Source organism: Salvelinus fontinalis, chromosome 17 (assembly GCF_029448725.1).
Source record: "Salvelinus fontinalis isolate EN_2023a chromosome 17, ASM2944872v1, whole genome shotgun sequence".
Lineage (NCBI taxonomy): Eukaryota > Metazoa > Chordata > Actinopteri > Salmoniformes > Salmonidae > Salvelinus > Salvelinus fontinalis.
The window spans coordinates 38,078,930-38,347,176 of NC_074681.1; the positions used below are offsets into that span (position 1 = coordinate 38,078,930).

General features: G+C 43.1%; 7 protein-coding genes, 1 non-coding gene and 1 pseudogene across 17 annotated transcripts; 5 read left to right on the forward strand and 4 right to left on the reverse strand.

The window, feature by feature from the left end:
- The first annotated feature begins 4,643 nt into the window (after window positions 1-4,643).
- On the forward strand, window positions 4,644-4,719 carry trnap-ugg (transfer RNA proline (anticodon UGG)). The gene has a single exon. It is a non-coding gene; the product is annotated as a tRNA-Pro (tRNA).
- A 16,244-nt stretch (window positions 4,720-20,963) lies between these two features.
- LOC129814297 (SPRY domain-containing SOCS box protein 4-like) lies at window positions 20,964-110,308 on the reverse strand. Of its 3 annotated transcripts, none has more exons than XM_055867332.1 (4): window positions 109,431-110,285; window positions 82,336-82,423; window positions 66,805-67,734; window positions 20,964-22,207 (listed from the first exon to the last, which is right to left on the reverse strand). In XM_055867332.1, exons 3-4 carry the CDS (start codon window positions 67,535-67,537, stop codon window positions 22,080-22,082), a joined length of 861 nt encoding a protein of 286 aa, XP_055723307.1. In that variant the 5' UTR covers window positions 67,538-67,734; window positions 82,336-82,423; window positions 109,431-110,285; the 3' UTR covers window positions 20,964-22,079. The 3 variants fall into 3 exon arrangements, with proteins under 3 accessions (XP_055723307.1, XP_055723309.1, XP_055723310.1); XM_055867335.1 differs by lacking the exon at window positions 20,964-22,207 and adding an exon at window positions 63,363-66,236 and having other exon boundaries at window positions 109,431-110,308; XM_055867334.1 differs by lacking the exons at window positions 82,336-82,423; window positions 109,431-110,285 and adding an exon at window positions 75,852-76,320.
- Window positions 110,309-111,422: 1,114 nt separating this feature from the next.
- Window positions 111,423-141,033, reverse strand: LOC129814298 (solute carrier family 25 member 36-A). Its single transcript, XM_055867336.1, has 7 exons — window positions 140,557-141,033; window positions 136,966-137,130; window positions 130,489-130,566; window positions 127,195-127,295; window positions 119,343-119,409; window positions 118,693-118,985; window positions 111,423-118,329 (listed from the first exon to the last, which is right to left on the reverse strand). Exons 1-7 carry the CDS (start codon window positions 140,595-140,597, stop codon window positions 118,136-118,138), a joined length of 939 nt encoding a protein of 312 aa, XP_055723311.1. The 5' UTR covers window positions 140,598-141,033; the 3' UTR covers window positions 111,423-118,135.
- Window positions 141,034-163,253: 22,220 nt separating this feature from the next.
- LOC129814299 (E3 ubiquitin-protein ligase MARCHF2-like) lies at window positions 163,254-177,823 on the forward strand. 5 transcript variants are annotated; one of them, XM_055867338.1, is made up of 6 exons: window positions 163,254-163,714; window positions 172,959-173,022; window positions 173,432-173,611; window positions 175,493-175,688; window positions 175,782-175,991; window positions 176,295-176,453. In XM_055867338.1, exons 2-6 carry the CDS (start codon window positions 172,970-172,972, stop codon window positions 176,442-176,444), a joined length of 789 nt encoding a protein of 262 aa, XP_055723313.1. In that variant the 5' UTR covers window positions 163,254-163,714; window positions 172,959-172,969; the 3' UTR covers window positions 176,445-176,453. The 5 variants fall into 5 exon arrangements, with proteins under 5 accessions (XP_055723313.1, XP_055723312.1, XP_055723315.1 ...); XM_055867337.1 differs by lacking the exon at window positions 176,295-176,453 and adding an exon at window positions 177,110-177,823 and having other exon boundaries at window positions 163,263-163,714; XM_055867340.1 differs by lacking the exon at window positions 176,295-176,453 and adding an exon at window positions 177,110-177,823 and having other exon boundaries at window positions 163,266-163,714; window positions 173,345-173,611.
- Window positions 177,824-178,241: 418 nt separating this feature from the next.
- On the reverse strand, window positions 178,242-186,402 carry LOC129814300 (ras-related protein Rab-11B). Its single transcript, XM_055867342.1, has 5 exons — window positions 186,173-186,402; window positions 183,105-183,300; window positions 179,179-179,372; window positions 178,686-178,766; window positions 178,242-178,542 (listed from the first exon to the last, which is right to left on the reverse strand). Exons 1-5 carry the CDS (start codon window positions 186,210-186,212, stop codon window positions 178,400-178,402), a joined length of 654 nt encoding a protein of 217 aa, XP_055723317.1. The 5' UTR covers window positions 186,213-186,402; the 3' UTR covers window positions 178,242-178,399.
- Window positions 186,403-189,999: 3,597 nt separating this feature from the next.
- Window positions 190,000-200,108, forward strand: LOC129814302 (mitochondrial import inner membrane translocase subunit TIM44-like; annotated as a pseudogene).
- Window positions 200,109-208,381: 8,273 nt separating this feature from the next.
- LOC129814303 (ceramide synthase 2-like) lies at window positions 208,382-229,424 on the forward strand. 2 transcript variants are annotated; one of them, XM_055867344.1, is made up of 11 exons: window positions 208,382-215,856; window positions 216,814-216,975; window positions 217,839-217,956; window positions 218,303-218,421; window positions 220,430-220,487; window positions 221,024-221,074; window positions 223,913-224,005; window positions 224,484-224,612; window positions 227,188-227,297; window positions 227,597-227,753; window positions 227,840-229,424. In XM_055867344.1, exons 2-11 carry the CDS (start codon window positions 216,815-216,817, stop codon window positions 228,050-228,052), a joined length of 1,209 nt encoding a protein of 402 aa, XP_055723319.1. In that variant the 5' UTR covers window positions 208,382-215,856; window position 216,814; the 3' UTR covers window positions 228,053-229,424. The 2 variants fall into 2 exon arrangements, with proteins under 2 accessions (XP_055723319.1, XP_055723318.1); XM_055867343.1 differs by having other exon boundaries at window positions 208,382-216,975.
- A 602-nt stretch (window positions 229,425-230,026) lies between these two features.
- Window positions 230,027-232,021, forward strand: LOC129814305 (ubiquitin-60S ribosomal protein L40-like). Its single transcript, XM_055867350.1, has 5 exons — window positions 230,027-230,134; window positions 230,705-230,816; window positions 231,158-231,244; window positions 231,633-231,735; window positions 231,862-232,021. Exons 2-5 carry the CDS (start codon window positions 230,714-230,716, stop codon window positions 231,953-231,955), a joined length of 387 nt encoding a protein of 128 aa, XP_055723325.1. The 5' UTR covers window positions 230,027-230,134; window positions 230,705-230,713; the 3' UTR covers window positions 231,956-232,021.
- A 45-nt stretch (window positions 232,022-232,066) lies between these two features.
- On the reverse strand, window positions 232,067-267,616 carry LOC129814304 (homer protein homolog 3-like). 3 transcript variants are annotated; one of them, XM_055867347.1, is made up of 12 exons: window positions 267,299-267,616; window positions 267,062-267,202; window positions 266,655-266,703; window positions 255,719-255,875; window positions 254,295-254,426; window positions 254,020-254,127; window positions 251,831-251,839; window positions 242,656-242,789; window positions 241,782-241,938; window positions 235,165-235,272; window positions 234,730-234,810; window positions 232,067-233,669 (listed from the first exon to the last, which is right to left on the reverse strand). In XM_055867347.1, exons 3-12 carry the CDS (start codon window positions 266,675-266,677, stop codon window positions 233,484-233,486), a joined length of 1,095 nt encoding a protein of 364 aa, XP_055723322.1. In that variant the 5' UTR covers window positions 266,678-266,703; window positions 267,062-267,202; window positions 267,299-267,616; the 3' UTR covers window positions 232,067-233,483. The 3 variants fall into 3 exon arrangements, with proteins under 3 accessions (XP_055723322.1, XP_055723324.1, XP_055723323.1); XM_055867349.1 differs by lacking the exon at window positions 251,831-251,839 and having other exon boundaries at window positions 267,299-267,615; XM_055867348.1 differs by lacking the exon at window positions 267,299-267,616 and having other exon boundaries at window positions 267,062-267,292.
- Between the last annotated feature and the right edge of the window lie 631 nt (window positions 267,617-268,247).

Genomic DNA, 268,247 nt, shown 5'->3' on the forward strand with positions numbered 1-268,247 from the left:
TGTCCTCCCATGACCACCACTCTTGTTTAGTGTATGTCACGTAGAGCAGGCCAGAAGGCTAAACTGAAAAACCTAACCTCTATCAAATAAAAAGATGGCGGAGCCGCAAAAGTACTTCTGTTCAATTTATATTTATATAGTGAATCCGGAAGAAAAACAGTACTGCCTTCCAAAGTATACATTATGGGGACAGCTCAATCCAAAATGGTCCCCCCCCCCTTTGAAATTAAAGAGGCTCCTTTTGTAGGGGAAGCCCCTCCCATCAGAACATACCCAGCACTAATTAATTAAGCAATTATCTTCATCAAAGCCTACATTTTCCACTCAACTGATTTTCTCCGGGTATCCTTCATTATAAATAACATACCTAACCTATGTTTGTTCAATTTATAAAAATGCATAAAAGCAGCAATCGATAAAAAGTGCAAAGGAGCTTGTATGTAAAACAAATGGCTTTATAAAGGAATGTGGTGTAAATCTAAAAGTAGCCTAAAGAGTATTTTGTATTGAAGCCTACATTATATCTGACAGTGGCCTCGCTAATGCTTACATAAAGTTATGCCCTTTGGACATCTTCTGCACTTTATTGATAGCTGTGAAAATCAAAGGTCAAAGATTCACAGAATATGATATGTTTTATCGAAGAGGATGCCATTATGTATTATTTTCATATCTGTATGACAACTGAACTAGACGATTCACCACCTGCTCACCGTTCATTCTGGCTAGATCTAAAGGTAGGCTACAAGTGGAAAATTAGGCCTATACACATTATACCTTTCCATACACTTCATGAACTGACTTCTTCTGCTGTGACTTCATCATAGTCTGTCCCATGCATCCCCAATACATTTGTAGTTCAACATAATTACACTCAGAATGTGGAAAAGATCAGGACAAAGGACACATGTTAGAACCAGGTAGGCTATAAACGGTGCTAGTGGTGGAGTCGCAGCAGAAGAGCGAAGTGCATGACAAGTGTATGGCAAGGTATGTGTAGGCCTCATTTCCCACCTGTTGCCTAGCTTTAGAGTCCGAATGAACGGTGTGGTGAATAGTCTATTTCAGTTGCTATATAAGATATTTAAAAAATACATCATACAATCCTTTTCGGTGTTATTATATTACGTTCTGTGAATCTTTGGGCATTTTCGGGCTAGTAATGAAGTACATATGTCCAAACTGATGCATAAAAATGCATAGCTTTCTGTAAGCATGAGCGAGGCCACTGTCCAATAATGTAGGCTTTAATACAAAGGACTCGAGGCTACTTTTAGATTTACATTTTACTCGTTTATAAATCCGTTTGCTTTACATGCCTGCTCCTTGGCATTTTTTTACGATTGCCGCTTTTATCCATGCTTTTTTATAATGACTACGCGTCTTATGTATTTTTTTCATATTGAAGGTCCGTTGGCGAATTATCGCTGATCAATGATTTGGAGGAAACTAAACCACGGTCGTTCTTCCAGCATGTCGCTTTTTCCCCCCTTTGGTAGCCTACTGTTTCGTTCTATAGTAAAGCCGGTTAATAGCAACACAAAATTACAATAATATAAAGACAACGTATGTAAACATCCATGCATAAAGAACAACCCTGTCCAGATAATGCATTGCGCCATTCAGAGATACACTTTGTAGCCTACTCTGTAACTTAATCTGTTTGTTTTCACTGTGTGCATTAGGGGCTAAGTGTAATTTGTATTAATATTGTTAAATAATTGTATTTTGTACACATCCAGATACTCAGCTCGTTTGTGTGGTGACTTTTTTAGGAATGGGAGAGGTACTCTGAATATTTTTTCGTACAGTTGTGGACAGGTCGAGGTTATCGGAACAGTAGCCTATTAAGCACAGTCTTAAATCGTTGGATAACAAAAGTAGGTCGTAATGAGAGTATAAAACTATTGACTATAAAAGTGTGCTGTCAATTTATATAGATAATTGGAGGTCCAAGGCAGGTTGGATTCATTTGCACATGATCACACAGTCGCCCAGAACAGCTGGTGCTCTCAAGCATGCTTCAGTGCTGCTTCCCTTGAAGTGAGCATAAAAGACATTTAGACCATCTGGTATGCACAAGTCACTGGGTAGCTCACGGCTGGGTTTCCCTTTGTAGTCCGTAATAGTTTGCAAGCCCTGCCACATGTAGGGCTCCAGAGTGGCGCAGCGGTCTAAGGCATTGCATCTCAGCGCTAGAGGCGTCACTACAGACCCTGGTTCTATTCCAGGCTGTATCACAACCGGCCGTGATTGGGAGTCCCATAGGGCAGCACACAATTGGCCCAGCATCGTCCGGGTTTGGCCGGCGTAGGCCATCATTGTAAATAAGAATTTGTTCTTAACTGACTTGCCTAGTTAAATAAAGCATTTTTTTTAAACATCCAACAAACCTCAGAGCTGGTGTAGTAGGATTCAATCTTAGTCCTGTATTGACGCTTTGCCTGTTTGATGGTCTGAGGGCAAAGAGGGATTTCTTATAAGAGTCCGGATTAGTGTCCCGCTCCTTGAAACTCCAGCTCTAGCCTTTATCTCGGTACAGATGTTGCCTGTAATCCATGGCTTCTGGTTGGGATATGTACAGCCAGTCACTGTGGGGACAATGTCGTCGATGCACTTATTGATGAAGCCGCTGACTGAGGTGGTGTATTCCTCAATACCATTGCATGAATCCCGGAACATATTCCAGTCTGTGCTAGCAAAACAGTCCTGTAGCATAACATCCACGTCATCTGACCACTTCCTTATTGAGCGAGTCACTGGTACTTCCTGCTTAAATTTTTGCTTGTAAGCAGGAATCAGGAGGATAGAATTATGGTCAGCTTGCCGAATGGAGGGCGATGGAGAGCTTTGTATGTCTCTGTGTGTGGAGTAAAGGTGGTCTAGAGTTTTTTTTGCCTTCTTCTGGTTGCACATGTGACATGTTGGTAGAAATGAGGTAACGGATTTAAGTTTGCCTGCATTAAAGTCCCCGGCCACTAGGAGCACCGCTTCTGGATGAACATTTTCTTGTTTGCTTTTGGCCTTATACAGCTCGTTGAGTGCGGTCTTAATGCCAGCATCGGTTTGTGGTGGTAAATAGACGGCTACGAAAAATATTGATGAAAACTCTCTTGGTAGATAGTGTGGTCTACAGCTGAGTATTGCACCGAGCTAGGGTTTATTGAAGATAAGAACTTTTAAGTCATGAACAGCATATCATATACATTGGTAAGATGTTCTTAGAACCATAACTAAAACAACATTCATTCCTTTTTCACAGCTCAGCACCAATGGCCTTGGTGAGGAGAACGTGGCGGTTTATAACAAGGTGACTGGACTGAGAATTACTTCTCATCTGCTCCAATGGTCTCTTTTCTATGCGTCTCTTTTAATGACATTTTCATAAAGATTTTTCATTTTCATAAACAGTATGGAAAAATAAAGAAAATTAAAATGCATTACAATGCTGCCTTGTTTGCCTATATAAGTATACAGATGTCCACAGTAGAGCATCATTTCTTCCCAAATCATTATAGTCATCATAGTTGAACAAGTATTCTGTATTCAAGTATTCTCTACTAGCAAGCACAATGAGGCAGACTGAAGTTTATCGCTTGTTATAGCACTTAACACACCCCAAGAAGGAATGATGAGTTCTCAGCCTAGCCTCATCAATGTCCATTGCAGGCTACACCTCAAAAATAATTACATTACAGCTTCTCTGTTGTTTTCATTGTGCCGGGAGCCACAGCCTGGTCGCATCATTACTGATAATGTTAATTAGAAACTCCAAGACATTGGCCAGACAGTTAGCATAGTCAATTACTGTATCCCCTTGATGGTCATTGATGTTAATTGAATTTGTATTAGTTGGTTGTTAAAGCCCAATGATGAGGCACAACCAGTGTTTTTATGAAGCACGGCTTCTCTGCATGGTTTATGGCTTTGTACTTGCTTTCCCATTTCTAGCTAATAACTCATCAATGTTGATAAACATAGATGAGAGGATAAACCAGTACGAAACATCATACTCTACCTTCTGGCAGTCACCAAATGCTTGTTCCTTATCAAAATGTGCACTTGTCGGGCTCACCTTGAGGTTTACCAACCGGTGCGGGCTGGAGCTCCCTGAGGAACTGAGATGTGCTCCGCTACAACCGGTGTTGAGCAACTCCTGCTAAGGCGCACTGAGAATGGGGAGAGTGAGTGTTTTCCAGACATACCGGACTATATTAAAAAGGACTGAGAAACCGAAACGCAAATGAGGTAAGAATGGCGGAGTAAGGCAGCGGTCAGAGCCAGCGAAAGCCACCCACCTCTCCCCGTAACTAACATACGGCCCCTGTCAAAGCATCATGATGACCTCGGCAGCCAGGGTCAGTTACCTCAATGAATATAGAGAGAGTTGAAGACAGAAAGTCATGAGGGAGAGGTGTTTGCATATATTCATGACACGTGGCGTAAGGATTATAAGGGAATCGTTTTGCGGTGGGGATGTGGAAGTCTGGTCTTTATCTCTTCGGCCTTTCGACCTGCCCAAACAGTTTGGACAAATACACTACATGGCCGACACCTGCTCGTCGAACATCTCATTCCAAAATCATGGGCATTAATATGGAGTTGGTCCCCCCTTTGCTGCTATAACAGCCTCCACTCTTCTGGGCCCCGTGTGGCTCAGTTGGTAGAGCATGGTGCTTGGAACGCCAGGGTTGTGGGTTCGTTTCCCACGGGGGGCCAGTACAAAAAAAAGTATGGATGTATGTACTTGTAAGTCGCTCTGGATAAGAGCGTCTGCTAAATGACTTAAATGTAAATGTAATGGTTTTCTGCTAAATGTTGGAACATTGTTGAGGAGACTTGCTTCCATTCAGCCACAAGCGCATTAGAGGTCGGGCACTGATGTTGGGCGATTAGGCCTGGGCTCGCAGTCAGTGTTCCAAATCATCCCAAAGGTGTTCACTGGGTTGAAGTCAGGGCTCTGTGCAGGCCAGTCAAGTTCTTCCACACCGATCGACAAACCATTTCTGTATGGACCTTGCTTTGTTTTTTATTTTTATTTATTTAACCCTTATTTTACCAGGTAAGTTGACTGAGAACACATTCTCATTTACAGCAACAACCTGGGGAATAGCTACATGGGAGAGGAGGGGAGATGAATGAGCCAATTGTAAGCTGGGGGTGATTAGGTGACCGGGATAGTATGAGGTCCAGATTGGGAATTTAGCCAGGACACCAGGGTTAACACCCCTACTCTTACAATAAGTGCCATGGGATCTTTAGTGACCACAGAGAGTCAGGACACCCATTTTACATCCCATCCAAAAGACAGCGCCCTACATCCAGGGACCGACCAGGACCAACCCTGCTAAGATTCAGAAGCAACCAGCAGTGGGATGAATGGTGGTATGTGCACAGGGGTATTGTCATGCTGAAACAGGAAATGGCCTTCCCCAAACTGTTACCACAAAGTTGGAAGCACAGGATTGTCTAGAGTGCCATTGTATGCTGTAGCAATAAGATGTCCCTTCACTGGAACTAAGGGCCCTAGCCCGAACCATGAAACAGCACCAGACCATTTTAGTGCAATGTCCTGGGACACCTTCTCCTGCACACAGAGAGCCTATACTGGACCCATTCTAGTTCCCATATAAACCAGGCCATGGAGTCGAACATGCCCTGCTCTTCCTTCTTCATGAAATGTACACGCACCTGGATAAACCACGTTCATATGCTACACTTTTTTATAGATTTTTTTCATCTGCCTTTGACACACTACACCCTGGTATTCTGGTTTACAAACTTACAACCATGGGCATCAAACATGAGTCTCAGCAACTGGATCCGGTGTTTTCTCACCAGTCGGGTCAGAAGAGTGAGGGTCAATGCGAATACAGGGGACCCACTAACCCCCAATATAGGGGTACCCCCCAGGGCAGTGTCCTTTCGCAGGTTCTGTTCAACCTGTACACGATTGTACCCAAATAACATCAGAAGGTTCAACAGTAAAGTATGTAGATGACCCACAATCGTTGGTTCAGTAGAGGGGTCCGGAGACCAGACTAGAGGATAGAAATAACTAACTTCACCCAATGGTGCAAGGGAAACCGACTCATTCGTAATGTTAAAAAAAAACAACAACAAGGAAATGACCATAAACTTCAGAACTATAAAATAAGACACCGGGCTCATTCACATTGACTCAGAACAAATAGAATCAGTTGAGCAATATAAATATCTTGGCACTATAATTTACTCAAAACTCTCCTGGACTGCAAACACACAATGGATATACAAAAAGGGCCAACAACGACTGTATTTCACGAGAAGATAAATATCAGGTCAGTAAAAGAATAACAGCCATATTCTACACATCCTTTGTTCAGAGGTGTTCTCACTTTCTGGTTCCAAGCCTGGTACAATCAGCTATCCATCGCAAATGAAAACCAACTACATACAACTGTCAAGACAAATCAGTGGAGTTCATCTCAAGAACATGGAAGCGCTGTTCTTGGACAGAATAGTGAGGCCAGGAGCGAGAATTGCCACCGACCTAACACACCCACTCAGCCAGGAGTACCAGCTCCTACCATCAGGCCGCCCATACAGAGTCCATCTTTACAAAACCGCCATCAGCATAAATCAATTGAACAAACAACTGCTCAACTTCCCCCTCCTAGAATTTACGAACTGAATGATGTGTTGTCTGCTGTAGCTTTTGCTTGTGATTTATGTATTTATGCACCTATTTGTAATGCTGTGCAGTTGTTTGTTGAGATACAAGACAAATGACACACAATATAGAATATTTAGGTAGTATAAAGTGAACAATCTTGACGTCATGAGTTGAAGGCCTACCAAGACCACAGTTTAGCCAAGTTTCCTTAACCAATGCAAGTGCTGCTACAATATTCAGCGATATCCCCTCTTCATCTCAATTTGTTCATGGTTAATTTCCCACCCTGAAAATGGGTTGGATCTAACCTTTTTATTTCCCATTCTTACAGTGCCCATGTGTGGCGGCAGGTTCTTGGCTTCACAGCTCCTGATATACTGTAATGCCGACTCACCATTCCTTCACTACAGTTTTCCCTAGGGTGGTGAGAACCTATCTTGTAATTAAATATAAATAATGTATGTTTTATAGATTACCACCACTACCCAATTCGATGGTAATGGGCCCGTGCTAAACGGGTGCCAGTGCTGGATTGCATTTCAAGGATACAATTAATCACCGTGATTTTTTTGCCTAATCCACGCATTGGCATTTTGATTATAGTTTGTTACATAATACAAAGGGAAGGGGGGGGGGGGGGGGTCTTTAAGAGCACGCAAGCACACACATTTCTCCCTTGCTCCAATAGGAAAATAATTTGGAAAGTAACACTGGAAAGAACAAATTACTGTTTATAAAAAAACAAAGTTAAGTGGGTTAAGTTCAGTCCAAAGCACTGTCCCAAGGCGATCGTATTTCAGAAATCCAAGGTCCGCATGCATAGACTAAAAAGATGTATTTACCAAAGAAGGCCAGAAGAGGGCGAGCACAAGTTTTCTTGGCTGGGAGATTTATACTGATTTATACTGTTATATAAGGCATCCAGTTCGGTCTCTCTCTTCCAGTTTAAGGTCACTATATCAGAGGACCAGTGACAACTTCTAATCCACATCTATATAGGTTCCCTGATTACTTGTATCTGTCTGTCTGTCTGTCTGTCTGTCTGTCTGTCTGACAACCCATCAAATAAAATGTAAATAATATGTACTGGTCAGGTACACATATTTTGCAGATGTTATCACAGGTGCAGCTAAATACCCCAAAAATATAATTTATGAAATATCAGAATGAGCTATGTCAGAGTACGAAATACAAATATATCTATATATACACATATAAAAAATATATATATATAAAAAAAATATATATATATACATGTATATAATGGTGCGTATGTATAGACAGTGTGAACAGTATATGAATAGGAAATGTGTGTACAGCCGTAGTGATGAGCCTTGACGAGAATAAAGTATATACATATGAAGTGGGTAAAACAATATGTAAACATTATTAATGTGACCCGTGTTCAATGACTATGTACATACACTAGGGCAGCGGTCTCTAAGATGCAGGTTAGAGTAGCGGCTGGTTGCCGGCTAGTAACAGTGTCTAAGGTTAAGGGCAGGGTACTGGGCGGATGCCGGCTAGTATTAACTATTTAACAGTCTCATGGCCTGGAGATAGAAGCTGTTTGTCAGTCTCTCTGTCCCATCTTTGATGCAGCTGTACGGTCTCCGCCTTCTAGGTGGTAACGGGGTGAACAGGCCGTGGCTCAGGTGGCTTGATGATCTTTTTTGCTTTCCTGTGACACCGGGTGTTGTAGATGTCCTGGAGGACGGGCACTGCATTGGAGCAATTGCCATACCAGGCGGTGATACAGCCCGACAGGACGCTCTCAATGGTGCATCTGTAGAAGTTTGTGAGAGCCGAATTTCTTCAGACTCCACAGTCCATCCATCTGTGCGTGTGTCCTGTCTGATCTGTCCTGTCTTATGCTGCCGTTAGCTGCCGTTTATGAACCACAATTTTATTACACTATTAACGTTTATCACCATTCCTGCACCGCCTTCTTCCATCCACCATCACACACAGGTCTTGAGCCCACAGATAGACTCTAAATGGGTGCTGGATGGACACACACGTACGGGCAGGCACGCACAAACACTCCCACGTACACAAAAACCCATACACATCTATGCACAAAAGCCCACACACACACGTTCACTTACAGATACTGCAGACACACAGCGTCTCGCCCATCGCCCGATCTGTCTGAGGTCGTAAAAACAGGGATCTATCACTGGTCTTTTAGTGGCCACGTGTGTCATCTACCAGAGCCATATGGGACATGTCACGCACCATCACACACACCTACTATTCACCGCTAAGGGTACTGTAAACATCAGCACTGAGCTGTGTCGAGAGAGAGAGAGAGAGAGAGAGAGAGAGCGCGAGAGAGAGGAGAGTAAATGTCATGTTGATGATTACTTACTTCAATAGGCAAAGTGGCCCTTGGTGTATTTTAAGTGTGTTACCGTTAAACTACACAGATTAAATGGATTGATGTAATAGTTCAATTTATATCATTAAATGTAACATTAAATGTAACTCCAAACTAAGGTGACTTGTATTCTGGAGGCTGACACAAGAGCGTTGTTGGTGTGTGACAACAAGCCGAGTGAACACTTGGCACTGGAACACCAATAAAACTGGTATTGAAGTTTTGAAACACAGCCCCATATTTAAATACGATGAGGACAGTAGCTGCAAAACCGTTCTATTTTCTGACTGTTCTTTTTATCTGTCACATCCACAATCTATCAATCGATAGCACAAACACACATCCACAATCTATAGCACAAACACACATCCACAATCAATCAACCGATAGCACAAATACACATACACAATCTATAGCACAAACACAAATCCACAATCTATAGCACAAACACACATCCACAATCAATCAACCGATAGCACAAACACATCCACAATCTATCAACCGATAGCACAAACACATCCACAATCTATCAACCGATACTACAAACACATCCACAATCTATAGCACAAACACACATCCACAATTAATCCATCAATCGATAGCACATCCATAATCTATCAATCAATAGCACATCCACAATCTATAGCACAAACACACATCCGCAATCAATCAACCGATAGCAAACACATCCACAATCAATCAATAGCACACACATACATCCACAATCTCTCAACCGATGGCACAAACACACATCCACAATCAATAAATCGATAGCACAATCAATCAGTCGATAGCACACACATACATCCACAATCTCTCAATCGATAGCATAAACACACACCCACAATCAATAAATCGATAGCACAAACACATATCCACAATCTCTCAATCGATAGCACAAACACACATCCACAATCAATCAGTCGATAGCACACACATACATCCACAATCAATCAATCGATAGCGCAAACACACATCCACAATCAGTCGATAGCAGAAACATACATCCACAATCAATCAATCGATAGCACACACATACATCCACAATCAATCAATCGATAGCGCAAACACACATCCACAATCAGTCGATAGCAGAAACATACATCCACAATCAATCAATCGATAGCGCAAACACACATCCACAATCAATCGATTGCACAAACATACATCCACAATCAATCAATCGATAGCACACACATACATCCACAATCTCTCAATCGATAGCACAAACACACATCCACAATCTATAGTACAAATATACATCCGCAATCAATCAACCAATAGCACAAACACACATCCACAATCAATCAATCGATAGCACAAACACACATCCACACTCTCTCAATCGATAGCACAAACACACATCCACAATCTCTCAATCTATAGCACAAACGCACATCCACAATCTATAGCACAAACACACACTCAATCTATAGCACAAACACACATTCAATCTATAGCACAAACGCACATCCAATATATAGCACAAACACACATTCAATCTATAGCACAAACGCACATCCGCAATCTATAGCACAAACACACATTCAATCTATAGCACAAACACACATTCAATCTATAGCACAAACACACATCCACAATATATAGCACAAACACACATCCACAATATATAGCACAAACACACATCCACAATCTATAGCACAAACACACATACACAATCTATAGCAAACACATATCCGCAATCTCTCAATCGATAGCACAAACACACATCTACAATCAATAGCAAACACATACACAACACACCCTTATAGTAATAAGAACTATAAGGCGTAATAGTAATGCTGTCTTTGTTTCCTTGTCATCCTATTTATTGCCCGTCTCTTACGTGCAACACCGTTTCCTTCTCAATCTGCCTCCTCTCCAGTTTGGGGGGAGCTGTGTTTTGTGAAGATGTCTGGTGGTTAATTGTAAGACTTGAGACGTTGGGTATAGTAAGACATCCCTGATTGGCCGGGAAGATTCACCTCAGTCCTGATCCTACTCAATAATTGTCCCCTTGAGAATATAAAAAGTTTATTGAATTGAACATGTGTCACAATTGGCCCCTGCTGCAAACACCACTGAGAGGACTTGTAGCTGGTCTTCTGAACTTCAGTGTGTACAGGGGGAATAGCCAGAGGCCCCAGTGTTTCCTGACAAAATGTGTGGTCCAGATGGTACACAGCCTCCTTTTAATGACAACAGCTCAGCCACTGTAAACTGGATATGAATGGTGTTCAATAACCTTTGGCATGTTACTGGAGTTGTTGAGGCCTGTACGCACCTGTTTGTTTGCCTGCCTACCAGACTCCTTGCTACGTCCAAACGCTATGCCACGCCCACGGAAGTCCGTTTCTTCTTCGCAATGAGTCTGGACAGCTAGGAAGAGGTGAAGCGAGAGAGATAACTGGGCCCAAAATCAGTCTTCTCCAACAGGTGGTGTTTAAAAATAATCATTTTACGGCTGTCAGTGACTGTCGAATTGTCAAATTACAGTCATTAAAACTTGTTTTTCAAGTTTTAACAAACTATAGTTTTAGCAAGTCGGTTTGGACATCTACTTCGTGCATGACAAGTAATTTTTACAACAATTGTTAACAGACAGATTATTTCACTTATAATTCACTGTATCACATTTCCAGTGGGTCAGAAGTTTACATACACTAAGTTGACTGTGCCTTTAAACACCTTTAAAAAATTCCAGAAAATTATGTCATGGCTTTAGAAGCTTCTGATAGGCTATTTGACATAATTTGAGTCTATTGGAGGTGTACCTGTGGATGTATTTCAAGGCCTACCTTCAAACTCACTGCCTCTGCTTGACATCATGGGAAAATCAAAAGAAATCAGCCCAAAACTCAAAATTGTAGACCCCCACAAGTCTGGTTCATCCTTGGGAGCAATTTCCAAACGCCTGAAGGTACCACGTTCATCTGTACAAACAATAGTATGCAAGTACAAACACCATGGGACCACGCAGCTGTCATATCACTCAGGAAGGAGACGTGTTCTGTCTCCTAGAGATGAACGTACTTTGGTGCAAAAAGTGCAAATCAATCCCAGAACAGCAGCAAAGGACCTTGTGAAGATGCTGGAGGAAACGGGTACAAAAGCATCTATATCCACAGTAAAATGAGTCCTATATCGACATAACCTGAAAGGCTGGTCAGCAAGGATGAAGCCACTGCTCCAAAACCGCCATAAAAAAGCCAGACTACGGTTTGCAACTGCACATGGGGACAAAGATCATACTTTTTGGAGAAATGTCCTCTCGTCTGATGAAACAAAAATAGAACTGTTAAAATGACCATCGTTATGTTTTGAGGAAAAAGGGGGAGGCTTGCAAGCTGAAGGACACCATCCCAACGTGAAGCACGGTGTCACGGCTGTTGAAAGGAGAGGACCAAGGTGCAGCGTGGTGAGTGTACATTTTCTTTATTAAATCAAAATGACGCCGAACAAAACAATAAACACTACAAAACAAACCGTGAAGCTCAAAGGCTATGTGCCCTAAACAAAGTCAACTTCCCACAAAACCAGGTGAGAAAAAGGGCTACCTAAGTATGGTTCCCAATCAGAGATAGACAGCTACCAAATACTAATTGAGTGTATGTAAACTTCTGACTCACTGGGAATGTGATGAGAATTTATTTTTTAAATAAATCAGTACTATTATCCTGACATTTCACATTCTCAAAATAAAGTGGTGATCCTAACTGACCTAAAACAGATAATTTTTACTTAGATTAAATGTCAGGAATTGTGAAAAACTAAGTTTGAACATATTTGGCTAAGGTGTATGTAAACTTCCGACTTCAACTGTAGGTTAACACATTTTTTTATGCCGTATTTGCTACGTGTGGTTTATCTGATCGAGTAGGAGTTTCGTAATGCTTAGGTTGTTACACGAGTGCACTGACATAAATAGGACACGTGACATCCTGGCAACTTTGAGAAAAACACTTTATATTGGAGTTGTGTCTGTTGTTCACACACGTATATGCCCTCTCATTGGCTAGAATAGTCCCACCTGATCTTGCCTTCTCCCGACTGCCTTCTTTTTTTGAAGACATTTATTTTCATTGTTAGAGCAGCCACTTGAGTATCTGGTCAATATAATGTATAATCTGTGGTCTGGATCTCAGAACCTCCCTGACTCTTCACCAAATGCTGACACATTTAGGATCCGCTTTAATCGACATCTGCAGAGCGGTTGTTTTAGCGGTGTCGGAGGTGGAACTGCGTTAGAGCTGTCAAATCCACAAGCGGCTCCTGGCATTATCCTTAAAGCGGACATTGCCATTGGCTGCACGGCGTCGAATTAAGAGAAATGTCATTTTATCTATTTATTTTTTCACCTTTATTTAACCAGGTAGGCTAGTTGAGCACAAGTTCTCATTTGCAACTGCGACCTGGCCAAGATAAAGCATAGCAATTCGACACATACAACACAGAGTTACACATGGAATAAACAAAACATAGTCAATAATACAGTAGAAAAAAAAGAAAAGAAAAAGTCTATATATGTAACGGATGTGAAATGGCTAGCTAGTTAGCGGGTACGCGCTAGTAGCATTTCAATCAGTTACGTCACTTGCTCTGAGACTTTAAGTAGGGTTGCCCCTTGCTCTGCAAGGGCCGCGGCCTTTGTGGAGCGATGGGTAACGATGCTTCGTGGGTGACTGTTGTCGATGTGTGCAGAGGGTCCCTGGTTCGCGCCCGTGTCGGGGCGAGGGGACGACGTAAAGTTATACTGTTACATATACAGTGAGTGCAAATGAGGTAAGATAAGGGAGTTAAGGCAATAAATAGGCCATGGTGGCGAAGTAATTACAATATAGTAATTAAACACTGGAATGGTAGATGTGCAGAAGATGAATGTGCAAGTAGAGATACTGGGGTGCAAAGGAGCAAGATAAATAAATAAATACAGTATGGGGATGAGGTAGATAGATGGGCTGTTTACAGATGGGCTATGTACAGGTGCAGTGATCTGTGAGCTGCTCTGACAGCTGGTGCTTAAAGCTAGTGAGGGAGATATAAGTCTCCAGCTTCAGTGATTTTTGAAGTTCGTTCCAGTCATTGGCAGCAGAGAACTGGAAGGAAAGGCGACCAAAGGAGGAATTGGCTTTGGGGGTGACCAATGAGATATACCTGCTGGAGCGCGTGCTATAAGTGGGTGCTGCTATGGTGACCAGTGAGCTGAGATAAGGCGGGGCTTTCCCTAGCAGAGACTTGTAGATAACCTGTAGCCAGTGGGTTTGGTGACGAGTATGAAGCGAGGGCCAACCAACAAGAGAGTACAGGTTGCAGTGGTGGGTAGTGTGTGGGGATTTGGTGACAAAACGGATGGCACTGTGATAGACTGCATCCAATTTGTTGAGTAGAGTGTTTGAGGCAATTTTATAGATTTATTTATTTTATTTTATTTTACCGTTATTTTACCAGGTAAGTTGACTGAGAACACGTTCTCATTTGCAGCAACGACCTGGGGAGTAGTTACAGGGGAGAGGAGGGGGATGAATGAGCCAATTGTAAACTGGGGATTATTAGGTGACCATGATGGTTTGAGGGCCAGGTTGGGAATTTAGCCAGGACACCGGGGTTAACACCCCTACTCTTACGATAAGTGCCATGGGATCTTTAATGACCTCAGAGAGTCAGGACACCCGTTTAACGTCCCATCCGAAAGACGGCACCCTACACAGGGCAGTGTCCCCAATCACTGCCCTGGGGCATTGGGATATTTTTTAGACCAGAGGAAAGAGTGCCTCCTACTGGCCCTCCAACACCACTTCCAGCAGCATCTGGTCTCCCATCCAGGGACTGACCAGGACCAACCCTGCTTAGCTTCAGAAGCAAGCCAGCAGTGGTCTGCTGCCGAAGTCGAGGATCGGTAGGATGATCAGTTTTACGAGGGTATGTTTGGCAGCATGAGTGAAGGATGCTTTGTTGCGATATAGGAACCCAATTCTAGATTTAATTTTGGATTGGAGATGCTTAATGTGAGTCTGGAAGGAGAGTTTACAGTCTAACCAGACACCTAGGTATTTGTAGTTGTCCACGTATTCTAAGTCAGAGCCGTCCAGAGTAGTGATGCTGGACGGGCGGGCAGGTGCGGGCAGTGATTGATTGAATAGCATGCATTTCGTTTTACTTGCATTTAAGAGCAGTTGGAGGCCACGGAAGGAGAGTTGTATGGCATTGAAGCTCGTCTGGAGGTTAATTAACACAGTGTCCAAAGAGGGGCCAGAAGTTTACAGAATGGTGTTGTCTGCGTAGAGGTGGATCAGAGAATCACCAGCAGCAAGAGCGACATCATTGATGTATACAGAGAAGAGAGTCAGCCCGAGAATTGAACCCTGTGGCACCCCCATAGAGACTGCCAGAGATCCGGACAACAGGCCCTCCGATTTGACACAGTGAACTCTATCAGAGAAGTAGTTGGTAAACCAGGCGAGGCAATCATTTGAGAAACCAAGGCTGTTGAGTCTGCCAATAAGAATGTGGTGATTGACAGAGTCGAAAGCCTTGGCCAGGTCAATGAATACGGCTGCGCAGTAATGTCTCTTATTGATGGCGGTTATGATGTTGTTTAGGACCTTGAGCATGGCTGAGGTGCACCCATGACCAGCTCTGAAACCAGATTGCATAGCGGAGAACGTACGGTGGGATTCGAAATGGTCGGTAATCTGTTTGTTAACTTGGCTTTCGAAGACCTTAGAAAGACAGGGTAGGATAGATATAGGTCTGTAGCAGTTTGGGTCTAGAGTGTCACCCCCTTTGAAGAGAGGGTTGACCGCGGCAGCTTTCCAATCTTTGGGAATCTCAGACGATACGAAAGAGGTTGAACAGGCTAGTAATAGGGGTATAGCTAGCAGTTAGCAGACCGGGGCTAACAAGTTAGCATAAGGGCCTTTGGGGGACGTCGCGATGAAGGTAAGTCAATTTTTGCCTCTTCGTGCGGTGACGTCGATAGACCAGTCTTGGATTAGTAGGGTTCCAAGTAGCTCTAGGTAGCTAGCAGGCCGCGGTTAGCAGAATGGGCCTTCAGCGGACATCGCGCCTGATCGCGCCTGTTGGAATCCTCAGGCAGATTATGTCGGTATTCCAGTCGTAGAGGATCGGCGGGGTTCCGGGCCTCGTACCGGCAGTAGAAGGGGTCCGGATATTGTAGCCCAGGAGTGGGCTTCGGTGGTGGCACAGGAGCCCTAGCCGGGCTAGCTTCAAGCTAATTGGTGCTTGCTCTGGGATGGAAACGCTAGCCAGGAGTAGTCACCCGGGATTGCGGTTAGCTGTTGCGAAGATCCAGATGAAATTGTTCAGAGTTTGCATTAGGAATCCGGGGATATGGAGAGAAAAAAAATAGGTCCGTTATGCTCTGGTTTGAGTCACGTTGTATGAACTGGCGAGAGCTTTCCGAGCTAAAGGTTAGCTGATGACCGCTAGCAGTGGTTTGCTGGTAGGTAGTTAGCTGGCTAGCTTCAGTTAAGGGTTTCCAGATCCGAAGTAAATAGAAATACTTTAGAAAAAAAACAGATTCACGCCACATTGGGTGAGGCGCGTTGCAGGAGAGTATTTAGAAGGTGAGGTTTAGGAAAATATTTTTAAAAGATATGCGAAGAAAAAGATATATACAAGGGACACGACAGGAAAAAGACAAAGACGTCTGACTGCTACGCCATCTTGGATTAACTGATGCAGCTTGGTTTACAAGTTCGAACACAGGAATATGAGATGTAATAACCTCGATTAGGATGATAGTAATCTTCATCATTTAGGTTAATGATTCTTCAATTTGAGTGTAATTATTTCTATATAGCCTACACTTCCTCGTTCTGAACTTCATATGAGTGGGGTGGGTGTGGCCTTGTGACAATGATCTTAAGAGCAGCTGCTCACCAATTTGACGGCTCCAACGCAGTTCCACCTCCAAAACATCCGCTATGGGGGTGTCTGCTAACGCCGGTAAACGCTTGATCTGCTTGGATCTAGGCCTAAAGTACATACGTAGCAAATGACAGAGCAGCAGAAGAATTCAGTGCGAGTCATCAGGCTACCTGTGATGTCAGTCAGGGATGGACAACTTTGATGTGGGTGGGATCCCCCCAAAAAATCTGAACTCATCATGAGGGGCCACAGTGGTTTGCGGGTCAGCACACCCACATCCATACACACACATCCATACACACACGTGCAGTCAGAGCCAGCAATCGCCTTTTGGGGGCCCAAAGCAAAATGTTTTTAATATGATATCTTAGTGAGAGTGACTAACAAAATCAAATGGGACCCCCCCGGGCGGTAATTTGACTGATTACAAGTTTAGATAGCCGGCCGCTAGACTAATTTATCAATCTACATCTGTTTTGCTGACATGGGTTAATTCAGCGACATAAAAAGAGAAAAACAGCTGAAGCACAACCACATTTCTAGACTGCACCTTGTGTATTCTAACAGTATGTTGAGACCCCGAATGAGTTCCTAAAACACTTTTTGGATATTTCATTTTTTTATTGGGGGGGGGGGTGATGTAACACAACCAATAACAGCCCAGGTCTGTATCCATGACTAAGGCTGGGATAAACATCCTATTTACCCAATTCCCATCATCCCCAAAGAAAGTCACACTCTCTAGAAAGGTTACGCATCAATGCTCTGCGTTTCACGCCTAGGCTGCTTTATTGCCGCTTTACCACTTAAGAGGTCATTGGAGATTTGGTTTGAGGAAATGGATGCTGGATAATGTCCACCAAGAATATGAGAGGAGAGATGGAGTAGCCTAACCACTCCCAAGGTTATTCTCGTTTTATTCCGTCGGTAACAATTTGTCTTTTAAGGCTTTACAGTTGATATCATCCACTAGCACTGCGCCTGAGAACCTTTCAAGTTATGAACAAGCTTTGAATACGTTTTTAACCTCAGTAGACCTACTGTTAAAGTTAGGGAATTAATATTTGTATTGCCTGTATTCGGATGCCTAATGAATATCTTTGAAAGTTAATGCAAAGTAGTTCCGAATAGCACCATTTCGATCCTTCGTCTTTACAACACGCCGTAGCAAAAATACGTTTCTACACCTTCCTGCATCTACGTGGATTATTGTGGCGGCAAAAACCTGCAAACTGTGGATCCACAGGACCAGGATTAAAGAACACGGTTTTAAAGAGAAGAGTACGTTTGAAGCGGGATCGATGGACAAGCCTATCCTCCTTGTCCTCATGCAGAACAATGCTAACAGACCCTTGATCAAACCTCAGCTACTCCATGTAGTCTTGTTTTCCGATGACATTTGAGATGCCTCCAAAAAGATGAGCCAGGGATCAAAGAAAAAAAAGCCAAACCTATTTCAAGGCCGGCACGGAAGGACAGTGTCACACTGTCTGGCATTGATTTCCAATACAGCAATCCCTTACACATCGCTATAGGGAGGGAGACTGGAGACTCAGACGGATTGTGTGAAACTCTGATATACTCTACATGACCAAAAGTATGTGGACACCTGCTCGTCGAACATCTCATTCCAAAATCATGGGCATTAATATGGAGTTGGTTCCCCCTATTGCTGACATAACAGCCTCCACTCTTCTGGGAAGGCTTTCCACTAGACGTTGGAACATTGCTGCGGGGACTTGCTTGCATTCAGCCCCACACGAGCATAAGTGAGGTCGGGCACTGATGTTGGCCGATTAGGCCTGGCTCGCAGTCGGCGTTCCAAATCATCCCAAAGGTGTTCGGTGGGGTTGAGGTCAGGGTTCTATGCAGGCCAGTCATGTTCTTCCACACCGATCTCGACAAACCATTTCTGTATGGACTTCGCTTTGTGCACGGGGGCATTGTCATGCTGAAACAGGCACGGAATCAGAAGCACAGAACCATCTAGAATGTCATTGTATGCCGTAGCGTTAAGATTTCCCTTCACTGGAACTAAGGGGCCTGCCCCGGACCATGAAAAACAGCCTTGTTGGCAAAAAAAAAAAACTAACTTGTTGGCACTATATATTCGGGCATGTAGAGTTCTCCTGGCATCTGCGAAACTCAGATTCGTCCATTGGACGGCCAGATGGTGAAGTATGATTCATCACTCCAGAAAACGTGTCTTCACTGCTCCAGAGTCCAATGAAGGCAAACTTTACACTACTCCAGCTTGACATTGCGCATGGTGATTTTAGGCTTGTGTGTGTGGCTACTCGGTCATGGAAACATTTCACGAAGCTCCCAACGACCAGTTCTTGTGGCGATGTTGCTTACAAAGGCAGTTTGGAACTCTGTAATGAGTGTTGCAAACGAGGACAGACGATTTTTATTCACTTCAGCACTAGGTAGTCCCGTTATGTGAGCTTGTGTGGCCAGCCACCTCGCGGCTGAGCCGTTGTTGCTTCTAGACATTTCCACTTCACAATAACAGCACTTACAGTTGACTGGGGCAGCTCTAGCAAGTCATAAATTTGACAAACTGACTTGTTGGAAAGGTGGCATCCTATGACAGTGCCACGTTGAAAGTCACTGAGCTCTTCAGTTAGGTCATTCTATTGCCAATGTTTGTCTACAGAGATTGCATGGCTGTGTGCTCAATCCTATACACCTGTCAGCAACGGGTGTGGCTGAAATAGCCGAATCCACTCATTTGAAGGGGTATCCACATACACTATATTTATAAGAGTCACATTGTTCAGCAGAGTTGAAAGCACCGTGCTGGCAGATGCCTGCTCCACTATCCCGAGTGCCACATTTGGGACATGCACTTAGCATACCCTTTGAAGATCCATTGTTTTCACTAACGCACAAGTCCGTGTATCAATAGCTGGTTGTACACTAGAACGATAAAGGGAAAGTGATTACTTGTTAATATGGATGATTGTTAATGAGACCATTGACAGCTACAACATTCAAACTATTACTAGTTGTTCATAGGGTAATAAAAATAAAACTGGTTCACATTGTTGTACAGTATAGTACTAATTCAGTCAATTTATCTCAATATGGATTTTCGTCCATATCGCCCAGCTTTACCGCAAAAATGCACTTTTGTTCAAATTAAAACAGCTTGCTTTGAGATTCAATGGTTGAGCTTAGCGGAGTGGTTTGGAAACGAGGAGAAAGCCAAATTGCTGGCCTTTTTTTGTTTTACACCTGTGTTTAACTAGGCAAGTCAGTTAAGAACAAATTATGTTCAATGATGGCCTAGGAACATTGGGATAATTGCCTTGTTCAGGCACAGAACGAGAGATTTTTACCTTTTCAGCTCGGGGATTCGATCTTGCAACCTTTCGGTTACTAGTCCAACGCTCTAACCACTAGGCTACCTGCCACCCCATTCCCAAGAAGGTAAACCCTCTTCAGGCCTAATTTAAGATGTTCTAAGGACGTGTCCACTTGAATTCAGCACTGATCATCCACTTAATATCTCTAATAATTTTTAGGGCTCATAGGAAATGACCCCAGCATGTTTAAATAGTCTCTAGTGGGAAAACTCAGTTTCTAGCTAAAGGCTCCATTTACTAAGTCTACAACATAGAGATTTGAGGCTGAGAAATATGGAGTGGGAGGTAGCTAGAGAGAAGTAGGGTAGAGATGGAACGAGAGGTAGGTAGAGATGGAGTGAGATCTAGAGTAGGTAAATGGAAACAGGGGTAGGTAGAGAACGAGAGAGTTAGGTAGAGATACAGAGAGGGGGTAGGGAGTTATGTCAGATGCGGTCCAGGGATGACGAGGTTACACAAACTGTCCCAGCTGGATTTGAGGATGCCCTGGTTTCCCCTGAGCGTGACTGACGGTATAAACAAAGAGGGAGAAAAACACGTAAAAAACAAAATCTGCCTTCCTTGGCTTTTATCCAAAAAGAAAGAAACACACACACACACACACACACAGCTGGCAGCCCAACCTTGATACGGAGGAAATTACCATCCAAGAAAACAAATGTTTTTTTCATTCACTTGGCTTTTATTCACATTTCAGATCTGCCCATACATTCCACTGTGTATGCCCCCGAATGGCCCTGGTCTCCCATCCAAGCAGGCAGATATAGATTAAAACCATCAATGATCGTTTAATAATAATAATGATAATACTAATAATTAAAGCAGCATCCGGTTTAAAAAGCCTTAGGGTGACAGCGCTGATCATCATCTCCCATATCGGTGTAGTATATTTACCTGAACGTAACCATCATGATCAATTTAAAAAAGAAACTACCTCATGATAAATAAACATCGTAACGTTATCATCGTCGTCAGAATCATAATCCACACTAAGAATAAAATATTGGGCACAAACTCAGAAATAAAAGTGACTCAAGCCTTCTAGAGAAAAAAAGATGACTGCTATGGTGTGTGGTCATCCACACCCACTCCCAAATTGGCTGCATTTTTCCCCCTTGCATTACTTGACATAGATCCAGAAAAACTAGATGTGTAAATCTAGTAAATCCAGAACTGGCATAGTCCTTTAATGGGTCCTTTAAGACAACGGGGCAGATATTGTATGTTACCAGAGAGCTACAGTGGGCTCCAGGCCAGATTGAACTGGAAATGGACCGAAACACATCTGAGCCCTGTAGAAAAGTCCTGTGTCTGCCTGCCGACTGGTCAGGACATTGTAGGAGACTGACTATAGAGTATCCAGTAGCAGTGATATGATTTCAAAGGCCTCCCGGGGTATTTAGTGTGTGCTTTCTAGGCGCCGTTCTCACTCAAACCAGCAGATGGCAGTAGTCTCCTAACACCCATACTTCAAAGTGACCGTGGACCATACCGTCCATGAAATAGGGGCTTCATTGGAAGAGAGCTACAGCCATCACTAACTGTAAAAGTCCAAACGTGTCAAATACCCGAACAAAAGTATCAATCATCCTCTGGGTCAAAAACCTGAACACAAGTGTCTATCTATTCATCGCAGAGCTTAATTATCCCACAATGTAAACATTCTGCTTCCGGCATCCACCGTTGTTCATTCGACCCCCCCTGACATTCTGTCTATCTTCCATCACACTTAGTTCGCCATGGTTTCCGTCCGGGTGGTCCCAGTTGGTGGAGCGTAGTTTGGTCATTGGTACTGCAGGTAATTCTTGAGAGACTGGGGTAAGGGCAGGGACTCGATCTCCTGGAGGCGCTCTCGGCCCAACGCTACCCGGGCGGCCCGACGACACAGGTCCATCAGGGGGAGGGGCTCCGCTGTAACCAGGAAGAGAAGGGGAAAGGTTAGTTAGTGGTTTTTACAAGGAAAAAAAGTCGGCAAAATACAAAATTCACTTTTTACTGTTCGTGACAAGCAGGATATCTGACAGTATGACATGTCTGTAGATAAGTGACAAGTGTCGCTGGACAAAACATTTAATTTATATTCCGTTGGAATGTCTGTAGAGTAGTGTAAACTGCCAGTTTCCTTTTGAGCACAGACATGAAAACAGTTCAAGTCTCTGCGACTGTAGCAACGTCTGTTGTCGTGGTTACCGGACTGCCACAGCAACCAGACCAAATCCTCCTGTGACAAGATGTAGGAGTTCTAAAATTAGAATGAACTACTTTTATTTCATCACACTGTGGCATGAAGATATTTTCTGTAAGCTCGCCATTACCTTGTAAATAATGATTATGTCGGTTTATTTTCCTGTAATAATGCATAAAAAGTTAAAAGGTTGTCAGCTATAGTTAGCAAGCAACGAACCAAGACATTGTTTAGAAAATGACTTTCAGTTGCATGGCTTGCTAGATTGACAGTTACTGAATTCCGTTTTAAAAACGGATGGGTTTCTTGGTGTTAAAATAGAGAATGTATGCTATTTGGAGCAACGGGCTGCTGATGTTATGCGGAGGCTGTCCTATGGTGCTTTATACTTTTTCATAAATGACGAGTTTGATGTCGGACGACAACAGGATGTTCATGAAGTCGCTACGCCAATTGCCTACAGATCCGTCGATAGACGGTATCAGTTCAGTGTATGCGTGCATGTGTATGTATGTATCTGCGTACTGTAGGTGTTTAACTATGCATAAAAAGAGAAGCACACAAGCAATGATGTAATTCACCTCCTCTCCCTACCACTTTCCTGCTGACGCTCCCGTCGATCACCTTTAGTGCCTGCTCCCTTTCACAAGGACTTATAAATTACACCCACAGCCCGGTTGCTAGAATGACATTATTGCCTCCCATCTGCCTAGACCAGTTTCCCCATAAAGACCCTAAGCCATGACCCATACATCTACAGTACAAAGGCGTTGCTCCTACAACCTTAGAACTTGGGCGGCATCCCAATACGATTCAAGTCTTTCTTTACTGGTGTGTCCAGTCACTCTTGACTATCATTATATTAAAAATCTTGGGCTGCATCCCAATACCCTTGAGGTTTCTTTACTAGCCTCCTTTCCCTCTGGACTATTAGTATGTGAAAAGAATGGGTGTTATCATACTGATTGGGTGAAGAAGAGGAGACAAGGACTGGTAGCTGCTATTCCATCATGCAAACACATATTTGTTGACATTTTATTAGTGATGTGGAGCCACCTTTGGATAAACTAATTATAAATTTCAATCTAAAAAGGGACAGTGTTCATTTTCATGGTTCTGTTTGACTCGTCTCCTGCAGGTTTTGATGAAAGGTATTGTTGCTAGTGAATTATGAGACACTTTCATGTAGGGCTGCCAACTTTGACTCAAATCAAAAATCGGGGAGATTGATTACATTCCATGTATTCCTTTCAGTAGGTCATGTACCCAATGACTAATGAAAACTTGCTATGTCCTCATTGAGGTTTTACAGATACCTCAATGAGTGTTCAATACGCCTTATTTATACACTTTTGTAATATTTATGAAATGCATATTGTTATATTTGGTAGCATTTATTTGTTTTTCCTTTGCCTCCAACCCCCTTCGATGTGTAGAACAGATGTGGGTGGGGCCAGGTCTACATAAGGGTGCAAATTTTTTTTTAAATCACAAAAGCTCTGACGAAGGCCGTGAGGCCGATTAGTAAGCTTATTAAATATCGGTGATACTATCAAGCGCAGTGTGCGGTTTCCTTTTTCCTTCAGTCGGTCATTCATTAAAATATCCTGTAATAGCTTTACTGCTCATACTCGAGTTGTATTCCTTGGGGACTCTAGGCTGAACTGGAAGGGTTGGCAACGGCAACACTACTTTCGTTGTGCATTGTTGAGTTTTGGGACAGCAACCTTATCTAATTAAAGGAAATTACATGTTCTATTTCACCCTTGCCGTGAGCTCATACCGCTCTCCGATTGGCCCAAACATTCAAAACCTTTGATTGGCTTAATTACATCATACGGTTGTGCGGATGGCTGGGAGGGGTGAGGGGCATGTCCCTGCCAATGACCTCTGTGACCCTTGCCATCAGTGCCAGTGGAGGTTGGCCCAGGGATAGAAGATGGCGGGAAGCAGAGATGGACACCACCGGAGATATGGATATATGACTAGATGCGGATGTCTGCCTTAACAATGGGAATTGTTGTCCACAGAGCGGATTGGTGGATACATCTCTTTGAATATTCAATGAGAGGTGTTGACATGAACCGCCTGTATTGAACGGACAGTCAGATCTGCTGACCTGTACATAGACCGTCTCGAACTTCAACAGAGACAACTCCGATATGAAGCGTTTATCAAATTTGCCGGGATGTCACGTGCATCACACTTATCAGTGCCCTCGTAACAACCTAAGAATTACGCAACTTCTATTAGATCAAATTAGCCTCACGTATTAAAATAACAATTAATGGTTATCTTGACTAAAATCGACACTCTCACTGGCCCCAATACAAAAACTCCTCCCCGGCTTAATAATAAAAGAACTACTTAATGTGGACAGATTTTGGAAAGAGATCGGGCTCTCGCTTCACCGCTCTCTGGTACCACTCATCCAGATGGAGAGAGGGAGAGAGGAGAGTGTGTGTAAGGTGACATACCACGCGCTGTTGCCTGAGGGACGCAACACCAGTCGTGCTACAGTACAGCTTTGACAAAGAAACCAGAAACTGAAACGTTGGCCACTGAAATAAAATAGTGAAACAGTGAGCACAATTCAGATCAATACCCATAATTGCTAATCCATGTCTCATCCATAAGCTGAAAAAAATGGAGAAAGAGCTTTGAAACGAACAACCAAAACGGGGTCTTGCCTCAGAGTTTGTTGAAGTGACTCAAATGAAGGGAAATGGCAGTTACAACATTGACATACCCGTTTCTAACAGACCTGGGAGAGTTACGGCGTCATCGGAGGAGGCGGACACGTCGACACAGCCAGCGTCTCACCCTGCTGTCATTCTGTAGGAAAACACTCATCACCAACCTCCCACCTGTTCTCCTACCAGCACCGCTGAGCTCAAGGTTAACCCCACGCGTTAGAGACCTGTCCATCTCAGATGATACACACACCCACGTGCTCAAAGTTATCGATACACGGTAATTCATCAATACACACTCCCACACACTTCTCATTAGACAGAGACGCGTCACATACAAATTACACAATACGTTCAGGCACACTTCTTACCATACTGTGTTCCTGTAACAATATGCAGGTGTTGAGAAAGAATCACAACCACTGCACAGCGCTCTCTATTGCATGGCTATTAGGAGTGGGGCACTTATCAAATAACAGTAAGCAAATGCATACCATTACAGGAGGGGGAGACTAACTGGGTTCAACAAACACTGTTATTCTAGTAAATAGAGGAAACACTCTATGAATTACAATGGGTGAGTAAAGCACTAGGTTATACAAGGTGGCACACACACACACACACCGCCCGCCGGGAGTGTGAGCATGAGAACCAGCTCTGTCAGGTTAATGCTGGACTTAACCAGAAGCTCGTTAGAATCTCAAAGCCTATAAAATAACAAGGCCCTCGTTAGAATCTCAAAGCATATAAAATAACAAGGCCCTCGTTATCTTGGCTAAATTTAGACAACAGAATAAACCAAACGGATGCTAAGCTGGCTTTGCCGTTGCCCCCAGGTAAATGGGAGAGTGCGCGTGCACGTGTCTTGACAATAAAAGTGGGTGCGGCAAGCTGAACGTGCACCTGCAAGCACAAAACGCGCGTAGTAATGTTCACGGTGCGCTAGCTACGAGAAAAAAAAAGACACAGAAACACTTGACGCTAATAGAAAGCATTTCCCAAGGAACACGAGGCACTTTCTAAAACCTGTCCAAGTCTAAACAGTATATCAGCAGTCAAAAACACTGCCGATGAAAAGACTGTGTGAGCAGGCTTTTGCTCAAGCGCAGCACTAAACCACTCCAGATTCAGCAAAACAAGGTCTTGATTATTAAGCGGTTGGCAAAATCTGGTGTTTTAGTGGCAGGTTGGAACAAAGCTGCTCGATACTGTCCTCAGCGTAACCTTGCAGAGTGCCATCCGTCTTCCAGTTGTACAGTACACCTTCCATTTGTCAAGACCCCCTGACTAGCCAATGGAGGCTACTCTGTCATGCTGGCACTAAGGACACACAGACAGCGTCTTCTCTTCCCTCTGCCAAATCCTAAAAGCATTTCAGACGCACTGCGCCACAGTGCGGGGAAGACTACGCCTTTACACTTGCCAAAAAAAACAAGGCGGCCAAACATTGAATTTCTATTTTTGTTTTAGGATCTGTGTCGTTCTCGGTGACCTTAATTTGCCTTTCCCCCCTTATTGGTCATGCTGTGTATCCTTCTGAAAATGGACCAGTGAAAATGCTTTGTACATCAGGATCTATATATCCCAAGATGTGTCCTGGTCTTTCAGGCGTACAATATACCAACGTATGGTTATCACATACTGTACATAGTGCTCGCTGTATGGTTTAAGCCCTGGCGTTATCGAAAGTGAAGTGCCCCCCCCCCCCCGTCTCGCTAAGGCAGCAGAGCACAATTCTAGTCTATGAGGGCCACAGTCCTGCTGGTTTTCATTTCTCCCTGGAACTTAAATGATCAATTAAGGTTATTGACTGGCTACAGAGTCTACAGACTTATCGATCAGGTAAAAAAGGAAAAGGTTGAAAACCAGAAGACACGTCGGCCTTCGAGGACCATCCGGAGCCATGCGTCACTGTTCTACAGTCAACAACAAAGCATTGTTAAATAAAGAGTCTTCAGCCAGGTATTGAGGCTATATAACCCTATGAAGTAAAGTCTGCCAAACTCCCAAATACTGCTGGCAGACAGTTCAGAGAGAGTGCAGACCTGTAGACACCACTCCATCTGTTTGAGGGATGAGCACATTCCTGCGTTTGATAAGTCGCAGCATGCTTCGTCTTCATTTATGACATCCACTGCCCATTAGCTGGGGGGAAATGATAATTTGTTCTTCTGCAGAGAAAAAAATAACTACTTGGGGGAGGCGAAGGATAGGGTTTTTCTGGTTCGTCGTTATGATTATTGCTCAAGCAATTTCTGGAGCCCGGTTGACAAGCTGAGGGAGTGAACATATCAAAAAAGGGGGCACGTTTTGTAGCGAATCCAATTAATTTGAGCACGCTCAAAAGCTCTTTAGTGCTCAGTAGTGTGGGGACTTTTCTGCAGCAGCGCCGGTCTCAGGAGCTTAGCGAATACGGAGAGTCACCAGTAGAACTGAGTCACCCATCTCTCTTTGGGGAGCACTGGATGGTTCTCGAACAGCTCTGAGGGAATGATGACAGCCAGGTTCCCCCTAAACAGCCCGATAGAAGGTTCCAGTTTTTTTTTTTTTTAAAGGCAGATGTTCTAAACTAGGACGTTCTGCTCTGATCATTCAAAGTCTTCGAACTCCCTACGCTTGTCTGCTGATGACTTAACTTCAAAGAAAGGGGACCAGTAAGTTATACAAGCCCTCACAAGATGTCATGCCTCAGTGGATCCCACTGGGAATGTAATCGAAGTGATCCAGTCCTGAGTGATTAGTGCAGCTAGTAGTCTTTGATCAAGGAAAGGATGGGTCAGAGAGTTTATCACGAAGCAAGACACCAGACAGCTCAGGACATATTAAGTGGTGGGAAGTGGGAATACTGTACCACTGCTAGGGGATTCACAGCAAAAAAAAAAAAACACCATTAGATAAAACAGTTTATAAAGCTGCACGTTGCAGTATGTTGTAGCAATTAACTACAGATTTGCCAACCCTTCGTCATAAGACGCATGAAAACACACAGCTATTTTACACATCAAATATTGTCACTTGGTTTCACGGATGACAAATGACAAGAAAATATCCACTCATTACACATCACTTGTCATTAACTATTAATTTGGTCCGGTATGATGATGATGGCATCAATTACCACCACAATTACAGTACATAAGTACCCAAGATACCCTTAGTGGTGACTCACAAAGCCATTATTTGAACATAACGGCAGCAGCATCTATTAATGCTAGCTGATAAGCTAATGAGGCGAGTCAGGTTATGCAGCTAACTCGTTTATCAGGCCAGGCCAAGTCTACTGTAGTGGGAGGGGAGCCACATCTGATGGAGCGCTTGACATGACACTCCTTAGTGACATGCGAATAGACAGTAGTTCACAGCGGATTTACTGTCAGTCCCTTCAAAAGGCAGCCGGTGTAAAGTGCTTTCGCAGAATCCTGTAATACAGTGTTCCCCAACTCCGGTCCTCGAGTACCCCCAACAGCACACATTTTCATTGTGGTCCCGGAGGAGTTGAATGAGGTTCTACAACAAAAATGTGTGCTGTTGGGGGTAATCAAGGACTGGAGTTGGGAAACGCTGTATTACAGGATGCTGCATCAGCAGTCTTTGGCCCGGCTGCCTTTGAAGGGACTGACAATAAATCCACTGTGAAACCCTGCTCTAATATGATTGATTTAAAAAGAAGATTTGAGAGAGGGGAAGATTTGAGAGAGAGAGAGAGAGAGACAACGTGCAGGGGAAAAGCTAGATGGACACTTGATCGATATAAAAGATAAATTACAAATACGAAAACACTGTTTGCAGGTGGGATAAAGAGAGGGAGATAGACTGGTAGGAAGGGAGAGACCCATACACAGGAGGTTTTCCACTGTGATAAGTGTGCAGATCGCGTGTATTTGCATTGAACAATATGGCATAAAGACAGAAAGATACCAGAAGATACCACGCAGTATGAAACCCAATCCTTCTCTCCTCCGCCCTTCTTCACTTCTTTTCCAAGGGAATAGAATCGCCAGTGTTTGATCTGCTAATAGTGCACCCGTACCAGTCATGGTGGCTTTCCTACGAGTCATACACATTACAGTACTGTGAAGAGGCACACACGTTCTCCCCCGAGGCTACAATTAGCGATTAACGTGGAAAAGAACCCATGCGTCATATGATTTCCAAAGCCTCCAACAGAGTCCAATTCAATGCATCCAATTGTATGCCTTTCATTAAATTCCATGCCATTTGCATTCAAGGGACATCCATACACACTGCAGCTACAGGATGATGATAACAATTGGACGCATCGGAATTGTTCAATGATTGCTTTTTTACATTGCAATTAGTGGTGTTGATCAACCTTCTCTGGGTCGAATTCAGCTGGGTCACCACCTTGGAAGAAGTTTGTTATGGATTGAATGTCTCCTTGACTTCCACTGTCTCTCAAGCTGCCTGGGAACGTGAACAAATGGGAAAGATTGATGAAAACACAAACTGATGTAGACACTGATATGTAAACACAAACAGACATGTAGACACACACAGTACCAGTCAAGTTTGGACACTCCTACTCATTAAAGGGTATTTTCTACATTTTTCCAAAACTGTTGGAAAAGCATTCCTCATGAAGCTGGTTGAGAGAATGCCAAGAGTGTGCAAAGCTGTCAAAGCAAAGTGTGGCTACTTTGAAGAATCTCAAATATATTTTGATTTGTTTAACACTTTTTGGTTACTACATGATTCCACATGTGTTATTTCATAATTTTGATGTATTCACTATTATTCTACAACGTAGAAAATAGTACACATAAAGAAACTCCAGGGTTTGAGTAGGTGTGTCCAAACTTTTGACTGGTACTGTATATAAACACGGATACTCAACTCTGCACCTTAGAGGCTGCTGCACTATATACACTGCTCAAAAAAATAAAGGGAACACTTAAACAACACAATGTAACTCCAAGTCAATCACACTTCTGTGAAATCAAACTGTCCACTTAGGAAGCAACACTGATTGACAATAAATTTCACATGCTGTTGTGCAAATGGAATAGACAAAAGGTGGAAATTATAGGCAATTAACAAGACACCCCCAAAAAAGGAGTGATTCTGCAGGTGGTGACCACAGACCACTTCTCAGTTCCTATGCTTCCTGGCTGATGTTTTGGTCACTTTTGAATGCTGGCGGTGCTTTCACTCTAGTGGTAGCATGAGACGGAGTCTACAACCCACACAAGTGGCTCAGGTAGTGCAGTTCATCCAGGATGGCACATCAATGCGAGCTGTGGCAAAAAGGTTTGCTGTGTCTGTCAGCGTAGTGTCCAGAGCATGGAGGCGCTACCAGGAGACAGGCCAGTACATCAGGAGACGTGGAGGAGGCCGTAGGAGGGCAACAACCCAGCAGCAGGACCGCTACCTCCGCCTTTGTGCAAGGAGGTGCACTGCCAGCGCCCTGCAAAATGACCTCCAGCAGGCCACAAATGTGCATGTGTCAGCATATGGTCTCACAAGGGGCCTGAGGATCTCATCTCGGTACCTAATGGCAGTCAGGTTACCTCTGGCGAGCACATGGAGGGCTGTGCGGCCCCACAAAGAAATGCCACCCCACACCATGACTGACCCATCGCCAAACCGGTCATGCTGGAGGATGTTGCAGGCAGCAGAACGTTCTCCACGGCGTCTCCAGACTCTGTCACGTCTGTCACATGTGCTCATGTGCTCAGTGTGAACCTGCTTTCATCTGTGAAGAGCACAGGGCGCCAGTGGCGAATTTGCCAATCTTGGTGTTCTCTGGCAAATGCCAAACGTCCTGCACGGTGTTGGGCTGTAAGCACAACCCCCACCTGTGGACGTTGGGCCCTCATACCACCCTCATGGAGTCTGTTTCTGACCGTTTGAGCAGACACATGCACATTTGTGGCCTGCTGGAGGTCATTTTGCAGGGCGCTGGCAGTGCACCTCCTTGCACAAAGGCGGAGGTAGCGGTCCTGCTGCTGGGTTGTTGCCCTCCTACGGCCTCCTCCACGTCTCCTGATGTACTGGCCTGTCTCCTGGTAGCGCCTCCATGCTCTGGACACTACGCTGACAGACACAGCAAACCTTTTTGCCACAGCTCGCATTGATGTGCCATCCTGGATGAACTGCACTACCTGAGCCACTTGTGTGGGTTGTAGACTCCGTCTCATGCTACCACTAGAGTGAAAGCACCGCCAGCATTCAAAAGTGACCAAAACATCAGCCAGGAAGCATAGGAACTGAGAAGTGGTCTGTGGTCACCACCTTCAGAATCACTCCTTTTTTGGGGGTGTCTTGTTAATTGCCTATAATTTCCACCTTTTGTCTATTCCATTTGCACAACAGCATGTGAAATTTATTGTCAATCAGTGTTGCTTCCTAAGTGGACAGTTTGATTTCACAGAAGTGTGATTGACTTGGAGTTACATTGTGTTGTTTAAGTGTTCCCTTTATTTTTTTGAGCAGTGTACATAGACATGGAATCACTGGCCACTTCAATAATAAAGTTTATTCATCTCAAATATACATACTGTATTGTATTCGACTGTATTTTAGTCAATGCCACGCCGAAATTGCTCATCCTAATATTGATATATTTCTTAATTCCATTCTTTTGTGAATTGTTAGACATTACTGCACTGTTGGAGCTAGGAACACAAGATTTGACACTGAGGAGGAGACACAGACGTGTAAACACAGATATGGAAACACAGACAGATATGGAAACACAGACGTGTAAACACAGATATGGAAACACAGACGTGTAAACACAGATATGGAAACACAGACGTGTAAACACAGATATGGAAACACAGACGTGTAAACACAGATATGGAAACACAGACGTGTAAACACAGATATGGAAACACAGACGTGTAAACACAGATATGGAAACACAGACGTGTAAACACAGATATGGAAACACAGACGTGTAAACACAGATATGGAAACACAGACGTGTAAACACAGATATGGAAACACAGACGTGTAAACACAGATATGGAAACACAGACGTGTAAACACAGATATGGAAACATAGACGTGTAAACACAGATATGGAAACATAGACGTGTAGACAGATATGGAAACACAGACAGATATGGAAACACAGACAGATATGGAAACACAGACGTGTAGACACAGATATGGAAACACAGACGTGTAAACACAGATATGGAAACACAGACGTGTAAACACAGATATGGAAACACAGACGTGTAAACACAGACGTGTAAACACAGATATGGAAACACAGACGTGTAAACACAGATATGGAAACACAGACGTGGAAACACAGATATGGAAACACAGATATGGAAACATAGACGTGTAGACAGATATGGAAACACAGACAGATATGGAAACACAGACAGATATGGAAACACAGACAGATATGGAAACACAGACAGATATGGAAACACAGACAGATATGGAAACACAGACGTGTAGACAGATATGGAAACACAGATTTGGAAACGGACATAGACAATTGCGAATACACACAAATAAACTCTACATACGCACGCACTGCTACCCACACCCATTACCACAGGAGCAAATGACTTGCAGAATTAATATTTGACCAGCTTCCCAGTTCTGCCACTGGCATATTTACAGAGGCAAGCTAAGGCTTTGAGGCGCTCAAGGACAAATGAGACTGATCCCCACTGTGGATAGAAAGGCTCTCCTCTAATCCCAGTACATCAGTGCTTGCTACAGTATGTGAGAGGGGAACGGCTGGGGCTGATTATAGGTTTATCAGGACTCATGTAGTTTAACAGGACCAAGGCACTTGCCATTGGCCAGGAATACAGAAGCAGTCTACTGCAGTTTGATAGTAGAGTACAGGACCAGCGACAGCTTTCACATGCTCATTCAATGGCTAACGTTTCCTGCAGATCCAGAGGGAAATCCCCATATTGTAGCTTTAGCATTATGCTAACTAACTATTCAAACATCTATGTTTCTGGGGAAACTTGAGTAAATGCAGTACAGTGTCAACACGTGTGGGTGTTTGTCGAGACAGATAATCCTCTTTCCTCGGTACAGTACGATACAGCAGCCAGAGCTAATGAGCTCTCACAAGCAAAAGCTGCCAATGAAGGTCTCTCTCCAACGGGAGTCATACAAAACAGACACATCCAATAAATATTTAGACATCCAATAAGGATGACAACAAAGGTTATCGGATTGTAGCAGCCACGCTAACTGTACATGTAACCCTGGGACGAGGTTATGTTAGCAAGCTGCTCACTTGACTTTGTTATATACACTGAGTGTACAAAACATTAGGAACTAGTGATGCGCAGATATGACATTTTGGGCCGATACCGATATCCGCTATTTTCCTTGCCAATAAAAACGATACCGATAACTGATATTTAAAATTTTAGCTGCCCTTAACAATTTAACTGTACTAGAATGCTTAACACACAAACACGGTCCAAGGCACTGCATCTCAGTGCCACTACAGTCCCTGGTTCGAATCCAGGCTGTATCACATCCGACCGTGATTGGGAGTCGCATAGGGCGGCGCACAGTTGGCCCAGCATCGTCCTGGTTTGGCTGTCATTGTAAATAAGAATTTGTTCTTAACCGACTTGCCTAGTTAAATAAAGGTTACAAACAAACACCACTGACCCAAAAGTTATTTTGTTGGCATTAACGTATGTCCTCATTACCAGTAAAACATAATCAAAACCTATTTCTTTCACTTACTTGCTGTGCTGTTTCGTTGTTCAGTCGTTTCATTCTCAACCAGGATTTCTATGGAACGCAGTTTGGGTCTTTGTGTGTCAAAAAATATACTATTTAACACGTCAAATAAGCTTGTTGACCAATCAGGACCTGAATATGACGGCACGTCACATAAAAAAAATTATGAACGTGTTAAATGATTATGTAGTTATTACACTATCACTCGTATGTCACATGTCAACGATTCATTGATACGTATGCTATGAATAAATAGATAGCTCATGGATGCAAACAATGTTCTTCCCCAAAAACATAGCAAAACAACATCTGTTTCAGTAGCTATAGCTAGGTGTCATCATCTAAAATAACCCTAATTTATGATTACTATTTGATTAATGGTGGTCGCACCCATCTATGTGAACCTAGCCACAATAAGGATTAGCCACAATAGTGGACTTTGCGGTTAGCCGTCAAAATCAAATTGGCATAATTCTACTATTTGTATTCATTGCATCACTGTCAATTACATACTGGTATTTTGATGGCCAACCGCAAATTCCACTATTGTGCCTGTGGCTAATCCTTATTGTGGCTAGCTTCACAACTCATAACCCGGTCAAGCCTCAGTAGCCAGATTAAGCTAGCTGGCTACTTATAACACTAGCTTTGGGCAACAGGGTTAAGTAGCTGGCTAGCTATTTATTTTCACAAACTGAAGTTCAATTTTAATAGGCGAACAACAAGTGGCAACCTAGCCAATACTTACTCAGATTCTGAAATCATTGCTAAGAATAAATTACTGCAGTTTCTACTGGTCATTGTTTTCAGGCTGGTTGTATTGGTGCTAGCTAGGTACCAAGCTAAAGCTAGCTACCCCAAAAGTTGAGGTTGACCAAATGATGCCTCATTACCAACGCGGTATTGTAAACACATCGTTCGTGGCCGGTGTTTGCTTGTTTGCGGACTTTTTTGGTACAGCTTTGACAGTGCTACTGTATTTTTTTGACACGCAAAGATCCAAATGGCGTTCTATAGTATGCATGTCGTGAAGCTAATAGCAGTGACGCTATTACTGTGTAACTCCGGTAGGGCAACATCTGAAAAATAGCGCTCTTGGTAGTGTGTACCGGTGCTCGACCAGTCAGCGAAAGCCAACATCACCCACGACAGAGAACAGTTGATTGTCAAGGGCAATGAACGCCATTATCTTGGCTTTAATGGATTTCGCATTTAAGTTGTCTCGCTGAAATGTTTTTACTCTTTCAAATGACTGCTTGACTTGTTGACTGCTCAAGCCATACAGCAGACATTGTGGGCTAGTTTAGGAATGCTGTGTTGCATGTATAGAGTAAAATTTTACATGGCGTCATTACGTCACGTACCTACGTTATATAGGTAATTATAAGTCTTTGCTAGCTAAAGCTCCGCCTTATCTCAGCTCATTGGTCACGATAACACCCACCCGTAGCATGCGCTCCAGCAGGTATATCTCCCTGGTCATCCCAAAGCCAACACCTTTGGCCGCCTTTCCTTCCAGTTCTCTGCTGCCAATGACTGGAACAAATTGCCAAAAAAAATCACTGAAATTTGAGACTAATCTCCCTCACTAACTTTAAACATCAGCTATCTGAGCAGCTAACCGATCGCTGCAGCTGTACACATCTGAGCAGCTGTAAATCGTCCATCCAATCTACCTACCTCATCCCCATATTGTTTTTAATTTACCTTTTTCACCCCAGTATCTCTACATGCACATCATCATCTGCACATCTATCACTCGTGTTAATTTGCTAAATTGTAATTACTTCGCTACTATGGCCTATTTATTGCTTTACCACCTCACGCCATTTGTAAACACTGTATATAGACTTTTTCTATTGTGTTATTGACTGTACGTTTGTTTATTCCATGTGCAACTCTGTGTCACACTGCTTTGCTTTATCTTGGCCGGGTGCAGTTGTAAATGAGAACTTGTTCTCAACTGGCCTACCTGGTCAAATAAAGGTGAAATAAAAATAAAAAGGTATGCACTTCAGTTTTGACATCGGTTTTGCAGATGTTGGCATTTTTAGCTAATATCGGCTAATTCCGATATGGATGCACAATATATCGGTGAACATATTAGAAACCCCTGCTCTTTCTATGACAGACTGACCAACTGAAAGCTATGATCCCTTATTGAGGTCACTTGTTAAAGCCACTTCAAAATCAGTGTAGATGAAGGGGGAGACAGGTTAAAGGATTTTTAAGCCTTGAGACAATTGAGACATGGATTGTGTGTGTGTGCCATTCAGAGGGTGAATGGGCAAGACAAAATATTTAAGTGCTTTTGAACAAAGTATGGTAGTAGGTGCCAGACCCACGGGTTTGTCTCAAGAGCTGTAACGGCGCTGGGTTTTTCACACGCAACAGTTTCCTGTGGGTATCAAAAATGGTCCACCACCCAAAGGACATCCAGCCAACTTGGCACAACTGTGAGAAGCATTGGAGTCAACATGGGCCAGCATCCCTATGGAACGCTTGACACCTTGTAGAGTCCATGCCCTGACAAATTGAGGCTGTTCTGAGGGCAAAGGGTGGGTGGGGGTGCAACTCAATATTAGGAAGGTGTTCTTAATGTTTTGTACACTCATAGGCATAAAAAGGCAGAGGGCTGTGTATTCAAGCTACTCCAAGATTCCATAAAGCACTAGCGATGGAATTTGGAATCCATTTTGGTTTATGCCAATATCAATAGAAAACACCTAGTTTGCCCGAAAATAACAATAACAAATGAGAGAACAGTCGTAAACAAACAAGCTCACACAACACACACACACTAACCTCCCCTCCACCCACACTACACACCCATAATTGTCCTCAATAAAACAAATAGACAGGCGGTGAAATAAATAGTGTAATAACGGCCAACGACATCTCAGAACACATTAGTTCCTCCTATGCCAACACCACGAGACCGGGGACCCAAATGTTGTCCACAACACCAACTTCCTGCGCTTTGATATTTTACTCTCCTGCCAGCGGTGTCCAGCACCAGTCAGGGACAGAACAGGGCAGGGCTGGTGAGGGGTAATATAAACAAACCCTCACTGGCCGCAGCTTTTTATACATTACAGTAAATCTCTTAACAGTTACAGTGTCCTGTGAGAGAAATCAGGTCGTTGGTTCTCTAAAGGCAGCCTGTCCCTGAGATGCCTTTCACCAAGCAAAGCTGAAGTAGCCTGGTCCAAGATCAGTTTGTGGTAGTATCTTGCCATTGGTGTTACACTGACCATAGGAGTTGGGAAGACCGCCCATGCAGGTCTGAGACCGGGCTAGGGCTGAAGTGGGCATATATCTTATTCCATTTGACTATTGAACCATTTTTATTATTGTTTTCAGGATTTTATTTATTCTAGTTATTTATTCTAGATTGAATGATTTAGAATGCTAACGATGTCTGACAGGCACTGTGAAGTATTGTCATCATCATTAGGCAGGCTTGAAGGGGCGAGGGGCTTATTGCAGTGGTTTGATAGAGAATTAAAGCACTTAAAAAAAAATATAGAGTGAAATCAAACCTTGTGGACACAAAAGAAACCGACTGACTGTCGATGAAAGAGAGAGTGAGTAAGGGAGAGAGGGACAGAGCGAGGAAAAATTGACGAGGGGAAAGATGGAGGGGAGAATGGGGGCACCAGATGTGAAAACGAACAGGATCAGAGTCTGGGTCACTATGTTCAGGAGATTACGACAGCTCTCTCCCTCTCTCCTTCCTCCTCCTCCTCTCATTGTCTCCGTCTTACTCTCTCATGGTCTCCCTGATATGCACTCTCTCACTCATGAATAAAACGTGTGACGTAAACTTGTATGCAGGAGTCAGTTTTGATGGTGAACTGTATGGGTGCTCAAATTCCCAGCACTGCAAGCATAGGCAGCATGTTGTGTGTGTGTGAGAGAGAGCGAGCGAGCGACCTATCCACCCCCTACCACCTTAAGTCCTCATTACCAGAGAACACACTGACAGCGCTGTTTCTGGCCGAACAGAGAGAGGAGTGGAGGACAGTGCACAGTTCCTCATTTAGATAAGAGGGCCACCCATGGGTAGAGGTAAAGTTGAGGGTAAGACAAACACACACACTTCAGGTGGCGTCTCATTATTGAGCCGATGAACGCAAGGGACTCAGGTCTGAGAGAGGAAAATACAGTCTGAGCATCTTCAAGCTTTGCTCAGGGGTAGTGTGTGTGTATGTGTGTAGTGTCTGAGCAAGCATGAGTGTGAGAGAGGAAAAAGAAAGAGGGAAAGAAAGAAGAAAAAAAACAAGAGATTCAGCTAGAGAGACGGAGAGGTAATTTTACACGAGGGTACAATTCAGTTTTCCCTCCTACTTCTATTCTGCCTGGGTAGGAAACCTATTCACCTGCCAAGGTCAGAATCCTTGACGTCAGACCTGGACAATCCTACTGCTGACCAACTCCATACTAATGGCCATGACTTTGGATCGAGATGTTCGACGAGCCGGTGTCCACATAATGTATATAGTTCCAAGCAGTAGACAAAGTCATCATCTCACAGATATGAAAGAACCCAGAGAGAGGACATGAAAGCACACACACACACACACACACACTGACACTTATCATACACACACAGCTACTAAACATACACACATACTTTCGTCCAAAGTGTGGACAAAGATGCAATCGAGTCCGTCATAGCACCACAGCACATCCCCAGGGTTCTGTGAGATATTACAGGTGAGGCAGAGGCACATACATGCTTGGGGATTGAGATGTCAGACATGAGCAGGCCTCAAACACTGGAGAACACATTTCAGGAATCACACACACACACAATACTGAGCTCCAGAGCCTAGGGAACATCCTCCATCCCTCTGTCCCCTTTGTTCACTCCGCTCATCCCTTTAGCGCTACAGCTCTCTTTCCATCGATCCTTTTCTCTAGCTCTACATCCCTCCATCCCTACTCTCAAACCTACAGCGCTCCGTCCACCTTACCCCGTTTCATCCTTCCAGCTCGCCACTCTTTACACACATATGTAAACCACAGTTAGAAACCTAACAAGAGGAATACGAGTCGATGTGATTGAGATATCCCACAGGCGACGAGACTGAACACACACACACTTCCTTCATGTGTGCCGCTCTCCAGTGATTCACACAGAAAAGCTGAATCAATGCCTCGCTGACGCTATAGCTGAGTGAACTGGGAAAGATGTCTCTGTGTGAGTGTGTGTGTGAGAGAGAGAGATAGCGTCACAAAGAAGTACAGTTGGATCTAGGAGATAGTTTTGAAACGAGAGAGGCAGAAGGATACGACAGGAAAAATAGAGGTGTGAACACTCAAACAGTAATGACTTGTTTAAAACATGCCGAGTGTGAAAGCCTGTAGTCTAAACACAGACAAGGGGGGGGGGTTGGTACACGCCCACCTTCTTCCAGTAATGTCAGCTGTAAAATGTGCTGGAAGACATATTGTGTATAGTCTAAACTCAGAGGGGGGGTAGTACACACATACACTTCTGCAGGTTTGGGGGTTGTAAAAGGTGCAAGGGTATGTGTGTGTGGAGTGTAAACAGAGTGGAATACGAGGCTGGAATGTAGAGCCAGGCCACCTGCATGAGGACAAGGAGCAGTATAAGCTATGGTCACAACAAGGAAATCAACTACCTGTCAGGTGGATGTCAGGTTCACAGCAGTAAAACAATACAACCTCTCACTAAATAGTACGTGTGTGTTTGCCATCTCTTCTATTTCCTTTCAGCTACAGTATAACAGACCTATAGAAAATGCTTATATTACTATAGCTAGAGTTACTATCACACTGGTGGCAATGAGATTCATATCACCTGCCACACACACACACACACAGAGTGAATTCAATGAGAGGTTGCATAAAGAAATCTGTCCCCAGTGCCCCAAAGGCTAAAAGAGAGAGTGAGCACATGCTTGTGTTACTGGCACTGCAGATAAATGACTGAGGAGGATAATAGAGAGGAGGAAGGGATGGGAAGAGGAGGAATGAGAAGAGGATGACATGGGAGAGGAAGGCAGCAACAGGGTGTTTTAAGATAAGAGTTTTCACATGAAACCTATTTTTACCAACAAGAAAATGGGTGCGCACAGTCCATGCAAATTATTGCCAAATCCCACTTGGTCAATCATTTTCTTGATTCCCAGGTATTTTATCATAGCAAAGAGATCCTCAATAAAACGCTGGCCCTACACTAAAACTTGATTCAACATTAACCACAGTGAAAGAGTTGCCTCGTAAAATGACAAAAATAATTTGGAACATAATCCAAGAAGTCTTAAAATAAACAATCCTTTACAGTGTGTTACATAACTAGAAAGGTATTGCCTGACAGTAACCATAGAAACAAGAGTTTAATAATAGCAACATATTACTACTCAAGGCTGTCAAGTCAGCAAGAAACTATTATTGCAATACAAAGGGGAGGGGCTTGCAAAGGTCCTTTATATCAACAAGGAGCCGATCTCTGAACAAGTCATTATACATTCTACACTTGAGACAAACCCTCCAACTAACTTGCACTTGTTTCGTGAAGAAATACCTGACCACATAGGCTCGGGAAGTGAATTAGCAGAAGCTTATTTGCTAACTAATGCTAATTAACAATTTTATGGAGCAGAGGATTCGCTGTGAAACGGACTACTACATTTGCCACTGTGACCTGCAGCCTGCTGTGCCGCCTTAATGGGGAGCTGGAGTTCGCCTGAAAATGGTGGTAAGTGCACTTTACAGGGTAGATATACAGTTGAAGTCGGAAGTTTACATACACCTTAGCCAAATACATTCAAACTCAGTTTTTCACAAATCCTGACATTTAATCTGAGTAAATATTCCCTGTTTTATGTCAGTTAGGATCATCACTTTATTTTAAGAAAGTGAAAATGTCAGCATAATAGAGAGAATGATTTATTTCAGCTTTTATTTCTTTCATCACATTCCCAGTGGGTCAGAAGTTTACATATACTCAATAAGTATTTGGTAGCATTTCCTTTAAATTGCTTAACTTGGGTCAAACGTTTCAGGTAGCTCCCCACAAACTTCTCACAATAAGTTGGGTGAATTTTGTCCCATTCCTCCTGACAGAGCTGGTGTAACTGAGTTAGGTTTGTAGGTCTCCTTGCTCACACACGCCTTTTCAGTTCTGACCACACATTTTACATGGGATTGAGGTCAGGGCTTTGTGATGGCCACTCCAATACCTTGACTTTGTTGTCCTTAAGCCATTTTGCCACAACTTTGGAAGTATGCTTGGGGTCATTGTCCATTTGGAAGACCCATTTGCGACCAAGGTTTAACTTCCTGACTGATGTCTTGAGATGTTGCTTCAATATATCCACAATTTTCCTGCCTCATGATGCCATCTATTTTGTGAAGTGCACCAGTCCCTCCTGCAGCAAAGCACTCCCACAACATGATGCCGCCACCCCTGTGCTTCACGGTTGGGATGGTGTTCTTCGGCTTGCAAGCCTCTCCCTTTTGTCTTCAAACGATCGTAATTATAGCCAATCACTTCTATTTTAGTTTCATCAGACCAGAGGACATTTCTCCAAAAAGTACGATCTTTGTCCCCATGTGCAGTTGCAAACCATAGTCTGGCTTTTTTAATGACGATTTTGGAGCAGTGGCTTCTTCATTGCTGAGCGGCCTTTCAGGTTATGTCGATATTGGACTTGTTTTACTGTGGATATAGATAATGTTGTACCCGTTTCCTCCAGCATCTTCACAAGGTGTTGTTCTGGGATTGATTTGCACTTCTCGCACCAAAGTACGTTCATCTCTAGGAGACAGAACGTCTCCTTCCTGAGCGGTATGACGGCTGCGTGGTCCCATGGTGTATGTACTTGCGTACGATTATTTGTACAGATGGACATGGTACCTTCAGGTGTTTGGAAATTGCTACCGAGGATAAACCAGACTTGTGGAGGTCTACTTGTGGAGGTCTTGGCTGATTTCTTTTGATTTTCCCATGATGTCAAGCAAAGAGGCACTGAGTTTGAAGGTAGGCCTTGAAATATATCCACAGGTACACCTCCAATTGACTCAAATTATGTCAATTAGCCTATCAGAAGCTTCTAAAGCCATGACATTTTCTGGAATTTTCCAAGGCACAGGCAACTTAGTGTATGTCAACCTCTGACCCACTGGAAATGTGATAAAGTGAAATAATCTGTCTGTAAACAACCAACTTGCCAAAACTATAGTTTGTTAACAAGAAATGTGTGGAGTGGTTGAAAAACGAGTTTTAATGACTCCAACCTAAGTGTATGTAAACTTCCCGACTTCAACTGTAAGTAGATAAAAGTGCCGGTAGCATTTAGTCTAAAATATGTTTGAATGACTAGCAATGTTACGTTTCATGATTAGAAGATTTCACCAATGGGTCTACTTTCATAAACTCATTCATAAAAAGAAACATCCCTTTTTCAGGACCCTGTTTTTCAAACATATTTGGATTTTTACAAATTAACTTCACAGATCTCATTGTAAAGGGTTTAAACACTGTTTCCCATAGGCAACAACGTCGCAGATGGGCACAAACCCACCGTCGCTAGACCAGACAGGACTGGCAAAAAGTGCTCGTCACTGACGAGTCGCGGTTTTGTCTCACCAGGGGTGATGGTCGGATTCGCGTTTATCGTCGAAGGAATGAGCGTTACACCGAGGCCTGTACTCTGGAGTGGGATCGATTTGGAGGTGGAGGGTCCGTCATGGTCAGGGGCGGTGTGTCACAGCATCATCGGATTGAGCTTGTTGTCATTGCAGGCAATCTCAACGATGTGCGTTACAGGGAAGACATCCTGTTCCCTCATGTGGTACCCTTCCTTCCTGCAGGCTCATCCTGACATGACCCTCCAGCATGACAATGCCACCAGCCATACTGCTCGATCTGTGCGTGATTTCCTGCAAGACAGGAATGTCCGTGTTCTGCCATGGCCAGCAAAGAGCCCGGATCTCAATCCCATTGAGCACGTCTGGGACCTGTTGGTTCGGAGGCTGAGGGCTAGGGCCACTCCCCCCAGAAATGTTGAGGAACTTTCAGGTGCCTTGGTGGAAGAGTGGGGTAACATCTCACAGCAAGAACTGGCAAATCTGGTGCAGTCCATGAGGAGATGCACTGTAGTACTTAATGCAGCTGGTGGCCACACCAGATACTGACTGTTACTTTTGATTTTGACCCCCCCCCCCCCCTTTGTTCAGGGACACATTCCATTTCTGTTAGTCACATGTCTGTGGAACTTGTTCAGTTTATGTCTCAGTTGTTGACTTATGTTCATACAAATAATTACACATGTTAAGTTTGCTGAAAATAAACGCAGTTGACAGAGGACATCTTTTCTTTGCTGAGTTTACGAAGTACAAGTGGATGCACTCAATCAAGTTCTACGTCAGGAGAGGCTAGATGGAGGCAGATTAAACATCATTTTCATTGCGAATGCGTGTAGTGCATTGTGTAGAAAATGTAGGAAACTTTCAGAACTTGGAGTCTCGCAAGGTCACCTGTATTGAACTTTTTTTATGACAAACAGTACAACTTCTTTCAACGAGTGACACACAGCAACATTGGCAGATGTTTTTTTACTGGATAGTTGTCTGACAGCCTGGCTTTCTCATTAACGTCTCCTCACTGTCTCCTCCATCTCTCTATCCCACTCCTCTCTCTCGGACTCTGGCGCCAAGATCTGAGCAGATACGCGTTCCTTTCTAACAGCATCCCTCTCTCCTCTCTCCCAGCTGACAGAGACACCTCTGACGTTCGCCTTCTCCTGGTAGGACCTAAACGCACAGGCAAGAGCTCCTGTGGCAACACCATACTTGGACGTAAAGCCTTCGACACCAGAGGGGGCGGGCCTAGCACTGCGGCCAGTGGAACCGCGGCCGGTCGTGACGTCACCGTGATTGATGCCCAGGGCTGGGGCTTCTCAGAAGACTCCGTCCCCAGGGAGGAGAAGATAGAGCTGCTAAGAGCCCTGTCGTTGTGTGGCCCCGGTCCCCACGTTGTCCTCCTGGTGATTCCCCTACTGGACTTCACCGAGATGGAGAGGCAAGCGGCGGAGAGGCGCATGGAGGTCATGACCTCTAGTGTGTGGAGGCACACCATGGTGCTCTTCACTTTCGGCGACCGACTAAAGGGGAGGGGGCGAAGCCTGGAGCAGCATATCCAATCTGGGGGCCTGGCACTGCAGTGGCTGATGGAAAAGTGCAGGTACAGGTGCCATGTGTTGGATAACAAGGAGGGGGGACAGTGGGAGGGAAAGGAGGGAAGGGGTCAGGTGGGAGCATTAGTGAGCAGGGTGAAGGACATGTTGCAGGAGAACGGGGGATGGCACTTCTCCCTTCACATGTATCACAGGCTGGAGGAAGAGTGGAGCCGGAGAGAGCAGGAGCTGAGGGAGAGGATGGAGGGAGAGAGGGAGATGAAGATTGAGCGGGAGAGGATGAGAGAGACTGTGGAAGAGAGGCAGGGCCAGGAGGAGTGGAAGACTCAGAGAGTGATAGGGAGAGGAGCTGAGAGGTCAGTGGTTAAAATGGTGACACCATATGAGCCTGGGAGAGGACAGAGACGTGCCTTCTGCACCATTAGACGCCACCTAGCCTAATTAGCCATCTCCATACATACCTCTAGCAGCAATTAGCCAAGACTACTGAATAAGGACTGTTGAACTCATTCCAAGTGTCAGGAAGGCTTATGTGGAAATGACTGAAATACACTGGGGGTGTCAAATCCCACCCCCCCCCCCCCAAAAAAATAGTATTTTTGGGGAATTTGATGCTCCCTGACTAGCCAGCTTTTGTTTTGGTTATTCTTAGCAACCTGGAAAGAGTGAAGGGACTGTATAACTCTAGATCAATATCATTTCTACACGGTTTCAATTTGGTTTTAGTCATTTCAACGGAGGTTGATTTTACCCCGAATTTTGTTTTTCCCCCACACCACCCACGGGCCACATTGGGCTCCAGATTAGGCCTGCAGGCCTCGAGTTTGACACATTATACAAATCAAACACAGCCTTTTGAATGTGCTGTCTGTTTTGCCATGTACAGTATTTACACTTATATTTTAGTCATTTAGGGCCAAGAGACCAGAGGTGGCAGAACGGAGTGCTCGGGTTGGGGTCTGGTCGGGACGAACCAACATCCACCAACCTGCCAGGGTGTTTTCTATTTGTGTAACTATAATTTTGTGTACTATTTATATGACAGTAAACGAAAAATAATCAATATACAATACTGATCTAGTTTATTACATGTCAAGCTTGTGTAGTTCCTTTCATTGGCTTACAAACCAATTACTCATGTATTCATAATGTGTCCAACCTACTAGACCTATTGTTATCAATTATACATTCACGATGCATAATAAATGAACACGTGTTCCTGAAAGCCATTGTTCCTGCTCGAGTCCATTGATAGTGGCTCTTGTAGCACCTGGTCTTTGTCCCTAGCTACTGTGGGATTGGAAACCATGATGAAATTGCCACAAGAGAGCTTCCAGGTTCAACTTGTTTATTGGACGCTTTAGGCGCATCAACACATGAGTTATAGTATAGTACATGAAGCATACGTCACTAAGTCAATAAGCCCACAAGCTAGAGACCTAAAAAAAGGTCATCAAATGAGCAGCAAAGAGCTTTCACACAGGCGGTAACATTTGGTGTCAGAAGTGGGATCCAGAATAAGCCTTGACTAATTGCTACGTTCCTGGGAACCAAACAAACCTAAAAATGTAGAGAACCCAGACGTACAAATACAGCAAACTAAGCTTCCCACACAGAAATGTCTTTGAGACCAAGTGAGATGCACTTTCTAGACTTAGTGGACTGATTTCAATGCTATGGGGAACTGGAGGTTTACGCCTTTGTCATAGTGCAAAGTCAGAGGTCTTGGGGGCAAGATATGAAGTATTAATAGAGCAATAAATATTGCCCAACTGACACAGCCATTAATACTTTAAATGCTCTTTCCACAGTAAGGTTTTAAAGAAATGTGTGAAAAGTTGTATATAATGTCTGGGTAATTGAATCTCACAGGGTGCTGACATCTGCTCTGTGCAAAGTAAGGCAACAGCATTCCGTTTCAATCCAGATATGGTTTCATGTTTATCATCAATCTTACCCAACCCTATGACACACATACACTACCGTTCAAAAGTTTGGGGTCACTTAGAAATGTCCTGGTTTTTGAAAGCAAAGAACATGTTTTTTGTCCATTAAAATAACATCAAATTGATCAGAAATTCAGTGTAGACATTGTTAATGTTGTAAATGACTATTGTAGCTGGAAACTGCAGATTTTTTATGGAATATCTACATAGGCGTACAGAGGCCCATTATCAGCAACCATCACTCCTGTGTTCCAATGGCACGTTGTGTTAGCTAATCCAAGTTTATCACTTTAAAAGGCTAATTGATCATTAAAAAACCCTTTAACAATTATGTTAGCACAGCTGAAAACTGTTGTCCTGATTAAAGAATCAATAATACTGGCCTTCTTTAGACTAGTTGAGTATCTGGAGCATCAGCATTTGTGGGTTCGATTACAGGCTCAAAATGGCCAGAAACAAAGAACTTCCTTCTGGAACTCGTCAGTCTATTCTTGTTCTGAGAAATAAAGGCTATTCGATGCAAGAAATCACAGAGAAATTGAAGATCTCGTACAACGCTGTGTACTACTCCCTTCACAGAACAGCGCAAACTGGCTCTAACCAGAATAGAACGAGGAGTGGGAGGCCCCGGTGCACAACTGAGCAAGAGGACAAGTACATTAGAGTCTAGTTTGAGAAACAGACATCTCACAAGTCCACAACTGGCAGCTTCATTAAATAGTACCCGCAAAACACCAGTCTCAACATAAACAGTGAAGAGGTGACTCCAGGATGCTGGCCTTCTAGGCAGAGTTGCAAAGAAAAAGCCATCTCAGACTGGCCCCCAAAAAATAAAAGATTAAGGGCAAAAGAACAGAAACTGGACAGATGAACTGCCTAGAAGGCCAGTATCCCGGAGTCGCCCCTTCACTGTTGACGTTGTCTGTGGTCTTCATTAACGCATTTCATGCAATTCTACGTCATTTTACATGACTGGAGACATTAGCAGAATCTTTTTTAAAACCACATAATTGACCGAAATGAGTGGCTACTCCGACACTGACAAACTGAGATCAATATGTAAGCAACCTGTAGCCCAGGCCAATGAAAATAGGGGAGACGTGTGTGTCTATATAATTGGCTACAGTATAAAGAGAGCATGAAAATGCTTTGGCTAGGCTACACACCATTGCCGATGCTCTTGTGCCAATAGCCTCTCAAGTTAGGCTTCTTTGAAAAACAGTGCTGTTCGCTCAATATTGGAGAGAAGTTGAAGACATTTGGTAGCTTCTACAGACAGATTAGTCGTCTCTTTTCCGCAGTTGGTATTTGCTTTCCAAACTACAGTACCAGTTCAAGGTTTTTTTATTTTCTACATTGTAGAATAATAGTGAAGACATCAAAACTATGAAATTACACATGGTATCATGTAGTAAGTAAAAAAAGTGTTAAATATATCCAAATATATTTTAGATTCTTCAAAATAGCCACAATTTGCCTTGACAGCTTTGCACACTCTTGGCATTCTCTCAACCAGTTTCATGAGGTATCCCCTGGAATGCTCTTCAATGAACAGGTGTGCCTTAATTTGTGGAATTTTTCCCTTCTTAATGTGTTTGAGCCAATCAGTTGTGTTGTGACAAGGCAGGGGTGGTATACAGAAGATAGCCCTATTTGGTAGAAGACCAAGTCCATATTATGGCAAGAACAGCTCAAATAAGCAAAGAGAAACGACAGTCCATCATTACTTTAAGACATGGTCAGTCAATCCGGGAAAATTCAAGAACTTTGAAAGTTTCCTCAAGTGCTGTTGCAAAAATCTTCAAGCGCTAGGATGAAACTGGCTCTCATGAGGACTGCCATGGGAAAGGAAGACCCAGAGTTACCTCTGCTGCAGAGGATAAGTTCATTAGAGTTAAGTAACAGACATTTCAACAGCAACTGTTCAGAGGAGACTGGGTGAAATCAGGCCTTCATGGTCAAATTGCTGCAAAGAAACCACTAAAAGGACACCAATAAGAAGAGACTTGCCAAGAAACACAAGCAATAGACCGGTGGAAATCTGTCCTTTGGTCTGATTAGTCCAAATTTGAGATTTTTGGTTCCAACCGCCGTGTCTATGTGAGACGCAGAGAAGGTGAACGGATTTTCCCCACGACTATATTTAGAAATTTGCGAAAGGTCAATTAGGTATAGCTATAGAAATAGAATCCACAGAACGAACATGCCCATTCCAATCAGGAATGGCAGCCATTGGGAGTGTACCCATGAGTTTACCAGTCTAAATGCCAGGGTTAAAGGTTCCAAGGCCCTTCTATGGATTATATTAATATGGCCGCAACGCAACAAGCTGTTTGCTCTTGCTGCCCAAATTGCGTCTCTGTAGTATTTTGAATGATTTTATTGATGTCTGTACGCTACAGACAGGAGTATGTAGAGGGTGCACCCTTTATCCGAGGATGCTGCAGCAACTCCAGCACCCCTACTTCCCGCGACTGAGCACTTCACACCAGAGTTCTTCTTTCAGCAACAATTGTGTGCCCACCTTAATTAAAAACACATACTTGATCTGTCAAGAGCCATATCTTCAATAATTTAAGTCTCTCCTCTATCACTCGTTTAGTTTTGCCCAAGCCTATACTATTGGTCTTACGGTCTCCCTCTTTCCTAGACTGAAGCGTTTCCTCTCAGATGTTTATATGCTATTAAATTACTTAAAGATGACCGTGACATGTTTAATGGATCCCGATTTCCATGGCATCTTGAGCTAACAAGGTACACTGCTTCCATCTGACTCCCAGGGGGAACATGTGATTTAGAAGATGAAAGAGGGAGCAGGAGAGAGAGAGGATGCTCAAAGTGTGGGAGAGGGAGAGTAACTGGGAAGAGAGCAGGTAAAGAGAAAATGAGGAGAAGACAGGACAGAGCAAGCACTCCAGTGTGTGGGGGGTGGGGGGGGTAGGAAAGACATGTTCAGGAGTCTCTTATTAAGTCTCTATGAAGTAGATAGAGTAACCTCTGCAGGCTTGACTTTTCTGAGCTCTGCTAGCAAAGGTCTCATGTGGGGATAAATGGCTAATAAATCTGCACTAATGTAATCTACCTCTGTGGCTACAGCGCAACCCGGCATACGCTGATTAGCATTAGCGATAAGGAGGACGGGAATTAATAACTCAAGCACATAGCACAAAGGAACTATGTGGACTGAAATGCTAGCCAACTTTCTTAAGTTGGACACATCCTAGTGCAGCGGTTCCCAACCTTTTCAGTTCGAGGGACCACTAAATCACTGTCAAAAGCTCTTTTTACATTAATTACCTTGCCGGTTAAATTGAGTACATTTTATCAATGAATGTAACAGAATAAAGGCCTATCGTTATTATAAACAATTAGCATTTAGAAAAGTAATGCAAAATTGCTTATTACACCATTAAAAACGCTCAACTGTTATATATATTTAAAAAATATAGTAAAAAAATTAATGGACCACCTGCAGGTATGCAGACCACAAGTTCAAAACCAATGGCCTAGTGTGTTCCAATCTTTGACATTCATCCTTTCACTTCTTCAAAAAAAGGGTTGCATCTCTGAACTGGCGTTCCACTAACCTCCCTTTCACTTTGCAGAGGTGACCCCGAATGGAAAACAATGGGGAACTGCGAGGGCCTACAGAGAAGGCCTAAGGATTTATGAAATAGTTATTTGTCCTTTTAATATAAAATTCATCATTCAATAATATTTCTATGATATTCTAATTATATTATTTTCAATGACATTCTGATTTAATCTAAAATCAGGATTAAGTTTTGGGTGGTCTCTGGGGAGATACATCTAGTTAGCTAAGTCAGCCAATGGCTAGGCCTTTAGAAGCTGAAGCTAGATAGGCCATTTAACTGTATTAGGGCAGAATTTTGGAGTGACCGTGGAATCAACCAATCACATTTTAACTTGTAATGGGTGGGACTGTTTTTACAAAAAGGTATAGCAACTTCCCCCTACTAGAAGGCCAACAGCACAATAGCGAACAGTAGTTTTCCCCCACAGACTAGCAAGCTAGCTTTTTTTGTAGGCTAGTTTGCAGCGGCAGCAGTAAGTGTTATCGAAGAGGATGTTGTTGCTAATTTGCTAGCTTCCCCCTTTTTAAGATTAACTCTCAACAAATGATCATCTGGTGAGTGGAATTGTGCTTTTTTATTGCAGCTCATTTGTGGTTGTTAGCCATCTCTGAAAATAACATGTGAAATATTGTTGCATTTAAACTTCAGATCACTGGTTACTTTGTGTGCTTAACGTGAAAAATGTGTTTGTAATGGGATGTAATAGTTGTACATTTCAATTGGGAAATGCTTAGCCTTGTGTTTCTGTATTCTTAAAGATTGGGACCTTATGTCTTATTATGCCAGAGTGAATGGGCTGCTTTTACATGCTTATTCACAACCGCTGTTTTTCTGTCAGCCCTATGTGTGTTTCACAAAAAGTGCGATCTCCTACATGAAGTGTGCTGCATATTTCGGTCACTGTCCTTTCAGCTTCACGAGCCCGTCACACCCGACGTGTCACCATTGTCGCTTTTGGTGATAGTGTGCGAGAACAAAACGACATAACGTGACCTAGTTGTCGGCTGAAACAGTTCAATTACACGGCTGGAAGCTTGGGGATGTTTTACTAAGAGCCAGCCGAGGCGGGGGAGGGGGGGGGGTTTCTGCAACGCCTCCTTTGAGAGGCTGTCAATGAGAACTGTCTAGGCTTCGCCTTGTAGCCCTATGGTGCTTGCATTAGTAAAGTGCATACATAAACCAAACAAACAAAATCTGCATTTCATTCCGAAAGTTTGTGCCCTTACCCCCTGCTCGCATTCATTCCCGTTGACACAGACCTGAGGCTACTGGGTAGGCTTATAAGCAATGTCTGCCATATTGCTTTCACCTCCAAGGTCGCATCAAGTGAACGGAAGGACAGAATAGAGGTAGCAACTCCGGAATGAAATGCAGCACAACAGTTTCATTTTGGACAATCTCCTCACTAACTTCATCGCTACTACCCTTCTGTCGAGGTATAGAAAGATCTTGCGGTGGTCATTTAGAAGGGTGGATGACGTTCAAAGTTTGGAACGTGGCCACGTTCTGGCTGGCACACCCCAGGGCAGTTATCCTATAGGGCAAGCACCGATCACACCCGCACAGAGTAAAGTACTTTATGATAATGCTTGGTAAGGCTAAAACCAGATTCACATTACTTGACGAGAGGATGTGTATGTAGCTATGGTCAATATTTGCTGAAACCACCCACAACACAGTAACGTGACCAGGCTATGGAGCATAAGTGGGGTGCATCTCAATAGTTTAATTATGGCCTCCGGAAGAGAATAGAGTAGGGGACTTAGTATGGAGGACTGAACACCATTTAATTTCACCCGTCCAACTCCTGCACCATTGCAGATTAAAGAAAGGAGACAAGTAGAGGAAGACACTTGAGACTATTGAGATGTACCTGAGGAGTGATCCAAGTACAGAGCACTGAGGTGGCAGAGTTGGTCAAAGCTGACTATCGCGGTGTGCCCTAGCTGGGTAGTAAGCAAGGCAGGAGGAGAGGGTGAGTGGGCACTGTATATGAAGGAGAAAACCAAATGGATTTTTAGCTCATGTAGCAGGAGAGGACAGAAAGCTGGCGCCGCATGGTAATACAATCTCCTCAGTGGCTACAATAGCTTTTGATCCCCTTTGTTCGGTTAAGAGCATAAGTGACAAGAGGTCAGGGCATGTTGTTTCGTAACAAAATAGCTCTGTTGAAACACTTTGAAAACGCATCATTCCCTCCTGAGTCTATTCATTCAAGATGACTGGCTCAGAAAAGAAAAGGTCAAGTTGGTCAAGGAGGAAAGTGTGCCTCCTACTGGTGGATTTTCTTTACCGCCAACATGGGCTTGGCTTATCATACTAAAGTGTTCTTCAATCTGGGTCCTGGAGACCCAGGGGGTGTGCAGGTTTTTGTTCAATGAGAAAACAGATTCAACGAATCAAAGTGCTTGAAAAGCAGTGAGATTAGCTGAATGAAGCTTGCACACCCTCCAGGATCAAGATTGAATAACACAAATGACTACTGATAGAATGGGGAACATGGTTATATTTAACAGCAATATAAAGTGAGTCAAATGCACAAGTCATGTCCTCTATATGTTGGCGTAGTGCATATGTGCAGATGCCTTGGAGCTGAGGTAAGGTAGTAGAGCAACTGTGCAAGACTTTAGGTGATGACATCAGCCCATGTAGAACAGAGGAAATGCAACCATGGTTACCCTTTGCTTACATACCAAAATACTTCGCTGTTGAGTGACACTATTATTAGAATTTATAAACTAGTGTTTCCTCCTCATTTTTCTAAGACGTTAAAGTCCCTAAAGCAACATTCAGGGCTCCAAATACCAAAACATTCAACTCAAACGTCATTGGAAATGTACAGATTCATTCAATATATAAGGAAACAGTCCAAAAACATATCCACATTCACTTTGCCTACAGCAAAAAGCAAATGCCTGAATTAAAAAAAAAACAGACAGAATTCAATAAGAAGCAGGTTGAATAGAAGGTTCAGCGGAATGGAGAATGAAGGGAAGACCACGCTTAATTGAATGTGTCGGGAGGGAAAATGTAATCGTTGATTTGAGTGCTATCCATGGCTTACCAAACAAAATGGACAGAGGGTTTCCTTCTCTGTGCTCCTTTTATATTCAGCACTCATTAGCGAAAGACCCAGCGCCTCGATCAATGAGTTAATGGCCCCGGAACCTCCCAAGTGTGTGTGTGTGTGTCTAGATCATTGTACGCCTTGATTATACAGAGAAGAAGAAAGCAATCAGAGGCTGATTTAAACAAATGAGGTAAAATGACGTCCAAGGGAATGAAAGCGAGCAGAGGGGTGCGTAATGTGTTTGTGAGCGTACGTCCGTGTGCACCTGTCTACGCAGGTTTGAGAAAGACTATCCTAAAGGCCTCGGTAGCATAAATCTCCAATGAGATCGCGTACTTACGAATCCAACATTCCCCTACCTACCTACTGTCACAACTCATTTCCTCCTCACATCTCTGTCTCAGTTGGTGAGCGACGGCTGTCAGTTTCCATGAAACTACCAACCCATTAGGTGAGCAAAAATGGAGGAACAGATTAGTGGAAATGGAGCACTTGGGAGGAAAGAAACAGAGGGAAAGTCATGTGTGAAATCACATTCTGCCAGTGTCGTTCAACCACAATTCTTCTATAAATTCTCCATTTGTCAGTTCAAGCAGGGAAGAAGTGTTGACTAAGTAAGTGTCCGTTCCGTCATGATTGCTCACCTACCGGGCTGGTGGATTTTTCATGGAAATTGACAGCCATTAAAAACGTGTTCTTCGGGCACAAAAAAATGAGGACTATTGTTATGACACAGCACCTTTCCCCTTGTCTGCCTGCAAGGCACTGAGCATAGCCTAGAGCAGTGGTCACCAACCGGTTGGTCGCGATCGCCTGGTCGATTGCCAAACATTTCTGTAGAGAATACAAAGATATATTTTTTTATTTGTGTTGCGCAGTAGGTGCACCGATTCATAAGCCCTGCGCACCGGGTAGGCAAACTGTTCCCATTTTGAACATTTTAATTTGTCAGAAAAGACCATCTCTGCCTACCCGGCAGACCTGTGGCTAAAATCGAGTGCCCCTATTATGCTGGCCAATCAGATAGCTCAAGTCACTGTGCCTACAGCTTCCATGACCTGGCCACAGCCTACATGAGATTTCAGAACTTTCAAAACCATGACCACAGAGACTTTCAAAAGAATACAGCAAAGAGCTGCTGCTTTTATGAGTGAGTTCATGTCTAAGTATTTATTCAGAACTGTCAACTGCGTTTTTATTATCTATTTTAATATCAAGAAATATTTAACTTTCTCTGGTCATAGGAACATGAATTTGCGCATGAGGCAGATGCAGTGCGGATTGAGTTTCGCCATCAGGTGGAAGATGCTGTCCCCTCTGGTCAGTCTCACCGGAGGAAAGGAAGGAGAGCAGGGACCATGAGAGGCCGATCCTCTGCTGCGCTCTCGCCCTCTTCGCCGAGACTAATGACGTGTTCAAGACAACTGGGAAGTCAGTTATCTCCGACTTCAGGCTTCAGTGCGTTCAAGGCGACTGGGAACTCTGAATAAAACAAGATCCTAGTGGGAAAACTCCAAGTCGGAAACTCGGGCATCTTTCTTGAGCACCAACTTTCCGATCTGAAGATCATCGACATCATGATTTGACCTCTTATTTTTTTTTTTTAGGTGCGTGGGGGGGGGGGGGGGGGGGGTCGCAGTTGTCTTGAAAGCACCATGACCATCAGATGCAGGTACCATCATTCCAGTAAAGTAAAAAAGCGAATGATTCAAATGTATGCTCAGCTGTGCCTCAAATGCTAAACCAATTCATCTATTTTGTTATCGAAGCGTGAGTTTTGAAATATAGGCTTAATATGTTCGGAGAATAACAATATTGGCAGGTCAGGCTTATAGCCAATATGCTGTGATAATATACAAGGCCTAGGCTACTGCACAAACCTCATTCCTACAGAACTGTTTTTATTAGGTTAATGTTTAAAAAAAATTAAAGCCATGTTTAAAAAAAAGACTGCGGTAGATCTCGGCTTGCTTTTTGACTGCGAAAGTGATCTTGACCACTAGCCTGGAGCTAAATACCTCGCCTGTATACTTAGCAGCTAGACAAGTTTCCACAACGCTGTGTGGTCTGGAGACCCTCTGTATAGCCAACAGGTTTTTGTGAAACCTTGTGTTTATATCCAAAACAGCCCACAGGCAGAGAGAGTGAGACTGGACTGGTGGGTGTAAGCTACTGCGGTCTCTTCTCCTTCACATATATAAGTTGGCGGTATTCAGTGAATCTCCCAGGGATGTTGCCTTTTATGCCATGTATAGTCAAGGTCAAGTGTGGCTTCTCTCATAACAGAACAGGAGGTATTTATTGGGTCTCTTGGCTCTCCGTAGGCTGGCTGTCTCACCTGAGCCCCTCCCCGTTGGTCCCCGAGGGGCGAGGACTACCCCTATCCATATAACTAAACAGCATGAGCCAGATGATGCTTACACACACATGGAAAAAGCGGGATATGAACCCGAGTCTACCACCGTGAGAAGCCAACGTCTTGACCATTAGACAAAGAGGAAATTCCCTTTTCGTTCGAGGGTCCACACTGGTTTTGAAGTCACAAGTGGGGCTATCCATCACGTGACCATGAGCAACCACGACCGACTCACACCTGCTACTAAATTCATTTTTCTACAATAAAGTAAAGAAACGGAGTGAGCAGTAATTGCATACCACAACATATCTGGGTGATTGTTGCAACCAATGTTCCCTCTAAGCTCGGTGCCCAGCTCCCCTGCCCACGCAAAAGATAGATCAGCCCAAGCAGAGAAGCACGAGATTGAACTTCACTCAACTTTGTAGAGTTTTCCCCCTTAGTTAACACTATCAACGGTTCCCTTTACTGTGGGAATTGTGATCAAATGAACGCAATATTAGCCTCTTTGAATGCAACACAGAAACAAAACACGCAAGACTTTAGTATGGAAAACAAGAGATTTTATTGTAGGCAGAACACGGAGTAGGATTCTGTTGCATTGACACACTACTCAGCCCCTACTCTACACAGACCGGTGCATAACCAATCAGAGCTGCAGTAGGCCTATATGCAAATAGAGCATTGCCATTATTGGATCTGTGCCATTCACTTCGAATTGGACTGTGATTATAGCATCAGCGGGTCGTGAGTAGTTACGCTTGTTTTGAGATAAACGCGAGAGCTGCATGTAGCCACATGGGCACGTTTGTTCATATCCTGTGCTAGTTAGTGAGTTATTAGCCCAGTTATAGATCAATGGGGGAGTGATTCAAGTAAAGAGCTTTTTTTTCCTTCTTAAAAAGGGGCAGTGTTGTATATTGGATAGCATAATTTGTCTGATGCTCTGTAATAATGCATTTTATTTTATGGTTTCTTGCATCAAACATTTTCAGTCACCTTGTCAGAAGGAGAAGTAGATAAACAGGTCAATGTCAAGCCCTGCATGTTTTTTAAAGTCTCATGGAATGTAGGCCTACATTGAACACCACACATTGGCTGCGACTGTAGGCTGAATGATATAACAACTATTTCCATGTTAAAATGTTATGGGACCATGGTTTCCACAGGGACATTAGTACCGTCCTGCAAGACTATTAAATGTCATTGGTCAGACTCAAGTAGCGTATTCTTGTCAGGATTATCATAGCTTATTTTAGAGTATTACTCAACATTCAATGCTTAATATTCATTTAGGTAAATGTACAACTGGTGTTGTGTGACTTTAGGTTAGTCCCTCCCGAGCTTCTACAAGGTCTTACATTGTGAGTGGTACTGGAAGTCCCTAAACATGGCCAGCTTCCACCACCACAACATGCCTGAGCAGGCAACGTCTGTTCCACAAGCACATAGAGATTTGATGCAAGGTTGACTTTTACAGGAGAGTGAAGAGGGAGTTCTCTGAGCAGAGTGTGAGCTCAGGCGACTAGTGGCTCTTTATACGGATGGGGAAACTGCAGGCCATTCCAGGGGTGTTGGAGTCATCTGCAGAGATGGTCTTCCGGTGAATCTGACTTATGTAGTAGTATGGTAAGTATAGTAAGATTATTACCTAATTTATATGAATACTAAAATCTTGTTTTAAATATACAAATTGTGACGCATCATATCTTTTTTTTTTTTTTAAACAAGGTGTGTGTTCCGATGTTCTGTGCATTACATTTACATTTAAGTCATTTAGCAGACGCTCTTATCCAGAGCGACTTACAAATTGGTGCATTCACCTTAAGATATCCAGTGGAACAGCCACTTTACAATAGTGCATCTAAATCTTTTAAGGGGGGGGGTGTTTAAGGGGGGGGTCAGAAGGATTACTTTATCCTTAGTGAGGTCGGGAACTAATGTTGGGTGATTAGGCCTGGCTCGTAGTCTGCGTTCCAATTAATCCCAAAGGTATTCAATGGGGTTGAGGTCAGGGATCTGTGCAGGCCAGTCAAGTTCTTCCACACCAATCTTGACAATCCTTTTTTGTATTGAACACGCTTTGTACACAGGGGCATTGTCATACTGACACAGGAAAGGGCCTTCCCAAAACTGTTGCCACAAAGTTGGAAGCACAGAATCATCTAGAATGTCATTGTATGTTGTAGCATTAAGATCTCCCTTCACCGTTATGTGTGCATGCAAGTCAACACCACATCGTCTCTCTCCCTGACTCCTTTTTTCCTCTTTATAAATGCGCCAATTAGCTTTGCTTTGATTCCCTGTACAATGACTCCCAATCTACACAGCCCTGTCGTTGCTTTAGATGCTGACAAGCTGATGACCATTGTTTGAAGAATTGGTGAGAGAGTGAGAGACGGAAGAGGGGAAAAAAGACCGAAACACCGTAACTTCCTCCTGAAGTGTTTCATAGCCACCACAACTAGTAGTACTAGTACTAGTAGTAACTCCTTTAACTTCTCTTCGGTAGGGGGCAGCATTCGGAATTTTGGATGAAACGCATGCCCAAATTAAACTGCCAGCTACTCATCCCCAGAAGATAAGATATGCATATTATTAGTAGATTTGGATAGAAAACACTCTGAAGTTTCTAAAACTGTTTGAATCATGTCTGAGTATAACAGAACTTATTTAGCAGGCGAAACCCCGAGGACAAACCATTCAGATTTTTTATTTTTTTGAGGTCACTCTTCAATGAGTTTTCCATTGGGAAACCAGATTTCTAAGGGACCTTCTTGCAGTTCCTACCGCTTCCACTGGATGTCAACAGTCTTTAGAAATCGGTTGAGGTTATTCCTTTGAGTAATGAAGAAGTACGGCCATCTTGAAGAGGGTCACTCGAAGTGTCCTGTTTGTTAGAAGCGCATGACCAGAAAGCTAGCTACAGTTGGTTTTAATCCTGTATTGAACACAGATCATCCCGTCTTCAATTTGATCGATTATTTACGTAAAAAAATACCTAAAGTTGTATTACAAAAGTAGTTTGAATATTTTTGGCTAAGTTTACAGGTAACGTTTGAGATATTTTGTAATCACGTTTCACAATTTGGAACCGGTGTTTTTCAGCATCAAACGTGCCAAATAAAGGGACATTTTGGATATATCGACGGAATTAATCGAACAAAAGGACCACTTGTGATGTTTATGGGACATATTGGAGTGCCAACAACAGAAGCTCAAAGGTAAGGCCTGAATTATATTTTTATTTCTGAGTTTTGTGTCGCGCCTGCAGGGTTGAAATATGCTTCTCTCTCTTTGTTTACAATGGTGCTAACTCAGATAATAGCATTGTTTGCTTTCGCCGAAAAGCCTATTTGAATTCTGACATGTTGGCTGGATTCACAACCAGTGTAGCTTTAAATTTGGTATCTTTCATGTGATTTAATGAAAGTTGATTTTATAGTAATTAATTTGAATTTGGCGCTCTGCATTTTCTCTGGCTTTTTGCCAAGTGAGACAGTAGTGTTCCGCCTAAACTCAGATTTTTGGATATAAATATGAACTTTACCGAACAAAACATACATGTATTGTGTAACATGAAGTCCTATGAGTGTCATCTGATGAAGATCAAAGGTAAGTGATAAATTTTATCTCCATTTCTGCTTTTTGTTACTCCTCTCTTTGGCTGGAAAAATGGCTGTCTTTTTCTGTGACTTGGCTCTAACCTAACATAATCGTTTGGTGTGCTTTCGTCGTAAAACCTTTTTGAAATCGGACACTTGGGCTGGATTTACAACAAGTGTATCTTTAAAATGGTGTAAAATACTTGTATGTTTGAGGAATTTAAATTATGGGATTTCTGTTTTGAATTTGGCGCCCTGCAGTTTCACTGGCTGTTGACAAGGTGGGACGCTACCGTCCCACATACCCTAGTGAGGTTAAGTTCCTCACATATTCATGTGTCTGTGCCTTTTGAGTACCGGTATCCTATGAAACAAACCTACCTGAAACATCCGCTTTTTTCTGAACTACTTAAATCAGTTTGCCCAACTACGTAAGAAGGCATTTGTAGCCTCTAATATGCAACTCCCTGGTGACAGGATGTACTATTGCTAAACAGAATATTACCTAGGCGTATGGACCTGCAATGCCGGAGACGCTTGCTCTTCCGGCAGTTGACCCCATTGGCTTTCCTTTCCTTCCTATTTATTCAGTTTTGTACACAGCCAGAAGTGGCATTTTATCAAATTCTCTATACAATAAGGATCCATTCATAACCAGTGCGGTTTAGAGGGTTAGATGATTTATAGATCAGTCAACATAACAGGAAGTAGCCCAAGCTGTGAGCCGCCAGCCAACCAGCTCCCTGCAGCCAGGCCGTTAGTGAGTTAGCGTTGAGCTCTGGATAAATTCCAACAGTGTGCTGCTGCATAGTAGGGTTAGCGCTTAGTTCTGGGCTACGCTGCTTTTAGCCTCACGCGCAAACTCTCCCTGTTCCCTAGAGTATCTCCGGTCTGCTGGACACTCGCCAAGCACCCATTAGCGGTAGCAGCTTCTCTCCAGAGTCCTGGCACACGCGATGGGGGCTGCATGGAGGCACAGAGCTTACACACACAGTGGAGTGTCATGGTCTTCCTACCATGCTTTATAATAAACAATTAAAAAGGTCATGGAACAGTTGTTATAGAGGTGGCTCTAATACACAGAGCCCATGCTTCAGGAGCATTAGTGTTTCCAGATTACCTGACAACACCAGGAAAAACTCCTGGCCCTATTCTTAGATGTTTTACGCTGATAGCAATCTTCTCTGTCCAACCCCCCCCCTTCTCTTCCACACATATGCTAATTAAAATGAGTGTTGGCATGTTGGCACAACTCATCAAATATTTAGTGAGAAATTAATCCCTCATATTTAGCTTGGCAGAGAGAGAGAGCGAGATTCTCCCTTCTCACCGTGTATTCAACAGGGAGAAAGAGATGAGAGAATCCCTATGTTTGTGCAACAAACTCCCAAAGGTCAGGGAAGGCTGAAACATCTGCCACAGCTGTACCGTGTCCCTTCCCAAAAAGGACTGCCAAGTCCACTCCTCTACTTGGATTCACCCACATGCGCCGAATACAACAGGTGTCGACCTTACCAGGAAATGCTTACTTAAAAAGCCCTTAATTCTATTATCTTAACTGCATTGTTGGTTAAGAAAATATTTGCTAAATAAACTAAAGTAAAAACTACAATTTTAAAAAAGTAACAAGGCTATATACAGGGGGTACCAGTACCGAGTCAATGTGCGGGGGTACAGGTTAGCCAAAGTAATTTATACATGTAGGTAGGGTTAAAATGACTATACATAGATAATAAACAGCAAGTAGCAGCAGTGTAAAAACAAACAATGCAAATAGTCCAGGTGGACATTTGATTAATTGTTCAGCAGTCTTATGTCTTGGAGGTAGAAGCTGTGAAGCATATTGGACCTAGACTTGGCGCTCCGGTAACACTTGCCGTGTGGTAGCAGAGCGAACAGTCCATGACTTAGGTGACTGTAGTCTGACAATTTTTGGGTCTTCCTGACACCACTGCATATATACACTACCAGTAAAAAGTTTGGACACGCCTACTCTTTCAAGGGTTATTATTTATTTTCTACAATGTAGAATAAAGTGAAGACATCAAAACTATGAAATAACACATGGAAAGTGTTACATTTAAATAGATTTGAGATTCTTCAAAGTAGCCACCCTTTTTTCCCACATTGTTATGTTACAGCCTTATTCTAAAAGGGATCAAATCTATATACAATACTCCATAATGAGGAAGCAAAAACAGAAACAATTACATTTAAATATCACATGTACCTAAGTAGTCAGACCCTTTCCTCAGTACTTTGTTGAAGCACCTTTGGCTGCGATTACAGCCTCGATTTCAGTCTTCTTGGCACAGCTTTATTTCAGGGAGTTTCTCACATTCTTCTCTGCAGATCTCCAGAGATGTCTGGCTGACGCTCGCTCGTCTGGCTGACGCTCGCCTACTGATGGGGACTTCTCTCTGGTGCCCAGGAATGTGTGTCAGCCAGCCGGTGTACACACATCACAATACTTCAGAGCACCGTCTCTCACTCACACGTTTCTCAAAAGTCATTACCTTCCTGAACACAGTCCTACCATACACTGGCTGACAGTCATGAGCTAGGTGTATCATTGAGGTTATGATAAAAGGGGTGAGTGAGGTCTGTGTGTGTGTGTGTGTGTGTGTGTACACCGGCTGGCTGACACACATTCCTGGGCACCAGAGAGGAGACCCCATCAGTAGCAAAGCACCAGACAGATTCAGCCCACTGATCAGACACACACTGTGGCTCTGTGGCGAGAGAAACACAGGACACACACAGCTCCCTGTCTGACAGACGCTCTCCCCTCACAAATTACCTTCACACACACAAGACATTGTGCCTGTCCCACCCCGCTGTTCACGACACTGGGGCTCTGTGAGCATCACTGGATGGGATGAAGGCACATGATACAATGACGCACACGCAATACATACAGTGTCTGCCTGCGTCTCAGCCAAAGCCCACTGGGCGTAACACTCATTTCCCAATACAGACACTGGACCTCAGACAGCAGAGTCCCTCTATCCCTCCACCCACCCTCTTCTCCACCTTTACTTTCTCTGGAAGCTCACCCCAGTCAGAGCATTCACATCACCCACCTCAAATCAACACACAGAGCCATCAGAGAATTCCAGGGGATTTCTGGGAAAACTCAGTTGTTGGCTTCCTCCTACATACTGTCCACAGCCTCCCATGGGGACAAGCAAACACACGGTGTACTAAGACACACACGCCAACAAGCAACAACAACAAAAAGTCCAGAGACAAGCAAACACCCACGACATCCCAGTGGCAGAAAGACATGAGGACTTCATAACAGTGAGTCAAGTGTGCTAAAACAGCTGCTGCTAGATAAATTCATACAATCTAAACATCACTTGTTGGCAGTTATGTACATCTATTTTTTTTAAAGTCATGTCTTATTTAAATTCCAGAAAAAAAAAAAGAAAAAAAAAAATATATATATATATATATATATATATATATTTTTTTTTATTTTATTTTTTATCACACACACACACACCGCTATGGAGGACAACTAGATATCCCATCTCTCTCCACCAAAAAAATTGCATTTGCCTAAGGGCATCTACTCTACCTACCTCGTCTCACAGTAAATTGAAAGCATCCCGATCACACGCATCTGGGGTTTCCCTGATGGATTTATTTGAGGTCACATCCCGAATCAACATATTTCTCAATATATCATGGGAGCATATTGATGCATGGCATGTTGACCCATATATGGCTCTACTTCCCCAGCTCGTTTATTGTGCCTTCTCGTGCTCATTTAGATGCTATAGATTGAAAAGTTCAAAGCCCTCATGTTTCATTCTGTTGCTCCAACTTTCTCCTTCTGTAAAAGGCAGAATTTCATTATTCTGATGGGCATGCCTTGGCATATAAATAAGAGACCCCCCCGTTCGCTAACACACCCACAGACATAGGCCTACTCAAAAACACGCATACGTAAGTGCACAGAACATGCAATAACATTAAGGCGCACACAGACATTCACAAAACACACAATCTCGCACACATACAGACACGTGTAAACGCATGAAGGTGCATCACATCTTCAAAAACGGGTCTTTAGCCGAGGCTTTCAGCTCCTACTGTACACCATCAGCCATTTCTTTAAAACTACCACCTTTGAAGGAGAAGAGCTTTCAACATTCATTCTACTTTCTCAGCACTAAGCTTGAAAGCCCACTTTCAACTGTCTAAAAGCATTTTTCAGGCACTGAAAATACTTTTAAACTGGTGCTTTGAACAGACGTCGAGATTCTCCGAGCTAGACCATTGCGGTTCCAATCCGTGATATTCAACAGCACAAAAATGGTAAATGTGAACGGTTCGGTTAAAACCGTTCTGGATAACAAATGGGCTGCTTTGAACAAGGCCTAACCCAGGAAAAGACCAACAAAAGCCACTGCAGCACAAAAGATACGTAACAGTCATCTGATGTGTGCAGTGGTATGAAAACTACAGGTTTAACAAACCTTACAACTTCAAAGGAAGGTCAGTGTGTGTGTGTCGAGAATCCCCAGGTCTTCCTCTGGTCTCAAACATCGAAAGTGACTCGTCTAGCAAGAACAAACACAGCAGACTTTACAGGGGCTTTTTTCCTTTCAGTTTCCACCCAGCAACAGACAAAAACATTCCATGTTGTAAGGTTAAAATATGACTCCGGCGGGGTGGGGGGGGGGGGGGGGGGGGGGGGGTTCAGATCAAAAGTGTGTGTTATGAGAACACTCTTTGCAGGTGTGTGTGAGGGGGAGGGGGGAGTTTAAACAAGTCTTTGAAAGTTGAAAGTTTAAAGTTGAAACTTTTTGCCAGTCCTGTCTGGCCCAGCGACAGTGGGTTTGTGCCCATAGGGGATGTTGTTGTCGGTGATGTCTGGTTTGTACCTGCCTTACAACAGGCCTACAAGCCCTCAGCCCATCCTCGCCCAGCCTATTACGGATAGTCTGAGCACTGATGGAGGGATTGTGCGTTCCTGGTGTAACTCGGGCAGTTGTTGCCAACCTGTACCTGTCCCACAGGTGTGATGGTTGGATGTACCGATCCTGTGCAGGTGTTGTTACATGTGGTCTGCCACTGTGAGGACGATCAGCTGTACGTCCTGTCTCCCCGTCTTAGGCGTCTCACAGCACAGACATCGCAATTTATTGCCCTGGCCACATCTGCAGTCCTCATACCTCCTTGCAGCATACCTAAGGCACGTTCACGTAGATGAGCAGGGTCCCTAGGCATCTTTCTTCTGGCGTTTTTCAGAGTCAGTAGAAAGGCCTCTTTAGTGTCCTAAGTTTTCATAGCTGTGACCTTAATTGCCTACAAGCATGGGAAACAATGTTTAAACCCTTTACAATGAAGATCTGTAAAGTTATTTGGGTTTTTATGAATTCTTTGAAAGACAGGGTTGTTTCTTTTTTTGCTGAGAATAGACACACAGAAAGTATTCAGACCCCTTCACTTTGTCCATGTTGTTACGTTACAGCCTTATTCTAAAATAGATTTAATATTTTTTTAAATCCTCAATCTACACACAATGACAAAGCGAACAGTTTTTTAGAAACATTAGCAAATCTATTAAAAAATAAACAAATGCATTATTTACATAAGTACTCAGACCCTTTGCTATGAGACTTGAAAACGAGCTCAGGTGCATCCTGTTTCCATTGATCATCCTTGACATGTTTATATAACTTGACTGGAGTCCACCTGTGGTAAATGCAATTGATTGGACATGATTTGGAAAGGCACACACACACACACACACCTGTCTATATAAGGTCCCACAGTTGATAGTGCATGTCAGTGCAGAAACCAAGCCATGAGGTCGAAGGAATTGTCCGTACAGCTACGACACAGGATTGTGTCGGGGCACAGATCTGTGGAAGGGTACCAAAACATTTCTGCAGTATTGAAGGTCCAAGAACACAGTGGCCTCCATTTTTAAATAGAAGTTTGGAATCACCAAGACTTCCTAGAGCTGGCCGCCTGGCCAAACTGAGCAATCGGGGGAGAAGGGCCTTGGTCAGTGAGGTGATCAAGAACCCGATGGTCACTGACAGAGCACCAGGTGGGAGAACCTCCCAGAAGGACAACCATCTCTGCAGCACTCCACCAAATTAGGCCTTTAGGCCAGACTGAAGTCACTCCTCAGCAAAAAGGCACATGACAGCCCGCTTGGAGTTTGTCAAAAGGCACCTAAAGGACTCACAGACCATGAGGAACAAGAATCTCTGGTCTGATGAAACCAAGATTGAACTCTTTGGCTTTAATGTTAAGCGTCACGTCTGGAGGAAACCGGGCACCATCCCTACGTTTTACAGCGGCAGGGACTGGGAGACTAGTCAGGCTCGAGGGAAAGATGAACGGAGCAAAGTACAGAGATCGTTGATGAGAACCTGCTAAGGACCTGACTGGGGTGAAGGTTCACCTTCCATACCCAAGAAGACTCGAGGCTGTAATCGCTGCCAAAGGGCTTCAACAAAGTATTGAGTAAAGGGGCTGAATACCTAAATGTGATACAAGTTTTTTAATTTTTTTTATATACATTTGCAAACATTTCTACAAACTAGTTTTTGCTTTGTCGTTATGGAGTATTATGTTTAGATGCTGAGGATTTGTATTTTTTATTTAATCTATTTTAGAATAAGACTAACGTAACAAAAGTCAAGGGGTGTGAATACTTTCCCGAATGCACTGTATACTGTGTGTGCAAGGGAGACAGCCGGGCATCCGTTTCGGCCATAACATGGACTCTTAATGTGATGCAACTCGGTTACTCCTTCCTGAAACAAGCAAATGAGTCTTCGGTTGCCATGGCAACAACCCGCACAATGCATCAGTCAGAAATAGTACGGGCTTGGAACTTCAATTCTGTCAATTTGACTGGTAAACTCTTGGGTACACTCGCAAAGGCTGCCCTGGTATTGTCATGCAATTTCCAAGTTAAAGTAGAATATTCATTCAAATGATTTTAACTGGATGTGGCTGATGTTAACTTTGTAATGTCAGTTGAATAAATAAATATTTTACTTCCTGCTTTTTCCTATGGGTACACTCGCAATGACCGCTAGTCCACCCACTATGCCATCATTGACTTGAATGGTGATTGATGCCCATTATTTTTCCATGGCAGCACAGTCAGGAGCGGAGGAGAAAAATGTGCATTTAAAACAAAAAAGTTTAACCGTCATCAAAAAGTCCATGACCATCACAGCCCTAGATATAAGACCACCACAGAAGTCTTAACGTGTTTTTAATCCTTCATCATTTGGAATTGATATACTGCTTCTATACTATCATACAATGCGTTATATCGCAAAGTGATATGGCTGTATGTTACCAAATTAAACGTGACATCGACAGCGCAGTAAACAAAGAACCCTGTTCATTGCGAAGCTAAATGACTTCAGTGTCCACACTCCCTCTTTATGGGTAGATAATGACAGAACAAGATACTGTAGGCAGATATGGTTCTGTTTGGCGTCTGTATCTGCCCTCTGATGTTCTGAACAGTAATTGTAGCTATTCCAGGAAAGCATCCTATAATGACGCAATGCAAAGTTCCATGCACCCTTCAAAGCAGGCTTCCCAAACGTATTTGTCCCCCAAGTTCTGAAAAGAAAAAGAAAAAAAGTTGTCTCTCAGGTCTCTTTTTGGACATAAAAAAATAAATACTAAAAAGACCAGCAAATCAGCTCCAAGTGATTTAAATTTTGGAAAGCTGTTCCAAAGTACTTGCACGCATAACTGAGAGATAGATAGATATCTATCTATCTAAGCAAGGTTTGAAATGTTTTTGTCAAATATTACATCTGTTTGGTCTTCTTGCAGTCTACAAATGATTTGTAAATATGTTTCCAGCCCCCTGACCATCCACTCAAGAAATTGGACCGGGGCTGAAACTAGTTGAAGATCCCTGCTTTAAAGGCCTGCTTTCTTCATCTGTTCTCCTTCACGATCACTTTGGTTGAAAGGACCTCCTACCATGCTGCTTCTAATATCCTGTCAAATCAGCGGTAATGAAAAAAAGAGGCTAATTAAGCATTTTTCAATGTCGTCTACTATTAGTGTATCACTGTGTTACCATCTTATACAATGATGCATTGCGAAATACCTCTACTTATTAGTTCCCGTGAGAAATAGCAGAGAGGGGGGGGGGGGGGGGAAGGAGGACACTTACGATCCAGTCCGTTGGCGTATCTCATGCTGATCTCACAGTGGCCCCACACAGCACTGACGATCGGGTACAGCTTCTTCCCCTTCAGGCCTCTGAATGCCACACCGAGGTACTGTCCGTCCACCATGAAACTCAACGTGCCCTCGTCCATATCCAACACCACTAGAAGAGCATCCGGCAACACGAAAGCCTCCTCTGGCTCTAAGAAACACGGATATGAAGGTAGGGAAACCTGGGCCCGGTTCTTACTGTCATGGTACAGTCGGTTCCTGCCCAAGTCCCACCCCCAGGACTCCGAGTCACTGCCTACTAGTGCCGTGTAGCCGACCGAGTGTAAGGGGGCGTCGGCCGTGGCTACTCCCACCACAGCGTGTGTCCCTCGCTGTCTCGCCGGCCAGTGGATCCGCCAGACGTGGAGACCCCGCGTGTAGCCCACTCTGCCACGGATGCAGTCGGTGCTCTGCGCTACAGGATGGCGGTGGAAGGTCAGTTTATCCTCCTCCTTGATGAAAACGTTGAGCGAGCGGTCCTCCGGGTTCCAGGCATGGCGGAGCTGGAGGTCAGGGGGCGCGGGGGGCATGTCCAGCAGCAGGTCCAGCCGCGGCGGCTTGTAGAAGTCAGGGCCCCGCAGCTCGGGGTGGAGGTGCCGGCGGTGGGTCGACGGGCGGAAGGAGGGCGAGCCACCCTCGCCACGACTATCCACTGACTTGACACCGCCAGAGATCTTCTGACCCATGGTGTCGGCGAGAAAGGGGGAGGGAGGAAGGTGTTAGTTTGGGTCGGTTTCGGTCTTCTGTCGCCCCGGCGTTACTTCATTAAAGCGGATTTTTCGGGTGCAGTAACCAGGGGAACCACAGGGAGCGGTGATGACACACTCCTGTCGGTGGCCGACTCCACAACGCCGCTTTCAAAAGGGGGCCGCCAACGACACTCCTGAGAGGAGAAAGCAGAAAGAGAGGAATGTGAGTGCATGTAAGGGTACGTTACAGCTTATGACTGCTCCGTTCTGGCCCAAATCACTGGCTCCTTGCAAAAGACACTCAAAGTTCTAGATACCAGAGAGAGAACGAGAGCTATAACAAAACACACCAAAAGTGAGATACTTCCCCTAGAGTAGAACTCAGAGGACACTAACGCTCCTTTAGATAATACATTTTCAATAACTGCCTTTTAGAAAAGCAGCCGAGTCGGCTGTATTGCTCCATCCGAGTTTCCAAAGCCTAAAAAAAAAAAAAACTAAACAAAATCCCTCCTTGCCGCAGCGTAATTGATCCATGGTGATGTGAAAGAGAACACTCTGAACTAGATAATGGAAGATTGGTTGATAAGCTAAAAATACTAGGGCCCTATGTAACAATAGCAGGCAGTTCCTGTTTGGGACACACACACACACACTTCCTGCTCAGCTGAAATGACACATCAGTCTCTTCCAGGAATGAGGGATAGCTATTCCTGAACGCAGGGAAAGGGACACTCATACCAGACTGACACACAGTCAGCTGTGTGTGTAATATTATATAGTACTGTACACACAGATGTCAGACTGAAATACAGGTCTGTTGCTATGTAAGCTAATATCCAGACACAAATGCAGTACTGTACAACAACACTCAGACAGAGTGAGGTCAGCAACTGCCTGAGAGAGAGAGGTCTGTCTACACAAGTTAACAGGAAGGAGGGTGACCAGACGGCCAGACAGCCACACAGCTGTGAGTCCTGCCCCCCCCCCCCCCCCTCTCTCGGTCTTCCTCCCATTAAATGAGAAGAGGAATGAGGTCATGAGAGTTGGCAGTGTGTGTGTGGCACCAGAGAGTTCAGTTCCCAGCAGGGAGTGTGTGTCGTGTCGGTGTGTCCAATTAACTGTTCCGAGTGTGTCATAAGTGGGCAGGTGGGTTAGGGCTGGGTTCTTATGGAAGTTTCTGGGAGAATGTCATTAGCTACTCAGTAACTGTAGCCAAGCTGTAGTCGTGTGTGTGTGTGTGTGTGTGTTTGTCACTAGGTGTAGTTCTGTACAAGTGTCTCTCTCTGTATTATCTGTGTCTATGGCAGCGTTTACACAGGTAGCCCAATTCTGATATTTTCCCAAATAATTGGCAAAACAGCTGATCTGACTGGTCAAAAGCCAAATTAGTGGAAAAAAAAAATCTGAATTGGCCTGCCTGCGTGTACCCCTTTGTGCTATTGTATGTGTTATTGTGTGTGTGAGTGTGTGTGAGTGTGTCTGTGTACACAGCATGTCCATTCCTCCCATTTCCCCCAGATGGCTCCTTTACATCGACCTCAGCTGACCTAGACCCAGTCTGGGAAGGCATGTGGGTGGTAACCTATGCATTACGCCTTCAAGGGGGTGCTTGACCTCTGACCTGCAACACACCGTTACCCCTCTGAATGGGGCTAGACCCAGAGGTTGCAGTGAAGAGCTGCAACATACCAGCTGTTTACATTTAGATCCTACCATCCCATTTGAGTTAGATCGCTCTCCCTCTCTCCCGTCTCTGGCAGACTCCCTCGCTCTCCCAGCCTTCTGACGACTTATTTAGGAGAGTCTGCTCTTCTCTGTCATCCTCCCTTTTAGCTGGGCTAGACAGGTATGGCAGTTAGGGGAGCAGAAAGGACAGCATATAGGATGGGAAAGAGCTAAATAATATTTTTTTCTTCTTGAGGGAGACAGAAAAGCATGATGAAATGGAGGTATATGAAGAGAAAGCAAGAGAGCGCGCACAAGAGCGAACACAGACAGAGCGCGAACGAGAGCGAAGACACGGACCGACAGAAAAAGTCACTGAAAAAGACAGACCCAAACAAAGGGAGGTCTAACGTGGGTGGGGGTGACTTGGCCACCTTCCCTATAACAACGCTTTTTAAAAAATCAGTTGCATAATGTGTGTATAAAAATCATTGCTCGGTCCCTTCTGCCTCAGAGCCATGCTTTCATGCATATCCAAAATGCTCTGACTGGGGAGACAGGCTTTGATGTGACACACACACACACGCAATCTCACTCTCAGACACAGCTCCTTCACACTGACATTCTTTTTGGTCACAGTAGAGCCATTATCTCGGAACAGCTACGCACAAACACAAGATGGAGGACTTCTAGGGAAAACTCATAATAATGTTTGGGAAATTACCAAAAAGATCACGGTCTGTCGGCTTCACAGGGGGAATAACCCAGACCAGCCTGTTAACGGGAATCCAAAACAGTGTGTTTTTAAAAAAGACCAACACATACCTAGCAACCCTGGTTCCAATTAGTGGTGTGTGTGTGTGTGTGTGTGTGTGTGTGCGTGTTGCTATGAAGTGTGAACTGCAGTGAAGAGTAAAACCTTTACAAACTATTCTACAACAACCGTTAGCATCTACATAATTTAGATTAATTCTAGTGAGGATATGCCAGCAGTAGGTAGATTGAACGCAGTATGTTATTATTTAGAGTATGTCAAAATACAGGACAGAATTCCACAGGATGATTTGTCTTTAAGAGATAAGGAGGGACACTCCACACTGCTAACGGGGGCCGTTGATCCTATTAAGCCAAGGAGAAGACGGCGGGAGAGCTCTCAATCTATCCCTCTCTCCTCCATTTATTTCCATACTTCTCCCTCCAACTTTCCCTGTCAGTTTATTTAGCCTCTCTCCCTCCCGTCATCCCTCTAAATACTACATACGCCAGCCATAATCAGGCGGACCGCTGCCCAGATACAGAACGGACTCAATACGCGGGGTCACAGCTTTCTTTTAAAGAACCCAGAGAATGCAGAAGGTGCAATTTTGAAATCAACTATTTATTTATTTAACTAGGCAAGTCATTTAAGAACAAATTCTTATTTACAAATGATGACCTATCAAAAAAGGCCTCTTGCAGGGACAGGGGCCTGGGATAAAAAAAAAAAAAAATAATAAATATAGGACAACACACACATACACATACTACATAAAGAGAGACCTAACATAGCAAGGCAGCAACACAACATGGTACAAATAGTGCAAAGGGCAAGAAGCTAGAGACAACAATACATCACACAAAGCAGCCACAACTGTCAGTAAGAGTGTCCATGATTGAGTCTATGAATGAAGAGATTGAGATAAAACTGTCCAGTTTGAGTGTTTGTTGCAGCTCGTTCCAGTCGCTAGCTGCAGCGAACTGAAAAGAAGAGACCCAGTGATGTGTATGCTTTGGGGACCTTTAACAGAATGTGACTGGCAGAACGGGTGTTGTATGTGGAGGATGAGAGCTGCAGTAGATATCTCAGGGGGGAGTGAGGCCTAAGAGGGTTTTATAAATAAGCATCAGCCAGTGGGTCTTGTGACAAGTATACAGAGATGACCAGTTTACAGAAGAGTAGAGTGCAGTGATGTGTCCTATGAGGAGCATTGGTGGCAAATATGATGGCCGAATGGTAAAGAACATCTAGCCACTCGAGAGCACCCTTACCTGCCAATCTATAAATTACGTCTACACAATCTAGCATGGATAGGATGGTCATCTGAATCAGGGTTAATTTGGCAGCTGGGGTGAAAGAGCAGCGATTACAAGAAAACCTCAAGTCTAGATTTAACTTGCAGCTTTGATATATGCTGAGAAGGACAGTGCACCGTCTAGCCATACTCCCAAGTACTTGTATGAGGTGATTACCTCAAGCTCTAAACCCTCAGAGGTAGTAATAACACCTGTGGGAAGAACGGCATTCTTCTTACCAAACCACATGACCTTTGTTTTGAAGGTGTTCAGAACAAGGTTACGGGCAGAGAAAGCTTGTTGGACACTAAGAAAGCTTTGTTGTAGAGCGTTTAACACAACATCTAGGAAGGGGCCAGCTGAGTATATAAATGGAAGAGAGCTTCCTACTGCCTGAGCTATGTTGTTGATGTAAATTGAGAAGAGCATGGGGCCTAGGATTGAGCCTTGGGGTACTCCATTGGTGACAGGCAGTGGCTGAGACAGCAGATTTTCTGACTTTATACACTGCACTGAGAGAGGTAGCTAGCAAACCAGGCCAGAGACTCCTCAAGATACATCAATACTCCTTAGCTGGCCCACATGAATGAAATGGTCTACCGTATCAAAAGCTTTGTACAAGTCAAAAATAGCTGCCCAACATTGCTTAGAATCAAGGGCAATGGTGACATCATTGAGGACCTTTAAGGTTGCAGTGACACAGCCTTAACCTGAGTGGAAACCAGATTGCATATCCGAGAGAATACTATAGACCTCAAGAAGAAGTCGGTCAGTTGATTATTGACAAGTTTTTCCAACACTTTTGATAAACAGGGGAAAATAGAAATAGGCCTATAACAGCTGGATCAGCTTGATCTCCCCTTTAAAAAAGGGACTAACTGTGGCTGTCTTCCAAGCAATGGGAACCTCCCCAGAAAGGAGAGACAGGTTAAAAAGGTTGGAGAATTGCTGGCGATGGTAAGGGCAGCAACCTTAAAGAAGAACGGGTCTAAACCATCTGACCCAGATAGGGGAGGGGGGTCAAGTTTAAGGAGCTCCTTTAGCACCTCGGTCTCAGTGACCGCCTGCAGGGAGAAACTTTGTAGTGGGGCTGGGGAAAAAGAGGGAGAAGCGTCGGGGAGTCACATTAGAAGGGGTGGGAGATGAGGAAATGTTGGCCGGGCAGGGATGCATGGCTGAGTCAAATAGGAATCCTGACTTAATGAAGTGGTGATTAAAGAGCTCAGCCATGTGCTTCTTGTCAATAACAACCACATCAACATTAAGGGACATGGGCAGTTGTGAGGAGGATTTATTCTCCAGGTCTTTAACCGTTTTCCAGAACTTCTTGGGGTTAGACCCAGAGAGCGAGCACTGCTCCTTAAAGTAACTAACTTTGGCCTTCCAGATAGCCTGCCTGCCTGCTCTTATTTCTCATTTGCCTGAACTAGAGCCAGTCAGCCTGAGTATGTGTGTGCCGGGACTTTTGCCAAATGCAATTCTTGAGGTGGAGTAACTCTGCAAGATCACGGTCGAACCAGGGGCTGAACCTATTTTTAACTCTAATTTTCTTTATGAAGGTGTGTTTGTTAACAATACCATTGAAAATATCAAAAAAAGAAGGTACAAGTGACAGAGGGGTTGATTATATACAATTTTTGTTGTAACTAGACCATGTCAGCTAACATTCTTTAGCATGGTAGGTAAGTTAACATATCTAAACCTTGTACTTATCATAGCCAGATTATGTGCCCAGGGGCCTAGACCCACTGGGGTCCCCATTGATTTGGTTACAATGTTTGAGCCACTCAAATATGAACACAGGAGACATCGCAAAATGCACACAAAAAAAAGAACGTGCTGGAAATATGTTTTAAAACTGCTAAATATACACTCCGCCAACAAGAGGGGCATGAACAATGATGTGTACATACACTAAATGTCTGACAGGGGCGCTGTATTAAAGCAAACACGGTCATCTTGGCACTCCCCCACCGTGCAAAAAAAATATTTTGGAAGCTATAGAAACACACTTATTAACGTCTACACACGTTTTGGACCAGTATATATTCTATTACAGATGCCTTAAATCCATAGATTTAAATTATATTATCTGAACATAAAAACCATGCATGGGTCACAAGGTGGTTTCTTTCTACAACGATAATTGACATCTGGACCTTTGCCACATAGGAAATGTGTGACCGAACCGGCTCAAATAGTATTTGAGTACCCCTGATGTACGCCCACCCCTTTCTCCATGCCTTTGTTTCCTCATCCCTCGCTCTGTAGGAACAGTAAATCATCAGCGAAGGGTAAAACAGCACTTACACCCTATCAGTGGGTACAAATTATATCATGCTGCCGACAAAAACGGCCCAGGCAATTTGCAGTGCTGCAATCAATGAATGCTTGACAGGCAGTGATGTCTTCAGGAACACACCCACAGAGCACTGTGACATGCCATGTGTTTTGGATGGCTAGCCTTTATGGGCATTTTAATAGTCATTGAGCACTTGGTTAAAAATCACACCAATATATCAGTTTGGATTTACACTGAACAAACAAAATGCAACAATTTCAAAGATTATACTGAGTTAGAGTTCATAAGGAATTCAGTCAATTGAAGTAAATAAATTAGGCCCTAATCTATGGATTTCACATGACTGAGAATACAGACCAAAAAAAGAAAGAAAAATTGGGGCGTGTATCAGAAAACCAGTCAGTATCTGGTGTGACCACCATTTGCCTCATTCAGCGTGACATCTCCTTCGCGTAGGGTTGATCAGGCTGGTGATTGTGGCCTGTGGAATGTTGTCCTACTCCTTTAATGGCTGTGCGAAGTTTCTGGATATTGGCGGAAACTGGAACACGCGGTCGTACACGTCGATCCAGAGCATCCCAAACATGCTCAATGCGTGACATGTCTGGTGAGTATGCAGGCCATGGAAGAACTGGGACATTTTCAGCTTCCAGGAATTGTGTACAGATCCTTGCGACATAGAGCCATGCATCATCATACTGAAACATGAGGTGATGGCGGCGGATGAATGGCACGACACAGGTAGGGTTGTTTGCGGTCCGACACACCCGCAGTAAAATTTTCACGTGACCATTGAGACATGGTAATCTCGTTTTATGCACTCTGGACATGCTTGGTAGTACCCATTTCGCTAACGACCATCAAGACCTAATGGCCTGGTACTCAAGGCTCTATTGTCCCTCTAACACCACTGACAGCAATGCAAATGCATTGATGTCGAAAATCACATCTAACAAGTAAAAGTACATTGATGATAAGGTTGAGTAGTGGTTGACAGTGTATATGCCGTTCCACAGACATTTAAAACAAACATTACAATAATAATGAATGGCGGGGGTATTTTTTTCTTCTGTTCTCCAAATAGCATTTTAGAGTTAACCCTAACCCCTCCCGCCATATCCTAGGTTTAGCTGAACTGACGCCAGTGGTATAAACTCATAGAAGGGTACTTAACACACACACACCGTTGCATGCTAGCGTTGCGGAGACACGCACAGCATAACAACCCGAAATGTAGATGGAACACGACTTCCTAACAGCTGTCTTCTCCCAAGCATAATGTTAGTCACTGCTCAGGGACTTTCCTCCGGAAAACCACCCCACAAACATTATGGATTTGAACACACAGTATGGGCCAGAGAAACCCACCACAACCTCTGCTACTCTCTAAATCACCTTATCTAAGAAAGGGGGAGCGAAAGAGCAACGCACACAAACAGAATGGCAGACAGAGAGAAAGAGAGAGCGATAACAAGCCAAACAAGAGGTAGTCCCGTGTGGCTCAGTTGGTAGAGCATGGCGCTTGCAACGCCAGGGTTGTGGGTTCGATTCCCACGGGGGACCAGCACAAAAAAATATGAATGTATGTACTTGTAAGTCGCTCTGGATAAGAGCGTCTGCTAAATGACTTAAATGTAAATGATGTAAATGTCAGCAGCTGACAAAACAAAAGAGATGAAGTCAGAATGAAGCCCCGCTATCTAACCATCCCAGCAGCACAGCTCAGATTTACCCCCTCCCCTCTAACCTAAACATGGTAGGACAACAGAAACCTATAGCTGTGGCACAAAGCATATTAGATGAATGGAGGGGAGGGGGGAGGGGAGGGGGGAGGGGGGTGTATAGAAGTCAAAAGGTATAGAAAAGGTCAGGTTTTAAAATAGATAAAAGCATATCTACTCCTGAATTCTAAGTGTCAGTAAGGGCAGGGAAATCCGAGGATGGCATATGTGAGAATTCCCGACACACACGGAGCGGAGGAGGGAAGAGTGTCCTGTACAGCTGGGGCCTCTGGTCCATTAGGGGAATTAAAGACGACAGGAAAAGAGGAAACGCGCAGCGTCTGGGAAAAATCTGGTCAGCCATGAGAGAGATGCAGGATGCCACACGCACACACACCGAGAATAATTAACTCTTAGTTAAGAAGTACATAGTCAAATAAACAGTACAGAGTGCATCACGAGGTATCGGCATCCCTCATTCACGCACACAAAAAACGTAACTTTCACAAAAGCCATCCACCTCGCTACCATGCGCTCTCTCTAACACAGTCTTAAACAAGCCGCTTACAGTAGTAACAGCAGTGTAGCTCTTCTCTGTGAAACTCCGTGTCTCCTGTTCCACCTCAAAGCCGATAAAAAAAAAACGAATCAAGAGAAGAGCGGTGATAAAAGCTCTCCCTCTCTCCGTTGTGGAAAGAACAGATGAGAAAAGAGGAGAACAGAAAGAAGCCAGTTCAGTCCTGCTGAGGGAAAAGACTCCCTAGAGCGGTGACCCACCCTCTCTTCCCACCCTGCCTGGCAGAAGCTAAACCGTCCGGCCGCTATCGCTACTGCCCTCGGCGACTCTTGTTGCCGTGGCGTCCGTCGCCTGTCGCTATCGAGCACTCTTCTTCTTCAGAGTTAGTTTCAGTTCAGCACAGAGTGAGTGAGCGAGCGAGAAAGAGAGCGCGAGACAGTAGGACAAGGATAAGCGGGAAGGCTGGCTGCCTCATGCTGAAAGCCAAACCCCTCTGATCTCATCAAGCAGGGTTACCGACGGAGACCAGACAGACGGGCAGCTGGGGGGGGGGCACGCCCATTTCATTTCCCTCACCCCATCTGAGCCCAACCAACTCTCTCTACCATACAGATACCGAGAGACACGCAACAAACACACACACACGGATAGAACACACTTCTACAATCATATAGTCTAAGCCTATATTAACATAACCATACTTACTCATATGGTATATACACTTTAGAAACGCAGGTACATATACAAATCATGCCTTTATGCAGAATCTAAACACACAACGTAATACAAACAGATTTCATACACATAGTGGCATTTAAACAGTTATTTATGTGCTCCATTCCAGACACACAGTTTGACAGATTTTTCCTGCCATAGACAGACCTAATAAAAAGTTCAGCTCAAGACAGTACACACACACACATCCCTCCGGCAGCAGCACAGACAGCGTGAGTGTTCCATCGTCATGAATGAGGCACAGAGTATCTGAGTGGACTTCCTATTTCCTGGGCCACGCGGACCACCGGGGAGCACTAACTGACACCACACCGGGCCTGAACCTCCACCTCTCTGCACCGCACACGCAGACTTCTCAATCGCCCCCTTTCACCCTCCCAGTCCCACCTCAGCCCACTACGGTGGAGCGAGGTAAAGGGGAAACGCGTAGCACTGTAAAAACACAAGCCCTCGCTGCGGATCAACTGAGTCAAATATACTTCTAACCCCATTTACCTTTCCCAACACACACACTAAAATTACTCACTGTTAGCCATTATAGCCACGGAGGCTAGCCCACGTAGGTTAAACGGCCGACAATGTAGGCAGTCACCGTAGGCTAAACATAATATACATTACCAAGGCTTGTGTGTTTCAGATATTTGTTTCAAAGAAAGAAGTTGAAAGTAACTACGGTGTGTTCAAAGATAGGCAACTTTGAACCGAACCGTTTCCCTCCCATTAGCTAGACATGCACGGCATGGCAACCCCTTCAAATTAGTGGATTTGGCTATGTATAATAAATATAAAAAAATAAACGAGCACACAGCCATGCAATCTCCATTGACAAACAGTAGATGGCCTGTACTGAAGCGCTCACTTTCAACATGGCACCGTCATAGGATGCCACCTTCCCAACTAGTCCGTTCATCAAATTTCTGCCCTACTAGCGCTGCCCAGTCAACTAAGTGCTGTTATTGTGACGTAGAAACATCTAGGAGCACACAAGTGCAAAGAACAGGACCAGCGAGTGCTAAAGCACGTAAAAATCTGTCCTCGGTTGCAACACTCACTATCGAGTTCCAAACTGCCTCTAGAAGCAACGTCAGCACAATAACTGTTCATCTGGAGCTTCATGAAATGGGTTTCAATAGCCGAGCAGCCGCTTCTCATCTCTGTGGTAGTCTAAGTGAATTATGCAATACGCCTCTGCCTGTAATATTTCATTTATAAGGGTGTGGTCAAGTCTACCAGTCGTCCCTGGTGAGGACTCCATTGATTGAGTCCTAACTGTCTCCTTCCTGTTCCTATGCTTTTCCTTTTGGGGGCACTCTGCAGGAGTGTCTGCCCTATGATGGGATGTGTGAGGTTTTCATCTCAACATTGACTTACACACTATCCCCAATTCAGTGTGTGCATTTAAGGAGGGGGGGGGGTTAGAATACTGAACCGTAACGATTTCAGTTGAAGGGAAAATGACCACTGCTACATCCTGACAATGTAATGGAGGTTACTGCTTATGTGTGAGGAAAGTGTCTCGAGCATCATTTTAAATGTCGAGACCAGAATAAGGGGAGGGACAAAGACGCTCAACGGGCATGTCGTGCTCCATTGTCGTGCACACTGTTTCATTATGTTTCCTGATGCGATCAGGACACGCAGGTTGAAAAAAAAAATTTGGGGACAGGTCAAAACGCATGAAACATTTATGGCAATTTAGCTAGCTAGCTTGCTGTTGCTAGCTCATTTGTCCCGGGATATAAACATTGGGTTGTCATTTTACCTGAAATGCACAAGGTCCTCTACTCCGACAATTAATCCACAAATAAAAGGGTAAACAGAGTTAGTTTCTAGTAATCTCTTCTTCTTTGGACTTTATATGGCGTTTGGCAACCAATTTCAAGGTGCATTACCACCAACAACTGGACTGGTGTGTGGGCCTCAGTTCATCTTTCAATCACTCACATGGGTATATGCTCCTAAAACCCATGAGGAGATGGGAGAGGCAGGACTTGCAGCGTGTTTTCACATATAGTCAGCCAGTTGCGGATGGATTATTAGCAATTGCAGGCGGCTGCAGGTGAACAAACAGCGGACCCACGCATCACTAGAGTGTGTGCGTGGGGATGGAGGGGTGAGTGTAGGGTGAGCTTCGTTACAGTGTGAGAGGGGGTTAATCTTCAGGACAAGCCGCCCCCCCCCCCCCATAGAAAGAATAGGGACCAGGGTACCCCATATTGTCAGTAAGCTGCTCATAGACGCCAGAGAGCGAAAGTGTGTGTGAACCATCTTCTGCCAACACACGTGTCGTAGACCAAGCCTCCCAACCGTTCAACACAAGGCCCAAGGGAGCGAGAAAGAGAGGAGGGGATGAATGGAGATAAGAAAAACAATGCAGGGTACTAGAGCCCTAAGGATTCGGATAGAGGAGGATGGAGAGAAAGAGGAGGACGCTCATCTGGCAGTCATCAAAGTGACCCCAGACAGATGGCAAACAAACAGAAAGAGGAAAGCTTCAGTTTGGAGAGGGTGATGGTGAAACGGATGGGGAGGAGAGGGGAACAGAGGGAAGACTCACCCACTGCTCATCCGTCGTCCTTCCTCCCATACGTGTGAACATAAACACACACACACCCGGTTGATGGGTTCAGGGGCCAGCCCCAATTTAAGTCTCTCTGTACTGTGAATAAATGTTCTCTAACACCATGTAAGGGCACAGGAAATTTCTCTACAGCAGGGTTCCCCAACTGGCAGCACGAACATAAGACTGTAAAAACACCAGAAAAATCAGCTCCAAGTGATACCATCCGCTCAAAAAATAAAATAATCCCACGGCTGGATCTACTTGATAATCAGCATGAGATTGGGTCATCTTGCTTATAGACTATAATCATTCAGGGCATAGTACTGAAGCATGCATACAGACAGCAGGTAAATAATAGTACTACTAAGGTTTACAATTGATACACTTAAGTGGAGTAGGATGCTGAGAGCTGAAATTATATGTTTCCATCTTTCTCACACACAGTCTATCTCTGTGTCAACATGCTTCTGGGGTCCCAGATAGCTGAAGGGACTAGAAATGGAATTTATGATTCGTATAGACCCTCCATCTCCTACGCTCTCCATCTCTGTTTCTCGCCATTTCCCAACGTCGGTCTCTTCCGCTCTTTCCCTAACGCTCCGCCCCTCTCCATCTCCCCAAACATTTCCTTCATTTTCCAGTAAACCCCAGTTCTTGTGATACAGACCGCACTCACCCAGACTGAGGGTCATAAGGGGGTAAAAGGTTACAGGTCACAGTTAAATCTGATTGATGGCCTCCACCCCTCCATCTCCATGTCCCTCTCTCCCTTCTATCCTGGCATCTGCTGTCTGAGTGTCGCTCACGACCCCTTGTTGCCACACGCCGAATTTTCCCCTAGCTATCCCAAAGTACCCCTAAAATCTCACACACACACACTTGTTCAATTTCATTAGTTGAATGTCTACCATGCAATTGTTCTTTTTTTTTTTTCTCGCTTTCCATTGTTGTCAGGTTTAACTGTGAAATTGTAATAACACAGCATATTGTCACTGGCTATTGTGCCAGAGGACTATAGCTACATATGACAGAGATCCAGACCACTGTACTCTTTATACATTTGATTTTTTTTTTTTAATGGTACAAATAAAGTCAGTAACGGGTCAACGCCTAATTCCATTATTTCCACAATTTTTCTGCAAAAATTCTGTTTCTTCGTTTAGTTTTTCCAGGTTTCGCTCTCAAAATTGCACTTTAATAGAAAAACTAAATTGGACATTCTAAAGCCAGGTTGAGAAAACCATTTTCTGTTAAATGGAAAGGTTGTCATCATTAACGACTACAACAGTGGTAGACAAACGTGCACACACAGAGGGGCATTTGCGTGCCGTTGCCTCTTGAGAAAGTTTAAGGAAAATCCCTTAAGCATTTTGTTCATGTCTTAACATAATCTTGGACAAAGTAATACATTTTCTAATAAAGTTCAATAGATTAAGTTGATTTCACAGATTTTATAGGGCCCCATCTGGTGCATCCCCTCTTCCCTGTTGACCTTCCCCCTTTCTAAAATAAGGAAAACGGTGGATCCCTCACCTCACTCACTTATTCACTACTGGATATCAATGCGCTAGCTCGTGCCGACCAAAATAGTTCAATTTTTCACCACAGCAAGAACTAGGGTTGGTCGGTATCTAGATTTGCATACCTTCATACAGTTCCTGTACCATACGGTATCATTGGCAGTGCCATTTCTTTCCAAACATAATATATACACTGCTCAAAAAAATAAAGGTGACCAAAACATCAGCCAGGAAGCATAGGAACTGAGAAGTGGTCTGTGGTCACCACCTGCAGAACCACTCCTTTATTGGGGGTGTCTTGCTAATTGCATATAATTTCCACCTTTTGTCTATTCCATTTGCACAACAGCATGTGAAATTTATTGTCAATCAGTGTTGCTTTCTAAGTGGACAGTTTGATTTCACAGAAGTGTGATTGACTTGGAGTTACATTGTGTTGTTTAAGTGTTCCCTTTATTTTTTTGAGCAGTGTATAAATAATCTTAATAATAGTGCTAACAAATGCTAAAAAAGTACCAATGAATTCCCATAGCGGATGCCAGCTAAATGCTAACAAGCGGAAGGGAACATAAATAAAAGTTCAACTTCATTAGCTGTGGTAATTGCAATATCTCAAAAAGGTTTGCTGCACACACAAAACAAATATCAGGCAGCAGGGATCTTGATCTATGAGGGGATTGATTGTCTCTGCTGCTGTAAAAAAAAAAAAAAAAGCTTTATCTTGCAAACTAGCCACTTAGCTAGCAGGTAAGCAAACCAAATGCATAACTGGAGCCATGAGCATGACACATCTTATATAAGTTAAACTTATAAGATTTTATGAACAAAATTTAAAACGCAACAATGTACTGAGTTACAGTTCATACGGAAATGAAGAGGGACCGAGGAAATGGTAGTGAACAGCATTTCTGCCTCTGAAATATTCAAGGCACCAGTCACTGGACAGTAAACAGGCGCAAGGGGCTGTGGTTTCACCCTGCATTCACTAGTTTTAAGAGGCTTTCAGTGAGGAGGGAGTGTGTGTGTGTGTGTGTGTGTGTGTGTGTGTGTGTGTGTGTGTGTGTGTGTGTGTGTGTGTGTGTGTGTGTGTGTGTGTGTGTGTGTGTGTGTGTGTGTGTGTGTGTGTGGTGTAATGCACTCATGTATATTCCCACATACAGCAATGTTTCCTCACCATTATTTACCTGGTTTATCGGGGTCAATGCAAATAATCAAAGATGTCAGCTAACACCACCACGCCACCACCAGAGAGCTAGGCTCATACATGTTACGACTGACCTAGTTTCACTGAGTGTGTTGTGAGCGTTTCTATATAAGGCGCCCACTGAAAGAGAAGACTTAGCAGTACACCCAACCCCTTAGGAGTTTGGGCCGGCACGATACTGGGAAAAGCGTCCTGCCCCTTATCAGGTCAATGGAGCAGTGGTCCTTTATCTCAGTTGGTAGAGCATGGCGCTTGTAACGCCAGGGTCGTGGATTCAATTCCCGGGACCAGCCTTACGTAAAAATGTACGCACGCACGACTAAGTCGCTTTGGATATAAACACAAAAGCGTATTACATTTAGCAACGTACATGTACCGTCTGCTATACACTTAAGAATCACCCAGTTACAAATCGCCCAAACCATGGGTAAGACACATTCACATACTAACAATACAGTTCACTTTTAAGGATCAAATGACTCAAGCAAGAATCAAACAAGAGCAATGTATTACCTGTTGGTTCTTAGGAAAGCAACATCTTCAGTCTGTTGTTGTGCTTCTGGTTCAAAGTTGTAAGATCAGTACAACAGATGGTGTGAGTCTGCAACAGATAAGAGATAGATATTGAGTTATCAAGCAAACAGTAGAGAGAAAACTTCATGAGTGGCACATGTAGCTTATTGTCGGCCACAAGTCAAAGTGGCACTACTCTCTGGGTGCCGTGGCATGCAAGTTGGAATTAAAATTACGCAATTAAAAGTGAAATGACAAGGATAGTCTACAACAACCATGAGCCAACAGGCTGCTGCTTAATATTTCGAAAGGAGTCAGTGTTGTAATTGTGTAGGATGGGGACGGGTAGCGTAGCTGGGTTTCTCAACTCCACCATATGTACATTCTGAGTTGGGTTGCACAACTGTGGGCGGAGTGTACCGTCAACTACAGAGTCGCTGTTAGTCGATACATCCACCGACGGTTTCCACGTATTTGATTAACGTTTTATTAAATAGTATGGATTTCCACAAGGAAAGAAAGGCAGGCAGCTACAGAGGACATAGGTAATTGTTAAAGAATGAAAACATGTTGAAGTATCGCCTGACAGCGGCTCGATGTAGTCGGAGATAGAGTCCACACGCTCATCTCCACGCAACTCCATTGATGTGATGTACATTGTGGAGTTGAGAAAAACATGGCTAGGGGAAGCACAGCCTATGTAGCCTCAAATAGCCAACCCAGCTAGCTAGCGTAACGAGCTTCTCTTCTCGGTGTGATGCAATCAAAACAGGTACTATGTCATCACATTGGATGATGAATAACCTACAGTAGCTAGAGTAACTACTGCGTGTCAGCTTGGTTGCCGTGGTCGCTTTCCCTCCTCTCGCCACCCAGACACATACCGCACAGCCCCTCCCCCACCTGCTGATCTCTGTGTGCACATCAACAGCTTTAGTTAATAACAATATTTTATTTGAATTATTCTGCCGCTTCCCTCACTTGGATCGGATCTGGACACGACCGGGCCTATACGGGGCCAGGTCTGGTTGTCCTCGGGTCTGTTCAGACTGGGTTTCCAGATTTTAAATTGTTATTTGAGTAAGCCCCGGGTCCATTTTGGAACTTGTTGGACCTGAGAAGACCTCAACAGAGAAAACAACCCATGGAATGATGCAAGTTGAGTGTGTGAAAAACAAGACAAATGTGAACCGATAGTATTCAGCTACAGCAGCAGACATGGCTCCCAGTGGAAGTTGCCCTGAGGCACAGATCTAGGATCAGCTTACTCTCCCTGAATCCCTGAGACGTCCTTTTCCTGTTGAAAAGCGATATCCCAAGTATAAACACAGTGAAGTGAACACACACACTAAAGGGTAAAAAGAGAAAACTAGTGTTTTCTGCCAACTTCAAGGAGTAAGGCATTCAAGGAGTTGGCTTGATGGGAAGTTATGTCATCGGCCTTGAGGAACAATGAAGGAGGAATAGATAACAAATGAGGGAAAAAAAGAGACATCTTAGTCCTCGGAATGAGTGGAATTTTTGCATATGCAACATGGTTTTGAAACTCAATTTGCTACAGAGATTTTAAGAATGGTTTCATATTTAAAATATCACCCTCAATGTGAATGAAGTGGACAGGAAAGTGTGTGGTGTGTGTTTGGCAAATATGGAGTGGTATGTTAATCTTATTCAGATTCATAAAACATACACACACCAACATGCCCGCACACACAATCTCATTTTTGTCAAAAGAGTGTATTTTCATGAGAGAATATCTTTACATAAACACAGAACTGTCGGTCAAAGAGGCTTTTCAGATGGGGGCTCTTTGCACATCACACACACTTAGAGATAGAGTACACACACACAGAGAGAGAGAAAACGCTGACACACTCAGCACTTTGCTGCACGGCCCAGGCCAGGGGAAAGCCCATGAGGCTGGCTGTCTGGTTTATGGTTTCTCCATTTCCTCAAGACCGGGGTGGGCTGTGGAGCTAAATAAGCCACTTTACCCTGGGATTAGTGGGAAGACAGGTCTCTCCCTCACACACGCGTGCGTAAACACACAAACATGCAGGCCCACAATCTCTACAAAACAGATTGTAAAACATTTTTTAAATCTTGTTGTTTTCAAAGATCTCCACTCATCTCAGCTTTAGAAACCCAATCAATAACTTTTACAGCCTCAGTAATAGAGCACTGCTTTTGAGACATTGCATACAAGGCTCCTCATTCCAATAGGGCACACGTGTATATTTATATTCCGGTCTCTGACATTCCTCATTCTACTTTAGAGTATATAGGAGTACCACATTATGAGTCATAGTACCCATAAATAGTTTCAATCATTTTTCACCACTCCTTTTTCCTCAGATGATTTTATAAACACTTCAAATAAGGGCTGTGTTTCATATAGGCTTATCCTGGTTTGACGTTTTGATAACCGTGTAAATCTCTCTAGGACAAGTTGCCTTTCGTCAATATGCCTGTATTTACCCTCCCAAAACGAAATGCTAAATGTGGCTATCAGAAGAAGAAAAAAAATACAAATGTCATGATGATCTGGACGAGACTGCCGAACCGAGGCAAAGGTAAGAATCTCTCTGGATTAACTATCTAATGTTAGCTATAATGTAGTAAAGTACAAATTGGCAACATCTTTAAAATTGACACAATACCTCTTAGCAAAGGTGTCAGCTAAAGAAGACATACAGGAGCCTGCAGGGATTTGTAGTCTTGCATGATGTCTACTTTGATGCTAATTGGGATTTTGGAATCTGAGTGTAAATATCAAATCGTCACATGCACCGAATACAACAGACCTTAGAGTGAAGCCCTTAACCAACAATGCCTTAAGAAAAAAAAAAAAAGTAAAACAAGTGTTAAATTAAAAAAGAAAAAAAAAAGAAAATAGCTAAGTAGAAAATAAAGACACAAATAATTAAAGAGCAGCAGTAAAATAACAAGCGAGGCTATATACAGGGGGTACTGGTACAGAGTCAATGTGCGGGCGCACCGGTTAGTCGAGGTAATATGTACATGTAGGTAGAGTTAGTGACTATGCATAGATTATAAACAGAGAGTAGCAGCAGCGTAAAAGAGGGGTATGGGTAGCCATTTGATTAGCTGTTCAGAAGTCATATGGCTTGGGGGTAGAATCGGTTTTGGGACCTCGACTGGGCTCTCATGTACCGCTTACCGTGCGGTAGCGAGAGAGAACAGTCTATGACTAGGGTGGCTGGAGTCTTTGACAATTTGTAGGGCCTTCCTCTGACACCGCCTGGTATAGAGGTCCTGGATGGCAGGAAGCTTGGCCCCAGTGATGTACTGGGCAGTACACACAACCCTCTGTAGTGCCTTGCGGTCGGAGGTCAAGCAGTTGCCATACCAGGCAGTGATGCAACCAGTCAGGATGCTCTCGATGGTGCTGCTGTGGAACCTTTTGAGGATCTGAGGAGACATGCCAAATCTTTTCAGTATCCTGAGGGAGAATCTGCGTTGTATTTCACACTTCACGACTGTCTTAGTGTGTTTGGACCATGATAGTTTGTTGTGATGTAGCCACCAAGGAATTTGAAGCTCTCAACCTGCTCCACTGCAGCCCCGTCGATGAGAATGGGGGAGTGCTCGGTCCTCATTTTCCTGTAGTCCACAATCATCTCCTTTGTCTTGATCACGTTGAGGGAGAGATTGTCCTGGCATCACACGGCCAGGTCTCTGACGACCTCCCAATAGTCTGTCTCATCGTTGTTGGTGATCAGGCCTACCACTATTGTGTCATCGGCAAACTTGGTGTTGGAGTCATGACTGCATGGCCAGGCACGAGTGAACAGGGGACTGTGCTCAGGAGGGGACTGAGCACACACCCCTGAGGGCCCCCCCCATGTCGAGGATCAGCGTGGCAGACGATATTGCACAATGGAGCTGATACCACCTGGGAGTGCCCCGTCATGAAGTCCAGGAGCCAGTTGCAAAGGGAGGTGTTTAGTCCCAGGGTCCTTAGCTTATTGATGAGCTTTGAGGGCACTATGTAGAGCTGTAGTCAATGAATAACATTCTCACATAGGTGTTCCTTTTGTCTAGGTGGGAAATGGCAGTGTTGAGTGCAATAGAGATTGCATCATCTGTGGATCTGTTGGGGTGATAAGACTAAAATAATGATAAAAAATTAAATAAATACATTTGAAAAAGTCACCTTATCTGCGAGAAAGATTCAGTTATCAAAATGTCACGCCAGGGTAAACCTACACGAAACAGTCCTTATTTTTAAGTGTTTCTAAAATCCTCTATTGGAAAAACAGTGGAAAATCTATTGGAACCATTTCCCTGTTATTATGACACCTCCATTGTGGGGCTCTATTTGCTTCCCATTGTTAGGTATTACTGGACTGTTGGAGCAAGGAAAATAAGCATTTTGCGACACCCGCGATAAGATCTGCAAAACGTGTGTACGCAACCAAGAACATTTGATTCCATACATCCATCTTAAAGCTACAGTATAAAAAAGGAAGCTACGATGATATTTCACAATGGAGCTGATACCCATATGAAACTGAAAGCCAATAGACGCTGAAGCAACAGAACCCTGAACAGCTTCTACCCCCAAGCCATAAGACCACTAAATAGTTAAGCAAATAGCTACACGGACGATCTGCATTGACCCTTTTTGTGCCAACTCATCAGGAGTTTATTATCTGTCACTTTATCCCTAGTTATATGTACAGCACATACACTATATGACCAAAAGTATTGACACCTGCTCATCCAACATTTCCTTCCAAAATCATGGGCATTAATATGGAGTTGGTCCCCCCCCCCCCCTTTGCTGCTATAACAGCCTCCACTCTTCTGGGAAGGCTTTCCACTAGACGTTAAAACGTTGCCCCGGGGACTTGATTCCATTCAGCCACAAGAGTGTTGGTAAGATCAGGCAATTAGGCCTGGCTCGCAGTCGGCATTCCAATTCATCCCAAAGGTGTTCGATGGGGTTTAAGTCAGGGCTCTGTGCAGGCCTGTCAAGTTCTGAAATGTGATTTGATTTTCAACCTCATCTTCATCATCTCTAGCACCATACCAGTGTTCACATGTGAAAACGGAGTGTTTCTACATTTAAAAAAAAAAGGGATACCCAATGACGTCAAGTCTTAACATTTAAAAAACAATGATATTCAAAAACAGATTTCAGGTGACGTGGCGAGCAAGAAAATGCCCTCCCTCTGGCTAGAAACTAGTTGCACGTTTCCCCAAAAATATATATATTTTTAAGAACCTTTATTTTTTTTCAACCACAGATCATAGAACGTGTTTTCACATACAGACACTGGTATGGTGCTGGAGGTTGAGAAGTGCTGGAATGAAACCCAGAACCCTATGAGGAAGATGTCCTTAACGTTTCTATGACAACCACGGAGGAAGGCATGGCACACACACGTGCTGTCGACAGACAGGGATGGATGCACGCAAAAGACAGGGGGGTATGAAGGGGGAAGTAGGCGAAATATAGGAACAGTATAATGAGCTGGGTTCCTATCGTTACATGTTCTCCTTCACTCCATCCCATCTTTCACTCAATCCACATGCCCAACCAGTCAATGGCAGAAACCCTCATTCTACCTCACTGCTAAATTTCCCAGAGGCCCGAGAGGAGCAGTTTCTGTCCTCGAGTGTGTAGGTAGGCCCTGTTCGAATAGGCTACTTGTAAAATGCATCTTCAGCTCCTCCCCTCACTTGAGGGCATCACCATGTAGGCCTAGCCATCCACTAGATCCTTGCTTTCATCGATCCGATAGTGTGAGATCAGTGAGGACCTCAAGTAAGGATGGAAGGGTGGAAAGATGGAAAAAGGAAGCATTTTAAAAGTATCAGAACTGGGCCTCTTGCTTTTTCCCCTGAGTGAATTGAGTGGAGCAGGTTGAGGGTCACCTTATCGCTGTGTTAGTCATGAACACGTTTGAAGTGGAGCTGAGGCAAAGGGGACGGCGTCACAACAACAGAGCTGATTGCGTCAGAGAGCAAGTCGATAAGGAGACTCAATCCAGCTCACTAAACAGAAGGCTAGTCGCTAGGCTACGTACATCTGGGTCGAGGGTCATGCTAAGGACTACCACTGAAGAGCAGAACAGATGTGGAATCATGGATAGAAACAGAACGGATTGAAATGGATAAGTAGCTATACATTATCCATTCTATTTTCGAAAATAAATTAATGTCTCTCTCCCTCTCCTGCTTTACTGTGTTACTGTGGGAATTACTGTCGGAATAAATATCACTGAATGCCGAAAATATTGGAATAAAGTAGGCTAATGCAATTGAAGGCATCAAACTATAGCTTACGGAAACTCCCGAAGCCATCCAATTGTTATAGAACATCTGAAGCAATGGCCGACCGCGTGTTCAACTATTTCCGCACCACTTCCCGCTGCTTCGAGACAAGCGTGGGGACACGTCTTGATAAAAATCAATCAATGTTTGATTTCTTTCAACCAAAAGATAAGTATGCTTATAGATTTTGCACCGTTGGGATACTGGTTAGGCTACAATTATGGTGTGGAAATGTTAGCTGAGATGAGAGGTGAGTGCTGCTGATGACCATCTTGTCTAGTTGGCTCATTCATTAGCACTGATCAGAACATTTTGCCAGCATGTTCTGTACCTTAACAAGTGGATTATTTTGCTCTTCAGTCACGTAGTAGTCCAGGGCTACTCCCCGACCAAAGGCCCGTACCTAGTCTGTTTCACTGAATCTTGGTCTGTATATTTGGTTAATTATCTGACTGGGCAAATAAGCGGAGGTGGCATAGCTCATCTGTTTGTCGCTGAATAGATGAGCTATACTATCACTAATCAGAAACATTTAGCGTGCAATAATGTAACCTGAAATCAAGTATAGACCTATTAGCTTGAGGGCGGTTGTGAAATATGAGCACGAGACTCGAATGCTTTTGAAAATAAAGAATGCTATTATTTTCAAAAAAATAATTAGAAACGGTATCATGATGAAAGTATGCAATATAAAAAAAAGACCCTTTGCCTGCTCCCTAAAAAAGTGGAGTGAGTAATTAAGAGGTGAAAAGTGGGCTTCGTTTCAAAATATCATTTTACATGACAGCGGTTAACATGTTGCCGTGACGCAAGTTGTGGGAAAATTATTATTTGCATCTTATTCTGCTATATTTTACAGTATACCACATAATTGTTGAATACTTGTTTCTGATTTGCTAGAAGGGCATTCTAGAATGGATATTAAAAACAGATATCTGTACACCTTGCAATATGCGCCTACACATGCAGACCGTACTTGCTACAAAGTTACGGAAAGCTAAACCAACAACCACACAACCAACCTCCAACGAGGACTGTGTTAGCTGTAGCTAGCTGGCAAGCAAGGCATAAGAACGTTGCCAGCGAGCATGGCAACAAAACATAAAGAACGACTGGGTCGCGTCCATAAATATTGAACTAATCGAACGAACCACTAAATCGCATCTATAGCAACCAAAAGATGATTAAGTAGGAATTTCCTTATATTTTGAAATACATTTCAACCAGTAAATATGGGCTTATTATTGTTTTCTTAGGCAACTGTGGTATAAGTGGGATGAACAGCTTAAACAAATGCAACAGAATAAACGTTGCTGTTATTCTGGCTGCAGAGGTAGTGACTGTGTACCTGTAGCTAGCTGGCTAGCTATCCGCAAGCAAAGGATAAGAACACTGCCACCGAGCATAGCAATGGAATATAAACGATCGCGTCGCATCTATAGCAACCAAAAGATGACAAATTTGTGTTAGAGACATACATACACTTAGGTTGGAGTCATTAAAACTCATTTTTCAACCACTCCACAAATGTCTTGTTAACAAACTATAGTTTGGCAAGTCGGTTTGGACATCTACTTTGTGCATGACACAAGTAATTTTTCCAACAACTGTTTACAGACAGATTATTTCACTGTATCACAATTCCAGTGGGTAAGAAGTTGACATGCACTAAGTTGACTGTGCCTTTAAACAGCTTGGAAAATTTCAGAAAATTAAGTAATGGCTTTAGAAGCTTCTGGTAGACTAATTGACATCATTTGAGTGAATTGGAGGTGTACCTGTGGATGTATTTCAAGGCCTACCTTCAAACTCAGTGCCTCTTTGCTTGACATCATGGGAAAATCAAAAGAAAATCAGCCAAGACCTCTGAAAAAGAATTGTACACTGGTTCATCCTTGGCAATTTCCAAACGCTTGAAGGTACCACGTTCATCTGTACAAACAATAGTACGCAAGTATAAACACCATGGGACCACGCAACCGTGATCAACTCAGAAAGGAGAGGCATTCTGTCTCCTAGAGATGAACGTCCTTTGGGCGAAAATTGCAAATCAATCCCAGAACAACAGCAAAGGACCTTGTGAAGATGCTGGAGGAAACGGGTACAAAAGTGTCTATATCCGCATAACCTGAAAGGCCGTTCAGCAAGGAAGGAGCCACTACTCCAAAACCGCCATAAAAAAATCCAGACTACGGTTTGCAACTGCACATGGGGACAAAGATCGTACTTTTTGGAGAAATGTCCTCTGGTCTGATGAAACAAAAATAGAACTGTTTGGCCATAATGACAATCGTTATGTTTGGAGGAAAAGGGGGGAGGCTTGCATGCCAAAGAACACCATCCCAACCGTGAAGCAAAGGGGTGGGAGCATGTACTTCACAAAAGAGATGGCATCATGAGGCAGGAAAATTATGTGGATATATTGAAGCAACATCTCAAGACATCAGTCAGTAAGTTAAACACATATTGGGTCGCAAATGGGTCTTCCAAATGGACAATGACCCCAAGCATACTTCCAAAGTGGTGGCAAAATGGCTTAAGGACAACAAAGTCAAGATATTGGAGTGGCCATCACAAAGCCCTGCCCTCAATCCTATAGAAAATGTGTGGGCAGAACTGAAAAAGCGTGTGTGAGCAAAGAGGCCTAGAAACCTGACTCGGTTACACCAGCTTTGTCAGGAGGAATGGGCCAAAATTCACCCAACTTATTGTGGGAAGCTTGTGGAAGACTACACGAAAACGTTTGATTTCAGAAAAGCTGAAATAAATCACTCAACTATTAATCTGACATTTCACATTCTTAAAATAAAGTGGTGATCCTAACTGACCTAAGACAGGGAATTTTTAATAGGAGTAAAAGTCAGAAATTGTTTAAAAAACTGATTTTAAGTGTATTTGGCTAAGGTGCATGTAAACTTTTGACTTCAACTGTACATACATACTCAAAAGTTTGGGGTCAATTAATTTCCTTGTTTTTGAAAGAACACATTTTTTTGTACATTAAAATAACATCAAATTGATCAGAAATACAATGTAGACATCATTAATGTTGTAAATTATTAATGTAGCTGGAAACTGATTTTTTTTAGGTGATATCTACCTAGGCGTACAGGAGCCCATTATCAGCAACCATCACTCCTGTGTTCCAATGGCACATTGTGTTAGCTAATCCAAGTTCATAATTTTAAAAGGCTAATTGATCATTAGAAAACCCTTTTGCAATGATGTTAGCACAGCTGAAAACTGTTGTTCTGATTAAACAAGCAACAAAAATTGCAGAGAAACTGAAGATCTCATACAACGGTGTGTACTACTCCCTTCACAGACCAGCACAAACTGGCTAACCAGAATAGAAAAAGAGTGAGGTCCCAGTGCACAACTGAGCAAGAGGACAAGTACATTAGAGAGTCTAGTTTGAGAAACAGATGCCTCAAGTCCTCAACTGGCAGCGTCATTAAATAGTACCCGCAAAATACCAGTCTCAACGTCAGTGAAGAGGCAACTCCGGGATGCTGGCCTTCTAGGTAGAGTTGCAAAGACAAAGCCATATCTCAGACTGGCCAATAAAAAGAAGTGGGCCTTTGTATGCCTATGTAGACAATCTGTTTAAAAAAAAATAATAAAAAAATAAAAAACACGTTTCCAGCTGCAATTAGTCATTTACAACATTAAATGTCTACACTATTTCTGATCAACTTGATGTAATTTTAAAATAGAAAAAAACGAGGACATTTCTAAGTGACAACAAACTTCTGAACAGTAGTCCACACACGTCAAAAGTTGACACCTACTCATTCAAGTGTTTATTATTACTATTTTATACATTGTAGAATAATAGCGAAGACATCAAAACTATTAAATCACGTAGTAACCAGAAAAGTATAATATCAAAATATTTGAGATTCTTCAAAGCAGCTACAGTCGTGGCCAAAAGTTTTGAGAATGACACAAATGATGACAGCTTTGCACACTCTTGAATTCTCTCAACCGACTTCATGAGGCAGTCACCTAGAATTCTCTTCCAACAGTCTTGAAGGAGTTTACATATGCTGAGCACTTGTTGGACCGCAGAGTGAAGGAAAACCAGCCAACTCAACCCAAACCATCTCAATCGAGTTGAGGACGGGTGATTGTGGAAGCCAGGTCGTCTGATGCAGCACTCCATCACTCCTTATTGGTCAAATAGCCCTTACACAGCCTGGGAGGTGTGTTGGGTCAATGTCCTGTTAAAAACAAATGATAGTCCCACTAAGCGCAAACTAGATGGGGTGGCGTATCGCTGCAGAATGCTGTGGTAGCCATACTGGTTAAGTGTGCCTTGAATTCAAAATAAATCACTGTCACCAGGAACACAAAAAAAGCACCCCCACACCTCAAATTCTGAGGCTGGTAACGTTAATGAACTTATCCTCTGCAGCAGAGGTAATTTTGTGTCTTCCGTTTCATCATAGCGCTTGACGGTTTTTGCGACTACACTTGAAGAAACTTTCAAAGTTCTTGAAATTTTACAGATTGACTGACTGACCATGTCTTAAAGCAATGGACTGTCGTTTCTCTTTGCTTATTTGAGCTGTTCGTGCCATAATATGGACTTTGTCTTTTATCAAATAGGGCCATCTTCTATATACCACCTCGTCACAACACAACTGATTGGCTCAAACCCATGTGAGAAATTACAAGATTATGTTAATACTTTTATTGCATCAAATGGTTGTTTTATGCAACAGAATAGAGGGTTCTTATAACTCTGTTGTGTCTGTGTGAACTGAAAGTGGGCCTCTGGGGGATTTACAATGTCTTTGGGTGATAGCACATTCCAGAGCGTGAGTTAATATTTCTGGACCAGGGGGAGATGGTTCCAGTGTGGAGTTGGGGACGAGACCCTGGTCTCTACACAATGAGGAAAATGTTTACAGCAGATACTGTCTGCTGTGAATTATAGGTATCTTTCATACAAATCTCAACCCATTCCATACATCTGTTGTTTGTCATGTACACTGAAGGCGGATGGACTTCGCTATAAAATGCTGTGGCTGAAGCCAGCTCGTTGAGTTGAGTGATCACCTCCAGGGGTGATTACCAACCAGCTCCGTTACTGCAGGAATGAAATAATAAAGTCTGATTGTTTTGAAGAAAACTAAAAGTCTGAGGGGACTCCACCACACGCAATAATTCCACCACCCGCATTGAGGAAAGAAATTCCACAAATTAACAAGGTGCACCTGTTAATTGAAATGCATTCCAGGAGACTACCTCGTGAATGTGGTTGAGGGAATGCAAGGTGTGTGCAATGCTTTCAAGGCAAAGGGTGGCTACTCTTTAGAATCTCAAATAGAAAACACCTTTGGTTACTACATGATTCCATACGTTTTATTTCATCGTTTTGAAGTCTTCACTATTACTCTACAATGTAGAAAATAGTAAAAATAAAGAAAAACCCTTGAATGAGTAGGTACCTTCAAACTTTTGGCACACACACATTCAGGGTAGCCTAAGTGTGTGGTCTGTTTAATGAACAAAACTGTGTTATTATTTGGGTAGGGTGTGTAAATTGATGAGGGGGAAGAAAATAAAAAAAACGTATCCATTTTAGAATAAGGCTGTAACGTAACAAAGTGGAAAAAGGGGTCTAAATACTTTCTGACTGCACCATGTATTGCATGCACGTGACCAATAGGGCCTAAACTATAGCATATCATAATCGCGTCAATAAATCTGTTAAACGCCGAACACCGTAACGGATGCAGATGACATGACAAACTCGAAACGGGGGAATGTTTGGTTGTGCAGGAGGAAGTCAGCAGTGTGGAATTAATTTTACTAAATTGTGGAAAATACTGAATAAAGAAAAAAGTTAAATAAAAATTGGTAAAGAGCAAGCGTTGTGAATATTATGTATGCCAAACAGGTGCTGTAAGTTTACAATATTCATTTTTCTGACCATTGGAACAAACACAAAATAAATAAGCTTAACAGAAAGCATTGTAATGTTTTTTTGGGGAAAGCCTTTATTACAGCAAAGACTTAAAACACTAGCATGAATTTGTGAACGCAATTGACGACATGGAATTGTTTATGCCAATTATTCAAGGGTCGGTTTGTTATTTTATACCTAAAATGCTTGATTGCATTTCAAATCATGAATGACTCGTTTGCTGTGTGATGACATGAACGAAGGAATGATTGACACAGTAGCCTATATAAGTATTGAAATATAGGCGTAAGTTACAGTATAAAGACTAAACAGGAGGTGCTCTTAGGCCTACAGCTCGATGGTGGTTATTACAAGGCTGCTATACTAAGACTACTAATGAAGACATTACTTATAATGATAACAATAACAAGGAGATCAAGAAAAATTATATTTAGAATAACCCACATTTAAGACAATTTGGAAGTGTAAACTATAAATAAATATGCAATACCAGATAGGCTGTTCTAACAAAAAGCCTTTATTACAGCATTGCAAAGATTAAAAACAACCGACGTGGTTGCATGAGGTTTGGTGCTCACGGAATCAGTAGGCTATTAAACAAAACACTCACAGGCAACAAGCAGGAGCCGTCTTATTTCTGTAGATATATAAAGCCAGGCATATTTAACAGTTAGGCTGTTGATGGCAGACCTAATTAAGGTGGGGGTTCCGCTCTCCTCACTTTTCTTAGATAACAGCCCTTGCCTTACTTTTCTCGTCTCCTAACTCCACTTCTGCCTCCAACATGCTGGGTAACGTTGCTATAATGCACATAGCAACATGGTCTAGGAAAAAGGAACCATTTCAACAGCGTACTGACGTTTCAGAACCGTGGACAGCGACCGCTATCTAACACGGGAGAAAGCGCATTTCTTATATAACATTATTTTATAAGTGTTGGACCCTTGTTCTTATGTAATATAAGCAATAGGCTTATTTCAATAGCACATGTCAGAGTGATGGACTGTGCCATCCCTACGGCCTCCAATGGATTAGTCCACCCAAACAGGAAAGAATCAGAAAGAAGGTGGTAAAAATGGGACTATAAATTGGGTTCTAAAAAACATTGCCAGATTACACATGGGAATACTTGGAAACAGATTTTCAAATAAAATCACTTGGAGCTGATTTCCTGGTATTTTTTTCCCCACCTGTTGGGAACACTGCCTTAAAGTCTGAAAGGGTATATCATTTTTTTTTATTTTTTTTTACTTGTTCGAGAATCTTCTACATGAGAGATTCCAGGGCAATTAGCCTATATATTTCCCCCCCAAAATGTAAACTACAGTATTTTGCCATGGGGGGTGTTTGGAGCCAAGATGGTGGATTTAGTTCACTCTATTCTGTCTATATGGCTCTACACCACCAAGCCACCAGTGTTGTTTCTTCAAGCTCTCTGGCTCTGGCTCCCTGGGGATTTAGTGTCTTAAATCCCAGAGGGATTTGAGAGATTTGGGGATCTGGGGCAGTGGCCCAGTCTGAACAGCCTCACCGCTCACAGACTCAGAATCAACTGAATGAAATAGGACCAGTTAACTATAGCAGTGAGCGGGTAAAACATTAAAAGGCTAGCATAACAACCTCATGGTACTGCCCTACTTACATAGAGTTAGTTGAAAACATGTCACTTCTAGGGCAGGTACATTCCTCCACTGAAAATAAATGTCCTCTTCTTCCCCTCTCTAATGTCTTTTGGATGCTATCAACCAGCAATTTATAAACCCTCTATTACAGGCCTACTCCATCTTAATTCTCACACTTCATATCCTTCACTAGGCCTTCAAACACTACTTCTAATCTCTTATGCTAAAATGTTTATTCTACTGCCATTTACTTTGTGTTGGTATTCTTTTCTTAATGTTGTTGCATTGTGGAGAAGGAAGCTGTAAGTAAACATTTAGTGGACAATGTATACCGTGCGTATCCAGTACGACTACTTAAACAAGTAAAAATAGTTGTTTTAAGTGCTACTTACAGAAAAGTATCTGTAGTTCAATATTTATAAATTTGACAACTTTTAGTTCACTACATTCCTAAAGAAAATAATGTACTTTACTCCATACATTTTCCGAGTCCGAAAAGTATTTGTTTATGTTGAATGCAAAGCATTATCAAGAGAACATCCTTGGTCATCCCTACTGCCGCTGAGCTGTCAGATACACTAAACACACATGCTTCATTTGTTAATGTTAGTGCGTGTCCCTTGCTATCCGTAAAATAAGAGTTAAAAAAATAGAAGTGCCATCTGATTTGCTTTATATAAGGAATTTGAAATCATTTATACACTGCTCAAAAAAAAAAAGGGAACACTTAAACAACACAATGTAACTTCAAGCCAATCACACTTCTGTGAAATCAAACTGTCCACTTAGGAAGCAACACTGATTGACAATAAATTTCACATGCTGTTGTGCAAATGGAATAGACAAAGGTGGAAATTATAGGCAATTAACAAGACACCCCCAAAAAAGGAGTGATTCTGCAGGTGGTGACCACAGACCACTTCTCAGTTCCTATGCTTACTGGCTGATGTTTTGGTCACTTTTGAATGCTGGCGGTGCTCTCACTCTAGTGGTAGCATGAGACGGAGTCTACAACCCACACAAGTGGCTCAGGTAGTGCAGTTCATCCAGGATGGCACATCAATGCAAGCTGTGGCAAAAAAGTTTGCTGTGTCTGTCAGCGTAGTGTCCAGCGCATGGAGGCGCTACCAGGAGACAGGCCAGTACATCAGGAGACGTGGAGGAGGCCGTAGGAGGGCAACAACCCAGCAGCAGGAGCGCTACCTCCGCCTTTGTGCAAGGAGGTGCACTGCCAGCGCCCTGCAAAATGACCTCCAGCAGGCCACAAATGTGCATGCGTCTGCTCAAACAGTCAGAAACAGACTCCATGAGGGTGGTATGAGGGCCCGACGTCCACAGGTGGGGGTTGTGCTTACAGCCACTGATGCCCTGTGTTCTTCACAGATGAAAGCAGGTTCACACTGAGCACATGAGCACATGTGACAGACGTGACAGAGTCTGGAGACGCCGTGGAGAACGTTCTGCTGCCTGCAACATCCTCCAGCATGACCGGTTTGGCGATGGGTCAGTCATGGTGTCGGGTGGCATTTCTTTGTGGGGCCGCACAGCCCTCCATGTGCTCGCCTGAGGTAGCCTGACTGCCATTAGGTACCGAGATGAGATCCTCAGACCCCTTGTGAGACCATATGCTGACACATGCACATTTGTGGCCTGCTGGAGGTCATTTTGCAGGGCGCTGGCAGTGCACCTCCTTGCACAAAGGCAGAGGTAGCGGTCCTGCTGCTGGGTTGTTGCCCTCCTACGGCCTCCTCCACGTCTCCTGATGTACTGGCCTGTCTCCTGGTAGCGCCTCCATGCTCTGGACACTACGCTGACAGACACAGCAACCCTTTTTGCCACAGCTCGCATTGATGTGCCATCCTGGATGAACTGCACTACCTGAGCCACTTGTGTGGGTTGTAGACTCCGTCTCATGCTACCACTAGAGTGAGAGCACCGCCAGCATTCAAAAGTGACCAAAACATCAGCCAGGAAGCATAGGAACTGAGAAGTGGTCTGTGGTCACCACCTGCAGAATCACTCCTTTTTTGGGGGTGTCTTGTTAATTGCCTATAATTTCCACCTTTTGTCTATTCCATTTGCACAACAGCATGTGAAATTTATTGTCAATCAGTGTTGCTTCCTAAGTGGACAGTTTGATTTCACAGAAGTGTGATTGACTTGGAGTTACATTGTGTTGTTTAAGTGTTCCCTTTATTTTTTTGAGCAGTGTACGTTTACTTTTGATACTTAAGTATAATTCAAACCAAATACTTTGACTTTTACTCAAGTAGTATTTTACTGGGTGACTTTCACTTACTTGAGTCATTTTCTATTAAAAAAAAAGGTACATTTACTTTTATTCAAGTATGACAATTGGCTACTTTTTCCACCACTGATAAAACATGAAACTCTTCCAACGCTTTCACTCTATTAATGCTGCCCACTGTAGGGCTGACCAAATTTAGTCGAGCAGTGGCAAATATATTAAATGAAATGTTATGGCACACGAGACACCTGTCTGATTCATGCCTGTGAGTGGACTAACCCATTGCGGAGGCCACAGGGATGGCACACCAGTAGTACATTTACCATTATTTCTAGCCTACAATGTTTGGTTATGGTAATTTCTGTTAATGCATTCATCATCACCACAGTTTTACCATTGTCATAGTGGGAGTGGACACGTTTTTTGCAGACCGCACAACCTAGGTTACACTTGTGAGAAAAAAAGGTTGGTTTATTTCATTCCATTTATAAGCTGTCAATGTATTAATTGTCTTTTGTTTGGAGCGCTCCTGTCAATCTTGAGTAAGGACACTGTACTGTTGATTTTATTCAAACATAGGTTGTGTCTATATATGGAAAAATACAGGTTTAAACATTTCGACCAATCGATTGGTTGAAAGAACAGACGACCAAGATTTTTGTTATTGTTGTCAGGGACAGCCCTAGCCTATTGTCAACCTCCATCCATCTACCGCCATCTTGCGCCTTCCATCCAGCCTCCCCAGGCCAGCAGCAGTGTCCTGTGCTCTCCTGTAGGAAAAAGGTGATCCTGCTTGGCTGAAATCAATAGGTTTCCTTCCTGAATTAGTCAAGGTCCCAGTGTAAGGCGGGACTCTACACTCAGTCTAAAGAGAGTGCAGGATGTGTGTGTCTGACCCATTACTTTGAAGTACGCTTTTGAGTACGTAGGGTTACATAGTCCTCTAAAAAAAAAGCAGCCATACATACCTATTTGAGCTGCACCAGCGACCATTGTAAGGCCTACAGTGCCACCATTTAGCAGAGTGAGTCTATAGAAAATCTATCCAGATGGGTTGTCTAGTGTGGAATTGACTGAGTTAAGGTTGTTATCTTGCTACATCTCTTCACGGAACAACGTTATCTAACACCATTAAACTGCAAACAGGTTTTCCCCTCACCACAAAACAACTGACAATACATCCAACCTGAAACACAATGTAACTTGACACATTCAGGTGGCAAGCTAAGGTAGGAACATGGTTTCACCATTCATTCACCATTATCATACCAGTATATGGATTGTCATGTTTGGCACTGCCAGCGACTTTAATACAAATCTTATTTTCCTCTGTATCACACTATAAAAGGTCTGACCTAGATCCTTTCCCCAAATGAAACAAGAAAGTGAATTAATGAATAAATCAGGAGGGTGAGGGGGGTGGTGCTCCATATTCTCTGAACCCGGTGCCCGCCTCACTACTACAGTGTCTGGGTGGAGGGCCACAGCCTACCTGGTATTGATATAAAAACAGAGAAGTGGTGGCTTTTCAACACACACCCTCCCCAGCAAAAATCCTGAGTGGCGCAGTGGTCCAAGGCACTGCATCTCAGTGCAAGAGGCGTCATTACAGTCCCTGGTTCGAATCCAGGCTGTATCACATCTGGCCGTGATTAGGAGTCCCATATGGTGGCGCACAGCATCGTCCGGGTTTGACCGTCATTGTAAATAAGAATTTGTTCTTAACTGACTTGCCTAGTTAAAAAAGGTTAAATATATATTTTTTAAATACCTTGAAGTCTAACACTGAGTATGCGCTACAGTGAGTGTGTTTTATGTTGATCTGTGGATTTCTTGAACATTATAGGCCCATTTCACAGGAAATTAAGATTCTAGTTAAGATCTTCCGGTCTAAATCCAGTCATTCTGTAGAATCAGGTCAATGTATTAAGAAGCCTTCAATGACAAAGTCAGGGCAGAAATAGCAGTTCACACATTATCATTCACAATTGTCTACTGATCACATTGCATCCTATTTTTTTGCTGTGAACATCTGCTACATCCACCCTTCCTGCTCCGTCTCCTCCGCCACATGTTCTTTCTTTCCGTCTCTTTCTTCCATCCACCCCTCTCCGTCTTTGTAGCAGATTAGACAGGGTGCTAGGCCCAGACTAAATCATAAGCCCTTGATGGCTCCACTTTAACAGGACGTCACCACACACACACACATATGGGCTGCTATGGAGTTCTGTAACATGTGTATCCTGTAGGACTGTGTGTGTGCGCGACTAATGTAGGCTAACATGTGGGGAAATTATTAATGGTCTATTAAATGTTGGCTAGACATCAAGACGTGTGTAGACTATCCCATCCAGGCGACCTCTATGCTGGTGCACTTGCGTTTCCATATGGTTGTATAATGCTCAATGAAAACTACTTGGTTCCTTTCTATGGGCTACCAGTAACTCCTGTCAATACAATGAGCCAGCCAAGGCAAAGTGGCACAGTATGACCCATGCCCAAAGACACACACACCGTGTCTCATTCACTCTCCCAGACAGACACCCACCCACTCTGCTGTTTCTCAGAACTGACAGCCATCTATCCAATGACCCAGGGTGGCCTTCGTCTTGGTTTCTTTTCTTCATCCCTCTATGCTTATCAATCTCATCATCACCATCTTCCCCTCTGCCTCCCTCCATCCCCTCCCTTTCCTCCATCCCACCATGACATCTACCAGAGCAGAAACGTGACTGACCAACTCCAGTCGCCCAGTTGTCTCTCGTGTCCCCAGATAGCTCATCTCGGACATGGCTCTGACATGCGCATGACCAGCACACACACACACACACGTTTCCCCTATATGCATTTAGCAGCAACGCATCGCCGATGCTAAATTGTGGCTGCCACACTGCTAAAATAATTACATGGTGCAATGTTATCTTAAACAACTAAAACCAGATATAAAATATAATTGAGTAATATCTTATTAGATCCTCTTTGAGAACTAACAAATCACCAAAATAAAAGCTAGACAGTCGGGGAGAATCTAAAATAAATCACGTTTCATTACATGAGGCCACCACTGACTTTGTTATGTTTGAGTTACTCAGATATCCCTACGGGAAGGCATAAGCCATGGCAAAATATGTCTAATTGCAGGAAGCTAGCTTTAGAAGTGGTAAAACGTTCTCTCCCCCATGACAAAATGTGTAGTATTACAGGGCATTTGCTTTAAAAACAAAATGTTGTCTCTGTGGCCAAGAGGGCCTCTAAAACCATGCCATTGGCCACGACCCCCTCTCAGTTTACTCAAACATTCTAACCTTAATGCTTAGGGTGGAACAGCACTAAAATTGACCTTAGTCCGGTGTCTAGGGAAAACTTCATCTTACGGACATAACTGGAAAAGCCATCAGGCGTCAAACCACATGGAACACACAGACCACATACTGTATGACCTCACTGGATCACAGGACAGCTCAGTCTGTCTGTGGCAGACAAACACAGACACATTATGAAACCACACTGTACAGAATGAACACACCCCAGACATGGCAAACCACACAGACATGAAGTATAGCCTACATCAAGGATCATCAACTAGTCAGCCGTGGGACAATTTTTTCTTGAGGGGACTATCGGGGTTGCCAGAACATAATTGAAAATCATTTGACTGCAAATTAACCGCAAGAAGCCCAAACAGACATGTTTTAGTCAAATATTTCTATAGATCAAACCTGGCTTTGTATATGATCACGTGTCTCTATTATGCGTAGAAATATTTGGGAACAGATTCCAAAATTAAAATCACTTGGAGCTGATTTCCTGGTGTTTTGACAGTTTATGTCCAACAATGAAAATCCCCCCCCCCCCCTTAGGGGCCAAATAAAACCACATTGGGGAACACTGGCTTACACAACCACACACTAGAATTGGATCACACACACACACACACACGTAACACACCATTTTTATGTGCACACATACACACTCTAAAAGTCCCCTTAACTAACACCCAGCCAGACATTGACTCATCACAACATGACAAAAGGGTGGGGGAAACCTTATCGTCTGTCATCTAAATGCAAATGAGAAGTGCCGACACTCAGCTCACTCTAAAGAGAGATCTTTATTCTCTGGGAATGAGAATAAATAAGTTCAGATAAGATGGGGGACATAACAGACACCAGGTTAGTCTTGCAGCCACCTATGCTTCTTTGTCACAATCACCTGGTATGAAATATTGTGCCTGTGTTCCCAATCAGTGTTCATCACATAGTGAAGAGAGAGATGCAGAAACAGAGACCGAGTGAGAGAAGAGAGCAGTCTGAACACCTATGACGGTTGAGTGTGTGTGCCACCGAATACAAAAGTTACCCCAGATATAAGCATGTGTTTTTGATGAGGCAAAATGTAATGTGTTGACATACATTTTGCCCTCTTGCTGTGCTAGCATACAAGCCCTAGTGGAATAACTAAGCAAGTATGTAAATCAAAAACAACAACCAAGCTAGAAATCGTACCATCTTGGCCAGACATTCTTTATATGTCAGGACTTCCACAACGTCACCGATGCACTTATTGATAAAGCCAATGACTGATGCGGTGTACTCAATGCCATCAGAGTAATCCCAGAACATATTCCAGTCTACGCTAGCGAAACAGTCCTGTAGCTTAGCATCTACTTCTTCTGACCACTTTTTTATTGATCTAGTCACTGGCGCTTCCTGCTTTCATTTTTGCTTGTAAGCAGGTTTACAGAATTAAGGTCAGATTTGCCAAATGGAGGTCAAGCTTTGTATACGAGTCTCTGGACCACCTTTACTCCACAAACAGAGTTTCTTTCCCCCTCTGGTTGCACATTTAACATGCTGATAGAAATTTAGTACAAAGGATTTAAGTTTCCCTGCATTAAAGTCCCCTGCTACCAAGACCGCCGTCTCTGGGCGAGCGTTTTCTTGTTTGCTTCCAGCTCATGCAATGCTGTCTCAGTGCCAGCCTCAGTCTGTGGTGGTATGTAAAACAGCTACGAAAAATACAGATGAAAACTCTAGGTAGATAATCTACCTCGGGCGAGCAATAGCTCAAGACTTCCTTAGATATCGTGCACCAGCTGTTATTTACAAAAATCCATAGACCGCCACCCCTTGTCTTACCAGATGCTGCATGTTCTATCCTGCCGGTGCAGTGTATAACCAGCCAGCTGTATGTTGATAGTGTCGTTGTTCAGCCAATGTCCTGTTGGTAGTTTAACCTTCCACGTATGTCATCGATTTTATTCTCCAGAGATTGCCCATTTTCTAGCAGAATGGAAGGAATTGGGGGTTTATTCGATTGCCTATGAATTCTCAGAAGGCAGCCCACTCTCTGGCCCCTTTCTCCCACCTCTTCACGCAAAGAGGGGACCCCTTCATGGGGATCTGGGCCTGTTCCCAAGAAAGCAGTATATCGTTCACGTCGGGCTCGTCAGACTCGTTAAAGGAAAAAAAGGATTCTGCCAGTCTGGTGAGTAATCGCAGTCCTGATGTCCAGAAGTTATTTTCGGTCATAGACGATAGCGGGAACATCTTGTACAAAATAACGTAAATAAACAAACAAAAACAAATAGTTTGGGGACACGTAGAACGTCAGCCTTCATCTCTGGCGCCATTTTTACGGCGCCACTGGACTTTATATTGAAAATACAAACAAGATCTTTAGTTTACTTGTCCCGATGCATACCACGGGCACATAACTAGGTTGTATGATTCCTAAATGACAACATGAGACTTTATTCAGTCAGTTCAACACAATTTATAAACCAGTCAAGCTTGCTGATCGTCAATCAAAGCACAGTAAGCCTATGAGCCAGCACTTCGTGGCTGCATATGAAACATGCGACAGAAAATCATTTGTGACAGAAAACAGGCTAAATGGATGTTGACTCATTGTTACAACATTATATGGGATGTGCAAATTGACTCAGACGATGAAGGAGCATCACACGCTCTCCCTCCATGTAAAGAAGTTTGACTGCAACCACAGCGTACAACACATCCACCCAGGTACCGGGAGGTGGGACAGACAGCACTGTCAAACCAGCAGTGTTTCCCCGTCATCGCTCACTTTGTGGCTGACAGGCACCTGTCATATCAATAGATCACTAGAAGATGCATATCTGTCTTGTGAATTGTAAAAAAAGTACATGGCTGAAAATGTGTGTAACCGGCTCTATAGCCGGGCACTAATAAAAAGAAAACCGAAAATAGATATGCTCATCTTTAAAGTGCTTCGGTTTAGTAATAGGAGGGATAGTAGCTGGTTTGTCAACTGAACCCCTCTCATTAACACATTCGCTTAACTTTAGGTCATTTGCCACCAGGGAGAGAAAGAGGGGAAGGGGGAGAGCATGAACGAAAAAGTGAAAAAACGAGTCAGAATGACCGAGTTAGAGAGAATAAGAGCGAGATGAGTGAGTAGATGAGAACATTTGAGATTAAAGAGAACATGAAAGACAGAAGGAAATGCAAGAGAGATGACCAGAAATTAGTGAAGCGAAAAAGAGAATTCATGCTACAGGCAAGTGAGTCGGATGGCATGAGAAACAGAAAGAGGGTGAACTATTGTTGTGCATTGATAGGGCGGCACGGGGGGGGTTGTGGTATGATAACTGGCTGAGAGAGGAGGGAACAGCACAATAAAAAGATAGAGCTAAAAAGAGCGAGCATGAGAGCTGAGGGGGTTGAGACAGGGAGAACGGAAGACACTGATCGAAAGTTTGGTATACAGAGAGAATGAAAGAAGAATACTAGAAAGAAAAAGAGCGAGAGAGAAAGTCAGACAGACTGACCATCTTTCTTTAATGAGACATGCTCATTCGTTTAAAAACACCACAGATAAAGTGCCAAAGAATAAGAGATGGGAGATGAAGGCACAGAAGAGGGGGAAAGCAGGTAAACAGTCAGACTGCCCTGGGGAGCCTCTGGTCTCCTCTTTCGTGACTGGCTGGGCAGATCCAGACAGATAAAGGACCCCGTCACCATGGTGTTGTATACCTCCTATTCTTTCCCCTCTATCCATCCACCCCACCTTATTGGCCCCTCCCCAGGGCATACACCCCCCCCCCCCCAGTGAATTAGTCAAATTAAAAAGGGTAGCACCTGGCCCCCTCCCTGAGGACCCACAGTACCCAGCTGTTCAGTGTCTAAAACCTCCCTGGCCAATGACAGCCAGGTGTGCCAGCCTCTGAACCCGAACCAGGGCACAGGGCTTTGACAATGCAACCTTCATGAATTGACAGGGGAATGCAAGGACTCCCACAGAAAAAGGAAAATACACATTTCAAAGCATTTAAACAGGCCAATGCCAAGTCTAAATACTATTGCTTCGTAACCTTTCCTTAGTGATCACTAATAGTAAGAAATTGATACATTTCCACCATCTAAACAGGCCTATTGCTTTCACACCTACAGTCAAATTCTGACTAGTAGTGAGTGTGTTCCACCTCAAAAAGCACAAGAAAGAATATTGACACCCACCATCTCAGATTGTTCTGTAATCCTTTCTAGTTAGCAACAAATAAGATACGCATTCCTGAAACATTTTGTTGAAGTGCATCAAATAAACTTTAAAAAAAAAGGAAACATCCCTTTTTCAAAGAAGTTAAGAAACTAGAGGCCTTTCTACTGACTCTGAAAAAAAACAAAGAAAGATGCCCAGGGACCCTGCTCATCTGCGTGAATGTGCCTTAGGCATGCTGCAAGGAGGCATGAGAACTGCAGATGTGGCCAGTGCAATAAATTGCAATGTCTGTACTGTGACACGCCTAAGACAGCGCTACAGGGAGACAGGATGGACAGCTGATCGTCCTCACAGTGGCAAACCACGTGTAAAAACACCTGCACAGGATCGGTACATCCGAACAGCACACCTGCGGGACAAGTACAGGATGGCAACGACAACTGCCCGAGTTACACCAGGAACGGACAATCCCGCCATCAGTGCTCAGACTGTCCGCAATAGGCCGACAGAGGCTGGACTGAGGGCTTGTAGGCCTGTTGTAAGGCAGGGCCTCACCAGACATCACCAGCAACAACATCCCCTATGGGCACAAACCCACCGTTGCTGGACCAGACAGGACTGGAAAAAAGGGCTCTTCACCGACGAGTCGCGGTTTTGTCTCACTAGGGGTGATGGTTGGATTCACGTTTATCGTCGAATGAAATTAGCTTTACACCGAGGCCTGTATTCTGGAGCGGGATCGATTTGGAGGTGGAGGGTCCGTCATATTCTGAGGCGGTGTGTCACAGCATCATCGGACTTAGCTTGTTGTCATTGCAGGCAATCTCAACGATGTGCGTTACAGGGAAGACATCCTCCTCCCTCATGTGGTACCCTTCCTTCCTGCAGGCTCATCCTGACATGACTCTCCAGCATGACAATGCCACCAGCCATACTGCTCGTTCGGTGTGTGATTTCCTGCAAGACAGGAATGTCAGTGTTCTGCCATTGCCAGCGAAGAGCCCGGATCTCAATCACATTGAGCACTTCTGGGACCTGTTGGTTCGGAGGGTGAGGGCTAGGGCCATCCCCCCCAGAAATGTCCAGGAACTTGCAGGTGCCTTGGTGGAAGAGTGGGGTAACATCTCACAGCAAGAACTGGCAAATCTGGTGCAGTCCATGAGGACTACAGTACTTAATGCAGCTGGTGGCCACACCAGATACTGACTTACTTTAGATTTTGACCCCCTCCTTTGTTCAGGGACACATTATTCAATTTCTGTTAGTCACATGTCTGTGGGACTTGATTAGTTTATGTCTCGGTTGTGGAATCTTATATTCATACAAATAGGGCAGACAGTGACCAGATCGCCAGGTGGAATCCAAGCAGCAGTGCAGTAGGCAGCGGGAGTAGGAAGCTTTACCTCTGGAGGCAGATTTCTTGTAGAAAATGCCAGTGGATGGCCCTGAACAGCAGGAGCGTGCTTCAAGGTCTCTGGATTTGGGAGGGGTAGCCTGTGAGACTCCTGCCATGTGTTTGGCTCAAAGGCTCCGACACTTCACGCCTAGGTTGTAGGTTTGGAGTTTTGATCTGGAGTTAAGGTTATGCTGTGGAGGGTAGCATCAAGTAAACTCAAAATACTCCAAAACTATCTTATTGTAAAAAACATGTTGAAAAATGAGAGCTCACACACAGCTGTTAACTTAGCATTCAGTCCTTTTAAAGTAAAATATATCATTATAATGTATTTTCTTCTTGCCTTTTGAAAATAAAAAGATGGCTTCAGACTAGTTCCAGGTTGGATGGTGTTCTCAGGTTTCTGTTTGTTTGACAGTGCATTTGCTGTATAGTTTGAGAATAATAATCCTTGCTGGTATGAAGCTCTTCAGGTAATTCCATCCAAAAATCAGGTTGTAAGGTTGGAGTTTTGATTTGGAGTTAATTAAGGTTGTAGTATAGGGTAGCATCCTCTACGTGTCCCTGCCCCCAAAAAATCCATGTTTATCTAACAAAATATTTTTTTCTCAAAACATGCTGAAAAATGCAGGAGCTCATCTGCTCGTTAATAATAAATTATTTCCACAGGTTATTTATCATACCATCTGGTAGTGCCTGTCTTGGTTGAATCAAATTGTTGGGAAAAAGCTAGTTAGCTACAGTCTCCAGCTAGCTAACTAAAGTAGCAAGGCTAATTGAGGCTATTTTGCTGCACTCCCAGGTCCTTGTCTACAACAACCTCCCTGTTGGGTGATCATTGTAGCCTACTCATCCTCATTTAGCCAACTTAAAAATCACAGAATTCACTCCATTTTGCAGTGATTCAAAATATTTCACTTACTCTACAGAGCCTCTGACTGTAGAACCACTTTGAATTGACAACAAAAACAAGCTACACCTATATAAAGTGTGTAGACTACCTGTGCATTTTCTTTAATGATGCACACTCATAAATACTGCTGTTTTATAAAAAAATAAATGGAATCTAATGGTATATCCTTGTAGGATATGTAGAAATGTCACAGATCATGATATTTAACTTTAAAACAGCAAAAATAAAAATAATCTCTCCTATCAAGCCTAATTGAACACTAAGGTCTGTTCGGATATTCAGATAACTGTGCCCATCCCTAACATGGAACGACTCTAGTGGGAAGGTTGAGGAGGGAGGAATGTAATTCAAGACATGAGACACTGTTGATCAAATGCAATACTATAATTATTTATTGGGAAGAGTAAAAAAATTAAATAAAAAGTGACTCCACCCTTTATCTCAACAAAGAGTAAAAAAGTTAAACAAAAGTATACTCCAGAGATTCTGTCAGTACAGGTGTGTGCAAACAGAGACCACCACCATAATCCTTGCAAATATATGTCCTGCATGACACAGAACATGGTGTATCAGAGACACAATCAAGTAACCTTGTACCACCATTTTGAGATGTGATATAATATATCAGTTGACCATGTGAACGAGTAAACGAGATGCCCACATGGTATGTACACAAAAACAGTGAGAGAAACACACGAGGACAAGTGAGTGGATACTCGGGTATAGGCAAATGTTACAAGACCTTTTCCCTTCGTGGATCAAATAGATCACTGTCCTGACGTAGGATTAAAGGAAGTGACTGACGTCCGGCCAAGGAAGAAGACGTCATTATGAAACACCGGTTTGCCAGCCAATGTAATTAGATAATTAGAACAAGGTAATCACTGTGAAATTAAAAAAGAAACCAACTCGAGTAATAGCTTATTGTCTTTAACGATTATTCAACTAAATCATTGGTTTACGTAGGTTACCATTAGACACACTAATGGGAACTTAGAACACATTTGAAAACACCTGAAACTGATATTAAGATTTTTTAAACTACAAATAAGTAGTCTGCATATTCATAGGTTGTCGAGTGTACCAAAATAAACTAATCTATACACACATTCTGTTATTGTTTGCAGAATTTTTTGATGTAGCCTAAACGAGCGCTTTCCATTTTGAAGGCATGTAAACATTGGAACAACACTCACCGTCGAGAAGTCAACTTCGAAGCGACAATTGTGAAGAATGTCAACGCCACAGGACACTCGCAAAGTTCTTTCGCGTACAAAAAACCCCGCTTGATATTGATAAAATGTTACCGATAAAATTGTAACAACCCACCGCATTCGTTTCTTTGTTACTTCATAATCGCTCGAGCACACAGGGGCAGGCCTATTCTCAATTTTATTTTCCTCGCGTCCTTGCTCGTCGCCTCCTTCTCAAAACCAATTGGATGAGAAAGCCAGAGGTCCCGCCCTTTGAGCTTCTCCTCCAATGGGTTTTGAGAAGGAGGCTAGGAGAGAGGACGCGAGAAGGAACATTTGAGAAAAGGCCACAGTCGATGAGATTTGAATGGATGTCAATATTCATTCAATGAGAGGATTAATTTATTCTTGTCCGGGTAAATTTTGCATTGGGGAAAAGTTGATTGCATTCGTTTTGGATCTGGGCTGCCTACCGGGCGTGGGCAAAGTGTCGGTTCAAAGCCCACGGCGAAGTCTGTTCAAAACAAAAGTGAGGTAATTAGCACATGGAGTAATGAGTATGATTCTTTGTTTTCTCATGCAAAAGTACTTTATCTGCCTTCCCAATGAAAACGAATTTTAATTCAAACATATTTAATCGGAACGTGATGTATGTTTCTGGACGATGCACCATATGCTGCCTTGTTGACAACATGACCGAGCGTAGATTACTATTCGATTTGAGATGGGCGCTCCTCACGGCTTTTGTAGTGATACGGAGCTCCGAGGCATGCTTTGAAGCAGTGTGCGGATGCGTGTATCGCTTTATCAGAAGTATATAATCAATGACGTCAAAAGCTTCATTTGATCACGTGCTTTTTCAAACCGCGCGTTGCAAAACTGCAAGATGCAGATTTCGCCGTGGTTCGGGTGCTTTCTTCGATTCCAAGCTGCTTTCAAACAACGACCTCCACTGGACACCGCGCATACAAATATATAAACACAACATGCAACGGTTTTACTGTTACAGTTCATATAAGGAAATCAGTCAGTTGAAATAAATTCATTAGGCCCTAATCTATGGATTTCACATGACTGGGGCGCAACCATGGGTGGGCCTGGGAGGTCTGGCAGAGACCAAACAAAGGAAATCGGTGTCTTTATATTGTTTTGAATAGTAGGGAGACAAAGATCTATGATTGATTAATTAATAGATCTTCAGAACCTCTTCCATGGTTGTTTGGATGACCTGACGGCCCATCGCTCCTCTTTGCTTCGAGTTATGGCTCAAGAGATCACCACGGAAGCCTATATAGTTTAGTGGGATTTACAGTGTACAAAACATTAGGAACACCTGCTCTTTCCATGACAGCCTCACCAGGTGAATGCTATGATCCCTTATTGATGTCACCTGTAAAATCCACTTCAATCAGTGTAGATAAAGGGGAGGACAGGTTAAAGAAGGATATTAAGCCTTGAGACATGGATGGTGTTTGTGTGACATTCAGAGGGTGACTGGGCAAGACAAAATATTTAACTGCTGTTGAACGTAGTAGGTGCCAGGCGCACCTGTTTGAGTGTGTCTAGAACTGCAACGCTGCTGGGTTATTCACACTCAGTTTCCCATGTGTATCAAAAATGGTCCACCACCCAAAGGACATCCAGCCAACTTGACAACTGTGTGAAGTATTTAAGTCAACATGGGCCACCCTCTCTGTGGAATGCTTTCAACACCTTGTAGAGTCGATGCCATGATTGAGGCTGTTCTAAGGGCAAAAAGGGGTGCAACTCAATATTAGGAAGTTGTTCCTAATGTTTTGTTCACTCCGTGTATAGTCGTCACATTGGCTTTGCCTTTGCTGACACCTTGTGGTGAAATGGAGTAGAACAGTGTAAAACAGGCTCAGAATAAAATGGCCTACAGCCTTCAAGAAAATCCAGTCCATTTTTCAGAACAAACATGGCCTTTCTTTCCTGTGCTTCTAGGCCATAAGAAAAAATTAAGCATGCAAGCAATGGGAGTTGCTATCTGGTTTTTATTTACTTTTGTACAAAAAGGAGGTATGATGATACATAGATGGCAAAGAATAGGCCACATTAATTTCACCAGCTTAAACCAAACAAATAGGAGGGGGGTACTGACTGATTTAAGAGGAAAAACAAGCAACAAAACAACATTCCAAAAAAAATCAGTTCACTGAAATGTTTACATATAGTAATCACATTTCTCCTTGAAGTATTGAGTAGTGTTCAAAAGAAGAAAAAAAATGTTTCAGGCAAAAACATGGACATGAATGAGTAAGCATATTTATCTAGCACAGATATAAATTGGGCAGCATGATGTCAACCTGGACCCCTATTGACTACGAAATAACATTGATAGAGAGCTGAGAAGTAGATTCTTGAGTTTCTAGTTCTCCAGTACCGTACCATTAAAAGAAAACGTACGCCTACTTTTCCAAACAACTGTGCAAACTGTACCTTGGCTGTATAAAATGTGTATACACTCCCTGGCAGACTCCAGTTTTGCCAATAGAGAAGCCATATGGGAACCACCATGATGGCATCCACAGTGTTTAATGGATTAGTCTTTAGTGACATGGTTGAGGTATTGCCAACCTACTAACCCAAGACTATGTGGGGACAAGTCATGAAACTGCAGACCTGCTGGTCTGTGTGTAGTGCTTTTTGTTTTCAATACAACAGAGCCGTCTTGAGTGGAGTGGAAGCGTAGTGGCATTGAGCCCCATCTCTTAGATAGCAGCACGGGGCAGTCACTAAAGTCTAACAAGATCACCTTATATGCAAGTCTACGCTCCACCACAAAATACATCACAGTTATGTACTGTATGCTAGTTATTCAAGTCACTGTATGACTGTCAGGGCAATGATAGTAACAAAAACAGCTAGGCTATAGTCTGTGGGAAAAGGACTCCAGTATATTCACAGTACAGTTGTTATATACAGTATGCCAGTGGATAGGAAAAGACTCTCGAAATTGGCCTGACAAAATGAGCAACTACCATAGACTGAGGCCTCGAGTCAAAACTTCAATGTACAGAAGGATATTTACAACCATCTAAACGATGCGCACCATAATCCAATGTAGCCTCTGCACTGTAGGACAGTCTTCAGGCATGAATCCAGAGCCTGAATCAGTCATGAATCCAGAGCCTGAATCAGTCATGAATCCAGAGCCTGAATCAGTCATGAATCCAGAGCCTGAATCAGTCATGAATCCAGAGCCTGAATCAGTTTAAAATAGTTCAGGGTGACTTGAACGCCAAAACATAATCTGGTCATAATATTGACACTGACATTAATATAATATTCATTTATATTAAGCTCCATCACACTGTTTTTGTCTACTGAATGCCAGATTGAGAATTTGGAACAAGGACCAGATAGGATGCAGTAGCCTACACAGATATACAGGATACGATCGCTAGAAGACTGCTCGAGAGCAAATTCAAATGTAAAAATCAGATTGAGGGGAATTTACACCAAAAAATATACAGTATATCACAAATGTGAGTACACCCCTCACATTTTTGTAAATATTTGAGTATATCTTTTCATGTGACAACACTGAAGAAATGACACTTTGCTACAATGTAAAGTAGTGCGTGTACAGCTTGTATAACAGTGTAAATTTGCTGTCCCCTCATATCTCACACAGCCATTAATGTCTAAACCGCTGGCAACAAAAGTGAGTACACCCCTAAGTGAAAATGTCCAAATTGGACCCAATTAGCCATTTTCCCTTCCCGGTGTCATGTGACTCGTTAGTGTTACAGGGTCTCAGGTGTGAATGGGGAGCAGGTGTGTTAAATGTGGTGTCATCGCTCTCACACTCCCTCATACTGGCTGGTCACTGGAAGTTCAACATGGCACCTCATGGCAAAGAACTCTCTGAGGATCTGAAAAAAAGAATTGTTGCTCTACATAAAGATGACCTGGGCTATAAGAAGATTGCCAAGACCCTGAAACTGAGCTGCAGCACAGTGGCAAAGACCATACAGCGGTTTAACTGGACAGGTTCCACTCAGAACAGGCCTCGCCATGGTCGACCAAAGAAGTTGAGTGCACGTGCTCAGCGTCATATCCAGAGGTTGTCTTTGGGAAATAGACGTATGAGTGCTGCCAGCATTGCTGCAGAGGTTGAAGGGGTGGGGGGGTCAGCCTGTCAGTGCTCAGACCATACGCCGTACACTGCATCAAATTGGTCTGCATGGCTGTCGTCCCAGAAAGAAGCCTCTTCTAAAGATGATGCACACGAAAGCCCGCAAACAGTCTGCTTGTCTTCAGCTAACTAAGGACATGCATTACTAGAACCATGTCCTGTGGTCTGATGAGACCAAGATAAACTTATTTGGTTCAGATGGTGTCAAGCGTGTGTGGTGGCAACCAGGTGAGGAGTACAAAGACAAGTGTGTCTTGCCTACAGTCAAGCATGGTGGTGGGAGTGTCATGGTCTGGGGCTGCATGAGTGCTGCCTGCACTGGGGAGCTACACTTCATTGAGGGAACCATGAATGCCAACATGTACTGTGACAAACTGAAGCAGAGCATGATCCCCTCCCTTCGGAGACTGGGCCGCAGGGCAGTATTCCAACATGATAACGACCCCAAACACACCTCCAAGACGACCACTGCCTTGCTAAAGAAGCTGAGGGTAAAGGTGATGGACTGGCCAAGCATGTCTCCAGACCTAAACCCTATTCAGCATCTGTGGGGCATCCTCAAACGGAAGGTGAAGGAGTGCAAGGTCTCTAACATCCACCAGCGCCGTGATGTCGTCATGGAGGAGTGGAAGAGGACTCCAGTGGCAACCTGTGAAGCTCTGGTGAACTCCATGCCCAAGAGGGTTAAGGCAGTGCTGGAAAATGATGGTGGCCACACAAAATATTGACACTTTGGGCACAATTTGGACATTTTCACTTAGGGGTGTACTCACGTTTGTTGCCAGCGGTTTAGACATTAATGGCTGTGTGTTGAGTTATTGAGGGGACAGCAAATTTACACTGTTATACAAGCTGTACACTCACTACTTTACATTGTAGCAAAGTGTAATTTCTTCAGTGTTGTCACAAAGATATACTCAAATATTTACAAAAATGTGAGAGGTGTACTCACTTTTGTGATATACTGTATATATATAAAATTCTGAAAAATAATACTTTTATGACATAAAATCAAAGACTATCTTTCAGCACCAAGGCTTGCATGATGTAAAATGAAATACACATTGTATAATATAAAACTTTAACAAAATAAAAATATAATGTCAACACACCGTGTTGCAACAGGTTCAAACATCTTACAATTGTACACAAATGCAGTCAAACAAATAATTTGCAACTATAAACTACAGTATAATAATACGTGGACCTAAGCAAAATACACACAATAGTTGATATGCATATGTATTATATACACATGAATATCCTTCACAAGATGAAGTATTCTGAACTGTACAGTATCTGCAATGGGAACTGCTGAGCAAAACACTGTTTTTGCATATACAGTAATACTATTCTGATAATACAAGATAAAAATGTCCACACAAGAAAATGTTAAGCACAAACCCCAAAAGGCCACAAAAAAAAGTGCATAAAACTTCAGTTGGAAGCCACTGGTAGGGAAGGGCTACAGTGTAGCAGCTGGTGTGGCTCACTGCTTTGCCTCGCTCCCAACCTCAGTGATCTACATGATTAACCTTTAGTGGAGGCCACTCACTACCTCTGGAGTAGATATCAGGGTAGTTCGCTTTCACCTCACACACACACAAACACACACACCCAAACACAGAGTCAAATGCACATCGACACACAGTCACCATCCAAATCTCACACAAAGGGTTGGGAGAGATGATGAAATGACATTGACAGTTCCTGACTTCCGACACTTAACAAATTATCTTCAAGTAGCGGCGTCACACCGGTAGACAGATCTCTAACCAGCTAGGTGTTGGTACCTGTTGGAAAGACTCGCACCCTATCTAGGTCGTAGAAATCTTGTGCACTCACAAGAGACAACTACACCCCTCCCAATGACTAGTATCAGAGAAACAATACCATTATACAAAACACTGAAATAATGGTCAGCTTTCCAAACAAATAAAACACTGGATAAGCGTCTGTGGCATGTGTTGTGATCAGCGGCGATCCCTAGTCTTGTGCACCATATGCCTTGCTTCAGACTATAAGGGGAAACTCTGGCCTTCAGGGGAATGCTTGTAGCCAAACTCATTGCAGTACATGAAATGTTCGCTTGCTATTCTCTTATATAGCTAGCTAGTGATCTTAAATGATCTGGGTGGAAAAAATGATTGTGGAAGTTCAAAATCTTTTTTTTTTTTTTTTTACAACCAAATCTCTCTCTGTATATATTTTGTTTTTACAATGGCATGTTATAGAAGGATACAGACAACCAGTGGGTCACTTCCTCATCCATATTGTACAGTACGGGGGCTCTGAAAAAAACATGAACAAAATGCTCCACAAACACTCAAATACGTCATTTTAGAAATGGCAATGCTCTCAGTATAGTGATGCAGGTCTTTAGATGTTGTACACATGAAATTGTCATTCCGAACATTATCTATAACGTTATATTCCATTTTATTGTGACTCAAGCAATACTTGTCCGTCCATTCTAGCAGCAGGCTACCAAAGAATGGAACAGCTGGATAGGGGAAGCAGCTCGAGTCGCGCAAAGTGGAATATAACGTTGCAGATAAAGTTTGGAATGAAAATGACGCATTTGGGTGTTTTTGGAGCATTTGTTCGTGTTTCTTCAGAACCGCCATTTTGCACAACGACGTTGAGGAAGTGACACTGGCTGGGGGTAAGTTTTTCAAAAACAAGTGAAGTCGCCAAAAAAGTGTCTGGATCCTTCTATAGCATGCCATTTAGAGATGGTTGTAAAAATGAAAAATTGTCCTTTAAAAACAACTTCCCTCGCCAATGTTTGTTTGACATTCCTTAAACACCAAGCTTGGGTTCAAGTTGCTGAAACAAAGCATGCACAGCTTGTTTTAAACATTAGCTTACATCAGGGATGGACAACTTTTTATGCTACACAAAAAAAATGGGATAGGCTGCAGTTGTCTGCATACCCACATCCATACCCCCCCTCCCCTCTTGACAGCGGAGAGACTAAGTTTTAGAGTAAATTTTTTTGCAACTTTATAAACTATTTCATGCCATTCTAATCATTTTGCCATGTGGCGGAGAGGAAAATTAGCTGTTTTACAGCTAATTTCCTGTAATTCTACACATTTTGCCATAGTGTGTAGAGAAATGTTATCTGAGTGAAACTTACACCATGATCGGACGTGCGAGTGCGCCATCGTGCGCTAATTGATTTTGTCCCCCCACACCAAACGCGATCACGACACGCAGGTTGAAATAACAAAACAAACTCAACCAATTATATTAATTTGGGGACAGGTCAAAAAGCATAAAAAAATGTATGGCAATTTAGCTGGCTAGCTTGTCCTATTCAGCTAGCTTGCTGTTGCTAGCTAATTTGTCCTGGGATATAAATGTTGAGTTGTTATTTTACCTGAAATGCACAATTAACCCACACATAAAACGGTCAACCGAATCGTTTCTAGTCATCTTTCTTCCTTCCAGGCTTTTTCCTTCTTTGGACTTTATATGGCAATTGGCATCTAACTTTCATAGTATTGCCACAACCGACCGACCTCAGTTCATCTTTCAATCACCCACGTGGGTATAACCAATGAGGAGATGGCACGTGGGTATCTGCTTCTATAAACTAATGAGGAGATGAGAGAGGCAGGACTTGCACCGCGTTGAGCGTCACAAATAGAACTGACTTCTATTTTAGCGATTGGCAACGCGCGAGCAGTGTGGGTGCAATGATTGAATAAGATGTAGGCGTAAATTTATTTTGCAACGCGAGCAGTGTGGTCAGCATGTAACAAAATCAATGCGGGCCCACCAGCCGCTCGACTAACTTACTAATCAAAAACATTTTCGCTGACATGGATAGGCTAATTGACTGTCAGTGACTGACATAAGAGAAACTGCTGATGCACAACCTAATTTTAAAATTGCACCTTGTGTATTCTGCTATTCTAACTAACAGTAAGTTGAGACACCGACTGAGTTCGGGGAAGTTGATCCAAGGGCCTTCAAAAAGCGGGCCGCCAGTTGCCCATACCTGGCTTATATGCTAAATCCTAGGGGAAAAGTGCTAATCTAATCAAATAGAACTACTGGTGGAACATTTTGCAATAAACATTTTCTATAATGTTCATAGTGTTGTTATGACGCCTGTTTTTTATCGATTGTTTTCTTCCATTCCCCTTTCAGATTGTCATCTCCGATACAGGCTAAAGCAGATTGGTTTCATTCTACAGAGAGACAGACTAAACACTTGAAGGCCACAAAATGATTTCCGTCTTTCTTTCAGAGACTGTTTGACAGGCTCTGTAAAGGACTGACCCAATGGTCTCTCTCCGTCCCTCTCTCTTCCTCCCACCCCATCCTTTCTCTATCATCCCAGACCATAGCGCCCCCTTGTGGGGTGGCCTGTAGGCTTAGGGGGGGTTGGGGTTGTTGGCGGGGAATTAGTGGGGGAGCTCTTCTTCTTTCTTCTTGGTTTTGGTCAGTATCGGTTTTCCTTTGGTCTCCATCTTAGATATCCCCAACCAAGTCAGTCACTTCCTACTTCCTCTCCAGACAGGAAGGGGAGGGGCTAGCGTTGGAGCAGGTAGACCACCATCTCGTAGGTGGACATCATTATAGCGGTGTTGGGGATCTGGCGGACCAGATGGGTGGTGAGACCGCGGTACAGGGCGCGGTAGCCCTCCTCCTTAGGTACTGTCAGCAATGTCTGGAAGAAGGAGCGGTACTTGCTGCCCTCCTCTCGTAGCCGGGTGCGGATCACCTCTACAAAGGAAGAGGCAAGAGGGGGGTAGAGAAGAGGGGACTAATTTAGAACATGGACACAACAGTATAGAAATTCCGGACGGATACGATAGCCAATATTTTCCCCGTGAGATGGGAGCAACAACCAAATTATGTATTAATAACCATGATTCGTTTGAACTTTTTTTTGTTATTATCTGATAACGATATGGATGATATATCGTGTTTCAATAATTCAGACCATTTTGTAGACTAGGCAATTTTGTCACTAATAAAACAGAATCAAAGATATGATCAGAATACATTCCGTCTTAATTTGTCTTTTCTTTTGATTTATTCTTTAAGGTTACATAATAAGTAGAAATGGAAGGTGTAGGTGCATACCGTGGGGGTAGGCAATGGAGGTGGCGCAGGTCTTGGACGTGGCGGCTGCCAGCATCATACCCACAAAATCTGAGGCGTCTTTCACCGACTCATCCTCGTCCTGATCCATGCTGGCCTGGGCCTTGGACTCCATCAGCTTGCGCTTGATGCTCTCGTAGATGACAAAGTGGATGACTGTCTCGGAGATGCCGGCGTACGAGGCAGACATACCGCGGTAGAAGCCACGCCATCCCTCCGTCTGGTAGACCCGCCGCATGCACTCGAAGGCATTCATGCGCCGCTCGCCACGGTTCCTGTGGTAAAAACATGTAGCGGGTGAGTAAATTAATAGTTGAACATGGCAAAAAAGGTATGCAAAAGGATATTTGATCATATAGTAAACAGGAAATATTTGGCAAGTAATAATTGAAAAGGGATTTGCAAAGTCCAATAAAGTATATGCAATACTACTCAGAATAACACCCTTTCCCCTAGTACCATGAGTCAATGCAATATGAAACTAGTCAAATAAGCATGACAACCCATAACATAGTTAGAGAACCAGTAAAATATGAAACAGCTGGGGAATAACATAAGCTAAGGGAAAAACTAACTTTTTAAAAATTAAATCGGCTGATGGCCTAGATTCAGACTCCCTGCTAAGTGCTTACCTGGCATCCAGTTGCAACCGGGTCTTTATCAGCCAGATGGGATTGGTTGCAGTGATAGCAGTGAACCCTGGGAAGAAGAGTTCAGAGGTTCAGACGAGGAGGGTGACACAGTGTGAAAGACAGCCTATCCAAGGACAAAGATATATACTGGCCTACGGGGGGGGGGGATATTTCACAAAGCACCACCAAGGAGTTGGCCAGCTAACAACATTTCCTGGATGATAAAGAAAGAAAAACTTGAATATCGGGAATGATATTACCGACTCAATACTCGCAGTAAGCCAACCAAATGACATTAAACTTAAGCTGGCTTTTGAACTAGAAAAAGTACGAGTTAAACCTGAGTCCTGGCCAATCTATCGATCCTGCGTTTGTGAAATACAACCCCGGTGAATTCTACACGAAGCTACTTTCCTTCTCAACTGGCCACAGTGTGTAAAAGCATTGTTGACATCTTTAAGCTGCGTTTATGAGCTGTTTATTTACGTATTGGCAATCTCGTGAAACCTTTCCTTATCGCCGGTATTCCGGAATCAGGCCAGAGAGTATATAAAAATGAACTTCATTACGTTTGATTAAGGCAGACTGTTTGTCCTCACAGGATTCCTCATCAAGATTGTATTACAGCATGGGCAAAAACTCAGCTTAAAGATGTAGCCTACTCAAAGTATCTAACATTCCTCATTATCATATCTAGAAGTTGTAACAAATATATCTAAGATTTGTCTGTAATTAAATCATAAATGTAGAAACAAGATGGGCCTGAATCTCATGTACAGAACAGGCAGTATAGAAATACAGTGCTATTCCATTGTACAGCCTCAATTCATATTATTATTCACTCTGGTTAAGAGGGCCTGATAAAGGACTACCATATAAATGAGTCAATGAATGTTGTACATTTAATGTGAACATTAGTAGATAGCTCCCAGATGGGGAGAGCTCAGCCCTACAGTAGGCCTATATATAAATAACTGTGCTGTGTCGTCATGGTGTGAGCCTCAGCTGAAGGCCTCATCGGTTGCCACGGACCATGAGGAAACAAAATGGAGTCTGGCTTTCTTGAATTATTCAAGAGGACCTAAGAGGAATAACTGAATATCTCTGAGTAGAGGAGGTCGAGTGGTATTCCCCAGGGGAACTAGGCGTGCGTGCGTGTATGTACACACAGTGCATTCGGGAAAGAATTTAGACCCCTCGACTTTTCCCACATTTTGTTACAGCCTTATGCTAAAATGGAATAAATTGTTTTTTCTCCACACACACAATAACAAAGCAAAAACAGGTTTAGACATTTTTGCTAATAAAATATCAAATTTTCATAAGTATTCAGACCCTTTACTCAGTACTTTGTTGAAGCACCTTTGGCAGCGATTACAGCCTCGAGTCTTCTTGGGTGTGACGCTACAAGCTTGGCACACCTGTATTTGGGGAGTTTATCCAATTGTTCTCTGCAGATCCTCTCAAGCTCTGTTAGGTTGGATGGGAAGCGTCACCATACATCTATTTTCAGGTCTCTGCAGACATGTTCAAATCGGGTTCAAGTCCAGGCTCTGGCTGGGCCACTCAGCGACATTCAGAAACTTGTCCCGAAGCCTCTCTTGCATTGTCTTGGCTGTGTGCTTAGGGTTGTTGTCCTATTGGAAGGTGAACCTTCGCCCCAGTCTGAGGTCCTGAGCAGGTTTTCGTCAAGGATCTCTCTCTGTACTTTGCTCCGTTCATATTTCCCTCGATCTTGACTAGTCTCCCAGTCCCTGCCGCTGAAAAACATTCAATCCTGGTTTCATCAAACCAGAGAATCTTGCTTCTCATTGTCTGAGTCTTAGGTGCCTTTTGGCAAACTTCAAGCGGGCTGTCATGTGTCTTTTACTGAGGAGTGGCTTCCGTCTGGCCAGTCTATCATAAAGGCCTGATTGGTGGAGTGCTGCATAGATGGTTGCCCTTCTGGAAGGTTCTCCCATCTCCACAAAGGAACTCTGGAGCTCTGTCAGAGTGACCATTGGGTTCTTGGTCACCTCCCGGGGACCCTTCTTCCCGGAATGCTCAGTTTGGCCGGGCGGCCAGCTCTTGGAAGAGTCTTGGTGGTTTCAAACTTCTTCCATTTAAGAATAATGGAGGGCAATGTGTTCTTGGGGACCTTCAATGCTGCAGAAACTTATTGGTACCCTTCCCCAGATCTGTGACTTGACACAATCCTGTCTTGGAGCTCTACGGACAATTCCTTTGACCTCATGGCTTGGTTTTTGCTCTGACATGCACTGTCAACTGTGGGACCTTTATATTAGACAGGTGTGTGCCTTTCCAAATCATGTCCATTTTAATTTACCACAGATTGACTTAACATCAAGGATAATCAATGGAAACAGGATGCACCTGAGATCAATTGGAGTCTCATACAAAAGGGTCTGAATACTTATGTAAATAAGGTATTTGTTTATTGTTAATACATGTGCAAAAATATTTGTAAAAAAACTGCTTTCGCTTTGTCATTATGGGTTAGAATAAGGCTGTGCAACGTATCAAAATGTGGAAAAAGTCGAGGAGTCTGAATACTTTCCGAATGCACTGAGTACATACAGTACCAGTCAAAAGTTGACACACCTACTAATTCAAGGGTTTTTCTTTATTTTTACTATTTTCTACAATGTAGAATAAAAAAAGTGTATTCATAAACTATGAAATAACACATATGGAATCATGTAGCAACCAAACAAGTGTTAAATCAAAATATATTTTATATTTATGATTCTTCAAAGTAGCCATCCTTTGCTTTGTCCGCTTTGCACACGCTTGGCATTCTCTCAACTAGCTTTATGAGGTAGTCACCAGGAATGCATTTAAATGAACAGGTGTGCCTTGTTAAAAGTTAATTTGTGGAATTTCTTTCCTTCTTAATGCGTTAAAAGCCTAATTGGTTGTGTTGTGACAAGGTAGAGGTGGTATACAGAAGATAGCCCTATTTGGTAAAGACAAAGTCCATATTATGGCAAGAACAGCTCAAATAATACTTTAGGACATTAATGTCAGTCAATTCGGAAAATTTCAATAACTTTTAAAGTTTCTTCAAGTGCAGTCGTAAAAACCAATCAAGCGCCATGATGAAACTGGCTCTCATGAGGACGGCCACAGGAAAGGAAGAGCCAGAGCTATCTGCTGCAGAGGATACGTTCATTAGAGTTACCAGCCTCAGACATTGCAGCCCAAATAAATGCTTCAGAGTTCAAGTAACCAACACATCTCAACAACTGTTCAGAGAGATTGCGTGAAATTCATGGTCGAATTGCTGCAAGGAAACCACTACTAAAGGACACCGATAAGAAGAAGAGACTTGCTTGGGCCAAGAAACACGAGCAATGGACATTAGACTGGTGGAAATCTGTCCTTTGGTCTGAGGAGTCCAAATTTGAGATTTGAGATCAACCGCCATGTCTTTGTGAGACGCAGAGTAGGTGAACGGATGATCTCTACACGTGTGGTTTCCACCGTGAAGTCTGGAGGAAGAGGTGTGATGTAGTGGTGCTATGCTGGTGACACTGTTGGTGATTTTTTTTTATTCAAGGCACACTTAACCAGCATGGCTACCACAGCATTCTGCAGCGATATGCCATCCCTTCTGGTTTGCGCTTTGTGGGAGTATCATTTGTTTTTCAACAGGACAATGACCCAACACACCTCCAGGCTGTGCAAGGGCTATTTGACCAAGAAGGAGAGTGATGATGTGCTGCATCAGATGACCTGGCCTCCACAATCACACGACCTCAACCCAATTGAGATGGTTTGGGATGAGTTGGACCGCAGAGTGAAGGAAAAGCAGCCAACAAGTACTCAGCACATGTGGGAACTCCTTCAAGATTGTTGGAAAAGCATTCCAGGTAAAGCTGGTTGAGAGAATGCCAAGAGTGTGCAAAGCTCTCAAAGACAAAAGGGTGGCTACTTTGAATAATCTAAAATATATTTTGATTTGTTTAACACTTTACATGATTCCATATGTGTTATTTCATAGTTTTGATGTCTTCACTACTATTCTACAATGTAGAAAATAGTAAAAAAGAAAAGAAAAACCCTTGAATGTCTAGTTGTGTGCAAAATTTTGACTGGTACTGTATATAAGTGACACCAAAACATGTATTATTTTTATGTTATTAATAAGTTGCTTATACTAATTTGGGTCTGAATTAGTTTTCAATCCGAGAGACCAATGAATCCCCTGACAATGCATCAAGTCAGTATGTTACACTTTATGTCATACACTTTACAAGGTATACGACAAATGTGTACGGTGCCGGTAATGCTAGTGTGACAATAAGGTGTGCATATTTAAAGACGGACAGAAATCTGGCACATCACGTGTGCTTTGTGCCGTTGTGGTTGAGACACTTTAATCTCTAAACAACAGAAGTCAAACAAGACCATTGGAAAACGAATAGTAATATACATATGAGTCGCTACGTTGCGCCAACAGCTAAAATGGACGATAGCATCTTCTTTAAACAAGTTCTACAGTACAGTCTCAATCTAGAGCCTCTACTGTCTCAAGGGAAACAGTCCTAAGGCAACTGCGTGAAGAGGATGAAAAGTCTGCGGAAGAAGAGGAAGAAGAGATAGCGTCTATGGCATGTACTCACAGAGTAGGGGCAAAGCTACTCCGCCTCACAGCTGCAGCTAGAAGCCTGCAGATATGGGGAGGGGGCTGAGGTGGCTGGGGCTGTCCCCCCCTCACGCAGGGGTGAAAGCTACAGTAAAGCCCTAAAATAGACACAGGCTTTTCTGTACCACAGTCACACACAGGCAGCAGTCAACCAACCAACCCACCCACCCACAAAAGCATAGATGGGAGAGGAAATTTACCAATCCTACCTAATCCCACTTTTTTTTCAACAGGTAAAATAGGGGGGAAATGCATCACTCCCAACCCCCACTTGTTATATAAACAGGTAAGATCCCCCTAACCTCCCCACTCCCACATTTGTACCCGCCATTTTGTTAAACCAACAACTAAAGGTGAGAGGAGAAAGGGGTCACACCCCATCTCTTCCCCCGGCCCCGTGACCTTTCCCGACCCACACCTGCTTTAAATGCAAGAGGACGTCTCGTGTCGTTTCTCTCCCCTATGTTTTGTCAGGTATGTCTTTCTTGGTAAGGGAAAGAGAGAGAAAAATGCAAGTCTGTCGTAAACGGAACATCAGCCCTCTGGTAGAATTCAAATGATGTGCAGGACAAAACAAATAAACATGCGAGGTACACAATAAGAATCCAATATTTTCTTTCAATTCTTTTCTTAGCTGATGCTACAGGTGGCATTCCTTGTGTACCATCGTATCATTACCATAATCACTTTTATTGATTTTAAAACAGGAGCAATGGGGTCAAAAAATAAATAATTGGGGACAACGTCAACAGTCATAATAAAAAAAGGTCAAGTAGTGCAAGAGAGGGTTGAAATGCTAACCTTGTCAAGCTGGTTTATAAAGAATGGCATATATTATCATATTTATTAATATAGTCTATGAATGACTAACTTAGAAGGTCTGATTTGTTTATCTCTGTTTTGTGATATGCCAATTCAAGAATACCACCAATCGGGTCTGATAGTATGTTGGACGAAGGATTGTGTGGAGGCCTGATGTCGCAAACAGTCATTTTCCTTTCTTTTTTTTTACTGGAGTGTCAGTCAGCCTTTTCCTGCTGGGCCCCTTTGTTTCATATCTAAACAAATTCAATGGTGTGGCTTAGTTCCAGTGTTATTACTGCAGTCATCTGCTGTAATGCAGTGTGCTTTAAGCTGAATGGAGCCCTCTATTAAAATACATGATAGAGGATCTTTGACTCTCTAACTTTGTCACTCATCATTATTCACGATTCATTCAGGATTATCCGTAATCCTGGTAGCAATTCATTTCAATTCATTTCTATTGGTCACAAAATAATCTGAAACACAACCCGAAACAAACAAGCAAATGCTCCCAACAAATTGGAAGCAAGCTTGATGTAGTAATTGCGTGCTAGGAATATGGAGCCAAATAATAAACTTCTGACTATTTTATTTATAAGAATATTTATGAGTGTCAATTTTGACCCCTACCTTTTGAGTATTACTTGGTAAAAAATAAAAATTCTCAGCAATTGCATTTTTTTTAGCATACAATATAGCGCAGTATTTCAATTATTTATTTTACAGTCATAATTGCTCATCTATATCAAGGGTGTCAATCATTTCGGACGCCACCGTACATGCGTGTTACAAGGGTGCCATATTTAGGGCACTGAAGGCACAGTGGAGAGCTCCCGTTAGAGGGCGGACGTACATAGCTGAATCACACGTGAACTACATATATTTACTACGTCTGCTGTGTTCGCTGTTCAAGACTAACGATGTTGAATGGACAAGCCAAATAAGGACACTCAAACCTCTAATAGTGACAAGGTTAGCATTTCCCTTCATATGCCGATTTAAAGGAAAATCAAAGTGGGTGTGTTGTTAATTTATTTTTTACAGTGGGGGGGTGGGGGGGGTGTAACAGGCTGGTAAGAGGGGGAGGGGGCAGTGTATCAAGGCGGCGCAATCACATTGTTACAGGAGATACGAGAGCTGCAAACCAGCTGTCCGTGACCTATCATCAGCATCATCATTATTACTAGCATCAATAGCATCATCATCATCATTAGCATAATGGTCATACCAGTGAAAGGAAATGGGGTGCTACCTGAGGCGTCCGCCCAACAACGTCCGGCCGGCGTGTAGCCGCGAGGCGAGGAGACCTCCCGCAGTGAGGCCCCTGACATGTTAGCACCCTGGGGCCCTTTACTACTGTACACACACACACACACACACAGCACAGACAGCGCGTGAAGGGCCACACTCACTGTTTAGCAACCAACTGGTACGTCAACACGATTTAGGGTCCTCCGAAGAGCCTCAAAAGAGACGACAAATGAAGAAACGGGGAAAGGAGAAAAATAACTGGGGGAAGTGGGGGTGGGACAGAAAGCACAACCCAAACTTTGAGGATGTTTCTTTTATCAAATTGCTGGACCAGCCAGCTAGCTACTGGTAAGTATTATAGTGGTATGTAGTAAAATGTTGAGCCTCTGCCATGTTGGCTGTATATCATTGTAGGTTAAAGACAAAGCAGTTGTTGGTCAGTGGGTCTATTCGCTGAGTGGAAAAGCTATTGAGAGAGAGAGAGCAGTTAAATATATGAATAGAGGAAGTTAGTACAAAATGCAACAGTTAACTGTGTGCTTTGTCTTTTTCACACTTTTTTTTGGTATTTTCTAAGTGCTTTGACAAAACGTTTCTGTTCACATCTAACTTAAGAACTGCAATATTGAAGGGCAGAATAAGCCGTAACCTCTTCACTGTCACTATAAATATAAAATGGGGTTTATTGTAGTTGTCAAAGGGACCGTTTGATCCTGAAAGTCTTCAATTGTGCTTTCGGACAAACCATCTGTGGTTGATATTCAAAACAAGAAAATGTCCACATCAAGGTATACCATATAGTGGCAATGTCTAGCACATAGCTGTAGCTGGCTATAAGCTAGAGAAATGTTTCTAAAACATTTAATTATCTTCAAATGAAAACAGCAACTCCATACACCCCATAACACAATGTAATCTATTTCATTAAATTAAAATATGTTACTTTAAAACATAAAATAAATATTAAAAAAAGAAACAATATCCCCTTGGTGTTTCTATGTAATCCGTCAAAATGAAATAAGTAGCTGGAAATCAATTGTCTAAACAAGTGAGCTTTGAAAGCAGCAACAACCAGTAGAAACTGCACTGACCAGATGTTATAGACAGCCGAGGGGGAGGGGGGAGGGGGGGTTGTGGAACGACTGTTACCTGCTAGGCCTGCAGACACCATGTGGACTTGCGTGGAGTCAGGCTCAAACACACCGTTCAGCTTCTCCTTGGCAGTGGAGTAGGCTGCAAAGTAGATGGCTCTGTGGAAACAGGAGGGAATTGACGGGAGCTAAGAATACCGTGAATCAATCGGTAACAACACCGGAATTCTGGGCCGTTTCCAATAAATATTTTCTTGGGTCACGATAGTCGATACCAACACAGTAAACAAAAAACATGTTTCCTTCTTGTGAGATTTAGGGCAAAATAGCACAGTATAAATGACAGGCAGCGTCCCGTCTGTCCAAATTGACACGGGGTAAATGGCCTGGGACTGATGACATGAGCGATTTTCACTGAAACCAGTTGCCTTCATTTGGGTAGTTGTGTCTGTGTCCCCAACCCACATTAAGCCTCCATCTAGGCCTATATAATGGTCCATTAGGAGGGTTCCTGCGTAGCGCGTACATCTCAACTCACCCCACTCCCAGATCACATGCCCTGCTCTAGCTGCAGATTTATTGCGCTTGCAACTCCTACTCTCTCTACTTAACTCAAATCACAGGATTACTCAAGTAGACATTTCCACTGTGGGGGTTTACAACCAACGACCCACCTGCACTTGGCTCGCTCACGTCGCCCTCAGTGTGCGTTTGTCAGAGGGTAAGCATTACGCAACAGCCGACCTTAGTGATGGTGAAATGGACTGATTTAAAGCCTGTGATGCTGAGTGTGTGCTGTGCTCTGGATGAACAGCTGACGGCCCAGCCAACCATCCAGCCATGCTCTAATGGCCAACAAGATGCTCAGCTCGGCAGCCGTGCTGCCAAGGGGAGACAAATCAGCCATTACCTTTCCACAGCCAGAGCACACAGTAGCAGTGTTACTGTAGGCAACGCCTGGTTAGATGAGGTGTCCTGCTGTGTTACTGTAGGCAAAGCATGGTTAGATGAGGTGTTCTGCTGTGTTACTGTCGGCAAAGCCTGGTTAGATGTCCTGCTGTGTTACTGTAGGCAAAGCCTGGTTAGAGGAGGTGTCCTGCTGTGTTACTGTAGGCAAAGCCTGTTTAGATGAGGTGTTCTGCTGTGTTACTGTAGGCAACGCCTGGTTAGAGGAGGTGTCCTGCTGTGTTACTGTAGGCAACGCCTGGTTAGATGAGGAGGTGTCCTGCTGTGTTACTGTAGGCAAAGCCTGGTTAGATGAGGTGTCCTGCTGTGTTACTGTAGGCAAAGCCTGGTTAGATGAGGTGTCCTGCTGTGTTACTGTAGGCAAAGCCTGGTTAGATGAGGAGGTGTCCTGCTGTGTTACTGTAGGCAAAGCCTGGTTAGATGAGGAGGTGTCCTGCTGTGTTACTGTAGGCAAAGCCTGGTTAGATGAGGTGTCCTGCTGTGTTACTGTAGGCAACGCCTGGTTAGATGAGGTGTCCTGCTGTGTTACTGTAGGCAACGCCCGGTTAGATTAAAAGGTGTCCTGCTGTGTTACTGTCGGCAAAGCCTGGTTAGATGAGGTGTCCTGCTGTGTTACTGTAGGCAAAGCCCGGTTAGATTAAAAGGTGTCCTGCTGTGTTACTGTCGGCAAAGCCTGGTTAGATTAAAAGGTGTCCTGCTGTGTTACTGTCGGCAAAGCCTGGTTAGATGAGGTGTCCTGCTGTGTTACTGTAGGCAAAGCCTGGTTAAATGAGGTGTTCTGCTGTGTTACTGTTGGCAAAGCCTGGTTAGATGAGGTGTCCTGCTGTGTTACTGTTGGCAAAGCCTGGTTAGATGAGGTGTCCTGCTGTGTTACTGTAGGCAAAGCCTGGTTAGATGAGGTGTCCTGCTGTGTTACTGTAGGCAAAGCCTGGTTAGATGAGGTGTTCTGCTGTGTTACTGTTGGCAAAGCCTGGTTAGATGAGGTGTCCTGCTGTGTTACTGTAGGCAAAGCCTGGTTAGATGAGGTGTCCTGCTGTGTTACTGTAGGCAAAGCCTGGTTAGATGAGGTGTCCTGCTGTGTTACTGTTGGCAAAGCCTGGTTAGATGAGGTGTCCTGCTGTGTTACTGTAAGCAAAGCCTGGTTAGTGTCAATTGGTGCGGTATTGGTGAAGAGTTGTGTTTTTTGCTCTGTCCCAGTCCAGCATTGAGGAACCCTGCAGTTTGATTTCTCTCCCCTTGCATTTCTCACGCTTTCCTCCTCAGTATTTTTCCAAGGCAGTCTGAGCTCAGGTCAGTCTTTCCCCTTTCTCTCACTACCTCCCTCTCTCGTGTCCTGCAGTGCTAGCAAAGGCGTGTGCATGCTCAGGTTTAGTGTTCCCTGCTGTTGGTCTCGCTCTCCTGCAGTGTTGAGTTAGATTTTATATAACATCCCCACTCTTCCCTGCCCGTCACGAGGCAGCCAGCCGCCACAGCTAGGGAGAGCAGCTCACTCCACAGAGGACGGGAAAACAGACACACACTCTATTCAGACTCTGCATACTCACAGGCACAGCCTAGACAGACAAAATACACAGCCGGAAACAGGGCAGACCGTCAAAGGGCATTTAACGCCCCACAGAGAAGGTGAGAGAAACAGAATGAGAGAGAGATAATCTACATGCAGAAAGGTAAAGAGAGAAACGCAGATAGAGATAAAAACAAATGTGTAAAATAAACAGAGACAGAAAGAACCATCTCATCCAGGGAAGGGGAGATTAACACACAACAACAGAGCCGGCCAATGGTGTCGCTGCATTGCGATGCTACGGCAGCGACACCATCAGTCACATGACCCAGCAGCAGCCCCAGTGGACGGCCGCTGCTCTGCTCACAGTGACTCTGATTAACAGAGACTAGACCCCGGAGGCTGCTGTTGCGTAATATGGCTCACACTTAGAACGGTCTCCTTTCCGTCTGGGTTCTACCACTAGGGAGAATGAATAATGCCCCGGTGGAGGTGGAAAATGAGAACGGGGCAGGAGCGGAATTTTACTGAGATTCGGTAGCAATCATGTATTGTTCTTTTCATGGACAAAGATTATGTTCTGTGTGGTGTGATGAAAAAGAATGTAAATTATGATAATCATCTTGTCCTTCGATGAGGGTTGTGGTTAAAAAAAAAGGATTCTGAAGCGGAGGTTTCGCCAAGGTCAAATAATGGAAAACCAAAGACAAACATAATTATCTCCGTTTCCCAGCTGAATAGAATATAAAATGTACATCGCCACCCACGTTTAAATCTGCAGTTTCCAGAAGAAAGCTCCATGAAGTAGCCTACACAGAACGACAGAAAATAACAGCAGAAGCCACAACAGGAAGGATAATTATTGCACAAGTGAGGTCATACCTTGAAGGAGCCACACCCACCAGGTTGGGCCCCAGCCCTCTGAAAAGCGAGCGGGGTCCCTCCTTCTCCAGTATCAACCTGTAGAGGGAGGGAGAGAGAGAGAGGCGTTGATTGTTAGCATAGTGCTGAATCAAAGTACTAATTATTCATTATGCTGAAACATAAGAAAAGATTGATATTTAAGACAGTGCTCCAGTCGTAGGCTAGTGCCAACGTGGATAATCATACTGCCATGATCATAGCACATCGCCCTTTGCCTAAAATCTTCCATTTGTGACTAATATACCGATGCATTTATGTCCCATTTTGCAATAACACACAGTATCAGGAAATGGACCATAAACGCATCAGTTTATTACAATATTAGTCACAAATGGAAAGAACCAAAAACATGTAAAAACGGATCAATATTACTGATGACGCAGTCGATTAGATGACGCATCTCAGCATTCGTACGTGGGAGTGTGACATTGGGACATTATGGGGATTTAAAACGAGTGGAAATGTACTACAGGGCAATATACCTGATACGTATGTTGTGTCATGATGAGCGATAAGAGAGTGGCATTAGGCGGCTTGCCAAACAGTAAAGATAGATAGCAGGCCTCCAATGGAGACAACATGACATTGTAAGGGCACGCAGTGCGAGTAGCTGCTCTATGTAACATGGTAAAGGCTGAGGATTGTGCTCATGCTGTGTTTATAGTGTCATTAGCCTATACACTGAGTGTATAAAACATGAACACCTTCCTTTCGTCCTCAGAACAGCCTCAATTCGTCAGGGCATGGAAATCGTTCCACAGGCATGCTGGCCAATGTTGACTCCAATGCTTCCCACAGTTGTGTCAAGTCGGCTGGATGTCCTTTGGGTGGTGGACCATTTTTGATTCGCACAGGAAACTGTTGAGCATGAAAACCCCAGCAGCTTTGCAGTTCTTGACACACTCAAACTGGTGCACCTGGCACCTACTATCATAACATGTTCAAAGGCACTTAAATATTTTCACTTGCCCATTCACCCTCTGAATGGCACACAGACACAATCCATGTCGCAACTGTCTCGAGGCTTAAAAGTCCTTATTTAACCTGTCTCCTCCCCTTCATCTACACTGATCAAAGAGAATTTAACAAGTGACATCAATAAGAGATCAGAGCTTTCACCTGGATTCACCTGGTCAATCTGTGTCATGTTTTGTCCACTCAGTGTATGAGCTCCATGACAAAATGTTACCCCATTTCCTGACATCGCTGCTACTCTACACCCTAGGAATCACTAGCCTGAATTCAAGCCAAGGTTATTCCACTATTAACCTACTCCATCGACATAGCACACGCGCACTGCTTTGAAATAGCTTTATATCAAGGATTAAGTACTCTAGATTCAACTGTGAATTCAACTATGAATACAATCCTAGAAGACTTACAGCGTCTTCTCTCATATCTACTCAGCCACAGAGCTCAGCTCATACAGAACTACTGGGTTCTAAATGGGATTTGGCCTGCACTGCGTAAGTGGTGACCCACTTCTGCAGGGTTTTTCTCCCTGTGCTGCCTAGTGGTGGTGTTGGGTTTCAGCTAGTGCTTCCTGAGGGCAGAAGCATGGAGGTTGACTGAGGGAAAGATGGGGGAGAAGCAGGCCCAAGAACACTGCAGCGGAGCTGTGTTAAGACAGAACCAAGCCTCCAGCTAGAGGTCTGGGTGGGATGGATTTATTCATCCTGCTCCCGCCCGCAGCTTTTCATTCCGCACCCGCTGGCTTTCTGTCCGACTCCAACCCGCTACCGCAAGAACTGGTCCCGAACCCAATCGCAGTCCCGCAATGTTATTTTAGGCACCTGTGACGCAGCTCACTTGGCAGCCATAGTCCCAGCAATTTTCTGCCCTATAGGCAACATCAAAATTAGAAAAAAATACCATAGAAATAGGTTAAATTACCAGAAATTCTCGTGGCCAATTATATTAGGCTGTCGGTATTACTGGGCTATATCAGCGAATAGAGGTGTCATAATATTTTTGGGGCCAAACCGTTCCAGGCGCTAAAGGATGTCTCGTGGTCTGACAAAACACCACTGTTGCTCTGCCACCTTTCACCGCAGATGCGGAAGGGCAACATCGGCGGACGCGGTCGTTTGAGACTCATCCAATGCAATCTCTAGCTTAAACAGACGGATTTTGATGTTTTTTATTACGCCAAATAAAATTCAGCGGGGCTGCAGAAATCGTCTCTAAGGGGTTGAAGAGACTTGCAATTTCTCTTGAGCTACGTTTTATTTATTCAGACCAAGAAAAATCTGGATGATCAATATTTATTTCTAGGCAATGTAGTCAACTATAGCCTAATCATATTTAGGAAGTACATTTCCTTGAAAAGATAACTGTCCCGTGCCTCTCCGTCCATGCGTAGGATATAGCCTACTCTATTTAATTGAGACCACACGGGCACCTGATCTTGCATATATAGCTACTGAACTCGAAGCAGCAAGAATGATGACAGCAGACACTTGCACTTTCCCTTGAGCTACGCTTTGCATATAGGATATAGCCTGCCTTTAAGAAGATGATTTGCAGGCAGAGACAAATAAACGGGAAATCGATATTTACTGAAAATGAAAAGGCGCAACGCTTGCTAATCATAGAAACCTAACCTATGTGCACGTTGCACCTTTTTCTTTTCAATTAGGATTTTTTTTTAAATGTTTTGCACCTTGACTCACATTGGTTGAGCACCCTCCACATCTTTATCAATATTTATTTTCAGACACTGTACTAAACTAGTGTAATATTTAATTTCCTTGAAAAGATAACTGCCACGTGATTCTCTGACAATGTATTTCATTGAGACCCACAAATACAGTTAATTCAGAAAGTATTCAGACCCCTTCCTTTATTCCACGGTTACGTTACCACCTTATTCTAAAATTTATACATTTTTTATGTCTACACACAATACCCCATAATGACAAAGCAAAAACATATTTGCAAATGTATTCAAAATAAAAAACAGATATCTTATTTACGTAAGTATTCAGACCCTTTGCTATGAGGCTCGAAATTGAGCTCAGGTGCATCCTGTTTCCATTGATCATCCTTGAGATGTTTCTACAACTTGGAGTACACCAGTGGTAAATTCAATTCATTGGACATGATTTGAAAGGGTACACACCTGTCTATATAAGGTCCCACAGTTGACAGTGCATATCAGCCATGAGGTCGAAGCAATTGTCCGTAGTGCACCAAGACAGGATTGTGTCGAGGCACAGATCTGGAGAAGGGTACCAAAACATTTCTGCAGCATTGAAGGTCCCTAAGAACACAGTGGCCTCCATCAATCTTAAATGGAAGAAGTTTTAAACCAAGACTCTTCCTAGAGCTGGCCACCCGGCCAAACTGAGCAATCGGGGGAGAAGAGCCTTGATCAGGGAGGTGACCAAGAACCCAATGGTCAGTCTAACCAAGAACCCGATGGTCACTCTGACAGAGCTCCAGAGTTCCTCTGTGGAGATGGGAGAACTTTCCAGAAGGACACCCATCCCTGCAGCACCCCATCAAATCAGGCCTTTCTGGTAGTGTAGCCAGACGGATGCCACTCCTCAGTTAAAAGGCACATGACAGCCCGCTTAGAGTTTGATTCTCTGGTTTGTTGATTGTAACTGACTTGCCTAGTTAAATAAAACAATGACGGCCTACACTGGCCAAACCCGAACGACGCTGGACCAATTGTGCGCCGTCCTATGGGACTCCCAATCATGAAACCAGGATTGAACGGTTTGGCCTGAATGCCAAGCGTCACGTCTGGAGGAAACCTGCCACCATCCCTACGGTGAAGCATGTTGGTGGCAGCATCATGCAGTGGGGATGTTTTTCGGTGGCAGGCACTAGGAGACTAGACCGGATCGAGGCAAAGATGAACGGAGCGAAGTAGAGAGACATCCTTGATGAAGTCCTGAGCGCTCTGGAGCAGGTTCTCAGATTGGGGCAAAAGTTCACCTTCCAACAGGACAACGACCCTAAGCACACAGCTAAGACAATGCAAGAGTGGCTTTGGGACAAGTCTCTGAATGTCCTTAAGTGGCCCAGCCAGAGTCCGGACTTGAAGCCGATCGAACATCTCTGGAGAGACCTGAAAATAGCTGTGCAGCGACGCTCCCCATCCAACCTGACAGAGCTTGAGAGGATCTGCAGAGAACAATTGGATAAACTCCCCATATACAGGTGTGCCAAGCTTGTAGCGTCATACCCAAGAAGATTTGAGGCTGTAATCACTGCCAAAGGTGCTTCAAAAAGTACTGAGTAAAGGGTCTGAATTTCCATTTTTAATACATTTGCAAAAATTTCTTTAAAAAAACGTTTTTGCTTTGTTATTATGGGGTATAGTGTGTAGATTGTTGAGGGGAAAAAATGATTTAATCCATTTTACAATAAGGCTTTAATGTAACAAAATCTAGAAAAGGTAAAGGTGTCTGAATACTTTCCGAATGCACTGTATGCCCATACAACTACAAGGTCTATGGCCCAGTGTTTTTAGGTAATACGCTCAAGCCTCCATTACCCCTCACTTACTGTATGCTCCCTTCATAACGCCAGTTGTGAAACAGGTTGTGCCTCCAGGCCCCTCGGTGGGGAATATTTGAGATGAGGACATGTTGACAGCTGTCGGTATAAACAAACCAAAACAACCACACTAAGCCTCTCCCCCTTCTGTTCTCCTTCTATTTTTACAAGTGAGCGAGAGGCAGATTTAAGTGTGCAATGGAACAACTTGTACTTGTCCAATATGATAAGGGATATTTTTGCCAAATCGGAAATTATGAAAACAATGCTAAATCCCCAATCTGAGATGTGCTTTACCAAAATAATGTCAAGAAGCTATTCTCGCTATGTGGTTGTGTGTGGGCAGGGTCCAACGTAAACTTTTTCTCTCACTGGCCTGGCCATAAATCTACTTGCCCAAACAGAATTTCTACTGGCCCGGACATGGTGTGGTTTTTCAATTAATTGGGATCATACAAAGCCTATAGGTTGGCATCCTTTCTCTCTATATGCATCTATTGACATGCAACATTTGGTTATGATATGTATTAAAAAGCTGTGTAATATAATTTAGCAATGTAAGTCATTACTCCATTCTTTTAGAATTGCATTGTATTCATTTTTGTTGGTAAAGTATGCCATTTTGAAAATATTTGTATTTGATCTCAAAATAGGACGCGGCCCCTTAAGAGAACTGCGTTCCAAGAGAGATAGACCTGGCTACAGCAGGCTAGCCAAGACTAATGCTAAAGCGTCTTTTTGGAACTTTCTTTTGGCAGACAATCAACAGTAGCCAGCATATTGCTAGTATGTTCAAAACTCATTTTGTAAATCACTTTCCTTAAAAGAAAATAACCTCAGCGAGTTGATTGATGGGCAAGTCTTCTTGTCTGGACAGCTCGAGTGTGCTGTGTTAACGCATTAACTTCTGTACTGCTTGAGTGCTCGGAGCGACGAACGGCCAATCGTATTGCTCAAATACAAAAAGCACGACTGTAGTCTTCAATGGTAGACTGCGACAGAGCAGGTAAATGTTGAACTGGAATGCAAAAATGCACTGACAAGATCCACTGGCCCGGCATGTTTTTACTGGTCCCGGGGCATCGTTAATGTCGGACCCTGTATGGGATATCCATATTCCTGCGATCAAAATGCTGAATGCAAGGGAAGATTCAGTCATAACATAGTATGATGAAAGCAGGGAAGGACTCTCCTAGCTTAATAATTGTTTTGAGACGGGTTAAAGTAGGCTCTTTCATTAACGACCTTTGTGGACAATAAAAGATGGCCGCTCCGTAACCATGAAAAAGGAGAAGTTGAAACATGTTTCTGTCTGATAACACTCCCGTCTACAGTAACTCATCTTTGAGTCATAGGGTGTTCGGTAATGGTATTAAAGGGCAGGTACGATACTATAGGTGGCCTTGACAGTGAAACAGCCAGATATAAACGCTTACCGAGAGGGTCGGCGATCGTTTGATGATGGAGGAATGTCTGCTGTTGGTTTGCCAGTTGCTGGTACAAGGGTTAGGATGATTTCTATTTTCATTCCATTCAGTTGTGAGTTTTCAATTGATTAATTGAATTGATAAGAGATCAGATTGACCCCAACATTTATTGTCACGGAAACCCTGCACGGATGTCAACAGAGTTTATCAGGTTACACGTGAACGTTTTGGGTCGGAATTTGACCCACATGATTTTTGTCTGTGCAATGTCCATAAACACCCACTCATCCCAAGAATAGACTGGAACTGAACTAAACTTCAAACAGAGTTGACTCCAGCCTCACTGAGTAGACAGTGTGTATTCTCTGTGGTAAGTGCAAACATTTCAGTTCATCACCTGAATAGTCTGGAACTGAACATAGAACTGACCCACCAAACCCTGTAAACTCACATAATGTGTAGGATATTCTCTGTGACCCCTGTGTGTTGGTGAACTTACTTGAGGCAGTGCAAGGGTCCCGGGGGGGCCATGCGGGCCACACTGGCCCCGTTGACGGTGCTGAGCTGCACCTCAGAGATGTAAAAGGTGACATGAGAGGACTGGAGTCTGGTCTTCACTACTTCCAGCGGACAAGTCAGAATAGCACCCACTGTGCCCCCACACCTAGATGGGGAGAGAGAGAGAGAGAGAGTAGGGGAGGAAGATGGGCAGGTCAGAATAGTCAAAAGTACAGTAAATACTGTGCTAAACTTTATTTTTACTGAGTTATAGGCCTACCCACTGTATTGCCAAGTTATAGGCCTACCCACTGTATTGCCAAGTTATAGGCCTACCCACTGTATTGCCAAGTTATAGGCCTACCCACTATATTGCCAAGTTATAGTCCTACCCACTATATTGCCAAGTTATAGGCCTACCCACTCTATTGCCAAGTTATAGGCCTACCCACTATATTGCCAAGTTATAGGCCTACCCACTGTATTGCCAAGTTATAGGCCTACCCACTGTATTACCAAGTTATAGGCCTACCCACTATATTGCCAAGTTATAGGCCTACCCACTGTATTGCCAAGTTATAGGCCTACCCACTGTATTACCAAGTTATAGGCCTACCCACTGTATTGCCAACTTATAGGCCTACCCACTATATTGCCAAGTTATAGGTCTACCCACTGTATTACCAAGTTATAGGCCTACCCACTGTATTGCCAAGTTATAGGCCTAACTACTTTATTCTGTGCTATATTCTAGTTTGTTGCTTGTGTTTTTAAAATGTTTTGATGCTTTGTGATACTAAGATGGGCATAAAATCTCCTGAAGTGAATGGTGGATCATTCAACTCTGATTTTATTGGGGCCAACAACGCAGTGGAGAGGTAGAGTAAGACACACCCATATCTAGACCTGGTATTTCTGGAAACAACCAGCTGATGTTCAATGCTAGCAGCAGCTGGATCTGGGTCAGGTTCAGCATATTGACACACATTCAGCTTGAGTTGAACATGAAACGTACAACTGTAAATAGTCGATAACCGTTATGGCCAGGGGCCAACCCACTGCCTGGGAGACTTTGAACTGGACTAACTTGTCTGTGACAATGTGCAAACTGAGGTGCTGGCCCTTTTGCCTGTAATGCCTTGACATGGTCTGTCTGGCCCCCCCTGAGTTAAGTGGGTTACTATTCATGTGTTGTGACTTCTGTGTTTGCTAGGTTACAGGCTTTCCCAGCTCCTCTTTCAAATAATATTTGTCAAATGAACCTCAACATGGGCTCAGGGCTGTGTAGAATGCGCACTACAAGGCACAATTATAGTGGAATGGTTCCTGAAAATAGTCACCATTGTATATAATCTGTAGGTTAGGTTTAGTGAATGTGAGTAGCATGGTGAGTGCTGACTGGCTGAGCTCTCTGTCAGACTAACCCACATACAGGCAAGAGCGACCTTTGGCCTAGATTCAGAAGGCTGTTCCATGCTGCTGTGTGTGTGTGTGTGTGTGTGTGTGTGTGTGTGTGTGTGTGTGTGTGTGTGTGTGTGTGTGTGTGTGTGTGTGTGTGTGTGTGTGTGTGTGTGTGTGTGTACAATAGGCAGTAAGAGTTAACATGCACAGGCCTTGAGCCCTGTTGTGAGAAATATCAAGGGGACTGTAATTATTTGCTTCTCGCTGAAGTAACTTTGTCACAACTTGTGCCCCTAACATTGCGTTTTCATAGGACAATGAAGGAGATATAAAATATTCTGGTTTGGCAAGATAGGCCTTACATGCTGACATTTTAAACGTTTGCAGAGTGCCTGAAAGAAAAGAAGAGGCTGACTGACAAAGTAAACAATATAAAAAGGGGAAAACAAAGCTAAGAAAGAAAGAGGAAAGAAGAAGAAAACTATTCTGGCACTACAATGGAATCAAGCAGCATCTTGTCTTCCTCTGAATGTGTCATCCAAAGACTTGCGCCTAAAAGTATACTAGAATTAGATTTGCGGTGATAAGTACGCATATTTAGTGTCCAATTGCGAGAATGGCTCTAATAACCAATTGGTCATGTTTCAATGCCCCTAAGCACATTGGTGAAATCTACAATCTCAATTTACTTGGAGCAGTCTGACATGGAATCAACACAAATAACAAGTACATTTTCCACAGCCTAGACAGGTGCCCTTTAACCTGTTCAACTTCCCTGTGTCAGCATGATGTATTGAATGTAAAGGTCTACTACAATGTAGCAAAGCTAGAAAATTACGTAACACATATGACTCCAATAATTTACACGACTACAGGAACGGAAACACGCAGGTAGTATGTTGACAACGTTACAACTGAGACATTCTTACCGTTTTATTTTATACAATGAGAATGACACTTGAAATAAACACTGGGAGACTTCAGCCCAAATCAAACGAGACCATTTTTTCCCCATGTGTGTGCTAGAAATAGAATTCACGGAGAATACTGTTCCTCAATATTTTCACTGACATGCATAACTAGACTATCCTTAACCAAGTAAAACAACTTCACAATGGAGTAGAGCGGGACAATTAATGTGCAATATAATTGCGGGCTATTTTGGGGGTGCTGAAATCCTTAGTTTTCGATTAAAAACAACTACATTTTATGTCAGGTCGGAGCCCAAGTCCGCCCACACTAGTCACCGCTCAACTCCGCTGATGTGAATTACATCGTGGCGTTGAGTTTTACTTATAGCCTACCGTGTTTGTCAGTCAAACTAATATATTGTAGCCTACCTAGGGGCGTATTTATTACATTTAGTTGCAAAACGTTTTTTAAACGGAAGCAGACGGAACAAAACGGGGAGGGACCTACCTGAATTTGTCCAATAGTTTTAGTTGTAAAACGTTCCAACTGTTTGAAATAATGTAATCATTAAAGTGCAATCATCATTATTCCTGTTCGGAATAATGATTACACCTCTGTGTTTTGACCTGACCTTGTTATCCAGTCTATGGAATGGTGTGGCAGTAAGTTAGTTGATACAATGTATGAATCGTATAGGCCTGGGCATATTCTCCGTGTGTTTTATAAAGGTTTGTCGGGGTAATAAAATGCAAAACAAATGTGTCAAGAAATGTTATCATGCTATTCGGCGACATAGCTATCGCTAATCGGTCAAACGCTGCTCGAGAACAACAAAGGCTCGTGCGTCATGGATGTTTCATTCACGAGCATACTCATCTGTCAGCGCAAACCAGGAACACTGTGGAGTGTGATGCGTTGGTGTCAACCTGTTTTCTGTCAAATTAAATAATGTCGTGTGTGATAAAAGTCAACATCGGACACTACTGCAATGTCTCTGATGTGTTGACACTAGGCTACAATAGTAGTGGCCAGCGCCTAGCTAACTAGACCGTGGTACCTACTTTGATACTGCAACTGGCTAGCTGCTGCCTGAGGATGGGTCGGGTAGTGCAGTTACTAATGTAACATGCACGCGCGCCTTGCAAAAATGGCAATGGGGAAATAAATGGGTGTTATTTTCACCAAGATAGCCATGCAAGCTAATTTTGACTATAAAAGTCAGTCACGAAATGTTATGTCGACTACCTAACTTTATTCCTAGCAAATAATAACTACTCACCCTCCGGCAAACAAATGAACCAAGGTATCCCTTTGACTCATTCTTTAGCATTCTCTGTACCAGTACACTCTTCGGACTGCGTCAAACGGGAAGACAGGGTTGGATGGCGAACGGTCGACCACCCCGATTTCGAAGACGATTTGCGCACTTCGATAAATCAGCGACGTCGATTATCAATCAGTAACAGTTAGAACGGTGATTCAGATTGCCGTAGCAACGTTAGCTAGACAGCTAGTCTACTTGCGTGCTACACAAACCCTTATCTTCGTTTCGAGCAATCCCCTCTTTGAACAGACCTTATTTGAATTTGTAGATCGTTATACTACAAAAGAAGAGAAACTCAAAAGGAAGATTGTTTTATGTATTCTTGCTTCTATCAATCGTTATTTGCAACAGTTCCCCATAGCTTTCGTTTCTTAACTGTTCACCGCTGCAGTAAGAGGCGATAGGTCATATCCCTAGAATTTAACTACAGTAGAATCATATAGGCTGCAAAACAGAGTCCGCTATTGGACAGTTTGCCTTATTACGTCAATTTGTCTCCGCCCGATCACGCAAATTTCACATGAAACCTTTATACAATCTTTCACATGATCAGCTGCAGCACCCTATATAAAAAAGGGGCGGTTTTAGGTCCTTACATGTATAAATAACAAAATTAACTTTTTTTTTTTTAAACAAGTAATGGTTATGAGGATATGACATGTGGTTATATATGTCTATTCAAAATGCTTTGCCGGTGATTAACCTATGAACATATCATATGCACATTGCATGAATGGATTTGTTCTTATTAATTAGGCAACGGGTGGGTCTAATCCTGAATGCTGAACGCTGGTTAAACCGCATTCCAGCCTGTGTCTATTCCACACGTTACCACCAGCTAAATCCAGTGGTGTAAAGTACTTTAAAGTACTACTTAAGTAGTTTTTTGGGGTATCTGTACTGTACTTTACTATTTATATTTTTGACGATTTTAAATTTTACTCCACTACATTCCTAAACAAAATAATGTACTTTTTACTCCTTACATTTTCCCTGCCACCCAAAAGTACTAGTTACATTTTGAATACTTAGCAGGACAGGAAAATTGTCTAATTCACGCACTTATCAAGAAAATATAATTATTTGTATAAACCTTGCTGTCTGTCTCTCCGACATTTGCAACATTGTTTCAATATTCAATATTCAATCTCCAGCTGTCCCATAGTAATGAACGAGTCGGGACGAAACAGACAGGCAGGCAGCGTTTCTCAGCCAGTCGAACTCATGAATCAGCTTGCATCATTTTTATGGATGTATACAAAGAAATGTGAATTGAAAAAAGGTACAACTAAACAAAGTGCAGCTAGTTTGCAGTCTTTCCAGCTTCAGTTTGAAGTGATTGTGTTAGCTGTGTTGTTGGCTAGCTCCTCTGAACAAGTGTCCTGACGAGTGAGCACATGTTCTATTTCAGGCGAAATCGCGCCTCATTAGCTCATTGTTATGAAAGTCACAATAAATGTCACTAGAAAACAGCATAAAAAATGCAAATACAACTACTGTTGTTATTCTGGCTGCACTGTTTGAAGTGACTGTAAATTAGCCGTTGTTGGCTAGCTGGCAAGCAAGGGATAAGAACCTTTGCCAGCCAGAATGACAATGGAACATTTAGAACGAACGACTGGGTCGAGTCCATGGGTACCGAACAAAAAGAACGAACGACTGGGTCGAGTCCATGGGTACCGAACAAAAAGACTGAACGACTGGGTCGCGTCTCTGGCAACTGAACCAATAGAATGAACCTCCAGACGGCTTCGTTTTCAACCCCAGATTTGTGTCGGGACTATATCTTGTGGAAGGATGAAATAGTATGAATTAATTAATCCAAATAACGTTTTTAATGAAAAATGTCAATCATTATTTGAATATGTTGGTAACCCGTTGTATAAAAGTGATAATGCCCGTGAAGCCAGTGTTTGGAGGATATATTTGTAAGGTTTGCAGGCCCGAGATGAAACAACACCCGCGCCAATATATCCTCCAAACACTGGCTTCTCGGGCATTATCACTTAATTATTATCCTAGTGACCTATTGCATATTTATAACAACTACGTGTAAAGTGTTTTGGTTTATGTACACTGCATTTTCAATTTAAATGCACATTTTGTGCTTTATGGGATGCCGTGAAAAAAAATTAGGTTGCCAACTTAGTGACGAGAGGTCACCTCACACTGATATTCCAATTGTATGTATGTACAATGAACTATGGAAAACGATATATGGGGGAAAACATTTCTGTTACTGGAACAGGTAATAAAAAATATATAAAATTGGGGCATGGGAGTCCAAGCCCAATAGTCCTAAAGCAGACTTGCTACAGACTGACAATGATGTGAAACCAGACTGAGGTCCCTGTGAGAGCAACCAGATCAGTTGAAAGAGATTGTAACATCCATTATGGGAAATGTGGTTGGCTGATCTAATAGGGGATGAATGGACCTCTTGGTTTCCTAATTGGAAGCACAATTTGACAAGTTGAAGTCATGTGCATGGAGGTTAAAGTTATTTATGACTGTCCTGGCAGACTAAAACGAGATCGGCAGCTCATAGGAAGTGGATTATGCTCCCATGATGTATAACTGCCTTGTAAGTGTCACGTTCCTGACCTGTTTTCCTTTGTTTTGTATTCATTTTAGTTGGTCAGGGCGTGAGTTGGGTGGGTTTGTCTATGTTTGTATTTCTATGTGGGGTTTGTGTTCGGCCTGGTATGATTCTCAATTAGAGACAGGTGTGTATTGTTTGTCTCTAATTGAGAGTCATACAAAGGCAGCCAGGGTTTCACTGGTGTTTTGTGGGTGTTTGTTCCTGTGTCCTCACAGGACAGTTGAAGGTTAGTCACGTTTGTTGTTTTGTAGTTTGTAGTGTCTTGTTTGCTGTTTTTTATTAAAAGATGGCTTATTTCCCTCAATCCGCATCTTGGTCCTATCCATGCTCCTCCTCGTCTAAGGGGGAGAACAACAATGACTGCCTTTACAGAAACACCCACCACAACAGGACCAAGCGGATTGAGGAGAGGGAGAAAGAACTAAGGCACTGGACACAGGAGGAATGGTCTTGGGAGATCATGGACGGAAAAGGACCCTGGGGAAGGGTTGGAGAGAATCGCCGCTCTCGGGAGGTGAAGAAGGCAGCCACAGCCCAGGAGCGGTGGATTGAGGAGGCAGCACGTATGAGAGGCTGGAAGCCCGAGAGGCTCACCCAAAAATTTCTTGGGGGGGGGCTAAAGGGGAGTGTGGCGAAGCCAGGTAGGATACCTGAGCCAACTCCCCGGGCTTGCCGTGGAGTGAGAGGGCGTCGTACTGGTCAGACACCGTGTTATGCGGTAAAGCGCACGGTGTCCCCAGTACGCGTGCTTAACCCAGTGCGGGCTATTCCACCTTGCCGCACTGGGAGGGCTAGGTTGGGCATCGAGCCGGATGCCATGAAGCCGGCCCAACGTATCTGGCCTCCAGTACGTCTCCTCGGGCCGGCGTACATGGCACCAGCCTTACAGGTGGTGTCCCCGGTTCGCCTGCATAGCCCAGTGCGGGCTATTCCACCTCGCCGCACTGGCAGGGCTATGGGGTCCATTCAACCTGGTAAGGTTGGGGAGGCTCGGTGCTCAAGAGCACGTGTCCTCCTTCACGGTCCGGTATATCCGGCGCCACCTTCCCACCCCAGCTCAGTACCACCAGTGCCTACACCACGCACCAGGCTTCCAGTGCATCTCCAGAGCCCTGTTCCTCTTCCACGTACTCTCCCTATGGTGCGTGTCTCCAGCCCGGTGCCTCCAGTTCCGGCACCACGCACCAAGCCTCCTGTGCGTCTCCAGAGCCCTGGACGCACTGTTCCTTCTCCCCGCACTCGCCCTGAGGTGCGTGCCCTCAGCCCGGTACCTCCAGTTCCGGTACCACGCACCAGGCCTAGAGTGCGCCACGAGAGTCCAGTGTGCCCTGTTCCTGTTCCCCGCACTCGCCCTGAGGTGCGTGCCCTCAGCCCGGTACCTCCAGTTCCGGTACCACGCACCAGGCCTATAGTGCGTCTCAGCCGGCCAGAGTCTGCCGTCTGCCCAGCGGTGCCTGAACGGTCCGTCTGCCCAGCTCCGTCTGAGCCATCTGTCTGCCCAGCGCCGTCTGAGCCATCTGTCTGCCCAGCGCCGTCTGAGCCATCTGTCTGCCCAGCGCCGTCTGAGCCATCTGTCTGCCCAGCGCCGTCTGAGCCATCTGTCTGCCCAGCGCCGTCTGAGCCATCTGTCTGCCCAGCGCCATTAGAGCCGCCCGTCTGTCCCGAGCCAGTAGAGCCGTCCGTCAGTCAGGAGCCGCTAGAGCCGTCCGTCAGTCAGGAGCTGCCAGAGACGCCCGCCAGTCAGGAGCTGCCAGAGACGCCCGCCAGTCAGGAGCTGCCAGAGACGCCCGCCAGTCAGGAGCTGCCAGAGACGCCCGCCAGTCAGGAGCTGCCAGAGACGCCCGCCAGTCAGGAGCTGCCAGAGACGCCCGCCAGTCAGGAGCTGCCAGAGACGCCCGCCAGTCAGGAGCTGCCAGAGACGCCCGCCAGTCAGGAGCTGCCAGAGACGCCCGCCAGTCAGGAGCTGCCAGAGACGCCCGCCAGTCAGGAGCTGCCAGAGACGCCCGACAGTCCGGAGCTGCCCTACAGTCCGGAGCTGCCGTACAGTCCGGAGCTGCCCTACAGTCCGGAGCTGCCCTACAGTCCGGAGCTGCCACTCAGCCCGGACCTGCCGGAGTCCCTCAGCCCGGACCTGCCGGAGTCCCTCAGCCCGGACCTGCCGGAGTCCCTCAGCCAGGACCTGCCGGAGTTCCTCAGCCAGGACCTGCCGCCCCTTATCCCGGTGCTGGTCCTTATCCCGGTGCTGCCCCTTGTCCCGGTGCTGCCCCTTGTCCCGGTGCTGCCCCTTGTCCCGGTGCTGCCCCTTGTCCCGGTGCTGCCCCTTGTCCCGGTGCTGCCCCTTGTCCCGGTGCTGCCCCTTATCCCGGTGCTGCCCCTTATCCCGGTGTTGCCCCTTATCCCGGTGCTGCCCCTTATCCCGGTGTTGCCCCTTGTCCCGGTGCTGCCCCTTGTCCCGGTGCTGCCCCTTGTCCCGGTGCTGCCCCTTATCCCGGTGCTGCCCCTTCATTTAGGTGGGGTTAGTGGGAGGGTGGTCATTGGGAGGGGGATAAAGAAGCGGGGATTGATTATGGTGGGGTGGGGACCTCGTCCACCGCCAGAGCCGCCACCGTGGACAGACGCCCACCCAGACCCTCCCCTAGACTTTGTGCTGGTGCGCCCGGAGTTCGCACCTTAAGGGGGGGGTTCTGTCACGTTCCTGACCTGTTTTCCTTTGTTTTGTATTCATTTTAGTTGGTCAGGGCGTGAGTTGGGTGGGTTTGTCTATGTTTGTATTTCTATGTGGGGTTTGTGTTCGGCCTGGTATGATTCTCAATTAGAGACAGGTGTGTATTGTTTGTCTCTAATTGAGAGTCATACAAAGGCAGCCAGGGTTTCACTGGTGTTTTGTGGGTGTTTGTTCCTGTGTCCTCACAGGACAGTTGAAGGTTAGTCACGTTTGTTGTTTTGTAGTTTGTAGTGTCTTGTTTGCTGTTTTTTATTAAAAGATGGCTTATTTCCCTCAATCCGCATCTTGGTCCTATCCATGCTCCTCCTCGTCTAAGGGGGAGAACAACAATGACTGCCTTTACAGTAAGACTGTAACAATGAAAATAGACATTACTTTATTCATATAGCACTTTTCCTTCCGGAGTTAAAAATAAATATGAAAAGAGACCTGATCAGATAGGTCCTGTGTGAGGAAGAATAAGTAGAGAGGAGAAGAAGCTTATAGTTCGCCTGGACACCAATCTCTTAAAACAGTAGGGTAAATCCATATGAATTCAATCACTTTTTGACAGCATCCCTTTTGATTTAAACAAAGCCTTCCATACATGTTTGCCTATGGAAGAAAGGGACTCTTTGGACCTGTATGCCAAAACAATGGCATTCAGGGATAGGTCCATTCTACAACATAAGTGAATATGGAGAAAGAAAATCTGAGTTTACTTGTTTTTAGATAATTGACGTTTAAAGGTTAAAACAAAATTACAATATTTATTTTTAAAAAACAAACATTTTTTACAGGAAATTATAAAACAGTTTGAAAATCCTGTTTGTAAGATTTTAAATGATATCAGACACAAACATTTATCTTTTCCAGTGATGAAGACATGGATGTCTTATGTATGGTGGGTTATGCAAAATAGGTCCACTTTGAGCACCTTTATCTCTTTAATGTTTTGGCATTCAGGTTCCAAAAGTTACTTTCTGAGCAGTTCTACAACTGGCAAATGTGTATGGAAGGTTCCATTTAAATCAAAAGGTGTGCTGTCAAAAAGTGATTGAATTCAATTGGATTTACCCAATATCCATCTCTCTTTGTTGTTATCTTGCACAAGTAAATCAACAATGGACACTGCAATACAGTGATAGCGGAGAAACTGGCAACCACAATACAGGACATGGAAAAAGGGTAATGGGTTGCTATTGACAGTTGAGATGACTGATGGTACTGGACTGGCAACCAGTGGCGTAGGACACACCCACGCAGCCCTCCCCAGTTGCCAGTTCAAAACCTTGGTCATAATTCTGCATTTTTAGTCAGAATGCTCTCGATGGTGCAGCTATAACATTTTCTAAGGATCTGAGGGGCCATGCCAAATCATTTCAGCCTCCTGAGGGAGAAGAGGCACTGCCGTGCCTTCTTCACGACTGTGCTGGTGAGATGGACACTGAGGCTTGAACCTCTTGACCCTCTTCACCGTGTGCACCCACCTCCTCCGCATTTCAATAATGCAACATGGCATGCAGCATAATCCCATTGCTGCAATCTCGTGATTCTGATGAGTTTCTTGGCATGAGCTAAAGTGATCAAAGTACGTTTATGTAAGTCACCTTGCCGTGAGGACGAGAGCACAGTAAATTAATGAAATATAATTACATAATTTTTTTCCAATACAAAGTTGTCTGCGGTTTCTCACACTAACAGTATAAGAGAATCACGAGATTGCAGCAATGGGATTATGCTGCATGCCATGGTGCATTATTGAAATGCGGAGGAGGTGGGTGGCCCCTCAGATCCTTAGAAAATGTTATAGCTGCACCATCGAGAGCATTCTGACTGACTGAAAAATTGCCAAAGACTCCAGCCACCTGAGACATGGACTGTTCGCCATGCTCCCGTCCGGCTGGGGTTACTGGTGCATCAAGGCTCATACCAACAGACTCCTAAACCACTTATATCCATAAGAACGTTAAATGGCTAATAACTACTGCTCTTCCTCTCCCACAGACTACCCACATTGACTATGCCCATCCACAGGTCTCTACCCACTCAGACACAAACACCTTCATTATCACTCTTACTCACACTCACAAATACATACTCAGATACACCCTCACTCACTACTGATGCCACAGACACACACACCTATGCTGCTGCTACAATGATTATTGATTGGATTTATTACTACCATAACCATTAGTATCTATCTATTTATCCTGCTACAGGTCACTATTACTCCTGTTTACATGTACAGCTTCATTAAACAGTACCCGCAAAACACCAGTCTCAATGTCAACAGTGAAGGCGACTCCGGGATGCTGGCCTTCTAGACAGAGTTGCAAAGAAAAAGTCATATCTCAGACTGTCCAATAAAAATAAAAGATTAAGATGGGCAAAAGAACACAGACACTGTACAGAGGAACTCTGCCTAGAAAGCCAGTATCCCGAGTCGCCTCTTCACTGTTTACGTTGAGACTGGTGTTTTGCGTGTACTATTTAATGAAGCTGCCAGTTGAGGACGTGTGAGGCGTCTGTTTCTCAAACTAGACTCTAATGTAATTGTCCTCTTGCTCAGTTGTGCACCGGGGCCTCCCACTCCTCTTTCTATTCTGGTTAGAGCCAGTTTGCGCTGTTCTGTGAAGGGAGTAGTACACAGCGCTGTATGAGATCTTCAGTTTCTTGGCCATTTCTCGCATAGAACAGCCTTCATTTCTCAGAACAAGAATAGACTGACGAGTTCCAGAAGGAAGTTCTTTGTTTCTGGGCATTTTGAGCCTGTATTCAAACCCACAAATGCTGATGCTCCAGATATTATTTTACCTTTATTTAACTAGGCAAGTCAGTTACGAACAAATTTTTACCTTGTTAGCTCAGAGATTCGATCTTGCAACCTTTCGTTTACAAGTCCAACGCTCTAACCACTAGGCTACCAGATACTCAACTAGTCTAAAGAAGGCCAGTTTTATTGCTTCTTTAATAAGAACAACAGTTTTCAGCTGTGCTAACATAATTGCAAAAGGGTTTTCTAATGATCAATTAACCTTTTAAAATGATAAACTTGGATTAGCTAACACAACGTGCCATTGGAACATAGGAGTGATGGTTGCTGATAATGGGCCTCTGTACGCCTATGTAGATATTTCATTAAAAAATCTGCCGTTTCCAGCTACAATAGTCATTTACAACATTAACAATCTCTACACTGTATTTCTGATCAATTTGATGTTATTTGAATGGACAAAAATGTAGCTTTTCTTTCAAAAACAAGGACATTTCTAAGTGACCCCAAACTTTTGAACAGGTAAGTACGTATACTGTGTATTACCATTAGTATATTACCATAAGTATTTATATATTCCTGCTACCAGTCACTTTCCATCCCTGTTTGCTTTCCAGCCACCTACACTGACACTCTTGCACATGCACACTAACACTCAAACATACACACACTCACACTCAAACACACTCACACCAACACTCAAACACACTCACACCAACACTCAACCACACTCACACTAACACTCAAACATACACACCAACACTCAAACATACACACACTCACACCAACACTCAAACATACACACACCACACTCACCACTACGCAGGCACCCACCCAGCACTTATGCTGCTACGATAGGGTGGGCAGTCTATGTTTTCTGTTTCTATGTTGGTTTAAAGGGTGACCTGATATGGCTCTCAATTAGAGGCAGGTGGTTTTCATTTCCTCTGATTGAGAGTCATATTAAGGTAGGTGTTTTCACACTGTTTGTTGTGGGTGGTTGTCTCCTGTGTCTGTGTATGTCGTTGCGCCACACAGGACTGTTTTCGGTTTGTTTGTATGTTCGTTCTTTTATGTAGTCAGTTTCCCTGTTCATGCGTTCTTCGTGTTTCATGTAAGTTCGTCGTCCAGGTCTGTCTACGTCGTTTCTTGTTTTGTAGTTTGTTAAAGTGTTGTTGTGTTTTTCCGTTTTGTAAATAAATATTATGTCGAATTGTAACGCTGCATTTTGGTTCAATCCCTGCTCCTCCTCTTCATCCGAAGAGGAGGAGGAAAGCCGTTACACAACTTGAAACTTGTTATGCAACCATTCTTTCCACAATTTAGTGTGAAAACACGAGAACGTGTGTGTAAGTATCAGCTAACCACATCATATACTAGTGTAACAGATATAAACTTTAAACCGTCCCCTCGCCCCGACACGGGCGCAAACCAGGGACCCTCTGCACACATCAACAACAGTCAACCACGAAGCGTCGTTACCCATCGCTCCACAAAAGCCGCGGCCCTTGCAAAGCAAGGGGCAACACTACTTAAGTCTCAGAGCAAGTGACGTAACTGATTGAAATGCTACTAGCGCGCACCCGCTAACTAGCTAGCCATTTCACATCCGTTACACTAGCAATGTGTCAGTCGATGACACTGTCGATGAGGTGGATACGCAACCATTGGTTGATGCATGCAACGTCTGAGCAGGGGAAAGTGATCATTGTCACTGAGTCATGTTTACTTTTGATTCATGTCATATTAAGTCATAGCTGAACAAATTCCATTCAAATGGCAGACTGACCCCAGACATTTTGATGGAGAACCAATCGTCATGGGAACATTGTGACACCATGAAACATTAATAACCCAATCATAATGCAATTACTTTGAAGGTCATTTAAACGGGCAATCTGCAGTTAATACATCCATTTTGGAACTTATACATTTAATTATATTTACCCATTGATTCTTGAAGAATATGCACTACATGAGCAAAAGTATGAGGACACCTGCTCGTCGAACATCTCATTCCAAAATCATGGACATCAAATATGGAGTTTGTCCCCTCTTGCTGATATAACAGCCTCCACTCTTCTGGGAAGGCTTTCCTCTAGATGTTGGAACATTGCTGAGGGGACTTGCTTCCATTCAGCCACAAGAGCATTAGGGAAGTCGGGCACTGATGTTGGGCGATTAGGCCTGGCTCGCAGTCAGCATTCCAGTTCATCCCAAAGGTGTTCAATGGGGTTGCGGTCAGGGCTCTGTGCAGGCCAGTCAAGTTCCTCCACACCAATCTCGACAAACCATTTCTGTAAGGACCTCGCTTTGTGCACAGGGGGCATTGTCATGCTGAAACAGAGAAAGGTCCTTCCCCAAACTGTTGCCACAAAGATGGAAGCACATAATCGTCTAGAATGTCATTATATGCTGTAGCATTAAGATTTCCCTTCACTTGAAATAGGGGCCTAGCCCCAACCATGAAAACAGCCCCAGACATTTATTCCTCCTCCACCAAACTTTACAGTTGGCTCTGTACATTGGGGCAGGTAGCGCTCTCCTTGTCATGTTTTGTCTTTGATCATCTTGTCTTGTCCCTGTGCTTCCCTCTGCTGGTCTTATTAGGTTCTTTCCCTCTTTCTATTCCTCTCTCTCCTCCTCCCTCTTTCCCTCTCCCGCTCTCTCTCTCTATCGTTCCGTTCTTGCTCCCAGCTGTTTCTCATTCTCCTAACGACCTCATTTAGTCTTTCACACCTGTCCCCTATTTTGCCCTCTGATTAGAGTCCCTATTTCTCCCTCTGTTTTCCGCTTCTGTCTTTGTCGGATTCTTGTTTGAGGTTTGCTGTTCTGTGTCCTTGTTCCGCCCTGTCGTGTTTTTTGCCTTTGTCAGATGCTGCGTGTGAGCAGGTGTCTATGTCAGCTACGGTCTGTGTCCTCCTGAAGCGACCTGCAGTCTGTGGTCGCGTCTCCAGTCGTTCCTCTCTACTGACAAGAGGTTTTCAGTTTCCTGTGTTGGAATTACCTTTGAGAAGATCCAGGAGAATCATTGTTTGTTTAAGAATGGAATAAAGACTCTGTTTCTATTACGTCGCTTTTGGGTCCTCCTTCATCACATAACACTCCTCCTCCAATGGCAGCGAGCTTTACACCACTCCAGCCAACGCTTGGCATTGCGCATGGTGATCTTAGGATTGTGTGCGGCTGGTCGGCCATGGAAACCCATTTCATGACACTCCCGACGAACAGTTCTAGTGCTGACGTTGCTTCCAGAGGCAGTTTGGAACTCAGTAATGAGTGTTGCAACGAGGACAGGCAATTTTTATGCGCTTCAGTACTCGGTCATCCCATTCTGTGAGCTTGTGTGGCCTACCACTTCGCAGCTGAGCCGTTGTTGCTCCTAGACATTTTCACTTCACAATAACAGCACTTACAGTTGACCAAGCAGCTCTAGCAGGACAGAAATTGGACAAACTGACTATTTGGATAGGTGGCATCCTATGACAGTGCCACATTGAAAGTCACTGAGCTCTTCAGTAAGGCCATTCAACTGCCAATGTTTGTCTATGGAGATTGCATGGCTGTGTGTTTGATTTTATACACCTTGCAGCAACCGGTGTGGCTTAAATAGCCAAATCCACTAATTTGAAGGGGTGTCCACATTATTTTGTTTAAATAGTGTAACTTATAAATGCCTCATGAGCTTAGTTCAACTGTCCCAAAACACAAGCTTGTATTACTCCAATGTTTGTAAACAAAGTAAATGTAAGCAAACACTATATAGCATCAACACATGGTTAAAACTATCCATTTGATATCAGTCCTTGCATCCATAGTGGTTACATTTCTCCAGCCCCATCCCAAAGCTTTTCCCCAAAACAGGGACTGTCAGTAAGAAAATGTACTGTAGGTTAAGATTAAGAAAGTGCATTACACATTAGAGAAAGTGAGATGGTTGTGTTACACTCTGCTAAGTGCTAACACACATCTCATGATATCCCACCAACACACATTGAGACTTTGTGCTCCAGTCTCATGACTCCCACTGGACTCTGATCGAGGAGAAACCATCTAATGGGAAGCACGCTTCAGAGTGCTTTTATAGATTTAACTATGTTAGCCAATGGGTGGATAGAAGACTGTGCCATCAATAATAGTGACCTTTGGGGCCTCTGTGTAACATTGGAGTAATTAATACTGTTATATCATCTGTTACAACCAATTTATTGAATGTGGCATTGAACACATGATCATAGTATATTATGGACAGCCTTTGAAACGTTAAAGGTAAAGCTAATAATATCCATCATCTCCAGCGCCATCCCAACATCAACATATGTAAAGATTGTGCACTTCTGTTTTCACACGATGCACTGGTGTGATTTTGACCAATTTTGAGAAGGCATTGCCTACTAATTGGTTGATAATGTCTTTGGAAAAACTTAGAAACTTAGAGAAAGATCATGCCTACTCACAATTGTTTAAAATCACACGATGCACACCAGTGTCCTTGTAAACACTTATCTTTTTTACTACAGAACATAGAAATACACCATTTTTACATACAGTGGCAAGAAAAAGTATGTGAACCCTTTGGAATGACCTGGACTTCTGCATAAATTGGTCATCAAATTTGATCTGATCTTCATCTAAGTCACAACAATAGTCAAACATAGTGTGCTTAAACTAATAACACACAAATGATTGTATTCTTCTTGTCTATATTGAATACATAATTTAAACATTCACAGTGTAGGTTGGAAAAGGTATGTGAACCCCTTAGGTTAATGACTTCTCCAAAAGCTAATTGGAGTCAGGAGTCAGCTAACCTGGAGTCCAATCAATGAGACGAGATTGGAGATGTTGGTTAGAGCTGCCTTCGCCCTATAAAAAACACTCACAAAATTTGAGTTTGCTATTCACAAGAAGCATTGCCTGATGTGGGGAGGCAGGTAGCCTAGTGGTTAGAGCATTGTGCCAGTAACTGAAAGGTTTCTGGATTGAATCCCCGAGCTGACAAGGTAAAAATCTGTCGTTCTGCCCCTGAACAAGGCAGTTAACCCACTGTTCTTAACTGACTTGCCTTGTTAAATAAATAAAATGTGAACCATGCCTCGAACAAAAGAGATCTCAGAAGACCTAAGATTAAGAATCGTTGACTTGCATAAAGCTGGAAATGTCACGTTCTGACCATAGTTTGCTTTGTATGTTTCTATGTTTTATGTCTAGGTTGTCTATTTCTGTGTTTGGTCAGGGCGTGAGCTGGGGTGGGCATTCTGTTGTTTTTCTATGTTTGTGTTTCTGTGTGTGGCCTGGTATGGTTCTCAATCAGAGGCAGCTGTCGATCGTTGTCTCTGATTGAGAATCATACTTAGGTAGCCGGTTTTCTCACTATGGGTTGTGGGTAGTTATTTTCCGTTTCAGTGTTTGCACCATACGGGACTGTGTCGGTTTTCAATTTTTCCCTTGTTCTTTTTTTGTATTTTGTATTCATTCTTGATTAAACAATATTATGGATACGTACCACGCTGCATTTTGGTCCTCCTCTCCTTCCACCAACGAAAGCCGTTACAGAAAAGGGTTACAAAAGTATCTCTAAAAGCCTTCATGTTCATCAGTCTACGTTAAGACAAATGGTCTATAAATGGAGAAAGTTCAGCACTGTTGCTACTCTCACTAGGAGTGGCTGTCCTGTAAAGATGACTGCAAGAGCACAGCGCATAATGCTCAATGACTTACAGAAATCTCTGGAACATGCTAACATCTCTGTTGACGAGTCTACGATACGTAAAACACTAAACAAGAATGGTGTTCATGGGAGGACACCACGGAAGAAGCCACTGCTATACAAAAAAACATTGCAGCACGTCTGAACTTTGCAAAAGTGCACCTGGATGTTCCACAGCGCTACTGGCAAAATATTCTGTGGACAGGTGAAACTACTGTTGAATTGTTTGGAAGGAACACACAACACTATGTGTGGAGAAAAAAAGTCACAGCACACCAACATCAAAACCTCATCCCAACTGTAAAGTATGGTGGAGAGAGCATCATGATTTGGGGCTGCTTTGCTGCCTCAGGACCTGGACAGCTTGCTATCATCGATGGAAAAATGAATTCCCAAGTTTATCAAGAATTTTGCAGGAGAATGTTAGTCTATCTGTCTGCCAATTGAAGCTCAACAGAAGTTGGGTGATGCAACAGGACAACAACCCAAAACACAGAAGTAAATCAACAACAGAATGGCTCAACAGAAGAAAATACACCTTCTGGAGTGGCCTAGTCAGAGCCCTGACCTCAATCCGATTGAGATGCTGTGGCATGACCTCAATAGAGCGGTTCACACCAGACATCACAAGAATATTGCTGAACTGAAACAGTTTTGTAAATAGGAATGGTCCAAAATTCCTCCTGACCATTGTGCAGGTCTGATCCGCAACTACAGAAAATGTTTTGTTGAGGCTACTGCTACCAAAAGGAGGGTCAACCAGTTATTAAATCCAAGGGTTCACATATTTTTTCACCCTGCTCTGTGAATGTTTACACAGTGTGTTCAATAAAGACATGAAAACGTATGATTGTTTGTGTGTTGTTAGTTTAAGCAGACTGTGTTTGTCTATTGATGTGACCGAGATGAAGATCAGATCAAATGTTATGACCAATTTATTCAGAAATCCAGGTAATTCCAAAGGGTTCACATACTTTGTCTTGCCATTGTATGCTGGGGTGGCGCTGGAGATGATAAATATGAAGTTGAAACATTTAGAAATGTCCCTTTATTAACAAACAATGTTGACTAATGTCCTATTTATTAGAGATGCTCAGCTTGCCTCATGCTTTGAAGTGGTGGACTCATATTCATTGCCAATATTTTTGTCAGACCACTCGTGTCACACATTAACCTGATTACTAGGGACTTTATTAATAATGAGTCCAAAGGGGAGAATAGACTACAATAGGATTTACAGCCTTGGCAACAAGGTCTACAGTCTGTCTGGAACTCAACCACTGAAGTGAGACTCATAGAATGCCATGAAGGATTTCTTTGAACTTAGAATGCCCAATCATTTTCTTGTTTGTTGAGCTCATCAATCTACTTTTATAATTTTTTAAATAGAAATTTCACTTAAGGACTCATGAATGGGGAAATTACAGTTTATTGAAGGAAGTGAAAGGACGCTTCATGGGCCTCTCCTTCCTCATTGGTGAGCAGGAGGCAAGTTCTTCTTCTGGTGATGGTGAAGTGGTGTAGGATACTGAACAAAATAATGTAGATTAATAGCAAATATAGATAATACTGATCATGCATAGCACTACCTGCATGTTGTATGTCTCACCCTGGATGGCCTGAAGGTCACCCGGAGGATCCTTATTGGTCTCACCCTGGATGGTCTGAAGAGGAACGAGATCTACTTACCTTTTTGTTGAGACAGATCTTTGGAAGCTTTGTGGAGGAAATTAATATGTGAAAGGAGAGTTTTGAGGTGTCAGTTTTAAAAGAGTTGAAAAGACTGGTTGACAAAAAAACTATTATTGCCAAATCAGTGACAGCAGGAAATGTCAGGACTGAGTTGAAACGATTGATGGTTATGGCAGTGAAAAAAGGAACTCTTCTTGAGCCTCGCCTTCCTCTTTGTGGATTAGGAGGCAAGATGGTCCTCTTGTCGTAGTGCATTCTCTGGTGTTGTAGTAGTGCAGAATGCTGTGATCAAAGAATGTGGTGTTAGATGATAGCAAATACGCCTCATGATCATGCACAGCACTAACTGTATGCTTTTGAAAGCAAAGTAAGAAGTCTCCCACTGGGCAAAGTAAGAAGTCTCCCACTGGGCACAAACTGGTTGAATCAATGTTGTTTCAACGTACTTTGACAACTTATTGTGACGTGTAATCTACGTGGAAAATGCATTGGATTTGAAAGAACGTCCTCAACGTAAACTGTTGTTTTGAGGGTGAAATTTCAACCACAGGATTATGTCATCATGGTCACCAAATTTCAACATAGACAAACCTTGTATTAAAATATGTTGAATTTGTAACTTTAAAACAACGTCAGATCTTTGACGGTATATCCACTATCAGAAAGAAAAAAACAGTAGGCTGGGCAGCACCTACTGCAGAATATATCTATCAACAACTATCCTCAGGTCTCCCATTTAGGGTTTTAATCAAGCCCAGCTTTGCTATTATATTTGTCACCGACTGCTAGCAATGTGCTATCGTGAGAATGACTGTTGAAAGATCTCCACTTAAAAACGAAATAGATTAACTGTTGCTGTCGAAGTGATTCCAAAGAATAGGTTTAACAGAGCAAATGAAATGTGACTATACTTTATCATTCATTTATCATTAATGATGCTGTTTAGGCCTATATATCATTTGCAATGTCATCAACAGCTGTGGTTTCAACAAAAAATAGACAATACAATAGGCTTAGGGTTTTTTCAAGCTCTGGTTGATTTCAAATGTAATGATATTTACTGATATTGAATTGTGTTTGGTTGTCAACGCAACAAAATATCAACATTTCAAAGAGATGTATCTTCTGATTTGATAGGATTATAGCTCCCGTTCAAATGTTGTTAATGATACACACAAAACAAAAATATAAATGCAACATGTAAAGTGTTGGTCCCATGTTTCATGAGCTCAACTAAAAGATCCCAGAAATTTTCCATAATATGCACAAAAAGCTTATTTCTCTCAAATATTGTGCACAAATTTGTTTACATACCTGTTAGTGAGCATTTATCCTTTGCGAAGATCATCCATCCACCTGACAGGTGTTGTGCTATATCAAGAAGCTGATTAATTAAACAGCATGATCATTACACAGGTGCACCTTGTGCTTGGGAAAATAAAATGCCACTCTAAAATGTGCAGTTATGTCACACAACACAATGCCACAGATGTCTAAAGTTGAGGGAGCATGCAATTGGCATGCTGACTGCAGAAATGTCCACCAGCGCTGTTGCCAGATAATTGAATGTTAAATTCTCTATCATAAGCCGCCTCCAACGTAATTTTTGAGAATTTTGCAGTACGTCCAACCGTCCTCACAACCGCAGACCACATGTAACCATGCCAGCCCAGGACCTCCACATCCTGCTTCTTCACCTGCGGGATCATCTGAGACCAGCCACCCGGACAGCTGATGAAACTGTGGGTTTGCGCAACTGAAGAATTTCTGCACAAACTGTCAGAAACCGTCTCAGGGAAGCTCATCTGCATGCTTGTCGTCCTCACCAGGGTCTTGACCTGGCTGCAGTTTGGCGTCGTAACCGACTACAATGGGCAAATGCTCACCTCCGCCACTGGCATGCTGGAGAAGTGTGGTCTTCACTGATGAATCCCGGTTTCAATTGTACTGGGCAGATGGCTGTCATAGTGTATGGAGTCGTCTGGGCGAGCAGTTTGCTGATAATGCCCCATGGTGGCGGTAGGGTTATGGTATAAGGCAGGCATAAGCTACGGACAATGAACACAATTTGTATTTTGTCGATGGCAATTTGAATGCACAGAGATACCGTAACAAGATCCTGAGGCCCATTGTCATGCCATTCATCCACCGCCATCACCTCATGTTTCAGCATGATAATTGACCCTTGTCACGTGTAACCATGCTGTCTAAATGCATATGATGTATTTGTAAAGCAATGAATTTACCATTTTGCAACTAAACACATTTTAAAGCAAAAATCTATTAATAAAAAATCTGAGAATAGCAATATTTTGCACACACATGAAGGTACTCATAAGCATTCATTAATGAAAAAACGCAAATGAGTTTTCAACTCTTGCAAGAATGAGAATGAAATTGATAAAAAAAAATTGACCTTTATTTAACTAGGCAAGTCAGTTAAGAACAAATTCTTATTTACAATGACAACCTACCCCTGCCAAACCCAAGCCCGGACGACGCTGGGCCAGTTGTGCGCCACCCTATGGGACACCCAATACAGCCTGGAATCGAACCAGGGTTTGTAGTGACGCCCCTAGCACTGAGATGCAGTGCCTTAGATCGCTGCATCACTCTGGAACATAACATAGGCTGTCACAGAATCAGTCAAACAAAATGAACTTATAATTTTGATTGACAGGTGGTGGGCGACCATACACCATTGCAATACCCCTCTTCGGAATGGGGCTGATTTCCACCCAGAATGGGGCTGATTTCACAGTGTCCATGGCCAATACTCTATACAATACAATATCCTTTGCATCCTGATGAGTACTGGGGAATGATATCCTGTCTAAGATGAATGAAGTAAAGTAAATATCGAGTACGATGCCCTTAGCTGCTGGCACCTTGACCTCTTCCTTGTTTCCCTGGCCATCATCAGCCCCATGTGTGTCAACAGAACAGTAATGGATCCACAATAGACAATGTACAACAACATTGGGTTTATACAGATAACTTTCATCAATCTAGGACTTGTTTTCAACTCTCACATTTAAAAAGCCACTGAACACACCGTTTGGCACGTTTGTTTGTCTGTTGCTCATTAGAAAAATGAGATTTCAGTCTTGGAGGTGTTTCCTGACCGATTCCACGTTTGGTTGGTGATGTTTCTCCCCCATGACACACAGCAGATGCGGAAACCTATTTCACTTCCTCAAAATCCCCAGAACTCAAGAAATCTGTAATGAATTTTGCTATTTTTGCTGAGGATGTTTTAGTTGCGCAATTTTACACCGTTGGTGGCCTAACGCCCTATTAAGACACTATGTTGGTGTTTCCTTTATTTTGTCAGTTACCTGTAGATAGGATACCAACCTATAATCTACAATAGGCTATCTCATGCTTTTAACTAGACCCAGAAGATTAGAAGAATACAAATTATGCTCAAACTTTCTTTGACAATTTCAATAGTAATTTCTCACTGTGTCTTCCATTGCTCCGACATAGGACAGATCTGTCACCGGCAGGACAACGGTTTGGTTTTGGTTTTTGTGTCACGCCCTGGCCATAGAGAGGGTTTTAGTCACTATTTTGGTTAGGCCAGGGTGTGATTAGGGTGGGCATTCTATGTGTTATATTTCGTTGTTTTTGGCCGAGTGTGGTTCCCAATCAGAGGTCTATCGTTTTCTCTGATTGGGAATCATACTTAGGCAGCCTTTTTCCACCTGTGCTTTGTGAGTAGTTGTTTTATGTTTTGTGTCTGCACCAGACAGAACTGTTTTGTTTTGTTCTATTTTGTTATTTTGTTTCAGTGTTCAGTTTGAATAAATTATCATGAACACGTACCACGCTGTGCTTTGGTACTCTTCTTCAGACGAGCGTTACATTTTGAGTGTCAGTTTCTAGATCTATCTACAGCCATGCAATCCCCATAGACAAACATTGGCAATAGAATGGCCTTACTGAAGAGCTCAGTGACTTTCAACGTGGCACCGTCATAGAAAACCACCTTTCCACAACAAGTTAGTTCATAAAATTTCTGCCCTGCTAGAGCTGCCCTATTGTGACATGGAAACGTCTCGGAGCAGCAACGGCTATGCCGCGAAGTGGTAGGCCTCACAAGCTCACAGAACGGGACCGCTGAGTGCTGAAGTGTGTAAAAATGTTCTGTCCTCGGTTGCTAAGCAACCTACTGAGTTTCAAACTGCCTCTGGAAGCAACGTCAGCACAAGAACTGTTCGTCGGGAGTGTCATGAAATGGGTTTCCATGGCCGACCAGCCGCACACAAGCCTAAGATCACCATGCGCAATGCCAAGCGTCGGCTGGAGGGGTGTAAAGCTCGTCACCATTGGAACCTGGAGTAGTAGAAACGCATTCTCTGGACTGATGAATAATGCGTCACCATCTGGCAGTCCGACAGACGAATCTGGGTTTGGCGGATGCCAGGAGAACGCTACCTGCCCGAACGCATAGTACCAACTGTAAAGTTTGGTGGAGGAGGAATAATGGTCTGGGGCTATTTTTCATGGTTCGTGCTAGGCCCCTTAGCTCCAGTGAAGAGAAATCTTAATGCTACAGCATACAATGACATTCTAGATGATTCTGTGCTTCCAACTTTGTGGCAAAAGTTTGGGGAAGGCCCTTTCCTGTTTCAGCATGACAATGCCAAATGCACAAAGCGAGGTCCATACAGAAATGGGTTGTTGAGATATGTGTGGAAGAACTTAACTGGCCTGCACAGAACCCTAACCTCAACCCTGTCGAACACCTTTGGGATGAATTGGAATGCCGACTGTGAGCCAGGCCTAGTCACCCAACATCAGTGCCCAAGCTCACTAATGCTCGTGGCTGAATGGAAGCAAGTCCCTGCAACAATGTTCCAACATCTAGTCAAAAGCCTTCCCAGAAGAGTGGAGGCTGTTTTAACAGCAAAGAAGGGACCAACTCCATATTATTGCCCATGATTTTGGAAAGAGATGTGTGACGATCAGTTGTCCACATACTTTAGGCTCATTGGGACCATCTCCCTCGATCTTCACAATGTAGTCAGACATTTTCAGAATGAAGTTATCTGAATATAAACAGATATCTTATTTCCACAATTAAATACGAATTCATTTTCAGGTTTTAATAGAAATGTTTTAAAGAATGTAGCCTATAGTCCCACCACACGGTGGCAACAGACAATTCCCTGGGGCTTCACATCATCAGGGGCCTTGTGAAGTTGGCATCATTTGATTTAATAATACATGGTTTCTCTGTTATCTTGCCTTCCTCCTCCGGCATGCGCTATTTAGTGGCTATGACCATCTCTGGTTGTGACAAATGGAGCGGTTTCTGATTTCTTCCCCCAAATGTTGCTCTAGCTTTTGAACTGTTGGGGACGATTAGCTATTAAGACTCATGAACACGTATCTTCTATTCCCCTCTACGATGCTCACAGGCTTCACAGAACACATTTGAAGGGACCATGACAACGCGACAATTGAAAACTGTGCAGATATTTTTTTCTCAACGACTTTCCAATACCTTTCTGATGCAATTTACTCACTTTTAAATGGAAAAAAAGATTGTTGCACCTTTTCTATCATCCATGTCGGGAACTCTGGCCTCTTTTTTAGAGCTTCGACTTTCCGACCTGAAGATCACTGATGTCATGAATTGTCCTTTGTTATTTCAGAATTCCCAGGTGTCTTGAAAGCACCAAGAAATCTTGTTCATTTTCTTTGTCATGGACCAGATTAAAATGGTTTCCTCCCTCTAGTGGACTTTCTTTAAATAGCAGCTCGTGGCTGCACTTTCTGTGCTTGTGAAGGGAGCAGAAGACGAATCCAGAAAGCAGTTTTGTTGTTGTTAGAGTTATGCCGAATTTATAGCTATGTCAGGGAGGGGCAACTGGCGGCCCACGGGCCGCATACCCTCTTTTGAAGAACATTGGATTAATTCCCCACGAGGGGTTTCAGCTTACTGTTGCGAGTTAGAATAGTAAAATACACAAAGTGCAATTTTGATTGTGCATCACCAGTTTTTCTCTTTTGTCAGTCACTGATAGTCAGTCAATTATCCCATGTCAGCTAACCTTTTTTTATTGATATGTTCGTTTAGCGGCCAGCTATCTAAATTTGTTATCATGGTTGAATTAGCGGACAGTGATTTTGTTAGTCATCCTCTCTAACATCATATTAAAAACTGCAAACATTTCTCTACACCCTATGGCAAAAAAGTTGTGTGTGTCAACTGTAGGGGTGCCCGTGTTGCTGGGGATCGAAAAAGTCCAGTGCAAGAGAGGCAGATTGAGGTCGCCAGGGTCAGAGTAGTGCAGAAGATGTCATATGCTGAGGCAGTGAAGAAAGTAGAGGAGGATGGGTCAATGGCGAGGGATCCTGAGAGGATCCCTGTGAGTAGTAAATCTGTGCCAGCACAGAGGGATAGGCCATTCATAGCAATGGTTATTAACTGTACTGCAGAAATGGAATGTAAATCACAGAAAGTATATGTTGTGGCAGATGTAAAGAAGTACTTGGGTGTATTAGATTTGACTTCAGACGAGTTACAGGGTGTGTTGCATGGTGGTGTGCCGTCCTCCCAGGCCGTTGGGACGATGTAGGAGCAGGCAGGGTCAAAGTAGCGGAATGGGGTAGTGGGTCTTGAATGTTAGTCGAAAGTGTTTTTATTTTATTTGTATCTATTTTTTACAGTGTAATGAATTTACAATCATGTCCAGTTGGTGGCGGTAATGCACCTTATGATTGCCAACCGCAATTTAAAGACCAAAGAAGAATAACAAAAAAATTAAGATGAAGAAGAAGGGACGCAGATAGAGCAATGAGCCAGATATTTCACCGGATGTATAAATGTGAAGCATCTGGTTGGCGTTCCCATTCACTTTCAAATATGGTGATGAGAAGAAGTCCAGTTGCCGGAAGTGGAGAAGATGTAGCGAGATGGATTTTGGCCAACTTTTTGGTCATTTCTAATCGATTAACATTTGATCTCCATACAGTTTTCTGTTTCCAAAACTACGATCTGTAACAAACAGAGTGGACTAAGTTTTGTAGACTTTACCCTTTGCAAAACTTGTAAAAATAAAAAAAAATTAAGTGTTGTTTATAAGGAATGCAAATGAGTTATTGCAGACGCGCACTTCACAGATAAGGCGTTCCCTGACGGAAATATGCAAATAAATGCTTAGCAGGCGCCAATAGGATCTCACTAGCTCGTGCTTGGCTCTGCCCACCTTGTTTGTTATACCCACTATGATTTAATTTGCTCACGTTGGAAACGACAGGCGCTGGTCCATCTTGGGTTAGCGAGTTATACAAATCTTTGATAGGGACGTTCCAAGGATCCCGGATAGCTTGGACCATAATGATACAGCAGTGCACAGCTGATAGATGTTAGCCAGGCAGTGTAACAAATGTAAACAAGCTAGCTGTCACAAATCTGTGCAAGATACACCGTTTCTGTGAGGAGACTGCTACAAACAAGTAAATGTTCCGGCCAACAATGGAGCAGATACACGGCTTGTCATCGTCTTTTGTATTCTTCCCGAACCATCGTTTTGGCTAAATGTCAATGACATCTCATACAGCTAGCTAGCTACATAGCTAACTAAGGCCAGGGAGAGCTTGCTGGTGACTACGGTACGTTATCCCTTGTTGTTTAGGCTGTTTAAAAATATATATATTTAGCTAAGTTAAGTGATCACCTTCATATATTTTCACTGTATTGTATTTCTTTATCTACCTAGCTTGGTTGCTAACTTTAGTGGAAATGTCGATCACTGAACAGTTAGTTAGCTAACGTTAGCTAGGTTTCTAGGGTTTAGAGGATGTGAAAACAACATGAATGTCTTAATTAGCTAACGTTATCTTTTCCCCTGCCTGGTTGTGTCTGTTGATTATTTATTGATTCATTGGAACCAAGCTTTGTCTATAACTCACAGCCTGTTAAAATTGTATGTTGATGGTACAATGTAACATTGTTACAAGCTCATTCGTAAATAGTATGGCCGTGACGTGAGATGCATGACATAGTAAACATGCTATCTAGTTTACTATAGGTAACATGCCATCGATTCCCCACCACATACAGTACCAGTGAAAAGTTTGGACACATCTACTCATTCAAGGAAGTACATTTATTTTTACTGTATTCTACATATGAAATAACACACATGGAATCATGTAGTAAGCAAAAAAGTGTTAAAAATATTTTAGATAATTCAAAGTAGCCACCCTTTTCCTTGACGGCTTTTCACACTCTTGGCATTCTCTCAACCAGCTTCATGAGGAATGCTTTTCCAACAATCTTGACGGAGTTCCCACATATGCTGAGTACTTGCTGGCTGCTATTCCATCACTCTGCGGTCCAACTCATCCCAAACCATCTCAATTGGGTTGATTTTGGTGATTGTGGAGGCCAGGTCAGATGCAGTACTCCATCACACTCCTTCTTGGTCAAATACCCCTTACACAACCTGGAGATGTGTTTTGGGTCATTGTCCTGTTGAGAAACAAATGATAGTCCCACTAAGTTGTCTAGGTGTTATAATTATTTTCAGCTCTGCCCAAACTTGAAAACGGCTTGCTCAACCCGTGAAGGATGCAAAGGGACAACTCAATTCCTTTCCAGTGTTTTATTATGGTTTTGATGCCATTTGTTGAATATGTTGAAATAGTTGATTTGTTGAATAGAGTAGTTGAATCACAGAGGAATAGGGAATAGCAATAGCAATAGGAATAGCACTAGCACTAGGAATAGGTTGATAACCTTAAACAAACAGAGAATAAACATGCATTATTTTACACTAAACAATGCATGACACAGCAACAAAGCATGGCTTTGAATAAAGTAAACGTTTAAACAATTTAATCTAGCACTTCTAGCAATTACTTCTGAGGTCAGAAAATATCCACAACAAAAGTCAAAATTCCTACCAGAGTTAAACATGTAAATTGCTAAGCACTGGATGCAACATAATAAATAATTCCAAACATTACATACCAGTTGCGTCTTTAGGGTTGAACAATGAGCTGTGTGTATGTTGAGGACCAAACATTTTATACCCATGCTTATCTGACAAGTGCGCATGTAAAAGTAGTCCCTCCAGAAATCCTGGCTCAATTTTTTAGTTCCACCTGTGTTTTTTGGGTTATCTGCCCTCTTGAGGCCTGGAGGTCTTTAAAGGAAGAGCTGCCATTGTGCTCATGTTTTGAGTGTTCTGTTTTGACGCAACACCTCCCACTTGACCTCCTGGTTCTTGAACCTAAGGAGGTCACACGAACCTCGATGTTGGGCAGGTTCGATTTCAGCTATCAGGCTCTTCCTTCTTCAACAGGAAGTAAAACAATGATGCGTCTGACATCCCTATGAAGAACCGTAGCAGGTATTTTAGTTGAGAGTTTCTTTGACTTCTCTTGAGCAGGCTTCACAGTTGGGACTGGGTAGCTGGGAAAAGTTCTGACATGCACATCTCTGACGATGCCCTTCTTGTCAATGTTGACACTGATGATTCTGGCTAGTTTGTAGTGACCCCTCCAGGCATTTTGGTCAGCCAGCCAGACAACATCTCCAACAGCCACATTCCTATGTGTTGTGTGCCATTTACTCCTCACGAATAGATTGGGCCCAGCTAACTGACTCCACTTCCTCCAGAACCGGTCAACTTCTGTTTGGATCGCTCTCAATCTTTTGTATGGGTAGCTTTCAAAATCAAAGCATCCAAGATCTCCTCTGGGTCCAATCCGTCCAAGCAGAAGGGAATTTGGGCTGATGTATTCTATGCAGTCCTCCCGGCTTTGAGTTCTTGCATCTATGGGCCTCTCATTGGCAAGGTTAGCAGCCGTGTAGAGAAATGTTTGAAACTCACTCCATGTGAAGAGTCCTTCTCCTCCCAGGTTGTGCAAGGCCCGCTTCACAGTACGAACAGCTGCTTCTGCAGCTCCATTCCTGTGAGGGGAGTCTGCTGGGTGGATTTTCCAGCTCCATTCTGTCCCATGCTTGGAAGCTTCATTTTCAAGCTCAGATTTACCTAGTTGATCCAAGAAGATGTAGAGTTCTTTGAGGGCAGGTCTGGCACCCACAAAGTTCTTTCCAGGATCTGACCACAATTTCTTTGGGTGCCCTCTCAGTGCCGTGAATCTTTGGTAAGCCAGTAGGAAGCCTTCCGTCGACTGGTCACTGACAACATCTGTGTGTATAGCTCTGGATACCATGCAACAGAAGACAATACCCCACACCTTGAGCTTGGTTTTCTTTTTCACCTCGTCCTTGACTTCATACGGTCCAAATAAGTCCACTGTTGTGTACTCAAATGGTCTGGCTGGTGTTATCCGCTCGGATGGAAGGTCACTCATGATCTGTTGGCACTTTCTGGCCCTGGCCTTTCTGCACACCACACAATTGTCAACTCTCTTTTTAGCCAGCTTCCGGCCTTTTATCACCCAGGCTTTCTTCCTCATCCGGAGGAGTGTGCCTGCTATTTCTTCATGATTTGCACCATGGGCCTCTTGAGCTAGGAGAGTGGATATCCATGCCTCATATGGTAGAATTGGTACGGCAGTTTCGTCCTCATCAAAGATCTGGAACCTTCCTCCACAAACTAAGAGCCCAGTCTCTTTATCTCTGTAAACAGCGAGTCTGTTGAGAGTGGTATCTTGAAAGGTTATACCTTCTTGAGCTGCAAGGAACAAGTCTCTTAGTGCATCCTCACACTCCCCGACAGTGAGTACAGCTTGTTTGGCTCTGTACCTCCAGTTTGTTGTAAGAGCGTCCTCCCACTTTGGTTTATCTGAGGCTGAATTCTTGGTTAACATTTCTTTCCATCTCGTTGCGGCTCTCCAAACCCAGGCAATGACTCGGATCAGCCTGGTCAGATTGCTGAATTTCCTGATGTCAATCAGTTTTGTTACCGCAGAGCCGGCTGGTGATCTTCGGATCCGAGTCTTGGGTTCATCTGGGTTATTTTGCTGTGCATCACTCTGGTTTCTCTTGACCTGCGCTCTGGTCAGTGCTGCCGAGAAAGCTTTCCTTCGAAGTTTGTTTATACCTTCCTTGGCATACACAGCGATTTCTTTGGCTGACTTATGTGGCCACTCTTTCACAGGTTTCCTCAGGAATGCTGGTCCATCCTGCGACATGGAATCTTCCTGGAGGTCTTCTGAGGCTGCCCCTCTTGTTATGATGTCAGCACTGTTCAGGCTTCCTGGGATCCACCACCAGTCTTCTATGGATGTGGATTTCTGGATCTCTCCAACTTTTCGAAGTCGTGCTGCATAGACAGCACCGCAGATTTCAGCTTTTACTGGTTCTCCCTTTTGGTCCAATGGTGTGAGCTTTGCTTTGGATTCAACCAGTCTGACTTTGATGCCTTGCTGGGTCTCCCATCTTAAGTACACTACGGCTCCATAGCTCTTGTCACTTCCATCAGAGAATGTTATTCCCCATGGTTTTCCAATCCAGTTGGCTGGTGTGAGGCTTCTGTGAAAGGTGATTTGGCCAAGACGTGTGTATTCCTCAAAGAATTGGATGGCTTCTTCCCTCAAATTTTCAGACAAAGGTTTTTCCCAAGTGTCTCGGTTCAGAGTTTTGCCTCCAGCTTCCTGAAACGCCTTTCTGACAAGAATGGCGCCCTTTTGTTTGGCAGGTGTGACGAGGCCTATTGGGTCATACAGGCTAGCTACCTGGCTCAGCAGTTCTCTTCTCGTCAGTGGGTTTGGAGTTTTCCCTCTCACCTCTTCATCAAGGAGATTTTGGCCGACTCTCATTTTCCCTTTCCTCTTTGAGAAATTGATTAAAGTCATGAGGTACAGTCTATCCTCCTCAACAAGGTATCCAACTCCAAGGGCTTTATTGTATCCTTCCCTCATTTGGTTTGGGAGAATGAGTGCTGTGCTTGACTGCGCTCCTTGTTCTTCTGGTACGATCTCCTGCCTCCCACTTTGATCTGACCGGACCCAGGGCTTGAGGACGAAGCCGCCTGCCTTCAGGATCTCTTCAACACTTTTGGTGTTCTGGTCCAGCTTTTGCAAGTCATTATGGGAAGTCAGGATGTCATCGACATAGGTATCCTCTTCAAGGATCCTACGTTCCTCCTCCAGGTGAGCAAACATGGGCAGTTTGCTTGTCTCTCTCATAGCCAATTGCGCAATGCACCCTGCTGGTCGATCGCCAATGTTGAATCTGGTGATCGCATACTCTTCAATCTCTTCCTCCTCAGTGTCTCTCCAGAGAAATCTGTGGAGGTGCATCTCCAGGTCTTCCAACCACACAGAATTGTACATTTTCTTAATGTCGCCGAGGGCAGCATTGACGCCTCTCCTGAACCTGAGTAGTACTGCTCGGATGGGATTGAGGACATCAGGCCCTTTCAGCAGAAGGTCATTCATGCTGACCCCTCTAAACTTCTGGCTGCTGTTCCATACCAGTCTCACAGGTGTTGTGAGAGAGTGCGGGTTTGCTGCCACCAAGTGGCTGACATACCATACTGGCCCCTTCCAGCTGGCAATGAGCTCTTTGGTGAGTTTCTTCGCTGCTCTTCTCTCGACCATTTCATGGACTTGAGCTGTGTATGCTATTCTCCACTCTGGCTCTTTTTTGAGTTGCTTTTCTGTTCTCAAGAAGGTGGCTTCCACCCCACTCCTGTTGTCAGGAAGGGAACTTGGATCTTGAATCCAGGGGTATTTTGTGTCCCAGTGGGGTTCATCACTGTGAGCATCTGCTTTGATGTAGGTGAGGCCTTTCCTTATGATCTCCAGCTCTCTTTCCTCACTCAGAGTCATTTCTTTGCCTCCTGGTTGACAGTTGCCGCACCGGCATCCTCCACACTTTGGGTCGCAAGCTGCTCCAATGCTGTCCCACTTCCACCAATCCAAGAACTCTCTGTGAGCAACTGTTCCTTTGGTTTCAGCTGTGAACAGCTTAGCTATCTCTTGATACTTGACAGCAGTTGCTTTCATGGATCGAGCAAAGTGTGTTTCAGACCTGTGTGCGGCTATATCCACTTCTTCAAACAGATCTGGATGTGCTCCACCAACAGTCTTTCCTAGCGGACCTTCCCACAAGACAAGGTCTCCAATCACCTTCACTCTTTGCGGAGCAAGTCTTCCTTCGCGGTGGCTTATCAGTAGCTCAATACTCTCCGGTCTACTCAGATCTCCTAGATTGACTTCTGGGAAGAACTTCTTGAGTTGCTCAGGTTTGATGACTCTGTGGACGTTGGCAATTTCATTCAAACCATAGCAGATAAGCTCATGAGCTCTTTCCGTGCCTATGGGCGTTTTGACCCTCACTCTGAGGAGATATCTTCTGGTTCTAACCTTCATGGCCATTCCTCCGACTCCATGAACGACTAAAGTGATGTTTTCACTTCGAAGATTTAATCTTCTGGCAGCTCTGTGAGTGATGTAGTTTGTGTCCGATGCCAAGTCGATCAGGGTTCCAATTCTTTGTCCTGCATTGGCAGTTACCTTGAGCAGCATTAGAATAACTGGCAATTCTTCTACTGCACTTGACTCAGTCACTCCCAGCTGATTATTTTTGACACAGTTTGTTTTCGCAGTGGCGTTGGTGAATGCTTTCTTGAATTTCTCTGCCATCTCTGGGGAGAGCTTAGATACCAATTCCTCCTGCTCCTCTGTAAGCGTATACCTTCTCACATTGGATTGTCTTCTGTCTGAGTCACTTCTCTTGAAATCTCCCTTCAGACAAAGAAAGAAATGATGGTCTTTCTTACAGTCTCTTTTCCTGCACAGGTAAGTGTCTTTGCATTCATCATCTTCTCCATGACAGACCAAGCACCTCTTGCAGGCCCCCAGCTTTTCTACAGCATCCAACTTTTCCACCGGCTTCAGTTCTTTGAAACGCTTGCAAAAGAAGATCTTTTCTCTATGCTTTTCATCTCCACAGACAACACAGCCGCCTTTCCTTGTGGAACGTGTGGACGCATATCTTCTCTCCACACAAGCATATTTATTTTCTGGCTTTTCACTCACTCCCAGCTGCTCTAATTTTTCAAGAATTTCCTCCTGTGTTTTCAGGAATTTAAGAAGGTTTTCAAAGTGATTGTCCGGCGTGACATTATTCCTCGGGTTAACCATGAAGACAAGCCAATCCCGCTTGATGTTGTCAGGTAACTTGCTTTCTATGGATCTAATCACTAGAGGGTTGTTGATGGCTCCTGTGCCTCCAAGCTCTGTGAGATCATCCAGTGCCTTCTCTATAGTTTGGATCATGTCGATAACTTTCCTTGGCTGATTTGCTCTTAAAGCAGGAATTTTCTCCAGATCCTCAATTATCTCCAAGGCAATTGTAGACTTGTTTCCATACCTGTTCTCAAGCACCCTGAACATGTCCTCAGCAGTATTGTAAGTAGACAAACGGAGGTCTCTGCACATTCTCTCATCTACACTGTCAAGGAGTTGGATCTTCTTCACTTCGACTGAGCCTGTTGGTTCCCCCTGCTTCTGTAGACTCTCCCAGTCTCTCCTCCATCGATGGAAATTCCTTTTATACCCACTGAACCTGGGTAAACAGGTTGGTTTTATTCTCAGTGTCGGATGTGGAGCTGGCATGGGCATCTGCAGCACTCTCCCTCTGTCTTTATCCTCATCCGCAATTCTTTGCGCTGTGAGAAATTCTGCCCTCCTTGCTTCAAGGTTGTTTCTGAATGCTTTCAGATCCTTTACTCTGGCTTCCAGCCATTCTTTTTCTGCTACTGGAATCCACATCTCCCACTCTGCTAGGCTTGTGATTGCATCTTGGACTTGTGCCTTCGCACCATCCCACCGTAGCTCGAAGCCATCTCTATTTACAGCAATAACAGGTATTTGAGCAACTCCATCACAGGCGGTCTCCGCTTCTTTGATTGCAGACTTCACCTCGTCCTCCCCGTATCTAGGCCATAGGTTGGACTGGATCATCCCCCTGACCTCATCCAATCGTACTTCGCATTCTTGGAATGTCTTCTCAAGTTCAGTCTGCTGCTGCTTGCTCAGGTCAGCTTCTTCACCCTCATCGGTTCCAGCTTCAATGTCTGCCAGAAGTCCAGCCCTGTATTCATCATTTGTCTCACTGACCTTCCTTGCCTCCGACGTGAGCTTCTTGAACTCCTCTCGCAGTTCGCTCTTAGTCATGTGTTTTGCACCTCTGCTAAGGAAGTTTGCTTGCTTGGTAAAAGCACTCTTAGCCAAAGTTCTTTCTTGCTTCAGCTCCTTCACGGTTTTCCCAAGAGCTTCCTCCGCCATTTTGAGATGTAAGCCAATATTCCTCTCTGCGACGACAGCTTTCCTGACTTCAGGCCGTTAATCCTTTTGTCTTCACTGCCACCGTGGTTATCAACTGTCAAGTTGTCTAGGTGTTATAATTATTTTCAGCTCTGCCCAAACTTGAAAACGGCTTGCTCAACCCGTGAAGGATGCAAAGGGACAACTCAATTCCTTTCCAGTGTTTTATTATGGTTTTGATGCCATTTGTTGAATATGTTGAAATAGTTGATTTGTTGAATAGAGTAGTTGAATCACAGAGGAATAGGGAATAGCAATAGCAATAGGAATAGCACTAGCACTAGGAATAGGTTGATAACCTTAAACAAACAGAGAATAAACATGCATTATTTTACACTAAACAATGCATGACACAGCAACAAAGCATGGCTTTGAATAAAGTAAACGTTTAAACAATTTAATCTAGCACTTCTAGCAATTACTTCTGAGGTCAGAAAATATCCACAACAAAAGTCAAAATTCCTACCAGAGTTAAACATGTAAATTGCTAAGCACTGGATGCAACATAATAAATAATTCCAAACATTACATACCAGTTGCGTCTTTAGGGTTGAACAATGAGCTGTGTGTATGTTGAGGACCAAACATTTTATACCCATGCTTATCTGACAAGTGCGCATGTAAAAGTAGTCCCTCCAGAAATCCTGGCTCAATTTTTTAGTTCCACCTGTGTTTTTTGGGTTATCTGCCCTCTTGAGGCCTGGAGGTCTTTAAAGGAAGAGCTGCCATTGTGCTCATGTTTTGAGTGTTCTGTTTTGACGCAACAAAGAGCAAACCAGATGGGATGGCGTATCGCTGCAGAATGCAGTGGTAGCCATGCTGGTTCACGTAAGTGTGTCTTGAATTCTAAATAAATCACAGACGGTGTCACCAGCAAAGCACCCCCACCATCACACCTCCTCCATGCTTCACGGTGGGAACTACACATGCAGAGATCATCCATTCACCTTCTCTGCGTCTCACAAAGACACGGCGGTTGGAACCAAAAACCTCACATTTGGACTCATCAGACCAAAGGACAGATTTCCACCGGTCTAATGTCCATTGCTTGTGTTTCTTGGCCCAAGCAAGTCTCTTCTTATTGGTGTCCTTGTTTAGTGGTTTCTTTGCAGCAATTCGACCACGAAGGCCTGATTCACGCGGTCTCCTCTGAACAGTTGATGTTGAGATGTGTCTGTTACTTTAACTTTGTGAAGCATTTATTTGGGCTGCAATTTCTGTGTTGCAGTTAACTCTATTGAACTTATCCTCTGCAGCAGAGATACCTGTGGCTCATGTACCTGTGGCTCTTCCTTTCCTGTGGCGGTCCTCATGATAACCAGCTTCATCATAGTGCTTGATGTTTTTTTACGACTGCACTTAAAATTTTCTGGATTGACTGACATTCATGTCTTAAAGGAGTGATGGACTGTCATTTCTCTTTGCATATTTGAGCTGTTCTTGCCATAATATGGACTTGGTCTTTCACCAAAAGGGACTATCTTCTATATACCACCCCTGCCTTGTCACAATACAACTGATTGGCTCAAACGCATTAAGAAGGAAAGAAATTCCACAAATTAACTTTTAACAAGGCACACCTGTTAATTGAAATGCATTCCAGGTGACCACCTCATGAAGCTGGTTGAGAATGCCAAGAGTGTGCAAAGCTGTCATCAAGGCAAAGGGTGAGTACTTTGAAGAATATAAAAGATATGTTGATTTGTTTAACACTGTTTTGGTTACTACATGAGTCCATGTGTTATTTCATAGTGAAGACACCAAAACTTATTCTACAATGTAGAAAATAGTAAAAATAAAGAAACCCTTGAATGAGTAGGTGTCAACTTTTGACTGGTACTGTACTTGTCAAAATGGTCTATGATTTAAAGAATGTCCCCGTTAATAGTTTCAAATTCTCTTTGTTACATGAAGTTATCTATGTCAATTCTGGTTTTGACACTGCAAAGAGTTGGTGTAACAATGCTACGTTATAACATTTTCACGCAGTCCAAACAGTTGCCCAACAGTGGGAGGAGAGGTGTGTAACTGACTCCTTGACTGCTGGCTCCTCTGGCATTTCACCACCACCAACAGAGCCATGACTACATCAGGTTGCTGCCACCTGCCTGGCTCCCTGTGTGACTACTCAGGCAGCGCCGACCTGCCAAAGGTGGTAGAGGAGCCAGATGCTGGCCAGGCCCAGTACGTCGCCAAGGTTACGGCCAAAGATGGTCGCTCACTCTCCACTGTTGTCAAAGCTGTGGGCTCACAGAGGTAAGATGGTTCCTCGAGAGGGTTCTACTCAGACACATTTCAGTTGAATGCCTTCAGTTGTACAACTGACTAGGTATCCCCCTTTCTGTGTATGTATGGCTTCCAAAAAACAAACAAAAAAGTGTTATAAAATCAAAATATATTTTAGATTCTTCAAAGTATCCACCCTTTGCCTTCATGACAGCTTTTCACACTCTTGGCATTCTCTCAACCAGCTTCACCTGGAATGCTTTTCCAACAGTTTTGAAGGAGTTCCCACATGCTGAGCACTTGTCCGCTGCTTTTCCTTCACTCTGTGGTTTGGAATGAGTTGGACCATCTCAATTGTGTTGAGGTCGAGTGATTGTGGAGGCAAGGTCATCTGATGCAGCACTCAATCACTCACCTTCTTGGTCAAATAGCCCTTACACAGCCTAGGGGTGTTGTTGTCCGGTTGAAAAACAAATGATAGTCCCACTATGCGCAAACCAGATGGGATGGCATATCGCTGCAGAATGCTGTGGTAGCCATGCTGGTTAAGTGTGCCTTGAATTCTAAATAAATCACTGACCGTGTCACCAGCATAACACCCCCACCATCACACCTCCTCCATGCTTCACGATGGGAACCACACATGCAGAGATCATCCGTTCAACCACACTGCGTCTCACAAAGACACGACAGTTGGAAACAACAATCTGAAATTTGGACTAATCAGACTAAAATACAGTTTTCCACTGGTCTAATGTTCATTGCTCGTGTTTCTTTGCCCAAGCAAGTCTCTTCTTCTTATTGGTGTCATTTTATTAGTGGATTCTTTGCAGTAATTCGACCATGAAGGCCTGATTCACACAGTCTTCTCTGAACTGTTGATGTGTCTATTACTTGAACACTATGAAGCGTTTATTTGGGATGCAATTTCTGAGGCAGTTAACTCTAATGAACTTATCCTCTGCAGCAGAGGTAACTCTGGGTCTTCCTTTCCTGTGGCGGTCCCCATGAGTGACAGTTTCATCATAGCGCTTGATTGTTTTTGCGACTGCACTTGAAGAATCTTTCAAAGTTCTTCACATTTTCCAGATTGACTGACCTTCATGTCTTAAAGTAATGATGGACTGTCATTTCTCTTTGCATATTTGAGCTGTTCTTGCCATAATATGGACTTGGTCTTTTACCAAATAGGGCTATCTTCTGTATACCACCCCTACCTTGTCATAACACAACTGATTGGCTCGAACGCATTAAGAAGGAAAGAAATTCCATAAATTAACTGTTAAAAAGACACACCTGTTAATAGAAATGCATTCCAGGTGTCTACCCCATGAAACTGGTTGAGAGAATTCCATGAGTGTGCAAAGCTGTCATCAAGGCAAAGGGTGGCTACTTTGAATCTCAAATAAATAAATCAAAATATTTTTTATAACTTTTTTTGGGTTACTAAATGATTCCATATGTGTTATTTCATAGTTTTCATGTATTCACTATTATTCTGCAATGTAGAAAGTAGTAAAAATAAAGAAAAACTCTTGAATGAGTAGGTGTCAACTTTTGACTGGTTATATATGGCCTAATTCTCAATATACTAAGTCATCTCATATTTAGCATATCTGATAAATTTATTTTGTATATTGATTAAGTAAATGTCTCCAATTTATATGTACGTTATAAACTGGGTGGTTCGAGCCCTGAATACCAAGGCACCTCGGGGGTTTGTGATATATGGCCAATATACCACAGCTAAGGGCTGTTTCCAGGCACTCTGCTTTGTCGTGTATATTAACAGCCCTTAGCCATGGTATATTGACCATATACCACACCTCCTTGGGCCTTATTGCTTAAGCAATATCAGGTGTTTTGAAATGAGTGATCACTAGGCACAATTTTTCTACCCTATTTGTCCAGTAATGAAGGCATGTGTCGGATCTGCCACGAGGGGGCCGGTGGTGAGACGCTGCTCTCCCCTTGTGACTGCACAGGGACCCTGGGTAAGGTGCACAAGAGCTGCCTGGAGAAGTGGCTGTCGTCCTCCAACACCAGTTACTGTGAGCTCTGCCACACAGAGTTCACTGTTGAACGGCGACCCCAACCCCTTACACAGGTACAACATTGGCACTGTGTGTGTGTGTGAGCCACCATAATAATGACGGGAAAAGACTGTAATAATAGTGGTCCTTTCCTTGCATCCTCCCAGTGGTTGCGGGACCCGGGGCCTCGCAGTGAGAAGCGCACGCTGCTGTGCGACATGGCCTGCTTTCTGCTTATCACGCCACTGGCGGCCATCTCAGGCTGGCTGTGTCTGAGGGGAGCCCAGGACCACCTGACCCTCAACAGCCGGCTGGAGGCCGTGGGACTCATTGCCCTTACCATCGCCCTCTTCACCATCTACATCCTCTGGACACTGGTAACTAGGCCCTACACACAGACCAGATACACATGACATTTTAGTAATTTATCAGGCGCTCCTATCCAGAGTGACTTATAGTCAGTGCATTCATCTTAAGATAGCTAGGTGGGACAACCACATATCACAGGCATAGAAATTACATTTTTCCTCAACGTAGAGGCAAGTGCTGGTTAAATATTCTTTTTTTGTTATTTATATATTATTATTTTTTTATGAGGTGGGGGTGGTGAGGAGGAGGATTATTTAAGAGACTGTTTGAAGAGTTATGTTTTTGGAAGATGGGCAAGGACTCTGTCCTAGTTTCAGGGAGCAGCTGGTTCCACCATTGGCGTGCCAGAACAGAGAAGAGCTTGGGCTGGGCTGAGCGGGAGCTGCCCTTCCATAGGGGTGGGAGGGCCAAGAGACCTGAGGTGGCAGAACTGCGTGCTTGGGTTGGGGTGTAGTGTTTGAGCGTAGTCTGAAGGTAGGGACGGGCAGTTTTGCTTGCTGTTCCGTAGGTAAGTACCATGGTCACACAGAACACACACACACCTTATGGATTACTTTACACCACCTTTGTTAATTGGCAGCATTTTATTTTTTGCAGTATAAATATGTGCTTTACAATAGCTATTAGTACATTTTGTAAGACGAATAAGACATTTGTGTTTTGATTTTTTTCTTGTCTGTGGAATTCTGTGCACTTCCCATTTTATATTCAGGAGAGACAAGTAATGTGCCAACAGAAATATTTTTGGTCTGCTACAATCTTTTGTCTCTACTCTAGAAAGACTACTGTACTCTGAAACAATACTTACAATAGTTACAAAATCAGCAACTGAAGCGGAAGCATTTTGTAGACCAAATACAAATGTCATGCAATATGTTTCACATCGTGTTTTGAGCAGAGTTGGGGTCAATTCCATTTTAATTCCAGTCAATTCAGGAAGTACACTGAAATTCTAATTATCTTCAATGCTTTTCAATTAGGAAGAATTGGAAATAGGTTTGCTCTCTGAATTGAAATGGAATTGATTGTGCGTGCCTGCAATAGCAACCATATATTCAGAGAATCTGCTCTGTGCAGGTCATATCAAATGTCTAGTTTCATTGACGTCTGTCTCCGTGCCCCTCAGGTATCGTTCCGCTATCACTGTCAGTTATACTCAGAGTGGAGGAGGACCAATCAGAAAGTGCGCCTGCTAATGCCCGACAGAAAAGGAGCGCACTCCACCCAACATTCCGTGCCGACGAAGTCAACCAAGAAAATGACTGACGAGACCATCGTATGAGCACCGAGCGACGTGTTCTCGCAAATAAAGTGTTTATATAACTCGAACCTCTGCGCTTAAGGACCATTCTGGGGGATTCTTTTTCCATATTCATTTTTGAAGCACTTGAGCCCAGATATGAACTATAACCATTTTGATTTTGGGACATTATGGACTCGTAGAAGGACGTGTCACTGATGTCATCGCCGGATTATGAACACTGGACTGGAACATAAGGTCACGGCCAATAGTGGGATGCAGCATGTTAATACAGTAGATCTGAAACATACTACCCCCCCCCCCCCCCCCTCAACTGCCATCCAATAGACTCATGAATTTACTCACTCAGAACGACCATGTGAACGACCAAGTCTAAATATGATGTTCTCTGTTTTTAAAATCTTTGTCCTTTTTGTAGCTGGTAGAAGATGGGGGGAGGAGAGAGAGAGAGCGAGCGGGTGGGCTTTGGTGTCAGTCAATGTATGCAAAAGTATTTGATGTAATTTTAGTCTTCCTGTTGCACTCCTTTGAGTAAGCTGGGTCATTGTGGAATAAAATATAAGGGACTCTTGTACAATGGCTTGCATGTGTAAAATGTCATGTGTGCTGAAACTCTTTGTGCTACTTATACGGGAGTATTGGATCTGTAACGATCTAGCTCCCGCGTGGCGCAGGGGAGCTAGATCTGCATCTCAGTGCAAGAGGTGTCACTACAGTCCCTGGTTCAAATTCAGGCTGTATCACTTCCAGCTGTGATTGGGAGTCCCATAGGGCGGCGCACAATTGGCCCAGCATCGCCCAGGTTTGGCCGGGGTAGGCCGTCATTGTCAATAAGAGTCTGACTTGCCTATTTAAATGTAAAAAAAATAAATAATAATAATATGTACCACTCCATACCACCACCTAGTGGATATTTATGGGATTATTTTCCTTGCAGGTCCAGAAGGTACTGAAGGAGTAAAAAGTAAACAGGTACCATGAAAGAGCTCCATTCAACTAATTGTATTGTAAAATTTAATTTCATGGCATTAATATAATGTGAGTGAACAAGCTATCAAAACCCAAATATTATATATTACACAAAATGAAGGAAGTTGGCGCACACACAACACTTTGAGATGACAGAAAGGGAGGGACGGTGATGGTCGTCATGGGTTACAGGTTCTGGCAGCACTGCAGTTTGTTCCCTTTCTGGTCTGTGGTGGGTGGAACACTTATGTCCACCACATTGTTTCCAGGGGACTCGTCATGGGCAGACCGCTCAGCGATCTGCTTCTGCGATACGATGCGATAGATTTCTGCGGAGAGTAGGCCAGACTGTTGTGGTGGATCTCAATACTTCAAAGAGGATTTCTTTCCTATTCTCTAGTCTACTTAATCTGCACGTGTCTAAAAAAAGTTGGGAAATGTCAAAGTAATTAGCTTTACTCTTGTACTGTACCTGTAAGGATGTTTTTGAAAGCTTCCTCTACATTTGTTGAATCCAAGGCTGAAGTTTCAATAAAGGATAGAGTGTTCTTCTCTGCAGGGTTAAGGAAAAGGCAAAGTGAGTCACACCAAGAAATTGTTCCAGGACAGAATCCTTCTGAATTACACATTGAGGCTCACTCGATACGCTGCTATGTCCCAATACTATATTCTCCTCCCTTCCCTTGTGATGACCACTGATTATAAAAGTTCCAGATAGGTGAAAGCAACTATATGGTGTTGCTCTCATTTCACTTTCACACTATCCATCTCTTCAGTGGTCACTTAGGACCACAAAATATAAAGAGGAGAGTCTTCCAAGTTTGTCCCAACAAGCCCTTATACCCCTGAGCCTGGTCCTAGATGCCATGGTCCTACATGCCATGACAATGACCATAGGAGTTGGCAAGACGGCACAAATAGATCTGGAACCAGGCTATGTTTCCTCTGCCAAAAGATGCAAGTACCTGCAAAAGCCCGGGCCTCGTCCGTGGGCACGGCCCTGAGATGGCGCAGGTCGCTCTTATTGCCCGCCAGCATGATGACGATGTTGTTGTCGGCATGATCCCTCAGTTCCTTCAACCAGCGCTCCACGTTTTCATAGGTCAAGTGCTTGGCGATGTCATACACTAGGAGAGCACCCACTGCCCCTCTGTAATAGCTGTAGGAAAGAGACTGTGTATCAATCTCAATGCACAAACGGACAACAATGTATGAGTCCCAAGTGAGGCTCCCAAGTCAGGCTCTGATTGATGAGGCTGGTAATCGGCTAGTGCTCAACAAACCCGATCTCGGAGAGCTATAGGGTATGCAGGTTTATGTTCCACACTTCAAACCAGCACTAAAACACCTGATTCAACTAATCAAGGACTTGAGCAGTTGGTTGATTTGAATCACCTTTTACCTCTCTGAGACTGATTTGAGACCACTACATTATACATAAAATGGCACCGGAGAAGAAAGCAGACGTTTTTTTGTTGTTTTTTTTGCGTTGTTTGTAACTTATTTTTTTAAACTTATTTTGTGCAAGATGTTCAACGGGGTTTGAAAAAGCTTCCGTTTTCCTGTTTTTGTTTCCTGGTTTAAAGGTGTTATACTGTCGTCATGGCGTCCATTTTGTGTCATAGGATTCTAATTATTGTTAATTAATTATTAATTAATTACCGTCTCTCATGACCGAAAATAACTTCTGGACATCAGGACTGCAATTACTCACCATGGACTGGCAGAATCCTTTTTTTCCCTTTAACGAGTCTAACGAGCTTGACGCGAACATATACTGCTTTCTCGGGAACAGGCCCAGATCCCCATGATTTCCGTTAAGAGGAGGCAGAGAAAAAGGGGCCGGAGGGCGGGCTGCCTTCTGAGAATTTGTAGATGATGGAATAAACCCCCACTTCCTTGCATTCTGCTAGCAAACATGCAATCTTTGGACAATAAATTAGATGACCTACGTGGAACATTAAACTACTAACGGGATATTCAAAACTGTAATATCTTATGCTTCACTGAGTCGTGGCTGAACGACGACACTATCAATATACAGCTGGCTGGTTATACGCTGCACCGGCAGGATAGAACAAAGGCGTCTGGTAAGACGGGTGGTGGGCTATGTATTTTTGTACATGCACAGCTGGTGCACGATATCTAAGGAAGTCTCAAGCTATTGCTCGCCAGAGTATCTCATGATAAGCTGTAGACCACACTATCTACCTAGAGAGTTTGCATCTGTATTTTTCGTAGCTGTTTACATACCACCACAGACAGGCTGGCACTAAGACAGCATTGAATGAGCTGTATTCCGCCATAAGCAAACAAGAAAACGCTCACCCAGAGGCGGTGCTCCACGTAGCTGGGGACTTTAATGCAAATTTCTATCAGCATGTTAAACGTGCAACCAGAGGGAAAAAAACTCTGGACCACCTGTACTCCACACACAGAGACACATACAAAGCTCTCCCTCGCCCTTCATTTGGCAAATCTGACCATAATTCTATCCTCCCGATTCCTGCTTAAAAGCTAAAGTTAAAGCAGGAAGCACCAGTGACTAGATCCAATAAAGTGGTCAGATGAAGCAGATGCTAAGCTACAGGATTGTTTTGCTAGCACAGACTGGAAAATGTTCCAGGATTCCTCCGATGGCATTGATGAGTACACCACATCAGTCATTGGCTTTATCAATAAGAGCATCGATGATGTCGTCCCCACTGTGACCATGCATACATACCCCAACCAGAAGCCATGGATTACAGGCAACATCCGCACCGAGCTAAAGGCTAGAGCTGCCGCTTTCAAGGAGCTGGACTCTAACCCGGAAGCTTATAAGAAATCCAGCTATGCCCGGCGACGAACCATCCAACAGGCAAAGCCTCAATACAGGACTAAGATTGAATTGTACTACACCAGCTCTGACGCTTGTTGGATGTGGTAGGGCTTGCAAACCATTACAGACTACAAAGGGAAGCACAGCCGAGAGCTGCCCAGTGACACGAGCCTACCAGACAAGCTAAACTACTTCTATGCTCGCTTCGAGGCAAATAACACTGAAACATGCATGAGAGTACCAGCTGTTCCGAAAGACTGTGTGCTCACGCTCTCCGCAGCCGATGGAAGACCTTTTAAACAGGTCAACATTCACAATACCGCAGGGCCAGATGGATTACCAGGATGTGTACTCCGAGCATGCGCTGACCAACTGGCAATTGTCTTCACTGACATTTTCAACCTCTCCCTGTCGGAGTCTGTAATACCAACATGTTTTAAGCAGGCCACCATAGTGCCTGTGCCCAAGAACACTAAGGTAGACTGCCTAAATGACTACTGACCCGTAGCACTCACGTCTGTAGCCCTGAAGTGCTTTGACAGGCTGGCTCACATCAACACCATCATCCCAGGAACCCTAGACCCACTCCAATTTGCATACCGCTCCAACAGATCCACAGATGATGCAATCACTATTGCACTCCACACTGCCCTTTCCCACCTGGACAAAAGGAACACCTATGTGAGAATGCTATTCATTGTCTACAGCTCAGCGTTCAACACCATAGTGCCCTCAAAGCTCATCAATAAGCTAAGGACCCTGGGACTAAACACCTCCCTCTGCAACTGGATCCTGGACTTCCTGACGGGCCGCCCCCAGGTGGTAAGGGTAGGTAACAACACATCCGCCATGCTGATCCTCAACACGGGGCCCCTCAGGGGTGCGTGCTCAGTCTCCTCCTGTACTCTCTGTTCACTCCCGACTGCACGGCCAGGCACAACTCTAACACCATCATTAAGTTTGCCGATGACACAACAGTGGTAGGCCTGATCACCGACAACGACGAGACAGCCTATAGGGAGGAGGTCAGTGACCTGGCCGTGTGGTGCCAGGACAACAACCTCTCCCTCAACGTGATCAAGACAAAGGAGATGATTGTGTACTACAGGAAAAGGAGAAGCGAGCACGCCCCCATTCTCATCGATGGGGCTGCAGTGGAGCAAGTTGAGAGCTTCAAGTTCCTTGGTGTCCACATCACCAGCAAACTAACATGGTCCAAGCACACCAAGACAGTCGTGAAGAGGGCATGACAAAACCTATTCTCCCTCAGGAGACTGAAAAGATTTGGCATGCGTCCTCAGATCCTCAAAAGGTTCTACAGCTGCACCATCGAGAGCATCCTGACTGGTTGCATCACTGCCTGGTATGGCAACTGCTCGGCCTCCGACCGCAAGGCACTACAGAGGGTAGAGCGAACGGCCCAGTACATCACTGGGGCCAAGCTTCCTGCCATCCAGGACCTCTATACCAGGCGGTGTCAGAAGAAGGCCCTAAAAATTGTCAAAGACTCCAGCCACCCTAGTCATAGACTGTTCTCTCTCAGTACCGCACGGCAATCAGTACCAGAGCGCCAAGTCTAGGTCCAAGAGGCTTCTAAACAGCTTCTACCCCCCCCCCCCAAGCCTTAAGACTCCTGAACACCTAATCAAATGGCTATCCAGACTATTTGCAATGCCCCCCTCTCGTACACCGCTGCTACTTTCTGTTGATATCATCTATGCTTAGTCAATTTAATAACTCTACCTTCATGTACATATTATCTCAACAAACAGGTGCCCCCGCACATTGACTCTGTACCGGTACCCCCCTGTATATAGCCTCGCTATTGTTATTTTGCTGCTGCTCTTTAATTACTTGTTACTTTTATTTCTTATTCTTATCTGTATTTTTTTTAACTGCATTGTTTGTTAGGGGGTCGTAAGTAAACATTTCACTGTAAGGTCTACACCTGTTGTATTCGGCGCATGTGACAAATAAAATTAGATTACTCTTTTCTGTGATGCTTGCTGACAATCATTTCATTTTCAAGAGGCCTCAACAGGCCGTCTTGAGGGATCCCACACGACTTACGCGGAGGTGATGGCTCTGTAACGTTCCTGTCCAGCCGTGTCCCATATCTGGGCCTTTATCGTCTTCCCATCCACCTGGATGCTGCGGGTGGCAAACTCCACCCCGATGGTGCTCTTACTCTCAAGGTTGAACTCATTCCGTGTGAACCGAGAGAGCAAGTTACTCTTTCCGACGCCCGAGTCCCCAATTAACACAACTGTTGATGAAGAAACAGAGAGAGATATGGAGAGCATGAGATAAAGACTGAGAAAACACACTGGCTGAAATGTATTTAGCCTAATGTCAGATGAGGTAGCCTAGTCAACAGGTATTTCACAGATGTACTAGTATCCCAGGATCCTGGGCTAGAACTTGGATGTCTGCATTCTTCACCGTATGTAACACGGCCCTCCCACCTACGACCGTGTTACATAATGCAGATTTTCTTTTTCAATCCTTCACTCCCATTGACAATATTGAATAAGTGGATGGCTGAAATCGTCCCATTTTGAAGTGGCAAGTGTCTGTATATTTCTGTCAATATTTCTATGCGCTTATGGGTCTTTTGGTTAATCGGTTGCCCTTAATTAACCAAGGAGACATAATAGTTGATGCACAGTTGGAGTGATATCCAACATGTACACAGTGGGACCCCATGGTCACTGTTGAGAAGCACTGAGCTCAATGATACAATAAGAGGCTGACAGAAACAGCCTATTATATTTAGCTGAGATGTCAGGGTTAGGCCTGGCAGTCAGAATGGGGCTGTGGAGGTGGAGTCCTTTTTGTTTTCTCTCAGTACAGGAAATCAAGGTGAACTTTGGCCCTGTGGCATCACGCTGCTGCTGCAGGAAGCTGATTACATGCTCCATCAAACCTATGTTGACAGTTGTGGGACACTTTTTGGTTTCCTGTTTTCAACAGGGTTTCTAAATTATGGCGAGGGAGGAAGAGCAGAACTCTTCATTCTCAGATGTCTAGTCCACAGGGATACTCTGTGTCACATCATAAATAGACCTCTATATGGGGTGTCAGTGGCAAACTGCAGGGTCATTCGATATCATTTCAGCAAGCCATGTCACCCACCATCTCAGATTGTTCTGATTTTTTTTCTGTAGTTATAAACAGATAAGATTAGCTTTCCTGAAACATTATTTTGTTGAAACATAATTTGATCTTTGAGAAATTAAGCTAATTGATTGCACCTAAATTGGCCATTTTTAATTTAAAGGATGCATATCATCGTCAATAAATATATTACCTAACATCTGATTTGGACCATAATTCTATCTAACAATGATTAAGACATGAGGAATCCCCAAAAATGATCAATAGCCACCCACAGACCCCCCACACCAATCCCACCCCAACAACCAGTGCTTTAAAAATATGTTGTGTCATAAATGCTCACATGATACACTACATGACCAAAAGTATGTGTACACCTGCTCGTCGAACATCTCATTCCAAAATCATGGGCATTAATATGGAGTTGGTCCCCCCTTTGCTGCTATAACAGCTTCTACTCTTCTGGGAAGGCTTTCCACTAGATGTTGGAACATTGCTGTGGGGATTTACTTTCATTTAGCCACGAGCAGTAGTCGGGCACTGATGTTGGGCAATAAGGCCTGGCTCGCAGTCGGCGTTCCAATTCATCCCAAAGGTGTTTGATGGGGTTGAAATCAGGGCTCTGTGCAGGCCAGTCAAGTTCTTCCACATCGATCTCGACAAACCATTTCTGTATGGACCTCGCTTTGTGCACAGGGTCATTGTCACGCTGAAACAGGAAAAGACCGTCCCAAACATTTGCCACAAAGTTGGAAGCATAGAATCGTCTAGAATGTCGTTGTATGCTGTAGAGTTAAGATTTCCCTTCACTGGAACTAAGGGACCTAGCCCAAACCATGGAAAACACCCCCAGATCATTATTCCTCCTCCACCAAACTTTACAGTTGGCACTATGCATTTATGCAGATAGCGTTCTCCTGGCATCCGCCAGATTCGTCCTTTGGACTTCCAGATTAATCACTTCAGAGAGCTTCCACCGCTCCAGTGTCCAATGGCGGCGAGCTTTACACCACTCCAGCTGACGTTTGGCATTGCGCATGGTGATCTTAGGCTTGTGTGTGGCTGCTCGGCCATGGAAACCCATTTCATGAAGTCCCCGACGAACAGTTATTGTGCTTACGTTGCTTCCAGGGGCAGTTTCAAACTCGGTAGTGAGTGTTGCAACCGAGGACAGACGATTTTAACGCCCTACGCGTTTCAGCACCCAGTGGTCCCATTCTGTGAGCTTGTGTGGCCTACCACTTCGCGGCTGAACCGTTGCTGCTCCTAGACATTTCCACTTCTCAATAACAGCACTTACAGTTGACCGGGGCAGCTCTAGTAGGACAGAAATGTCACGTCTGAGTTGTTAGGATGCCACCTTTCTATGACGGTGCCACATTGAAAGTCACTGAGCTCTTCAGTAAGGCCATTCTACTGCCAATGTTTGTCTATGGAGATTGCATGGCTGTGTGCTCGATTGTATACACCTGTCAGCAAAGGGTGTGGCTGAAATAGCCTAATCCACTCATTTGAATAGGTGTCCACATACTTTTTTATATATAGCGTATGTCAAAACATTTCACTGTCAGCTGAACACAATAAACATCCACAGTTACAGTAGGTCTAGGCCTAGATAAATGCAACATTTGCATATTGGCCTATAGGCTACAAGTAACTACACAAAATGTAACTTCATATAGCTCTTTAAACCATAAAAGGGAAAACAGAGTTCTTGTCAGTAACCGATTTACAAAGTTGATCAAGTCAAAGAGGCAACGCAGATAGGGCGTTTGTTGCATCTTACTTATAGATATAATTGCGGGCGTTGTTACAATGTTACAATGACAGCATTTATGTAGCCATAGTAGCAAACGTTTTCCACCAGAGACTGATACAATGTTTCTTTCAAAACCATTCCTCCAAACTATTTGTTATGATTCGTTCAAAAAAAGGCTGATGTCTGATTTGTCTTTAGAATTAAACAATCACATAATTATTGAAGGTGCTATCAACGGGGGGCTGCAGTCATCAACATGTACCTTTGAACAAGAAGTCGTATTCATCGTCTCTATTCCCCATTCTAGACGAGGCTGCTCCAACGCTTCTTCGGGAAAATAATTAGTCAAATAGTTTGTCTTTGAATTACCTGTATGTACAGGAGAAAATGACATACATTTGAAAGACAATGCGCCAATGCTGCCTGTCAACCAGGCTGACCGCAGGAAGAGCGTCTCCCCGAAATCTGCAGAAGGGGAGGAGTCCCTGTTTCCATGCCTTCCACACGGTGCCGCTGCTGTCTGTGATACTAATAGGAAACAAAGCACAACCTATGCCTCCTGTGAGCAATTGAAGGTGTTGGATGCTCAGTTTGCTTATCACACGTTAACTGCTTCATACATATAGTTCATGTCCTAAATTGGCAGTGGGCCGTTGTGCTGACGGCTGATCCCTGCTACTGCATTTCTTCACTGTAGCCTACTTGAAGGTCTGCTTATAAACCTAACCTGTCTGCAAAGCATTGTCTCATACATAAATGATTATTAATATTATACTATAAATGTAGGTATACTATGAGCATCTGCAATGTATATTCATTTTCATTTTTAGCAGGTCTTTTAACCAAGTACAGGTTGGAAGGTACAGACCGTCAACTAAATTGTTACAGCTGTCTCATGAACATTAACGACTCTCAATACTTACATCAATTTAAAATATATATATATATTTATTACTTATTAATATTACTAAAGTATATTCTCTCTCCTCATGTATCTCATAGTGGCAATCACAATCAAGAGAAAGTCAGGCTGAGAGGTGAGGTATTGCAGACTGCTATTACAATGTCATTACCACATTCTCTGCCAAGGTTTTTAAGCAGGTCAACACTCGTAAGGCTGCACGTCTCAAGCTGACCACCACCATCATTCCTGTTCTCAAGAACTCTAACGCTACCTGCCACAATCACTACCGCCCTGTAGCACTCACACCTGTGTGATCATGCTCTCCGTAGCCGATGTAAGACCTTTAAAACCTGTTGAGGATGGGGGCGCTGTTGAGACTATTTATGTTAATTGGGTAATTTTTGAAACGGCTTCCCACAAAATCCTTGATCGTACAATATGCATATTATTATTATTATTGGATAGAAAACAGTCTATAGTTTCTATAGGAGTTGAAATTTTGTCTCTAAGTGGAACAGAGCCCATTCTACAGCAATTTCCCTGACATGGAGTCAGATTTCAGAAATGTTGGCCACTGTTCTGAAGTCAGTTAAAAGGGCACTGTTATTGCTATGACTATACGGACACTTCTTACGTCTTCCCCTGGATGCCTTTACGTGATGACGATTCCAATGGGGTCGATTGCGCGTTCACAGGCACTACAAATTAAAAAACCCTGTAGCTAGCAAGTCTTTTCTTGGTGCGTAACGCGCGTGGAGGACACCGACCCTCTCCTGTTCCAAGCGTTAGTTTAGCCTGTTATATTTCTCCGGTCATCTTTTCACTCGTTATAGGAGTTAAAAACATCATAAGGTAGTTAATTTAAAGCGTTTTATAGCAATTTATATCCGTTTAGTGCGATTTTGGGACATTTATTTTTGAAACGATGTGAATAGCTGGGCACGCTTTTCAGTTCATCCCGAACGCAGTTGGCATTTCCACATGGCAAGAGGACAGCTTTCCACCAAAAGACGATTACTCCCAAGAAAGGATCCTTTGCCCAAGATACTGATGGAAGAACAGCTCAAAGTAGGACATTTTTATTATGATAAATCGTGTTTCTGTCGAAACATTTTAGTGGCTTAGGACGCCATGTTTTTTGACGTAGCTTCGCTTGGCGCAAACTGTATTGAAAAGTAAGGATAAATTAAAAAATGTAATTCCGCAATTGTATTAAGAATTAAATTGTCTATCAATCCCTGTCCACCCTATATTTTTTAGTCACGTTTATGAGTATTTATGTATAAGAGTAGATCACTGTCTAAGTGGCGCAAGGACATTTTCTGACCAGCTGAGTTACATTTCACATTGTCTAACCATGATTTTGGTGGCTAAATATAAACGTTTTCGATCAAACTCTATATGTATTGTGTAATATGATGTTACAGGAGTGTCATCTGAAGAATTCTGAGAAGGTTAGTGAAAAAATTAATATATTTTTGGCGATGTTGACGTTATCGCTCACTTTGGCTAGAATCAATGCTGGGCTGCTATGTGCTATGTGCTATGCTAATATAACGATTTATTGTGTTTTCGCTGTAAGACACTTAGAAAATCTGAAATATTGTCTGTATTCACAGGATCTGTGTCTTTCGATTCGTGTATGCTGTGTATTTTTACGAAATGTTTGATGATTAGTAAGTAGGTAAACACGTTGCTCTAAGTAGTTTTTCTATTCCATTTGTGACGGTGGGTGCAATTGTAACCTATGCCATCTACCTGAAATATGCACTTTTTTCTAACAAAACCTATCCCATACCATAAATATGTTATCAGACTGTCATCTGATGAGTTTTTTTGTTGGTTAGGGGCTATAAATATCTTAGTTTAGCCGAATTGGTGATGGCTACTGGTGTTGGTGGACAAATAAAAGATGGTGGATTATGCTAATGTGTTTTTAGGTAATAGATGTACATCTTTACATATTGTGTCTTCCCTGTAAAACATTTTAAAAATCGGACATGTTGACTGGATTCACAAGATCTGTGTCTTTCATTAGCTGTATTGGACTTTAATGTGTGAAAGTTAAATATTAAAAAAAAAATAATAATAATAATTTCGCGGCACTGGTTTTTCAGTGGGGGGGGGGGGGTGTGGCGCTAGCGGCACGCTGATCCTAGACAGGTTTAACAAATGACCATTCACAAGGCTGCAGGGCCAGAAGGATTGCCAAGACGCACACTCAGAGCATGTGCTGATCAGCTGGAAAGTGTCTTCACTGACATTTTCAACCTCTCCCTGACCCAATCTGTAATACCTACATGTTTCAGGCAGACCACCATAGACCCTGTGCCCAAAAACACCAAGGTAACCTGTCTAAATGACTATCGCCCCGTACTGTAGCACTCACATCTGTAGCCATGGAATGCTTTGAAACGCGGGTCATGGCTCACCTCAAAACCATCATCCCAGCCACCCTGGGTCCACTCCAATTCACATACTGCCCTAACGATCCATAGACAACGCAATCTCAATTGCACTCCACACTGCCCTCACCCACATAGATAAGAGAAATACTTATGTGAGAATGCTGTTTATTGACTACAGCTCAGCGTTCAACACCATAGTCCCCTCCAAGCTCATCACCAAGCTTGTGACCCTGGGACTGGGACACACATTCATACTGATGTTACATGCACGGGGACACACACACTCACATACAATCATCATATATGCTGCTGCTACTCTGTTTATCATACATACTGATGCCTAGTCACCCTATCCCTATACATATCTACCTCTATCACTCCAGTATTCCTGCACATTGTAAATATGGTATTGGCACTGACTCTGGAACTGACCCTGTATATAGCTTACTTACTTTCTCTTGTTCTTATTTCAATGTCTTGTGTGTTTTTGTTCTACTTGACTTTTAATTGTTTTTGTAGTAGTGCTGATATTGATTACTGCAATGTTGGGAAAGAACAAGCAAGAAATGTATTTCACAATAAAAACTTCAAACTTGAAATTTGAGAGGGAACACCCAGTAATATCGTATATCTTTGGAATCATGACATTGTGTACTTTCGAGGAAAATAGGCAGGTTTCTCGATTCATACCCCGAGAAGGGATTGCGTGATGATTAGCTTAGCAACTCCGTGACGCAGCATGACAACGTGAACGCGATTGGTCGACAGTCAGTTGCTTGCTTGCATTCATTGCCAATGGGATTCCTATATCCTACTTTCTCCATTGATCTAATGTCTCTATAGCGGAGGATCGTCCCTAGTTACCACGGACACAGGCGAAATTATGGCTAAACCTCGCCCATTTCTACAATGTATCTTCTTAAAATCTGATGTTAACACTAACCTTATGCCTAACCCGAAACTTAAACTAAGACCAAACATCTATTTTTTGTTTTCATAAATGTTTATGATACAACCTATTTTTGACTTTTGGTAACTAGTGAAAACCTCAGCGGAGTTATACGTGGTCACGTCACGTGCGTTATCATTCAGATCAAGATGGCAGCCTCCGTGTGTCGGTGCTATGAGGTGAGATTATGCACATTCGTTTTCACATTTCTGCCCCTGGCTTGCACTGCTGAAGAGTGGATGGTGACGAAATTGTTTTAGGGCTCTATATTTAACGTTTAAGAGGAACACTCATTTTACGTTATTTCGTGAAAACGTTATATCCTCTGAAGACAGTTATGAATGGATGAATGGGCCAGTCGCTGTTCGTTCGATAGCTAAACACGTCAAGCATTCTTCATAGCCAATTAATATTGTACATAACTGGTCAGTTCGTCTGCTTGTCGGAAATCATTCGTACAGGTCTGTAAATAATAGCTCACCATAGCCAGGACAGTTAGAGCATGTTTTGTAGTATCTTTAATGGGAGTGTTTTTTAATTGAACCTTTAACTAGGCAAGTCAGTTAAGAACAAATTATTTTTTACAATGACGGCCTACTCCAGAACCCCCCCCCCCCCTTTCTAATTTCCTTAATTTTGTGGCTAGACTTTAAAAAATACTAGTCGAAGATGACGAATTTTGGCAAAGAGAAATATTTATAGACGAATACAAATCTGTAGCGGATTTAGGTACGGGCGGCATCTTGCCGGGGCTGAAGGGGTGGTTCGCCCCATACAAGCTAGAACCGCCACATACACTTGAAACAAATAGGCAAACCGAAAACTGCAGAAAAAAATGCTTTGTGCTACTAAGATCAGTGAAATGTAGGCTAAACTGACAACGGAGTGAAGAGCAGAAATTTCATCTAGCAAACAAGTCGCAGCAATGAAGAACGCGAAGGGGGGGGGGGGGGGGATTTTCTGCACAATCACGGCCTGGATTCGAACCAGGCCGACTGTAGTGATGACTCTTGCGCCGAGATGCAGTGCCTTAGACCGCTGCGCCACTCGGGAGCCCAATAGGAATGTCTTGAAATAGCTTCAGTAGGAATGTCTTGTCATAGCTTCAGTAGGAATGTCTTGTCATAGCTTCAGTAGGAATGTCTCGTCATAGCTTCAGTAGGAATGTCTCGTCATAGCTTCAGTAGGAATGTCTCGTCATAGCTTCAGTAGGAATGTCTCGTCATAGCTTCAGTAGGAATGTCTCGTCATAGCGTCAGTAGGAATGTCTCGTCATAGCGTCAGTAGGAATGTCTCGTCATAGCGTCAGTAGGAATGTCTCGTCATAGCGTCAGTAGGAATGTCTCGTCATAGCGCCAGTAGGAATGTCTCGTCATAGCGCCAGTAGGAATAGTATAGGAATTTTGGTAGTCACTCACTCAGACATAATATTTAAAAAAAACTGCAAACATTTCTCTCCACTATGGCAAAATGTGTAGAATGGCAGGAAATTAGCTGTAAAACAGCTAATTTTCCTCTCCACCACATGGCAAAATGAGTTGAATTTCAGGAAATGAGTTATAACATTTCTAAATCTTCTCTCCACCCCATGGCAAAATGTGTACAATTGCTGCTAACTTTCTTTTAAAACTGCAACATCTTCTCTACACCTCATGGCAAAATGTGTACAAATGCTCGAATTAACTCTAAAATGTAAAAATATTTTCTCTGCTGTCAAGAGCGGGGCCACTAATGTTTTGCTCGCAAGGGGGTGTGTATGGATGCGGGTACGCAGATCCCGGCTCCTCGTGATGAGTTCAGATTTTTTGTGGCCCCCACCCCCATCAAAGTTTCCCATCCCTGGCCTATGTTGTTCTTCTCTTTAGCTGGTCGGAAGACGTCTTCTGCTCCTGCCATCCCATGCTGTCGTCTCCTCATTCAAGAGAGGAGATGCCTACAGGATATGTGGGTCTCCGGCTGTCCCTGTGCACGTAAAGACCAAAGCATTATCATCATTGACCTTCAATTAATGAACGATCTGGAGGTAGCTAACTAGCGTTAGCTAACACACAAACTCTTAACATGGTATCTGTCATTCACTCATAATTGTGCCCTCTTTCTCCCAGGTGCGGTATGCGTCAGAACGACCTAGTCGTAAAGGCTTTTTCAGGGAGTTTGTGTAGAACCTGAGGCAGGAGTTTGGGAAGGACAAGGAGATGAAGGAGAACATCAAGAAGTTCAGAGAGGAGGCCAAGAGGCTAGAGGAGTTGGATGCCCTGCAACAGGCTCGGAGGAAATTTGTAAGCTTAAATTTTTATTTTTCTAATGTGATGTACCTGTAAGGCAATGGTACCAACCTTGGTTGTGCAGACTTTTTTTCACCAGCCCATCCCTAACCTTCAACTAGTGAAGGTCTTGATAATAAGTTCAAAAGGTTGTGTCAGTGCTGGGCTGAAACAAAAGCCTGCACACGCTGTTGCTGTCCTGGACCGGGGTTGGTGACAACTGGATAAACATTTTTAACTTGTGTTACAAACACATACTTGTAATCAAGGACACTCATCAAGCTCAATTCTTTATTTCCTCCAGAAAACCATTGAGTCTGAAACCGTTAAGACCTCTGAGGTGTTCAAGAAGACCTTTGGGACTCTGTCTGAAACTGTGAAGGAGGTGAGTCATTTTCACTCTTTAAAATGATTTATAGAAGTAATTGACATTAGGCCTAAGTGCAAATATTTCAAGTCCTTTTATATCTTATCAATGGGGTTTATCTATATTTGAAATAAATAAATAAAAAATGCTCCATGAAGTAACCCAAAAAATGTTTACCCCACCATCTTGCCTGTTTCAAATCTTCTCTCATTGATCGAGACAGGTGAGTGTCTACACTTTGGGGTGGAATCACCAGTCTCAATCAATGAGAGAAGATTTGAAATAGACATTGTTGGATTGCTTTGGCGCATTTTCTAAATTCAAAATGAACCACCTGCAACTGGACACAGACATGTTATAAGATGCATGTTTGGCCAAATCAAGAACGAAGATGGTATCGCCAAGTTAAGGTTGGTCGAAAATTCGCGGTGCTACAGTGAAACAGTACTGTCCTGTAACGATTAATGGCGAGTCAAATTAGCCCGTTACAAATCTGTAGCTATGTTTTTAAAGTAGCTCACCACAACTCTTTCTGAAGTCTTTCTCACATCCATGATAATGCCTGAACTCTAAATTCATTCTATTGTCTATGTTTGTCCAGGGCCTTGAGGAGGTGACCCGTACAGACCTGGGGAAGAAAATCAAGGAGGGGTGAAGGAGGCAGCCAAGACTGCCAGGCACTCGGTTGAGTCTGTGTCCAAGGGGGGAGAGAAGCTGGGAGCGACCAGCGCCTTCAGGGCCATCTCACAGGTCAGAGACTGACATTAAAACAAGCAACCCACCTCTCCATTGAAGGAAATGTGTTAATGCTTTATTTATTTTTAGTTCTTGGTCTGCTTTTAACCCAGCTGCTGCTTAAGAATTGACTTGGTTACATGGTTATTACTGATCATTAAGCACCAGAATGTAGAAGGTGTTACCAGTTGTTCTGGGTAAATACCAGCTGTTGAAGGACATTGAAGCATGACCTCGAGGCTGAAAATGGTGTAAAACGTCATGGATTCTATGGAATCATTTTACTGATCTCATCTGTTCCCCTCTTTGTGTGTACAGGGGATGAAGTCAGTGAAGAGAGAGATTGACGTGGTGGACGATGGTACTTATAGGGCTCCTTCTCAACTCAGGAAGAGGAGGGAATATTCCTCCAACCGAGTGTTTGAGGCCAACGAGTATGTCCCTTGTTCATAGCCATGACATAGTTATAACAGATACGTTTTCCCATTCACTGACAATGCTATGGGTGTCCATTCAGCCATGCTTGAAACTATTAGGAAATACAACCTATTGATGTAACTAGTCTATGTTGATCTATGTTGATTTATAGAGAGGATGTGGGTGTTGTGCTGCACAAGGATTCTAAGTGGTACACACAGTGGAAGGACTTTAAAGACAACAACATGGTTTTCAACAGTAAGATAATATTATGTTTCGTCAGAGATAGTTACATGAGTGATGTAATCATAGGTCACATTTTATGGTTGAGTGCACTTCACTGGCTTGTCAGCAGGTGGCACTATATTCATGGGCAATTTAATACCTCAATGTCAAGTCTATCCGAAATGGGATTTTTCCTGATCAAGAAACATTTTCTATGACATTGTATCTTATTCCATGTTCTGTGGATGGTCCCAGAGTCTTGGAAGTCTTTGGGATATTTTCAGCTCGGTATTTCTTAGGTTGCTTCCCCTCTCTCCTCAGGGTTCTTTGAGATGAAAATGAAGTATGACGAGAGTGACAACGCTCTTGCCAGAGCATCTCGAGCTATGACCGACAGAGTCACCGATCTACTAGGTAAACAACCTCTCCGTTTTTGTTTTTTTATTTTGTCTGTTGAATAATCCTATCAGTCTGAGGGGTTTAATGGGTGTATTCATTTTCGCTTTTATATTGTCTGGTTTGTCAATGGCCACAAGGTGACTACCCTCTTTTCTTTCGTAAGTTCTGATAGATGGTAGGACTATAGAGGTTTCCACTATTTTGCCATTAAATCCTTGTTTATTTGGTTGGCAGGTGGTCTCTTCTCCACCACGGAGATGTCTCAGGTGCTGACGGAGATCTTAAAAGCAGATCCCAGCTTCGACAAGGACTCCTTTCTCAAACAGTGCGAGAAGGACATCATCCCCAACATCCTAGAGGTAAGGGGCCCGAACACTTCCTTTAACACTTTTTAAGCATTTTTGTACATCAATGTTTTGCTATTTTCAATTGTAATAATACATGAGTACTTTTAGCTATTTTAACTTTTGAAATGCGTAACACTAGTGCAGTCTATAGGCCACTAGAGTTGAATAGATGTTTCAAACATATAGATACTGTATGCTAAATATCTATGTAAAGTAACTACATTTACATGCATCCAGAGCGACTTACATTTCATACTTTATTTTCTCTCCATACTAATGTCCTCGAACGCACCTTTGTCCTTCTGTCTTTTGCAGGCTATGATCCGCGGTGAGCTTGAAATGCTGAAAGACTGGTGCTATGAAGCCGTGAGTACTTTCATACAGACAGCATGCTTTCTTTTCCTTTCCCACTTTCCACTTGTCTTGATGTCTGTACAAAAGGGTTTACTTTGTGTTCTTCCGTTTGTCCGAGATTATTCTGTGTTCGTTTTTCTTAGCAGGTCACGTACTTTTCGAATGAAAGGAACCTCTTAAAAGTTCTTGTTCCAAATAGCTTTCTTCCTTCAGAGGTGGTCCTGCGTGTTTTTTATTTAAAAAAAATAAGTATTTGACCTTTTATATAACTAGGCAAGTCAGTTAAGAACAAATTCTTATTTTCAATGACAGCCTAGGAACAGTGGGTTAACTGCCTTGTTCAGGGGCAGAACAACAGATTTTTACCTTGTCAGCTCGGGGATTCCATCTTGCAACCTTTCGGTTACTAGTCCAACACTTTAACCGCTAGGCTACCCTGTGTGGTAATGTCTTGTGAATGTGTTTTAACCCTCCTTTCTCTCCGTCCTCAGACATACAGTCAGCTGGCCCACCCCATCCAACAGGCCAGGGCCCTGGGTCTAATGTTCCAGTCCAAGGTCCTAGATATAGACAACATAGATGTAAGTACATGACTGTGTCTCTCAGGCCCAACCGGGCAATGTCCTGTACAAGTCACCAACGTTTTGTACGCATGCTGATTTAGTCTTTTTTACAGGTTTAACATTTTTCTATATCTCTGTTATATAAGTTCTCTTCTCTCCTCACTCATTTATTCATTCAGTTACTCTTTAATCTCTGTCTCTCAGTTGGCGATGGGGAAGCTCATGGATCAAGGCCCCGTGTTGATCATCACCTTCCAGGCCCAGGTGGTCATGGTGATTCGTAGTCTCAAGGGAGACCTGGTGGAAGGAGATCCGGTGAGTTACTTCCTAAAAGGGTGCTCTCTATCCTGGCAGATTTTGTCCGGGTCACTTTGCCCCACAACCGGTCTCTCTCCTGCCTTCGATGGTATCTTTTGTTCTACTTCCCTAACCCTGTTTCTAACTCTGTTTCTTCTATTCCATTCTTCTAACCGTTGCCCTTTTTTGTGGACTGCTGGTGATATGTCTTGTTGCTCCCACCTTTTCCTTCTCTCCTAACCTTGTTTTCTCTCTCCCATCCCCCAGGAGAAGGTGTTGAGGATGATGTACGTGTGGGCTCTGTGTCGTGACCAGGAGGAGCTCAACCCCGACGCGGCCTGGTGACTACTGGACATGTCTGCCTCCAGCACCGAGCAGGCTCTGTGAGAGATGAGGGACCAGACAGAGGGACGCTCCCGGGACACACACACACGTCCAGGTTCTACACACACAAGCCAGTGTACACCGCAACATCACACATATCCAGGAGCCACACTGAATGTCAAGAGGACGTGGTGGCATGTCACTTTCCAGATGTGTACTAGAGTGGTGTGTTTGTGGTTAGTCCTTATGACGCAGATGGGATCTTCTACTGGTGTGTGTGGTCTTGGAAACGAAATGGTGTATACGGACACGAAGTGAAAGGACAGTTTGTTTTCAGTTGTGCACCAGGGCCTCCCACTCATCTTTCTATTCTGGTTAGAGCACGTTTGCGTTGTTCTGTGAAGGGAGTAGTACACAGCGTTGTACGAGATCTTCAGTTTCTTGGCAATTTCTCGCATGGAATAGCCTTAATTTCTCAGAACAAGAATAGACTGACGAGTTTCAGAAGGAAGTTCTTTGTTTCTGGCCATTTTGGCCTGTAATCGAACCCACAAATGCTGATGCTCCAGATACTCAACAAGTCTAAAGGCCAGTTTTATTGCTTCTTTAATAAGAACAACAGTTTTCAGCTGTGCTAACATAATTGCAAAAAGGTTTTCTAATGATCAATTAGCCTTTTAAAATGATAAACTTGGATTAGCTAACACAACGTGCCATTGGAACACAGGAGTGATGGTTGCTGATAATGGGCCTATGTAGATATTCAATTTTTTTTTTTTTATTGTCGTTTCTAGTTACAATAGTCATTTACAACATTAACAAAGTCTACACTGTATTTCTGATCAATTTGATGTTTTAATGGACAAAAATGTGCATTTCCTTCAAAAAAACAAGGACATTTGTTTGAATAGTGATATTTATGCTTTTTACAGAAAGGCAAAAAAACTGTTGTTAAGATAAATAGGATATCTATGTATGTTTAAAGATCCATTGTGTCACGTGTCCAAATATTCATGGCAATTCAGACTAACTGTAAAATATGTCAAACTGCTTCATTGCAAGCTAGGGTGGGACCACAGTCAGGCTTGTCGTAAGGCAGCTACTTTTTCAGCTGAACCTCATTGACATTGCACTAATGTTCTCAGTACTTCCAGATGTACGTATATGGTACTGTACGAGAGATGACTGCCTACAACGGGTATGTTTATGGCTGTTTTTAGATTTTAAATTTTTCTTTACATTTCACGTTTATTTTTTGATTGTATTACAAGATTTTCACATCAGGAAACTGGAATACTGGTAACAAAGTGTTATTTTTGTTAACCATAACTCAATAACAGAAAATAATATTTCAGGAGGTGTTGTAGCCAACTGATTTGAGTGTTCCATTCAGAGTTGGTTCTAGCATGGGGGAATGTGAAGTCTCATGACCGGGCATAATCATATTTCAGCCGTCTATATAGATGTAAATCTAATGCTCTGAGATGGATTATTCATCAAAACAAGGACCATCATTCTAACAAAAATATGGTTTAATGTTGTGACCTCTAGGATATAAACCTGGAGATTTTATGGGAACATTTTACTTGGACCATGAATGTGTTGACAGAAGGTCAGTTTCTAACAGACGAGAAACTGAATATATATATATATATATATATATATACACACACAGTGCCTTCGGAAAATATTCATATCCCTTGACTTATTCCACATTTTGTTACGTTATAGCCTTATTCTGAAATGGATTAAATAAATACAAATCCTCAGCAGTCTACACACAATACTCCATAATGACAAAGCGAAAACAGGTTTTTTGAAATGTTTGCACATTTATTAAAAACGGAAATACCTTATTTACGTAAGTATTCAGACTCTTTGGTATGAGACTCGCAATTGAGAGCAGGTGCATCCTGTTTCCTTTGATCATCCTTGATGTTTCTACAACTTGGTTGGAGTCCACCTGTGGTAAATTCAATTGATTGGACAACAAATTGGGAAGGCACAGACCTTCCCACAGTTAACAGTGCACGTCAAAGCAAAAACTAATCCATGAGGTCGAAGGAATTGTCCGTAGAGTGCCGAGACAGGATTGTGTCGAGGCACAGATCTGGGGAAGGTTACCAAAACATTTCTGCAGCATTGAAGGTCCCCAAGAACGCAGTGGCCTCCATCATTCTTAAATGGAAGAAGTTTGGAACCGCCACGACTCTTCCGAGCTGGCTGCCTGGCCAACTGAGCAATAAGGGAGGTGACCAAGAACCCGATAGTCACTCTGACAGCGCTCCAGAGTTCCTCTGGAGATGGGAGAACCTTCCAGAAGGACAACCATCTCTGCAGCACTCCACCAATCAGGCCTTTATGGTAGAGTGGCCAGACGGAAGCCACTCCTCAGTAAAAGGCAAATGACAGCCCACTTGGAGTTTGCCAAAAGGCACCTAAAGACTCTGACCATGAGAAGCAAGATTATCTGGTCTGATGAAACCAAGATTGAACTGTTTGGCTTGAATGCCAAGCGTCACGTATGGAGGAAACCTGGCACCATCCCTACAGTGAAGCTTGTCATGGTGGTGGCAGAATCATGCTGTGGGGATGTTTTTCAGTGGCAGGGACTGGGAGAATAGTCAGTAATGGAGCAAAGTACAGAGAGCTTCTTGATGAAAACCTGCTCCAGAGCTCTCAGGATCTCCAGACTGGGGTGAAGGTTCACCTTCCAACAGGACAACAACCCTAAGCACACAGCCAATACAATGCAGGAGTGGCTTCAGGACAAGTCTCAATGTCCTTCAGTGGCCCAGCCAGAGCCCGGACTTGAACCCAATCGAACATCTCTGGAAAGACCTGAAAATAGCTGTGCAGCAATGCTCCCCATCCAACCTGACAAAGCTTGCGAGGATCTGCAGAGAAGAATGTGAGAAACTCCCCAAATACAGGTATGCCAAGCTTGTGTCATACCCAAGAGGACTTGAGGTTGTAATTGCTGCCAAAGGGGCTTGAACAAAGTACACTAAGGGTCTGAATACTTGTGTAAATGTAATATTTCTGTTTTACTTTTTATAAATTAGCAAATAATTCCAAAAAACTGTTTTTGCTTTGTCATTATAGGTTATTGTGTGTAGATTGCTGAGGGGGGGGGACTATTTAATACATTTTAAATAAGGCTGTAAACAAAATGAGGAAAAAGTCCAGGGGTCTGAATTCTTTCCGAACGCGCTGTAACTATAGATTAACCTTATTTTTTGGGGGGGAGTTTGTGGTTGACAGGTAAGGTCCATTTGAAAGTAGAAGTTGCCCCTCTATAATTAGATTTCCCCTATGCCCAAACCTATACGTAATCATTAGACGTACAAAACGATATCTGACCCTAAAACAGGTTGGGGCAACTCAAAGTTCACTGGAAGTTGAAGAAAGGGATCGGCTCCTGTAGTGGCAGAAACCTCACTTGAGATACTCGTGCTCAACTCTGGTAAATAATATATGTCGATTGGAGATTTGTGGAACTCTCAGGTTATGATTCAAACCTGAGAGAGTCTCACTTTTGTTTACATCCATCCATTTGCGTCGACCAAAGGAAATGTCTATGTATTGTATCACCATTTAATTTTTTTTTTTTGCCATGAATAAAGAATGCTGTATGATACTGAAGCTTTGTTCCTATTTTTCATTGTCTGTCATTCGCCAACATCAGTCTTTAGTGGTATAATAACCTGCGGCGACCGTCATTCGGCAAGTAGCCTAGTGGTTAGAGCATTGGACTAGTAACCGAAATCCCCGAGCTGACAAGGTAAAAATGTAGTTCTGCCCCTGAACAAGGCAGTTAACCCACTGTTCCTAGGCCGTCATTGAAAATAAGAATTTGTTCTTAACTGACTTGCTAGTTAAATTAAGATAAAACAAAAAAATTCAGGGCAGGTGGTGCGGAGCCTGTTTTGCATATTATTTTGGCATTAATACGTGTCACATCAATTTGCAAACAATGTAAAAAATATATATACACTGCTCAAAAAAATACAGGGAACACTTAAAAAACACAATGTAACTCCAAGTCAATCACACTTCTGTGAAATCAAACTGTCCACTTAGGAAGCAATAGTGATTGACAATAAATTTCACATGCTGTTGTGCAAATGGAATAGACAACAGGTGGAAATTATAGACAATTAGCAAGACACCCCCAATAAAGGAGTGGTTCTGCAGGTGGTGACCACAGACATCTTCTCAGTTCCTATGCTTCCTGGCTGATGTTTTGGTCACTTTTGAATGCTGGCGGTGCTTTCACTCTAGTGGTAGCATGAGACGGAGTCTACAACCCACACAAGTGGCTCAGGTAGTGCAGCTCATCCAGGATGGCACATCAATGCGAGCTGTGGCAAGAAGGTTTGCTGTTTCTGTCAGCGTAGTGTCCAGAGCATGGAGGCGCTACCAGGAGACAGGCCGTAGGAGGGCAACATGCGCCAGCATGACCGGTTTGGCGGTGGGTCAGTCATGGTGTGGGGTGGCATTTCTTTGTGGGGCCGCACAGCCCTCCATGTGCTCGCCTGACTGCCATTAGGTACCGAGATGAGATCCTCAGACCCCTTGTGAGACCATATGCTGACACATGCACATTTGTGGCCTGCTGGAGGTCATTTTGCAGGGCTCTGGCAGTGCTCCTCCTTGCACAAAGGCGGAGGTAGCGGTCCTGCTGCTGGGTTGTGAAATTTGTGAAATTTATTGTCAATCAGTGTTGCTTCCTAAGTGGACAGTTTGATTTCACAGAAGTGTGATTGACTTGGAGTTACATTGTGTTTTTTAAGTGTTCCCTTTATTTTTTTGAGCAGTGTATATCGTAAGGTTAATAAAGCTGCATACACACATGGTCTCCAAAATGCAGGTGTTTCAGACTAGCTCAGTGCTTTCTGTGGTGGAGGGGCAGCCAGCAGAAAATAGGAGCATTGCGCTGTGATTATGCCAACGTGGTCTTCCTGTCTGGGTTGGCGCCCCCCCTTGGGTTGTGCCGTGGCGGAGATCTTTGTGGGCTATACTCTGCCTATTTGGCCGGTCGCAGGATGGTACGTTTGTGGTTGAAGATATCCCTTTAGTGGTGTGGGGGCTGTGCTTTGGCAAAGTGTGTGGGGTTATATCCTGCCTGTTTGGCCCTGTCCGGGGGTATCATCGGATGGGGCCACAGTGTCTCCTGAACGCTCATGTCTCAGCCTCCAGTATTTATGCTGCAGTAGTTTGTGTCGGGGGGCTAGGGTCAGTCTGTTATATCTGGAGTATTTCTCCAGTGTCCTGTGTGAATTTAAGTATGCTTTTTCGAATTCTCTCCTTTCTTTCTCTCTCTCAGGGGACCTGAGCCCTAGGACCATGCCTCAGGACTACCTGGCATGATGACTCCTTGCTGTCCCCAGTCCACCTGGCCGTGCTGCTGCTCCAGTTTCAACTGTTCTGCCTGCGGCTATGGAACCCTGACCTGTTCACCGGACGTGCTACCAGTCCCAGACCTGCTGTTTTCAACTCTCTAGAGACAGCAGGAGCGGTAGAGATACTCTCAATGATCGGCTATGAAAAGCCAACTGACATTTACTCCTGAGGTGCTCGACAACCACTGTGATTATTATTATTTGACCATGCTGGTCATTTATGAACATTTGAACATCTTGGCCATGTTCTGTTATAATCTTCACCCGGCACAGCCAGAAGAGGACTAGCCACCCCTCATAGCCTGGTTCCTCACTAGGTTTCTTCCTAGGTTTTGTCCTTTCTAGAGAATTTTTCCTAGCCACCGTGCTTCTACACCTGCATTGCTTGCTGTTTGGGGTTTTAGGCTGGGTTTCTGTACAGCACTTGAGATATCAGCTGACGTAAGAAGGGCTATATAAATACATTTGATTTGATTAGACATCCAAAATTTCAGCCCATTGGGTCCTGCCAAAGAGTTATTATTACAAGTGCCCTTCCAAGAAGGCTCAAGGTCGTTGTCCACAGATAAAATTACGTCAAATCACGTTATAGCTACAGTAGCTTTGATTGGACTGATCATGTCAACATCATTAGCTAGCAGTCATCATCATGAATCAAGTCGACAATCTACTGGCAAATCCTTTTTAATCCTTGTCATATGAAGAGAAATGAAAGATAAAATGAATCGGTGCTCATTGGACATAAAGATTATACAAGTTGAAAATCGCAAATTCAACAATGAGTCGTTTGGAAGGAATCAGCGGCTACCTGCAAGTATTGCAAAGCAACCACTAACGTTAGCCTGCTATTCAATGGAGTGGTGGTTTTTTTTCATCGAGTTCCCACCATAAATCCAGAGAATGCCAGACTTTGATGACAAAGTTCGATGACAAAATGTGCCCACATAATATGCAAGGGAGATAAGTATACTGATGCTAAGAAAGTAATACTAAATGTATGTTGTGTAGTAAGCTGTTAGTAGCCCATGTGCCTCACCCTAATAATTTGGTCTATTTTCACCAAAGCGGTATTGTTAGCACATCGTTCGTGGCCGGTGTGTGCTTGTTTGCAAACGTTTTTGCAAAAAAGAGAGAGCGACTGATAGTAGTGGTGGCGCTTGGCTTGCACGTGCAAATTCGACACACACAACATTCTATAATAGAATTGTGTTATTTGACGTGTCAAATTAAAAGCTTATTTAATACGACAAATAGTGTTATATAACTTGGATCTTTTTTGACGCAAAGACCCAAACGGCATTCAATGTGCCTCACCCTAATAATTTGGTCTATTTTCACCTCTTAATTTCACTTACTGTTCTGCCTTGGTGGTGCACATGTAGCCTATAATCTGTTTTAGTTAAATGTAATCATAGAATATTGTAAGAGCTTTCATTGTCTGTTTATATGCCCCCTTTATTTATCCTACAGTTCTGACTTGTTGTACAGGGAGTACACTGTAAGAACAGCCCTTGTTCTGAATTATGTTGCTGTACATTTCAAAGTGCTGAACAAATAGTTATATTGACTACGTCTGTCGTCGTTACCTCATTGTCTTAATCGAAATTACAGATTGCCTCATATCTGCTTGTCATCCTCTTATGCCATACTTTGTACATCTCAATTGTCAGTAGAAACCACATTTGTTTAAGCAAGTCAGCCATATCAGCTATGTTTTTTTAAAGGCAGTAAATGAGGCTGAATGAACTGTTTCGCTGCCAGACAAGGCTCCGCTGAAAGCCAGGTGTAGCAGTGGTAAGGTGTTGGAACTTCTGTAAGGCCAGCTTTATGTAGGCCCTAGCAGTTTGTGTAAACCGTTTGTCACTGTTATAGTGCAATTAATGTATTGTTTAGTGTTGTGTTGTGGCTTTGCTGGCATGCATCCCCCTTCTTTTTTTTGCCCCACCAAGATTTACATGCTAAAATCGGCACTGATAATAACTACATATAATTGTAATGTAGCACACGTGTGTGTGTGTGTCTGTGTGTGTAAGCACATCGTTTTTGTTTTTAATCTGTAAAACTGACACACATTGTTTGGATTTGGCCATTGAGGCTGATAAATAGGCTATGGATTTGCCAATATAGGCTGATAAAGTTTTAAACAACACACACATGGCCAATAACAGGGGAGCCTATTCCACTGCTGTTTCCTGTGATAAATGGCTCAGGCCATCAGTGCTACTCCTCCGTCCTCCTTTCCCCTCTACTCTTTTCTCTTACTGATCTTTCTCCGGAGCCTGAGGGCACAGGCACAGGCACACACACACAGGAAACACAAAGTAGATGCATTTCAGTGAATACCCACAAACAAAAATGTTTAACACTTTAATATGGACTCTCGGAATTGTTCACAGAACTTTACTTTTGAGTAGAGTACACTGACCCTTTTCATAAACATCTGGACTGTGATCCTTTGTTGCCCTGATCCAGCCTTTAGAACGGCACACTGAGCCGTAGCGGAGCTGAAAGGAGATTAAGTGCACCAACGGAAAAGTCAAGAGCAAAGTCCTTGCGGCTAAATGTCTTTCACGCGCTACCAGATTATGACTTGAGTATTAGAAGAGACACACTACTAGGTGCATTCTGTGCTGTGCAGTAGGACATGTAAAAATAGCCCATAGGGAGAACAGATGACAGATTGACAGAATCAGTGGGGATGCTTTGCTCTTGGCAAGTGCCTTCCATGGCTCTCTCATTATGTAGCTGCTGTCCATGGTCCTGATTGGTTATGATTAGGTTCTGTTCATTGTATCCAGATTGATTGATTGGATGCAGTCTTGCCAGAAGATTCCGACCCTACCTTTACGGCTTGTTTACACTGAGCTGCACTAGGGTCGGAACGCAATCATGCTTAGATTAAGACACCGTGGAGCCGGCACGAGCTATGGGTCGGAAAACGTACCTCAACGCATGGATGGTATAGGCCACTGTACTTAAAATTTGACCTTTATCCACACTGCTCCATCAAGATGATTGAAATACTGCAGTTTTCACCCCCAAAAAAATCTTTTTTTTTGGGCCCCTTCCGGGCTAGCTCAGCCCGGTCACACAGACTAATGGTTGGTACCAACTGATGAAAAATAAATAGACAAATACGATGTTACAGAAGTCTGTAGCTCAAACACACGTTGTTTAAAAGGGGTTAGAAGTGTCATGGGTTTTATAACCGCGTCTGTATAGAAATTCAATAATGATGAGACAGGAGTCAGTTTAACCATATATCTGAGACATACAAGGTCTACAACATTACAACCCCCATGATACTCTGCGGCACAGCTGCAATACACCACATCTCCTCCCCCTCCTACTTAAATCGTCGATATTATTCACCTAGTAACAGTTCTTGACCACTCACGACTGACTGTTGGTTTTGTCGGTGTTGCTTTATTCAACAGTAACTGATCTGTGTGCTGTTCCAGATGATGTCTGTAGGCCGTCATTGTAAATAAGAATTTGTTCTTAACTGACTTGCTTAGTTAAATAAATAAAGGTGAAATATATATATATTTTTAAACGTCCCCTGCAGTCTGAACAGTGTAGGACACAGGACCAGTCTGAGCAATGACTGCAGCAGGAACCCACTTTGGTCCTTTGAGGTAGTTCCTAGCTTAGGCAGTTTCTCCAGGATTGAAAGCTCTGTCCTTCACAACGTTTGACTTAACTCTCCTGTTGACGTCTACTTTGTGTTCTTAGCATTATCTTAGTTGTACTTATGTTAGGCCCTGATCTGGCTATGCCATATGGCTGTGGGCTACACTAGTTCATTTAGTAGATAATGTTTGCTTAGAATTCCGTGGCATTTTTTTATATTATTTTATAGTATGAAGAATATAATTGAACATAGCTGAATAAAACAGAAAGGATATTTTCTCCAAACGATTTGAGGGAGTGTGCACATGTGGCTATTCTGTGTTGAGCGGTTAACAAAGAAACAGGTCCTCCTATATGCTTAATTTAGAGATATTTAGAGATACAACTTTAGTTGTGATAAAAAACGTTGCGATATGTTTAGATTTTTTATACATTCTAAGGCTGCATGATACGACTAATGATAATTTTTAAAAAGTAACATGAAAGGAATGAGCTCTGCTTTGTTTTTTTGTGCAGGCTGTACACACTTCACCAGTCTCTCATTCACAATTTGACAAGCACTTGATAATGCCTCGAATTTCCCAGCGGCATCCCCTTTGTGTGACCGTAATGCCCCTAAAAGAATCCATGCCTTTAGCGGCCAGTGGTCATTGTGCCCTTAGGCTGAATATGATCATTATAATTCTCTTCTCCTGGCTGCATGCTCCGAAGCACCTTTCACTCACATGGCTCTCTCAGATAGCTCAATTCTTATCAGCCAATGCCCATCACCTGATTGGGTCTTTCTCACAGGCTACAAGTGAAGACAGATACATCGGGTACGCAACTGCGCGTCCTTATCCAATTCCCGAGGCACATATTGGAAGAACTGTCCACATTTACTTTTCGGCAGTCAACAAGATGAGTAGACCTAACAAACAGCAAAAGCACTAGCCTATCAACTTTTATACTGTGGGGGATAGTATATAGTCATAGGCTGCCAATGTCAATCTACTATCCCCCATAGTACAAAAGCTGACCAATTCTGTGCGAGATATTAAATATTCCAAACAAGGTCTGGGAAAGTTGTGAGATGTGATATATCCCAAATGAATACAACCACTAGCACCCCAAAAAATTGTTTAAGCAATGAGGCTGACGCACAACAGATCAGAACATTTACTGGCATGAAGAACATGTATTCGCTTTCCCCTCAATGCTTCGATCCAATCAGATAATACCGGGTCATTTCTGGTGTTTCTCCACGCTTGTTTTGAAGTGACTGGTGTGTTTTCCACTTGTCTGAAATAGAAGATGTGCACTTGGTTTGACTCCAGCTTGAGCACAGGTAGTGGTAACCTGGAAAGTCTATCTGAATTGCAGTGCAGCTCAGACTTGCAGTACTTGATGCTGTAGGTGTGTGCTAACAACAACAAAGCCCTCGTTGCTAACCTTGGAATAAAGCATCCGTAGTAATTCAATATCCCCAGGTAAGAACTTTGACTTTTCATTCACGTGCATCTGCAAGTAAGCTTGGTAGAGGTCAATTTTGCTGAACTTTTGACCTCCAGCTAAGCCCATGAAAAGATTGTCGATGTGTTGAAGCGGATACTGTTCAGTGGACAACACTGAGACTCCACATATCCTGATTCCACCGTCCTTCTTAAGGACTGGTACGATGGACTGGTACGACTGATCACTCACGTTGACCGGCTCCATGACTTTGTTCTTTCATAGAGTGTCCAAGTTACCCTTGACTTTTGGTCTGATAGCATAAGGTACGGGTCGTGCTTTCAGACTTTGGTTTGCTGTCTGGCTTAGTGCCTAGCTTCACTGTAATGTCTTTCATACTACCCAACTCTCCATTAAAGACTCCTCCTTTTTCTTTAAGATGGCAGGTAGGCTTGTCTCCACGTGTTAGTGTGCACACTGATGGCCTGTCCAGTGTGATTTTCTCCAACCACAAACGTCCCAGTAGTGGTAGATCGTCGTGAAAGGGGACTTAGAGTGGCAGCTTTTCAGTTTATCCATTTAACTGAACTGTGACATCAGTGATGCCTCTCATGGAAACAGTATCACCCGTGTAAGTCTTTAAAGCGATGTGTGTGCTGGCTGATGTGGAAGGTGGTTCATTGTCTTTTTGTTGACTGAGTCTGACACCAGAGATACAGCTGCCCCTGTATCAATCTCCATATGCACCGGCTGTCCCTCTAGCAAGTGAGAGACATAGTAGCCGTGCGACCCCCCCCCCCCCCCCCCAGCAACAGTCAGTATATTCAGTGTGACACCCTCGTCTGATGAATCACTCCCCGCTGTGTGCTCTTGCTCAACAGCGTGAACATGTCTCTTTTTCTTTTGTTGGAATGTCACTTTCTCGTTTTCAGTCTTTGACATTTTCTCTGGGCTACTTTTGTTTCTGCAGGCTCGCTAGAAGTTTTTACCACAGGCTCAGAAATCCATGTCCTTACAGCAGCATGTACAGAGTCTTCAGAAAGTATTCATACCACTTGACTTATTCCACATTTTGTTGTGTTACAGCCTGAATTCAAAATGGATTAAGTTGACACAATACCCCAAAACATATTTTTAGAAGTTTTGCAAATTTATTGAAAATTAAATACTGAAATATCTCATTTACATACACTACCGTTTAAAAGTTTGGGGTCACTTAGAAATGTTCTTGTTTTTGAAAGAAAAGCACATTTTTTTCCTCCATTAAAATAACATCAAATTGATCAGAAATACAGTGTAGACATTGTTAATGTTGTAAATTACTATTGTAGCTGGAAATTGCTGATCTTTTTAATGGCCAGAAACAAAGAACTTCCTTCTGAAACTTGTCAGTCTATTTTTGTTCTGAGAAATTAAGGCTATCCTATGCGAGAAATTGCCAAGAAACTGAAGATCTCGTACAACGCTGTGTACTACTCCCTTCACAGAACAGCACATTCACTAATTAACAAGCTAGTTACTTATCACATGTTCTTGTCAAAACTATCAACAGAGTAGCTAGCAAGCAACAAGCTATGCCACCTGAGGGAAAATAAATCCGATGTGACCGTTCAGCATAGCCAGGAATAAGATTTGTATCTGATTTCAAACCACTTACGAAGGTGGTTTGAAATATCTGATTCCATGTGCTTGCTCGTGTTCAGACTGCAGGAAAAAGAACAGATTTGAATCAGATTTGCAAAAAAAGAAAGGATTTGAGTCACTAAAATTGCCAATGTGAACAAGGCTTTAGTATCAAGTATTAGTCTTGTCTTGTCATCTTGCCTCAAGTTAGGACAATTGCTAGAGGTGGACAATGAGTTCAGAGCTGGTAGCCCTTTCTATTTTTGCTAACCAATGACCTCATCTGGTAATCTGGGGTACTTACAGCTCCATTTAGTGCCAGTCCTTCGTAGCTTGTGTCATCACCAGTGTTGTTTTGTGGTCATGCAGACAAACAGAAATCCATGAATTCATGTGATTATATGGGCATGTAAACATATGTAATGACTAGGGTCAGGAGTTTTTCACTGACCATGTGAACTGACCAGGAAAAACTCTGGGCCCTCACATTTCTAGTACTATTATCAATTGCTGTACCTTACTTTTATCAGGTAAGTTGGTGTACACACAGCAACTTCCAGGAGTGTAATTCCAATATGTCGCCTGCAATTCCACCTCCTAGTGAGTGAGTGACCTACAACAGTCGACAATGGGCCTCTGTGAAGGCATATCCATTGGCCCTTTGTAATTACAGCTTTAGCAGAGGAAATGAATGGTGTGTGACCAGTGACAGAAATGATGCTATTGTAATAAGACAAAGAGTTATCACCAAGTTAAAATTGCATGTGAATTGTTTCCAGTTGACGGGAGCCCAATAGGATGATCTGAATAACAGCCACACCTCCCATCTCATTAGGCAAGCAATTAGGGGGGAAGATTATGCCACAGTGGGTTCTGGCAATGTAGTAACCTGGTAGGCACAAAGCTAATGGGACTCTTCCTTCCTACCATGGACCAAAGCGTTGACACTGCATGAAATATCACGTGTTGAACTCTAACCTCGAAACAATTTGGGACAGTTGACATGCTTAGAAAATAAATATCCCAGTATGTATTCCCCATAAAAAGAGAGAATATTTGCGGTAACTTTACCAGAGTGATGAATAGAGGTAAAGTAGTGGCTCTCAGGGTAGGTCTTTGTATAGGGGTAACTCACTCCTTCTGCCACCAATGTAGCGACCTCTGCTCTTAATTCCCACATCAACTCTGAGAGACCATTTCCTACATCTGTTTTCATCTTTGAATCTATACTGAACAAAAATATAAACACAACATGCAACATTTTCAAAGGTTTTGCTGAGTCACAGTTCATATAAGGAAATCAGTCAATTTAAATAAATTAGGCCCTAATTTATGGATTTCACATGACTGGGCAGGGGTGTAGCCATGGGTGGGCCTGGCTGCCAAGTGGGTGCGCCTATGCCCTTCCAGGCCCACCCATGACTGCGCCTACTGGGGAGCCAGGCCCAGGCAATCAGAATTAGTTTATCCCCACAAAAGGGCTTTAATACAGATAGAAATACTCTTCAGTTTCTTTAGCTGTCCAGGTGGCTGGTCTCAGACGATCCCGCAGGTGAAGAAGCCAGATGCGGAGGTCCTTGACTGGCGTGGTTACACGTGGTCTGTGGTTGTAAGACTGGTTGGACGTACTGCCAGATTCTCTAAAATGATATTAGAGGCGGCTTATAGGAGAGATATGAACATTACATTCTCTGACAACAACTCTGGTGGACATTCCTGCCGTCAGCATGAGAATTGCACGCTCCCTCAAAACGTGTGGCATCTGTGCATTCGTGAGACAAAACTGCACATTTTAAAGTGGCCTTTTATTGTCCCAGCACACGGTGCACCTGTGTAATGATCATGCTGTTTAATCATCTTTTTGATATGCCACCCTTTTCAGATGGATGGATTATCTTGGCAAAGGAGAAATGCTCACAAACAGGGATGTAAACACATTTGTGCACAAACTTTGAGAGAAATAAGCTCTTTGGTGTGTATGGAAAATTTCTGGGATTTTTTATTTCAGCTCATGAAACATGGGACCAACACTTTACATGTTGCTTTATATTTTTGTTCAGTGTATAAGCCTATAGCAAGCCGAATCATCTTGTCAGCTCACTGTCATAATATTATGGATCAGATGTACTATCCATGTACACGTGCATAAGAAAAGGGATTGTGGCATCTGCATAACAATAGTGATTACATCTAGTGACAGTCGTCTGGCTCCTTATCACACCAGCATAACTATTTTAACGGCCTGTGTGGCTGGCTGGCAGTAAGTGTGGAGGGTGTGCGGGTTGACTGCTGATCCACTTGAGTACACACAAGGAGTGGCTGACCAAACATAGACCTATACTTCAAGTTGGCTTGGTTTCTTTTGACCTCTTCAAAGTGAAGGTAAGCAAGCTTGACTATGCCAATAAAAGCTCCATGGTGAAGAGTGGACAAACTTTGACGCTCTAGGAGGGCATTTGCAATTTTAACCGATGAAAGTTCTCAACAAAGCAAAGCGGTTGTGACTGAGTGCCATGTTTGAATGCTCAGAAAGGCTGTCTTCTCCTATCCTTGTACGAACCATCCTGATCTCATGAGCTCACATTCTGTGTAGCAAAACGTAATGTAAGCTCGCAAGATCAGGATGGTTTGTACGATACTAGTTATTTCCCAGATGGAATAGATTTTCAGTATCATTGGAGAAATTCACATTTAAACTGTGTTGTTTGGAGACAGCACAAGGTGCACCTGTGTAATGATCATGCTGTTTAATCATCTTTTTGATATGCCACCCTTTTCAGATGGATGGATTATCAGGGCAAAGGAGAAATGCTCACAAACAGGGATGTAAACACATTTGTGCACAAACTTTGAGAGAAATATGGTCCCTGCTTCTCCAAAATAACATATTTATTAGATCACTAAACTTGTGACCTCACAACAAATTCCTTAGCTTAAAGGTTTCATTTACATGCGTGTTGAAGACTCAGAGCCTGGTTCCTCTCTAGGTTCCTACGTTCTACATTCCTGCCTTTCTAGGGAGTTTTTCTTAGGGAGTGCTTCTACATCTGCATTGCTTCCTGTTTGGGGTTTTAGGCTGGGTTTCTGAATAGCACTTTGTGCCATCTGCTGATGTAAAAAGGATAAAGTTCATGCATGCCTCAGAACAATACAAAAGAACTCCATACAGGCACTAAATAATTTAACTTCTGTGCCACACAGTGGTCAAGTAGCACACTGACATTTCATTTGGCCTTGATTCAAGGATGGACAAAGTGCTATCCTCAAACAAGTTATACTGTAAGCATATAGCCATCAATATTCTATATGGTCAATTTCAGTCACATTTCTATTACTGGTAGATAGACACATTTTGTACTTGGTGGTTAGGGAGAGGAATTTAAGCAGAGCACCTTTAATAAATAATGGAGCCATAAAACCATTACCGTTTTTTCTTCTGGTCTTCGTTCATCAGTAGAGTTTAAAAATCGTGTCATCACAAACTTTCGCACACTGAACACACCCCTTTTGTTTAATCGCAAACGCTGTTTTGGCATTAGTGGAATCAAAGGGCACAGCGCAGTTGGATCTTCAATTCATCCCTGACGGAGTTTTACAAAGAAAAGAGAGAGTGAAAACTCGCTGTTGGATGGATTAATTGGTGATTCGTCTTTTTATTTGTCAACGCACCCTCAATTACTCCAGCCAAGCTCTGACAGGTAGGTCGTTATAACTTTTCTTGTTGCAACCGTTTTTACCTAAACTATTAGTTCTCAATATAAATAGTATGTTCTTTATATAGAATCAACAGTCAACAAGTTAAGATAGGTATTTAATATATATTTTGAGATAGGTCAACCAGGTGAAATAGTGTCGCCTATTTTACTTTCCATTAAAATAACAAAATGCATCGATCTCGTTAATTCATTGAATTATACACTTTCCCCCCACAAAGATGATCGCTTCTCATGATCACATGATTAACATCCTCTCACTGTAGCCTAACTTTTAAGCAATTCTGATGGGGTTTTAATTATTAAAGCCCCCATGCAGTCTTTGTAATTTTATTTTTAAATCATCACTTTATGGCTAATAAATCAATGTGTGTGCTTATTTAATGAAAATAACTCTAATATATATATATATTTTTTTTTTATCATTTATTTCCCTGAGCCTCCTTTTGGCACTTGAAATGCTCAGTCTGATCATGTGGGCATTAGGAAACAAATGTGAAGATATTTACCTACACATCCTTGATTGGCTGATATGATGGTCTGAGCCCACCCCTTACCCAACTGAACAGTCATTGGTCTATTACAGTCATACAGTTTAAGTCAGAAGTTTACATACACTTAGATTTTAGTCATTAAAACTCGTTTTTCAACCACCCCACAAATGTCTTGTTAACAAACTATTGTTTTGGCAAGTCGGTTGACACAAGTAATTTTTCCAACAATTGTTTACAGAATAGATTATTTCACTTATAATTCACTGTATCACGATTCCAGTGGGTCAGAAGTTTACATACACTAAATTGACTGTGCCTTTAAACAGCTTGGAAAATTCCAGAAAATGATGTCATGGTTTTAGAAGCTTCTGACAGGGCAATTTACATAATTTGAGTCAATTGGAGGTGTACCTGAGGATATATTTCAAGGCCAACCTTCAAACTTAGTGGCTCTTTGCTTGACATAATGGGAAAATCAAAAGAAATCAGTCAAGACCTCAGAAAAAAAATTGTAGACCCCCACAAGTCTAGTTCATCCTTGGGAGCAATTTCCAAACGCCTGAAGGTACCACATTCATCTGTACAAACAATAGTACACAAGTATAAACACCATGGGACCACGCAGCCGTCATACCGCTCAGGAAGGAGACACGTTCTGTCTCCTAGAGATTAATGTACTTTGGTGCGAAAAGTGCAAATCAATCCCAGAACAACAGCAAAGAACCTTGTGAAGATGCTGGAGGAAACAGGTACAAAAGTATCTATATCCAAAGTAAAACGAGTCTTATATCGACAGAACCTGAAAGGCCGCTCAGCAAGGAAGAAGCCACTGCTCCAACACCGCCATAAAAATGCCAGACTGCGGCTTGCAACTGCACATGGGGACAAAGATCGTACTTTTGGAGAAATGTCCTCTGGTCTGATGAAACAAAAATAGAACTGTTTGGCCATATTGACCATCGTTTTATGTGGAGGAAAAAGGGGGATGCTTGCAAGCCGAAGAACACCATCCCAACCGTGAAGCACAGGGGTGGCAGCATCATGTTGTGGGGGTGCTTTGCTGCAGGAGGGACTGGTGCACTTCACAAAATAGATGGCATCATGAGGCAGGAATATGATGTAGATATATTGAAGCAACATCTCAAGACATCAGTCAGGAAGTTAAAGTTTGGTCGCAAATGGGTCTTCCAAATGGACAATGACCCCAAGCATACTTCCAAAGTTGTGGCAAAATGGCTTAAGGACATCAAAGTCAAGGTATTGGAGTGGCCATCACAAAGCCCTGACGTCAATCCTATAGAAAATTTGTGACCAGAACTGAAAAAGTGTGTGTGAGCAAGGAGGCCTACAAACCTGACTCAGTTACACCAGCTTTGTCAGGAGGAATTCACCCAACTTATTGTGGGAAGCTTGTTGAAGGCTACCTGAAACGTTTGACCCAAGTTAAACAATTTAAAGGCAATGCTACCAAATACTAATTGAGTGTATGTAAACTTCTGACCCACTGGGAATGTGATGAAAGAAACAAAAGCTGAAAAAAATTATTCTCTCTACTATTATTCTGACATTTCACATTCTTAAAATAAAATGGTGATCCTAACAGATCTAAAACAGGGAATTTTTACTAGGATTAAATGTCAGGAATTGCAATGGCTGTGGAGGAGAAAGTGGCGATCTCTGATCTCTGAAACTCTCTATACAGTACATGGCTCTGGTTTATTATAGTCAGTTCACATTGTGACGTCATGATGTGGGCCAAAAGTTCCATCCCACCCGAGCAGGCTGAAATTACAGGATTTTTTTCTAACAGCTCTTACACAAAAAGGACATAATCATCATTTTCAGAATTTCAGGGTGTCATTTTCGGCCTCATGGTGTAGAAATATACTTTTTAAAAGGCAGATGCTACGAATACAACATTTTCCCCCCACTGTCAATTCAACATCGATCTATTCCTTGTTGGTTCAACATAATTTCATTGCAACGATGTGGAAACAACAGTAATATAATCATTGTGTGCCCAGTGGGTAAGGATCCGAATGTGTTATTTTACACACACATTCAAGTTTCTGTTTTTACTCTATGCTTTACTCACCCTCTTCTGAACCGTCAACCAATTTGATGGGCATTGATGTATGATGTAGCCTATGTTTCTGCCTCCTATTTCTGAACAGCTGAAATAAAAACTTGGTGGCGATTTGAATGAACATTCCCCCAAAATATACAGTACCAGTCAAATGTTTGGACACACCTACTCATTCAAGGGTTTTTCTGAATTTTTCTATTTTCTACATTGTATTATAATAGTGAAGACATCAAAACTATGAAATAACACATTTGGAATCATGTAGTAACCAAAAAAAGTGTTAATCAAATACAAATATATTTTATATTTGAGATTCTGACCAGGTGAATCCAGGTAAAAGCTGTGATCCCTTATTGATGTCACCTGTTAAATCCACTTAAATCAGTGTAGATGAAGGGGAGGAGTCAGGTTAAATAATGATTTTTAAGCCTTGAGATATGGATTGTGTATGTGTGCCATTCAGAAGGTGAAAGGGCCAGACAAAAGATTTACAGGATATGGTAGTAGGTGCCAGGCATTTGTGTCAAAAACCGTAACGCTGCTGGGTTTTTCACACTCAACAGTTTCCTCTGTGTATCAAGAATGGTCCACCACCCAAAGGACATCCAGCCAACTTGACACAACTGTGGGAAGCATTGGAGTCAACATGGGCCAGCATCTCTGTGGAGCGCTTTCGACACCTTGTAGAGTCCATGACGAATTGAGGCTGAGGGCAAAAGGGGGGGTGCAACTCAGTATTAGGAAGGTGTTCCTGTTTGGTGTACTCAGTTTATAGTTTGCCTAAATAGCTGCATGCAAGCTAACTCCCCTCCTGAACAAAATAACATGAAATCGCTAGACTGCCTGTTGTGTCGCGCTTATGTTTGCTTTCATTACTGTTACGACAGACTAAGAACTACGTTTGTTCGAACAGCGGCAGCGGAGTCACAGAGTGAGCGAGCACTGAGCAGCAGCTGAAAGGACTCGGAGGGGGAAGTGCGCAGCGGAGGGGGAAGCATGCAGATGATCGTGAGCATGAAAAAATCCAGAACCACATCCACTCTGATAATTTTGGGGGTGAAAATCACGATTTAACTGCACTGCCCCTTTAAATCAAAGACGCCTACAAAACAGAACATTATTATTATATTATTATATTATTATTATTATATATTATTATTATGCAAAACGGAACATATTACCTGGGTCGCTCCACGAAATTAGTCAATTTTGGGCAGTGTAACTTAGTAAAAAACGTTTGATTTCAACAAATTTTAGCATTATGTGATGAAGAGCACATGTTCAGCTTAATAAAATACATGTTTTCCTATTAGGTAAGTACTTATTAGGTGCCAATTAAAGTAACAGGGTTGATGATTTCATCTTAAATCAGCCATAAATCCCCTTGTGACAGGGGGAATGGAAGCTTGTTGTGTATAACAGGGAGGGACAATTGAATCACTAATCACATGAAATAATGAATAATTGAATCCCTAATCACATTAAATAAATAATAATTGAATCACTAAATCACATGTAATAAATAATAATCTTCAGAAATTACTTTGCAAAAGCAACAAAATAACGAGGGCTTTACAATGATGGTGACAACTTGGAGACATAGAGTGCACAGAGGGACATGTCAAAAGGCTGAATCTTGGCACTTAAGCAAGTCTTTATATTAAAAATCAGATTTATTGAATCTTCATTTAATATAACAGGCTTTTACAATTCATTACTGGTGTACAATTTATACTTATAATATCAAAAGGGACTCATTTCGTGGAATGACTGAAGTCTATTGCTGGTACAACACATATTACCTGCTATGTCAACATTATCGTAAAGATGACACAAAAATGTTATCTGATTAAGAAACATTCAGAGCATAGTCACACTGTCAGACTGACATCCACGATTTACAAATTCAACTCAAATCAATTATATATCATTAAGCCACTTATCCCTCTTCACGCCTTCATCCAGCATGGACCTCCTGCCAGATCTGTGGAGGCATGAGTACTGGCTGCCTCCAGGGATCACCTGGAGAGACATGGAGCAGATGCAGGAGTGTCCGCGACCCCGTGACCTGCTGTTCGCCTTGCCTCTGGCTCTAGGGTTCATTGTCCTCCGTCTAGTATTTGACAGGTAACTTTTTTGAAACTACTGTATGGACCACATCTTGGATACGATCTTCATTTGCAACAATACTTTGGCCAGTAATCAACAAGAATGTGTGTCTGAAATATGATTCAGTGACACGTAAAAAGGGGAAGATTCAACTCACACAATGGAACAATCTGATTGTACAGAAATGTGAAACTGCACCATTTCACTGAAATCAAGTGAACGGGTGAAAATGTTTGAGTAATGGCATCAAGTATTTTTATAGTTGAAGAATAGCATGATTTTTCCACAGTGTGACTGTTCCGCAGCACGGGTTTGATTGAATTCTTGATGAAGTCTTGTCATGCAACATCACCCGACAACAAACAAGTAGCAGTGAAATGAAATCCGCATAGGTCGAGGCTGTATTGTTGGTTGCCCTGCTCTGTATGCCTGCAGGTGCTTTGGCGGGTGTTGTTGGCAGTAGGGTAGGACAGTTGGGAATAGTAGAGGGAGCAGGTGTCAGCACTTTGCTGAAAGAGAGAGCAGCAGCAGGTAGAGCGGAGAGAGGGTGGGCTCTGTTGCTACAGCAGCCGTTTCCCACGGTAACCCGACTGATCCCCGTAAGCTTTCGCTGGCCTAATAAATGGCTTAAAGAGGTTATTACAGCAAAACAGAGACAAGTTTTAAGTTAAAGTTTTATTCGTCATACGTACAGGACACACAATAATAATAATAAAAGATGAGCACAGATATTCTGTATAGCACAGACACACACACACACACATCATGTATAGATTATCAAAGAACTATAGAAACACACCTATTGTCAATGTTGTCATTAGTATTACTACACTTCTTGCTGTGAAGATCAACATTTGCGCTTATGTTTTCCTCACCGCTAGGGTTGTGGCTCCCCCTTTGGGCAGATGTGTGGGGTTGAGGAACAGACTACGCATGGCTGTCGCTCCCTCCACGAAGCTTGAGTCATTCTACACCCAACAAAACCGACAACCATCTCAGGTTAGTGTCAGAGACATCAAACTCTGATAATAGTATGTGCCGGTCTTGATCTCTTACGTCAACATAGCTGCTGGAAGTGTTTGCACTGTGGGAATGGAAGGCTGACGGGGACATGCCTGCTATGATAATGAAATAGATAACGCACAAGCATCCTGGTCTACAAGTTCCTGGAAAATGTTGATACAGGGGCATAACCACAAAATTAAGTTACTGTGTAACTACATTGGAATAGTAACAGATTACAAATAGGTTTGGACATATTGGACGAATAAATAATTACTTTTAGCGAGAGCTGTAGTATATTTACAGCTGTAGTAATGTTCTGTCTATATCCCTTCATTTTTAGAGTAATATCATCAGTCTAATGGCACAGTGTGACAAAACCCAGAGACAAATTGAGACCTGGTTCCGTCACCGCAGAAACCAAGACAGGCCCAGCTACACCAAGAGGTTCTGCGAGGCTAGGTAAGTCCAGTCTTGACTAAGCAAAGGGTTTTTGCCCTTTCATTTAGCTTCATTCACTTGTATGACCATTTTTTTTCAATAATTTAATTTAACCTTCATTTAACCAGTCAGTTGAGAACAAAGTCTTGTTTATTTACAATGAAGACCTGGTTATCCAGAAAAGGACTGTAACATTCAATGATGTTTGATGACATTCCATTTTGATGTTGCCAATGCAGCTCTAGTTGTAAGACTTTAAGGGGCAATTCCACCACTTTTCAACATAATTTTCATTATCTCCAGCACAATACCAGTGTCTACATATGTGAAAATGGCACATTTTTACCTTTTGTAGAAGAAAAAAAAATTCAGTTAAAAAGTTCTACCCTATGACTTTATATATATTTTTTAAATCACTGTTTAATTACTTTTAATCCTACCCTTTGAGGAACTTTCTTATCTTTTTAACCACAGATAATAGAAACACGCTGTTTTTACATACAGTACCAGTCAAAAAGTTTTAAACAAATCAAAATAGATTTTATTTGCGAGATTCTTCAAAGTAGCCACCCTTTGCCTTGATGGCAGCTTTGCGCACTCTTGGCATTCTAAACCAGCTTCATGAGGTAGTAGCCTGGAATGCATTTCCATTAACAGGTGTGCCTTATTGAAAGTTAATTTGTGGAATTTTTTTCCTTCTTAATGCGTTTGAGGCAATCAGTTGTGTTGTGACAAGGTAGGGGTGGTATACAGAAGAGAGCCCTATTTGGTAAAGACAAAGTCCATATTATGGCAAGAACTGCTCAAATAAGCAAAGAGAAATGACGGTCCATCATTACTTTAAGACATAAATTTGGAAAAATGAAAGTTTCTTCAAGTGCAGTCACAAAAACCATCAAGTGCTATGATGAAACTGGCTCTCATGAGGACCGCCACACGAAAACAAGACCCAGAGTTACCTCTGCTGCAGAGGATAAGTTCATTAGATTTGCCACTCTCAGAAATTGCAGCCCAAATAAATGCTTCACAGAGTTCAAGTAACAGACACATCTTAACATCAACTGTTCAGAGGAGACTGCGTGAATTGGGCCTTTGTGGTCGAATTGCTGCAAAGAATCCACTACTAAAGGACACCAATAAGAAGAAGAGACGTGCTAGGGCCAAGAAACATGAGCAAGGGACATTAGACCGGTGGAAATCTGTCCTTTGGTCTGATGAGTCCAAATCTGAGATTTTTGGTACCAACCGCCGTGTCTTTGTGAGACGCAGAGTAGGTGAACGGATGATCTCTGCATGTGTGGTTCCGACCGTGAAGCATGGAGGAGGAGGTGTGATGGTGTGGGGGTGCTTTGCTGGTGACACGGTCTGTGATTAATTTAGAATTCAAGGCACACTTAACCAGCATGGCTACCACAGCATTCTGCTGCGATACGACATCCCATCTGGTTTGCGCTTAGTGGGTCTATCATTTGTTTTTCAACAGGACAATGACCCAAAACACACCTCCAGGCTGTGTAAGGGCAATTTGACCAATGAGAGTGATTGAGTGCTGCATCAGATGACCTGGCCTCCACAATCACACGACCTCAACCCAATTGCGATGGTTTGGGATGAGTTGGACCGCAGAGTGAAGGAAAAGCAACCAACAAGTGCTCAGCATATGTGGGAACTCCTTCAAGACTGTTGGAAAAGCATTCCCCATGAAGCTGGTTAAGAGAATGCCAAGAGTGTGCAAAGGGGTGGCTATTTGAAGAATCTTAAATATAAAATATATTTCTATTTGTTTAACTCTTTTTTGATTACTACATGATTCCATGTGTATTATTGCATAGTTTTGATGTCTTCACTATTATTCTACAATGTAGAAAATAGTAAAAATAAAGAAAAACCCTTGAATGAGTAGGTGTGTTCAAACTTTTGACTGGTACTTTATGTAGACACTGGTTTGGTGCTGGATATGATGAATATGAGGTTGAAAAGTGGCGGACTTGCCCTTTAAATTGTAACTAAAACCTGTGTCATTTTGCAGTTGGAGGTTTTTCTTCTACCTCATAGCGTTCCTAGCTGGACTCGCAACTTTGATCAATGTGGGTATTAGTATGAACCAAAACCCTTCAGACCTGCGTTCAAATACATGTGTATTTGATTATGTGTAATTTATATACTTATTTATTTGTATTTGAGTATTTTCAAATAATGTGGCCTGAATCAACTACATCTGTTGGAAGTATTTTCAATTACTTTCCAATAAACAGCCGACTATCTGAAAGAATTTTCAAATACTTATTTCCAAATATATTATTTCAATACCAAACAGACCTGGTTCAAATGCATGGGAGTATATAAATATTTGTGTATTTGAGTATTTTCAAATAACCGCCATTACTTTCCAAGTCTATTTCCAAATACATTCTAATATCAAATCAAATGTTTTTTTTGTTTTTTTATAAAACAAATATATAACTACTTGTGTTTTCAAATACAAAATACCAAAATACTTACATCCACATGTATTTGAAAGTAATTGAAATACCCTAAATAGTTTTTGAACCCAGGTCTGTTCAGGTCACATGGTTTTCATCTCCATGAGAAACGTGTTTATTCCGACCTCCTTTCCCTTTAGAAATCCTGGTTTTGGGACCAGAGAGAATGCTGGACAGGATATCCACAACAAGTAAGCTCACATGTTCTGTTTTCCCTTCAATCCATGTCTATACCCTCTACATTTATAACCATATAGCTTTTAACTTAGAGAGCACAAATATGTATATGCCTTCAGAAAGTATTCACACCCCTTGACTTTTTCCACATTTTGTTGTGTTACAAATTTAATTGTATTTTTTGTGTTACTGATCTACACAAAATACTCTAATGTCAAGTGGAAGAAAAATTCACTAATATAGATAAGTATTCAAACCCTCTGAGTCAAACCCCCTCTCCCCTGTAACTATTCCCCAGGTCGTTGCTGTAAATGAGAACTTGTTCTCAGTCAACTTACCTGGTAAAATAACAGATAAATAAATAAATAAAATTAAAAATACATGTTAGAATCACCTTTGGCAGCGATTACAGTTGTAAGTATTTCTGGGTGAGTCTCTAAGAGCTTTCCACATGTGGATTGTGCAACATTTGCCCATTCTTTTTTAAATTCTTCAAGCTCTGTTAAGTTGGTTGTTGATCAATGCTAGACAGCTATTTTCATGTCTTGCCATAGATTTTCAAGTCGCTTTAAGTGAAAACTAACTACTGTAGGCCACTCAGGAACATTCAATGTCGTCTTGGTAAGCAACTCCAGTGTATATTTGTCCTTGTGTTTTAGGTTATTGTCCTGCTGAAAGGTGAATTTGTCTACCAGTATCTGTTGGAAAGTAGACTGAAACAGGTTTTCCTCTAGGATTTTATCCTAAAAATGTATTGAGTCCTTGCTAAGCATACCCATAACATGATGCAGCCACCACCATGCTTTAAAATATGAAGAGTGGTACTCAGTCATGTGTTGTGTTATATTTTCCCCAAACATCAATTTTTTTGCAGTTTTACTTTGGTGCCTTATTGCATGTTTTGGAATATGTGTATTCTGTACAGGCTTCCTTCTTTTCACTCTGTCATTTAGGTTAGTATTGTGGAGTAACTACAATGTTGTTGATCCATCCTCAGTTTTCTCCTATCACAGCCATTAAACACTGTAACTGTTTTAAAGTCACCCGGCCTCATGGTGAAATCCCTGAGCGGTGTCCTTCCTCTCCGGCAACTGAGTTAGGAAGGACGCCTGTATCTTTGTAGTGACTGGGTGTATTGATACACCATCCAAAGTGAGATTAATAACCTCACCATACTCAAAGGAAAATTAAATGTCTGCTTTTTGATTTTTACCCATCTACCAATAGGTGCCCCTCTTTATGAGGCATTGGAAAACCTCCCTGTTCTTTGTGGTTGAATCTGTGTTTGAAATTCACTGCTTGACTGAGGGACCTTACAGATAATTGTATGTTTGGGGTACAGAGATGAGGTAGTCATTAAAAAAATCATGTTAAACACTAGTATTGCACACAGAGTGAGTACATGCAACTGATTATGTGACTTATTAAAGGGACACTTCGTGATGTTGGCATGTGGGCCCTTTTTCTACTTCCCCAAAGTCATATCAACTTTTGGAAACCATTTTTATGTCTCTGTGTCCAGTATTAAGGAAGTTAGAGGTAGTTTTGCGAGCCAATGGTAACTAGCGTTAGAGCAATGACTGGAAGACTGGAAGTCTATGGGTATCTCCTAGCAGCTAGCAAATACCAATACACTTCCAATTATTGCGCTAATGCTAGCTAGTAATTGCGCTAACGCTAGTTAGTAATTGCGCTAGCGCTAGTTAGCAACTTCTTTCAAACTGCACGCAGAGACATAAACATGGTATCCACACGTTCATCTGACTCTGGGGAAGTAGATAAAAAAATCCTGAAGTATCGACTTAAGTACATTTTTACTCCTGAACTTATTTAGGCTAGACATAACAAAGAGGTTGAATATTTATTGATTTCAGAAATGTATTAATTAGAAAAAATGACAAAAACCATCATTCCACTTTGACGTTATGGGGTATTGTGTGACATAAAATCTAAATTCATTCCATTTTAAATTCAGGTTGTGACACAACAAAATATGGAAAAAGTTTTAGGGGTGTGAATAATTTCTGAAGGCACTGTACTTTTCTGTACTGTACTGTTTTTGTCCCTTGAGTGTACATGACATACTGTAGGCTTAACCTTATACCAACAATGATATGACCTACTACTGTTAGATCCTGTCCATACTGTATCTCTGGCAATCAAAAACCAGGTGTTGGTATTTGGTGCATAGTCGTGATGGGACAAAACATCACTGGCTCTACCTAAGTATGAGGATGTACAGTATGGTTCATTATGGAATTCCCACTCATTAATTTCCCCATTCATTTGGTGGTGGACAAAGACATTCCGCTCAAAACAATGGCTCATTGTCATCGGCAAAAATAACATTCGGCACACTTTAACTGTATAATCCCAAGTGTGCTTATTCAACTACTCTATATACCTTTTCTATTATGGTTCTAAAATCTTGTTTTTTGCAGATGAAAATGTATATTGTCCTTGATATTCAGCACCGGTACATAGCCAGTGGAAGTGCATATGTTACACCCAATCATAGTCATGCTGTAGGCTAACACTGTGTTTCCCTATCCTCAAATAAAATCAAATACAATTTTATTGGTCACATACACATGGTTAGCAGATGTTAATGCGAGTGTAGCAAAATGCTTGTGCTTCTAGTTCCGACAATGCAGTAATATCTAACAAGTAATCTAACAAATTCACAACAACTACCGTATACACACCCAAATGTAAAGGGATGAATAAGAATATGTACATATAAATATATGGATGAGCGATGGCCGTGCGGCATAGGCAAGATGCAGTCGATGGTATAGAATACAGTATATACATATGAGATGAGTAATGTAGGATGTGTAAATCCTCTGCAGCCAATTGAGAGAGCCCACTTCTGGTACTACCAGCTGGAGCTGGGCTTCTACCTCTCCCTGCTTCTCTGTGTCTCTGTGGACGTCAAGAGGAAAGTAAGTCCCTTCATCTGCATGCTCCTCACTTCCTGCCAGGACCATGATAATAGGCAGTCCCTATTTATCACACGTCCTAATAGAGAAGAGCAAGGATCAGGGTGCGACGTTATTTGCGCTCCCTCATATTTCATACATGATCAGCTCTACTGGCTGTTCTGCTATTTAAAGATACTGTGCATGTTACTTGTATTACGGATAATAATAGACTCAAAGACCTGTCAGGTGAATGGAGAATCTACTTCAATGTGCTCACATTTCTTCCTCAGAGAAATAAAGGGTCAACAGTGTCTTTCAATGATTTAATCCCTGGTCTGATTAGTCATTGAGATCACGTTGAACAAATACGGTAGAATATTCAAAAGCAAAGCATTTGGTATTCCCCAGAAAGGTTTCTTCATTTTTGGATGTACAGTACATAAAGTCATACTTTTGACATTAGCTATCACATTACTCTACTTAGCTCTCTCATTTCTAGGATTTCAAGGAGCAGGTGATTCACCACATTGCCACAATCTTCCTGCTTGGTTTCTCCTACTGTTCCAACTATGTACGGATAGGTACTTTGGTGATGCTGCTTCACGACTCCTCTGACTTCCTCCTAGAGGTAAGAGCTGGATCACAGCCCAGCCAATCTCCCCATAAACATCAGTCTGTATTTCCTAAGATATTCAAAATCATGTATTTCACTTGGGACTGGTGAAAATGTACTGCACCTAAACAGGTTAGAGCTTGTCTGACGTGTTGAGTTTATGTGTCTCTTTTTCCCCTACTGGTCTCACTATTTTTGCCATTGAGGTTCAATGAGGAACACAATGGTCAAATTAGCATGGCATGTCTTATGACTCACTAGCCCTGTTTACACCTGGTTCTAATTTGTGTCCTTTGTCCTGATCTTGTCCACATTCTGATTGTGCCCACATAGAATTGAAGTCAGAAGTTGACATACACTTAGGTTCGAGTCATTAAAACTCGTTTTTCAATCACTCCACAAATTTCTTGTTAACAAACTATAGTTTTGGCAAGTCGGTTAGGACATCTACTTTGTGCATGACACAAGTCGTTTTTACAACAACAGTTTACAGACAGATTATTTCACTTATAATTCACTGTATCACATTTCCAGTGGGTCAGAAGTTTACATACACTAAGTTGACTGTGCCTTTAAACAGCTTGGAAAATTACAGAAAATTATGTCATGGCTTTAGAAGCTTCTGATAGGCTAATTGACATAATTTAAGTCAATTTGAGGTGTATCTGTAGTTGTATTTCAAGGCCTACCTTCAAATTCAGTGCATCTTTGCTTGACACCATGGGAAAATCAAAAGAAATCAGCCAAGACCTCAGAAATAAAATTGTAGACCTCCACAAGTCTGGTTCATCCTTGGGAGCATTTTCCAAACGCCTGAAGGTACCACATTCATCTGTACAAACAATAGTACGCAAGTATAAACACCATGGGACCACGCAGCTGTCATACCGCTCAGGAAGGTGACGCGTTCTGTCTCCTAGAGATGAACGTACTTTGGTGCGAAAAGTGCAAATCAATCTCAGAACAACAGCAAAGGCCCTTGTGAAGATGCTGGAGGAAACAGGTACAAAAGTATCTATATTCACAGTAAAACGAGTTCTATATCGACATAACCTGAATGGCCGCTCAGCAAGGAAGAAGCCACTGCACCAAAACCGCCATAAAAAAGCCAGACTACAGTTTGCAACTGCACATGGGGACAAAGCTCGTACTTTTGGAGAAATGTCCTCTGGTCTGATGAAACAAAAATAGAACTGTTTGGCCATAATGACCATCGCTATTAGTGTGGAGGAAAAAGGGGGAGGATTGCAATCCGAAGAACACCATCCCAACCGTGAAGCACTGGGGTGGCAGCATCATGTTGTGGGGGTGCTTTGCTGCAGGAGGCACGGGTGCACTTCACAAAATAGATGGCATCATGAGGCAGGAAAATTATGTGGATATATTGAAGCAACATCTCAAGACATCAGTCAGGAAGTTAAAGCTTGGTCGCAAATGGGTCTTCCAAATGGACAATGACCCTAAACATACTATCAAAGTTGTGGCAAAATGGCTTAAGGAAAAAAAAATCAAGCTATTGGAGTGGCCATCACAAAGCCCTGACCTCAATCCTATAGAAAATTTGTGGGCAGAACTGAAAAAGCGTGTGCGAGCAAGGAGGCTTACAAGCCTGACTCAGTTACATCAGCTCTGTCAGGAGGAATGGGCCAAAATTCACCCAACTTATTGTGGGAAGCTTGTGGAAGGCTACCCGAAGCGTTTGACCGAAGTTAAACAATTTAAAGGCAATGCTACCAAATACTAATTGAGTGTATGTAAACTTCTGACCCACTGGGAATGTGATGAAAGAAACAAAAGCTGAAATAAATAATTCTCTCTGCTATTATTCTGACATTTCACATTCTTAAAATAAAGTGGTGATCCTAACTGACCTAAGAAAGGGAATGTTTACTCAGATTAAATGTCAGGAATTTTGAAAAACTGAGTTTAAATGTATTTGGCTAAGGTGCAACTTCCGACTTCAACTGTATTTAGACAGGTGTAGACCATCAAAAGACACATTGTGTTCTGATTGTGATCTGATCTTCCTGACCACCCCCGGAGAGAGTCAGACATGCATTGTGTCTGGATATCTTACAAGTGTAGACAGATATGGACAGAGAAACCATTTGAATTATAATTATTCCGGCCTCTAAAATTATTGAAAGGTGGCACCATTGACTGGTTAATATGTGTCTTACAATAAGTAAATATTGAAATCTGGTCACAATCCAGACACAGTGGACAGATAACGGCCACGTTTTAATACCATGTGTAGACACATTTCTGGAAATGTGGGCACAATTAAAGAATGTAGACAAGATCAGGACAAAGGACCCATGTTAGCACCAGGTATAAACGAGGCTTCTTATTCATAGTCAGACATTAGTGTGACCTTGGTTTACCTGTAGTGCTAGGAATGTGAACCAGTCTGTCAATTATCATTCAATATCAATAGAGAGAGAATTCAAAAGACCAAAAGTGTAATGCATTTTATGCACATTCATACATATTAGCCTCATCACCTAATTTATTCCAATAGAAACATATTTCAATGTTAGCATTTGTTTGCATTATGGATCCATCTTAGAATATCTTACTGTTTTTACAGTCTGCCAAGATGTTCAACTATGGCACGGGCTGGAGGAAGACGTGCGACACGTTGTTTGTCATTTTTGCTGCTGTCTTCCTGGTGACTCGCCTGGTGGTGTTTCCCAGCAAGTAAGACCAACTCAGTGGTGTCTTTCAGTTCTAAATGTTTTTTTCATGCATTATAATACAATTAACATTATCTGCAATTGTGAATTTATTCATATTGATAGTGAATGTTACACTACTTTTCATTGGTTACTCAATTGTATCAAAACGACTTTATTGGCCATCTAATCCACAACAATGTTTGTTGGAGCAACAATTTAATGAACAAAATGTCTTAGAATATAATGGTTTACAACTGGGATATATTGACTCTAATCATTGCATTACTTGCTTCCTCTTCCCCTCCCTGCCCTGATTTCTAGAATAATCCACACAACCCTTGTGTTGTCCATGGAAGTCTTTGAACCCTTTGCTGGCTACTACTTTTTCAACATTCTTCTGATGGTGCTACAAGCACTTCATGTCTTCTGGGCCGTGTTAATCCTACGGATGGCCAACAAGTTTCTATTCTTGGGCAAGGTGAGTATATGAGGTCACAAAATGTCCAGGAAACAAGTAGTCAATCACATGTTTCATGAGTCTTCATCTTCTTTTTGTGTCTTTAGCTGGATAAAGATGAACGCAGTGATGAAGAGAGTGAGGAGGAGGAGGATGACAAGGGAGAAGGGGAGGAGAAAGACGAAGAGGGGGAGTGTTGTTGGGAGAGAAGGAAAGATGCCCTGAACTCCAAACTGAAAATGCTGAGCAAAAGCTTTGTCTTAAACAATCTGACCAATCACAGAGCTGCTATTGTGAGCAAGATGCGCAAAGCGAGGTAGAATTATGAACCTAGACAGAGTGATTGTTTTCTGTCAACAATTAAGTTACATTATAGACCAGTTCGGATGGAGTACTTTTTCTCCATCTGGCCACTATTCCTCTCCGCATAGTCTACTTGATAGCAATTGGTCTGCCTATTTCAGTCTTTTCAAGACTGGAAAACTCTGTATGAAAGAGACTTGCTTTCACATTTTGGCTACAGATTATTTGTTGAATTAAGAGATTCATGCTTCAGTATACTGAATGTTTGTTCCAAAAAGGTTTGATATCTCTGTAGGAATTGTTTTGAGTGCAGTTTTTGTAAATGTAATTGTTTTGTAATTCAACATGTCGTTTTTCAACTATATAATTGTATTTCATGGTCAAGATTTATAATAGTGGGCTTATTGTGATGCTCCAGAGCTTTTGTATAATTTCAGCCAGTAATTTAGAAAGTATTGCTCAAGAGCCAAAACCGGTCCCCTAAAAATTGTGCACAATGGTGTACTACGTCATCCAATTCGTACAATATGTTATGAATTTGTAAGTGATACATCTCTTCTCTTAACACGTATGGACCCAGAATCCAGCATCTGACCAATTACACAAGACTTTAGTTCTGGGTTTACCGAGGTTAGAGTAGGCTACACTGTTGTAAATGATAGGGCTATTCAACAGCTGTAATGCAATTGCAGAAAAACAGATTTGACTCGTTTTGCATGGATCAAATGTTGTATCACCGAGTGTGATTGGTGTACTTTTCGTTTGACCAATGTATGACTTTTTTTACCAAGACATTGGTAAAAAGTATGATTTTGGAACAATACATGATTTAATTCACTGTAGTCCTGCTATGCTAACGCTTTGCGTTTTCAATATTTAATGATCTTTTGCATTGAATTTACTCAATTTACCTTTGGGCAGAGGGGTGCAGGTCATTGTGTCATAGCAAATGCTTGGCCTAATAGCGTCCTCTAAATGGTGAATAAACCTTCATCATTTTGGAATGTATAGGCCTACCTTCAGTAACTTTTGTTGTTTGGTTGAAACTTTTAATCATGTGAAATGCAGTGTATCAATTGTTGCATGACACAGAACTAGGGATAAGTGTGTGTTGTTGGTATGGTCCCACAGACGAGGCCTACCTGTTTTTAAAACCTCTACAGGACCGTTGAGCTAACGTCGGCTAATGTGATTAGCATGAGGTTGTAAGTAACAAGAACATTTCCCAGGACATAGACATATCTGATATTGGCAGAAAGCTTCAATTCTTGTTAATCTAACTGCACTGTCCAATTTACAGTAGCTATTACAGTGAAAGAATACCATGCTATTGTTTGAGGAGAGTGCACAATTATGAACTTGAAAATGTATTAATAAACCATTTAGGCACATTTGGGCAGTCTTGATACAAAAGCTTGAACAGCTTGAAATGCAATGGTTCATTGGATCAGTCTAAAACTTTACACATACACTGCTGCCATCTAGTGGCCAAAATCTAAATTGCACCTGGGCTGGCATAATACATTATGGCCTTTCCCTCGCATTTCAAAGATAATGTATTATCTTTTACCAGATCTAATGTGTTATATTCTCCTACATTCATGTAACATTTCCACAAACTTCAAAGTGTTTACTTTCAAATGGTATCAAGAATATGCATATCCTTGCTTCAGGTCCTGAGCTACAGGCAACTGTTTTTGGTGAACTCAGTCGGGGTCTCAACCTACTGTCGAGAGTTAGAATAGTGTAATAGAATACGCAAGGTGCAATTTCAAAATTTGGTTGCGCATCATGCAACAGCAGTAACGATTTTATTGGGCCTCCACCCTTCCAAAGACAACATATTGTAATGAAACAGCAGGAAAGGACAACGCCCGGGATGCATTTGAACACTGATTAAGGCAATTATCTTCCAGCATGGCATGATTTGCAACACTGATCTGTCATCCCGATTTGCAATCCTATCATGTCTGGTGGTCAACGCGCCAAGAATCCTCCAGACCAGTAGATGGCGGTAACGGTGCATGATGTGTTAAAAGGAAGAACACGTTCAAGTTCCTGATGTTCTGTTCTCCTGAAGCCAGCAGTGGTGTTTGACGGTGAGTTGTTTAACCAGCTAGCTAAAGCGTCAATATATCCTCTGTTATGAACATATGTTGAGGATCGGCTATCAGCAGTTAAGTGTCTAGATTTCTGAAACTGGCTGGCTGATAGCTCCAAGGTGTGTGAGAACAGGTGGTTGGCTAGTGGGCTAACATTAGTTGATGGCTAGCTTGCTAACACCCGTGGGCCAGTGTGCCATTTCCAAATTAGCTAAACCAACAGTGATATTACGAATATTTAAATCATGTTATCTAGGAATAGTTATCAGATGGGTGACTGGTGAAATAAATTACTGTAACGTTATTCAGACAAGTAGTTAACTAAACAGCCCGGACCAAGCTGACAATCATTGCCAGCCAACTAGTAACTTAGATGTATGACACCAGTAGCCTGCTGATTTCCCAGACAGACGCATGATAAAGCTAAGTAGACATTCTCATTAGAGCATGCATTTTTTTCTTCCAGGACTAGGATTAGTATTTTTCTAGGAAACTGGCCAAGCTATGTTTACGAAACAAGCAACTGTCAATTTAATAAATGCAACCCCCGCCTTGTTTCTACTTCAGCCATCAAATATGCAAATCTTTGTGAAAACCTTGACGGGTAAAACCATCACCCTTGAGGTGGAACCCAGTGATACTATCGAGAATGTGAAGGCCAAGATTCAAGACAAAGAAGGTAAATCAATCCCAGCAAACGTTGCTTGGCCCAGATCTAGGATCAGTTTACCCCAGGGCTGTCAACCCTGTTCCTGGAGAACTACTGTAGGTTTTCCCTCCAACCGTAATCTAGCGCACCCTTTTCTAATAATTAACTGGTTGATAAAACTGAATCAATTTCGTTACAACTGGGGTTGGAGGGAAAACCTACAGGAAGAGAGGAACAGGGTTGGAGAGCCCAGGCTTTCCTTCTCTAAATCCTTCCACATTAGATCTTTGTAGATGGGCAACTACTTCATTTGGGGTACATGTGGATAGTTTCTGTCGAACATACTTATGTTTGCTGCTTACCCTTTTCAGGTATTCCTCCCGACCAACAGCGACTCATCTTCGCTGGCAAACAGTTGGAGGATGGCCGCACGTTGGCAGACTACAACATTCAGAAAGGTACTACTTGACAAATCCAATTATCAATAATACTGTTTGTTCAGACCATGACGGACAATTGCTCAGTCTTCAGTGTTTACCCTAATCATGGCATCGAGGCTTATATCATCTCTTCATAGTCCATAGGAACCTATGGACCTTCTGTCTAATGGTATGCATGCTGTAATATTCCCAAATCACATATTAGCAGGTTTAATGCCTCCTACATTATTTGAGTGTTTATATAAATACAATGTCAGTTCAAATGTTCAACTTTTAGAAACACATTTTGTGATACTCCATGGAAAACAGTGGCAAGTGTTACAGAGTGGACAATCCTTTATTTCAAATACAATGAAATAAAGAATACTGTGTAATTTTGTTCACGTGTCACCACTTTGCTTTCCAGAGTCCACTCTTCATCTCGTCCTGCGTCTGAGAGGAGGTATCATCGAGCCTTCCCTGAGACAGCTTGCACAGAAATACAACTGTGACAAAATGATCTGCCGCAAGTATGTCTGCGTCCATTAACTGAAGACAAAATAAAATGTACACCAAGTTACAGCCATCTATTGATCCAGGTCTGTGTGGAGATTGGGGTCTTATCATTTATGATGTTGGTGCTCTCTGCATTTCAGATGCTATGCACGTCTTCACCCCCGTGCAGTCAACTGCCGCAAAAAAAAGTGTGGGCACACCAGCAACCTGCGCCCCAAGAAGAAGCTGAAGTAAACTAGCATTCTCTTTGATATTTTGTCAATGTTTTCAATAATAAAATTGAAATGGAAAAGACTGTCATTCATGCTGCCATAAACCTTGACTTACTATACAGAACAAGGCAAATTTTCTGATTATTCCATGTCCTTTATTTTTATTTTTTTACAATTTCCTTGAACAAGGCTCATTTAAAAATGCAACATTTTTCTCCACTTGTGTGCCTTGATTTAAATATAAGTGCAATTAAACTTGCAATTTCATCAGGCATTCTTTAACAGTAAATGCAAATACAGCCACTCACATAAGGCATATAGTATTGTCTCTTAAGCTAAACATTAAGCCTCATCTACTGCTATTACTGGTTAGATGCTGGAGGGAAATAACCACTGATCAGATGAATTCATTCAAGTGTCAATGATACATTTATATCAATTAAATCTCACTACTGGACAATCTGGCTAGAGACAACTGCTCAAATCTTAATTTATACATTGATTTATTGCAAGAGCAAGCACTTACATGTAATTCTTATCGCCTAAATCATCTACCTAATTATCAGGACTAATCTAAGCTTTAATTTAACATTCTATGAACACAGGAGAAGCTGAGTCAAGCTTTCGAAAGCTCTTTGAGAACTCAACTCTCTTTGGTGTCTTTAGTTCTTAGATGGAACATTCACAGGAATTCAAGATACCCTCATGCTTCATACCTCTTATCACACTACTACCAACATGCCATGGTACCAATAAAGTTCTATATCTACAACTCAAACCCGGAGACAGCTGACGTGTCAAACAGTACAGTGAATCATTGTTTTTTTACAGATCGCTCATTCTTTGACGCATGCGTTTAAGTTTCTTATTGGATGCATGAATCGTTAACATGTCAACGCCACTGCGGCAGCATATCTTTCGGCCTCTGACACTTTCACTAACTTTGCTCAGATGTATAAAAAAAAGTGAATATTTTGTCAATTATCTTGAGTTGTATTCTAATTGGATGAGGTGATAGCTGTCAACCACATTTTAATCTGCATGGTGTACTGCTTCTTTCCAAATACATAGTTTGGTTGCACTGAAAGATCTCTCAAAACCATTTTTTATCTCACTGGAGAATTAACAAATAATCCACGTTGCTCATTATCGGATTACATTCCCAATTTTGTATAAAATCTGTTGATTTCAAAAGTATGAAAACTATATCTACAAGCACCTAATGATCTCCTTATTGTTCTCATTCTTGACAATATTCCTAATCTCAAATGAACAGTCTAGCATTTAGATCATTGCCTAGAATGTTAAGACAGCAACATGAATTACAGCACAACATCGGACATAGCAGATACACTGCCTAGGTAACACCACAACCTACGCTTAACAAGCTGTACAGTGATGCTGCTGCTGCTGTAAGGACCCAGAGCAGCCATCTTCCCACAGCAGAAGTGGTGTTGTGCTTTATAGCAAGAGAGGACCAGCTCGTTCTCTTTTCCAAATTCCTCTCTTCATTGGCCATCGCCAAGAGACCCATCCTCTTCTCTTTCACACTATTTGTCAATGAGCTTGACCATGCTCTGCCGAAGGTCGTTCAGGTCAAAGATCTTGACATCCAGGATCTCAATGGCCCTCTGCACTTCACTCTCCGTGCGGTCCCGCTCCTCCAGGGAGGCGGACAGGTTCTGCTCCATGTTCTGCACCCGCCGCTCCAGCTCAAGGTTACGCATCTCCATCTCCTGAGAAACCACAGAACATCCTACTTGCTTGTTGTTCAAATCAAATTGTATTGGTCACATATTTAGCAGATGTTATTGCGGGTGTAGCGAAATGCTTGTGTTCCAAGCTCCAACTGTGCAGTAGTATCTAACAATTCACAACAACAAACAAATCTAAAAGTAAAAGAATAGAATTAAGAAATATTTACACAACCGTTCAAAAGTTTGGGGTCACTTAGAAATGTCCTTGTTTTTGAAAGAAAAGCACATTTTTTGTCCATTAAAATAACATTTCTCAGAAATACAGTGTAGACATTGTTAATGTTGTAACTGACTATTGAAGAAAGTGTTGTTTTGAACCTGTAATCGAACCCCCAAATGCTGATGCTCCAGATACTCAACTAGTCTAAATGCCAGTTTTATTGCGTCTTTAATTAGCACAACAGTTTTCAGCTGTGCTAACATAATTGCAAAAGGGTTTTCTAATGATCAATTAGCCTTTTAAAATGATAAACTTGGATTAGCTAACACAATGTACCATTGGAACACAGGAGTGATGGTTGCTGATAATGGGACTCTGTACGCCTATTTAGATATTCCATAAAAAAATCAGCCGTTTCCAGCTACAATAGTAATTTACAACATTAACAATGTCTACACTGTATTTCTGATCAATGTCATGTTATTTTAATGGACAAAAAATGTGCTTTTCAAAAACAAGGACATTTCTAAGTGACCCCAAACTTTTGAACGGTTGTGTAAATATTAGGACCAGCAATGTCGGAGTGGCATTGACTAAAATACAGTAGAATAGAATACAGTATATACATGAAATGAGTAAAGCAGTATGTACACATTATTAAAGTGACTAGTGTTCCATTATTAAACCAGTGATTCCATGTCTATGTACATAGGGCAGCAGCCTCTAAGGTGCAGAGGTTGAGTAACCGGGTGGTAGCCGGCTAGTAATGGCTATTTAACAGTCTGATGGCCTTGAGATAGAAGCTGTTTTTCAGTCTTTTTCAGTCTCTTGATCATGCAAGGTTTTACCAAATGCGCCTTCTTCAGTGTGCAGGTCTACCTGTAATCGATGTATGGCCTCTTCTCTTTCCTGCTCCATCTCATGGTATTCTTCTTTCTTGTTCTGCAGAATGTGGATTTCCTGGAAAACAAACATGATCATTCACAAGTTAGCCCAAGGACCTTTGCCATCAGCAACACAAAACAAAGGAAGGTTACAGGTTCACATTGGCCTTTTTTCCATTTAAAGACCACAACTGATTTGATCTCAATTGCCATCTTTGTGATAAGACTATGTTCTCCATCTATAAAATGGTATAAAATCCCATTTAAAACATTTAAACCCAGCTAATTTCGGCCTTGGTCTGATCTAGACACGGCTCCCCCTACCCTCATCCATAACATGAGAATAACAGCCTTACGCTTGTTGCCGGAGGGCATATAAATGTACCTACAATACCTCCCGTTTCCCCTGTGTGTATCTTGCCCCCCTGACCTCATCTTTAGCCTTGAGCAGGGCCTCCAGTTCCTCCAGAGAACGAGTCAACTCGTCTTTGAGCATGTCACTAGGGCCGTGTCCGCCATGTGCCTCCAGATCAGCCACCTGCCAAAAGACGAGAGGTTTCAGTCACGACCAGGGGAAATGATCATAGACTTGAGATTGCAGCTCCTGTCAGATCTCTACAGGGAGCGGGAACGTTATTGTGACATGTGTGACAGGACCCCTGGGTCCAACTTTCTTGTTGACACTTTATCGATTGCACTCATGAATGGTACTATACTTGAGTCCAGAAAATAATTATCCCTGGTCTTTACAGCTTGCCCCTGCCATTTTACAGTGCATTCCCAGTTGTGGTCATTCAAATCCTTCAGAATCTTTTCTCTTTAATAGGGTCGTTCCACCTCCAAATGCACACATGCACATTTGTGGCCTGCTGGAGGTCATTTTGCAGGGCGCTGGCAGTGCAGCTCCTTGCACAAAGGCGGAGGTAGCGGTCCTGCTGCTGGGTTGTTGCCCTCCTACGGCCTCCTCCACGTCTCCTGATGTACTGGCCTGTCTCCTGGTAGCGACTCCATGCTCTGGACACTACGCTGACAGACACAGCAAACTTTTTTGCCACAGCTCGCATTGATGTGCCATCCTGGATGAACTGCACTACCTGAGCCACTTGTGTGGGTTGTAGACTCCGTCTCATGCTACCACTAGAGTGAAAGCACCGCCAGCATTCAAAAGTGACCAAAACATCAGCCATGAAGCATAGGAACTGAGAAGTGGTGTGTGGTCACCACCTGCAGAACCATTACTTTTTTGGGGGTGTCTTACTAATTGCCTATAATTTCCACATTTTGTCTATTCCATTTGCACAACAGCATGTGAAATTTATTGTCAATCAGTGTTGCTTCCTAAGTGGACAGTTTGATTTCACAGAAGTGTGATTGACTTGGAGTTACATTGTGTTGTTTAAGTGTTCCCTGTATTTTTTTGAGCAGTATAGTATCTAACATCCGATTTGGACCTAACTTTTTTCTAACAATGAGTTAGACATGAGGAATCTAAAGGAATGGTCAAAATCTACTCACGGACCTCCCACACTCCACACCAATCCCACCCCAACAACAAGTTTATAGTATCAGTTCTCTGTGTCTGACAAGTAGTATGGAGCTGCGGCTCGCAGTATTGTTTCTTCATCCTATATATTCTCAGTGAATTAGGTGATGTCCCCCCCCCCCCCGTTTAGAGAAATTAGTCATTGAAGTTGTTCGGTTTGTCCCATCCTACATCCTGATATTTACAGGTTATTGAGAACAATCCATGCTTTGGCTTTGTTTTACCACACCGCAGGTAAAGGAAAATACAAAACCCTTTCCCCCATCTATGGATAAAAATGTCCTTGGTTATACAGGAAAAGTGAGGAACCCTGCCATCTTTCAACCTGGATAATTCCTGCAGGATACACCCCTCCAACCCCCTTATCCCTCTTCAACCCAATTAAGTAACAGCAGTGCCCCCTAAAAATACTGTTCATAGACATGCAAAACTGCAGCAGCTCTTGCTAACCAAACAATAAGTCATACACACTAAACATATACAACAGTACAAAGCCCCAAATGCAAAAACTGGCAAGCAACAAAGCTATAGTATAGAGTAGTTAAAGTAAATATCTCTCATTGGAAGTCAAAGGCATAATGCCTCCTGTAAGGATCAGATATTGTGGTCTCAATAATACACACAGCATACAACATCCCCCTGATCCCCCTTTACCATGGTCAAGGCTGCTGCCTTCATTACGCAAGCCAAGAACCGAGACACCACCACTATCAGGTAACTGGGAATTGAAACCACACTGCAGTGTTAACTCAGCCTGTAAAATAGGAGCTAAAGTAAAAAGAGACCTCTAAAAGGTCTCTGCCTCTTGGAGAGCCTTGAGAGAGGCTGGATTATTTTTAACTGTGTATGGCGGGGGTGGGGGGGTGGGGGGGCAGATAGCTGCCAGCTCCCTCTGGTGATTTTTCATTTTTCTCCTAACTAGGGCATTGAAAGTAGGATATCGTTGTCCTACAAACCCCTCTCTCTTTCACCCCCAGGAGACGTGAACCATTTTCAGCCACCTGGTCGCCCAATTCAGATCAAGAAAGCGAGAGATCTTGGACCACTAGGCCTGGATGGCTTGCCTTTTTAGAGGACGATTAATGTAAAGACGGGGAGGATCGTAATCGTCTGGGACTATTGATGTATATCCACAGTACAGTGAAACACTGCATGAAGTGGTAAAATAATTGTGGAGATCAATGTTCTCTGGCTAGACATTATAAGCTTGCACCACTCAAACCATTGAAGTGGTCGAATCCAAAGGTTGATGAATCCAAAGGATTTCATCAACAGGCTTGGAGCCAGCAAATTCCCTAGTGACTCAGTACTTAGCAACCAGCGACCCTGAAAAGACCTTATATTGATGACATAGAACTGGAAAAAATTGACAAAGCTTTTACATTTAATGGACCCAGCTAGCGATGATGCATTGGAGAATGTCTCATCATCCACTTCTCTAGTCGTCACAGAATATCCATTAAGAACAGTATGATATGATTTCTCAAATATATCTCAGGGGTGAGAGGTAAAATGGGAATCCATGTGTACTCTAAGCCACAGATGGATGAGATTCTCTGCATTCAGACTAATAATGCCTTCGAGCAGGGGTTTACAAACTGGGGTGGTCCACGAAAAAAAATGTAAATAAAAAAATTCAGTCCTATTATTTTTCGCTAAATTAGATATTGGTTTTATTATAGCCTACCTGTAGAACATGAGTTGGGTAATATTATCTATATTTCTGTTTCTCCTATCCTCCGCCACTGACAATCATATTTTTTTCGATGCAGTGATTTCATTTAGGATCAGGTTTTGCCTGCTGTTCAATTGATGGATGCTGTGCTGGTCTGTTGTTGTTGTAAAACCATGTGGGGTTCTTATGAGGACAACAACATCGAATGTTGGCTTCAACTTTTCATACATAGCGTTACAGTACAATAGGAATCTCATTTTTGGTCACTTGTTTGTTTTAAAAACACGATACAATGACCCAACATCTCCAATGGCGAAGGTGAGATTACTGCTACCGCCACATAGACGTTATCAATGGGGCGGCAGGTAGCCTAGTGGTTAGAGTGTTGGACTAGTAACCGAGAGGTTAAGAGATCGAATCCCCGAGCTGACAAGGTAAAAATCTGTCGTTTTGCCCCTGAACAAGGCAGTTAACCCACTGTTCCTAGGCTGTCATTGAAAATAAGAACTTGTTCTTAACTGACTTTCCTGGTTAAATAAAGATAAAATAAATAGACTTTATTAATGAGCTTGCTTCAGCAACATCAACCAGTATTCAAATCACCATTCATACATCCAATCTATGTCCACATTATTCTGACATATTTTAGAATGTAATAAATCATTTGAATGCCAATGCATAATGTCATTAGAAAGGTATATAAAATGCATTATTCTTAAAATGGTAATGCATACTTTTTGAGAAGATTTCTTTGTAGTTGTATTATGCCAATAACAATATATATAATTGAGGTCTTTGAATATTACAATGAATTGCTTGAAAAAGTCCTTGAACTTGACATACCAATGTCTGTATGAAGCTTGTATTATTTACTACTCATTATAGGAATATTATAGCCTAAAGGTCTACACATGAAAATATGTGAAAATATATATATTACAAAAAAATACTTAGTAGGGAGATCTACGATTTGGGGGTCCTTGATAAGAAAAAGTTTGAGTTGGTTAATTGAATCGGGCAGGACCGAGTTTGGGAAACCCTGCTTTAGAGCTCGTGTCAAACTTCAATGCGGTCTGTCGGTGGTTCAACCTCCGTCTACATTTGAAATGACTAAAACGAAATCGGAACTATGTTGGATCTAGATTTATACAATCTCTTCACTCTTTCCATGTTGCTATCAATCACAGAAATTAAAGCTGGATAGTCAGGGAGCATAGAACATTCCCAAAACTATGGATAGAGGAAAGTTTACTAATTTGGACGGCAAGGAAATAAACTCAGCAAAAAAACAAACGTCCCTTTTTCAGGACCTTGTCTTTCAAAGATAATTCGTAAAAATCCAAATAACTTCACAGATCTTCATTGTAAAGGGTTTAAACACTGTTTCCCATGCTTGTTCAATGAACCATAAACAATTAATGAACATGCACCTGTGGAACGGTCATTAAGACACTAACAGCTTAAAAACGGTAGGCAAATAAGGTCACAGTTATGAAAACTTAGGACACTAAAGAGGCCTTTCTACTGACAGGGTCCCTGCTCATCTGCGTGAACGTGCCTTAGGTATGCTGCAAGGAGGTATGAGGACTGCAGATGTGGCCAGGGCAATAAATTGCAATGTCCGTACTGTGAGACACCTAAGACAGGGAGACAGGACGTACAGCTGATCGTCCTCGCAGTGGCAGACCACGTGTAACAACACCTGCACAGGATCGGTACATCCGAACATCACACCTGCGGGACAGGTACAGGTTGGCAACAACAAGTGCTCGAGTTACACCAGGAACTTGCAATATCCCTCCTTCAGTGCTCAGACTGTCCGCAATAGGCTGAGAGAAGCTGGACTGAGGGCTTGTAGGCCTGTTGTAAGGCAGGTCCTCACCAGACATCACCGGCAACAACATCGCCTATGGGCACAAACTCACCGTCACTGGACCATACAGGACTGGCAAAAAGTGCTCTTCACTGACGAGTCGCGGTTTTGTCTCATACAAATATTTACACATGTTAAGTTTGCTGAAAATAAACGCAGTTGACAGTGAGAGGACGTTTCTTTTTTTGCTGAGTTTATAACACAAATTTCAGTGCACTACTCCAGACCTCAGTGAAGACCAAATGTGGACCGCAGGCAAAATTAGTTTGACACCCCTGCCTTAGAAACATACGTGGGATAGTGAGAACATGCAAAGAGCATGTTTAACATACTGCAAGGGGTGCCCCGTAATCCAAACCAACCAACACACCTTGATTAAAGCTTCAGTGAAAAGGCCTCTTAAGGCCAGTGTTGTCAAAAGATGATAAAGTGAGCTACCAACAGATGTGTCCTTTCCCTTTTCGCCAAAGACTTTCATAAAACGAAAACCCATTGTCTGAAAAACGATGACCCAATCAAAACTTACATGACCTCCCCGGCAGAGAAAGGGCATGTCGGAGACGTTCAAACGCTGTCATTATCAGCGGCGGTGACTCATCACCTGTTCATGTTTGAATAAGGCTTTGCTGCTATACTGGCCCCACCGCCTTCTGTCTCAACTCTGTATGCAGCATTTTACAGCACCGGCGTTGATAATTAGATGTGACCTTAACTATCAAAATGTGACCTCAAGGTCAGGGAGATATTTATGGTGTGAGCGAACGTGAGGTGAGGTATGAAGCACATGAAAATAACTTAAAATCTTCATCGTGGTCATGTATTTAATTGTACTTTCATTCTACAACCGGAAATGTAACATATCTTTACATTCGACCAATGTATTTTTCACAAATCTGTTTTCTTGAACGGTTAGATGCACTTGCATAATTACATTGAACTTTAACCCATGATTCCACTGAGATTAGGTCCACTCAGCATTTGTGGGAACGGATATGGGTAAATCCATTTGAATTTAATCCCTTTTTGACAACCCCACGTTCGATTTGAACGAAAACTCCCATACATATTTGCCCATTGTTTCTTTTCATATTTGCATATGTTGTAGTTTAGACCCTATTTTACTTATTTTATCTGAGGTTTTTGTGTTTTGCCTGCCATCAGACCCAACATGATCTTGAATACAGGGTGGGTGTCATGTTTTGGCTGACAAATGGTACCACAAAGATGGTTGGAGGTCCAGACATCAGAATGTTCAATGTTGATTTGAATGGCAATATAGATAGATTACACATGACCATTTAAGTTGACATTCAACGGTGGGTGGCCATTGTGGTAGTAATGAGAAGTTACAATTTCAATCAAATGTACATTTAAATGGCGTACCAGATAAATTGCAGTGGTCTGAAGGGATAGGTCCATTCTATGCATCCTATTTCTATGATTGAAATGCACCCATCATGTATTCAAGAGCAAAAAACACAAATGATGTAAAATAGGGTCTAAGCTACAACATATTTTAATATGAATTTATGAAGTTTATGCGGTTTTAGATAATTAATGTTAAAAGTATATTTTTTTTAAAGACATAATATAGATTTTTTTTTAATCAAGAAACTATAAAATAGTTTGACCACCATGTTTAGAAGCTTTTAAATGATATCAAACTCAACCGTTTATCTTTTCCAGTGATGAACACATGATATGGTGGGTTATGCAAAATTGGTCAACTTTGAGCACCTTGATCTCCTTAATGTTTTGGCATTCAGGTCCAAAAAGTAACTTTCTGACCACTTCTTCCCTGGGCAAACGTGTATGGAACGTTTTGTTTGAATCAAAAGGGATGCTGTCAAAAAGTGATTGAATTCAAATGGATTTACCCATCTGACATGGCATCCATAGTTCTAGATCAAAGAAAGTCAAGCGATCTGGTGCATCTTTCATCGTGACAACACTCACCTGGTCTCGTAGCCTCTCGGTCTCCTCCTGGTAGGCAACTAGCTGCTTCTTCCACTGCTCCACGTTATTGTTAGCTTCATGTAGCGCCGCCACCAGCTTGGAGTTGCTGTCCTGCAGGGTGAAGAGCTCTGCCTCCAGGTTCATCTCGCAGATAGACCTGGAGGACATCGTCCGAGACCTCAGACAAACATCCTCTGACCTCTCAGGAATGGAACAGATTTGAGGGGACATTCACTACATGGTGGAGAAGAGCTAATGATAACGCTCGGTAACCAAGAGTGTCCGTACTTTACCAACTCTTGGGTAAAATTTGTGAAATTGGTCCATTAAATATGTTCCTGCTCCATGATCATGTGCCCTTAGATGCCATGTAATTTTACCATTAGAAAGCTAGAGATTATCCAATCGTTAGAACTCACCATAGCAACCATAAGAGTTGCCTTGTGTAGTGATAATGTACAACAGTGTAATGGGCAACAGGGACAAAAGCAGAGTGAGTAGAATGGGCGACTGAATAACAGGGTAATATGCAACCTTCTCTCTCTCTTTGAGTGAGTCAGCACATTAGCTTTGCCACACTCCCCCTTGCTCTTGTCTGGAACATGTGTCCCATAAACAGCTCTATTCAATGGGGAAAGCGTGATCAAAACAGGCCATCATAACTAAAGCAACGACTGGAAAATCCTTTTTACCAACGCTCTGTTTTGGTGCGTGAACCTTTGAGATCCAGACCAATTATCTTACCTTCTAAAATGGAACAGTCGGGTTTGAGACCAAGAACATTTCCACAAAACATTCGGTGTACTTTCAGACAATGAAGCAAACCCTGGCTTGAGTGAAAAGTTGAGGACAAGAGTGTGTATAAGTGGGTTACCCTTCAGAAAGCATCTTTTTAATGCGCTCCTTCTCAGAAGACAGTGTGATGTCTGCGCTTTGGCTCCGGAACATCTTGTCCTCGGGACCGTTCACACACATCACCGGCGGCGACTGGAGCTCATCACTGAGGTCCTAACACACAACACAACATCAAAAATACACTTTAAACCAATACCAAAGTCCTGGGGGGTACAGTGTCTGCTGGTTCTCTTTCAGTCGGTCAACTATGTACAACACATCTATGGAGAGTTTGCACGTGCTAGCACCCTTTACTGAAAAACATTGGAATCATGCCTGACAAGGCCAATAAACACCGTGCCTCACCGGAAGCTCCGCGTTCCACAGGTGATAAACCCAAGGCACGGATTCATTCCTTCAATTCTTCCTCTCTTCACCACGAGATGAGCAGAACAATTTTACGCACTCTTTAAAATAAGCATGGGAACGGAAAATCTATCAGGCTTTGCTCCAACTGAACTATTCCACTTAAGGAGGGCATGCTCATCCTTCTGGATGTTGTGTGTTAAAGCTTTGTAACTGGTTTAGTGAGTTTCGTACTGATTCTGTTAGTTATTCTTCTGCCTGTTTAGCCTACGAACTACGATGATACGACCAAACTACGACAACGTTTTGTTGTCTGGTATGTCTCGGCGCGGTGCATGCTCCGACTGCCCCCACTCGGGTCAGCTTGTGTGCGAGAAGAAGGGACGGTGTCAGTAACAGTGGCTTGCCCACGGCTGACACTGTTCCCCTAGTCCATGGTGCATGCAGGTACCCTTGGCAAACGTGGAATTCTTATGGCTTCCTCTCACCTCCGCTGGGTCTGAGTTACGGGACCCGGGGATGAATTAGGGCTTTGGTCGTATCAAATGTCTTGTCTGCCTGGGTTGAGGCTTGCGAAAGCTGCCCTAGCTAAACCCGGTTGCTGTGTGCTCCGTTACCAGCTAAGGGAGGCGACTTGAAGGAACAGGGCGGCCGGGACGGTGGGCACTCCCTGCCACCTGTGTCTGCCATAGTCAGACACAGTTTACCTCTCGATCTAGACTTGGTTATTCTAAATGGACCGCGCTGCGATCAGAGAGATTCCCGACACCGAAGGAAGATACCACACATTTCCTTTGGTTAGCTCTGTGCTGGCAGTGGGCTTGGCAAGTGCTAGCCCACGGGGGTAATGCAAGATACAAGACTGAGAAGAAGTCGCATGGCTGATGTAGGCTTGCATACAGTACTATGACAACAGTTTGGCCATTGCTGGAGCTCCTGTACCCATAAAAGGGTGGGCTTCAGGCGGGGCTATACAGTATCACGGCGCTCTCTGTCCACAAGTGGGCACCCCTCCCCATTGGTGGCTTATTACTGGGATTCATTGCTGATTCCTCCCTGTAGCTCACCAGTTCCTATGAGGTGCTAAGTGATACAGTTATGGACTCGGTAGGCGATTGGCAGTCATGTTATTATCCCACATTACTGAGCTGTCGGTCTCCTGCTCAACACGTTTAGTTCCTGGGAATTAGATTCAAATTGGAATCGCCCTGTCTGTTATCACATATGGGGTCCGTTTTTCAGCGCTCTATCTCTTTTCAAGCTGGGATACAAGGTGCAGTGTCACCGGTAGCTATGACTGGTGGGCCTGATAACCTCCACGATCATTTTGTTTTCTGAGTCTATTTTTAATGTGTGCAGCCCCCACGCACATAGCGCGATGATAGGGGAGGTGGCACGGGCTGGGGTCCACCCTTTCCCCCCTCCCCAGATGTTCACTGTGACAACGGCCAATCAGGGTTCGTCACTGGTAGGCTAAGCCCCGCAACCCAGAGTGGACTGGGCTTCAGGCAAACATCGGCACTTGCTGTTTGGGGTAGGTTTCTCAAAAACAAGTGAAATCACAAAAAAAGGTGTCTGGTACCTTCTATAACATACCATTTACAAAAATTGTGATACGGTTGTAAAAAGAAAACTTCTCCTTTAACTCTCATTAGGTTATTACCTAACGTTTTCATAGGAATGTTTCAGTGATGTGCAAGGACTGTGTCTAAGAGACCATTCCCTTAAAGGCCCAGTGCAGTCCAAAACGGGATTTCCCTGTGTTTTATATACATGTCCACACTATGAGGTTGAAATAATACTGAAATTGTGAAAATGATAATGCCCATTTAGTGTAACAGCAGTTTGAAAAGACTGCCTGAAATGTTTGCCTGTTTTGGTGGGATGGAGTTTGGCCTGCCTGGCGAGGCCACCATTATTCTACAATGTAGAAAATAGTACAAATAAAGAAAAACCCTTGAATGAGTAGGTGTATCCAAACTTTTAACTGGTACTGTATATATATATATTCACACTATGAAGTTCAAAATAATGTGAAATTGTGCAAAGTATGATACTGCCCTTTTAGTGTAAGAGCCGTTTCAAAAGACTGCCTGAAATTTCAGCCTGTTTTGGTGAGATGGAGTTTCGGCCTGCCTTGTGACATCACGGTTCCAAACCGCTCTGCCAATAACAAGTTGTTTTCAGTTTCTCTCCTCACTCTTAGACACTTCAACCAAAATTCTTGCTTGAGAAATAGCCCTTTGCTAAGAAGCTATGTTTGTTTCTTTTTTACCATTTGAATTGAAAATAATCACAGTAAAGTACTTAATTTTTACCCAGAAATGATTTGACAGAGATTTTAAAAAACACTGCATTGGACCTTTAATGTCAAACAGAACTTACCCAGAATGTGGTTGCCATGTTCTCAGAAAATTCAATATTAAATGTGATAGACATGTTACATGGAACGTTGCAAGAATATTAATGTGCCTTGTTTCCTGAGGGCTAGAGGTTTTTTGTCTAGTTCCAAGCTAGACAAAAAAGCGTCCCTAAAGACGTTTTTAGGACTTTGCCTGATGTTCCCAAATAACCCCCCCCCCCCCCCACCCCTTGCCAAGACAAACAAGGCCCTGATTGGTGAACCACTAATCTATGTATTGTCCTTGATCACTATGATAAAAAATATATATATTCTTCAGTGTACTTTTAACAGACCTGAGATTTACTTCAAAGTGTAGCAAATCAGGTGAAATCAGTAAATAGCTAGGTTTCTATCCAATTAGTAACAGATTTTCATGCAAATATTCAAAAAATGACATAAAGAAAACATTTGCATTTTCCCACCAGTGGTGCGTTTCCACCAAACTGACTTGTTGCAGATATAAAGAAGTGTGTGATGACGTAGTGCACATAAAAAGGTACTTTTTCGCTTTAGTTTTCACCTACTGAATAAAAATCTAAAGTCCAAAGTATTTCCATCACATTTTCAACTCTACTGATGATTTTGTCACAAAAACTGTTGAGTTAATGGTAAATGTGCCCACTCTGGTCTTGGCACGTGCGCTCTAGCCAACAGCTTGCTTATACAAGATTAGCTAAGATTAGCCTATTAAGATTAGCCTGATAAGATTAGCCTATTATGGATAAGAGCAAGATTATTTTTATTTGTCAAACTTCAGCCAAGCATCGATGATCATGTCACCAGAATAAGACCCTCGATATTTATTGGAAAGCAGCATCAAGCTCATTACTGTGTACTTACACCACCCTGTGAAGTTCAACATAACTTATTTCATCTGCAGCCTAATAAACTGCATGCTTTCCTGAATCGTAGTGGGAGGACCACACAACATATCGCGTGACTCCAAGTTTAGAATATGATGGTTTAATTCATGTTGAACGAACAAATTGTCTGTCGACAATTATGAAATTGTACTGACATTTTCTGTTTCCATCAGCCCGGTCATGACTTTTTTCATGCGTCAGTTAATTCATCCACATGAAATGGTTGATGGAAGCCTGCTTACAGACATAGTGGCGTAGCTGGATGATCAGAATTTTTTAATATATTTTTTTTAATTTAACCTTTATTTAACCAGGTAGGCTAGTTGAGAACAAGTTCTCATTTGCAACTGCGACCTGGCCAAGATAAAGCAAAGCAGCTCGACACATACAACAATACAGAGTTACACATGGAATAAACAAACATACAATCAATAATACAGTAGAACAATCTATAAACAGCATGTGCAAATGAGGTAGGATAAGAGAGGTAAGGCAATAAATAGGCCATGGTGGCGAAGTAATTACAATATAGCAATTAAACACTGGAATGGTAGGGTGTGCAGAAGATGAATGTGCAAGTAGAGATACTGGGGTGCAAAGGAATGCCGCGAACCAAGAGGTTGTGGGGACATGTTGAAAAATGATGACTGTATACATGCACAATGTAATAATGAATGTCAAATGTGTAAGTTGAAAGCACAGTGTGGGTGCCCGTAACCTTGCCAACAGACAAATAGCGTTCAATGATGTCACGCCCTGACCTTAGAGCCTTTTTATTCCTCTATTGGGTTAGGTCGGGGTGTGATTTGGGTGGGCATTCTAGATTTTCTATTTCTTTGTTGGCCGGGTATGGTTCCCAATCAGAGGCAGCTGTCTATCGTTGTCTCTGATTGGGGATCATACTTAGGCAGCCTTTTTTCCACCTTTAGTTTGTGGGATCTTGTTTGTGTGTAGTTGTTTCTGCACTGCATGTAGCTTTACGTTCGGTGTCATTTAAATTAAATAAAAATGTACGCCTACCACGCTGCACCTTGGTCCAATCCATCTCTAAAGGAACGTGACAAATGGATAAGTGGTTCACTAATCAGGGCCTTGATGGACTGGGCATCAGTAACAAGGGGTGCTGTGTAATGAAACATTTTTATTTAAAAAATGTAGAACATTTCGTTGGGACCATCTTAAGGGACGTCCCCGGAAATAGCCAGGAACTAGACAAAAACCTCCAGGGGATCATCACAGAATGTCCTATGTTTTTTAAACGTTCTTGGACACAGGAATGTCATTGCAACATTCCAATGAATCGTGTCTAGAACACACACACACACACTATATATATGTATATTATATATATAGTACAAGTCAAAGGTGTGGACACACCTACTCATTCAAGAGCTTTTTAACATTTTTTACTATTTTCTACATTGTAGAATAATAGTGAAGACATCAAAACTATGAAATAACACAATAATAGAGTAACCAAAAAAGTGTTAAACAAATCAAAATATATTTTTTACTTTAGATTCTTCAAAGTAGCAACCCTTTGCCTTGATGGTAGCTTTGCTCACTCTTGGCATTCTCTCAACAAGCTTCACCTAGAATGCTTTTTCTGCGGTCCAACTCATCCTAAACAATCTCAATTGGGTTGAGGTCGGGTGATTGTGGAGGCCAGGTCATCTGATGCAGCACTCCACCACTCTCCTTCTTGGTCAAATAGCCCTTACACAGCCTGGAGGTGTGTTGATTGTCCTATTGAAAAACAAATCATAGTCCCACTAAGCCCAAACCAAATGGGATGGCATATCGCTGCAGAATGCTGTGGTAGCCACGCTGGTTAAGTGTGCCTTGAATTCTAAATAAATCACAGTGTCACCAGCAAAGCATCCCCACATCTCCTCCTCCATGCTTCACGGTGGGAACCACACATGCGTATCTCATCCGTTCACCTACTCTGCGTCTCACAAAGACACAGCGGTTGGAACCAAAAATCTCAAATTTTAACTCATCAGACCAAAGGACAGATTTCCAACAGGTCTAATGTCTCTCTTCTTCTTATTGGTGTCCTTTAGTAGTGGTTTCTTTGCAGCAATTCGACCATGAAGGCCTGATTCACGCAGTCTCCTCTGAACAGTCAATGTTGAGATGTGTCTGTTACTTGAACTCTGTGAAGCATTTATTTAGGCTGCAATTTCTGAGGCTTGCAACTCTAATGAACTTATCCTCTGCAGCAGAGGTAACTCTGGGTCTTCCTTTCCTGTGGCGGTCCTCATGAGAGCCAGCTTCATCATAGCGCTTGATGGTTTTTGCGACTATACTTGAAGAAACTTTCTAAGTTCTTGACATTTTCTGAATTGACTGACCTTCATGTCTTAAAGTAATGATGGACTGTCGTTTCTCTTTGCTTATTTGAGCTGTTCTTGCCATAATATGGACTTTGTCTTTTACCAAATAGGGCTATCTTCTGTATACCACCCCTACCTTGTCACAACACAACTGATTGGCTCAAACACATGAAGAATGAAAGAAATTCTACAAATTAACAAGGCACACCTGTTAATTGAAATGCATTCCAAGTGACTACCTCATGAAGCTGGTTGAGAGAATGCCAAGAGTTTTCAAAGCTGTCATCAAGGCAAAGGGTGGTTCCTGCATGATTCCACGTGTTATTTCATAGTTTTGAAAACGCTTAAATGAGTAGGTGTGTCCAAACATTTGACTGGACTCAGCAAAACTCAGCAAAGAAAGAAACGTCCTCTCACTGTCAAATGGGTTTATTTTCAGCAAACTTAACATGTGTAAATATGAACATAACAAGATTCAACAACTGAGACATAAACTGAACAAGTTCCACAGAAATTGAATATTGTGTCCATGAACAAAGGGGGGGTCAAAATCAAAAGTAACAGTCAGTATCTGGTGTGGCCACCAGCTGCATTAAGTACTGCAGTGCATCTCCTCCTCATTTCCTCCTCATTCTCCTCAGTTCCTTCTGTGAGATGTTACCCAAGTCTTCCACCAAGGCACTTCCAAGTTCCCGGACATTTCTGGGGGGAATGGCCCAATCCCTCACCCTCCGATCCAACAGGTCCCAGACGTGCTCAATGGGATTGAGATCCGGGCTCTTCGCTGGCCATGGCAGAACACGGACATTCCTGTCTTCACACACAGAAATCACACACAGAACGAGCAGTATGGCTGGTGGCATTGTCTGGAGGGTCATGTCAGGATGAGCCTGCGGGAAGGGTACCACATGAGGGAGGAGAATGTCTTCCCTGTAAAGCACAGCGTGGAGATTGCCTGCAATGACAACAAGCTCAGTCCGATGATGCTGTGACACACCGCCCCAGACCAAGTCGATCCCGCTCCAGAGTACAGGCCTCGGTGTAACTCTCATTCCTTCGATGATAAACACGAATCCGACCATCACCCCTGGTGAGACAAAACTGCGACTCGTCAGTGAAGAGCACTTTTTCCCAGTCCTGTCTGTTCCAGCGACGTTGTGTTTGTGGCCACCCATTGTTGCCGGTGATGTCTGGTGAGGACCTGCCTTACAACAGGCCTACAAGCTATCAGTCCAGTCTCTCTCAGCCTATTGCGGACAGTCTGAGCACTGATGGAGGGATTGTGCGTTCCTGGTGTAACTCGGGCAGTTGTTGTTGCCATCCTGTACCTGTCGCGCAGGTGTGATGTTCGGATGTCCCGATCCTGTGCAGGTGTTGTTACATGTGGTCTGCCACTGCGAGGACGATCAGCTGTCCGTCCTGTCTCCCTGTAGCGCTGTCTTAGGTGTGTCACAGTACGGACATTGCAATTTATTGCCCTGGCCACATTTGCAGTCCTCATGCCTCCTTGCAGCATGCCTAAGGCACGTTCACGCAGATCTGTTAAGTTTTTTGGATTTTTAGGGATTATCTTTGAAAGACAGGGTCCTGAAATAGGGCCGTTTCATTTTTTGCTGAGTTTATTAGCTTTCAGAGTTAATCAGTTAATTCAAGTCAACTTTTTGTAATTTTAGGGCACAATTCATTTTTTCCACAAATAATCTAATTTTTGGAAAACATTCAAAATACATAGAGCTAAAAACAACAATGCGTTGTCAAAACAAGTTTACATTGAGGTTAAAGATAGTGTGCTTCAGTAATTTGCCAGATTTTGCTTACTGTTATTTTAGACAAAATCAAGACATCAATATTCTTATGCTTTTTGTATAAGGACTATTAAATTACAGCTCAATTTCATCAAATTCGGAATTTGAGCAAATCCTGCGATTAACTTGATTTAATGTTCTAATAATTTAACAGTCCTACTTATACTGAACAAAAATATAAATGCAACATGTAAAGTGTAAAGCTCATGATTCATGAGCTGAAATTAAAGATCCCAGAAAGTTCCATACAAACAAAAAGCTTAAATTCTCTCCAAAAAAATGTCATCCCTGTTTGTGAGTATTTCTCCTTTGCCAAGTTAATCCATCCATCTGACTGGTGTGGCATATCAAGAAACTAATTAAAACAGATGCACCTTGTGCTGGGGACAATAAAAGGCCTCTAAAATGTGACGTTTTGTCACACAACACAATGCCACAGATGTCTCAAGTTTTGAGGGAGCGTGCAATTGGCATGCTGTTGGTATGCTGACTGCATGAATGTCCACTAGAGCAGTTGCCAGAGAATTGAATGTTTCTTTCTCTAGCATAACAACATTGTTTTAGATAATTTGGCAGCACGTCAACTGCAGAACACGTGTAACTACGCCAGCCCAGGAACACCACATCCATCTTCTTCACCTGTGGGATTGTCTGAGACCAGCCACCCGGACAGCTGATGAAACAGGAGTATTTCTGTCTATAATAAAACCCTTTTGTGGGGAAAAATGTATTCTGATTGACTGGGCCTGGCTCCCCAGTGGGTGAGCCTTGCACCCAAGTGGGTGGGCCTGTGCCCAGTCATGTAAAATCCATAGATTAGGGCCTAATGAACTTATTTCAATTGACTGATTTTCTTTTATGAACTGTAACTCAGGAAAATCATTGCATGTTGCGTTTATATTTTTGTTCAGTATATATTCTGATAACATGGCAACCATGTTCTGTGTAGGTTTGGTGTGATGTTGATGGAATATTCTCCTAACCCTCAGAAAACTGGACACAAATGTTTTTGCAACATCCCATGAGATGTGTCTAGAACATTAATATTGTATATTATGAGAACATGATAGCCATGTTCTGTTTGACATCAAGGGAATGCTCTCCTAACTCTAAAACATGCTAAATAGATTCTCAGGAGGTTTTTACTAAGATTTTTTCAAACATCACAGGAACATTACGGGTAACATTACAAAAACGTTCTCTCTTCCTACAATTGTTAGCTGGGTTAAAAGGATATCAACTTCAGCAGCAAGAACAGTTTGAGGAGTGACTATTATCCTGTAATGTTCATCAAACTCTGAGCAACTCAACCTCGCGAAGATAAAGCCACAAGATTTTCTGTTTGATTTACTTTCTTGTCATAGCACAATGGTACCCAAACTGGCCCTGCTTAGAAGTGAATGGTGAAGGTTGGAAGTCAAACACACATGAGACCTACCTGTGAGAACTGGAGAAAAGTCGTCCGATAGCAAGAGAATAAAGAACACAGCAATATCAATTCAACATACATACATAAGGGGTTCCCATGAAGGTACTACAGGGGGTCCGCAGCCAGATCTCAAAAGATACAAAAATACAGTACCTTCAAAAAGTATTCATACCCTTTGACTTATTCAGCATTTTCTTGTGTTACACCCTGAATTCAAAATGGAATCATGTAGTACCCAAAAAAGTGTTAAACATATCAAAATATACTTTTAGATTCTTCAAAGTAGCCACCCTTTGCCTTGATGACATATTTGCACACTCTTAGCATTCTCTCAACTAGTTTCATGAGGTAGTTACCTGGAATGCATTTCAATGAACAGGTGTACCTTGTTAGAAGTTAATTTGTGGAATTTCTTTCCTTCTTAATGTGTTTGAGCCAATCAGTTGTGACAAGGTAGGGATGGTATACAGAAGATAGCCCTATTTGGTAAAAGACCAAGTCCATATTATGGCAAGAACAGCTCAAACTGCTGTGTATTTGTGAGATGCAGAGTATGTGAACGGATGACCTCCGCATGTGTGGTTTCCACCATGAAGCATGGAGGAGGTGTGATGGTGCTTTGCTGGTGACACTGTCTGTGATTTATTTAGAATTCAAGGCACACTTAACCAGCATGGCTACCACAGCATTCTGCAGCGATACGCCATCCCATCTGGCTTGCGCTTAGTGCGACTATCATTTGTTTTCAACAGGACAATGACCCAACACACGTACAGGCTGTGTAAGGGCTATTTGACCAAGAAGGAGAGTGATGGAGTGCTGCATCAGATGACCTGGCTTCCACAATCACCCGACCTCAACCCAATTGAGATGGTTTAGGATGAGTTGGACCACAGAGTGAAGAAAAAGCAGCCAACAAGGGCTCAGCATATGTGGGAACTCCTTCAAGAATGTTGGATAAGCATTCCTCATGAAACTGGTTGAGAGAATGCCAAGTGTGTAAAGCTGTCATCAAGGCAAAGGGTGGCTACTTTGATGAATATAAAATATATTTTGATTTGTTTTAAAATATATTTGGATCACATTTTTTGGTTACTACATGATTCCATGTGTGTTATTTCATGGTGTTCATGTCTTCACTATTATTCCACAATGTAGAAAATAGTAAAAATAAAGAAAAATCCTGGAATGATGTATATATATATATATATATATATATATATTTTTTTTTTAATGAATATTGCTAACAACAAATTGAATGAATTTTGGCCAATGGATCCATGGAATAAGTTTAGAGTGTGTAAATACAACACAATGTAATATTATTAATCACAGTACTCCACACCAATTATACATTTCTCAACTCAATATTTATTTTACTCCCCCCAAAATGTTAAATTTTTAGATAAATGCACTGTAATTTAAAGCTGGAATCCTATATGGTAAAACTGACACAGCCGTTTTTCGATATTACAACAACAAAGAATATAGCATGCTTCACGACGCTCCTCAGCTCTGCAACAAAAAACAATAACGGTGGTGAGGCAGCCGGTGGAGCAGAAGGTGGAGCTGTTTCCCCCTACTGCGGATTCCATCTTTAAGTTTTAAAAATTTTAAGTTCTCTCTGACACATGCAAACATTTGTAGAATTGCAGGATATTAGCTTTAAAGCTGCTAAATGTTCTCTCCGATGCCAAGAGGCGGGCCTTTAAAAGTCTCCTTCCCGTGACTTGGTTCGTCCGGCCATGCACTGCTGAAGTCATAGTAAAACTCCTTGTATGTCCTTTTATATCTGACTCAAGTTGTGTTCTGATTACGAAAAGGTCCCCTGATGAATTTGCTACCACAAAAGGGGTCCCAGGCCCTGCTGTATATTACACATTTTGTTAACATGTGACCACCATAACCAAAATGCAATTAAATCCTTTCAGAGGCTTCTGCGGTGAGCAGACATAACCAGCCAGGCAGAGCACAGGGCTGCATGGGATAATTTTACCATCGCCCTAGATTTCCTCTCACTTTCCTCAGAGACAAATGACCCAGCTCATCCTTCTTACGCCTTCCTTCCCATCCCTTCTCTTCTCTTTCGCAGCCTGCAGGAGATAGCAATACCTCGATGTGTACCGAAGGAGTTTAACAGACACTCAAAAGTTCCTCCTCATTGGCTTTTCTCTTGAAAGCATTCTGTCTGAGCTCACCTGTGGGGCAGCAATGCTGAGGGCTGTGTTGGCCAGCTCCATCTTATCCTGGGACTTTTCGCGTGCAAGACGGGCAGCCTCTTTCACCTCCTTAAACCGCTCAGAAAACTGAGGACGGACAAGAGCGAAATGCATTTAGTTTGACATTGCAGTAAGCGTTGGATAATGTACCTAAAATGATCATCGTACAAGATAAATGAGTTGTCCATAATTCAACAACTGCCTTATTTTGGGACGCCAGACCCTTATGTAGAGTGAAGTTAGAAGATCTTCACCTGATGCAGCTGCTGCTCTGTAGCGAAGCCCAAGCCGTAGACCGTGTTGGCCCTGCTGTCCGCCCATTGGCCAAACTTCTGCGAGGTCCTGGTGAACGTCATGCTGGGTGTAATGGTGCAGTTGATAATGGCCTGGGGATAGAGGGAGGAGGACATCATTGCTTACTGCAGTAGTAGTTCCTCACCTCACCTGATGAACATCAAACGCTATCATGCACAACCCATTGTTGTTCATGTGTGTGCCAAAGTGAGGACTTGTTCTCTCGGACTTTGAATAAAGAAAAGTGAAACATCTGGGATCATAACGGAAGCACCCGTTTGCCTTTTCATAATATCCAAATGGATCGTTTCAAATCCATTGTACAAACAGATGGTTATACACATCTTCTCTGTAAACAGTTATCTCCTTTGGAAATGTATTTTGGGCTTATTCTGATAACATGACATGCCCATCTTTTAGATTGGAATGTGGGTGCATGGCAATCAATGGCTTGCATTATTTTCAGGACGTAACAAACGGTATTTATTTGACAGGCCGACCTTTTCAACAGATTAACAAACATTGCGTCAGGCAGTGCGGAGAGGTGGCTACAGCCCCTCCATTTGGTTTCACGTCACATGAGAAAACACATTAAACCCATTTATAAACTTCTGCATCAGCTGCAGAATTACTATAATATGACTGACTTAAAACCCCAGAATCAGAGGGCAAGGGAAGCTTTTTAAAGAAACGATTACAAGAGTCAGGGGCAACATATTTCACATGACATGGTACAAAGGATTACCACGTTGCCAGACAACAGATGGGTGGAATTAGGTTGCTGACCACAGGGTCTGCTGGGAGTGGGGAATGTGGGTCAGACCAGAGGTGTTAAGAGGAGATCAGATAAATCACAGGGCAGCATTGGGGAATTTAAATTCAAAACTTGTGAGGAATCCTTGCCTTGATCTTGTGAGCGCTGTTTGGTGACATTGAGTTTCTGTTGACATTGCAGTTCTTACTGACTGAACAATGGCTAAATTGTTTTTAAATTAATAAAAGCCTACAACCACTGATTTTATGTTTAGCATCGTGAACAACCAAGGTCTTTGGAGATGGAAGGATAAATAAGAGTACAGGCAAAAGAGTGAACACAATCTTAAACAGGCCAATGCTGATCTTCTACACATACCAGACCCATCTTTATCTACTCTCTTTGTCAAACTGTAAATTGCTTTTTTGGCTAGAAGCAAACGATTGTGAACTGAAAGCACCTCTGGAGACCATATTTTCAACCATCCCACAATGTCCTAAGAACATCTCTCGAAAAGGATGTTTCCCTAAATCAGAGCTTTCGACAAGACCACACGTTCACATACTCGAACTGTGGTCTGCATTCATGTTCCAGAGTCACTGTACAGCACAGCACAGCTGCCTGGCTCACCTTGGTACCGCCAACGCTGATGATGCGGTACACATTCCTGTTGCCGTCGTAGAAGAAGGAGACGGTGACGGCATGCTTGCTGGCGGGGATCCAGTTCCTCTTGGTGTTCGGGTCGATCTGGAACACATGGGCCCTGGCGCTGAAGATCGGTTGCTCCCTGAGGCAAGAAGGGGACACGGAGCTAAGCATGTGAAGACAAATTGTGGCCAATAATTGTATTTTCCTTAACATGTCCCAGCAAATTAGAGTATGTGAAGACTAATGAAAAGACAGCTTGACCAAGGCTCACACATTTTTCAAAATATTTATTTTCTTCTCAGTTGAATTTTTTGGAATGAACACAGTTCACTAAACAAATTGACAACTCATGTTGACAACCCTCATATTCTAATCAAGACCTACTGTTCATTTTCTGATGAATAAGAAATGTCTGCTATTCCTTTGTGCTTTCGCAGAGGAAAAACAACCTCCTATTCCTCCCATAATGAAGCATAGCTCCCTAACTTGACTGGCTGCCATAATGCTACAGATGTTGGCGTCACCTTTGGCAGCTCTCTATGTCCTATCCTCAATTCCCAATGGTTGTGGTTGGCACAAGACCATTGACTAAAAAGCTCAGAACCTTTGCACAAGTCCCCTCCCAATCCCTGCTCCTGCCAGTGTGACCATGCTAGGTATCCTAGAAACGAGGTAAATATTTCAAAGCAACAATGCCACTGTTGTTCGAGTTTGGTTTGGCAACTGTGGCACGGAAAATGTAAACCAAACCAAATCTGAATGACAGCAGTGGAAAGATCGTACACAGAGGGGGAGTTAAAGTCCAGTTACTGTGCAATGCAATTAGACAAAGTGGAGAGGCTGCGCCTCATCTACACCCTCGGAAGACAACTAATCTCTGCAAGAGTAGCCTAAGTATCTTTTCTTTCAATAAGTTGTTGTTGTTGGTATAGTCTGGCTTGGGCAAATCTAGTTAACTGTTGTCCCTCTACCAAGTAGCCTACTAAATCATTGCTGTTTGAACTGCTGAATGCTCAGTACTTGTGGCTGTGAAGGGTTGAAACATTGACTTGAACTGGTTTCATAGCCAGCAGCATACCACCCTGCATACCACTACCGGCTTGCTTCTGAAGCTAAGCAGGGTTGGTCCTGGTCAGTCCCTGGATGAGAGACCAGATGCTGCTGGAAGTGGTGTTGGAGGGCCAGTAGGAGGCACTCTTTCCTCTGGTCTAAAAAATATCCCGATGCCCCAGGGCAGTGATTGGGAACACTGCCCTGTGTAGGGTGCTGTCTTTCGGATGGGACGTTAAACGGGTGTCCTGACTCTCTGAGGTCATTAAAGATCCCATGGCACTTATCGTAAGAGTAGGGGTGTTAATCCCGGTGTCCTGGCTAAATTTCCAATCTGGCCCTCAAACCATCATGGTCACCTAATAATCCCCAGTTTACAATTGGCTCATTCATCCCCCTCCTCTCCCCTGTAATTATTCCCCAGGTCGTTGCTGCAAATGAGAATGTGTTCTCAGTCAACTTACCTGGTAAAATAACGGAAAAATAAAATAAATTCTTTTTTTTTTTTTTTTTTTGAGAAGTAGCTTTGTGATAATTGGTGGGTGTGTCCTTTGGAGGGGGTATCTTCATCTCTGCTAGGTAATCATCAATCAGTGCTGAGCGGTGTGTCTCAGCCTGTTGTCCTTCAGTCCCCACACTTTTTAAACTTGATGGAGACAAAGATTACCTCAGAGAACACTGCTACTTCGTCATCTGACTATTTGTTCTCTCACAATCCAAGAGCATCTGGTCATGGCTGTGGTGGCAAAGGGATATTCATTTCTCCTAAGTGGAGATTTTTTATTTCCCCCCTCTCTCACCTGTCCATCTCCTCATTTGAATTCCATGCTGCCACTGTCACTTGTCCACTCAAGCTGTTGTTATCTATCACTGACAGGAGGGGTATACTACAAAGCAGAATCAATAAATTAGCCAGCGAACTTCCATAAAATATTTAAAACTAGATTTATTGAGAAAGATAAGCTTGAAATGGGCATGGTCCAATTGACTCAACACCAACAACACATACATTTAGACTTCTTAATGAACCAGAAAATCAATAGTTATTTTGGGTTGTTTATCAAAGTTATCTGGTTAACTCGTTGAAACTTCTTTGTACAGTCGTGGCCAAAACTTTTGAGAATGACACAAATATTAATTTTCACAAAGTCTGCTGCCTCAGTTTGTATGATGGCAATTTGCATATACTCCAGAATGTTATGAAGAGTGATCAGATGAATTGCAATTAATTGCAAAGTCCCTCTTTGCCATGCAAATTAACTGAATCCCCCAAAAACATTTCCACTGCATTTCAGCCCTGCCACAAAAGGACCAGCTGACATCATATCAGTGATTCTCTGGTAACACAGGTGTGAGTGTTGACGAGGACAAGGCTGGAGATCACTCTGTCATGCTGATTGAGTTTGAATAACAGACTGGAAGCTTAAAAAGGAGGGTGGTGCTTGGAATCATTGCTCTTCCTCTGTCAACCAAGGTTACCTGCAAGGAAACACGTGCCGTCATCATTGCTTTGCACAAAAAAGGGCTTCACAGGCAAGGATATTGCTGCCAGTAAGATTGCACCTAAATCAACCATTTATCAGATCATCAAGAACTTCAAGGAAAGCGATTGTTGTGAAGAAGGCTTCAGGGCGCCCAAGAAAGTCCAGCAAGCGCCAGGATCGTCTCCTAAAGTTGATTCAGCTGCGGGATTGAGGCCCCACCAGTACAGAGCTTGCTCAGGAATGGCAGCAGGCAGGTGTGAGTGCATCTGCATGCACAGTGAGGCAAAGACTTTTGGAGGATGGCCTGGTGTCAAGAAGGGCAGCAAAGAAGCCACTTCTCTCCAGGAAAAACATCAGGGACAGACTGATATTCTGCAAAAAGGTTCAGGGATTGGACTGCTGAGGACTGGGGTAAAGTCATTTTCTCTGATGAATCCCCTTTCCGATTATTTGGGGCATCCGGAAACAAGCTTGTCCAGAGAAGACAAGGTGAGCGCTACCATCAGTCCTGTGTCATGCCAACAGTAAAGCATCCTGAGACCGTTCATGTGTGGGGTTGCTTCTCAGCCAAGGGAGTGGGCTCACTCACAATTTTGCCTAAGAACACAGCCATGAATAAAGAATGGTACCAACACATCCTCCAAGAGCAACTTCTCCCAACCATCCAGAAACAGTTTGGTGACGAACAATGCCTTTTCCAGCATGATGGAGCACCTTGCCATAAGGCAAAAGTGATAACTAAGTGGCTCGGGAACAAAACATCAATATTTTGGGTCCATGGCCAGGAAACTCCCCAGACCTTAATCCCATTGAGAACTTGTGGTCAATCCTCAAGAGGCAGGTGGACAAACAAAACCCCACAAATTCTGACAAACTCCAAGCATTGATTATGCAAGAATGGGCTGCCATCAGTCAGGATGTGGCCCAGAAGTTAATTGACAGCATGCCAGGGCGTATTGCAGAGGTCTTGAAAAAGAAGGGTCAACCCTGCAAATATTGACTCTTTGCATCAACTTTTTGTAATTGTAAATAAAAGTCTTTGACACTTATGAAATGTTTGTAATTATACTTCAGTATTCCATAGTAACATCTGACAAAAATATCTAAAGACACTGAAGCAGCAAACATTGTGGAAATTAATATTTGTGTCATTCTCTAACCTTTTGGCCACGACTGTAGTTTACCCATCTGGTGCCCTTGGAGAGTTCCTCAATGTGTTTGACACCTTGATAAACTAATTTCCTGATGAATGCTCACCACTCATTGTACTGGGCGAGTTCAACCTCCGGACGCCTGACCTCAATTTCTTTCCACAACTTTACTCTTTAGACCTCACCCATTCCCAGTCCCCTACCACTCACAAGGCAGGCAATGCGCTTCACCTTATTTACTTGAGGCTGTTCGCCTAATAATCTCCTTGCAACCCCCCTCACCCCATCCTCCAACCCTATCTTCTTAGTCCACCCACTCAGCCTTCCCAGATGGGCATGCGCCATCACATTCTTCGCCCTCTCTCTCCCACCACTCTCTCCTCTTCTATCTTATCATCTCTCCCTTCTGCTAAATCATTTTTTTTCCTGTTTCCCGATTCTGTCTCTTCGACCGTACTCTACTCTCGTTCAGAATCATATGACTCTCACTATCCCCTTTCCTCCAGGCCGACTCGGCCCTCCCCTCTTGCTGTGTGGCAGAGTGACTCACTGCGAGCTCACAGAACAGGGCTGCGGGCAGCTAAGCGAAAATGGAGCAAAACTAATTTCCGGAGGACCTATCATCCGTCCACTCCCTCCACTTTACCTTCCCTTCCTCTGTATGCCCTGCTAAAGCTGCTTTCTATCACTATAAATTTCAAGTTTCTGCCTCCAATCCTTTTCCAACTTCTTCTCCATCCTTAATAGTCCACCAGCTTCCCCTCCCTCTCTGCGAACAACTTTGTCAACCACTTTGAAAGAAAGGTTGCCGACATCCACAGAACTACCCTATGCCTTGACCTCTTTCTACCCTCTCTCTCCAGAGGAAATCCTGTTACCAGTGATGTTCCGCCACTTAACAACCTCGACCCCATCCCCTCCTCCAGACCCTCTCTGGAGACCTCCCATTCTTCTCTTCCCTCCTCCATGACCATTGGCTCAAGACGGCCAGAGTCGCTTCCTTCCTCAAGAAACCAACACTCGACCCCTCTGACTACAGACCAGTATCCCTTCTTTCTATGCTTTCCAAAACACTTGAGTGTGCTGTCTATGAACAACTCTCTTGTTATCCCTCTCAGAATGACCTTCTTGACCCTAACCAGTCAAGTTTTAAGACGGCTCACTAAGCTGAGACCCCTCTCCTTTGTGTTATGGAGGCTCTCCTCTCTGCCAAAGCTGACTCTCTCTCCTCTATTCTCATCCTCCTAGATCTACCCGCTGCCATCAACACTGAACCATCACATCCTCTCCACCATCTCAAGGCTAGACGTCTCAGGCTCTGTATACTCCTGGATTGCATCCTACCTGGCAGGTCGCTCCTACCAGGTGACGTGGAGAGGATCTGTGTCTGCACCCCATGCTCTCATTATTGGTGTGCCCCGGGCTTGTTTCTAGGCCCTCTCCTCTTTTCTCTATACACCAAATCACTCGGCTTGCCATACCCACGGATTAGCTGAACTGACGCCACTGTGTTCATCCTTCCCAAGTTATCCCTTGTCACCCCGCTCCTCTGCACACTACACTGGCTTCCATTCTAAGCTTGCATCCACTTCAAGACACTGGTCCATAACTTCAGGCTATGCTCAAACCCTACACCCCAACCCGAGCACTCCATTCTGCCACCTCAGGTCTCTTGGCCCTCCTACTCCTACAGGGGTCAGCTCCCGCTTAGCCCAGTCAAAACTCTTCTCTGTCCTGGTACCCCAATGGTGGAAGAAGCTTCCCCCTATCCCTGCCCATCTTCAAAAAATGTCTGAAACCCTACCTCTTCAAACGAAGAGTATCTTAAATACTAACAAAAAAAACTGCACTTGTTTTTTCCTACTAGCGTTGAATTTATTGAGGAAAAATTTACTTATGACTGTGATATGTGATTGTCTCACCTTGTCACGTCTCCTCCCGCTCCGGCGCTCGACGTCGCCGGTTTACTAACCACCGGTTCTGGCAACCCATCATTACGCACACCTGCGTCCCATCATTGGGCACACCTGGACTTTATCAATACCCTGATTACTCCCTCTTTATTTAACCCTCAGTTGTCATCAGTCCTTAGGTGTTATTGGTTTTCTCTCACGTTCAGTACGCTTCCCATGTTTGTTCTTTGTATCTGTTCAGTATTAAACTCACCTTCTGCACCTGTACGTTACAGAATAACACCTCACAATATGGAAGCAGCAGAAGATTCAACGCTCTTCCAGATGGTTAATGAACAAGGTCATCTACTCCATCAACACCATGACCAGCTGGCAAAACTGGGTACGTTCTATACCAACTCGACACCACCAACGAGGTTCTCTATACCCCTATCAGAGGGCTTCATACCACGGGTTGTTACAGTGAGCCAGCCCCCCACCCTACCCATTCTTCCGCCCAGGTCAATGATGCCCGACTGTCCCTTCCAGAGAAATATGACGGTACTCCATCGAAATGCCATGGTTTCCTACTCCAGTGCTGCCTCTATTTCGCCTATCAGACGAGAGGTTGCTATGGTAATTTCCCTGCTGACCAGACGGGCGTTGAAGTGGGCTACGGCCGTCTAGGAGAGAGGAAGAGCTGGGTTCCTATGAGAGGCTCATGGCTCTGTTCAGGGCGGTCGTCGCCCATCCTCCAGAGGGCAGAAAGGGAGGTGAGCGACTTTTCCAGCACCGGCAGAGGGCCCAGACTTCTGCGGAGTATGTCCTCACCTTTCAGACTGTGGCAGCCTCCAGCCGATGGAATGACTGCGCAAGGATGTCCCGATGGAGTTGGCATGTCGGGATAACAACATATCCTTGACGCTCTCATCTCAATGGCCATCCGTCTGGATAACCTTCTTCGGGAGCGCTGGTGTACACATCGCCACTCCCCTCCCTCCTTTTGCTGTCCTGAGACAGAGCCTGAACCCATGGAGGTAGGGGCCACACACCTCTCCGCGTCAGAGCGGCGTCGCCGGAGACAGCTGGGGCTCTTTTCCTATTGCGGCCAGGAGGTGCACCAGCTTCAGCGGTGTCCGGTGCGCCCTAACCATGGCAGCCCCGTGACCTTCCGTCTGCCAGGTTAGGCGTGAGTATGCCAATAACATTGTTTTACGCCAAACCCTTTATGGTGCCTATTTCACTGGCTGGCTGTCCCTCAAGTGTTGTCTCTACAGCTCTAGTGGACTCGGTGCCGCTGGGAACTTCGACCAGGGCCTCGCCTCCTCCCTGAACTTCATACCTGCTCCTGCTACCTGCTCTCCAGAACGCATCTATGTCCCCACAGGGGTGAGAGATCGGCTGTTGACCTAGGCACATACATCCCTCACCACTGGACACCCAGGTATCACCCGCAACAACATCCATTCCCTCTCATGCGCCATATGTACCCAATCCAAATCTCCCCAGCACACTCCAGCTACTTCCCCTTCCAGTGCCTCAGCGGCCTTGGTCACATCTGTCCATAGACTTTGTTAGTGATCTTCCCCTTTTTGTGGACGGATTCTCCAAATTCTCCCGTTTTATCCTTCTCTCTGGTCTTCCTAACGCTCTCCAGGTCGCTGAGAGCCTTCATGGAGAAGCTGGTGGTCACGGTCAACCTCACATCTGGGGTACCGGCCTCAGTCTAATGGGCAGGTGGAGAGGACCAACCAGGAGCTGGGGAGGTTCCTTAGGAGTAACTGTCGGGACCTTCAGGGGGAGTGGGCCTGGTTCCTTCCCTGGGCGGAGTAGGCCTAGAACTCACTTCATCACTCCTCCACAGGGCTCTCCACCAGGAACCTCCCGCTGCTCCTGCCCGACCGGAAGTTGAGACCCCGGTTTGTGGGGCCTTTCAAAGTCCTCTGGAGGGTCAATGAGATAATATACCAATTACAGCTCCCCACTGACTACTGGATCTCACCATCTTTTCACGTTTCCTTGCTCAAGCCGGTAGTTCCTGGTCCCCTGGCTGATGCTGTTGCCTCCGCCATCCCTGAACATCGAGGGAAGCCTCGCCTATGCCTTCTGAACTCCCGATGTTGTGGGGGTCGGCTACAGTACCTGGTGGACTGGGAGGGGTACGGTCCAGAGGAGCAGTGTTGGGTTCTGATGGACGGCATTCTAGTTCCCAACATCATCCGAGATTTCCACCCACATGGTCCGGACCAGCCCGCTCCTTGCCCTTGGGGCCATCCCCCTGGCCGGCGTTGTCCTGCAGGAGGGGGCCGGGCGTCGGGGGAGGGTACTGTCACATCTACTCCCGCTCCGGTGCTCGACGTCGCCAGTTTACTAAACACCAGTCCTGGCAACCCATCATTACACACACCTGGCAACCATCATTAGGCACACCTCGACTTTATCAATACCCTGATTACTCCCCTTTTATTTAACCCTCAGTTGTCAGGTGTTATTGGTTTTCTCTCACGTTCAGTACGCTTCCCATGTTTGTTCTTTTGTATTTGTTCAGTATTAAACTCACCTTCTGCACCTGCTTTCTGACTCCCAGCGTATACGTTACACACCTAGTCATTTTAAGATGAATGCACTATGTCGCTCTGGATAAGAGCATCTGCTTAACGACTAATGTAAAATGTGAGCAGACGAGTATAGGCTATAAAAAATAACTTTAATTCAAAAAGTCATTGGATTATGTACGCAATAAGGTCAAAAGGATTATACCTTGACACGTAGCTACAGATTGATAGTTTGCCTTTTTCACCCTCATCATATTCAATTCAAAGCTGTACAAACTATGCAGGACATACACTCCACTACAGTTAGAGGGTTGAGGGTATAAAGGACCCACTAAATCTCATACTGACATGTACGACATGATATGGGTTTACGTGTCTTATTTAATGTGTATTGGATGAGTACTAGTGTGTATTATTACAACAACATATGGTAGTGACGATCCTGTCCATTTCGTTGGCTGATGATTGCTGTAAGTAAAAGAAATCTAGCACAAATATCAACTAGATCATTTATGGATGACTTAAGACATGTCAAATACCAGGTCACTGTGCACATTAAACTGTTTTCAAATGAACTCCAGTCTGACCTCTTCGGTGATGAAGGTAAGCAGACACAGGATCAGATTTAAGTTAATGGGTGTTGAATCTTTGCTCTAATTCTATGTGCCAGGATATCTAAATCTCATGAGTTTTGGTGTAAATTAGCGTAGGCCTACCATTCTAACCTCAAGAATCCCAAGTATACAAAAAAAAAAATCTTACAATGACAACTATTAGTTGCTAGCCAGCGTTATTACTTTCCACGTCAAGACTTTTCTTCACATTAACCCTACTGCTAATAACAACTACCACCATCAAAGCAGACACACAGACTCTCTCTCCCCCTCTCTAACACACCATGTTTGGCATGTGGACCATGTTTGGCAAGCTCCCTGATAAAAACCCTGAGCTGTAATTCTCTGTCTCATCACACAGTAATCCCACTCTTGTCAGCTGATCTCATGCTTAATAACCAGCTTCTCTAAGGCTGGCCGTCACTCCAGGCTCAGACAAACACTGATCAGAGGGTTGGCCAGGCAGGGGATGGGAGCAGAGCCGGGGAACAGTCAGACAGAAACGGTAGGCTACAAAGTTCGGGAATCTCACTTTGAGACATGGAAATTCAACGACTACCATGTTGGCACCGAAGCTTCCCGATTATTAGTATACATATGATGCAATTGATTGACATTCTGGGTTAGATTGTTAGTGTCATGGAGCGTTTGGTGCCGAAATTAGGGAAGTGTTTGTTAGCCCAACTTTGACCAGGCATGAGAAATGATCCTCTATGGGGACTGAGCTACACCCACCATCCATCTGATTGGTCTTTTGGTCAGTTGGGTTTTTCCTTCAAGCCTCTATTATCATAGGGGGCAACTTGACTGGCTCCCGGTTCCACAGGGATCACCCGAATGCGATGAGATCACCCTGCAGAGCCTGAGCCACCGGGACGCCAGGGAGCTGCCTCTTTAACTTCCACACACATTCCTCCAGTGCCAAGGAGGTGTGGCGCTACGAGAGACCTGAGAGCTTGCATCAGGCACAGCGCAACCCAGATGTTTCAGTGTTTTAGACGACTGTCTCTCTGTTGGACCTAAATGGATAACGGATCTCTTTCCAGGATCCACTATTCCTCCTTCATGTTAAACAGATGGACATGGCTTAGTGGGATGTGCGAACATATGCTGTGTGTACATATGCTGCACAGACACACACACACACAAACACACACACAGTATGTGCACAGTTGCGCGCACACACATACAGTCACAATTTCAGGGGGGTGCTCACATTTATATTTTAATTGTTATAGGGGGCCCTAATTTGAACCCTGCACACGGTTTGAAAATATTGATTGGTTTCATTAGATATGCTCCAGCTGTTAAATAGGTGAGCTGAATTCCACCAGGATAGAGATAGGGACAAGAATCCGATTTCAGATAATGAAAAACAAGATTCTGGTGATGGAAGTTCCACAACGATGCTTTTCTATATCTATTATGATTAACAACTACTTTAATTCATGTTCTCTTTTTGTAGAATGGTACCACTCACACTATCAGTTCTAACGGGTATTCTTGGCATAGTATTACAGTTGATTCTTCTACACGCTGTAAACAGAACAATTTACATGGATGCTTTTGTAGAGGAGATTCTGGGGCACACTGTGCTGGGCGAGTACTTCTCTCCCTGAATGAGTACAGTAATAATAGCCCAACAGTGGCCTTAGAGCAATTACATAAATGTACTGCTCAAATCAGGTAGTGCTGGTCTCTGCAGTACCACTAACACAATGAGATAAACAAATAAACAGCACAAACACTAACTGGTTTACTTTGTAAATCAAGTTTGAAACCACTTATTATCAATATAACATCAATAAACAATGAATCTAGTGCGATATTCTCAGGTGCAAATCAACATCACTCCAAAACGTGTAAATGTAATTCCAGAGCCATTTTACCTACTTTCTTTATGATCAAAGATCCGTGCACTATTGGACTACTACTCCATAAGGCACAAGAGAAGACTCTCTCTTGTCCTGTTGAAGCAAAGGTCCTGTCAGAGTCATAGGCATCCCAAGGTCATTACGACAATACTTTTACTGACAACTGTTGGGCTGGATCTCTTTGGACTTTGTGGTCATTATGCCACCACCGACACAGACAACAGGGGCTATTGAGTAGGTGTTCAGGAGAGGATATCACCACTGTATGAAACATAAATCCAAAATAACAGCCACTTACCTTTCTCGATGATGTGGATACATCTTATTAAGCAGGAGAGGTGTTCTTTCTATGGAAGAAGGAAATTAACACACACTGATTAATGTTACAAAATGTTTCGGGTGAAAACGTAATCTTGATGTGTGCACATCAAGATTATGTTTTCAACAACAACAAAATATTTGGACATTAACAGACAACTGGACTAGATAATAATGAACGGAAAAAAGTGAACCGTGTGGTCTATGTATCAATAGCCTTTCAATCTATAGATCAAGGTATGTGTACACCAATATTAAAACGAATTGTCCCGACTATTGAAATATGGTCCTGACTGCAGCATAACCTAAACTTTTCTCTCATAGCAAATTTAGCAGCGCCCAATGCAATAAGTCAGTGAGAGTTGAATAGTTACTCGAAACACTCACCTCATGTCGTTGTAAAATATTAATGAGATGTATTGATCCAGGTCTAATATGGGCTCCTTTATGTTTTAGAATAGTGGCGCTGAAATCCTTCCTCTCCTGTGTCCGGATACGGATGCTTCCCAATTTACTACCGGAATTTCACTGCAAAGGGCAAGACTTGACTGTAAATAGGCTACGGTGGACATTAGCTGTCAATACAATTATATGCGCCCTGTCCCTTCACTTGAAAAGGCTTACCACAACGTTGGACATCGATGCCATCTCTAAACTGGAGAAAAGTGTATCAGTTGCCACAGTCCGGGCGGTCCATCATGTGTATATTTCTCAGATTTTCTTCTCTTTGGCTGTACTTCAGTAACCTTGTTGTAGCGCAGTGCCCCGCAAAGCTCTGGTTCTAGGCTATACTCCTCTTGACGGCTCAATGTGAGTCGCAAGCATGCAGTGTTATGCACTGGTAGGCTACAAAGTATCGCTACTTTTATATTGGTTACATTTATTATCCCGTCAAGAACCTCGCGCGGTGCAGCGCTTCATGGTAACGATTTCCTACAGTTGTGTTTACAACCAGTCTATATACCACCACCTGCTGGTTACAGTTTGGTAGTGGGTCAAATTCCATTTCATTTTACAGTGACACAACTCGTACTGTAAACTACTTCATTATTGACCATTAGCAAATGCAAATGGCCTACTTAACACTAATTTCGGCCATACAGTATTTCATTTTCACATAGCTCACATTAAAACAAATTCCTTAACCCTTGTGTGGTGTTGGGGACTGTGGGACCCATTTTCAACGTTTACTAAAATAAAAATTATACAATAAATTATTTTTTCAACCTGAGACTCATTGGCCTTGGCTCATTTTCTGTAAAATAACAAATTTGTATTGAGTGCACACTGTGTACCCCCCTACCCTACACATTTCTATTACAAATGTGGTATTCGGGTCCACTGGACCCGAGGGTAATAACAGTGTGGGAAAGTGTGTGTGTGGGTGAAAACAAGTAAAAACGAAACAAAAAGGTTTGCTGTGTGCCTTCACTTTGTCTTCCTCCTCCCTGGGCCTGCTGTTTCAACATATCACCAAGAACCTGTCTGTCTCCCTGCCTGTCTCCCGCTTTTCTCGCACTCTTTACCCTTGGTAGTGTGTGAAACTACACAATGTCTTGCGGGATCCTGCACA

Bases quoted from the DNA above. Each gene is read 5' to 3' on its own strand.
- LOC129814303 (XM_055867343.1), top strand. From the start codon at position 216,815: ATGGACCTCCTGCCAGATCTGTGGAGGCATGAGTACTGGCTGCCTCCA. The intron at 224,006-224,483 runs GTAAGTCCCTTC...TCTCATTTCTAG, and splicing joins CTGTGGACGTCAAGAGGAAA to GATTTCAAGGAGCAGGTGAT. The intron at 224,613-227,187 runs GTAAGAGCTGGA...CTGTTTTTACAG, and splicing joins CCTCTGACTTCCTCCTAGAG to TCTGCCAAGATGTTCAACTA.
- LOC129814304 (XM_055867347.1), bottom strand. From the start codon at position 266,677: ATGTATCCACATCATCGAGAAAG. The intron at 241,939-242,655 runs GTAACCCACTTA...GATGTCCTCCAG, and splicing joins AAAAAGATGCTTTCTGAAGG to GTCTATCTGCGAGATGAACC. The intron at 233,670-234,729 runs GTAGACCTGCAC...GTGGTTTCTCAG, and splicing joins AGGCCATACATCGATTACAG to GAGATGGAGATGCGTAACCT.
- LOC129814297 (XM_055867332.1), bottom strand. From the start codon at position 67,537: ATGGGTCAGAAGATCTCTGGCGGTGTCAAGTCAGTGGATAGTCGTGGC. The intron at 22,208-66,804 runs GTAAGTGTCCTC...TCCTGGTTACAG, and splicing joins ATACGCCAACGGACTGGATC to CGGAGCCCCTCCCCCTGATG.
- LOC129814299 (XM_055867337.1), top strand. From the start codon at position 172,970: ATGAAGCTGGTTGAGAATGCCAAGAGTGTGCAAAGCTGTCATCAAGGC. The intron at 173,612-175,492 runs GTAAGATGGTTC...CTATTTGTCCAG, and splicing joins AAAGCTGTGGGCTCACAGAG to TAATGAAGGCATGTGTCGGA. The intron at 175,992-177,109 runs GTAACTAGGCCC...CGTGCCCCTCAG, and splicing joins TCTACATCCTCTGGACACTG to GTATCGTTCCGCTATCACTG.
- LOC129814298 (XM_055867336.1), bottom strand. From the start codon at position 140,597: ATGAGTCAAAGGGATACCTTGGTTCATTTGTTTGCCGGAGG. The intron at 119,410-127,194 runs GTAACAGTCGTT...TCTTCTTCCCAG, and splicing joins GGTGTCTGCAGGCCTAGCAG to GGTTCACTGCTATCACTGCA. The intron at 118,986-119,342 runs GTAAGCACTTAG...TTTTTACCACAG, and splicing joins CGGTTGCAACTGGATGCCAG to GAACCGTGGCGAGCGGCGCA.
- LOC129814300 (XM_055867342.1), bottom strand. From the start codon at position 186,212: ATGGGGAATAGAGACGATGAATACGACTTCTTGTTCAAAG. The intron at 183,301-186,172 runs GTACATGTTGAT...CTTCATCAACAG, and splicing joins ATACGACTTCTTGTTCAAAG to TTGTGTTAATTGGGGACTCG. The intron at 178,767-179,178 runs GTACTTGCATCT...TTAACCCTGCAG, and splicing joins CGAGGCCCGGGCTTTTGCAG to AGAAGAACACTCTATCCTTT.
- LOC129814305 (XM_055867350.1), top strand. From the start codon at position 230,714: ATGCAAATCTTTGTGAAAACCTTGACGGGTAAAACCATCACCCTTGAG. The intron at 231,245-231,632 runs GTACTACTTGAC...TTTGCTTTCCAG, and splicing joins AGACTACAACATTCAGAAAG to AGTCCACTCTTCATCTCGTC. The intron at 231,736-231,861 runs GTATGTCTGCGT...TCTGCATTTCAG, and splicing joins GACAAAATGATCTGCCGCAA to ATGCTATGCACGTCTTCACC.